Genomic DNA, 255,000 nt, shown 5'->3' with positions numbered 1-255,000 from the left:
ACAGGGGTGATGAGGTCAGAGGTGGTGCAGGATAGGGTGGCCATTTCTCCCTCCAAGATCACCACATCCTGGGGCTTCTCCTCGATCAGAACTGAATAGACAGGAAACTGGTTTTAGTAAGCTCTCCCAGATAAGTACATATTCATACACACATTGGCGGTCAGAGCGAGACCAAATCATGGACTTTAATGAAGTTCATTTAAAAAGACTACAAATACAAGTATTTATAACCGAACAAATCAAAATCTCTTCACCTACCTGGAAAATCATAATCAAGAAATGAAAGAGTGATGGCATTGACAGGAGAGGCATTTGCTGATGGGCAAGACAACTGCATACAAACGCCTATCTTACAAACTGACCAAGCACCTTTAAGGTGGGCTGGCTATCTCAGCAAAATATCAGCCCCCCCTCCCACCTCAGATAGCTTCCCCCCCTTGATGAAGCTGAATTGGCTCAATGCACGGAAAGAAGGGCCAGATGTACTTCATCCACACTCCCAATTAATCAGTAGATTAATCAACTAATGAGAAAAAATATGTTTTTTAATCGATCGACAGCCCTAATATACACATAAAAACTCTTCACCTTTGGGTTTGGGGACCACCAACAGGCGAGCGGAGGTCCTCTCCTCCCCTACCACGAAGGCCACAGTCCCAGTCTCCTCCGGGGTGGTCATGGTCAGGACCAGGCGGTGCTGGTAGCCCTGGCAGCTCATCTGGTTCATCTCGTTCTTCTGCAGGGGACTGGGACCCAGCCACCACACGCCCTCACTCACCTCCACGTGGGACAGCTCAACCACGAACACCGCATCCTGCCCCGCCGTCACAGTCATGTCCCGCAGCTCCGTCACGATCTTCACACGCTCTACAGAGAAGAGCGTGTGTCTATTACAATCATCTGTACATTTTGATACAAGGGATAAGTTAGCATTATGAAGCTACTCTTTACCCCATCATACAGTATGTTGAAACAGACATTTGCCAACATTACTTCAGAAATACAATTTAGATCACACGTGACCCTCTCACATATGATCTAAACTGTATTTCTGAAGGAATTTTGGCAAATGTCTGTTTCCAGATAAGTTGAGGGAGGGGGTATATACAGTACATACCTCTCACAACCAGTGTAGCAGAGGTTATCTTGCCCCTCGTGGCACAGCTGTAATCTCCTGCATCTTCCAGATTCAGCTTCTTGATCTCCAAGGTGTGAGTGGGGCCTTTCTTCTTAATGGTGAACCTGCCCCCCTGGGTGAGCTGTGTGGCATCCTTCCTCCATACGACAGGCACGTTGGCACTTGAGATCTCACAGGACAGACACACAGACTTCCCCTCCATCACCACCTGGCCCACCAGCTCCTTCTCAAAGAACACTGACGCAGCAGCTGTGAGGACCAGGAGAGAGGAGACAAGGTCAGTTGGGCCACTGCATTGCCCCAAACACCATGGACAGATTGGGCAGTATATTATATACAATGAGTTTGTCATGTCAAAACACAATTCTAGCTCAAAAGTGTCTTGAATTATGAAATCGTTATGTTATAATAATATTCACAGTAGGACCATAATTGGTTGGCAAATCTAATCATTTGATGAATCAGCCAATCATTTGATGACTAAATACACAAAAATATGGCCACAAAACTACAGTAGTGTACATACCCCTAACGTTCACTTCAGCCGTTGTCTTCTGATCTCCGAAAATACAGCTGTACTCCCCTACATCCTCTGGCTGGATGTTTCTGATGTGCATCTCTGCAATCTTCCCCTCCAGCTTCATCTGGAACCTTCCCCCAGGGCTTAGCTCCTCCTCCCCCTTCTGCCATTCCACTGGGACCCCCGTCTTGGAGAGCTCACAGCGCAGCATCACGTTGCCCCCCTCTGAGGCCTCCTGGTTCTTCAGACCCATCTTGAAGGTGATGGGTATGGCTGAGTATGTCAAAACAAAACTATTACGGTAGACATTGAAATCAGGCTGTATTTACTGTTGTAACATACACATACCCCCTTAAAGGGACTTTTCACTAAAACTATACTATTTTATAGTATATTCCACTATTTATCCTGGTTTATTAATTATTGTGCACATTCGAGCATAGCCAGCCAGAGAAGTAGACTGCCAGGAAATGTGCTAAAAATGTTTTTGGGATTAAAATGTTACTTAAAGAATGTGTCATCTCCTCTTACGAGTGATTTTGATGGAAGCTGTAGTTTTTGTGTCTGCATGGACACAACTGTAGACTCCACTGTCCTCAAGCGTGGCATTCCTGATAATCAGCTCCATGGTTGCTTCCCTCTTCTTTGTCTGGTACTTCACTGGGTTCTTCAGCAGCTGCTCTCCCTTCTTCCACTCCACTACCAGGCCAGGTTTGGAGAGCTCACAGCTCAGCGTCACACTGTTCTCCTCCTCAACTTCCTGGTTCTTCAGTTTCACCTTGAAAGTGATTGGAGGAGCTGCAGAGAGCAAATAAAAAATAAGATGTTGACCCATATAAACACCCATATCAATTTTTAAAGGGGCAATCTGTAATTAGTGCATACATTTTTGGACTTTCAAATTAATTATATATAGACACTGATTCTTGAAGAATATAACTTAGAAATGAGCTTAGTTCAACTGTCTTACTTCTTTAAATATTGGCAACATGATCAGTCAGGCTTACCCTTGACGGTGAGCTCAGCTGTTGATTGGCTGTCTTTAGTCTTGCAGGTGTATTTCCCAGCATCACCCTCCTCCACATTAAGGATGACCAGTTTAGTGATGCATCCCTCCTGCTTCATCTCATATTTGTCTCCAGACTTCAGAATGACCCTTCCTCTCCTCCAGTCCAGTGGGGCTTCAGGCTTAGAGAGCTCACAGCTGAAGACCCCATTCTCCCCCTCCTTGATCACTATACTCTGGACTTCTTTCTTGAACGTTATAGGGAGAGCTGGAAAAACATATTCAAGATGCATATTCAGGATCATACTGACAACTTTTTAAAATAGAACAGTGTCAACATCCACAAAGAATCTTGTTTAAAGTGGTCAAAACCATTGCGTTGAACTGAACATACCCCTGACTTTGATGTCAGCAGCTGTCTTTATGTTGCCTATGACACAGCTATACTCCCCAGCATCCTGGAGGACCACACCTCTGATGTGCATTTCAGCACCCCTCCCCTCCTGCTTCATCTGGTACTTCTCTCCCTCTCGGAGCAGCTCCTGCCCCTTCTTCCACTCCACTGGCACTCCTGCTTTAGACAGCTCACAACGTAACGTCACACTGCCATCCTCCAAAGCCTCCTGGTTCTTCAGCTTCTGTTTGAAAGTCACTGGGATGGCTGAGGGATACAAGGAGAACATACACAACATCAGTGGTGTCACTTAACTTTTTTTTTTAATGTCAAATCAAACCTATTCTATTTCTTTTCCTTTTACAATATTTCTAGTAGGAAAAAAAACATAACATATAAATGGACACATTTACATTTGTTATTTTCCTTTATTCATTGAAAGAGTCCCATTCCCCCACCATTCATAATAAACCTATCCAGACAGTGTTTCTCCTCCCTACCAGTGATGATGACAACAGCTGTGGTGTTCAGGTCTCCACAACCACAGCTGTAGACCCCACTGTCCTCAGGTAGGCTTTTCCTGATGACCAGCTCCACTTTGGAGTCGCTCTGCTTCATCTGGTACCTCTCTCCATTCTTTAACACGTCTGATCCCTTCTTCCACTCTATAGGGACTCCTGGTTTAGAGAGCTCGCAATGCAGCGTAGCACTGTTGCCCTCCTCAACCTGTACGTTCTTCAGCTCTAGTATGAATGTGACGGGACGAGCTGAAACACACCATTGAGGGGACATTCAAACTGACAGGAAACCTACATGTTTCCTTATGTTTAAGAAAGATATTGGCTGTTGAACACTTGTAGGAGTGTTATTGACCAATATCTATACTATTCCATAGCCCCATATAAAGGTCTGTATACTGTATACTGCAGGGGAGGCTAGTGGAGGTAGATATCCGAGGACCGGCTCACACGTGTTTGATACCATACCTCATTCCATTCCATGCATTACAATGAGCCCATCCTCCGATTTCTACCTCCACCAGCCTCCCCTGGTATACCGTACGGCTCTGCAGTATTCTAACCACATGCAATAGTCAATCTCCATAACCTCCAACATCTCCATAAGCTGACATGTTACGCATTATGCAGGTTTGTCAGTTTACAAACACACAACATCAATAAGCAAAATAACCCAAACATTCTCACGGTTCACTGTGACACAGGCTGTGGTCCTCTGCTCGCCACAGAAGCAGGTGTAGACTCCACTGTCCCCAGGATTGGCGCCAATAATCTTCAGTTCCACCAGCAAGTCTTTCGTCCTCATCTGGTACTTCTCATCAGACCACAGCTGCTCCTCTCCCTTCCTCCATTCCACTGAGTCGGCTGGTTTAGAGAGCTCACAGTGCAACATCACAATGTTGCCCTCCTCAATGACCTGCTCTCTCAGCTGTAGTTTGAACGTTGCCGGGAGACCTGGGGACAACCAACAACAGGAGTTTGATGGTTCTGTATATTCTGAATGTGTAGGAGGATAAAGACTGCCTGCCCAAGTCATGCTTTACTATCATGATCCATCACAGAGAGAAACCTACAGTCAACAGAACTCTTAAGTATTCTAATACTCATTCTTTCACCTCCAGAGCTGTGAAACAATGTTCATTCTGAGACTCATTGCTACAATACAAGCTACAGAGGATATGATAGGGTTGTTGTTGATGACACGACTGTATATAACACCACTAGATAACATGCACTTCCACTGTGACATTAAGCCATCAGTGGGTAACCAAACAGTGTAACAAGACATGAAAGACATAAATGTTTCGGTAAAGATGATTGGGTGTCAAGTGCTTTAAGGGATGAGCTGGGTACTGAAAGCATTCATGGGTACTCAGCAAAATATTGCTGTCATGTACTACTAAGTATGAGCTGACCTCTCTTGGTTGACAAACGCTGCTTGCGTGAGGCCCCTGGATACATCAGGAAAGTATACAGGGATGTATGATTTATCAGAAGTTGTAAAATACAGTCAATGTATAAATCACTAACATGACCGAGCCATGTTCTACAGCCACATTATAAACCATTTTTGAAAGGAGAGTACACTTTGTAACTTTGGTCCAGGCCTTACCCTTGACAGTGAGCTCAGCTGTTGATTGGCTGTCTTTAGTCTTGCAGGTGTATTTCCCAGCATCACCCTCCTCCACATTAAGGATGACCAGTTTAGTGATGCATCCCTCCTGCTTCATCTCATATTTGTCTCCAGACTTCAGAATGACTCTTCCTCTCCTCCAGTCCAGCGGGGCTCCAGGCTTGGAGAGCTCACAGCTGAAGACCCCATTTTCCCCCTCCTTGATTACTATACTCTGGAGCTCTCTCTTGAATGTTATGGGGAGAGCTGGGGAGACATGAACATAGGAGAGCATTTTGTATGAGTAAAGGCTGTATGAAACTTAAAATTAAAAGTACAGTTGGTATTGATGTATGAAGTAATACGTAACATGTAAGTATTCAATAGCGCTACTTACATTTCACTTTTAATTCAGCTGAGGTCTTCTGGTCCCCAGCGACACAACTGTACTTCCCTATGTCCTCTGGTAGCACATTTTGAATGGTCATCTTTGCTATTTTCCCCTCTTGCTTCATCTGGTAGTGTCCAAGGGACATGGCCTCAGACAGCAGCTCCTCCCCCCTCCACCACTCCACTGGGACCCCCTTCTTGGAGAGCTCACAGCGCAGCATCACGTTGCCCCCCTCTTGGGCCTCCTGGGTCTTCAGACCCATCGTGAAGGTGGCAGGTATGGCTGAGGAACCAATGAGATATGTCAGATCAGCAGCAAGAGGCTGTTTGATAGAGAACACATTGGATGTGGTAAAAGCACGTGCTGTGATTGACCAGGTCTCTCTTGAAAAATTTGATTGGTAAAATAAAGTTTGAATACAAAGCTCCTCCTACCGATGACTTTGACAGTGGCCTTGGTTTTCTGGTCGCGACATAGACAGCTGTAGACCCCACTGTCCTCAGGTAGGATGTCGTGAATGACCAGCTCCACTGTGGAGTCTCTCTGCTTCATCTGGTACCTCTCTCCATTCTCTAGCAGCTCTCCTGCCAGCCTCCACTCTACAGGCAGCCCAGGTTTAGAGATCTCACAGTGCAGCGTGACGTTGTTCCCCTCCTCAGTCTGGAGGTTACGCAGCTTCTGCTTGAATGTGATGGGAAGAGCTAAAAGACACAATAGGAAGTTGTCCATTTGTTGGTTCTAAATTCAGTGCTTGTTTACTTTGTACATTTCATATATGAGGTATTTTCAAATTCAATTCAATGCTAAAAGAAATGTACTTTCACATTTGTCAATTAGACACACATTTGTTAATTATCTTTTTCAGAGACCCCCAACACTTACCATTGACAGTAAGACAGGCAGTGGTCTCCACATTGCCACAAATGCAGGTGTAGATATCACTGTCCTCAGGTTTCACATCACTTATCCTCAATTCAAGCAGCGACTCCCTCTGGCGCAGGTGGAATTTCTCTCCATTCTTAATCAGCTCCTCTCCTCTCCTCCTCCACTCGACAGGGACTCCTGCTTTAGAGAGCTCACAGCGTAATGTTGCACTGTTGCCCTCCTCAATCGTTGTGTTCCTCAACTTCTGTTTGAATGTGATGGGGAGGGCTGAGAAAGCATAGGGAAACAGATACTATAGTTAGAATAGTAAGCACATACGTGTATACAATAGCTAAACTTGTTTTTGCCTGCATGTATTGTGAGAGAAAAGTACTTCCTCCTACCAGTGATGTTGACGGTGGCCGTGGTCTTCTGGTTTGCACACACACAGCTGTAGACCCCACTGTCCTCTGGCAGCGGTTTCCATAGGAGAAGCTCAAGGGTGGTCTCTCTCGTCTTTATCTGGAACTTCACTCCGTTCTTCAGTAGCTCCTCTCCCTTCTTCCACTCTACTGGCACTCCTGGTTTAGAAAGCTCACAGCGTAATGTTACATTGTTGCCCTCCTCGGCCTGCATGCTCTTCAGCTGTTGTATGAAGGTGATGGGAATCGCTACGGGAGTGGAAAGGAATTATCATCATGAATAACCAAAAGGCTTAATAACTGGGATTAAAATACTATTCAGATAGTCACTGTCAATGTAACATTCAAATGTGACAATGTCCTGTACTGTCACATTCCAATTTCTTTGAACTAGAAAAGAAAAGTGAGTAATGCCCAAGTCCTACTGTACCATGGACTGTGATGCAGGCTGTTGTCCGGTGGTCTCTGCAAAAACAGGTGTAGTCTCCTGAGTCCTCAGGCTTCAGGGCAGTGACGGTGAGAGAGATGAGGGACTTCTTCTGCTTCATCAGGTACTTGTCTCCAACCCTAAGACTCTCCTGGCCCCTCTTCCAGAGGAACACTACCCCAGGGAGGGAGTACTCACAGCCCAAGGTCACACTCTCCCCCTCCTTGGCCTCCACACTCTGGAGCTGCTTTGTGAACTCAGCTGGGATCGCTGGAGAAGGGGAGAAAAAGACAACCTGAAGATATTTTATAATGATTACAGTATTGTAGTCAGAACTCAAAACCTTATGGTATAACTTGTTTCAATACAGTATGTAACCAGGTTGTATGGGATGAACTGAGAGGAGCTGCCAGGTGGACCAGTGAATTCATAGTATCTTGTATCATAGTATCTGTCCTGTTTCCACCATTCCATACTGTTCAGCACTGTAGTACTTTATATACAGTACGCCACATGCTCAAACAATAAGGAAGATGACAAATGGAGTCTTGAGTAATTCAGTGAAACTATTTCATAATAGGCATAAGAAACAGGGTTTGTACAGTACCTTTCACAGTCACAATGGACTTGGTAGTGACAGATCCTGCGCTGCACTCGTACACCCCTGCATCGCTGCTGCTGACCTCCCGGATGGTGAGCCTGGCCTCGTTACCCGAGCGACTGGCATAGTACCTGGAGGAGTTCCACATCAGGCAGCCATCTTTGTACCACAGGATGTGACACGGCTTGGAGGTCATACACAACAGCACCAGACCACCTCCTTCAATGGCCTCACAGTCCTCCAATGCTTTGGTGATGGTGGGTCGTCTCTCTTAGAATATGAACGATGATGAGAATATTATTGTTGTCGTAACAATAGCAACGTGAGTAACAGTTGACACATTATATATTTAATGGCCCCTGTGAGAATCAAACCACAAACGTCACATTTAATCATTGTCACAGTTTCTGGATCTCTACACCTCTAACACATTCAATGAATACATCATTTGTATTAACAGCTGTAATACTGTAGTATGTTTTGATGTCTTGATACAAACACTATGTGAAAGGTTACCTCTAACGAGCAGCGAGGCATAAGATCTCTTGTCCCCCGCTTCGAAGGAGATGGTGCCAGTGTCTTTGCGGGCCAGCTGTTTGAAGGTGAGGGTGTGATAGCCCCCCAGGCCCACCAGGATCTCGTTCAGATCGTTGGTGTAGAGTAGTGTCTCGTCCAGGTACCACTTCACCCCACTGAACTCACTGGGACAAATACGGCACCTGAACAGGACCGTGTCCCCCTCTAGGCACTCCACGTCCTCCAGCTCATCCACAATCAACACCTTCTGGCCTGAGGGGTCACAGAAAGATCACATGACACAAAAACAATAATAGCTACACAACACTGTGGGATTGTGGGATCATTAGGATGATGTGTCTGTTCTCCATCAAACTCCATTTAACTATACAGTGCTATTGCTAATGGAAAGATAATGTCCATCACAACCTCATAAAGTAGTTTGAACAGGAAAGAGGGCATGAGGTATTCCACTAGCTTTGTCACGCCCCCCCCCCTCTCTCTCTCTCTCTCTCTCCATGCCAGACCTCACCATAAACAGTCAGTAGTGCCCGGCTCTGCATGGTGCCCACATCACACGTATAGACATCTGTGTCGCCCCTCTCCAGGCTGCTGATGGTGAGGGTGAGGATCACCCCCTTCTGCTTCACCACATACTTCCTCCCCGCCCGCAGCTCCGCCATGCCCTTTAGCCAGGTCACACGCTTAGCCACCCGCCGCGTCTCACACTCCAGGGTTATCTTTCCCTTCTCTTCCCCACCCATGTCCCTCAGCTCCCGTGCAAACGTGTGCTGCAGCTCTGCAAGTGTGGGAGGGGCAAATTCAATAAACAAGAATCTCAAAGTGGCACAAAAGTGAACTACACAGTACAGAACTACACAGCAAATAGCATCCTTCACAGTTTAGTACATAACAGCACTATAGCGTCCTACAGCATATCATTTTCTCCAGTTTCTTGCCTCTGATCTCCAGCCTGGCCCTGGTTGCGATGCCGTCGGCCTCACAGCAGTACTCCCCAGAATCTCTGATGGTGGTGTTCCTGATGATCAGTCTCACCAGGTGCTCCTCCACACTAATCTCATACTTGGGGCTCTTCCTGATCTGCCGGCCGTTTTTCAGCCAGCGGATGGTAGCCTCCGGCTTGGTGATCTCACAGCTCAGCTCTGCGTCCTCCCCCGGAATAGCCTTAGCACTCAGCATTTCCCTGAATACTCGCACAGCCTTCTCTAGGAATACACACGCATACATACATACATACATACATACACACGCACACACACACACACACACACACACACACACACACACACACACACACACACACACACACACACACACACACATTACAGTGGCAGAAAGTTCAGGGATGTCATGACAACCTTTATCTGATGCTGGCTTGGCTGCCATCTAGTCTGAGTCACTTGTCTGGGTCCTGTATGAGACAGTACAGTCAGTCAGTAATGGTAGTGGGAAGAATGCTGCGAATCAACATGACACCCAGGCTAGTCAACACCTCAGACACTCATCACAAACACTCATCACAGTGAAAGTCAGCAATTTACCTTTGACAAACAGCATGGTCCTGCAGCTGAGGTCTTTGATGGTGAAGACCACGTCACCAGCATCAGACACAGTCACATCTTGTATGGTCATCTTGTACTCGCGGCCCTTGCTTATGACCTGGATGCGACTGTTGCTGACCACGAGTTGACCATTTAGGGTCCAGGAGGGCTCGTCGATGACATCATGAGACAAGACACACTCGAAACAGCAGCTCTCCCCTTCCACAACTGAGACTGTTTTCAACCGCTGGGCGATGGTGATGTGAAGGTCTGTGTGGGATGTGTCAATGAGCCCAAATTAGACTTATTATAAACCAATCTGTTCTCATGTAGCCTTAACATACAACATATATGTTTCCAATGCAGAAAACAGAGTATACAATTCCAATGTTTCAAACTGAGAAAACAAAAGAGTCATAAGTTAACGTTACAGTTACATCCAAATACTGACATTTCACCTGCTCTGACTGACCATACCCACCATGTACAGTGACCTTGGCCTTGGTCTGGCTGGTGCCTAGGTCACAGGTGTACTGCCCTGCGTCCTCTTTGCTCAGGCTGTGGACAATGAGGGCCATGGACTTCCCAAAGTGCAGCAGCTCATACTTGTCACTCCCAGCCAGGACCGTGCCATCCTTCCTCCAGAAGGGGGTGACTGTCTCCTTGGAGGCCTCACACTGCAGACAGACCTTCCCCTGCTCCTCCCCCACTGCATCCTCCAGAGACCTGAGAAACACTGCTGGCCTCTCTGAAGGAGACAGGAGTGGCACCCAATACTAACATTTCAGATATAGCACCAACACAATACTAACATTTCTGAGACAGCCCAAACCCAAGGCCGGTCGAAATACCATCAACTTAAAGCTCTCAGCTGTACTGTAGATATCCCTTATACATCATATCTCATAAACAGCATCTCCTATATCTGTATAAACGATAAACTGTGAAAATTGGTTTACTAGGTTTACTGGTTAGATACTTGTACTAATAATAAAAGTTAGAAATATCTTTAAAAGTCTGAAATCTCCATCTCTTAAAATGGAAACTCCCAAACTGAGACAACAACACATGGCTAACTAACCTTTGACATTGAGGGAGGTGGACTCAATGAGCTGGCCAGTCTTGAAGGTGACCTTGCTCTCCTGTGGGCAGAGCTTCTTGATGGTGAGGCTGTGCATGGTGCCCATGTGCTGGATCCTGGCCAGGGGACTTGCGTTGAGACGGTTGTCATTCAGGAACCACTGTACATTGGCAACCACGTAGTTCAGCTCACAGGTGAACGTGGCGTTGCTCTCCTCCTCCACCTCCACCTGCTCTAGGTGCTTTACGATCTTTAGCATTCGCACTGCAGCCACAGAGGGGGAACACAGTGTATAAACACAGATTATTCACAATAAACACTACTGCACTATACCATCTTATCTACTTTTACCACACTGCATAAATGATTTTTTTTTACAATGAGTAATGATGATTTTTTTACTGAGTTTTAACAATAAAGCATCTGTGGACAACTGAAACAGTGTTCTATAATATCTCATCATTTTGAGGCTTTCTTCAAACCATTCAGCTTTACCTTCCACAGTGACCTTGGCTGTGCTCTTGGACCCCCCTGCCATGCAGCAGTAGGGTCCCCCATCCGCCACCGCCAGGCCCTGGATGGTTAGCTCCGCTCTGTTCTTCTCCGTCCTCATGTTATACTTGCCAGTACTCTTCAGGGCGGTGCGGCCCTTGAACCAACACACCACTCTGGGCGAAGGGGCAAACTCACAGCTCAGGGTGACAGAGCCGTTCTCTTTAGCCTCCATGTCTGAAATGGGCTCGACCACCTTTAGAGGGCGCTCTGCACAGGGACAGCAGTAGATAACATATACATTTCAGGGATTTGATTTAGAGAGACTGATATGGGCATACTGTAGAGAAGAACATAGACCAAGGTTTTGCCATTAAAATAAACAATAAGCAATAGAGTACGCTATATCCTTGAGCCTGGAGGACCACATAAAGCAGCTGTTCATTCCAACTCTCACTATATCATGATCAAGTGATCTTTTAATTGACCAATCGTGTCTAATAGTGGCATACCCTTGACGGTGAGCTGTGCGGTGGAGCGGCTCTTGCCGGCGGTGAACATCACAGGGCCGGACATGGAGCTGTCTGTGGAGGTGAAACAGAGGCTGTGCAGGGTGCCCTCCCTGTCCATTCTCACCACGGAGCTCTCCAGCAGAACCTCCCCGCTCAGGGTCCACTTGGGGGGTCTCCCCGAACGCAGGCTGGTCTCCACCTGGAAGAGGGCCTTGGCGGGCTCCGTCACCTCCACTGACCTCAGCCCCCGCACTATGCTGATAGCCTGCTCTGCACGCACAGGGAGGATACGTTAATGATAAGTAACAGGATGATAAAAGTGATGACGTCATCAACAGTTTGGCTGAGTAACATACAATACCGTAATCATAAATAATATAGTTTTTTTATCCATGTCGCTTTGGGTAAAAGCATCAGTTAAATGCCATATATTATTATTATTACAATAGTCCATATCACAATGAGCCAGATCAGCTCACCCTCCACTAGCAATCGGCAGGACGTCTTGTCGTCTCCAGCGTCGCAGGTGTACGTATCCTCGTCTGACGAGGCCACGTCGTCTATGGTCAGCTGCCTGTAGACATCCTGGCTGATGAGCTGGAACTTCCTGTTGGGCTGGATCTCCTTCCTGTTCTTGAACCACCTGACCTGGGCATTGGCCCTGGAGACCTGGCACTCTAGGAGGCCGCGGTGGCGGTACATGGCAATCTTCACCCTCAGAGGCTTCACTATCTGGATAGGCAGCTCTGTGGAGGTAGGTGGAACCATTACACCACCATTTGAATACTGGTCATAAATCAGTTGCTTAAGTTCACTAACCCTAGAATAGAAAACAGATAAAGCTGGGAAGTCATCTTGATATGTTGTACTAAGCTTTGATTGATTTGGCAGGTTGTTGTTCACCTTTGACTGTAAGAGTTGCCGTGGAAGAGACCCTCTCAGCCATGAATCTGATCTCCCCAGCATTCTCTGGTCTAACAGACTTGAAGCACAACGTGTGAGTTTTACCTGCATTAAGATCAAAGCACAGAACAGTTCAGTTCAGTAAGATTTTGTTCCATCATCATCATCATCACAACGCTTTAGCTTTTAGTATACAATGCTGCTTGAAAGTTTGTGAACCCTACAGGGATGGTCAATATTAAAATGAACTTATAAAATCTTTATCTAAACCGCAATTCGTAATAAAGACATTCCAAATAAAGGATACAAACAAAAAAAAAAGATATATTTTCATTGTTTATTTAACAAAAGTGGTTTATTTAACAAAAACTCAGATTTCATGTGTACCAAAATATGTGAACCTCACCTAACATGGAGTAAACGTCTCGTATAGCCACTAATCAGTCTCTGACATCTGTTTTGAGGGATTTTTGCCCACTCCCCCTTACAGAACTCAGCCAATTGAGTGAGGTTTGAGGGGTGTCTTCATGGTAAAAGATTTCATGGTAAAAACTAAAAAAGTCTATAATTGCACAAGGGGTTCACATACTTTCAAGCAGCACTGTATGATGCTTCCCTCACTGCCATACTCACCCTGGTATCTGATCTTCACACTGTCCCCTCTGATCCTGCTGCTATCTCTGTACCAGCGGCCATCCACATCCTCATGGCTGACCTCACACAGGAAGGTGACACTCTGACGCTCCATCACATCAACATCCTCCAGCTCCTTCACTATCTGGATGTCTCTGGCTGACAGGGAAGGACAGGTCGACACAGAGACAGTGCAGGCTGAGCCGTTACAGAGAGATCCATCCAAAGCAGTAGCCTACAGTGCACTACTGTGATTTTACTGTAAGATCTACTGTTAAATATATTCGTATATTTACAATCTATTTCTACACTGCAATGTACTGTATGTGTGATCAGTACAGCATTATGATATTAGACAAGGTGCCAAGACAACCGCAAACTGGCAACCAGACTACTGTAGACTACAGGCTATTGCATCAATGTTATTGCCTAAATGGAGAATACAATTCCCTGGTACCTGTGACATCGAGTCTGCCAGATGTTTCTATGCCGTTGGTCTGGAATGAGAACAGGCCAGTGTCTCCTATGGTGACCCGTGTCAGTGTGAGGGTGTGCTTCTTCCCATGGGTGCTGATGCGACAGGTGGGCTTGGACTTCAGCCTGACCCCGTCCCTGGTCCACAGACCCTCGATGTATGCCAGGTTGAGGGTCACCTCGAACGAACAGCCCTCACTCTCACACACCTCCACATCCTCCAAACCCTTCACCACCTGGATCCGGGTCTCTGAAACACACAAGGTGGACATACTAGATCAATCATTACATCATTGCTCACACACACGGATACGCAAACAAGCATATACGCACGTGTACATACATTCACCAAACACATATACATATGCACTTACGCATACCGACACAGGCACAAGTGCGCATACATACACACGCACACGCACACACACACACACACACACACACACACACACACACACGCATATATAATTAAATGTGCAGAGAACAGTTCTTACTTGCAGCAGCTACTATTCCCCCAGGAATATTGTCTCCCATGGTCAGGCAGGATGGATGGCCTTGCCCACCCAACCTCTCAGCTCCTGATGTTGGGGGTTTGTTGTTGGGATCTTTAGGTTGTTCCTAGGGCTAGAACTATACAATTTCATACATCTTTACAACCCTCATCCCTCATTGATATTTTTCAAAATGGCAGTATTGGGGAGGCACTACTAGTAGATGTGTAGTGTTGGCCAAGTTAAGCAAAGTGGTCAAAATCCCACAGCCACAATTTCATAATAATAATAATAATCACAGATCTAGCACTGCTGGACCCAGCAGTAGTCTAGGGCTTTACACTTCAGTGCCAACCCGAACCGTACTGTGCTGGCTCAGATATTCTATACACATTGTCCTTTCTAGCACTGTTACAGCAACTATGGTGGATATCATGTAACCACACATCACAGTAGAGTACAGCTCAGCTCGGCTCGGTTCAGCTCAGTCGTGTGAAAAAAAGTTAATCTTTCTGTCACCTCACTAGACTGAGCTCAGCAACACTAATATAGACTCAGCTGTGCTGCCACATCCAGCAGGATGAATGTTAAGTTAATGATGGGAGAAGGAAGCTTCAATAACCAAACAATGGGATAGACACAGTAAATAAGAGCTGTCACTCAAATGACCGATGATATGACCAAGGAGTTTACTCCTTGATATGACAGAACAGTACACTACAAAGGCATGTCAAATCAAGTTTAAGCTCCACCCACTAGAAGGGACATTGATAAGTAGTTTCATAGTTAAAGTGGGAGGGACAACCAAGAACACCACCTCATCAAATTACCTATACACGTGTCCCTAATACAGGTACATTCACAATCAAACACAATCTTATTTGAAAGACCCTCAAAGCAGTGTCAACAAACCAATATGCATTGTCTCAAAAGCCAAAATGGATTGACAAAATTAAATACACTGCTTTCCAAACAGCTGTGGTGAGAGTATCTGAATCACTCACTCTCTCTCAACCATCACTCTCTCTCACTGCCAAAACCTGTTTGAAGGTGATTCAAGTGTAAGAAGCAAAATGATTAACCATACAATAAAGTAAATGAATCAGGACCACATATTTTATATTTTCACTGGCCAAAGGAGCAATTGTTTGGAGTTGTAGTTGATTCAATTGAATCCTAAGAAGCCAAACTATTGTCGTATTGTCTTACTCTGTCTTATTAATTGCTGGATATCATAAGCATGCTGAAAGTGGAATACAGTGTCTCCTATGATACAGTTTGGCCACAAAGAAATGTTGTACTTGCAAAGACAACCAGAAATCTGACCCCCCAGCTTTGGTGTACCCACCTTAAGCCTGGTCAGTTGTATTCAGGAAAAATCTCTTTGCTCACATGCCCTGTCGGTATCCAAACAAAAATATCACTTTCACCGGGACAAGAAGTTGGCAAAAATGTCCGCCATCATGAAAGGTTCACCCGAGCCTTGTCTTGTTTCTCACAAATCCCTCAAGATTAACAACAAAAGTTTGGCGAGAGGAGAGCATGCCCAGGTTAGCAGGCGGCTATCTCTCCCCAGTCCCCAGAGCAGAAAGCCACAGTGTCACTTTCCCTTTTTTTCCCCTGCTTTGGTAAAGCCTAATGCTGAACAGCTGACATATCTCTCCTCACAGACTATCCTCCAAAATAGCCCAGTGTCATTTAGTGCGCCAAGATAGCCTTGGCTTACTGGTCTGAGGCAACTCCTTTGTCCATGGGCATCACCGCATGAATCCACATACGTTGAATATGATACACATGTTGTGATGATTTTCCAATTTAAAGAAAATATCCTGGGACGATAAGTAAAATATTAAGCCTCTCTCCTGCCCCTCTGTGTGAGGCTCAGGGTGAGGATGAAGAAGTAGTTGGGGCAGTAATACAGGTACCTTGACTTTCACAATTGTACTTTGACCCAACCCTGTCCCAAAACCCTCTCCTCCAAACGTCTTCACTACATGACTGATGTGGTAAAATCACACGCTGTGCTATGTTTGCGTTGCTGACTCATCTGTCACTCTCCCCAGAGCCACAGGTTCGAGAGATCAAGCCCAGGGATGTCCATTGGGAGTTTCGACAGCAGCCACAGTTGAAAGGTCAAGAGAGATTAAGGAATATTAAGCTACCATTTCACTAATCGCAGCACTTTCCCTCCCCTCAGTGGTTGGTCTGTATTCTTCCAGTGAGGTGTGGAGTGTTGTCATTGTGCACACTATCATTGGACTAGCCACTCAACAGGATTAACCTATTGTATTCCCAATGTGTCCTATTGTATTCCCCAGTAGCTACAGTAGGTAAAAGCTTCCTAGCGCTAGTCTTGATAGGCATGAATGGCTCAAAGAGTACAGGCTGAAAAATATAAAAGCGCTTTTTAAAATAGTATTGGTGACATCATGCAAACCAAATATTCCATCACCTTCAAGAGCTGAAGACTCCCACCCACATTCTATCATTCCTTTAGCTCCTCCCACTCCTAAGATGTCACTGCTGCCATAAACTGATAATGTTGGAAGTTGGACAATCCATGTTGTTTGTCAGTGGGGTTCCCTGGTCCAGCCAGCCTCTCTTCGGCATTGTGTTTTGCCTGTTTGATGGACAGTGCCATGTGGCCCAGAGCCCCACTAAGTCCAGTGAAACTCGATCAACAGGATAATCTCTAAGCCATCGTGCCACTGGAGGAAAACAGCCCAATTTGACTGGGAGTGAGAGGCAGCCCACACTGATAGAGCAACTTCACTTCTCAGATTTCTCTGATCTTGCAATTTTCTTACAAAACAATGGAACTACTTTCTGCAAGATTCTTGTCTCTCTTAATCTGATAGAGATAGATAAACATACTATGTCCTCACACAGAGCGTGTGTAAGGAATGTCTGCTTTACATAAGAGCCTGACAAATGGTCTAATTCTCTGTATACCCAACCAAATAATGTCACATACAGATATAGGTACAGTATATGTATGCCCAGCAGAAAGACATCAGGAAAAGCAAATGCTTTGCTGTCTCTAAAACAGATAACTCCAAAGATGCTGCGCCCAAGGAGAATCTTCACGTATGGAGGATATGATATTGATGGTGTAAAGTTATAAATAGACTGATGCTATGGAAACCAAGGCAATGCGAGGATGTGTTGAGGGATTTTAGAACATGACAAAACAGCTGAGCACTTCACCTAAGCCTCGGAGTCCTCGTTTGGATGCACTCTCCGTGAGTCTCACATTTCCTGTGGTCCAGACTCTCCTCACCTGACAGAAGTCTTAACAAGGGAATCTAGGACTGTCAAACAAATCATTCTACTCACAAACCTGTCACTATCTGGTTTTAGGATTGTTAGTTCTATATACTGTATGTTAGCTAAATAGGTAACTGAAAACATTGTTTGGAAACATTTAATAGCAGCTAGTATTGTAATCAAATAAACAAACATGCCTGGGAATAAACACTGTCTCAGATATCAATCCATGAACTAATGCATCACTGTGCCCTAGCTTGAGGCAGGACCTGCAGGCCCACAGCCCTACTGCAATAGGATTAGATGTCCTTGACTGGAGTGAGGGACACACAGTCTTGACACCTCTAATTACAGTGTGGCCTTGGGCTGACAACTGCACCGAGAGGGGGGGGTGCTTGTGACGACTACAGTAGGCCATTGAAGTTCCTTCGGTTGACATTCAGACTACTTGGCCCACTTCAGATGTGAGTCAAGCTCTCTGGAAGCGAGCGATTTGGTTAGAAACAAAAGAACAACAAAGACCAACTCCGCTGCCGTAATTCAGACCTACGTACAACACAGTACTGAAAGCATCCCACCCGTTTAGAACATGAAACCAAAAAGCTAAACTGAGATATTATAAGAATGAAGTTCAGCAAGAGAAAACCTATAATAACCTAGTATTCTTTACAGATTCAAGGATGATGTCCTGTCTGTAAGACCCAGAAAATATGGGACACGAGACAGGAGTTAGCACCTTCCCTTATAGACTGTGCAGAGGCCCTATACAGTATGAGATTGAGAGCTGTGGCATAGAATACATCTACTAATGGAGTTCAATTACATAGCTGGCATGCTTCGTCAGCACATCACCAGTGTTTTCCATCATAGCAACAGCAGGTTTAGCTTGTCACTATCTTAGCTTATCAAATGGCTATTAAGTGGGATGTCCCTGCTCTCTAGGGGCTGAATAGCCCTCTAATAGCTGACTGGCCATGGTGACATATTCTGAACAGGAAATGAAAAAACATCAACAGGAAATGGCACACATCATGTGAGTTTATTTTTTTTAATTTGTTTATGTAAAATAAATTTGGTGTTAACCCACAATAATGTGTTTTCATCAGAATTCACTTCAATAAAAGGTTTCTCTGAGTGGTTGGATTTATTTTCAATAGATTGTGGAATGATAATGATTTTACTTTTTCCCTTTCTTCTTGCCATCTTTGCCTCCCTTTGTTGGTGCCTCCTCTTCGCCCTCCTTTCCTGAGGCGGCCTTGGCTCGCTTCTTTCCCAGGGGAGTTTTAGCATACCAGTTCTGCAGAGACATCAACATTTTGTTAGTGTTCACTCAAACAACCCTGCCATGGCTGTGACAAAATGATCAAATATTCAACAGCAACAAGGTAAAGAGGTAAAGAGGTTTTTAAGGTAAAAAAAACTAAAAACAAAACAGATAAAAAGTAGACTGTATGATAAAAGATGGATATGATTTTTCACTGTGCCTTAAGGGCCTCCTCCTCGTCCTGAAACACAGGGTCGATCTTGGCTAGGGGGGCCACGAACTCGGCAGCGCTCAGGGGTCTTTTGTCCAGCTGCTGGATGCGACGCTCTGTCAGGATGCTGCGCACCACCCGCACCATGTGACCCTGCGTGTAGCCGTCAGATATCTTGGCCAATGAGCTGAGGTCCAGGGCACTGGTCACCTTCCCACCGTTTTTCCTGATCAGCTGTCTCCACATGACTGGACAGACAACATATATGTCACAAACCTGATCATTAGGACTTGGACCATTGTCAATATGTACAGGCCTATCGTGTGTTTGGAAAGATTCGGATTTCCTTTTTACATTGCTTGATCCATGAGATAGGATGATTTGTGCATACATACTGCACATACACACTACACGTTCTTACCGTATCTTGATGCGTAGTCGGGGCGTGGAATGAGGATGATTTTGCTGTAGACCTTACACAGTGATTTGAGGTCGGCATTGAATGGGTCCTGAGTTGTTCCCACAACTAGAACACGATCTTCCCCTTTGATCGATTTCAGAATCTTGGGCAAGTCTTTCTTCAGACGTTTGGGATCTAGCTGTGTATGTAAGAGCATGAGAACAGCTACCACACATTTGTGCTACAGGATCAAATGATCACATAGCTGTTAACAACCTGTTAACAACCTGTTAACAACCTGTTAACAACCAGTTGATGGTTACCTCTTTCTCCTCCTTTGGCACTTTCTTATAAAACATCTTCTCTGCATCTCCAATCCACACCACTGAGGGCTGCATCAGTCTGGCAACCTACGGTACACATACAATGAATGAATGAATGAATGAATGAGTGAATGAATTCATTTATGAAAAACCACTACATGATGATCAATGCCATTGAAAATGTTTAAAATGAACAATTATTATTTTTTGCTTAAATGTCGGTTCAAATCTCAAAAGGCAACTGTTGATGTTGTTGAGGCATTTCCCCTGTCGTTAATGCGTTACCTTGAACACCATGTGGAGCATCATGGCCAGGCCATTCTTTCCTGGGTACTTCCCTGCCAGAGTGAGAGGTGACAGGTCAAACAGGTTGGCGCCGGTCTCCTGGCAGATGGCATGGACCAGCATCTTCTTGCCCACGCCCCCAGGTCCAGCCAACAGGATGGCCTTGACCAGGGGAGCCTTCTCATGAACCACCTGAGAACCTGCAGACAACACTCACATATTACAACCTTCACTAACTCTCAAAACAAATGTTTTTTTTACAATAATAAACAACACCAGCTATTTCCAGTACATTGCTTGCCCAGCATAATTGTTGTTAAGTATTATGAATTGAATTGAATATACTGTAGTATATGTACCTAAAGGTAAGACAGCGTACAGAGCTAAGACCTGCCGCACGTCTGACAGGGAAGGCATGGGCTCAATGTCAGTTTGTCTTAAGGTGGTCCCAAGGTAGCTGTAGTCACCTGGGAGCACAGGAGAATGAAGCTATCAGACTGAGAAATGCTGGAGAAGGGTTAGGAAAGATACCAGGCAAATATAAACAGACAAAGAACAGGATATTTACTCATGTAGGAGACAGGGGAGGCTGGTGGAGGTAGAAATCAGAGAATGGGCTCATTGTAATGCATGGAATGGAATTAAGAATTGTATCAAATGTGTGTTTAATACCATTGTTTCATTCCACTCTGTGCATTACAATGAGCCCGTCCTCTTGATGTCCACCTCCACCAGCCTCCCAAGGTAGTACAGTATTACAGCACCCTTATAATGACTGTTTGCCTAGCTAGTATATGCCAGGTGAGGGCAGCATTTGCACATTAAAGCCCAGTCCCCTAACCACAGCACAAACACAACCTGTGTGTATTGGCTGTAGCCTACACTATGTGTGCACAAAATGATGACACACATTTGAAAGTAACATTGGTGAAAAGAGAGATAAGGAGGCTGATGATAAATGGAAAGATGGCACACTTGGGAGCACAAATAGTCAATCTTACCTAAATAATCCTGCAGCTTAACATTATCTGCCTGTTTCAACAAGCCCTGTTCCACCAGCTCCTGATACAGAGACTCAATACTCCTATTGGATGTGAATACAGGATTGGTACTTTTCAGTATTTGTTCTGTATTCTTCATATATTGTAAGAATAAATCGCTTCATGATGTTTTGCTGACATTTTTTTTTTTTTAAAGTTTCAGTTGTAGATCTACCTTTCAGCTGTTAGATCTTTGTCTTTCTTTTTCTTCTTTCCACTTTTCGAACCCTTCTTTTTCTAAGCAGCAAAACAAAAGTCATCAGAACATTTCTCAACTAACCTCATATAAATCACTAAAGCATTACTGAAATATCAGCATGAACAAATAGTCAGTTATGTTGAAGTTCCATTAGATGCTAGTCTCTGGTTTTGTTACCTTTGAGCCTCCCTTTGCTTTGCCCCCCTTGTCTTTGTCCACAGCCAATTTCCAGTTGGCTAGCTCCTGTCTCATCAGCTCATCCACCTGAGTCACAGAGCAGATCATGGCGTAGACAACACCGTAAATCAGTCTCATTGTGGCTACAGTACAGCACCTGTACCTGCCTCACATCAGTACTGTACCGAGAGCAGAGCAGTTGTCTCACCTGCAGTCTGATCTCCACCTCAATCTCTTTCCTCTTCTCCTCCTTGATCAGCTCAGCCTCATGTCTCTGGCTGAAGTTCTTGAGCTCGTTGCGATTCTGCCACACCTCTGTCAATGAGAAAGTACCTACTTTCAATGTTCATCTATTTTCGATACAATTTAAGAAAGCAGGACAATGAATGGACTTCATCAGCCAAAGATGTATCCATCACTGATGTTACTGTATGTATAATACATACAGTAAGGATGTAGTATTCTACATGTCTCACCCGCAAAGGTTTTGTGTCCAATTTCCAGTTCTGACAAGAAAGCAGATGGCAGCATCTTTAACCCTGGTTCCTCCTCCTAGGGTCCAATAAAGAAACAGACACTGGGTACTAGACATTGAGTTTAAATAACATAATAGGTAGGCTGATTGCAGACTGAATCAAATAGAGCAAACACATCTTGTTCCTAATAATTAATTACTAATAATTAATTTCTAAACAATGATAATATACTGTAGAACACAATGAGATGAACGTTTTTTGCGCAGTCTGCAAACCCACCTCATCACCCCCCTTTCCCTTGTCTTTCTTCCCTTTGTCCTTCTTTTCTTCCTTTCCTTTCGGCTTTTTGTTGGCTTCATCCTCTTCCTTTGCCGCAAGTTCCTCCATTAACTTAAACAATAACATATCAACATTTTATAAACCATTCTGAATGAGAGACTCTCGTAAACCCTTAAAATATGATCAATATCACTACTACAATATCATAGTATGTTTTACTCTCAACATACACCACAGGTTTAATTCATTGGAGACGGATACCTGTTGAGGTGTTTTCTCAGCAAAGATGAGCACCGACCCTCCATCCTCTTCCTCTGGGTAGTCAGGAAACGTTCCAGTTGCATCACTAATAATCAAACACATTACAAAGTCTTATAAGGTACAAATATCAGAATTTTGATGAACACAATTCATCAAACATAATGGGTTTGTATGGAAAAAATAACCCCCAGTCACAACAACTCCTTGTTATCTTACTGGCATTCGATGAACCACTGGCGAATCTGGTCCTTCATGGTCTCTCTCATGTCAGGCCCCTCCACGTCTCTGAGTTTTTCTGTGATGGCCACAATGGATTTCTGGTAGTCCTCCTCATGCTCCTCCTGCTTCTGCCGTCGGCGGGCTTCGTTGGCCTGGGCCACCCCTGTGGCAGGGCAGGGCTGGGTGTATCTCGGCTCCATGGCCTGAGGGATAGGGGAGAGCGGAGAAGGGAGAAGAGAGAGGGGAGACACAAATGGATACATGCAATAATTCTATTGGTACAGTACTATTCAGACTATTATGGGATGTGAAAGCAATGCTACAGCTCCATCTACTGGTGGTTTAGTCAAATGAATGTCATGAGGCCATGAAGGTACAACAATGTAGACAATCCATTTGACTCACCATGCCCAAAAATATCATCTCCTCCTCTCGCTCCCTCTTGGTTTTTTTCCTCTGAACGTAGCCCTTCCACACCTGGAGAAAAACAGAATGTGTTGATGCACTATGAATACTCATACATTAGAGCACAAGCAATAACAGCCGTGTTAGACCTTTAGAAGTTGAGCTTTAGGAGTGTGTGCTTCAAACATGTTCCACCAGGCCAGTGAATAGCATACAGTATATGGTATACCTTCATCATTCATCTCGCTATTGAGACCTATGATATGAGATGGTTTGAGGATATGTGAATTGGCCAGGCTTGTTGGCCCTACAGTACCTTCTGGATGCGAACCACAGCAGTGTCGATGGCAGCTGCCCCCAGGTCCCTGTCCTTGGCTCTCCTCTGCCTCTCCTCGTCCCTCTGGATCTCCCTCATGAACTTGGCCCTCAGGCGTCCCTGCCGAGCCCTTTCAGACGCCTGTATGATCTTGATGGCCTCCTCTAGATTCAGGGCCCGCACTCCCACAGGCTGGGGGTTAGCACAAAACGTGGTAAACATGTTTATTCTATCTGAATGGCTTATAATGATAGCAACAAGTGTATTGCAATTTAATAAGTCAACCGCATTTTGACATCTGGGTTAAGGTCGTATAGAGGTTTCATTTTTCAAAGAAACCTGTGAGGGGGAACTCTATATGACAAGCACTCACTTTGGGTCTCTCTACGACCTCCATCAGGTTGAGGATATTAGAGAGCATCTTCCCTCTGTCCTGGAGCACTTTGCTGCGTTCACTGATGAAATATCGAGGGATAGGGATCTCAATGTCCTCCTGTGATTGAACCAAAGACATGTACATCAAAATCAGAAACAGTGAACTAAATTCAATCATTATTTACTGTAGATTACAACACCACCATGAAGAGGAGATGTGCCCATTAATGAGTCAAACACTAACTAAATAACATTCATTGACATACAGTACATACATACTCAATAACCTCGTCCCCAGGCTCGAAGGAGAGCCGGCTGGTGGACGAGATTACATACTCAGTATAAAAGTTTCACTTGTACAACATATAGACTACTCACAGGTGTGAGCTTCAAGTCTTGGATGACATCGTCCATGTAGTGGTACTCAGAGAACTCTTTCTCCACCATCTCATTCTTCAGCTCCAGCACCCTCCCCATCACTCCGTCCAGCACCTCCCGGATAACGCGCCTCTTCTGGGGGTGCACCACCTGGTCGTAGGCCTCCTCCATCTGCCTGAAGGTCTGCACGTAGCGCACATAGAGAGTGGCCAGGCGCTGGAAGAACACCACCCTGTCCTTCTCCGGGCGAGAGGTCTGGGCAGGGAGCTCCTGAGCCAGAAGGCTGTTCAACTCCACTTGGGCATCGGCCCACAGCTTGTTGTATGTACTGGGAGAGAGAAATCAGTCATTGATGACATATTATTTTGAAATCAGCTAAAGTAGCCTTCTTAGGTTATAGCCAATGAGAATGTATGAGCTAGCTAGCAATCATTAAAGTCCATTACTGTAATACTAGGTAGAAGACAATTAAATATAAAAACTGATGATGTCCCCAGTCTTGCTCTCAAACCTCTGGTCACCTTATTTTTTATTCATTTTGAACATTATTTCAGTCCGTTTTATCCTGCACTATAGGATCACATTAGCAAACGTTACTTCTACATTTCAATAGACAAGTACACAGGCTCTGGAGTCTGATTGCTTGATTGCTTGCATGATTGCTTCGCGCTAACTAATCGCGCAAAAAAGAAGCTAACCTAGCCGGGTTGTACGTACTGTCTAGCTGTACTAACCTGTGAGACATGGTCGATCTACTGCAAAAAAAGGAACCGAAAGCTTTGTTATGTCAATGTTTGATAACTAGTCAAAAGGATGTAGCTATAAGCTTATCTTATCTTATCTGTTTCCACAGACATTATTAGATGGCTTGGTCAACACAACCAGGCCAAACACAACTTTATCCATTTGTGTCCACCTCTGTCTCTATAGTAACGGTGACTGTAATGTTTCCGGAAGCAGCCCACGTGGGATCACGGATCATCCCACTGATGCACCTGATCATTTGTAACAATTTAGTTGCAAATTCGAACAAATCGTGTTAAAAAGAAGATCCACATTGATGTAACAGTGTGTGTGTGTGTGTGTGTGTGTGTGTGTGTGTGTGTGTGTGTGTGTGTGTGTGTGTCTGTGTGTGTGTGTGTGTGTGTGTGTGTGTGTGTGTGTGTGTGTGTGTGTGTGTGTGTGTGTGTGTGTGTGTGTGTGTGTGTGTGTGTGAGAGAGAGAGAGAGAGAGAGAGAGAGATATATAGAGAGAGAATTAGGGTGTCTGAAAATAACTAGAGCTGTAGAGTATTTTGTGTATCTTTGTCATGCCCAAAACTAGCTAACTCTAAGCTAAGGCCACCAGATGCCGTGCTTTCTTCGGGATATCACTCAAGATTTTCAAGGCATAAGTCTGACTATTTGACAAAATGATGATATGGAACACTTATTTGAACACTAGGCCTGTAGGCTATGATAAAGATGTTTCCTAGCATATATAGTATGTAAGGCTAATGATGCATGTTCTATGAGTATGGATAAATGTGTCTGTCTCTATAATCATGGGTGTTACACATTTTGAGGGGAGGATATTTAGCTGAGCTCATCATCATCATCATAATTTTAAGATGTTTTGACACGAAGGCCGACTGGGAGAGTTGGTCACTGAATTGTAATGGGTGTTCAAGAGATGCTTTAAGACCTCTTATACTGTCAGTGGGCATTCTGTATGTACTCTGTGTGCCCACGTTGTAATAAATTACTGCCATTCACGGGTGGGGTTTTTTGTTATCACAGGAAATCTATTTCCTCAAAAGAAACATTGAACATGTTTTTGTTTTATTGATGGTTATTTTTATTATTATTGTTATTATTATTATTGTTAGTATTATTGTTAGTATTATTACTATTATTATTGTTATTATTATTATTAACTTATAATTAGTGTAACTTATAATAAATGTATATTATATAATTCATTATGTGGTAAACTATCACCAGGTCGCATGATAGGCTAGTATAATAACTCAGAAATGAATTCATAACTTTCAAACAAACTCTTACAAAAGCCTGAAACAGAACGGCACCGCATTCAATAACTGCAATGAATTGTGTAAGCTAAATTGTTATTTAAAGAAATGAATTCACTATATGTGTCTCTCTTTAGACTAAATCAAATAGTGTCAATTTGAGTAAAGTAAACCAATCAACAAATTTAGAACCTTGAAAAGTTGGCTATCTATCCCTATATAATTATTAGATTTTCAACTTACTCCTGTTGGAAACAGTCCGAGAGCCGTTCTTGAAAGCGCATTCTCTGCCGCGCTTAAGGCGGTCACAAGACTTGGACATCCATGAACAAAAACATCGACACGGCAATTAGCTGACACAGGTCAGCGATAAGCCTACAGGCTACGGAGAAACACCTCTCTCCAACAGGTCTCGCAACTTTGGAAACTATAAACTCCTAATTGCGCCTTTCGTTTAATGTACGTATTGATAATGGACATCTCACTTTTACTTTTGCCTATGCATGCTAGTTGACATTGCAATATTGTTTTTCCCAAGGCGGAATAAATCGTAGTCTAGTGTTCCCATTTATCCAACTTCTAGTGATGGTTTTGAGCGTAAAGCAACAGGGGCGCATGCCAAAGGGAGCGACCATCAGTGGAAGAAATTGAACCAAAGATGTCAACATTGCCTGCCACCCACTCGAAATCGATTGTATCATGTTCAAGAAGCTCGCTGATCGTATAAAACGGGACGCATGATTTCAAGAAAGACCGCAGTGAACGCAATCTGCTGGCTGTTCTTTTTATCAGCGGCAACACCGACAACGCCTAGGGAGATTTGTTGAAGACAACCGTGTCCACTTTCCAGGGCATACGCATCTTTCACTAACTGAGAGGTAAGTTTGACTTTGTTTTCTAATTTAGTTTAACTGTTTTTTTCATGACATTTATTTGGTCTGTAGCCTAAAGTGCTGTCATTATTTCTTAATCAGACCTGTATTCTGTCACACCTGCTTTGGTTATTACACCTTATTCTATAGTTGTATAATTTTAGACAGAGATCACCTTAAATGTGAATGTTTAGTAATACACCAAAAACCCTATCATGTAGACTTTGGGTATTACTGTTTAGGTTTTTCTGTTAATAATTTCAGCATCTTGAAAGTTATTAAATCTCTGTGATCAGAATCACCTTGCATGCTTCATCATATGCTCCCCAAAGTTTGCTCCACCAGTTCTACTATGTCTATGTATCTATCTATACTCTTCTGTCTGTTACAGTCATGCAATGCCACCCACACATTTCTCTCACTTACTGTAACACATATATTGGTTAGAAATCGTTAGTTTTGAGCACTGTATATATCTAACATGACTTGTGTTTGGTTGTGTTGTCAGATAGAGAAGCCATGCAGGCGGAGAGGAAATGGCACATACTGTTGAGTATCTTTCTACTGCTCATAACCTCGGGCCAGTGCATGGACAGCAAGGAAGTCAAGCAGAAAGAGAGAAGGACCCTTCTGGATCTAATCTTACAGGTTATCGGAGACAACCAACGGGACAAGACAGTCTCCAGGCGCTATAGCAATGGCCTCTACACTGCAGCCCAAGACATGAAGTACTCTTCCCGAGAAAAGCCTTTCTATATTCCTAGGCTGGATAACAGTAGACCCATGGGTAAGCTGATAAGATTTATTTTTAGGGAGATGATGAAACTGTAATCCCCATTTTACTGTCAATGACAGCTGTCGTCGGTCTGGTATCAATATGTATGCTACAGTAGCCTACATGGTTACTTTACTGTCCTTTTCCATGTACAGCTTGTCGTCATGTACAGCATGTCATGCTTAATAGTTTGAAGAGGTGATATTGCCTAGATTTAATTGAAGAACATTATTATTATGATCTAAGACTATCAATCTTTTGGGAGAATGCTCTCAAATGATGAGGGTGCAATTTAACAAATTATTAAAATAGGTTCCATATTGCTATGAATGTTTTAAAGGTTAATGACAGACATTCGTAGAACTGATGTAATTTACCATCTGTGGAGTGCGTAAAGTGTGTATCTGTATTCAAGTACTCTATTGGCACAGAAAGGGTCACCGCCATTCTTACACTTGGCAAGGGAGGCACACCACCTCATCATGCAAAAGATTATCAATGGATGGCACAGACAGGGCGTCACGAAATTGGCCAGGGAAGAGCATTAGCATTATCAACTTGTGAATGAGTCATTCAGTTGCCTACATGATTCATTGTACATTAATCATGAACGATGAACAGTCAATGGCAAGCATCACATGAAAGCATCACAGGTGAGTGGCGAGAACAGGACACTCACATGGCCATACTAGTCAGCTACAGTACGGCCAGGCAGACATCTTTACATTTCTCTTGCTTTGTTTCACCTGTGGAATCAAAAGGCTACAAAAAAATGTTTGCCCAAATGGAACATTAAAATCTATGCAATACTGTACCAATTGGGTTTGGAGCCTTGAGGTGGTTTAACCAGTGGTTTGAACAAGATGTTCTATCATTACATTAGTCAATTTAGGCAGTCAACATGTCCAATTCCGTGACTGGTTGGACATTGCTCATTCTATCTGAGGGAAATGTTATGCCTTTGAAACCTTTGAAGGATGGTGTCACTATGTGTTAAGACATTGCATACTGTAATATAATATGTGTTGACGGGAAGGTAGCTATTGACCTTTACCCTTAATACTTAGCGCAATTGTCTGAACAGTGCAATGTGTTCCACCCAAGGCCTGGTGAATTCAGACTGTCCTCATAACCATCAACAAGATGTTGTCTTAACATTCCAATCAAATGCTGGGTCAAAGGTTGCTGGCTTTATTGAGACCTGACCTCTCCGTGTTATCCAGGCAGAGTCTTGGATCCAGTAATGTAGGCAGAGAAACCACACAGCCCATTGGGCAGACGGAATGTACCTTTTGAGGATATCAAATGCTGCAGCTTAGCAAGTGGTGCGTGTACTATTCCTAAAGATCCACAGTCCCGTTAGATGGTTGGTATTTTGCACACAATTAAGGAGGAAAAGCAAAGTACCAGCACACTGTTTTGATTCTCCTCAACAATTGAATGCATGCATCATGTCAAGGTGTGCAGGTTTATCTCTCCAGTCGTGCCCACAGGCTATTACAGGTACCCTTACCCTGTGAGGCTTTTGGGATATTGTGTACATTACTATGACATACTGTATGTGTACGTCTTACCTGTCCCTGATAAACTGGAGTAGATCTCCCACAAATTGCAAATACTAGCTGGCACAGATGGCTCAAGACTACACTGAGATGGACTGAAGAATGTATATCAGGGAACATGAAGCCCAGCATTGCGCATTACTGTAGCGTTGAGTGATTTTCTGTATCCCATTTCTCCACCCTTTTCCTGAACTGTGCACTTCCCCACATGGCTTAAGACAGAGCATAGCATTAGTTTCATCCACCTCTCTAAGGCCATTCCACTCCTTTTAAATCCAGAGAGGTCAGGCAGCCAAAACAATATTATTGGACTATAATCCTGCCTAATGCACCTGCACCAAAAATGTTTCACACTTACGCAACTTAAATCTCGACTCGAGCCAGGTTTGGAGTCAGACCCTCATTCCCCTTACTTAATACCTGACAGGCATGTTTATCTTTTTAAAACTTGAGTGATGAGTTGTTATGCTGTTTTCATAATGTTGAGTGGTGGTATTTCTAGACATGAACATGTCCATATGAGCACATGAGCATATTACGCTCATTCTAGTGTTTTCTAATTGAACTGATTCACTTTTAGAGACCTTCATCAGAGAGTACTACTCATGCCTCTGTCTGGACACTAATATTAGCTTTGTAGCTCCATGGAATTATTCTTATGACATTGATAAGCATTATAACTGCTGAACAATAATCTCCTTACCCTGTTACTCTGAATGCACCTAACACCAGTATGCTTTGCATGTTTGGACAGTGCATGAGGGGCAGCAGAGCCCATTTCATGCAATTAGCCTCCATGTCTGTTCGAGTGTCCCTCGTTTGGTGAATGCATACTGCATGATGTTATTGCAAAATAAAAATATAGTTATATGGAGATGCCATACCACCATCTCTGCTTTGTTAGTAGCTATATACCCTGACTGAGTTCAGTAAGTAAGTATATACAGTACTGTTTGTAAATATGTTTTCAATCTATTAAAGCTGCTTTATTGGTGAGATCACAGGTTGGTAATGTCTGATTTTCTTTTGTAGAGATTGTCCCAAGAGATATACACCTGAAAGACAAGTTCATAAAGCATTTCACAGGTAAGAAAACTGCCATCAAACAGTATTATTAATTAGTTTCCCTACAGGCCTGCAAATTACTGTTTCACCTTTCATCTGTACATATTATCTGGATAGACATGTTAAAAACGTTTGCAAACATTAATGCAATATTTTCTTTGACGTAGAGGACTGTTAACGCTGTGATCGGAATCCACTTTACCCTAATTTCAGAGTCACACCTCGTATGTCTGCCCATTTTGTTTCAGCTTTCAAATGTTCAACCAGTTGCAGGGAAACCATTTAAACCCTTTAAGCTGCAAAGTACTATATAATTGGCCTTTAGATTAATTCTGTGTCAAATGTGGCTATTGTTCACAGTTGCACCCAATAGAAAAAATACAAAGAACAAACATAGTGTGAAAGATTGTAATTCAAAGTTATTTATACATGCAAATCATACAAGCAAACCAAAGCCCCAAAACTATGTTTGTGACAGTGCATTAGATAGCCTTACCGAAGTTCAGGATAAGGTGGCATGTGTGAAGTACAAGTCGGTAGTGGAGAGAAAAGAAGCACATGGTCAGGAAACAAGCGGAGTAAAGTTGAAGCCAGTGTGAGGTTAAGCTGATTATTTGTCTCAGGACCTATGATCAGACTTCAGTAATTGGTGTGAAAATCTGTTATCTGGAAGCTCGCTTAAGGGCCTGAAATACTTAGAAGAGATGATTAAATCTCAATCCTTTGGTGATGTCATGTCTTGTATTCGTATGGACCAGTAGAGCGCTGATTCTTGGTCTGAGCACTGCACTAGTGAAAAGGTGTCTATAAGACTTTAATCTAAAGCTTGTCCTTTTTCTTCCTCAACACTTGTAATCACTCATTGCTTGTATGTATCTATCGTTTAAATACATGAAATCTTTTTCCTGATAAGAACTTTTCTTTTAAGCAGGACCAGTCAAGTTCTCATCGGAATGCAGAACACACTTTCATAGACTTTATCACAACACAAGGGATTGTTCAAGACCAGCATGTATGTATTGCATTTTTATTATCATGATTCCCGATAGTGAGAGAATTTGTTTGGCCAACTTTAGATTATATATTGCTGCCTTTGGCCATTTAATTCATTACAAGTAGATCGTTTTAGTTTCCTGTGATCGTTTAGTTAGTCTTTCAGATGTATTTTGATAGTTTTTTTTGTCAATATTGCCCAGGAAATGCTAACATGCCTGATGTTCAATTACAGTATGCTGTATGATGTGATAAAAATGCTTTTTGGTTGCAATCGTAATGGCCAAACTCTCTCAACATTGTGACACTAGTAGTCTCTGGGATTCACTGTTTCACTGGAGTTACAAGTGGAATGCAGACACTCATTATGAATTATTACAATACATAAGGGCAGCATCACGGTGTCCAGCCAAACTCTCTTGGATGATAACCTCAAATTCATCGTTTTTAATCGACTTAGACAGTACAATTGCTTTAACAGCAGGAAGCGGACTCTTGTTTCCAACTTAATGCATCACAGTTCACATTTTATCACGTAAATCTACATATAGAAAATTGACTGATCAATCATGTTGTCATTGTAGTTTTTATTGAAAAGAGAGAGATATGGAGTGAATGACCTCACATGATGACGTGGATTTGGCTGAGCAGCAGCCCTCCTTCAGTTGTGTATACAGGGAATCAGAGCATGGAGTCATTCTGCCTCCTTTTTTCCTCTCCTCTTTTTGCGTTGTAAAGTAAAACCCCACAACAGCCTCTCAGGCTAAAACAGTGTTTTGTGAAACTTTGGTCTGATACAGTGTGTTGACTGTCCATGAACAATCTCTTTCCTGTTGAATAAAGAGAACCACACGTTATAGAGGGCCTACTCATTCACTACCCCTGCTCATTGGCCTCAAATACTTTACAATCTGGGATTAGTTTGAAATTATGATTATCCTATAGTTTAATTTGTATTGTGTGTTTTGGAGGTGTTTATTATTGCATATAACATGTCTGGTTTGGCTTCATCATCATCCTAATAAACAAAATTAGGAATCCCAATTGTTATCCTAGTTTGGGATTGAATTGTTCTTCAAAAGAAGGGACAGAATGAGGCTGTGTATGGGATGTGATGAAATTAAATGATTTGGAAAACATAAAAAAGAGCATTTGGTCAAAGAAGGGAGAAAAACAGAAATCTGTTACTAGAGACAAATAATGATGGACTGTTTTCTTTATCATTTTACAGACTACAAAAGATGTGCAAGATTGCTGACACGGTTAGCAATGAGTCCACTCTGCACACAATCATAGACATTGCATGTGAGTATGTTCTTTATAGGATTAAACTGTTGTTAAATCTGTATGTTTAGGCTATATACGGTTTCACAAACAGCTTGGTACTTTCTATTCTATACTGATAAGTATAGAACTATAAGGTAAGCTACTGTACATTAGCTTGATTATTGAAATTATTGATTTAATCAAATATATCTTATTCCATCCTGTTAAATAGTTTATATGTTGTATATCTACTGACAAGGAACATCCTGTAATATTTCCCTATGAAATGTTAAGGAGGTATTCTGTAACTTCTTTGTTTCCTGTGGCTACAGGATAACATACTCAAACAACTGATGCTCGAAAATAAACTTGGTCCCATTTAAGCCAATCAGTGCACAGTGCACTTAAATACCCTCCCCTTTCAGTCCTACTGGTTCAATATTTCTTACGAGAAATGAAACTACAGATTACACCTTAAATTGAATGTTGGTACCAGTGTTCATTGAGATACTCATCCGAACAGTCTGTTTGGTACTGTACCGATGAGTTACAGTATGTTGACGATCTTTTACACAACACCTTTATTATGTGTGTCAAATCCCAGGGGAGAATGATATGTCGTTATTTGGTCAGATTTATTCAAATGTGTGTCTATAACATCTGTTAGTGATCTGTAAGGATTGAAAAGAAGTTATGTTCACATAATCAGAGCCATGTGTTTCTAGTGCATCTGTCCTACATTCATACGTATGTCCTTAAAGATAATGTTATTTGGGAGTTTCTTTCCAGTAAAACTGTATTTCATCAAAGAGAAGCTGTAATGCAATATATGGTACCTTAACAAAATCAAAATATGTTCACGCATGATTATTTATAGACAGGCTCAGAGAAGACAAAAGCAAAAGTATTTATCTAATTGGAAGAATTTTTGATACGAAGTTAAGGGGAAGTTACATTCTCCAGTCTATTGCATTGTCTGTAAAAGTAAAACAAAACTTGAAGCATCAGCAAGTCTAGGCACAGAATTAGAAAGTGAGTCAGATGCAGATATGTATGTACTGTAAGTGTGACCAAGTATGTTAACAAATTGCAGGTGTGTCTGATGTTCGAAGCTCATCAGTTCTTAAGACAATGACACAGGAAGTTTCTGATGGTCTTACTAGAGCTAATTCTGGAGATAGTAATTCATGTGAAGATGAGAACTCTTTGTTACGTTTGTCTTTTGCGTCAATCTGACGAGGCTGACAGCAGGGTTCATGATTTTGGCAAGTTAGTGTTTAAGCTCACTTAGAACTTACTCCATGTTGAGAGCTTGGTCTCGGTGAATACCATCAGGCCTGGCAGATGAATCTCTGACATGAATGAGGATTTCTGAGAAATTGGCCATTACAAGCCCGTTTTAGTTGGTGTGCCATAGGAATTCATTCAATTGGAAAATTGAGGGACTGGCACATTAACAGTTATTCAGTCGCTCAGGTTATTGTTCTTTTGACTCAGACAATGTTCTCTCGTCTGAACCATTATGAGTGGTCTCTGTTCTGTTACTGGTGTCACAAAAGAAAGGAACTACTGTAATGAGATGCTCTCTCACCTTGATGTCAAGGGACACCAGGAAGGGCAACTTATTTTTAACCCACTTATTTTCTACCTCCTATTAGAAATCAGTGATGTCACTCATATACAGTAGGTCCAGGAATTCACAGGTTATGTCCTCATTAATGGTGGACTGGAGATACTTTGGCCTACTATTCCATCTCATTGATGAAATATGCAGTTTGAAATATACTGACAGAATGCCATTGTTAAAATGTGTGAACATGTATTGTATTGTGTGTTTCAGGTTCAAAATGAAGAAAGAGGGATCTATGTTTTGCCAAGGAAGTGCCTTCAATTTGCACACAATTCAATTAGTCACATTACAAACATAGTATTGTTGTTTATAGTATTTTTATTTGTGTTGTTGATATTGAAAATGCTGACTGACTTTCATGGTTTTATTAATTAAATAGATTTGCTTTTTATTTTCATGTACGTATCATGTATCATGTATTTTTAAGAAAACATTAATTTAATATTGAATACACCTATTTATTGAAATTGTATGTATATAATTATTCACAATCATTCCGAAATATATGATTATTTTCTTGAAGTTCATATCTGATGTAGAGGAATTTTCTCTCATCATGTGTGAATTAATCTCACTGAATATTATTTGCTTTGTCAATATTACATTCTGACATGGACCTGCCTTGGTCTTTGAAATACAGTATGTCTGTCACTGTTATTGTCTCCATTACATTTATTGTGGCACTTGAATGATTTCAGATAATGAAAACATATTGAATGATGATGATGGTAATAATGCACTGCAGTACTGAACAATAAAAGATATTGAAGCAGCAAATTTGCAATTATTATGAAATAGCTATCTTCCTGTCTAGAGGGAAATGCGTATATCAGAACTTTTCTACTGTTGGGACAGTCCTCTTTCTAGTGTTGTGACAGTACTTACAAATGATTCAGTAAGCACACCTTTTTCTTTTCACTTTTCCATGGTTCATGTTTTTTCAAAAAGAATACCCCAAATGAGGGATCAAGGGAAAAGCAAATGTTAGATTAAAGTAAAGTAGATGAATCAGTAGATATTCCTGAGAGAACACATTCACTGTGATGTACCAGTTCACATAATCCCTACAATAGCTACAGAAAGGCAGGTCGTAGGAGAAAAATCCATGCAAAATGGTCTCCTGAATGTGTTAGCATTACTGAATTCTATCTGGAGCAGACTTGATTTCAAAATCGCTGGCAAACTTTTGTGTTTGTCTCTGGAGAGCACAACCTCATAGCTCTCTGCAATCCTGAACTTTTGGACAACACAAAGTTAAGCAATTCAAACTGGACGAAAGCAAATGGACTCATTTTTTATCCTCATCTGCTTTCAGGCCTAAGGCAAAACAAAACACTGACACTGAAATGACATATACTGGATTATGTGTTGGGATTTGATTGAGATCCTTGATATATCCCCTAAAATATTTCTTCTTTACATTTGTTTTGGTGTCAATCATATCCTGTGGGAAATGTAGCCAACCCAAGGTTTCCTCTCCTTATTTAAATAGTAATTGTTGTCTTTTGGCTAGTATGCATTTGGCCTTTGCTTGAACATGCCTTTCAAATTGATACAGTACCTGCAAGCATCTGGTATCAATCCTCCAGCAAAATGTCAGACACTTTCAGTGAGATTCAGTGAACCAACTTTTGGTTCTTGACTTGAATTATGACAGCATTATGATCGCTCAGTGGTCCCTAAAGTCAGAGTTAACAAAGAAAGAGGAATCACTCTTCAGATTTGGTGTATTCTGGGATAATTACTTGATCAGTGGCTGACAGATCTGTCATACTAGAGGGAAATGTCCAACTGTACTCCACAGTCAATGGCAGTCGTATAGCAAGCTCCTTCAGTTGCCTGGACAGACAAAAATGAGTACTTTATCCCTTTCGGGAACTGTTTATTTTCTATAGATATCCAGGATGTGGCCTCTCAAAAGGCCCTAAATGTTTTAATTGTCTAGTAAGACTATTGTACACAACAGACAAATATACAAACAAAAAGGGTAGAGATTCAATTGAAAGAAAAAACAAGCCAAGCCAGTTTCTTGAACACAAATAAATCTTAAGATTAAGAGCAGGTATACTGCACGTACTAGCATAGTGAGTACATGCAGTGTCATGCCGGTTCATTTTGTAATTAATATGTAAACTATAGACATTAAGATACAATGTCCTCACAAAATAAACAATATAAAACAAGAGCATGCCTTATAAATTCCTCCTCCTATTATCTTGTATCATCTCGTAGATGGCAGATATGATGTCCCTTGGGGGCAGTGGAGGCTGGTGGAGGTAGAAATCGGACGACAGGCTCATTGTAATACATGGAATAGAATGAGGAATGGTATCGAACACACATGTTTGATACCATTCCTCATTCAATTCCATGCATTACAAGGAGCCCGTCCTCCGATTTCTACCTTCACCAGCCTCCCCTGCTTGGGGGATTGTTGAATGTCCATTGTTTTTATTTTGGAGAGTGATATAAACAGACACATTGAACCCCTCACACATGCGGGTAAGAATAACTGAATCTTAAACAAACAAATGCTTGGCCAAAAATGACAACACTACAGTTCTCACGCCAGAACGTCTCTATAGTCTGTTTAAAATAATGTGTAACATCAGCTGCCTAGATCAAATCTTAACCAAAACGAATCACTTACGCTCTCTTATGAGTGACCTCTCCATAATTCAGCAGATATTAGACATAAAGATATCCAACCTTTACATCAATGACAGACATGAAAATAACACAGTTGTAATTGCATGAAATAATGTTTTTTATTCATGCGATTTACAGTAGCTCATATTCCTCTACTGGGGTGTACCTCACATTTAAAAGCGGTCCTCCCAAGCTTCAAAAAGTACATACTGCATCTCCAACTTCGCTTTTTAAAGGAACACTTTTTCATTGCATTAAGAAAGGAATTTTGAATCTGCTACTTTTAGGACTACATTTCCTATTTCAACACATCTTATTGGTCTCCAGTGGCATGGTTAGTGCAATATTTACAACTTGATATGAAATGGATGTTTGTTTCATTGGTCCTAAGGGGTCATAAACCTCAGTCATATCACGGCACTTTCACAAATCACGCCCCCTATTGCGGAGGCCACCATCAATACACACTCTGGAAGAAAGGGACAAAAATCCAACTACGGAAATTGAGGCTCTACACATTTGATCTTATTGAGGGTCGAATTACACATTGACTCTTGGGGGTGCCCAATGATTATTTTGGGGGGGGGCATATTGATTTAGCATCACTGTATCATGATTACCCAGACCAATTAAGGAATGAGAAGAGCGATGCAATGTTTGTGCTAACTCTATAAAATGATTAGAGGTGCTATAAATATGGCCCACACCTCACAGGGGTTCGATGGGGATCCCTTTTCTCCACGGGTGGGCAGGGAGAGACACCAGATCCTAATCTGAGGAGGATATCACTTATCTGGAGACAAACAGCGCAGATTAAGGGAAGAGACAGAAGATGCACTGGGGACGGTATGTGGGAGGCCACTAACACAATTACACACAACCAACTGAATCCCCCTCTGTTACCTCAGAGATGCTGGGAGATAAATACAGACAAAGCCAGGTAATTTCCTCTCTGTCTGAGGAGCCAGCAGTTTGGTTCAGCTAAAAGACAGAGAGAAGTAACAACCAGTGTGTTTCTACAGTACCTCTTGGAGAGTTGTTCTGGGTCCAATGGCAAAAGATTTGCGTTGAATTGTTCTGACCCTCAGTTACAGTATCGTATCACTTCTAGATCAGGGAACCACAGTTAGGACCACAAACCAATCTGTTATTACAACACTGTTTGTACATTGCCATCATACAGGATTGAATATGGTTCCTCAGAACCCGACTAAGTGTTAAGACATGGGTAAAAAGGTGTACATGTACATCTGGCTTCATCATGATTTTGAAAGCCTCATCTCTGACATAATTTGTTTGGATGCCACCAGTTCAGCACCACCACACCCAAGTATAGTGAACCCAATGGATCTTCAACAGATTAATTATATGGATGAATATGGCTCTGGTCTACACACTCACTAACTCACCAACATATCACACTTGCTTTACACAGGGTTACCATTTTCTGCATCAACCCTACGGCAACACTGAGAACAGAGGGCACTAATTGACACGTCACCCTCTCATAAAATTATGCATAACCTAAAACATGGCTCCATATGATGTACTTCAGACTTACACCCAAAGGATTTTTTTGGCAAAAGTAAACACTTTAATCCAATTAAATAATCGGCAAGGCCCCATGTAAACAAACTACCTTTATTTATAGATAATGATATATTTATGTAGATTCCTGCGAAATTTTCTTCAAGGTGCCCACACACGTTTCTCACATATAGGGCTCCTGGGTTAAGTTGGTGTGGTTTTATGATTAATTCATAGCTCTCATATCTCTATTTGTGAATGCACAAATCCCTACATGACTAATAGTCACTTAGAGCAATATCAGCAGAACCTTCATCAAATGCCTTGACAGGTGAAAGAGATACAAACCATGAGTCATCACAGCAGCTGCACCAGAAAACAGAGGTAGAAAGAGTATATTGTAGAGTGCTAAGATATGATTGCTTTTGACTGATACAATGAAGAGATTCCTCTCTGCTCCACGCAATGCACTCCATTGCCAGGAGCAAGTGAGTGTGAGTGTATTGGCCGTGTATTGACCCTTGCGCTCAAACCGGCTACACTGATGAAACAATGGTCTGCTGGGTTCTGATGGATGAGAGCCCAGGGATGCAGCAACATCGTGGATCCTCCAACTCTGTTCCAGAGCGGATAGAGACGACGACAGAGCTCTCTGTCGTGCTGCCAGTTGCTGTGTCTTTGATCCCTGCCTGGTGCTTGAGGTGTTGGCATGGCTCTCCTTGCCACCCCCTCCATGTGTGTTGTAACGCCTCAGCATGAATGAAGTCAGGTAAGGTGTTTTTTAGCTTGAACAAACGCTCAACCCAAATAGAGGAGAAATGAACAAGTATGAAGAGAAAAGACTAATAAAAACACCTGTTTTCATGAAAATCCTCATTGACTGTCTGAAAATATGCGGCAGATTTGCAAACAACAGTCTCGAATAAATGTTTGAAATGTACAATATGCTAGACCAACAAGAAACTCATAATTGCAAGTCAAAACACATACAATATAGCCCATAGTGTGTGTATCAGTGTGTGTATCAGTGTGTGTGTGTGTGTGTGTGTGTGTGTGTGTGTGTGTGTGTGTGTGTGTGTGTGTGTGTGTGTGTGTGTGATATGGCTATTGCACCAGGTTGAGGGTAAATATGACCCAGCCAAAACAATGTAATGTAAGATTTAGCCCCAGCTACAGGTCCAAATTCATACAATATGTGACATTATTGTGAGTGGGTGGATACGTAGCTGCAATCACTCAAGCTTCAAATACATAGCAACAGATGGCCGCTGGAAAACTGATTGGGGTCTGTGATTTATCCCCATTCAATAGCATCAGAATAACATTGAGCCCCACCAATGCAAATCATGAAATGGAGAGAAATATTTGTTCATACATATTTCTGGGTTTCTTAGTGGTCACACTGTTTTATCATCCTTAATACAGTACTTGGCAGTTGAATTATAGATGTTATACAAATACAGACTTCAAAAAAGTTATCTTTGTACAAATAAGCCATTGTTGTGTTGGGTATTTGTTAGATAGTTGTGTAATTTCTTCCACAGCAACACAATAGTTTTCAGGTGAGATGAAATAAAGAGATTTGAAGGTTGACGTCCTTTGGAGAGGGTGCTTTATTCAAAGTTACAAAGAAATGATATTTCAGGCTAGCAGGTTATCTGTCTCTCTCTGAGTCTCATCTCCCAGAGAAAATATATCCACTTGCAATGGAATTTGGTCTTGGAGGCTACAGGTCCTAGGCCCCCCTTTCCCTAGGATCTGATGTTATGTCTCTGCATTGTGTACTGGACACGAATTATGTTTCACTAGGTGAAAGGTGAGAGGCCCATAGAATATTGTATAATTCCAACAGTATTCAAGAAAAACTAGTACACTTTTTGAAAGTTAAGACAGTTAATGTTATGTGCATTTGTGATGTTTGCAGATGCTCAATTCAAAAAGACTACAGGTGGAAACATCCACAGCTCAGTAGTGACAGCATGGGGACAATAAAGGTATTGCATGACTCCATCCATGTATCAGAAGACAAGAAACAAGATACAGGTGGGACAGAACTTGTTAGTTTACTGAAAGATGGTTTTGCACTTTTGACCACTCTTAGAAATCGTTTCCATTCAATATTGAATTTAATAAAGATATCTACATCTTACATGTGCATTTCACAAATGTCAATACATACAAAAATAAACTAATATACACGCTCACAGGCAACTCACATCAGATTGTATATATTTTTTTTAAATGTATTTTAGTAAAATAAGGACAAAATTCATATATATTATACATTATGGATATTGTCAGGCATCAGTAGTTATGAAAGGCAATAGTGACATGTTATGGGCCATTATAGGCCTGTAAATCCAATGAAAGGCAAGTTATGTAAAGGGCCCATGTGAAATCCAAGGCTCTCCTCTTTATGGGCATATATTACCAATAGCACATCTATGTACTGTAAGAAGAGATGGGGTAATGACTCATTCTATGATGTATGCATCAACACTGGGTCCTGCATCACAGAGTGTCATATACATCTTTTCACTCACCAACACAATTGGGGACAAAACCTTTATGGAAATACAATACCCAATGTTACAATAATTTCAACATGAAAATGACATGAGATGAATAAGCAGAAAAAGGGGCCTCCATGATCCCAAGTTTAAAACTGTAATTAGTGTCAACTGTCAATTAGTGTGGCTGTTTACAATTTGTAAGACAATACAAATAAATATATAATTGTAAAAAATACATCTTATTTTTCTGTTATATTACAAAGCAGTATTTCTTGAGATAACTTTGGGGGTGGTCTCTTCTGAGGTCATTGGGACATTCCAACCATTGGCCAATCAAAGTATAGGCTCTGTATCATTCCAATCGACAACTGCATTTTTCCATCTGTAAACACAACAACAAAAATGTAATTTGGAGAGATGTATGTTATCCTGGATGTTGTATGAATTATCACCAGCATTAACAGCAGAGGAGCACAACAAATGCAAGAACAAACTCACTTTGTCCTGATGCAGTGTTCAAGAGGAGGAATGAGATCAGCATCAACATTCTGGGAGCCAGTTGATATGGCTGAGGTGTCTGTAGCTAAAAAATACACAGGAGAATAAAAACGTTGAATAAAGAATATCATCATAATGATTAACCTTGTGAATGTACCGGGTACTTCAAGTCCATATCACAAGTGTCAGTGATGTGAGATGAAGATGAAGAATAACTTTATACAAAAAACAACAACAACTGTTTTATTACAGTAAAATACAAACACTTCCTACGTACAGACAGTGAGGCGGATCTCCTCCTGTTGATTGGCTAGGCCATCGTAGTAGTACAGGTCAAACTCCCTGACTGGGCACTGGTCAGTCAACATCTCTGTCTGCAGACCAAATAGTACACTGAAATGGCTCTCACTGCACACCACCCAGATCGGGAACTTTGGAGTCTTCAAGTTCACCCCAACCTTCAAAATAAATAAATAGTATACTGACATTAGATTGCATCGTATCATAAATATTTCCATATAGATCATATATCATACATCATATCTTACAAATCGAGTTAATGTCTTTAGTGAGGATTGTTGACATGGATGTCATTGAGTAAAACAAGAGTTTCACGGCTTCACAATAACTCTTCTCAATGTTCCTCTATGCTGCATCAAGTTACTAATGATTCCCCTGGTTCTAAAATAGAGCTGAGAGATTGTTTAAGTGGTGATGAGTCATATCACCCTGTCGTACCTTGCAGACATTATAATGTTCAAATAGGGAGAGCAGTCCGATGTCACAGCGGCCCTTGATCCCCTTGAGGACGGTAAGGTTTCCGTTGCCTGAGTCCAGCTCCATGTCATCATCAAAGACATTTGAAACAGCCTGTCCACACAGCAGCAGATTAACCAGCTCCTGTGGGAGATCATTACCAAGGCAAATGTCACCAGCATCCATACACAAGTTACACACTGACTGTACACACTACGTATTACCCTTACGCATGCATAAAATACAAGGCATAAAAGAAACATTGTCCATGAAAAATCTATACTCAGCTATTGGTGAATGTATGATCTATGGATTTGAGAGAGTAGAAAAAGACATACATAGAAAGTCTCAAGTTGCCATGAATGGGGAATTTCATGCTCTCTAACTACCTATTATAGTTCCACTGTTTGTCTTATAATTTCTTTTGTTTATTACTGGTACTGTACTATTTCCAAAGAGATGTTGATGACTATGTGTGCAGTATAATCGAGGGCATACATCTTGTGTCTTGTGTTGGGGCACACACACCTGCGTGCAGTAGCCATGGGCTCCAATGAGTGTCGTGGTAGGCACATCCATATCCTCTCTCACTCTGAGGAAAGAGACAATTGAATCACAACAAACACACCATATACACCTATTGTGTTGTCAGAGACAAGTACGCAAATTTGCTATGACAACCATTTCTATATTGTATAGAGGATACAGTATATCCACACACATACCTCTCGATTGATCTGGATAGGACAGCAGAGATGGTCAGCAATACACATCCTAAGGCACCGGATTCAAACTAGAAAGAAGGAAACAACCACTCAAGAGAATCAAGCAAAAAACCCTAAGGGGCAGGACAAGATCAAAAACATATTTATATCTAGAGCTAGAGTAGGCAAATTAACTTTAATCACTGAACCATCAATGGCTTGTTGATTATCTCACCTGTTGTATGTGCTGCTCCAGCAGCAACTGGAGGTCCTTTAGGTTATCAACACTAATGCACGTAATCTAAAATAAAAGACATTTGGAGAATTATCTGCTACGTAGTAGTCAAAATCAGATAAAATATCAACAACTTCATATTCTTGGAGTATTATTGCTATTCTACTGTACTTACAGTAATTACATTGTTAGACAATTAACATAATACATGATTAATTAAAAACACACCACACAGCATAATCAATGACAGAAGAGTAACATCCTTCACATTACTTTTTCAAGCACACCCTCCGTCCTATAGTGTCCTGTAGGGATGAAATTATTTCTTCCTGATGTTCTGTAAGAGAAGGGTCATTGGAAAATATGATGTTGACATTCACTAATAAAGTCGTTCTGAGTGTACTAGTTATATCCTAATAGACATTAAAGGGGTATTATCTCACATTGCTACGGTGGCTTTTCTCCCCTGCCCAGCTCTCCATAAGACCTCAGCAGTGGCCAGAGCCAAATACTTTGTTCTCGTAGTACTCAAAGGTCTTAATCTCCTGGTGACAAAATGCCATGTGAAATAATTGCAGTCAGGATGGAATTAACACTTTGCATTACTCAATAGTCACTGATCCAATCAAAGCACTCATTTATGTGGCTGGCAAATAATTGTCAATTGTCTGTAATGCTTGTGCACGTGGACTTTTTAACATAACGGGCAGGCAGCACTTTTCAGATCTGGATGAGGACTTACTGAAGGCTTACAGCATTACTGGTATCCTCAAATAGAAGTTTCTGTAGAACACAGGCTTGGATCGAAGCTAAAACTCCACAGGGCCCACCCTGGAAAGCAAATATAATGTAGTCATACTGCTTTAACAGCCCATTTGACACAATTACCAAGATTATATAATGATGCGTTACAAGAGGTTTGATAGAGATCAAAGCTGTATAAATGTGATGTGTCAACTCTCTGCACAAAAAAATGATGACATCACCATACGGGTTTCACTACCTTCTTTTGTACAATCCCATATCTCAGATCAGGTCCATCTGAGAACATGAGACCCTGACTCCTCCACTCTGCACTGAAACAACTTGTGCTGGAGCCAAGGATGAGCTCTTTAAGGGCCTGACAGAGAACACCCAGACAACACGTTAGCAGAATAAGGGACAACCAGGCACAATATCATAGTATCCAGTAAGCATCAAAAAGAGATGACAGCTAGTACACCTACTATGGCAGTGTGCTGATCCATGGGATGGTTGTCATAACTACGCTGAGGTACACTTGGCTGGAAGGACACTCTGGACAGTTCACGTAACTCCTCATCATCATCAATATCATCTATGAGTCCACAAAACACACACACAATCACATATAGTACAGTACTGCAACAAGAGCTTTTGCAACAAATGGTCCTCCAGGGGACTAAGGCCAGAAGCTGTTTTGAGAAGAATTAATGATTGAATTACCCAAAATCATCTCTGACATATGCAGATCATCAACACTTTGATTGGCCATTGATTTTATTCTGGAAAAAAATAAATAAACAAAAGAAATTATAAGACAAACAGTGGAACTATAATAGGCACTTAGAGAGCATGAAATTCCCCATTCATGGCAACTTACTTTCGAGACTTTCTATGTATGTCTTTTTCTACTCTCTCAAATCCATAGCCATCGCCATCCTTCTCCTTCCCCTGTGGGATAGATGACTGTTGGCTTTCTCTTGTCTCTTGTCTCCCTCTTGTCTCTTTCTCTGTCAACCCAGTACTTATCCTCTGTTGCTGAACAGTAACGAGAGGCCCATCTCTCGTACTTCTGTTGTCTTCATCACTTCCAAGGGGAGGATTAGGTACCCCTAACCTTCTCGCCTGACGTTTTCTATTTGATTCCTTAAAGAAAGCACATTATGAAATAAGGTTACAATGAGCTGCTTATTAGCCGTATCACAAATGTTTATCTCAGTGAAGTTACAAAATCTAGGCCTAAACAATACGTTAAATTCTCTCACAATAATGCAGGTTATGTTGAGTCAAACAGTCTACCTGAGGGGAACTAGCTATTGGACCAGCCATCATGCCCCGTCTAATGCGGCTTGTCCTGTTCTTACTCTCTGTGACAGTGGTCTTCTTGTCTGAAAACAAGTCCCTCTTAGTGAAGCTGTCATTGTCTAGGAGGGAAGACGTTGGCTGTTGGTCCTGTTGGCTTTCTGAGGAGAGGCTAGAGTCCCAAGTACTTCTCTGGGTATATATGGGGTACGTTGTGTCTGATGCTGCAGAAGATGATAATATACCATGGGGTGGACAGGAAACCTCTGTTGGTGACCTGTGACAGAGACAGAAAACAAAGGTGTCAGGACAAGACACTCCCCTTGCAAGAAATCTAACATGTACGTTACATGTTTATAACATGATGACGACTACCTTGACATGTCAGATTTGCTGAAAACATATCCTGGAATGCTCTCCTCTGTCCTGGGGTTGTCCAACAATGTCTGTGTCACTGATGAAGACTGGGTGACATCACTGATTAAGCTTTTCACCTCTGCTTTATGTCCATCATCAATTTGATGTCTTACAAGGAGCTCCAACATTGATTTTAAAGGATGATCTTGAGCCTACAGTCATATAATAGAATATCACAAAGCATTGGTTGACAAAAAGAAAACTGTTTAGCGAGCAACATTACAGATACATGCATACATACATACATACATACATACCAGAAAGAGAATATATTAGGTTAGGTTAGGTTTAGGCTGTCCTGTAGCTATTTAACTTGCTGTCATTAGCCTACCTTATTCTTCTTGTATAAATCATCCATGTGAAGAATTTGTCGCAGATGGGATCTGTTGTTGATACTGGCATCTGTACGGGGATACTCATCGTCCATGCAGGCAATCGTTCGCTTGAGTCCCTGTAACATTACGTTAGTGGGAGTTAGGAGGCATCTTGACCAGGCTAGCTAGCTAGCGAGCGAACCAAAGGCAATACGATTACTGTTGTGTTAGCTAGCTAACATTAGCTTGCTAGCACTTTATTTCGATGAAATGTGCAGCTACATTGGCCACTGTTGCACGAAGCTCCCCACCTACCTTTCGACTAAGATATTCCCGCACCAGCGATGAAGCAACTTCTTCAACTTTTACACCCATGTTTAATAGCATGAACTAGCTAGCACGTTCGGGAGAGTAGTCAATGAGTTTGCGTTGTGCACTGCGCAACTTTTAGTAGAATGTACAGCATCTGTCATTCAAACGAACCCATAATGAACTTGGTCTGAGATTATCTAGTGGCTCTAAACAATGTGTATAGCTGCGCACATCCTGCACAGTTTAAACTATTGTAACCTATCCGAGTGTTTCCATGGTTACGTGGCATCGCAGCCGCCAGACGTGCTCGTGCTCCTCCTCCTCTTCAGTGATGATGGCAGCAATCTAAGGCCGAAGAGACGAGGCCAAAAGTGTATGCTTTCATTATCACCAAGTTGATTTCTTTATTGACGAATACATCAAGTTATGTGTATTTGTGAGAAAAAGAAATCCAGGCCAACACATGAGATTTGCAAAGAATTGCACAGACAGGTATTTAGCTCATTTTATTAAAACGTTTTAACATATCGGCTAGCCTATTCATATCGGCTAGCCTAAAACCTTTTTCACTATTTGCAACCATAAACAACAGTGTTCAAGATCTCTTATCATACAAATATTTTTGGGATATGAAAAATCAAAGTGTACATTACAACCAAACCTTAGACAACTCAAATCTTAAAATGAAAAAACAAAAACCTGAGCCTAAATAGATGATTTTATTGGTAACTAGGTGTAGTTTATTTTTTTGCATGTTATTTCCCAGGAATTTCAAAAGGCTTTCAATAGAGTTGATTCTCAAAAGGACAATCTGACATGTGGAGGGAAATGTTCCCAGATGCAAAACTGCCAATGTTATGATGATAATCAATAGATCTGAACATACTGACGATAATCACTCATGGGAACGATATGTCTGCTTTGGCACATAGGATTTCTTCCTATACGGACAGGGAGTGCAGCTTCACTGATGAGCATTTCATGTTGTGTATCCCTTGAAGGAATGGCGAACACACTGCTATTACCTCCTCCGTGTGGCCCTACCATGAGAGATGATGTTTTACAAAAGGAGTGAGAGACAGGGAAAGTTCCAGAAAAAGGAGAGCATCAGTAGTCATCAGCTGGAAGAGAGAAACAGAAGAGCGGTTATCCACAGGTGAATCAGAAACTTGCCGATGAGGAAGATAGAGGAGCATGCGATCCACTGATAGAGAGGTCAGAGACCAGGTGGGAGGTATCATGCAGGCATGCAGTCACACTAACGTGATCTTACTTTCTATCGATAGGATACACGTGCTGGCTGCAGTGCCTCTGCTGTTCACGGCTTTGCACATGTACTCGCCCTCATCCTCTGGGAAGGTCTCTGGTAGGTAGAGGCAGTATGTCTCTCCTCTCTCTATGTACTGATAGTCCTCACAGTCCTGAAGCATCTCCCCCTCAAACCACCAGGTCACCTCTGGCTTGGGCTCCCCAGTGATCTTCACGGTGAACCGCACCGGCTCTGCGTCCACCACTGACTGGTTCTTCAGGGGCTTTTTAAACCATGGAGCCCCCGACCTGGCGTGATCCTCCTCATCCTCATAGGCTGCCGAGCCATTGATGATGCTTCCCTCTTCCTCCTCCTCATCCTCCTTTTTCTGCCAAAACATGACACATGAATATCACAAACCATAGCCTAGGAAACCCTCTTCCACATAACTGGCTGAACTGTCATGCATTTAGAATGTCACGCTTACGGACGTCCAATAATTTAACAGTAAAATATCCGAGGCCAAGATTGATTTACTTTTTGAAGAGCAGCGTCAATCTCTTGCTGCTCAAACTGCATCCTCTGCAGTTTCTGTTCTTCCACTCTCTTCTTCTCCTCCTCCTCTCTGGCTTTTGCCATTTGTTCAAACCGTGCTCGCATGTCCACCTTCTGTTTGAACGGAGCATCCTCAGCTCTCCCTGTGTCAAATTTAACGTCCTCATCCTCCTGAAAGAAAAAACCCTGTTGATTAGTCGTACTGTAATAATGCTCTGAGGTAACATTTAGAAGACAATACATATTCAGAGAAATCCGAGAGATCCATTCTGAGATATGTGAAATCCAATTCATAGACTGGGTGAGGACCAGCTGACAGAGACATGCTCTTGTTTTGATTAATTAATGTGTGTATTTTGTATTTAGTTTTGTTGTGTTTTTTAAAGTGTTGTTTTGTAATGTTGTAATGTAATCAGGGCACACCCACAAAAGAGACCTCAGTCTCAGTGTGTCTCCCTGAATAAATAGAGATTAAATCAATTCTGTATTAGATGGATACCCATACCTCCTGGAATCGCTCCGATTCCCTCTCTTTGATTTCCAGATCAATAGCCTTCCTCCGTGCTCTCTCTTCATCAATCTTCTTCTGGATCTCCTCGTCAGTCAGCTGCTTGATCTTCTCAAACTTGGACTTGAGGTTTTTGGCCTGGATGGAGCCAGTCCTCTTGAGCTTACTCAGCTCCTCATACTCTTTACTCACTGTATCTGAACTCTCGTTCACCTCATCCTTGGGAAAGAAACACAGTCAACTGATTAGTTACAAACAGAGGTATCATTTAAACATATAAAGTATTAAGAAAGGGCTCTTTGGCGTGAAGTGAACTGGCTCCTCTCAAGGTATCATATCTGCATGTGCAGTTGGGAGTCCCATGCCACTATCCCTGGGGCACCTCTAACGCAGTGCTTTTTAGAGAGAATTGTTGAGACTGATACATTGAAGACTGACCTCCCCCATCTCTTCTCTGAGCTGCTTAAACTCCTCCTTCTCCAGCTCCATTTTCTTTTTGCGTGCCTCCACCTTACGCTTCCTCTCAGCCTCCTCCTTCTGCTTCAGCAGTTCCTCAAAGTTGATTTCCAGCCTCCCAGGATGCAGTGCTTCCTGTGACTCGCTCTTGACCATCCCTTCCCCCTCCTCTTGTACCTGCCAGCACACACACACAGAGACAGAGCATTGTGTCACTGATAATTCAACCCTAAATATTAACCTATATTAACATCTAATCCAAAATCAACCACATCATACAGTATCAGCATACAAAAACAAAACAGTTTAACCCATCCACATTTCCAATCCACCTTAAATCACATATCAGACAGCACCCAACAACAAAGTAGATTTTTTATGAGCTGTTTCTCATCACTGTGAAATTAGAGTCACAGTAAGAAGGTGACACTATTACACAGCTGAGGAGCGGCCTTCGAGCAAAGCATCAGCGTTAGTGCACCTATTGTCAATCCATCCTTACATATTCATTTATATCCTTGTGTGACTCATGTACTTACAGTTAGTGTATACAGTATCAGCATTTCATGGGCAACACTATATTATGTCTTCTTCAAATACAATTGTCATTTGAAATTGAAAATATCTTACTTCTCCATCTCCATATGCAGTCATAGATTTTTCCTGATCCCGGACAGGGCTCTTTAAAGAAATGACTTGTAAAATAGGACAGCATTGCAGGTATACCATTTGAGCACAATAGAGTATGTTTACATCAACATATGTATGATTAATCCATGTCCAATTAGAGTCTGATAATAGAGATTAGAGATTAGAGTCCAATAAATAGAGATATCATTATTATACTAAATATTCATGAAAGGTTAATAATGGTGTTAGTTTGAAGTAGATTAAAGGGATAATTCACTTTTTTAGATCTTAAGGTCAGATGGTTCCTTACCCTGAAAGTAGTCCATGGGCCAGGAGAAAATAGACAAAGTAAAATATTTGTAGTCAAATCATCTCAAAGTGCCCCCATCACTCCCACTGGTTTTTTGTTAGTCGTGACTAAAGTTATCTGAAGTTAGTAGTGGCTATTTAAACAACTCTGAATAAGGTTTCTCCTGGCCCATGGACTACTTCCAGGGCAAGGAACCCTCTGACCACAAGGTGTAAAAGTGAACATTGGATATGTGCTCAGATGATAACGATGATCAAGCATCGCAGCAAAACATTACTCAGCATGAAAAATTCTCAAGGCATTTGTTCATGATATGTTTCTAAGAAACAAGCAAAAAAATAAACTCAAACCATGCATAAAAAAAAGTAGATGCCCCTTAAATGTCTACATGTTAGTGTAGAGCCTGCTACATCCACATGCAGATGCTTCCTGGGCTGTGTGTTACCCAGTCCTACCATGTTTTTGCGAGCCTCTGCGAAGAGTCTCTTCTCTTCCTCCAGTCTCTTCTTGGCCTCCTCCTCTGCTCTCTTCTGCTCATCCTCCCTCCTCTGGCGCCCCATCTCCTCAAAGCTGACGCACAGCTTCCCTGGCTTACTGCCCTCCAGGTTCAGCATGGCTAACAGCACCTCATCGTCATCATCCACCATCTGGGAAAGAGGACAACATCGAGAGAGTTCACATAAGCATCTCTTTGGACTTTCAACATCACACTTAATTGAATCAAATTGACTTAATTAATCCTCTTAGGTTCATTGAAATGTCACAGGCTTACATGAGATAAAAACAACACAAACATAGAACATGTAAATGCTACATTATGCATAAAAAGGTTTCTCTCTCTCTATAGCACACTGACCATGCTCTTCCTGGCCTCAGCGAAAGCTCTCCTTTCTTCCTCCATGCGTTTCTTGTATTCCTCCTCTGCTTTCTTGCGCTCATCCTCTATCCTCTGTCTCTCCACCTCCTCAAAGCTCAGCCTCAGTTTACCAGGTCGGTACTCCTCCTTCTCCTCCTGAGCTCCCTGGAAGTCCTCCTCATCCTCTCCCTGAAAGCACATTGAGTCCCAACATCATACACTATGCAAAAAGCTAATCAGGTTAGCAGTTGATGCTAAAAACACCACGTTTGCAAAAGGGGTCCTCAAGAACATCTCACACAATATCGACTTCATAGCTGCATCTACTTAATGGCAGTAATACACATTACTTCTGTGTGTTTATATAGTGTATAATGAACTCTTGGTCACCATTTCCAGTTTGGCCTCATTGAAAGCTTTCTTCTCCTCTAGCAGGCGACGTTTGGCCTCCTTGTCAACCTGCTTCCTCTGCTGGTCCTGCCTCTCCTTCTCCGCCTCCTCGAAACTCATCTTCAGCTTACCAGGAGTCACCTGCTCCTTCTCTGTGGGCTGGTCTTCGTCATCCTGTAGTCATAAAAAAAAAAGTTAGCAATATAAACATGAACCTCAATGTTTTCTAAGATTCCATTTTCTGCTAAAGCCCATCTGAGGGGCTTTTCTGCCGCTCACCTGTAAGGCGACAGAGCTCCGTTTGGACTCGCGGACAGAACGTTTGTTCTCATCGTAGCGCCTCTTCTTCTCATCCTCTGTCCTCTTCTTCAGCTCCTCTTCACGGTTCTTCTCCAGGTCCTCAAAGTTCATCCTGATCCTGCCTGGAGGTCGGGAGGCCTTCGCTGGCACCACCCGCACCAGGATTGTATCATCCCCCTCCTGGCAAACATTCAAATAAAAGGGTGGGGTAACACTTTACATTAAGTTGCCCCAGTACCTGTGTAGTAGTAACACTGTAATGACTCTAGTAACAACATTGTAACATGTGTACAGTAATAACACAAACCATTCAAGGGCCTGCCTTAGACAAATAGACAAAACAGACTCAAAACAAAGACACACACTCACACACATACACATACTGAAGATAAGAGCATATAGCTAGAGAAGAACATTCTTGGCCTCCATTTGCAGTGGGTCAGTCTGTGAGTGTCAGCTTAAGATAGGAGTGTCTAATTCGGTCAGAGAGAGGAGGGGGACAGAGGCTAATTTTGTCAGTCAGTGGTGTGGGAAACAGTTGCCAGTCACATGTTGTCTACACCTGGCAATATCTGTGGCTCAAGAAGCAACGGCACAACTCATACGTTGGCCTAGTTGTTTGTAAGTCACTCGGTCAGAACTTCCTTCGGCTTAACGGCACTTCACTGCGTAGATCTTAATGAACTAAAGTAGGATGGCCTCAATTTATGTCAACAAAGCAAGACAGTCCCACTATATGTAATGCACAGGGGCTGCAGTGAAAGTAGACAAGATGAAGGTCTATTTAGGTTTTCATTGTGTTTACTTTAGACTTTACCGTGATCAAGCACTAGGTCAATGCAATGGGCTCTGGGTTAAAGGAGTAGTACTACAATCACCAACACTTTGTCCACCCACAACCAAATGAAACCTATTTCAAAATAATTTTGAAAAGAAAAGATAATGCTTAAAATCTGATGCAGTCAAACCAATTTACCAGAGCTACCCTTGGAAGACATTTGTAATTATTGGGTACATAGATTCATACCAGGTATGAGTTTTTCCCTCCTTATTAAATGCAAATAATTGAATTAATGTACTTGAAATTAGCAACAAGAACAGAATAGAATTAGCAGTGGTAATTACCATGTAATTGTCATTGTCTGTAATTACCTTATCTGGAACAAGACACAAGACTGCTTAACATATTCCTTAAAGTTACATTGGAGAAATCACACTCATGCACATATATGTAATATGTTATGTACTATGTTATGTATATATATGTAATACGCATGTATTACAGTGTGCTTATGAGGATCAACCAAAACATAAGCATGTGATTTAATGTCTCATACCTTAATTTCTAGGTCAGCTAGCCACAATTATGTGTAGGAACAACAATTTCAGTTGGTAAAGAGGGTATGTGGTGATGTGGAAGACCTTGTTCAATGTATCATAGAAACCCCACACCTATAGCTGATAACATATCAGACATGTTGTTTACTCTCTGAGCTGCTATGAACTGCCAGTCTGCTCCACTCGACTCCATTGCAGGATTTCTAACCAACCTGCACCAACTGTTAGGCTTTGAAATGGCACTTAAAATAACTCATCCGGTTGGCAGCTGAGGATTACCTAGATGATCACAGAAACATGGCGGCCATTCCCCTCATGGAGGCAGCGGTGGAGCAATCTAGCCCTACTGTCCCACCTCCCATAGGCTATACCTTATGTACTGAGGTGGAATCTCCCACTGAGCTTACCTCTGCTGCTTTCTTGGCCAGCTCCTTTTGGATCTTGGCTTTCTCCATGATGTCCTGGGTGGCGCGTTTCTTCCTCTCCGCTCCCATCCTCTTCTTCTCCTCCTCCTGTCTCTGCTTCTCCATTACGGCAAACTTCCCTTTCACGCTACCTGTAGGGACCCAACATGTTTATCAGACCGTGGCACAACCATAAAGGGTGAGAAAATGGTCAGTCACCTCCCAGACCACCTCCCCTACTGCACGTTCCCCCTCCCTCCCATCACCGCCATTTCCTACCTGTAATCTTAGGGACGTAGGATTTCTCTACCTTGGCCGGCTTCACGTCCTCCTCATCGCTGGAGGCGAGTAGTTCTTTTATCTGCAGGAGGATTACAGGGAGTGTATATCAGGTTACGGTTGATCTGGGATCATCTGCTCTGCACAGATACAACCTCAGGAGCCATGCTGGTTCCCAGCAAGCCCAAGGGCCTAATCCCAAGTAACAGCAGGGACATGTGACCTGCAGGGAGGCCTGTGATTGGAGCATGCTATTGTGAGACGGGGAGAGATCAGCATGTAGGTGTCCGGTCTCTGAGAGTCACTGGATGGCAGGTAGAGGGAGGGTTTTGTCTCTGCGTTAATCACTGTTAATCCCTCGTATAAGTGCTCATAATAATGATTCGTGAGATACAGCTTGTGATAAATGCACTACACAAGTAAAATAAACTATGAATTAGCACTTAATTATCCACTTGACTGGGTAAACTTTCCCATACATTAATATAAGCAAGCATCAAGTATTTTAAAGGTATTTAACTGGTGTAGTTTTATAGTGAAGAGTGATGTAGTGTGGTGTGGTGTGAACACACCAGCGGTGATGTCGACGTTCATGCCTCATGCCATGCAGGCCACGGTTAGTGGGGGTTATCTGAGTGTTGTTGACCTGCTGCTTCCTGCGGTTGTACTCTCTCTCTTTGATATACTGTTCCTTCCTCTTCTGGTGCTCGTCCTCGCTCCTCCTCTTGTTCCGCTCCTCCCGGGCCTTCTGCATGGCCTCAAACTTGTTCTTCGCATCCCCTTTACCATCCTTTCCCAGATTAGGTACGTAGCTCCTGGCCACCGGCTTGCGTGAGCGGAGGAGTTTCTACGGCAAGACCACCAGACAATAGAATACCCATGAGATAGAGGAAGAAGAAGTGGAAAATTAGAATGTTGCAAAAAAAAAGAACAGCTCTACAAGCAGTCACTTCCAAATAATAATAATAATAATAATGTAACATCATTGATTATGCAAGCTGCTGTAAACTTGCCAATATGAGCCATATCAGGAGACTCAGGATAAACACTGTGATGACAGGAGATGACCTCACCTCTTGTTTCAGTGCCACTTCAGATATATTCTGTGGCACGTCATCTGTGTCGGGTGCCTTGTTGGGTGTCTTCTTCTCTGCCCCATCGTTCATGTCATGCACCACACCATTTACGTTGTGTTCTACATCATTCTTGTCATTTGGCATGCCACTCTTTTTGTGTGCCTCATCATTCTGGTCGTGTGTCTCATCGTCCTTGTCATATGTCTCATCGTTTTCGCTGTGTGCCTCAAGATACTCATTGTCCGCCTCTTCATCACTCTCTGTTTGTGCCTCTTCATCCTCACTGTGTGTCACATCTTCCTTGTTGTGTGCCACATCAGGCATGTCGTGTGCCACATCAGGCATGTCATGTGCCACATCAGGCATGTCGTGTGCCACATCAGCCATACTCTGTGCGACTTCAGTCATGTTTGTGCCACTCTGACAAGTTGACAGGGCCGTCTTCAAATGTTACCTGCACAGACATGAGTTTTGAGATACCATTACTGTGGTGGAATAACCACAAACATACCACACGATCATCAATTTTGTTTCTTAAAAATGTGGTGATAAATAATAAATAACATCCTACAGTATATGTGAACTTTTGTTATCAGATGGTGTGTTTGTCTACATTCCAAGGTCCACCCTTTTGTCTAAGAGCAGCTGAAATGGTGTAGAGGTGGGGGGCTGTGTCTGTGTCAGGTTCTTTATGGCCGCCACTTGGGGGAAGAAAGGGCTGCTCCTCCCCCCAGTATGCTAAGACACAGCACAATGTGCCGGCTAGGCCTCTAATTATAGCCCACTTGTGTGTCCAGGACATGTGATCATGCTATTTCTGATGAGTGATATGCGGTTGGACAGAGCTAGAGCTGGCACCCACATGTCGCCCAACGGACCCTTGACAAAATGACTAGACTGAGTACGAGACAATTGGATGAATAAGAGATGTTTGGACCATTTAGTCATCAGGCACTAAAAAGACTGCTGTTTATCACTGTGTTAGAAATACCCATGACTATGAACTTAGAAAGCTCTCTGATCCGTTCCCTTGGGTGACATACTGCTGTAAAAAAGGGTTTGATAAGAGATGGTGACATATTACTTTGTAAAAAAAAAAAAAATGAATACAAATTATTTTCTATAAAAAATAAATAAACATGTTATACAATCAGATGTCTTCATTTAGTCATTATTATTATATTAAGAGGTTAGAGATTAAATATTTTGGAAGGGCCTATTTTGCAGAACTCTTTGTGATCTTGTGCCAAACGGACCACCTGTTGCAATTGTTGCAATTGATTAATGGTTTACAGTGGATATGGGTTTATCTCTCATTACACACCTAATGAACAAGTTTATATTTTCAAGGATTGGCTGAAACCAGTTAAAGTGGTCAGGAATATCGCCACCTGTTCTTTCAGCTTAGATTCACTTTCATCTGCCACAGCTGGTTGTTGACTAATGGGCTTGCATGCACTGCTCTCATCAATTCTGTAATAACAGGACAGTAATGACAATACTGATATATCAATTGGACTCTTTTTTAGTTTGTCCCTCTCTGTCTGACTGACACACACTATTAGAGATATAGGCTAGTAAACAATACCATTATAGCATCATCGTTCTGCAATGAGGTGCTGAGTCTGTGTTGAGATACAAATAAGCTAAAAAAGTTAGCGTGCATTTTTCTAATATTGTTGATGTCGATACTAAAATTGCAGTTATAATTTCATGAATGATCATTGTTTGGTTATCATTAAAATAATAATCATACAACAATATATTGCATTAGTTATTAGTTATGAATACGTTCCTTGACTCCTAATTTGTGCAATGATTTACCGAGAATAATTTGAACTGCCATATCATATCATTAAGCTATCGATGTAAGCCTAGCAAGTGAAGTCCTATTTTTGGCAAACATTATGTACTCAGCTGCCACTAAATATCATGACAATGTGCTAGAGGAATTTTTAGGCTAAGAGGAAAATAACTGGATAGTGGATATTCCACTATATACATTTAAATTAGCCTAATTTTACTTTCTTAGATTTGTTAGATATTTGTTTGGCTGTTAAGATTTTTACAGTAAAAAATCACAAAGTGTACAAAGCCATTTCTAACAAATAACTTTAAAATCCTAAACAACTGACAAAAACAGATGTAAGATTATTTAATAAATGTAAATGTAGACCTACAGTACTACAGAAGTATTTTATTTCATCTATAGGCCTAAACAGCTGCATGACAAGTATCTAATTACCATTACAATTACTTTAAACATTTCCACTTGCGCCCAAAACATCAAACCTTTGTCCAACAAAATCAACTTCCATATTATCAATTATGAACTTTCTTCCACAGGTGAATAGCCAGAGTAGGCCTATACTCTCTTCTAACATCTCTCTTTTTCTTACATTAAAGTTTAGCACCTCAAATAAAGTTTACCTCTTTCAGTGTAATATCCTCCTCCTTACTTTCATAGGAATGTTCTGTGCAAATATAATGGATTCAATCAAAGGTGATGCCAAGTAGAGAAATCCCAAATTGCAAAGTCACGGAGATGCGTGCGCCTCGTTCCCTACGCGACAACTCAAAGTCGAATGGGTGAGGTTACGTATCTGTAGGCAGCTTCCATAAAAGTACCGTTACTTTAGCCGTCTACCGCATTCCGCGCACGCCAGCGCTAGGTTCAGCTGTTGCCACACCACACGCGTTGTTCTTCCTCTTCCCCGGCTCAGATGCAGCTGCACTAGTCTACAGTGTTTTTATTCCAATAACCAGTATTTTCTGCCACTATAGTAACACTTCGTGGGTCAATTATGATGTGCGGTAAATATTTGATGCCTGATTAATAGCCTACATTGGCTTGTTTATGCGCTTGCCAAGCACCTGCTAGTCCTTTCCCATGTATTTGACTGCCCAGTCTGTGCAATGTTCTTCTGTCGTTTACCTTTACACAAAATAGGAGAACGGAAAATAACTACTTTTTACTGCCAAAATATTATAATTATGGTGTTCCTTGCCAGGCGCTTGTAAAAGGACAGAAATGGATGAAGTCGGAAACATATTTCTTGAACATATTTCATGGTAGCTACTACTTAGAATGCCTGCCAAGTGTTATTCATAACGTTTATATAAATGCCTTTATAATCTGCACTGGACAAAGATTATCAAGACCACTTGTTGGCCAGGGACTTGTTGTGAGTGAAAGCAGGTTGTCTTTGTTTTGTACAGCAGCTTGGCAGTAACCAAGATCCCACTGTTACTGTGCTATGCAGTACAGCCAATCTACATAACAGCTTCTCAAGGACCACCACACAACAGCAGGTTTATCACACTCTCACCAGGTCATGCAATAACCTACATACATTGCATTTAATTCATTGTAATTTAGGGTCATGCGAATACCAGTCATACTGCAAACCTACAGCCACAACCACTGCTCATACTAAAGTGATTCCATCTTTAAACTACGCTAAGAAAGTAGTTCTCTCTATGTGGTGAGGATGTAAATAGACACACTTATTCAGACACATTTGTCAGCTCTTATCAGTCTCAGTAATGGCTCCATGCACAGCTGCTGACTCACTGACCACTTCCTCACAGAGGGATATCAAGAGGACTGGGGCAGTATGTTTGTGGATACAAACCATGTAGAGGTAACACAAAAACAAACACTGTTCTGTAAAGTGAAAATATGCTCAGGCCTATATATTGTTCAAAAAATGTATGTTGTAAAATCTCATCATGCATCATGTAATTTTGGGTAACATCTGAATTCCCTTTTGTTGCAATGAATATGGATGAAATAATCAACTACAGGTACAGTAACTGAAATGGAAAACTGATGACAGTGTCAACAAATTAAACTAAATAATATCAACATTCCTCTACAGTAGCTACTGAAATGGTGGGTGGGTGGACAAGCCTGGGGAAAGCCCCCAGCATGAGACAACCCTTTAGCTAATGCTATGAACTGAAACCTGAGAGCAAGTCCAGCATGCATCTCTCTCAGTGCCAAGGGTCATAGGGAATGAAAGAGGCTGAGATTTCACATGGGTGAATAGACAGACTGGATACTGGAAGACAGTTGCATTGGTAACAGAAAAAAGAGACACCGGAGGTTGTGAAGTATTGAGGACTGGCTTTGCATGGAACACAGTTCTTTTATTCTGGAAGTTATGCTGTCGAAGCTGGGGTCACCAAATAGGAAAGTGTGTTTCCACAGGAGGGATTACTGTCAAAATAGCAGGGGTGCCAGTGTCTGAGAGCTGTTCAGCCCACCTCAATTCACTGACTTCCTCCTATGGGGCAAAGGGGGTCAGTTCCTTGAATCCCAACGCCAAAGAGTGCTGTACTGTCCAGGGACCTGCAGGCCATCAGGGACAACCAGAGGACTGCCTTAAATAGCCCCCACAGCTGTGGGAACCAATCAGCGCTGTGGAGACAGCTCGTCCGCGTCAGGCTGGGCCTGAGCCTCAGCTGCTGTAGCACGGTCCTCACACCCCTCTGACTAGACTCAGAATGGAACACCCCTCGCACCCCTCTGTCCAGCCCTAGAGTAGACTAGCTCATGAGGCAATCACTATGCCGGGTCAGAGCTGACAGGGTGATGGTCACAGTTATTAATCAGTTAACTTCAATTAATATCTAAAGTTTTGTATATAACCACTGTGTATCAACATAATAATCAAAAGTAGGAGATCTACGACAATTATATTTGCTCTCAGAAGGTAAGCAAAATGCAGTGACATGTCTCAATGAGAACACAATAGTGGTGCAATTGAGCTATGTTGGAAATTACCTTGCTATAATTGGCTTGTCTGGCAAAACAGACAACACATGCACGTGAATAAGATGAGCTGAAAGCTGTGGAGTGGCCAAAGTGTCCAGTGAAGTGAGGTCATACTGAGGGGAAGCAGTGTCAGCCTGGACTAGACTCCTCTGGCCAGGCTGACATGTCGCGACCTCCAGTGACCTGTCATGGCCTTCTCTTCTCAACAGCTGTCCTTGCTTGAAAGGGTTAACTGTGGTGGTATACAGATAAGACCTTCCACGGGCCTTGAGAACACATTGTTAAAACTATTGAGCTTTTTTAGAATGGTTGGGTGTTGAGGCATAACTGAACTTGTCAACTTGTTTTCCTATACATGTATCTCTCTTGAACTACGTAACAATGACTGAAAAGACTACAACATCCGTGAAGAAGGTGCTGTCTCAGAGGCAGCTGTGGTTTGTATGTGCTCAGGTGTGCACTGCCACTGTGACAGGTGTTAGTCTCTGGCCAAGCCCGTTGCTAGGGTAGAGAGACCTTTGGAGAGATGACGACCATTAAAGGACTATACACCATTCTACACTAGAGTAACACATAATCAAAACATTTCTAGTTTGTGCTTTGCCTTTATTTAATTTTAACATACAGTATACCACTAGTATACAACACAGACACAAATACAGGTTTATAGGAACTCAAGGTGTTGTGTCATTGTTTCAAACCCTCTTTGCATTCCGGACCCTGACAAACCTTTGGGAGATTTTTCGGCAGGGCATAGGAGCAGGATCCGGTCCCAACGCAGGCGCAGGACTAAAAAGATCCCAGTTTCCTCTATATCTACTTACAGACACCTAATGTCAGTGCTATCAGCTAACAGGCACTGGCTATATTAAGGCCCCTGACAAGTGAGACCTGGCACTGTGCCCAAGAGCCCAGTAGAGCAGTTGACTTATCAATTACAAATAACTTTTCCATGATCCAAAGCTCTGTTCTGGGTCAGAGATTGGCACTGGTTTTCTCAAACGATGACCTAAAGCCATGCATCACTTAAGTATCTGAGATGTTTGTGAAATCTCACATATTGTATTTCATCTATGTGACAACAGTCAACTGTGAACAAAATGATGGATGACCATACTGTAGTAATGTAATCAAGTTCCCAATCTATCTCACAGGTATGTGATTTTCCTGTTTCCACTGCATGATCCCATTCCACATTTTATTTGTGTCTTTAGAATCTGAATCAAAGTAGTCCATGTTGGGCTAAATATTGTCTCTAAATATTTAGAGTTTCATCACCTGTACAACTCCTCTCCACACTTGAGAGAAACTGTCAGAGGTGGAAGTTCAGCTCACTACAATCTAAAGATGCACCAGATTTTACTATCAGCCGTCAATGCCCCCTAGTGGACATTGGTAGACAAGGTTCACCTTGAGGGAATGGGTTATGAGAAGGAAGAAAACATTAAGATAATGTGTAGATGGGTTTCAAAAGCTTTGATTTTGTTTTGTGTTTTATCCCATTGATAAACAACAAGTAATTTGGTCAAAAGATTCATACATACACTAAATGCATTTAAAGCACAATTATTTGTTTTTGTGTTTTATTCTAATTGAAGTTTAGAAATGATTTTAGTCTACTTGTATCCACAATCTTCAACAAAATCTCTGCAAAGCCAACCCTTTCTCACAGTCTTGGGGGCGGCACCATCTGAGGACAGACAAGTCATCCGTTATGTCAAGATAAACAGTATTTTAAAAGCAGTCAGCGATCAACATTGGCTGAAACTGCATACATGTTCTCATCGTTCTGTGAGAGTTTCTCTAATTCTTCAATATAAGTGCATATCATGAATGTGACTGAGATGACATAAGCCTGGTTATGAGGTCATAGACTGACTATGCTAATGAGATGGCTGACCTCTTTCTCCTGTGCTGGATCAGCAGTGGGCGGGTTGGTGCAGAACGAGGGGGGATCAGGTAGAAACTGGAAGTGGACTTCCGGGACAGTGATAGATGTAGGGGTGTGGCACACAGTGAGGAGCCTGGGGTGCGGGACCTCCCCTTGGGAGGTGATGATTGGGGGGTGTCCCTGCTCAGCCTGGCCTCACTGCAGAGTACCAGATGAACATGCATATTCATTCTGCACATCACTTCCCTTGTAAATAAAACTTCATTCATAAATCCATAACTTAGTGTCAACTTACTATTGTGCAACATTTAGGGGCTTGAAAATAATAAATATGTGTATAGATACCATGTACATGTAGAACTTACTTTTGACTTTGTGGGACCTTTCTCAACCCGTTGACCCGAAATGGTGTGTTTTCCTTGTCTTTTCTCTTTGCTGGATCATTGTGCACATTGGGGAGAGTGGTGGTCTGCATTGAAGAGCCCCCTTGATAGCCACTGCACCACACAACGTTGTTTTTGAATGAAGACAGGGATATGTTCCCCAAGGTGGCACTCTTATGTACTGGGACCGGGTGCCTCAGGATGACTGTATTGTTCCTAAGTCTCTGGCTCCTCCGTAGTGATTCCAATGAAGTGTGTGTTTGATGCAAAGGCAAGAGCTTTATGTCCATGTGAGTGAAGGGTGAGTATACTGTGCCACTTGCCTTATGTTTAGACAGATCCGTGTCCCCAGAATTCTGAGATGAAATTAGAATAGATAAAGCCTGGTCTCCAGATTCAATCTCAAACATGTCTTTTCATAAGAAAAAGCTACATTTGTAGCTTTGATATACAACTCACTTGATATGACCTCAAAACAGCATGGCAGGTGAAGCATAGCAGACCATCATCTTCAGCACTGTGGGAAAATCTGTTTCACTTACTAATATTTCGATTGGTGCTATGGTCAATATACTGCACCACAGGCTATAACAACCAAAGCAGGCTCACTTGTCATGATGAGACAGAGAAATATTAACAATGGAAAATGTAGATTTTATATCAATACAAAAATAATATAATACATCATTTTATTATAACCAACTGGAAATAAAATATAATGGTGCTTATGTGCTCTTACCTTGCAGGTGAGAACTTTTTACCTACTTCCTTCTGTTTATTTTCAGTTACAAATGAATATTGTTGCTCTAGGGAGTCTTCAGTTTCGCTGTTGTTTTCCCCTCTATAATCGTGAGGCTCTTCCTCGTAGCTTTTAAGCAACACCCATGTGTTCTGATTTTGACAGATCAGGCGACGCAACTTGTTGGTTCTGTATTGCTCAATGAACAGCTCAGGGTCGCTGTAATGTTGAGACTCGGATATGCCTATTACATCACATTTATTTTCAGCAGTTTCTCTTCTCAGATCCGTTATTGTTTTTCTTGAAAGTTTGCTTTTGGAGCAAAGCGCGTTCCAGTAATTGTATCCATCTTGTGACCAAGCACCGAAGGCATCATCACTACTCTCTGTCAGATCACAGTGATCGGCACTTTCATCGCCAAACTCCAGTAAATCTATGGTAGAATGTTTGCCCTCTTCTTCTTTTGCGCAACATTCGATATGTCGTTTCATGGCACTTTGGCGCATATTAAAAATAAATAATAATACAGATAATAAATTCGCGCGCATTAAGGCTTGTAGCCTATATGATTGTTCATAATATGGGTCCATATTGTTGCGTAGATAGCTTCAAAGCCGGTCACATGGTAACCACAGTACCCTAAGAAGAGCAGTATTGTCAATGCTATGACGCATGATTACTTTTTAGTAGCCTGATTTTGAGCACAGAGGACTTTTGGCCTCAGCTCTAAAGCTAGGCCATTTAGTGGTCAATTTGGAACACGAATTAATACAATTTATATTGAATGAGAAAGAGGTGATACGTTGTCTACAATAAATGTCAATAAAGTCGCCGGATTTGAAAGCTATACCTTGATCATGGCAGTTTGCTCAAATATTAATTTATAGTTTTAGGGTTAATATCCATTTATCCATGAAATTAGAAATAACTCATTGAATTGTTGAGTAATCTAACAGTAAAGAGGCGTATGCCTTGTACCCATTGATGGTAGTCAAGTCTTTTCCACTGTATTGAGAGGATCGCATAAATGGTCATTAAGGTTTTGCTATTCAATTAAGGGAATCTATACAAGATTCCCATTTGGACTACATCATTTTCACACTCCATATTCTGGGAGGAGTGTGGGTAGAGGGAGGAAGGAAGAAAGGAAGGAAGGCATGGAGGAAGAAATTAAAGGAGGAAAGTAAGAAGGAGAGGACCCACTTCCTAGTAGCCTACTAGACTAGACTATTTGAACGGAGCGCAAGAGACAAGACAGGCAAATTGGCGCGTGCGTAATGCGGATAGCTCCGATGTGGACGACTTCCTGGTCCTGAAAGGGGGAAAGCTGACATCTATCGCACATTTCGTGTATTTTATCGACGACGGCCTGATCTTGGAATGTGAAATAATCGCTTAGCTACTTCTTTAGCAAGTTTAAGATAAACATCAGTCTCCCACTTAGAGAAAAATATCAGGGGCTTCGTCCAAACCCGGACAACTAGCTAGCTATGGTCCATGACAGGAGGAGTGAGAAGCTTGCTAGCTAAGCCCATGGTAAGTCGCTAGCTGATCCAGCACAGCAAGCTAACTCTAGCTAGCTAGTTAGCGGCTAAGATAACTTATCGGTGCTAATGTTGCTATCGTCGATATGCGCTATCTGAAACTTATAGGATCCATAGCTAAATAGCCAACTAACTGACTGACCTAGTTTCATTTCACAAGGGGTATGAGCGCAAGCTATGTTTTGTTGTTGTTCACTGCCAGCTAGTTAGCAAAACACTCCTACTTTAAGCTAGCTAACTAACATGACAGCCAAGCTCCATGTTACTGCAGTCTGAAATATCTGTTGCTAACGCGTTAGCCAGTGAAATGCTATTATCGAGTTGGTAAACGTTTTAATAGTAGAAATAACGTAACGCTAGACAGCTTACTTTGTTGATTACTCAACTGTTAGTTTAACAGCTAGTTAACTTATGAGTTATTGTGTATAGGTAACTTGAATTAGCTTGATGGTTTGTTGTAATTGCTGTGTGCCTATCTAGCTAGCTGTTTGTCACGTCTCTTGTCTTGGATTTCAAGTCGTTGCTTGGTGCAGCGAAATTACTAGCTAAACAAACAACAGAGACATATCCAATGGCCTACCGTAGGCCTTATACAGCAGCTTATCCAGTAGCTAGGTTAGTGTCAATGTGAAATGTCGAATGTGTCGTGGCAGACTAACCTTTGTCTTGATGTTTTGGGTAACATGTGCTATTTGTTTTGGCCTGGCCGGTCCTTAGGGCCCACAAACATGTACGTGTCGCATAATTGCGTTCTTGCTTCAATCAGAGCGGTTGCTGAACAAATCTGCCTAAATACTCCTTCCAATCGTCTGACTTAAGCTTCTATTTAAAGCACTTGTTATTAGCTAGCGTTATATGCAGACATGTATTGCGCTCTCTGGTGTGTATGGGTATCATATGTGATAGTGACTGAAGATTGACGCAAGCTTTCCATGGCATTGTGTGTGTGTGTGTGTGTGTGTGTGTGTGTGTAGGGGAGAGAAGGAGGACAGGTGCAGCGTTCGCGGCTGTGGGCTCAGTGACTCTCTGTGGGCTCAGGATGGCGCAGGGGGGCCCTCAGCCAGACTATCACATCCTGCAGGACCTCAAGCAGCGCTTCCCCGAGATCCCAGAGGGACTAGTTTCCCAGTACCTTCTGCAGGTACAGTGACTAGATAGACATAGTCCATCATATTCTTTCACTGAAATACCTTGAGCTTTCACTAGACTCATCTACACATAGCCTACAGCTTTATGAATCTAGACTGTTTGAGTGCATATGCTAATCAATATTTTTTGGGAATTCTGGTAGCCTGATTTACTTGTCTCTCTCTTGGGTATAGAGCCATCTTTACACAGCTTATCCGCCATAAAAGCAGTTACATTCCACTATAATTATAAAAACATGAATTTACACAGACATTCTATTTCAGCAATTTAAGACGACATAACGTCTTTCCACACAAAAACAAACTGTGGGAAACAATGTATCTCTCGTGCACACACTGATGTAGGAAGCAGATGTTGCCAGTGGTTGATGTTGCACTTGTTCTTCAAAGGTAAACAAAAGTCAATATACAACTTTGACAACTTAGAAGAGTACAATAGAGGTGTAGGAGAGATGTCTAAAAGAAAAGGTGCCCGTTGTGATAAATATTTCCCCTGATCCACAGTTTCTGACTAGATCATCAGGATGAAAGCACATCCACTGCACAGCTGATAGAACGTGAACTTTAGCTTTGTTAATTTCCACTGACAAAATGCCGCTGCAGAGGCATCTCTGGTACTAGATGTTGAGGTGGTTCAGAGACACCTTTTTAGGATGGCTTTTGAATGCCTGGTCATCTTTACACAAAACGATATGACAGTACAGTGCCTCTGTGCCGTCATATCTTCTCAGTGTAAATATGGCTTAGAAAGATGACTCTAGTTCTAGTAGATACAAGTAGTACTTAGTAGCTGTTCTAGTAGTACTTAGACAGCCTCACTCTTAATTCCATCACCGAGCCTCTTTTCTCTGCTGCTCTCCTCCAGAACAACAATAACCTGGATATATGCTGCCACCTGCTGGCTCAGGAGAGTAACAGATACCTCTATGGGGAGTTCCACAGTCCAGAAGAGGCCCGTCTGAACCGGAACCACATGCTGCACATCAGTCTGGGCTACCCCCCCACGGAGGGAGGCAAGACCAATGGGGGAGGGCGCTCCCTGGTGCACAGCTCCAGTGACGGTCACATCGAACCCCCACGGGGCAGCTTCCCAGAGCCACTTTCGGCCCCCGCGGCCATGGCCCCCTCTCCAGGATACAACCCTTTCTTCATGAACGACCAGGGACGCTCAGCCAGCACTCCCACCCCCCCACCCACCATTCAGGGCATGTCCCCCACCTACTCCCCTCGCTACAACATGAACCCAATCACAGTCACTCTCTCCCAGAACCTGCCCAACGCCCCTCAGGCTCTGCAGATACCGGCAGGTCACTATGGCAACAGCGGGAATGCCCTCTATATCCGGCCCTCCCCCTCCCAGAGCCCACAGCCAAGCCCCTGGCCCTCGTCAGGGGCATCCGTGTATCAGCCGTCCCCCTACGCCACTCCCACCTACCCGTCCCCATATAGCTCGCCCCAGCACCAGGTCCAGCCTCAGCACCAAGTCCAGCACCAGGTCCAACCCCAACCCCATGTCCAACCCCAGCACCAGGTCCAACCCCAGCACCAGCAGTCCCACGTTTTCCTGCCCATCAGCCCCCCCACCCTGCCCTACCACCACCACCACCATCACCAGCAGCAGCCCCAGCAGCAGCCTGTCTCCTACCGACCCTACCACCCCAAGGGCTCCCTGAAGAACCAGATCGAGATCACCCTGGATGGCCCGAGGCCACGCAGTAACTCGCCTGTGCACGGCCCAGGGTCCCTCTACATGGCTACCAGTCCCTCCCCCAGCTCGCCCTCCCGTGGCATCAGCATGAGCGGGCCCCCGGGGCCAGCCTTCCACCCAGGGGTGTACCTGCAGCACCAGGGCCCCGCACGCCCCCGTCCTGCATCTTCACCCCAGCCGGCCAGCCAGGCCTACACCTTCAAGATCAAAGTGTCTCCCGGCCAGGCCCAAAGGCCCCTGGGCTCCTCTCCCGTGGCTGAGTCCCTGCTCAACATAGTGGACCAAGGGGAGCACCACGCCACCCCGGCGCCCATCCTGCCCATCTCTGCCCTACCTGGTAACATCGCTAGCCAGATCAACCGCATGCCCAGACGCTCCAGTTCTGGCTCTGATGACTATGCCTACACCCAGGGTAGGCACCCCTTATTACGGCGTCTGTGTGGTGTATGTTGTTTGCTAGTGTGTGCATTCTGTTTGTGTGCACGTATGTTTGTGCAGAATGCAAAGGTGTGTATGTGTGTGTTTGAACTCTGTGGTTGTATTCCCCAGCTCTCCTGCTGCACCAGAGGGCCAGGATGGAGCGTCTGATGAAGGAGCTGCTGATGGAGAGACAGAAGTTGGAGCAGCTGAAGACTGACGTCAATGAAATGGAGTATGACGCTCTCCAGAGACGCTTCAGAAGAGTCAACAGCACCAGCCTCATCCCCAGGGTAAAGCCCAGCTCCCTCAGGATAGAACACACACAGCACAGACAGATACGCGTGGACACACACCCACACACACAGAAATGCATACATACAGCTTTATACAGTCAAAACAAGTGAACAGTGAACCCATTGCAGAAGGAGGTTAACTGTAAACCTTGTTTGTCTATTTTTGTCTCATCCAAACTGCTGGTGTTTGTGTTCGTTCCAGCCAGAAGAGATGACCCGATTGCGCAGTCTGAACAGACAGCTTCAGATTGATATCGACTGCACCCTGAAGGAGACAGATCTGCTGCAATCTCAGAGTAGGTACACACACACACACACACACACACACACACACAGGTTTTTGAAGCATTATTTGAAAGCAGGATGCAAGATCTGTGTCTAGCATCACACATTTTGTTGACAAGCTGATATGACTTTATCAGTAAAGCTGATTGTCTTTTCAGGGAAGTTTGATCCGAAAGCCAAGAACAATTTCTATGACAACATTCAGCCCGGTCCAGTTGTGCCGCCCAAGCCGCCAAAGAAAGGTGAAACACTAATCTCTTTACAGTACCACTTAACAATGTATGGGATCTGCCTCTTGGTTTTGCATGCTATATTTTCATTCTCTCTCAAAAGCGCTCTCGTCAGTTCAAGACCAAAGCTGGAAAGAATTGAGTGACCGTGGCCAAAACTCAACGGTTGGCACGGCAACAGACATAGTTGTGAATTCTAGCTATTTCATCTCTTATCATTTTGAACAACAGCATTTGTATAGTAGCCTATTTAGTGGGAGGAGTATGTTTGGTGCTGTAATGCTCAGACGATGTGCGTCTCTTTGTCTCAGAGGTGGAGCGGAGCCCCAAGCCGGCTGTCGTCAGACCCCAGAGGGACGAGGACTTTGAGGGAGCCCAGTGGAACTGTGAAGAATGCACCTTCCTCAACCACCCTGCACTCAACCGCTGTGAACAGTGCGAGATCCCGCGCTACACCTGAACCCTGCCTCGCCCACACACCTGAACCCTGCCCCGCCCACACACCTGAACTTTGCCACGCCCACACACCTGAACCCTGCCCCGGCCCCTAGACCTGCCCAGATAGTCTTCACCCCCCTTCCCCTTTAAAATCCTCCACTCTTGTAAACTCCACTCCACTCTAATCCCCCAGTCTTGTGAACAAATCCTCACCCCGCCCCCCACATCCGTATATATGCCCCTCCCACCTGCTGAGGAAGAGCCACTTTACCAGGACCCCCCCCCCCCCCTGCACTTTGACCCTTGTTTCCATTGGAGGAAGGATGCTTTTACTGGAGGACAGTGGGAGACCGCGGGAGACCGTTACCGTGGCGATGGACGCAAAAGGGAGTGACGAGCAGCGGACCGGACAGTGGGTGTGGTCTACGAATGATCAAATGAGAGTTTTAGAATACAGAGGAGGATGAGCTGTGGTTTACCGAGTGAACATTCCGTGCAGAATAAGACTGCCTTGTTTACACGATTGACTGAGCCCATTCCCATAACCAATGGAAATACTTCTTACAGTGGGATGCCCCTCCCCATAACCAGGGCTGCACCCTCCCTCAGACAGTGGGACAATGCAATGGAATAGGGTCTGACTAATACTATGTAGACTTTACACTGTATCGGCTCTGTACAGGAGTCCCTTTCATTGAATGAAGAACACTAAAGAGACTTGCATATGAATATATTCCTGGTACTTTTATGCATATTATGCCACACACTGTATTCCGTGTTTAAAAAACAATGTTGATTTCCTGTGCAAATGCCTCAAGTTGCTGTACTTAATAAATGAGCTGATTCTATGTGACTGGCTGTTTGCACCTTTTGCATACTTTCTCTTCCCGTTTCATTTTGTGGTTATTATCCCCCATTTCCAAATGAACAGCGCACACTTGTTTTTCTTTTAATACCTGTTTATTGTGTTAGTAAACAAATCAATGAGCATCAGGCACACAGCACAGCCTCAGGCACACACACTCTTACTCACACACGCACACGCTTCGCCACTCTTTTCTTGTATCCACAAACACACTTTATCTGGAAAGCGCACATGCATTCCTACTGGATCTTCATTTACTTGACACGTATTGATTTGGATGTAAAGACTACCTCTAGCTTCCATTTGAATTTGTTATTAATCACAATATGCTCAAGGCTCCCTTGCTAGACCACTATTTTTGACATGTTCCTCATGGTATTGAGAGGCCTTTGTACAGAATATTCCCATGGTCTGGGCAGATATGAGGCATCACAAAGGGAGTGTGTGAGCACATGCATGATGATAGTATCACTCAAGGCCTTCTACACACTCTGGTCATTTGCCTTCTTCATTCACACACTATCTTTATGCTGAATTAGAAATGCATAACACAAGGGAGAGTCTCAAACTACAATACTGTACTTACATATCTTACAACTGCTGCTATCAAAAGGCATAGCGGGGTTAGGCCACAGGTTGGAATTAGTGGCCAAAGTTCTCAGATTATGCCTAACCACTATTGTGTGTGTGTGTTTGTTAATGTTTAAACAGTTGTATTTTCCTCAGAGCTTGGCTTGTGCAGCCTAAGCTATGATGATCACCCGTTGGCTAAGGTCTGGGGAGTGTTCCAATAGTCATGTGGTTTATTTCATCACCTCCTTTCCTTCATCCACACTAATCTAAATGAAGTGCCTTCAACAATCCACTATTCTTAGATTAGTGCAGATGAACAAAAGGCACATATAAAATATTTATGTGGGGGCAGGCAACATTTCCTGGATCGAGTGTCCTACAGTTTTCCTCCTAACTATCGGTCCATCTGAACCATCCCTCTGCTCTCTGGTTGGCATAGGTTTACATCAATGCCAACCATCCCCTCAATGATTGGTCAATCATTCCCCCCTCTGTCTGAGGCTGGCAATCCATTTGTGCTCTCTGTGTTTTGTTTGACAAAGACTTTTGCCCGCCAACACCTGGTGGACTTCCTATTAAAGGGGCCTACTGCTGTTACTAATTGGTCATAAAATTCCATTCCACTGTTTGATAGGCTCCTTAGCCTCACTGTACAGCCTATGGAGACTTCAGTCCAATCTGGCGGTGATAACCTTGGAGACAACAACCTTATACAGTTCCAAGTGGACATGTGAGACAATTGTCTGGGATGGTACTGTGATGGTCTGCAATAGATAATACCGGTTATTTGATTCTCTAGTCTGTGTGTAGGTACTGTATGTTTTGTGTGAGTGTTCAGGTGATCAGTTCTGTACAGACAGACTAAGTTCAGAGCATCAGTTGCTATCACAGAGAGTATAGAGAATATGAGACAGTGTCAAGGGCCCTCTTCTCATCTCGCAGCCTTAGTAGTAGTCTTCATAGTTCTTGGGGTTCAGGCAGTAGAGAATGGCCCCTCCGAAGGAGAAGATGGTGGCTCCCCAGGCCAGGCCGTAGCCCCAGTTAAACTCATGGTATATCCTGAGGCTGACGGTCTCAATGAATTTAATGGGATAAAGGACCAAACTGCAGACCTGAAGGACCACTGTTAGAGAAAGGAAGACAGGAGAGAGAGAGAAAGAGGAAAGAGAGAGAGAGAGAGAGAGAGAGAGAAATCATGAAAATTACAAATAATCAGAGAAAACTAGGAAATACCACATACAACCAAAGTGTGTGTGTGTGCGTACGTGTGTGCGTTTGTGGGTATCAGTGTACATGTGTTTGTGTGTATGTGTGAGTGCCATACCTGCAGCAAACAGCATCACAGCCACAGGCCTGTAACAGCGACACCGACTGAGACCAGCCAGCGCCACCAGGAAGGAGAGCAGGATGAGGGCTGCACCGCCCAGCAACAAGGCCAGCGTGGCAATCTGCCAGTCTGACAGAGACAGAGGGAGAGAGAGAGAGAGAGAGACAGAGGAAGGGAGAGAGAGAGAGAGAGTCAGAGAGCCATGCTCAGTCACAAAGCTAGTTCGTCAGAGCACAGTCTAGCACCTCCCCTACCCCACTGACAGGAGAGAAAAAGAGAGAGAGATTGGGGGAGATAGGGAAAGGTTGAGGGGAGTCAGAAATTCAAGCCCAGTAACATAACCATGCTAAGTCTCACAGACATGCCCAATCAAACAGACACAGTGAAAAATGACACAACCTCTGACAAAAAATCACCCAGATGAAAAACTGCAAACACACAGACTAGTTGTTGACCATTTGGTGATGGAGAGCTACAGCGATAATAATGAAACCAGTGCAACGGAAGGTAAAGTCATTATCTGGATGACTCAGATAATAGGTATCCCTGCCTCCTGCCTGATGCAAAGTCAGCAGCATTCTCAGCGTTTCATTCAGAAGTACTCCAAAACACTCAACGAGAGTACAGACTAGAAATAGCTCTCTATCCTCTCTGGAATGCTAACAGGGAGAGGAGAGGGGGTGGGGGGGGGAGGGAGGGGATGAGAGAGAAAGGATTTGGTACTATACCGACATGCCTCTGTAAGAAGAAAATGAATAATCATTTTAGTTAATGGCACTACATATAGGAAGTAATGGTAAATTACTATAGGTAGCGCTGGTATAGAATTGTCACAGGCTGGATAATAATAATAATAATAATAATAATTTATTACATTTTAAAGTGCTTTTAAAGTGCTTTTATACAAGAATAAACTCAAAGTGCATAAAATAAAAGATACATTTGAAAAATTGTGAGAAAACACCCAAAACAAAAGCAAAACAAATATACATAACCATATCATCAAAGCAGCAATCAAAGTCTAGGAGCAAGGGTAGGTATGGACTTGTTTGGCACGTAATCCTAAAAGACTGTATGAAGGCTAATTATGGACTGTTGAATGATGAACTGTACATATTTGTTGAGCAATTGTCTCATTCATCAACTAACTGTGTGCTGGTGAAAAGCTATGTAAACATACAGGGGATGTTATCATGAGGTATATGATTACACTGGAGGAAACAAGCTACAGTGGCAAAACGTAAAGACAGTTACAGACAAGGGGTTGATAGATGTGCATAATCATAAAAGATTATATGATGGACCAGCTCACAATTTTGGATGTTGACTGTGAAAAAGAAATCTAAGATATCTAGTACATGCCAAAGCTTTGATCATTTCAATGAAAGTTGAGAAAAACCTATTCAAACTTGTTCTCATAACTATCCTCGTCCAATACAATCACAGAAAGGCAGATAAAGTAATGGCAAAATCTTTCCCTTAGTTGAAAGGAAAACATCATCAAAACATTGAACAGCGAGAAAAATTGACAGCATGTAACCAAGCTGCTGAAAGTACAGTTCCCACTCATCGGGTAAACCTCATTCCGGAGGCTGAGCTGCTCGAACATAAACAAATATCAACTTCTTTGACCAAATATGGCTTAAAGATTTAGAGTTAAAAATGGTCCTGTCATCGCAGGAAGTTGGCGGAAACCCACAAAAAGCAGAGCTCCAGTTCTCTCTGTGCTTTCATAACACTGGGAACCCTTCCAGAACAATCCCTTGACCCTCTCCTCTACAACAATCCCATTGGCTGCCCCTCAGACTGTGGAAACTAGCCTCACTCTAATATGTCTGTATCAATTACTGTAGTGTCACTCCAATCCTTTTCTAGTCATTTTGGACCTTTTTTTTTATCATATCAGCCTGCAGGTGAAATTGCCACTGCAAGTCTTATCTGCCTGTATCTGAAACAGCAGGATACAGAGAGTCGTCTCATCTGAGAGATTTGTATTGGACCCATATTCTCTGTGGAAGAAACAGCCTGAGCCCAAGTGCTTGAAGGGCAGGAAGCGTCTACTATTAATCTGGGCTCTGTGTGATGACAGATGGAAATGGAGATATGTGAGATCCAATCTGAACATTAATTACCACTCCCTATGTGTCTTTGAGGGGCTGCCGTGTCGTTAATGGAAAGTCCTCCAGGGCCACTCTCCGTCTGAGACAATGAGGAAGAACTGTGTCAGAGGAGAGCCTGGAGTCTCTCCACATTCCCCATCACCTCCGACTGAACTAGAATCAGCACTAATGAAGAGTAGGCAGACTCACACACTCTCTCCACATTCGTCCCTCTCCTCTCACTGACCTGGCATCAGCAAGAAACGTTCTGACACAAATGTTCCACATTCCTGAGCCTGTCGAGCCTGAATCTTTTATAGCTGACCACTGCCCTGTGTTTGCATGTGTCTGCGTGCATGCATGGGTGCATGCGTGTGCATACATTATGCATACGTGTTTTATACATGTTTAATAACATGTAACCTATGTTCATATTCCTTCCACATATACAGTTATATTGCATAGATCCCCATGACATCGACACATGCTGTGCACATCTACTCCACCAGATTCCATATTAGGAGTTCCAACCTGGTAATCCCAAAACTAACATAATTTGTTTAATATTCAGGGCATGACACTGAGAAAACATGGATATTGAGAGGAGAAACTGATTACTGTGATTCTAATCAATATGTAGGCCAAGCATAAGCCAGTGGAAATAGGTAGTTTGCTGCTGCAGTTACTGTGGTATGCTGAGTGCTGCTGACATGGAGGCTCCATGTCTTTATATGGAATCAAGCTGCACTTTGTCTAGACTGACAGGAGAGGAGTGGGGCCAACATGACCCATAGTTACTCATCACTGAAACAGAAAAAAAAAAAAACCGTGTTGTCAGACAAACAAAAACACATTCACTGGATGCACAAAAACACAGAGGGACATCTAGCAACCACTCCATCCAAGAAACAACAACATTAAAAGACACCCAAAGAAATAAGGTGGCATAATCAAAATACAGCTTGTGTCCACAAAAGCTTCCATGCACTCTCTAAAAAGAAGTTTCCTTTTGAGTGAAAAACAGCATTACTAGAATCCACCACTTGTTACCCTGGTTACTAATCTCCTGGCATTTGGATCTCTGGGGACTTTGCTTCTCAAAGTTGCCCTCGCTCCTTGGCCAGTGAAGGAACCCCAACAAAGGCTCATTTTGTGAGCAACAAAAGCCGAATGAAACCCCAGCTGGACCGCTGCTAGCGAGGCAAAATTCCCACATCATTCAGTGGCGCGCAGGGCAAATGTTTAGGAAAGATCTGTCTGCAGTGTATTCTATAAAAAATATGAACTGGCCTGATAGAGTGATAAACTTTTCGTTTTTAATGAACAAATCATTTTTAACTCAAGCCAGAAACAAGCCAGAACATGCTATGCACTCATCGTAGCAGTAGATAAATAATGGAAAAATCTATAATAAAAAAATGATAAGAGCCAAGGATTCTACCTTTTAGCGCTTGAAATAATAATGAGAAGAGAAGAAAACATTGACAGTAAGAGCTTTTGATGCACCCGTGGCTATACAGTACTCTGAGCAAGGACCCTTTGTCATCACTGAATTCACATTCCACTGAATACTATACATGCTGAACGTATTGTGGGTTTATGGTGAAGGTATCCATGAAACATCCAAAAGACACTATTTTAAAACTTATAAAACACAGTAAAAGATTACATTAATCATGAACATTGCTGAGAGAGTGATAATTTGACTTTATGGCGCATGAAGCAGGTCTCACCGGTCTCCAGCGTGGTGTTGCACAGCCATGTGTCGGAGGTGACAGGCTTCCTGCACGACTCCCACAGAGACAGGTAGTACTGGTCGTTCGCGGTGACCCACGCCGGACTCAACACGGCCCCAACATCCAGGCACAGAGCGAGGAAGACACACACCAAGCCCACCAACTTCAGGGGCGTCAACGCCGACACGCGCACCTCCTCCGTTCCACTCACGGATGAAGCCATCTTTTGGTGGGTATAGCCTTCGGGGAGATAAACCCGAAAAAAGTCTATTCCTCGGGAAATGTGGATCTACTGTGGGCTCGCAAATCGAGATTTTTCGGGTTCTTCCCCCGCGGTCAGTGGTGGAGGGTGGGAAGCCAGTGCGCGTCAGGGACGCCGCTGTTGCCGTACCGCTACTGCTGATGCGACTGCACTGCACATTACTGAAATATCACGGTGTTATTGCACCTGCAGGGTCCTAGTGCCTAGGACTCCCACGAGCTTTCCATCTGCCTCTCCGAGGTAGCACATCACAGAACCCACTCGCCCCCCCCTCTCTGTCTCTCTCTCTCTCTCTCTATCTCTCTCTCACACACACACACAAACACACACACACACACACACACACACACACACACACACACACACACACACACACACACACACACACACACACACACACAAACACATACATGATTGAGGAAGCCGGGGATATCTAATTCAGTTTGTATAACAAATCAGTGTTATTGATTTTTGAAAAATGAAGAAAAAAAATACACATGCAGACAAAAGCTTAATATAATATATATTATATTATTATATATATATTATTATGTGAAACTTGTATTTTGAATGTGCTGAGTGTCAAATTACATTTAAATGTGTTTACATTGGATTGTAATTGAACACTTTTTTGTTATTGAACAATTTTGTTTGTGACTCAAAGGAGGTTTGTAATTGTCGAGTGCATCCCATATTTGACAGTGGACAAGCTCCAATCTTTAACTCTGCATCAGCTCTGCACCAATTCTACTGCCTAGGGGTATTGTTTAGGGAACAAAGAGCTCCAACCAAAGCAACAGAAGTGGAAAAAATGGACTATCTGTAGTGTGTGTGTATGTGTGCATGTACGTGTATGTGTGTGTGTGTGTGTGTGTGTGTGTGTGTGTGTGTGCGCGCGTGTGTGTGTGTCTGTGCTTGTGTGCTTGTGTGTGTTTACATTACATGCAGTGTTTGTGATTGACAGAGTGTGTGCATTATGAGTGTCTATGTGTTTGTGTGTGTGTGTGTGTGTCTGTGTGCTTGCATGCATCTTTGTGTTTCAGTACTATAGGACAACTATGCCTTGTGGCAAAGTCTTTTTACATCATCACCTGATTACAGATTCTTATCAGGAGACACCCAGGGGATCAAAAAGGCACAACACACACACACACACACACACACACACACACACACACACACACACACACACACACACACACACACAATCAAAAAATAAAAAGTGGTATATAGGAATCAGTGCAATCCATGTAACACAACACATGAAAACACAACACATCCAGTTTTACAAGCTGGATTCATACTGTTGTAAAAAATCACACACTCTCAGAGTAAAAATCCTATCCTTTGTTCTTCTCATGTGAATAAGAAAACATTTACATGACGTAGTGTAGCAATAGCATCGATACGGATTTAATGTAAAATTCCCACTGGGTGTTGTAACTGTTTATGATGCAGAAAACCTTTTGATCCCCCTTTAAACTGAAAAAAAAAGGGAGCTCGCAAACAGGCTTGTGCGCATGCGTTGCTACATTTTGGGCAGCAGAGGCGACAGGAGCTGAGCATTGGACACATTCGGGGACGAAAACAGGTAAATAAAGTTTCAGTATGGATAATGACATTGTACCAATACATGCCACAAGTAAGCTATTTGATTCTTGAAGTGCTTATTTTTTGTTCGCGCGAAAGACAGGAGTCGCTTGTTACAATGTACCATGTACCAACAACCAGCACCTTATCCATCGGTTACAAATCATCCGCTTGTCAGCTAACGGTTAGCTATAGTAGCTTCAATCTCAGATGTCGCTGATCGCTTTCTAGCAACCGTTGTGTTATTACTAGAATTAGTAAATTGATTAAGTCAATGGTGTTTAGTCGTTTTTCATTGTTCTGGCTCTTCCCGTGGTGTGTCGCTTGTCAATGGGGACTGGGCGTGCGGTTTGTTACATTTTTGCTGGTGTTCTATTTCGGTCATCGCGGTAACATTCCTGTGTAACCCAGGTCATCAGCGCCACGGATGTCTGAAATTCACAGTACACTGCGTGTGACGGCCATTTCTGTTAATCTCTGTCCGTTTGGGTTTATTAAGAATAATAGGATTAAAGTGAACTCAGATGCCCTATGTAAAGAGAGAACTGGTATGACTTAAGACTACATTTTTATAAATGTACGAGGGAGAGAATCACTTTGGTATTGTTGACTTATTGTCCTGTTTTTGTTGTTGGCATGCCTTTGAAGTTCAACATTGAAATCACCTGTGTTCTTGTGTTCTTGTGTTTCTGTCTACTGATTATAGCCACCCCAAACAGACCACCAGGAAACATGGGGAGTGGTAAGTGTTTTTTACAGTACGAAAGTCCTTTTACAGTGTGTACCTAGGCTATCCAGAATGTTCTATAATCCTAATCTATCTCCTTACTTGTTTACATTTCATAAAAGTATATGTTTATGTATGTGTGTGACAGGGACCTGTCCTGCTAGTTCTGAATTAATATCCATGTTTAGAAACACTCCTGACCTGTCGGGCATTTTTTTATACAACCTCTCAACATAGTTCAGCTGCGGTCCACTCCTCATTCTTATGTGTGTCTAATCAGAAATTCTTTGGCCATTTTTAAAGACCAATGTGGTTCATGTCCTGCCCCCTGTGCTGATCCCAGAACTGTTGGAACAGAGGGGCACTCTGTCCTCCTCTTCATTCCTAGATTCACTTATGCTGGGCAGAGATGGACGTCTAAATCAAAGAAGCTTTTGTGTGATACTGAAATGCAGTTAGTAGGCAGCTCTCTTGTACTGGCTTTATATCAATTTCCTCCTCTCTCTCTTTTTTCCTTTTTCTCTGCATCTCTCACTCCCTCCACCTCTCCGCCTCTTTCCTGTCTTTATTTATTTTTCTTTCACTTCCCTCCCCTTTTCACCCCCCCCCCACACACCCTCTCTCTCTCTCTCTCAGTGTTCCTGCCGTCAAATGTGGCTCACTCTGTGCTCCGGCGGCTGCGCAGGGCCAACTTCCTGCTGGAGGAGATGAAGCAGGGCAACATCCAGAGAGAGTGTAGAGAAGAAATCTGTACTTACGAGGAGGCCAGGGAGGCCTTTGAGAATGATGAGAAAACTGTGAGTCACACACACACACACACACACACATATATATATATATGCAAAGTAGGACAAATATATACACAGTTTCACAGATGCACACACACACACACACAGTGTGCCCTGTGTGTGTGCTGCTGTAATCCTGCCCCAAGTGTGCTAGCCTGTGGAATGTCCCTGTTTTGCAGGAAGTGATAATTATCAGCAGGAAGAGCAGCTGACTCCCTGAGAATGCCCTGTAGGGAGGGAGTCAAATTGTGAGGGTTGGGAAGCCTAGTCACGCAGATGGATGTGCATGCACATCATGTGGACAATTCTTGTTGTTTTTTTGCTTTGTGTGTGGCCATCTGGGGTGCAGTAATACAGATAGAAATCCTTAGCTGCAGATGCAGATACAATCCTTTTGTCCTTAGCTGTTTTTTTTTTTGGCGAGCTGATTGGTCTGACGCCATGTCTGTCTTCTCTCTGTTTGGCTGCAGAGACGTTTCTGGGAGGAGTACGTGCGGGAAAGCAGCCCTAGCGGGGGGCTGGAGGCGGTGGTGGGCGGAGTCCACTCCCTCTACCTGATCCTCCCGCTGCTGCTGGTGCTGCTGCTCATCGCCGCTGTGGCCATCACCGTGTGGAGGTGTCACTCTCGCAAGCGCTCGGAACGCAGCCCTGCCCTGGGCCGCTCCCACCGCGACCCCGGCCTGTCCGTGGTCTCCATGGACCAGTGGGGGAGGGACTACCACCATCCCAACCAAATAGAGCTCAGCGACCACAGTAGTCCGGCCAACCAGGGCTCTGAGCTCACGACAGGAAGAGGAAGTGGTGGAGACCCGCCACCATCCTATGAGGAGGCGGTGGGGCACACGGATGTACACATAGAGACAGAGCCCCCGCCACAGTATGATGACATAGTCAACACCAGTGCTACCAGCAGCATTATTGGCCAAGGGAAGTGACCACATCAACCCTGTGCTTAGTCTCCTGACCCCCTCCTCTCCTGCCTCCTCCAGCAAGATCCCCCCCCCCCCCCACCATCCACGCCTCTTTAACGGTCAGGTTACTATACTAATGGAGAGTTGCTAGATACAGCAGTGTCGTGAACCTTGCACTAACCACTCATCAAGGTTGAGTGACAGTGGAGATGAAACCAATGATACCGCATTACCAAAATGTATTTCAGACCTAGTTTTTTCTTTTTGCTTCCATAACTACCATAGATAATTTGTGTTACTGACAACCCTGGATGTTTGGGTTTTTCAAATGAATGGTGCATGAAAATTGTGGTGTAATGGTAAAGAAAAAAAACCTGGTTCCGATGGCCATACTTATAAGAGCAGAAGAGAGAGATTACAGATATAGAATTATTTTTGAGTGTTTGGGGAATGAATTGTAAAAACAACAAAACAAACAATCCTGTCTTGCCTAAGGGGACACAGTTTGACTGTATGTTTTAGTCAGGCAATTCTGGCTTCGCACACATGAACTTGGATCTACCCCAGCGTTGGATTTGTTGTTGACGGTCAATCCTCCCCAACCACATCCTGTGTGTCTGTCTCTGGGATTGTGAGATTAACAGAGATTCACTTGTGTGAGCAGAGGAGTGACCTGCAATGGAATGTGGGACATGAAGTCATGGAAGCAGAAGGATATGTAGTAGCAAGACGGAGCAAAGACCCATTTTCCCCAAGGGGATAAATGCAGTATTAAATGTCAGTCACTATGGACAGAGTGTATGTTGGCATGTGTATATCAATGTGTACATGTATATACTGTATGTGTGAGAGTGTGTTTGGTGAGTGTGTGCTTATAGAGTATAGCAGTGACTACATTGACACGAATGTAGCGATTTTTGTGGTGATGAAGGCACTTTCTGTTAAGGCTCAAAATGAGCTGTTTGTAATGAATACTAGTGCAGAGTCTGTTTTGGTGTATTCAGCAACACCGCTCTCAGCAATAACAACGTCACTCATTGACAAACAAACAGTCTACTTTAGGCTATATTCTACTTATGTAGTAGTAGGATTAACCACAGACACTCATTCTAAACACCAACGTTATCTGCCTAATATTCATTGTGTCATAGAGGATTATGATAATTGTGTTTATGAACATGTAAACTGTATACTACAGATTGTGAGCACTGATGTTTTTGTTTACCTTTGAACCTCAGCATTTGTCCCTATGCGCGGACCATGGGCTGGGATGTGCTGGTCGAGGTAGCCAATTTGGTTGGGTTTATCATCGTACTGTTCCCTTTGGAGTTGTGTTTTTACAATGCCTTATTAATCCAAACGAAATGTAAATTAAAATGTTAAACCTTTGAATATGTGCCGAGCTTGAATTAATTTGTAATAAAAATGTAAAAAATGTGTTTAGTTTGGTCCTCTTTTTAAGTTTGAAAATAGAAGATGAGCACCAGTGTTGGCCTCCTGTGTTGGACAAAACCACCCAGGAACTCTATTTTTAAAAGATGCTCAAACCAACACAACCAGGTCTGTAGTAACTCATTAACCATAAGTCCATAGAACTTAACTTCTACGTACAACTGTTTGCTCTGTATTTGCTCATCTTGTTCAATGTATTGCCTGAGGCATAACTCTCAAAGCATGGGCAGTGTTTTGTGGAAGAAGTATACCAGACAGTATGTTTATATTTATCAATATATTAAAAAAACAGATCTTTTAATGATATTTTACATCAATGGCATAGCACACACACCCTGAGTGGTTAAGGCCCACTTTCCCTTTGATTTCTCTGTAGGAGAGCATCTTTAGAGACCAGAGGGCTCTGTGAAACTGCTGAGAGAGACCAGCATATCCTAGCAGAGCAAGCCATTCTAACACAGACAAACAGTGTTAATGTATCTCACACAGGGCATGTTAATTAGCCTGTCAATAATATAAGAAATTTCATAATCACACAGAACGAGATAATGACACATCAATGATGAAGCAATGCCAATATATGCAGTGGTAACAAAGCTTATCTGAAACAGACAACAATACTGTTCATCAAGCAATGATACAGTGAAAGCAAGAGGGGTTTGCATGCTTTCCATACAATCAGTTTGTCCATTTAGCCAATTGCGGTAGTGAGTTTGCCATCTGTTGGCCAATAAAAAGAAGCAAAGCTGAGATTGCAGTTGATTTAGTCAATCAGGTCACAGTAGTAAAAGAGGGGACGGAGACCTGTTTCAGTCATCCAACACGTATGGGCAGGTTCCTCGTTTGGAGGCTGAGTCAGGATGTTGTCTCCATGGTAGCGTGTAAACATGGCAACTCCTGCATCACACCCACTCCTTGGGGTTTCGTAACACCTCCAGCATCTCTCCCTCCTTGGTACCTTTGGGTGGGTCATGCATGTACTCCCATCTAAGGAGAGAGAGAGAGGACAGTCAGCATGACACACACACACACACACACACACACACACACACACACACACACGATCCTCACCTGGCAGTGAGCGGGAGGGACATGAGGATGCTCTCAATCCTGGAGCCGGGGGTTGCCAGCCCAAACTTCACCCCCCTGTCGTACACCAGGTTAAACTCCACATACCTAAGATACAGACACACACACACACGTAGGGAATACAGTACATGTATCCACAACCACACAGAGATACACCAAGTACACTGCAATCTAATATCTACTGCTACATCATCAAGCAATTCAGAGTATAACTTCACTGTCACAGTGGGTACCGTTGGAATCTGGACTGACCTGCCTCGCCGCACCTGCTGCCAGTCCTTCTCCTCAGCGGTGAAGGACTCATTGAGGTGTTTCTGTACGATGGGCAGGTAGCAGGGCACCACTGTGCGGGCACAGCTCTTCACAAAGCCAAAGACCTCCTCCTGACTGGGAGAGTCCAGGTCGTCAAAGAAGATCCCGCCTATGCCTCTGGTCTCTCCCCGATGGCGGATGTAGAAGTACCTGTCACACCTGCAGCAGTCGCCACAGGACACAAACAGGAGTTAATTAGTGGACTTCAACAGGGGGCATATTTAAGATAAAACTATGATTCATGTTAATAACCCAATAAAATATCATGATAAGTGTCAATAAGATATACAGTACAAAGACATGTTTTTCAGAGGATAAGAACTTATACTGGGTGTGTTGGCCTGCTTCAAGGACAGGAACACACACATATTAAGATGACACAAACATACCCACCCACACACCCTCCTATTCACTGATACAAGATCATTCACTACCTCTGACTAACGGTTCTTCAGCAGCTGTAGACTATGAGAAGAAACTTCCTCTTATCACTGTGGAACAGTAGGGACCCACCCAGAGTACGTGACACACACACACGCACGCAGGTCAGAGATACAGAGACGGGCCGTACCACTTCTTGAAATCTGGGTAATACTGGGGGTCATGTTGGTCACATGCCTCCTTCAGAGTGTTGTGGAAATGGGCAGCATCGTCTTTATCGACATAGATTGGAGTCAGGTCTGTACCACCACCAAACCACCACTGCTTAGAGCCTGAGACAGACACACACACACACACACACACACAACAAAGGTCATCATTCATTATTACAATGATTCAATTGACTTGATGCTAGTATGACATCACTGCAAGACATACACACTCACCATCCTCTTCCTCGATCTCAAAGTATCTGTAGTTGAAGTGCACTGTGGGAATGTGGGGGTTCTTGGGGTGGATGACGGAGCTCACGCCCATGGCACAGAATGGCAGCTTCCCTGGGAGTGGACATAACATATAGCAAGACTTAACATGTGATATGACATAACATGATATGGTATAACATCTCAACCAGCTCACCATCTTTCCCTTTGAGGACTTTCCCTCTGCTGCGCATCTGCTTGGCGGCCTCCTCTGTGAGATTTCCAAACACCACAGAGACATTGACCCCCGCCTTCTCAAACACCTTCCCATCCTGTAGGACACAACTGATGCCTCCTCCACCTGAGACACACACACATACAGCAAGAGAATAATATTAGGTCTACACCGTTAAAGAGGGAACCACACATCAAAACACAATATCATACTTGTTCCAACAATTACATGAGTGTAGAATGTGGCACCACTGATCATTGGACAGTTCATAACCACCTGAAATTATGTTAGTGTCATTGTAAATGTGTCACTATTGATAGTTGCCAGTTGGGTCTAAGTAGATCTGGGTCTTCCATCAGGTTGAGGCGGTAGCTACAGTAACTGACTATCCAAAAGCACGTATTGGGTATGAGTGCGCCAATGGAACGCGCCAGAGCGCAAGAAAGACTTCAGTTACTACTTGCCCTCCTTTCGATCCCACCGGTCCAATTTGAACGTGCCCCCGTCCACCTCCTCAAGAGCTTTGCAGAAAGCCGCCTGCGTCTCCATGATCAGCATCTCCATCCTCGTGCACATCTCTCCTTTCCTCTGCTGCAGCACTTTGACGTCGGTCACTGGCAGGGACATGAACGACTTGCATTTCTCCGCTATGTCATTCTCCTCCTCTGCGACTTTGGGGATCATCGTTGCCATTTCAGCCCGCTGAAAGTGGTTGACACTGGCCACAAACCCCGCCACTGCCGCCGCTGCCCCAGCTACCAGCAGAGTGCTTCTCCTGTTTCGCCCGGTTGCGGTTTTGCCTGCAGTCCCATGGGACATGAACCGCATTCCGGTTGCTTTGGAGGACCATCTCGCTCCCGGAAGCGAACTCAACCTGCGGAGTGAATGGTTATGGAAGAAGGATAGGTGCAAGTCCACAACACTAGAAACTCCCTTCGAATAGGGAATAAAACATTGTCTCGCGGTAGTTTGTGCCGTTCTATTTATGGCATAAAGAACGATGGTAGCCATGAGTAAATTAGCGCGCTATGCTCTCTGAATAAAACGGAAATATACACGTATTAGACATCTAGCTAGAGCTGAACATCGTATAAGTTTACAGACGTGTAGTCGTCCCACTTCTGTAAGATCCTTGGGGTGTGTCTTTAGCTCGTCACGACCAAGGGAGCATGGGAAATTGTGTTTTTGAGTAATCGTTGTATACCGTGTTTAGATTGGCCGTGAATTTCAGCAAACAGCAAGACCCAGAAACCAGTGCCTTTCTCGAGGCGTGCTTTCAGTAACCCGAACGTGACGTGAGCCCCGTATGCAAGTGTAACGGTACAATAACCATATAACATTAAATTGATCAGCGTTTATGATTGATGTCTGTGTTATCTATTCTCACATCTTTTCCCATATATTTTTTCAGAGCATTAATAAAATCGTGAATACATCATTTTACAAACATTTATTAAAGGGGCAATCTGGGATTCAAACAACAAGTGGTCTCCCAGACATTTTTGGGGGTAAAAAGCTGAGGGATCGGGCTGGAGAAATACCACTCTCACATTCATAGACGGAGCTTTGGATGCAAGGGCTGGCCATCCATGAGACTCTTTTTTACAATGTTTTGAAGTTATACAGCGTTGTCTACAATTACATTGTATAAACAATGGAGTAAAACAAGATTATATTTTGGGTTTCGATGGGGTTAGACAGTTGAACTAAGCTCCAGAGGCATTTATACATTATATTCTTCAATTATCAATGGCTATATATAATTATTTTAGTCCAAACATGCATATACCAATCCCAGATTGCTCATTTGATGTAATACATGAAGACAATTGCATGCATATGTCATGCATATTTTCAGAGCGCATTTCAGAGTGCCTTTGCATCCCTCGACTGCACGACTGTCAGTTTGGCAGAATGATGTATGTGTGCTTTGAGATAACTGTGTGTGTGTGTGTGTGTGTGTGTGTGTGTGTGTGTGTGTGTGTGTGTGTGTGTGTGTGTGTGTGTGTGTGTGTGTGTGTGCGTTTGCGTCCGTCCGTGCGTGCGTGTATCACTGTTCTACGCATGTGCGTACTCTGACGGTAAAGCGTGTTGTACGTCTCTATGCCAACGTCTATTAAACCCTTTAGGAGCCGACAGAGAAGCAAGGAAGAAGATTATCTGCACAGGTGTTGTGGGAGGCTGTCTGTCTCGAAGATGTAGGCCAGTACAATGAAGAAAGCTTTTCCAAACAACCTTGCTAAATAAATGTATTTTCTATTCTTATATGAGCAAGAAGACGCAACCAGCTCTAGTAGTGGTGAGTTTATTTGGACATTTAAAGGGGGCTGTGCTATGCCTCTTATTTTGAATGTTAAAATATATGCTACTTACTATTGCAGACGTTTGTATTGTGATAATGTCCAATGTTTATAGAAAGGGCTCCATTAAATGTTAGCTGACAGTGCTATTTCTACTTGAGCCTAGAAACCAGTGTTGTCATTAAGATACAATTAGTGTTGACATATGTTGTTTTATCAGTGGGGTTTGACAACATGAATATATAACTCTAAAAAATACAAGATACGTTATCGAACCATCATCCGATTATATCCGAGGATCGAGATAGAATGCAAACAACAGCACCTGTAGCCTGCAGGTCGAAGGGTCTGCCCTGCGCGCTATGCGTCGTTTGGCCATGAGAGGGCACGAGTCACCATGAATGATACAGTATCTGACGACTATTGATGCTGCTCAGAATTTGAATATTTATTGTATTTTTATTTAACCTTTATTTTAACAGGGGGTCACATTGAGACCAGAGTCTCTTTTTCAAGGGAGTCCTGCAATACAAATTCTCCAAATACATACAAACAAGAAAATAAACAAAAACAACAAAAACAAACACAAGATACAATTTCATACAACACATGAACGCTCCTCTTTAACCAGGTTTCTTAAGAGCGACCTAAAATGCCTAAGCGGTACCAGAGTCCAGTTTTAGTATCGCTTGGAGTTCGTTCCACTTTTTCTGACCGTACTGGCTAAAAGCTGTTTTTCCAAGGTCGGTGGAAAGATGCGGGACCTCATGCGGAAACATGCGGGACCTGAAGAACTAACCATTCCTGTGACCGAGTGGAATAACAAGTGGTTCTGTAATTTAGGAGTGATGTGATGTACATTGCAAGTTTTTGTAAAAGGGCTTTATCAATAAACAGAAGGCAATGCTGTTTTCTCCTCGTAGAGAGGGATGGCCAACCTAATTTCGGATAGAGATGGCAATGATGTGTGTTAAATTTGGTATGGGCGTAGTGAATGAATTCAAGCATGCTACCGTTATGTTTTAAGAGAATATTATTGATGTGTTTGGTCTTATTGAGACCTGGTCTGCCCATGGCCCATGAGTTTTGTTATCACATTATGATAGATTATAATTGTCTAGTGGTATCAGTAACACACCAATACCAGAGTTGTCACTCATTTAGATGAACAAGGCTGATCTTGTTCTTCACAATTCGATCTGCACATTCTTCTCTTCTCTTGATATCACCTTATTCATCTTGTGCATATATTCTTGCACAGAGGGAGAAGATGAGTCAGGTGGTGTGCACTAGGACCCAGGAGGAGTATGAGGACGACTTTGAGAAGGACCTGGACTGGCTGATCAGCGAGGAGGGGCGGAGTGAGGACCAGGTTGGTTAGGAGGGTGGAGGTGGAGGCGTTGACAGTCTGTGGCCCTGTTCTGTCTGTCTGTGAATGTGTGACTGGCAATGTGTGGTGTTGTGTTACCTGTGCAGGAGGTTGGCCTCATTGTCTGTGTGTGAAATCAAACCCCACTGACACACATTCAGACACTTTCACTCACTGTGCCAGTAGAGTATAGCTTTATAGATATATTATTAATGAACATACATATACACACAGTCATCATGTCTCTTGTCTTGAAGTATTGATGTACCCAATTTGCATAACGTCTAATGTTACATTTTCTGTTGAGTCAAACGCCAGTCACTATCTCTCCGTCCTCACAGGACCCTGATGATGAGGACATAGAGGCACAAATAGACAAAGAGCTAGAGGAACAGGAGGATCGAGAGACGAAGGAGGATAAGAAAAGCCAGAAAGAGGAAAAGAGAACGAGTGAGTCTGAGGAGGCAGAGGAGGAGGAGAGATGGCCCTCGCCTATGGAACCTCTGGAGTTTGATTCTGACAGAGACAGTCCATATAAGGGATCTCCTGTAGCCCCACCCCCTCCAGGCCTGCAGGACCAACCAGACGAGGAGAAGAAGTACATCCTGGAGAAGATCCAACAAGCCAATCGGCAGTTGCAGGACCAGGAAGCTCCAGACATGTCGCGCCGCAGACGGCTGCACTTCAAAGAAACATTGGTGGACCTGGTGGTGCCCCCACTGGAGTATGAGGGTGATGGTGCCCCCCACAGCACGGGTATGGGAGGGAAGGCGAGCAGCATGAGCAACAGTGGCAGGGACACAGAGGCAGAGAAGGAGGTGTCTGGGAAGCTGTCTGAGCTGAAGATCTCCCCACGAGAGGGAGGAGGAGTGTGGTCGTTGAATGGGGGTCAGGGCAGGGCTGGGTCTGGTTCTGGGTCCGGGTCCGGGTCCGGGTCTGGGTCTGGGGTTGGGGTTGGGGTTGGGGTTGGGGTTGGAGTTGGGGTTGGGGTTGGGGAGAGTGGTCAGACTGGGCAGGGGAAGGAGGGCAGAGTCCTGGTGGAAAAGGATGGGAAGTTTGACCTGGTCAGCCTGAAGGAGGTAGAGAGCCTTGGCCTATTGCCTTCCTTAGCCAGTTGCCATAGCGACAACCTACGCTCCTCCCCTCGTCCAGTCGAACACAGTCTGAGCCCAAACAAGATCCCTGCCTCATTCCATCGGCCACTCTCCAACTCTCTGTCCCAGGGGATAGAGCATCTCCGCACACCCAAACCCCCATCCCAGCCCAGGAACAGGCCCAACTCGGCTAGTCACACCCAGAGAGGCAGCCTGAGGAGGGGTACCAAGCGCAGGGTGCAGTCAGCCAGCGGTACCCCAACCCAGGCCACCTTCACCCTCTCATCACAACAGAAGGACATGCTGCAGAAAATACAGGAGAGACGAGACAGGCTGGCCAGAGAGGTAGGGGCCTATCCTGATGCTTGTAGCTTTCTGTCCTCCCCAGAAACAACCACCAGCTCCCCTGCCCTAGACACGTGTGTAGATAGATCAGATTGTGTAAATATATCTCTCTCCCTCTCTCTCTCTGCATCAGGAAGAGCAGAGGCAGCATGAGGAAGAGGAGCAGAAGCGTCAGGAGAACGAGATGGCGTTCCGGGCGTGGCTGATGAGGAAGAGGGAGCAGCTTCAGGGCGAGAAGAGGATCCACAGAGCCCAGGAGTTGGAGAGGATGAATGGCAGGGTACAGCCACCAGAGGGCGACATTCATACACAGCACAGGACAGGCCCTAGTAGGCTTGGATCTATAGCATTTAGTACTAGCTGTTGCTGAGCAATAATACCTGGTATTATTGGGAAACAATATGGTAGCTATGCATCATTTATTCTGAGGATATTATTGGGTAATAGTAATGGTCAATGGTCATTTGAATTCAGGATATATACAGTACCAGAGTATAGAGTAGGGAAACAGGGGATATGGAAACAGTCCCTGTCTGAAGTAACCTTTCTACTGCCTCCTCAGAGGGAGCTCAATGACCCAGACGAGGCCTTTAAATCTTGGCTGCAGAAGAAGCACGAGCAGCAGCTGAGGGAGAGACAGCTGGAGGAGATGAAGAGGCTGGAGGAGGAGAGTGGCTTCTACCTGCACAACCGCCAGGAGTGTGAACGAGCCTTCAAACTGTGAGTCAAAACTGCTGTGAGAGGTTGTTTCACTGCTGTAGAGGGCCTAAGTATAGTACAACATCGGTGTTCAGAGTGAGAATGGCTGTCATTACAGAAATAGAATGAACATCAGTGAGAAATGTAGAAGTTATAGAAATGTGTGTGCAGCTGAGCGCATGTCTTTGTCTCAATAATCTTAAACAGCTTTCTATCCATGTTTTCTTTCCTTCATGAACACTGATAGAATAAATGAATAGATATACTCTAGGTTTCCAGTTCCAGCATATAGCTTTAGTTTCACACATCGAGTCCTTTCAAATCATTTGTCACAAGGAGGAAATCAATACATCAATGGTAGAGAGGCATGGAAGGCTATTTGGAACACGGTCCATGACCAAATCTCAAAAGTCGTTCCTTGATTCCTCTATCCTACCTTCCTTCTCAAACACATTGGAGGAGAAAGTCTTGGGTTCCTCCCCTCAGACCTTCTCCTCCAATGAGCTTTGAGAAGGTGAGGAGAAAGGACGTGAGGAATCGAGGAAAGACTTCAATGACCTCTCCCCCTCTGTCTACTCAGGTGGCTGAAGCGGAAGCGGGCGGAAAAGAGGGCGGAGCAGCAGGCGGCTCGAGAGCGCTCCCGCAGGCTGGTGTTGGAAGAGCGTCGGGCGCGGCGCAAGCAGGACCTGCTCTGCACCGTCAACGAGGCCAAGCCTTTCCGCTTCAACCAACATCTGGCCTACCACTTCTGAACCTACCAATAACATCAGACCTCGAGAGATAATGACCCAATGAGGAAGGGAGCCAGGAAGCACCAAAGAACTATAGACTTAATCGTTATCATGATTATCATCACCTCAAATACAGAGACCTTGTTTTTTATGAAAAATATGTACTGTACAAGCCTGCATGGATGCAGTACTGTAAGATGCGTCATGATTGTTCCCATCGACAGCTTGAATCACGTTGTCTTTATTTTTATTTAAGAATGATTCTACAATACAAAATAAGGACCATTTGAGGTACAGAGAATGGACATGTAAACACCTTTGCATAGTTATCTACTTTAGGGTGTTCTACACAATGTTCATAATCAAAGTAATGGTTTCATAGAATAACATATTAGTCTCTAGGGCTGGATGCACTTTATCCTAAATGGAACTCACATGAAACTGCACTGCTATGCAGTCTAAGTGTAGAGTGTCATACTGTTTCTATTACCATATGCCTTTTCAAAGTCTTTCTCATTTGGTACATACTGTAGGTACAGCAGATGGTAAAATCATATCTATAGACTAAGAGTATAGATGTTGTAGAAGAGGTCCATGTAATTGATAGATCATTTGTTCATTAATTAGTCAGAAAATATAGAATATTTGGATAGGCACTGTTAGTCCCCAACTGCGTGTATTTACCTGTATATACAAGACATGTTTTAAATACCTCTGCTACAAATATTAATTGATACAGAAAACCTACATAATGTGTTGAAAAATTGTAAACCATGTACACATTCTGAAATTAAAAAAGGACTGAAGCGCTGATTGCAATATTCTCTTTTTAATTTAGAATTACACATAACAACAAAGGAGAAGGGTTCATCAATGTGTCTGCTACAGCAATTCATACTTAAATATTAGTGAGACATAAGAAAGTGGCCATCCTCCCTATCAAAAGTGTAAGCTAAAACCGTACTCTATAACTTACATGGATAAGTTACGTAGTTAGCAGTTTGCATTAATGTAATATGACAGTACACAAGGCACTTTCTTTCCATTGGACTACCAGTGCGTGTGCCTGCCTGTCTGTGTTATCGGCAAAAAATGAGTTTTGAAAAGGAAAGGAACGACTTACACGCCACCTCAAAAATAAGTATTCCTTGAAACAGGAATAAATAAACATCTTTTATCAAAAAAGTTTCTAAAATAAAATGCCGACAATTGCAATAGCAGCTGTCTATTTTTAACACATATACACACACACACACACCATGTCCTTGTGTCAGTTAACTTGTAAACAGATATCTTGTTGTGTTTGCTTATAAGGAAGGGAGGGATGTGAGTTATGTGTCCTTATCACACGACAAACAAGATGAAAGTGCACATAAAGTAGTGACAGATAAGATCAATTACTGGAGTCAGTCACTGGAAATGAGTATAGATCTTGTCTGTAATGGCAGAAATGCCATGTCTCTCTTTCTATAAATGCATACAGTATATTCAATCCAATGATTATAAGCCAACCATTCTTTTTTCCAAAACATCGTAACATATTTCTCCCTAGATATATAGATCTATGTACTGTGTTAACATAGACCAAGATAAATAATTCCTTGTTGGATGAGTGTATGTCTTAAAGGCTTGACCATAACACGAACAAGCGCAGCCCGTTTTTCCCACCGTAGAGAGCAACAATGTTCACTGGCGTTCTTCTCTTTGGCTTGTTCACAGTGCAGTAACAGCGGTCTGTATGAGAGGTCTGCTTCATGACAACCCACTGAGTCAACACAATGTCATCACAAAGGCGTTGTCAACACTCAGGGTTGAGCAACGGATGTCACTAGGCCACAGCGGTTCTACAGCTATATTTACTGACACGTCACAGAGGTTGTGGCTGGAGCATCCGTACCAACCAGGGAAGGCTGGTGGAGGTAGAAATCGGGAGGATGGTCTCATTGTAATGCATAGAATGGAATGAGGATTTCTACCTCCACCAGCCTCCACTGATACCAACGTTGTCAATGAGTTGCCAATAGTCTCAGATCGTGTGATTGTTTACATCCTGAGGGTCGATTGATAGCGACATTCATAAAAAAACATCTGTACATCCGTTGTTCAACCTGAGTGTGTGCGTAGTTATAGCAAACTGGACCTATGAAAGTGAGGCACAGTGGTTGGGTTTCACCTCAACAAAGAGTGTCAATGGAAGGGGAACAAAACTATGACCGACTGTTAACTCAAGTACTGGTATGTACAGGAAAAATAAACAAATCACACAAAACATAAACAACAAAGACAACAACGACAACGACAACAACAACAACAACAACAACAATATGACCTTGCACTTCAAACAGTACAAAAATAAAATTGTTCTGATCCAAACTTCATTAAATAAATAGAATAGATAGATAAAAGGATTTGATTGGGGACTGACTAGTAGCTACAGCTCGTCTTTGGGGTTGATGTTGAGGCCCTGGTCCAAATGTGTCTTAGTGTCCATCGCCTGCATCACCTCATCTGCCTGGAGGCGCTCCTGGAGAACAGAGAGAACCAGACAGGAGAGGAAAAGATGAGTGGAGGAGGAGGGAATGAATAAAAGAGTGAGAGATGAGGGGTAAGTGATGTGATGAGCAAACAACTATAAAAGTGATATGAACAGTGATATGAACAGATAACTCCACTCCACTATCTACATAGCAACTTAACTGTACTCTACACTGCTGTCACCGTGGTGATGTTGTCATGGATGTAATGTCGGTGTTTACCAGTTCTCTGAAGAGAGGGTCCAGAGTGAACCACAGGGCCACGGCACACCGCTGCCCCCTGGTGACTGCCCGCACACCGTGGGGGTTCTCCCCCCCGGACGAGAAGCCCACCATACGACCACACTTAGGCTTCACTGACGCCTGGGGGAGACGAGACCAGGGTCAGTAATAACAGGTGTCAATCATGACAGGATCACGCAAATATCCCAAACATGACACGTTAAAGTAGGGAGATAGAAGACAGGCAAACAGCAAAAACAGAAACTTGCCAAGCAAGGTAATAAAGAATGAGAAGAGTATTTTTTACGGTAGTTATTTAACTGTGAAATAATCCTCAAACATAGTAGCAAAGACAACAACAACGCTACAAAACAGATGTGTCCCAAACCTAATTAGCTACTTACTACTTGCAAGAGAGATTCCATACAAAGAGATGACTCACTGTGACCGTTTTAGCGTCCATTTCCGTGAAAATGAACTCCCCGCCTTCAAAGTCTCCATTAAGGTACAGCAGAGCACTGAGGACATAATGAAAACCATTGACAATTTCCTCCAGCCACCATTATTCAACACTCTAGTCAGAGGTCTACACTCAGGGTCAAAGGTTAGAGTAGCTAGGTGTGTGATGAGTGGGCTCTGACCTGTAGTCTCTGTATGTGTAGGCAGGAGGCTCCTTCCAGCACTCGTTGGCCTCGGGGTCTAACAGACAGTTGTCAGCGTGGATGGGGTGGCTCAGGTCATTACGGTGGTCCTGTTGCCCTGTACGAAACACACACACAACTTGTTGTATTATACCACACACAACCACACTGAGACACACTTGGTCCACATCACAGTCAATTCTGTTCATAGGACTATGGCACTGGGAAGAGGGGTTGCTAATGGAATGATGATGATTATTTAAGCATTGATAACTACATTGAGCTTGACTGACAAATAACGCTGTTTCAGTACAGTTACCCCCATAATGTGATATCTCAGTTTTACAGTAGCTAGATGAGCATAGAGTAGTAGCATAGCTAAGTGAGGCTGTGTGTGTGTGTGTGTGTGTGTGTGTGTGTGTGTGTGTGTGTGTGTGTGTAGGGGTCACCTGTGATGGCGGTGCGGCACACCAGGTGTGTGTAGGAGAAGTGCAGCGTGGAGTTGAGAAGGAAATAAGACTCCATGATGCGCCTGGCCCTCTCACTGACATCATAGAACAGACGAGCGCTCTTTAACGGCACGCGGCCCTCATAGCCGTACTGAGGGGAAACACACAATCAATCAATCAATCAATCAATCAATATCGATAGAGAAACACTGTGAAATATCCAGCCAGCAGGTCGCCTTGCATGATACATTTTTTCAGGATAATATTGTACAGAAATGGACTTCACAAATCAAGTTGTAATCATCATTTGAGGTCTTGTTTGTCTGACCTAGTATTTCCTCTTTACGGGCGCTTGCCTACCTGCAGAGTCTTCAGCACTGTGGCTCCCTCAAACCTCTCGTTGGGGGTGTGAGGAGACATCTTCCCTCTGTATCCATCTCCTGCCATGGTGACAGTCTGTGGGCCAAGTAAAAGCACAATGAACACCCTGCATTCAAAACCATGCATTTAGTCTGTCAATCTCCTGGTTAGTTACACAATATACACAATATACTTGAATAAGTACATTTTCTAACAACACTTTGAATACAAATATCATCTAATTAAATGAAATATGTCAAATGCACATTCATATAGAACATGATGGTGAATATACGTTTGAGGATTCTTACATGAGCCAGGTTTTTCAGCTCTGTGCACTCCTCCACTGATATAACACCATCAAGGAGGACCCTCTGTGTTCCGTTCAAGGCCCGTGAGTTCCGGACCAGCTGCACACTGTCATACACCAGCGGGCCTCCTGCACACATCACAACACAACGTTAGGAAACATTGTTCTGTTATCTTCTCAATAGGACAATACGCTGAGTTCTTTCTGATGACCCAGACAACCCATTAGGTCAAATATCTTGGGTAGGGTGGTAGTGGGTCACAATTTTGGCAGGCAATGCGCAAAGTAATTAAAAACAGAATTTCTTCCAGCCTGATCAGACGCACAATGTTCACCAGACCCATAGTGTTCAGACGGAGAAGAACGGCCATGGCCTACAACAGTACCTTCTCTCAGCTCCTGTGTGGGAGCCAGAGTGACGTTCTTCTTCTCTGAGATGGGAACGTACTCCATCCAACCGTCTGTGCCAGAGGGGATCCTGGGAGTTGTAGGAGAACAGTGTGTGGAGTTACACCCATGTGCAGTACATAAAGGTGTAGAACACGGTGGAAACAAACATTCCAGCTGTCAGAGGCCTCAGAATGCCCCTCTCTGTATTTCAATAATTGGAGTACACAGGAACTACAGTGCAGCAGCTACAGAGAAATTATACTGGGTGTCATACTGGATGTCTCCAGCAGATGTCAATGCCACCGTATACACAAGACAAAGTTATACAGTCAAAAACAATCGGTGATAGTAATGTTTAACCATCAACCTTATTACAGAATAGATGGATACCATCACTTAAGTCTTGGTACAGTAGATAACTGTGAATTCTACTTGTTAACTGGCCGTACAAGTGATATCAGTATTTTGCAAACCCATCCAACTACCTAACATTTGGAGGACAACTGCAGGGATGTAACATTTTCCAGGGGGCTGTTACAGGGTGTGCTTACCTGTTAGAGTTCTCTCTCCCCCCTGTGCTGCTCCAATAGTTCTACGAGAAAAATGACAGTTCAGCATATTTCCACTGATCAAGTTACATTTCTATCATCAGATTGCAATAAAAGCTATTAACTAACCAGAGAATAAGTGCATCTCTTAATAGATCTACAACATACATTCTAGCCAACACCTACAGCACAGCACATGATAATGTAAAACATGGTTGAGAATCAGCATGGCCACTAGGTGGTGCTGTGTGCTGAGTGATGGTGCCGCTGGCCCAGACACCTGTTGCTGGGCCTGACAGCTCTGAGGCTCAATGTGTCCGTTTAAAGGTTATAGGTTGTGTTCTATTTTGGCTAAAAGGCTAAAACCAATGTTGTTACACTGTTCCAATCATAAAAAGGTTGTCTCTAAATAGTCTTGTACAAATTAATAAAATTATATCTGCTTCCTTGTCTTCCTCTTTTTCCTTTATGACCACACAATAATCGGATAAATGTTGATAAATAAAAGGACATTTAGTATTTACAGTGAAACCATCTGAAGTAAATACAGTAGATTTGTTAAGCTAATAAGCAACCCTTACAGTATTTGGCCAGAGTTGCTAATGGGTCATGTTGTACTCACCCCCTCGGTATACTCCACCCCTATGTTTTCACTGCCAATCACAAGTAGTTCATACACCTGCTTATGACGCCTCAGGTACCACTCCGCCTTCTGGTGACACACAAACAGATCGTGCAGCCCTGTCATTCTCTGTCTCTCTCTACAAACACACACTCACTGACTTCATTTCAGAACATAGTAGAATAGCTGCTTCCTATGCATGGAAGAGACCCAAAAAAGAGGGTCTGCTTTGGACCTATGGTGGAGTATGGTGGTTGGGGGGAGGGGGGGGGTGATTTATTATGACACCAGAGTAGCCAGTAGCGATTGCGGTGGCAGGGAAAAAAATCTCTTTCCACCCATAATGAAAACAACCTCAAAATTCTTTAAGTGAGTTTCTGAGAGATTTTTTGACATGAGTTTTCCCTCTCCCAGTTCATGAACGACAGGATTCTTTGGCAGCAGGAAAGAAGTCAGTCTCTGGCTCTGTGACGGGTGTACACACACACACACACACACACACACACACACACACACACACACAGACACACACACACACACACACACAAGCCGACCTACTGGGAGAACTCACGTGTCCCATTCACTAATGGCTTCCAGCCTTTCCAGGAAAGAGGGCTTTTGGGTGGGAGTGCAGAACAAGAGGACTTCATACTGAGGATTCATACTGAGGTAGGAGGCAGGTTTGAGGTTTACTGGTTTTTTGGTGCGACAAGTTCTTGGGGGCAAAAGGCTGGCTAATTTGTCCGTTCAAGTTAGCCCTACTGCCAAACTCACACAGTAGACATTGCCAAACCTCTGCTATGCTCTGAATTACTGGCACATTGTACATTCCCTAATAACTGAACCGTATCATGAACACCTCGGGTAGATATGTGCTGTGAAACAAGAAACATCGTAAAAAACTGGCACTATATTTACACAGCGATATTGGACTAATACAGCATGTTGGCTACTAAACCTGTGGAAATGAAAACCAAACATTCAGTCCGAACTCCTTGGCCATGAACCACCTACTGAACCATTTAGACAAAAACACTTCATCCAACATAAACACAACACAACAACAAGCCTCTCGTACCATGTGGGGTTTGGCACACATGTCATGTGACATCTTACCTGTCGGGGTTTGGCCTCATGACCCAGAGCCTCTCTGTAGTACTCCACGTTCTCCGTCATAAACTCCTCCCCCTCGTGGAACAGCAGGTAGGACATGGAACACTCCAGAGCCTCCTGCAACATGTTGACTGGAGAGAGAAGGGGGGGGAGGGGGAGAGAGAGAGGGAGGGGGGAGGGGCAAACAAACCGCCCAGGCAATGACAAATTAGAAAGAAGAAATAGTTCTAATAAGACAACCATTTTGACCCATGTCTGAACAAGAGGATCTGTCATGACACCTGATTTACACACACGTATGCATGCGCACACACACACACACCGTAGATCACTCCCTACACTGCTCTGCTCTATTACCCTATGTTTCCAGTGTAATTAACCGAGGTCACCGCTGATCCTCACATCTTAAACCCACCTAGGGCTGAATGAGATATGTGTCTGAACTCCGCTAAATCTATCAGGGTCTGACATTCCAGGGCCATGACCACAATGGAGCAAGCGCAGCACTGCAGGGGAGAGCCTGCCTGGGTGAGAGAGTGGAAACAGACACACACAGAGCTCATTCTCCCAGGGTCCCAGGCTCCTCTATGGGCTGGCTGTGGCAGTGGAAAGGCAGACTCTACTGTGTCTTCTGTCCCTGAGCTGAGTGCTTGTAGGGACTTGCTATTGATGAACACATGTACAGTACACACCAGTACATGTGCACACGTTCATATCACACACACACACACACACACACAATGTTCTTTACTAGCTTGTAAAGCGGCTCGGCTCTCATATCATTTCCTGGCTTGGCGGCTGCAGGAGCGTTTCTGCGGTCAGCGCGTCTGCTCCGATTCCCAGGTCTTAAACAGTGAGGGGCTTTGAGCCCATAAAAAACACAATGTCACCGACGGATCATTTAGGAAACAGCTTCCCGCAGAGCAATGAGGGGCTGTTGAGTGAGGGGAGACTTGACTTTTTAACATGCGCTTTTAAGCAGTGATGGATGACTGTGGCTCTATCGTTCTCTTTTAAAAGCTCAACTTAATCCTATATGATCGCAAAGGGTGACAAAGACTTCATTTTTAGTCAAGATGGAAAAGCGATACGTTCATCTAGGGAACTCAAACCTGCTGCCGCCACAGAGCCTTGAGTGTCTTAGCAGAGAGAGAACAGGTCCCATGCTCTCTAGGATAGTAACAGTGTAGCCTGCTGAAGTAACAGTGTAGCCTTACATGAGCACCATTTACACACAGGGGCATGTCCCGGTAATTAACCAGTACTTTACCATTACTGTAGTCTGTGTAAACTGACCTGGGATAGAGCAACCCGCAAAATATTTTACCTGTGGCAGACTAGTCATGGTCCCGGTAAAAAGCAAAGTAAAAAGGGGTCTTTGTAAATGTGGACAGAGGTGAAATGCTGATATGCTCTTTTGCATTTGCATTGAATTCCACTCTGTCCTGTACCCCATTTCCCCTCTCTCCCCTCCCCAACACTCCCCACCCACTTAACCTGTATTGCACTGATGTGTGTAAACAGGGTAACCCAGGTAAACCACGGTAAATCCAAGCCTGTGTAAACGAGGGTCCGAAAAAAACAAAAAACACCTGGAAATCTTTTCTGGCATTTTATCTCTGTGGGGATATGGCTATTCTGCAGCCTTACGTACACAACACCATCAGGCTCAAGGGCTTCTGTTGAACATCATTGACTGAGCTCTGTGTTTTTTCAGGGATCCAATAATCCACTTCAGTTTCATTGGACATGTGCTGCAGGGCATTTAGTCTAATCTGATGATCTCATAATGATCTGGCTGCTTCTCCCTCTCCTGTGTTGTCCTGCCAACCCCTCCCTCTCCCCTCTCTGTAATGCCTTCATTTCCCCCTCAGGGATCAATAAAGTACCTATCTATCTATCTATCTATCTATCTATCTATCTATCTATCTATCTATCTGATCCACACTCATTGCAGACTACACAAAGGCTGCCGGCCCATTGACACACCACAGAATGGGCAAATGATAGACTTGAAGCGGAACAGTGTGTGTGTGTTTGTTTCTTCTGGAGGTGTGGTGCACCCAGGGTTGTTTGCCTGTCCTCTCTGAACTGCAGCTCTTTGTGATTCAGTCATGGTTGTTGTTTCCCAGCACTTGTTGTCAGGGCGTTAACGTCCAATAACGTTATAGAACATTCAGAGAGAGATTGTGGTGGATGAATAGTTTGTGGATGAATAGTTTGTGGTGTCATAATGCACCTCATTGAACAGGTAACTGGTCAGGTACAGTAGGTGATGAGATGGGTAGAGTAGGGTGTGGTACTGTATGGTAAGACTTACTCTGGAAGTAGGCAAACTGTAGGTAGTCATAGTGCAGAGGCAGGTAGTTCTCCATAGGAGACAGACGACCAGGCCGGGTTGCCAGATCTCTCACACACTCGTGTTCGCAGTGCAGGACCTGGGTGTAGTGGTCTGAAACACACACACACACACACACACACACACACACACACACACACACACACACACACACACACACACGTTAACATTACGGTATCAATATACAGCATCTCTTCGTTGTTCCACTGATTTCATCAGTTTACATCCTTGTGTGTATGCGGGTTAGTCTCATTGAGATCAAATCTCTTTTACAAGAATCATTATCACACATTCCTCAGTGTTATGTCTCTCCCCCTCCTGGACTGATTTAAGAGATACCCGCTGGAATCAGTCTAGACACAAAACACTGGGTTTTTATCAAAGATCACGTCACCATGAGTGTCAATGACAGAATATTTCCATGATGATTCTCTGTATTTGTATTTCAGCTAGTAAGCCTGATTATGATATACAGTGCCTTCGGAAAGTATTCAGACCCCTTCACTTTTTCCACATTTTGTTGTGTTATACTCAATTTAAAATTGATTAAATTAAAAGAATTTGCCATTAATGCCCACACAATACCCAAATTCTTTTAAATTAATCAATTTTAAATTGAGTCTATAACACAACAAAATGTGGAAAAAGGTAAGGGGTCTGAATACTTTCTGAAGGCACTGGATGCACTGAGGTCGTGCCGTCCAAAAGCAACACAATGCACACATTCACAGGAGAAGAACATCTCGAGGTGTAAATATACTGGAGACCAATAAAATGAACACAATACTCTCTGTTGAACTTGGACTAGAGAACACAAAAGACATATCCCTCCATCGTTAAAAACTTTTATTTGACGCCCTGACACACACTGGAGGGAGAAATCAGCCTTAGGTGATCAATAAATCATCATCATTTCATTCTTTAGGAGATGCAGTAATGCTGATTTCATGGCATACTTCTGTATTGTTCCCTGATGTCTGGGCAGAGGTTCAGTGGAGAAAGAAAAGAGCCAGTTGGAAGGCGGTGGTGTGTGTGTGTGTGTGTGTGAGTGTGTGTTTGTGTGCATGTGTGAGAGTGAGAGAGAGAGAGAATGTGTGTGCGTGTGTGTGTGTCTGTGTGGCTACAGTGAGGTCAGACTTGAGCCATGACAGAACCACACTCTCCACACTGAGGAGAAATCCTGTCACCCACAACCACACAGGACAGTGGGTCCAACTGCCCGGTCTGAACACACACACACACACACACACACACACACACACACACACACACACACACACACACACACACACACACACACACACACACACACACACACACACACACACACACACACACACACACCATGTTCTTTACTAGCTTGTAAAGCGGCTCTTATATTAAATTATGTCTTGATTAGATGTCAAGGTAAAGGCTTTCCAAAGCCAATAAGCTCACATTCCATGTTTACGCAAGTGTGCTGTACATGTGTTTGGCACAAAGCATGCTTGTCTTCCATGGAGCTGGGACTACCATGATCAGCATAGCATTCTGAGGAGACAAACTGCCTTCTGTTGACATAAACAGCACTGACAAAGTGTGTGTGTGTGTGTGTGTGTATGTGTGTGTGTGTGTATATAATTGCATAATCGTATGATCGTTTTTCCAGTGCCAGTCTTAGTCTTAGTCTTAGGCTGACGCTCTCTTGTCAAGCATCCTTCCACACCAGTACATCCAATACTATCCGGTTGTGCTACTGTCCAACAGGCATGATGCCATTTTACTTCAGACTAACAAAATGCAACAGTAACACAGTACATAAACCATGCATGCTCGCGCTCTCTCGCTCGCTCTCTCTCTCTCTCTCTCTCTCTATCTCAGGGGAGCACTTCTTCTGAAGGTGCTGGCCGTGTGGAGCTGTAAGTGACCGATACAGGCCCCTTCCATTGACCTGTTCAGCCCTCCACCTGTGGTCAGATGGAGCTTTATGAGCCTGCTTTATTGGGAGAAATGTTGTAGAGGAGAGAGAGAGAGGGGAGAAAACAGGGAGAGAGAGGAGTGAGAGAGCTTTACAAGCAGGGCACACACACACACACACACACACACACACACACACACACACACACACACACACACACACACACACACACACACACACACACACACACAATCCACTAAAGAATGTTGCTTATCTGCCTCTTAGAGTGAAGTTTGTGCATGCTCATTCCTGTCCAAATATATTGTTTAGTCATTTCAAAATCAGTCTGTGAGTCTAATGTTACCTTAAAACACCCTCTCAGGTATTCAATGGTTCTGCTCTCAACCCAACCCTGTCAGAGTTCCTTTCAAGATGTTCATTGGTCTGTTGAACCACTTAGTGGTTCTGCAGTACACAGTATCATGGCTGCAGCAATGTTTTGAAATCACAATACCAGGATATCCCACAGGAAAGGCCAAGAAAGAAATATGTCTGAGGACTAAGGAGTCCTATTACGTGTAGCAAGCCATGTTGTCCTAATTTTCTTTGGGCAGCCAGTAGAGCAGAAGGGAGGTAATATCAACATGAACTGTGTCTTTAAATAGTGCAGATGGTAAAGCGATCTCTTAGAAAAAAAAAGGATATTTGAAAATGTTATTTACGGTAAGTAGATTTCCTAAAATGTGTTTTTGGCAGAACCACATGATATAATATGGCATTGGAGTATTTGGTGTTAAATAGAGTAGGCCTAGGCTAAAACTAGAATCTCTCAATATCCCATAAAACACAGTAGGCCTACAAGCAGAGGTGGGGACTAGGGAGTCGTTTTTGTCAACGCTATCCCAAGACTCCAAGTGTGCCAAGAAAAACTGGCAAAGACTTGTCCCAGTAAGCTGAAAAAATATTGACCAAATCAATCACGGCAGATGTCTCAACTTCACCACCTATTCAATTATCTGCTTTTTTCGGATGATGACTAATCTTCGACACAAAGGTATGACATCAAAAACAAGTCACCATAATTATATGTGCACTGTCAGCTCCTCTGAAAGAGGCGAGCTGCTGCTTACACAGCCATTTGTGATTTCTTGGCAACAGGCGGAGCCTCCAACCATTGTTGAGCACACCTCTCTCTCTCTCTCTCTCTCTCTCTCTCCGTTCCACCGTGCGTGTTTTCCCTTCATCTGGTGCCCTTTGACCCTGCGCCAAGATACCCCGTGTACGAAGGCAGGCAGAGGCATTTGATCACCTAGTAGGGGTGAAGACCGTTGGCTGACCTGGCTTAGCTAAAGTCACCTAAGGCTGACAGAGCATAACAAAAGATAGAAGACCATGCCGTGCATCGCTTGCAGTGCTGGAAGAACACTCACAATAAATTGATAAAACGGACCACATCCCAGAAAAACATCATCATTCCTATCGTTTTAGACACTGCTGATAATGGGTTCCTAATGTGGGAAACGTTTTAACTGCACAACATACAGCACTCATGAGATGAGATTTCTAAACCGTTGCCAGAGTCTAATGCATTTAAACATCTACACGAAAGTCCCACGTCCCACATTAAAGCAACAGTTGAAAACACAACCATTTCCTGTATTTCTCCAGGCCATGTTTCTCATATGAGGGAATAAGTATGGCTCCAAGCATGGGAGGGGTGAAACACTGTGAATCTTCATCACCACAACAATGTGAATCATCTCCATCTCATAGAGAGAGGAGCTCTGTGTTCCTTAGTCACTGGGGTAAAGTAGCGGTGAACACAGACAGAAGGTGCTGTTCTGTTCTGTGTCTGGCATCGTCCAAACCGAGTCAGCACCTCAGACCAAACAACCAGCTTACATCCATCTCCCACGTACTGTACGCACTACTATACATATTTACACTTGTGTCTATTCATAGAGGGTCAACAAACACAAGTGTTCATTCATAGAGGTGTCAAAATTAGCATCTGTGTGCCAAACGACCTAACTCACTTAGCAATGTCAGGACCACAGCAACAGCTTGGATTATTTAAGAGCTAACTGTACAGTATGTCCCCTCCGGATAACGAGTCAGAAGGCACAAATACCGTATTAAAAACCTAGTCATAAAAGACTGTTGTGTGGTAGTCATACCTGAGATGACCTCGTAGAGGCTGTAGTGGTAGAGAATGTGGTCGTGGTCCTCAAACCTGTGTGGCCCTTGGCAGAGGGCGCGACACTCTATGTCTGCTCTGTAGTACTCCCCCAGGGCCTCCTCAAACAGGACGATGGCCCCCTCATAGTCTCCTTTGTCATACAGCTTCACCCCCAATGTGAAGGCCCTCTGCGTGGAAAAAACACACACATACAGACATAGGGAGAGAGGACGACAGAGGGTTAAGGTCAGTTTACAATCACGAAGCTCAGGCATGAATGCTAACTAAGCAGGGTGTGTTGTTTTTTTTCCTTTTGTAATCCAAAGGGTTCTTAATTAGAATTTAAATAATATGTCCTAACTTTATTACCAACAAAATAAAATAGGAACACAACAAAGTCGTAGTGGATATAGTATCAGGGATATTGTAGTCTTCAACAGGTACAACAGACAGAGTTGGTCTCGAGAGCAACTAGAGACCGTAGCACATTACAGATGTTTTATACACAGACACAAACAGCGTGAGATATGTCACAGTTTCACTCCCTATCCTGTATATTTTTGGCTTTCAATGGTAAGTATTTTCCTTTCACCCAGGTCACCCTGTCCTCCTGGCTCTGGGAGGGGTGGGGAGTATACGGATGTAGGAATGTGGGAATCAGCCTTATTCCTGTTTCTCATGTGCTGTGCTTGTGGTGCAAAAAGTCTCATTGTACTGGGACCTGTGCCCACTTATGACCCCTTATATGATTATACCTCATTAAAACTATCACAACTAAGTTTGGAACGTCTCTCTGAGTTTGTTTGATTACATGTGTTTACACATGTTTTTTTGGTTGTTAGTTTTCAGTCTATAGTTTGTCTATGTATGGTAAAATTTACTTTTTAACCCACAGGTGCAACAATGCTTTTAGAATGCGTACTTCCTTGGGATAACCACTGATCTTAAAGAGGGGGGACCACCCTCTTCCCATCTGGATAGGTCAGTGGAAGAAAGGATGGGATGGAAGGATGGATCATCGATTTCGTGGATGATAGGCACTATGCGGTCGGTTCTGGCCTCACCTGATGGGGCCGGGCCTCCCTGTCCACAAAGTGGTCCTCCTGCACGCCTTCCAGAGCCTTGTACTGCTCCAGGTTCTGGCTCATCTCCACATGCTCCGGGTTGGCCTGGAAGTAAGTGTGGGCCGCTGCCGCAGCCTTGTCCAGCTGCTTCAACTACACAGGAGAGAGGAGAGAGAGAGAGAGAGAGAGAGAGAGAGAGAGAGAGAGAGAGAGAGAGAGAGAGAGAGAGCATTAGCACAGATATGAGCATGAAGATCAAAACATAAGGGTACAAGATGAACATCAGCCTGAGCCAACCAAGGCTGGCTGATGAATAGCTGGTTTTGGCCAAACACATCCTTTCCCAAGATTTAATTCAATAAGCAACAGTTGGGATAAAATGAGGCAAAACCCTCTTTCCCACCCACAGACACTGTTGTCCAGTTGTCCAGCTCTGTGCAGCCTGGCTGTGGCCCTGCGGATGACTGTGCTGTACAGTAGCGGGGCTAATGGACAGGACAGCCCATGGACAGGACAGCCCATTGATGACAATGTTCAGCTCACTACCCAGCGCCACACAGGACAGGATGACCCCCCATCATGTCTGGCTCTCATCGCCCGTTCACGTGGTAAGGGGTGGCACGGATCTGACAGTGAGATGAAACGAGTCAAGATGAGAGCACTCAGGATGTTACTGACCACGTCGACTGAAGCTGCCCCTCGGCTAAGCAGTCGTTACCACCAGACACTGACTGACGACAGCCTTCGGTGAACCTAGACTTCAATGACAGCGCAAGCTTTTTACACAATGCTAACTTGTGTTATATACTGTGACATTCAAAAGACAACTTCGACCATGATCTCAGACTCTCTATAGTGGCCCATGTGTACCACATGATTCGGTATACTGAGGGGCTTAAAATCAGCATTCAATAAGACTGACATTTGTGAAGTTATCTAGTTTTTTAATAATGATGTATTTGGTGAGGCAGGAGAGGAAAAAGCCACTTTTAGCAGGACAGGCTGTTCCCATCCACATCCTGTCAGCATGGAGACCTGCCATCCATCTTGTCATTGTCACCCCCCCACTGATGGATTTGCTTCCCTCATTGGAAGCATGTGGGAATCAAAAATGTTGGCGTACAGTATTAGCATGGAACCATTATCTCCAGTGTTGGATTCTACACAACAGAAATAGGTATCTCAAATAAACACTGGAGGATTGTAGCTAGCCAACCATCTTTCACTACTGACTGAGCTCTCCTGAATAAGACCAACAAAGAAGAGTTTCTGAGTGTGTGTGTATGTGTGTGTGTGTGTGTGTGTGTGTGTGTGTGTGTGTGTGTGTGTGCGTCTGTGTGTGAGTGAGTGTGTATGTGTGTGTGTTTATACGTGTGTGTGTGTGTGTTTATATGTGTGTGTGTGTTTATACGCGCGCGCGTGCGTGTGTGTGTGTGTGTGTGTGTGTGTGTGTGTGTGTGTGTGTGTGTGTGTGTGTGTGTGAACAGTACAGACCTCATGTCTAAATGAACTCACGATAAAGGGGTACGGCGAGCAGCTGTTGTTACTCCCTCTTGGCAGCCTGTGGACACAACCTCTGCTCTGAAGAGCCCTGGTGCTCCATGTTAACTTGTTAAGATAGCACTGAGCAACAATACTGAAAGAGGGTTCATTGACTGACATTGACTTGAGATTGACTTTTCCCATAAATATAATGTTAATTATATAATATGTAACACAAATAAACTCTATAGGCCAGTAGCTCTTGATCTTTGTTCCAACGCTTTCCTAAAAGCTATAACAAAAAATAATAATATCCACCAAAGAAGAATGTCTAGCCTATATTCCTAGCCATAGCCAAGAAGTGACCCCCATTTGGAGGGTATGAAACACTGCTGTAAACCCCACGGTTGATTAACCAGGCTTACATCTCTCTCTAACAGCTGCAGAATGAGAGGTGTACTCTATGTGCTGTGAAAACTGAGGACTTAATTCTCTTGCCTTCACAAGTACCGCTCCACTTAAGAGACACAGGTGGGCTACTGTACAAGTCGTTGTGAGAACCTCCAGATGTGTGAAATCCCCTGCCCCCACCCCGCCCTTCACCCACATCCCTCCCTTCACATCAAAGGACTGTAACCACAAAGGTGACTTTAAAATTCCCTCTTTTGAAAACACTCAGCCAACCTGCCCCTGTCGGAGTAGGAAACCCAGCTTTGGCTAGACCTCCAGACCTGTTCAAAAGGGAAAGTCACCGTGTTTTGTTCAGACAGCAGGTCTCAGGTTGCCATGAGATCAGATCGAATCACTGTCAAGTCCCAACACAGGGGCGATCTCTACTGTCTACATTCACAGGACAAATCTTACACCACCTCCTATGATAGCTCACATCAAGATGTGGCACGACATGGCATGGCCTGAGCAACAAGCCCATGAAGACCCAGAGTCTTTACTTACTTTCAGGATCAGTGGGGAATACCATCACACACACACACACACACACACACTCCTTCATAGTGTGCTAGAACCAGGTGCTGAGATGTCAAGAGTGGTTGACCACCAGACCTGATCTCTCTTCTCCAGGCTCTCTCCTGACTGGGGAGGCTTACTATAGCTGGGAGCTGGGGATTTGATCTGCTATCGCTCCTCTCTTTTTTCCCCTGTTTTTTGCGACGCAGCCAAGGTTTGCCCCTTTCATCTCCGGCGGAGAAGAGCAGGGGAAAGAAAAGCTGGATGGACATGCTTGGTTACCTCTGAAAGGCAAAAGAGCGAGCTGGCGTCAACTGCATTCCTGCACAGTCCAACCTCCAACCCCCCCCCCCCCCCCCCCCGCGCGCGCTGCTCAGGGAGAGACCCGGTGGAGGACCGGAGGACAGGGGAGGCATTTTTGTGTCCCGTCCAAATGCTGACCTCTCCACTTTTCCGTAATTCCGCCAGTCTTTTCTTCCCTGAAGCTGAAGCCAAGGACGTGGTTGTCTAGTGTCCAGGAGAGGAGCTGAGGGGATCCTGCCACCTGGGAATTTTCTGGGCCCACCTGCCCACTCCCCCATCCAGTCCCCCCAATGCCCACGCCTCAGAAAGGGCCTGGCTCGCCCTCGTAGGAGGGGGGGATAAAAGTCCAGCACGCCACCACCACACAGCTGTGTCCCAGCACTGCCAGACCTATTGTCCTGAGATGTGAGTGAGACGTGAGTGAGACGTGAGTGAGACATGAGTGAGATGTGAGTCCTCGAGACGAGACCAGAGGAGGCTCACTCCCTCTCAGGAAGTGCCATCCATCTTTGTTCTCATCACATTTGCAAATATATACTATATGTTGTGTACAGAAGTCTTCTACTCTGGGAAAACAGATCTAAATGGTTTAGATGTGGTTTACAGACTATGAAACATAGTTGCTAAATTGAAGGAAACATAGTCATGCACAAAGGTTCCCAATGAAAACTTGAATACAAAGATCCCAGGGTATTCCACTGGCAACAGAGCAGTGCAGAGTGAGTGACTCATTGTGGAGTGATAATAGAGTTATTGCCATATTCCAACAACAGCCCTGGACAAACAGGAAGGACGACATCAACGACTGAGGAACTGATGGTCACTGGGAATGCTGCCCGCACACATCCAGTGAGGTCACTCGTTTATGGAGAGAGAAAATCATGGAGCTTGGAGAGGGTTGGTGAGAGGCTGTCAGGAGTACAGTATCGCTATGTCATACTAAATGATGACTTAATCCTTCAGCTATTTAATTAAAAACATGTGCTTATAAATCAAACGCACAAAGTAGGTCAAAATACCTCCCTAAGGATGACTACTTTTTAAAGGGGGATTACACTATCAAACTGCACTACGGAAGAATATTATAAACTTCCCAAGGTCAAGGAAGGAGAATAAAGCTGGATGGCAGGAAGAAGCCATGTTTGTTTTTCAAGTGAAGAATCTGATTCTGTCTCTCCTCTCCTGCATGTAGTGGGGGCTGTCCCCAGCTGTGTGTGGGTTGCCTTCAGCTTCATTGTAAACAGAGGGGGAGATTTGACCCAGTGACCAGGCGGAGAGACACATCTGAGGAGGGACGGGGTTCACTACTCCCACGGAATTACTGTGATACAGATGTATCAAGCCCTCTCTTGGTAAGCTGCCCCGAAACTGACTAACTGCTTTTAAATCTACCTCCCTCACAGACCTGTCATCAATTCCAGTCAGAAAGATGTGATGGAAGGGTAGGTTGTTTAATTAACTCAAAGAAAAAACATCTAAACATTCCAACATCACCTGTTGATTCTTCAAAGCTACCAAGCCAACAATCCTACCATTAACAGCCAACCTTTGATTACACAAGGCCTTGTAGAGCGGTGACAGATTGATTTACCCTCACATGAATTTCAAAAGCACACCTGTAATAAGAAAAACAACTAGTGCTCAGTATGTGCCCTCACTCTGCCCTCCTTGCTGAAGAGTAACCTGTGTTAGACCAGGTTGGGTCACCCCGTCACTCTCTCTCAGAGGAGAAAAACCCTCTTGATGTGGGATTCATGATTAGCCCAAAGTAAATGTCCATTTGCATGTTTCTCTCCCTGGGTAACTCGTGCTCACTTCACAAAAATGTAAATAGTCCTGGAGCGAGGCCAATGACGCAGTGGAGGGTGTGATGAGGAGCATGTATCCCTCCTCCACAAACAGAGAGGACAGGAGAGGAAAGGAGAGGAGAGGAGCATCAAGTGTGAGCATCAGCACTCACCAGTCTGTAAACCACTGCTGTATGTAAACTGGAAAGAACTGGCACACCCTCCTTAAGCAAACTGGAAAGATCTGGCAACTACTGCCTTTAGCAAACTGTTAAAAAATAGCTTTGCCCTTTATACTTTACACAGGCGACAACTCGCTGAACTACTTTCCAGACTCACACAAAGGCCCTCAGAGACTAGAAGGCTCCAGGTTATAAGAGGCTGATTAGGGTCAGGATTTGGGTTGGAGCAGCCAACAACAGCCCTGGACAAACAGGAAGGACGACATCAACGACTGAGGAACTAATGGTCACTGGGAATGTTAAATCCTTCCCTGCTCAAGCCTGGGTGACTGGAGTGGAGTTGGTGGGTATTCTTGGGGTTTGAATGCACACATACAGTCACCGGCCACTTTATTAGTTCAAACCGAGCATCAGAATGGGGAAGAAACGCACTGTGTAGTCCCTACTCCTATTCCCCAATGCAGCCTGATTCAAGCCTCATTCAATCCTCCTAGTGTGGGTCTCCACCTGGGACATGTAGAATAACAACACCCTGACTACGCACTAATAGCCCTGCCATGTACCCCTCGGGGTGTCAAATGTATACCCACGGCTATTACATGTATAAACATTCCTCACTGCTGCTATTAAACAGCCAGTTAGTCGGCTAATCCTTGCCTGACAGGGACGTGACCTTCATGAGAAGGTCTTTTAAACTGTTACAGGGTTGCCTCACATCGTATAGAGTACAGTACAGTACCTCTGTCCCACCACTTAGCATTGTACACAGGGGAGGCTGGTGGAGATAGAAATCAGAGGACAGGCTACATGTCTGATACCGTTCCTCATTCCATTCCAAGCATTAATGACATTGTTCCCCCCTACTTGTAGGTACTGACCAGGTTGGATAACACATTCAGCTTTAACATACTATTAACTTTTATTTAGGTAGAGGCAATTGTCAACCTAAGAACAGACTTAGTGATGAGGCTGAAATATATTCTGTCACATCCCATGCCGTCAGACAACATGCACTACAGTCAGCCTTCAACGTTGCACTGCCCTGTAACTAGGGGGTCAATGTACCCATCAAGAGTGTGTTATAATGTTCCTCAGAGTATTTACTCCTCTATAAACAGTAGTAATTTACTGACCAGACCAACAGGAAGTTGCTAACCTAATATTTAGGTTTTGGAGGTTGAAACAAATTCAGGACTGTGGTTCCTCAAACAAACAGACACACAAACCACTGGCTATCTATGGTATGGGAGCAGATTGAGTAGATGTGTTGCTGTGTGTGTGTAGACCAAACACAGTTAAACATCTTGCCTGCTTAGACACAACATTGGGCGCGTTTTACGATAGCGTGAGCTGCAAGGTTTGAGTTTTTTGAGCGGTTATTTTTAAGATATCAGTAAAGCACTGTACTTGCCATCTTTTTTCGGAACTATAATCTGGGAGGTGTCTTGTTGCTTTTGTGCTGTAAACTAATACATTTTCCAAATTACAGTCATTCCATGTGTGTTACATATACACTTTTAACACTAACAATAAATGTGATGTAGTATTCATACACTCTTGTGTTCATAGTTTCCACAAGAAACTAAAGTGTCCAAAAGTGTTTCCTTTTCCTCTGGCGTAATGGATGCTGCCTGATGTTGAAAAAACAGACGGTACTTCCAGAAGCTACCACACAATTCATCATTGCTTGGCACCTTGTGAAAAGCTTCTGGTAAAAAAACACAAGAAAAACTAGGACTATTTCACAGTACTTACTGTAAATCATTAACAAATGGGAGTATGATTGGAGTTCCATTTGCCTGGAGGAGAAGCTGGAATACAGCCATTGGCTATTTCAACAAACCAATTGATTTGTGTAAACTAATGTGCTAGGCTGTTAGCTGTATTGCAGTGTTTTTGGCTTCGAGAGTGATTTGGCACCGGGAACTCAACTATAGGAAAGTATGTGTAAATGGCCAATGACTTGCTGTGTGAGAGTCAAACGTAGACACAAGGGATTATGTTGTAATTCTATAAAAGGAAACACCTCCTACCCAACTTCAGTTTAAAAGCACACAATGTGTCGATTCACTGTTGGAGGAACACTTTGGAATTCTTGGAAACCTGGAAAACAACTTTTGTGCATTCATTCGTGTCGCACATGCAGTGGAGTGTGTTTCCTCTGACGGATCCATCAGTAAATCTCTGTCCAATCAGGTGTATCGCTCACTTAAAGATGCATTACAGAACAATTGTTGCAAATTCTTTACCTCAAATTTTGGCTGAGGTGTTGACTGTATGGTTCATGATATACTGTAATGTTAGTTGATTCTCACACACACGCACACGCACACGCACACGCACACGCACACGCACACGCACACACACACACACACACACACACACACACACACACACACACACACACACACACACACACACACACACACACACACCTGGCTCAAGAAGTCTTATGACGTCCTAATTAGTTAAGAAAACATAACAGGTACCACAAATAAACCATTCCATCATAGGTTGTTAAAACAGGATTTTAAATTACCTCAGTTACACTAATAATTTAAAACAGCTTCATGGTACACCTACACAAGGGACACTGTACATCACTACTACTTGATCAACTTTGCTGACCGGCTAAAATAACCAGACAGTGTTTTTACTCCACCACTAAAGCACACAACACTTTAACACAAGCTCTCCTCACCATAACTCAAACTCATACAGACCAGGATACCAGCCAGCCAGCCACAGTATCCATTACATACAACACAGCTAGCACACATAACACGTTAAACACATGCCTCAGACAACTTCACGAGAAGGGCGGAGGGGAGCAAGGGGGGAACTTTCCTCTGTGATGTCATGAGTAAAAGTTGGGGGCTCCCTTGTCCCCCCACCGACCCGTCCCCCCACCGACCCGTCCTCCAACCGACCCGTCCTCCATCCCTCTCTCTCCTTCACGCCATCCCTCCTTTCCTCAGCATCCGTCCCTGTTGACAGCTCTGCACACTGGCCCCTTTCTACAGTCTGTCCTCGCCCCACCCTGGGCCCATGCCATGGTGATCCAATAAGGTAATGTCTGAGGAATGCCTTAAAAGCCCCGCCACATACACACACACACACACACACACACACACACACACACACACACACACACACACACACACACACACACACACACACACACACACACACACACACACACACAGCCTCTTTCATGAAGGCTAGGCCACGTGAAGACATGAGTCACACGCAAGGCAGCGGTGGCTAGATATGGATAAGTAGCTGAACACCCCCCCCCCCCCCCCCCCCCCCACACACACACACACACACACACCACCACCAGTCCTATCCCCTTCTAAAACCCTGCCAGACTGTATATACTCTACTGTATGTTGAAAAGAAAACAGCAGCAGAACAATCTCGCCAGTGTAGACAGGAGCAGTGAGGACTTCCGTAGGGTAGCAGGCCCAGGCTGTGTGGTCTTGTTGTAAATGGAGCCTGCTGGCTTTGATTAGAGCACACTCAGCCTCCGTCAGTGGTCCGCACTCAAACCAGGAATGGGGAACAGTTGGTCATCATAGAGAACATATTAACTAAGAAAACACAAATGATGTCTATTATTAAACTCTGCAGTATGGTGGGTTTGGCAACCTGACCTGTTCTGTTGTTACAATGGAGCATCTGTAACTGCTCCTGCTCTGTGGGTGACCAGGAAGGCAATGGTTGGATACACTATTCTCTCAGTGATGCCTTATGGGAGTTGGTGTCATATCAGTGCCAGTGAAAGACTTCAGTGCCCTCTCTCCCCAGCTTACCCCCTAGTTTTCCACCCTTTCCTGTCCAGTGTGACACACAAGGCTGTCTTTGTGTGGTACCCTAAAACAGAGTGTGTGAACGGTGAGTCGTTCAGACAGGGTGGAAAATACTCTTTAATGTCCTCCTCCTCCTCCTCCTCCTCCTCACACTTCTCTTATGTTCCCTCCCTGCCCGTGTACAGTAACACTCTCTCCTTTCTCCCAGGAGCTTCTAAAAACAGGCCTCCCCACGCAGTGCCACGCTTTCTTGAAAACCAAGCTCCCGTGATCTCAAATGCCGCCACTTTTCCCCCTAACATAAAGGAGCCTTTTCTGAGTAAAACGGGGAAAACATTTCCAATTAGTTATTCGTGTCTGAAATGTCAGAAATGCAGCCAGCGCAGCATTTTGTTCCTGTCACTCAGTGGGCCCTCTTGGCTGGGGATGTGTGTGTGGTAGCCTGGTATTCAGACCCCCACTCAATGGCATTCCTCAGATTGGCAGAAACTGTAGTTGGGGTAACCCCCCCATTGGCTGTATCTTCACTCTTACAATGCTGCTATTAGCCATTTAGTCTCCAAACAAGCAAGGTTACTGACCACATGAGACAAAACGACTTCAAGCAGGAACGTTTCATTCCCATTCCACAAAATCCCTCTGGAATAAGGGGGGATTGAGGACGAGGAGGACATTAACAAGGGACACATTTATTTATGGACGGACCCCTTTAGAGACTGGGGTTAGAGGTCATTCTCTCCTGTGAGCATGGGTACACTCAGCTTTTCCACTTGGCCTGTAAAATGAATGGCCGGAAAATAGAGGAGGTTACTTTGTCGTTAAAGTTAAATCGAAAGCAGGCAAGCACTTTCACTGTTCACACAAAGAGAGGCACAAAGGGCTATGGGATCTGTGTGTGTGTGTGTTATGTGTGTGTGTGTGTGTGTGTGTGTGTGTGTGTGTGTGTGTGTGTGTGTGTGTGTGTGTGTGTGCCCAGACAATGCCAGCATTCATCCAGCCACCCAGCCTTCACTCTGTCCCCCCCTACCCCACCCTGGAGAAATCAAAAATGTATTTGTTCATGTTGAAATCAATCTGCCCATATAGCTATGAGGAGCTTTTAAAGGCTATTGGGGAAGCAGGATTAGCCTGCAGTATCAGTCAGCTTCATTTAAAGAGCTTTACTAAAAGGAAACACATTCAGCCACATTCTTCAATTCTTGATGGATTTAAAGGTCATTGTAAATAATAGATCTTTCTCAGGGTCTTTGAGAAGCTGTCAAAAACTGTAACCTTTTCAATGTCTCAAAGTACACTATGTCCAGTATGCAAATCACCCATAATCTGTATTTGACACAACTCTGTTCTTGTTACTTCCTTGACTGCAGCTGCACTGAAGAGATATTTACCATTAACATGTCACCAAAGAATGTTGATGTGTGCATGGAACATTGTGTGTGTGTATGTGTGTGTGTGTGTGTGTGTGTGTGAGTGTGTGTGTGCTATTATCACATCAACATCCTCAAACAGACTCTTCAGAGAATTCTGCTGAGTGTCACAAGTACTTCCTCAAGGGGAAGAGGCCCTCAGAGGCACAGCTCCCAATCCCAGATGATTACTTTTCGCCTGTCAACTCCTTATCTGATCTTCTGATCGAGTGGAATCGGTAGCCTCGAGCTAGACACAATCAGATGAAAAGAACACCATCTGATCTCCAGTCTCTCTCCAGCTGAGAGCATGTAAGAAGTGTAAGAAGCAGAACAGTAGGGTTTAGGGTCATGTGACAGGTATGGCACCGATGTTGTGCTGATCTCCACAATGCGTCCTATGGATATTAACTTTGATATTAATGGGAAAACTAGCCATCAAATTGAAAGAAACTAAAAACTGGATGATATAGCAGAGCTAGAACGTTTTATTGATCAATGTAATGACATTATTGATGACACCATGAGTCAAAAAAACTAAACGTACAAGACAAGAACTATGAACTATGTACTCTAGTGAAACAGAAGAAGCACGGCCTACCAAACACATCAACAACAGAGAAATTATGGAAGGGGATTTCACAACCACATTTTCAAAATTCAACAGCAAACTATTGGCGAGTATGAACGAACAACTGAAAAAGCTTGATTTACTCCATGGGGTGATGGCTGATATAGAGTCACTGAAGGTCACAGTAGAATATAACAACAAACTCATTGAAGACATAAGAACAGAGAACAAAGCACTCCAGGGCCACCGTGACCACCCTCCAAACTACAAAGGAAAAACTCATAAACGAAAACAAGCAAATGAAAACTACAATACTGGATTTAACATGCAGAAGTATGCAACGTTACATTGTGATAATGGGAGTGGAAGAGGGAGACAAGGAGGATGACATTGGTGTTTACTTTGAAAACAAAGAACACCTTCATGAAAGAACAACTCAAGATGTCAATGGAGCAGGCAGAAAAATGGGATTTTCAATGGGCACATCGCTTTGGCAAAAAGGTACCCAACAAACCACGACCAATTGTTGCAATGCTTACCCATTACAAGATGAAAGTGGCGGTGCTTGAAAGAGGAAGGAACTGAAATAAACAAAGTACTCTATCAATGAACAATGAACCATATCCCTTGGAAATCATGGAGAGACGACATGCACTATATCCAATTTTCAAACAACAAACATCAATTGTAGGGCATAAAGGTCCGGCTGAAGCATGGCTAAATTTGTCAGTGACTGACAATGATGTGTCCTTAAATGACTATACCATAATTAGGACAGACAGAGAAGGGAGAGGAGGAGGTATGACTATTTTTGTCAAAAACTGTTTTACTGCATCTGTTCTGCTGTCCTCCACTGTACCAAATCAATATGAATGTTTAGTCTTAAGTGTGTGTTTTGAAAATTACTCTGTCTGTGATAGGAGTGTATCGCCCACCAATGTAAATGTAATGTAACGTAAAAGTATTTAGTTTGTCTGCCTCACATTAAAAATCACAAGTCACAAATGGCTGAAAAACATTAGTATAAATAGAGCAGTATACCAGTTTAATTTAACTTAAAAAAACACTGCCCGCTGCGCCATATAGGATACAATAATAATGGGAACAAATATTTGACGTTCCTATCCCATGGCATCTGGTTTATAAATCAATATATAAAACAACAACTGACTAAACAACTGACTAAATTGATTTTCAATTTAAAATACCAAAAGAATGCTCACCATATGGGGCATTGAAAAATCACCACTTTGCAGATTTTGGAGTGAGGAAACCAAAGCAATAGAACATCTGTTTTGGTATTGCCCCCTTGTGTCTGACTTTTGGTCTAAGGTTCAGGAATGGCTGGCAAAAAACAATATTCATTTAAAAATAACCTTACAAAAAGCATTATTGGGTGATTTAGTATCTGACAGACAATCATTAATCAACATAATCATACTCTTAGCAAAAAGATTACATTTTAGCTTAAAATCTGTGCAGGCTCTAAGAATTGAACGTTTTAGCAACTATGTGAGACATCACAGCACAATTGAAAAATATATGTCACAAGGAAACCAAGAGAGGGTGATATATCAAGAGAGGTGGGATGGACTGGGAGCAACTGGAATTAAAAAAGAACTATACCAATTAAAATGGAAAATATCTTAGCATATACAATACCAGAAATACCAAATATATCATAATGGACATAAATTACCATGTTAAAAAATAATAAAAAAAATAATAAAATGAATAAAAACAAACAAAGTACGTAGGTCCTCTGATGAGGGGGGTGGTGGATGGGCAAAAAAAAGGGACTAGAAAAGGGACTTTCAAAACTGATCTATCCCAATCCCCCCCCCCTCAAAAAAAACTAAAATAGACAGTGACAGAAATGAGAGGTTTCTTAGAGCCCTGAGAGAGGGAGAGGGAGAGAGAGAGAGAGAGGGGGCTGCATTGTGAGGTTTGGCTGGGCCTTTCAGACTGTGGCTCAGGCACACAGCAAGTCATCTCTCAATGACCACTGCCAGCCTGCCTGCTGGCCTGTGGCACCCAAGGCTCACTGATAAGACCCTCATCCCAGAGCACAGCCAGGGGTGGCTTAACAGAGCAGCCAGACAGGCAGGGTGGTGTGTGTGTGTGTGTGTGTGTGTGTGTGTGTGTGTGTGTGTGTGTGTGTGTGTGTGTGTGTGTGTGTGTGTGTTGCTAGGGGGGTTGTTATTTTTGGAAGAAGCGGTGCCTAAAGAAGTGCCTGACTTATGTTCTGACAGTAGCCTGGCAGGCAGATCTTTTGGCAGGGGATTCTACCGGTTCTTATAATACAACCTAGAGGTGGGCCAGACCTGGAACTGACTCTGGAACATCTCTGTATCAATCACTCTGTCTCTCTCTCTCTTCCTCTATTTCTCTCATCCCCCTCTCCCAGAAAAGACTCCCCCACTGAGGACAACAACAAGAGTGCAGACACAGTGGGAAACAGGGCAGCCTCCCCCAGGGCCCATGAAGAAGCAGCCTGGGAGACCAATGCATTCCAATGGGACCAAAGCGCAGGAGGGCTTACTAATCTGGTCAGATCTGCTTCAGGGGACATTAGGGAACAAGGCACAGAGAGGAGGTTTGTTTACCAAGAGCTCGGTAGGAGGGAGCAGATGGCAGTTCATCAAAACATGAAACGCATCCAACAGTGATCAATTGTAAAATATAAGAACTCTGGGCTAAAAAAAAGGGGGAAAGAGGCCTATAAGCTTCTCTTTAACACAGATCAGGGGAACTAAACCCCTTCACTCTTGTTTATAACAGAGATAACACAGAAGGCTATCGCGTTCATCACGTCTAATCCAGGATTTGACTCCTCCAACTTCTTGTGAAAGCAAGGACAGCTGAGAAGGTTTATATGGTGTCCTCAAAAGGCACAGGCACAGTTGGTCCACAGAGGAATCGAGCAGAGGAATCTAGCAGTCTTAACTCTTCTGTAGGAGTGTGTAGGGAAGGGGTGCAACTCATTGGATTCTCAAAGCAAGTTCATTTTGGACATATTCTCAGATACTCTCTACTTCCCTCAGGGGTGTTGCTGTGAAGCACATAGAAGACTGTGATGTATGGGGTCAACACACTGCTACATTTCATCTTTCTTTTCACACTCACTTGCTGTGTGTGTGTGTGTGTCTGTGTCTGTGTGTGTCTATGTGTGTCTGTGTGTGTGGCCACTCCTAGCTCCCATGTCCTAGCCTGAGGCGGGGGGAAGTGAAAAGGGGGGTATTTCAACCCACAGCCCTTTTTGTTTTTGCTTTTGTAATAACTTGTAATAGGGCTGTGCAAGAGGGTGGTGTGACAGGTTTAGTTCAGGGATTGTATATGGCTGTCTGGACTGCTGATGCTAATGTTTCCAATGCCTTCACAGGATTCCCCCAAACACATGTTCTTTAAAGCTGGCCATAAAGATGGGCCTGACCCACATGATAGCAGACCTCAATGGGTAATACCTCATCCACAGACACACCTCTGGTGTGAGTTATGGGGGGATTACCTCCGGGTACATTCCTGGACAACACGTCACACACATGTGCACACACACACAGGCACACACACATACTTGCACAGGCATGCGCCCCCGCACGCACATACACATGTATGCATGCTCCGTACACGCACACACACACCGTCTCTCTAGGGGGTTTCTCAATTTTGACTCTGCCATCCATTAGCAAGGACTGTTCCTGCTGCTGTTGTCACATTACACTAGACTAGAGTTCCTGACACACAGCATGCCAACAGGAATCCAAGCCAACTTTCCCCACTAAGACACACACACACACACACACACACACACACACACACACACACACACACACACACACACACACACACACACACACACACACACACACACACACACACAGCACAGAGGAGGGGGTTGACAGATTTAGACCTGTCGGTCTGAGGGTCTGGATAAGTCTGAGATCACATGAGAAAGAACTGACCCAGAGATCCCCCGACACCCCCCCGAGATCACATTAGACCTGCGGAAGAGGGTCAGGTGTGTGTGTGTGTGTGTGTGTGTGTGTGTGTGTGTGTGTGTGCGTGTGTGTGTAGAGAGAGAACAAGCAGATGTTCTGCACAATAAACCCCAAAGGATCCCTACTGCTCAGAGGAATACTCTGTACACCAAAGGTCATTACTTTTAGACTGTAGCACTTCGTGGGTCACAGGTTGTATCTTAAAAGGGGAAAGTATTACGATAGCAGGCAAATTTTTAGTATGTATGTGTGCGTGTGTGCTTCACAAGATCAGACACTCACACTTGCCCTCTCCCTTTGATGTGATTGGCTGTGAGCAGTTGGCCAGTCAGGGTCAGAGGTTGTGTGCCTGCCTAGCTGACAACCTCATCATGGTGAGACGTCCTGGGCTGCTCAGCGGTAGCCCGCATTCTTGACATTCCTCAGCATTGACGTAGTCAGGGAGGTCAGGGGGGATGCCCCGTAGGGGGTCTTGTACTTCCCTTCACCGGTCAGGACTCTGCGGCTAGTCTCAGGGGCAGGAGGCCCAAGGCCACCCAGAATGCACTAGGGCAGAACACAGACGACTCTAGAAAGTGGCCCAATATTTCAAAACTTTTAATCTAGATCAGAATGATTATTTTTTGCTGTCCAGGAGCAGATCTATCTGGCAGACTTTGGAGTAGTATAGGGGAAATCAGACAGCTCAATCTGATCCTGGACAGGAAAAAAGAATCCAGAACATTCTGATCCAGATTAAAAGTGTTGAAATACTGGGCCCAGGAGATCAGTATTCACAATAGTGGGACAAATACTGTTGTCTTCTGGTTTCTGCTGTGGTCTGCTAAGCATTAGGGCCAAAAACAGTATGAGGCTTTACTTCGGTAACATTGATTTTATAGCTAATTTAGACCATAACAAACAATCAATCATATCATCAGAGCACCAACTAACGAGCCAGCCAGCCAAACAACTGATTAATCCCCTTCATGCTCATTATGTCAAGTAAACAGCAGGCCTCTATGGCAGCAGTGCAGAGCATCACAACCATAATGGCAGACTGACGTCTCCTGGCAGTGGCACACTGTTATTTCAGCCCTTGTGGGTCTATCTCCATCCATATGCCTGAAACCAGCTGCTTTGAGCCCTGTGAGCCTGACAGACAGCTGCAGATCTGAAAGGGATGCTGTCATAGCCCTCCTGTCTCCTGATGAGAGGTTGGGCAGGGCGGGCGAGGCTGGGCAGGGCGGGCAAGGGCAATGGGCGAATCATGAGGCCTGTTATAGAACAGGGAGGCCTGATTTCTCTCTGATGTTCCAGGGAAAGTGATCACAGGTTTAGTTTAGGTGAGAGTGCCCTGTAATTACCCTGCGGTTGTGTACGACATGGATAGAACAGAAGCATAGGCCCACAGCTTGTAATTTCACTGACATCGAAGGCTTGTCATCGTTTCCCTAGTGTGTCACTCTGAGGATACAGAGCAATGGGCCACATACAGTCTAATTGATCTATTAGTAAAGGTATATAATCATTGGATACATATCTAGTCCATATCAAACATGTGCATACATAGCCTAATTTACAGTACATGAACTGCATTAGCTATTCTAATTCTTTCAAATCACCAATTCAAAAGCGTAAAATGCTATAATTCGACCCATGTGCCATTCCAAGGAAAACAAAAACAAAAACCGATGAATTTCATCCTTTATCACGGAAGCATGTTACCAATTTGCATCCCCCCCCCCTTCAGAAAACAAACCTTTGCTAAGCATTGGAGGTATGTATGGCTGGGGGCGGTGCGGATGTGAGCTAATGGAAGTCAATTGACTCTGGTGCAGAGGGGGCTGTGGTCTACATTTGTTTTTCATTACTCGGGACACACAGGTCTGTTTCTGTAAGATTAAGATCATTACATAGAGAAGTCAAGCTCCGAAGCCATGAACACCAGCGACCACAACAACAAACAGTCAAGCATGCTCAGGCCTGATCCCTTCGTGGTGTGACAAGCACAAACAGACATCATCACAAGGGAGAGAAGAGGACCTCTCCAGATGTGGGCTGATTAAAATCTTGCATCACTCAATCTGGTGATCAACACAGTATTTGTATTCTATTTCCTTTGTAACTATTGCACGTCATGTTCCAGTACACATACGCAAACACACACACACACATCACACACACACACACACACAAGCCCATGGCCACACACATCACACACAAGCCCATGGCCACACACCGAGAGCTCTAAACATTGCAGTTCACAACACAGCGATATAAAACATCTGAATGCAGTGACACCATGTGGGCTCATCAACAGCAGAGGGGTGTGTGTGTGTGTGTGTGTGTGTGTGTGTGTGTGTGTGTGTGTGTGTGTGTGTGTGTGCGTGCATGTGCTGACACTGATTGTATGCAGAGATTGATACCAGGACACAGAGCTCCAGCAATAAGGAGTAATCTGCTCCATCAGCCCAATGAGAGGCCTCCATTCCTGGGGAAGCTGAAACCCAGAGACCCCCCCCCCCCCCCCCCCTTGGCCTGGTCCAACCACAGGAGCTGAGCTCTGCTGTATCTCATCATGAATTTCCCCACAGAGATCTTATCCAGAACATCGATGAATCATCATTGTGACTGACTGACACCACAGTATTATGCTGTCATTATCTGACATAAGCAGTTCTACAGTATGTAGAGCATTAGGAGAGGGGCAGAGGGCATTATGAGCTAACTGTGACCTCCTCTTGACTTTGGGGATCAATGCCATTGAAGACAGTGAGTGATTGACACTTGGTAATGCCTCTAAACTGGACATCCTGAAACACTTAGTGAGTGAGATATTCATCTACACAGATCAGCCTCTCACAGGGGCAGCACTGAAACACACCACCTGGCAATGGTTTCCACTCCACTCGCTACGGGTGAGATGCAATAAGATGGGCATATCTACTGTACAGTCCAAATATTCTTGTTCAGGCGAAGAGCGCTTCTGAAATAAAAACATGTGTCAGAGATTACCTGTAGAGGTTCATTAGATCATAGGATAATTTAGAGCTCATTTAACGTGCGTGCACACACACACACACACACACACACACACACACACACACAGACACACACAGACACACACAGACACACACAGACACACACAGACACACACCTGGGACGCATAGGACCAAGGGCATAGTATGTGTGTGTGTGCATGTTTGTGTGTGTGTGTGTGTGTGTGTGTGTGTGTGTGCATGGGTGTGTGTAAGGGGGGGTCCTTAAGAGCCCTTGCTGAGTTTGAGAGGTTACAGACTCCCTAGCCTAATTGGGCAGAGAGAATAAATAACACGGGCACTGACCCTCACACAGGGCGCAGATGCTTTCTAAATATTTAGACATTCTTTCCTCAAATGTCTCTCCCTCCCCAGCAACCAATGACCCTCTTGGTGTTTTACTGCCAAATCTCACAGCACATCTGAGGATCTGTTCCTCCAAGAATCCCAGCCATCCAGACTCTGGGCACTCTGGCACTCTCATCTGCCCTGCTCTCTTCCTCCAAAGTATTTCCAGAGCTGTGAATTTGGCTGTGGACAATGGTCATCAGCACTCAAAATAGTTTAACAATGTCAGCTTTGAACCAGAGTCAGTGCAGAAATGGGCGTAAAGTATTTCTGGACATTTCTGGAAGGATGGCATTTGAACCAGAGGTGAAAGAGAGAGGGAGAAGGAGCAAGAGAGGGGGGGGGGATGGGGGTAGAGAGAGAGAGAGAGAGAGAGAGAGAGAGAGAGAGAGAGAGAGAGAGAGAGAGAGAGAGAGAGAGAGACAGGAAGAGCGATAGAAAGCGAGAGAGAGCATTCTCAGTTTCAGCTCCAGCTTTCGCCCCAAAATATACAGGGGTCTATAAGGAAGTGGTTTGGCATTGTAGGGCAAACAGGAGGTTGGAAATGACACATCTGTTCATTGTAAAACTACAGCTCTTATTCATGAGGAATTCTGGTCCTGGCTGGCTAGCAGCTCCTGTGGTATATTTTATATACCCCAAACATTCTAGACTGTTTCACATTCAAACATTTAATGAACCCCATTACAGAAATAATATCTGCACATAAAAGAAAAACAAAAGGCTGGTTGTCTGAATTGAGAGGGAGAAAACCGTATGACTTCAAGTTGCTAAATATTTATACTATCCTGTTCCAAAATGGAACAGGCAACAGTTTTGAAAATCTCCTTAAAACACTCCATTATTTAAACAGTGTCTGTCCACCAGGTCTACACACAGATGTTACGGCTCAAGAGGAGAAACCCTAGAGAAAACAACGTCTCCCGCTTTCACTCCCTAGCTTTATGGCGTTTATAAAATGCGTTCAATTAAGAGATTTTCCACCTGACCAAAACTATGAAATGCAAAATAGTTCTAATAAAAAAGCTGAGAAAACATATGAGCTTCTGAAATGGCAGAGAAGTGTTGCCAGAGTTATTTATGAGGTCATTTAAGAGTGTGGGGCTTGCGCCAACTCCAGGGGGGGCCCCACCAGTGAAAGGCCTGCTTTCACCAGCACAAGCTGACACGTTTTCAAATGTAGTGAAAGAGAAACTGATTTATCGCTAAAGAACTGTTTGCAAGAAATGTCGCTCCCCCTCCCTCCCCCTCCTCTCTGATCCTACAACCCCCTCTTATCAGGGTAACCTTTTAACTTTGTGGGAGGTCTTGGTGTTTAGGAGCATTGACAGATAGATAGGACCCGAAGGGATTCTACATAGCCAGCGTCACCATTGATGGCGTGATGGACGTCTCACACTTGGTGACACTACATCATCCATCTCATTAAGCAGTTGCACATGAAGGCGCTTCTCTTTCTGAAGATTGTCTTGACCTAGAAAATGTAAAGGAAACATTTGCGAGCGCTACAGTACTGTACACCCCAGCACCACCGTAGGCTGAATTGCACATAAGCAGTTGTGGTAACTATCAGACACACACTGATCCACACACCAAAACCACTTTAGTTGTGAGCGAAAGTGCTTTTCTATTTTCAATGTACATTAAAAGCATGAGACCTGTGACTGATTTATTACCCAGATAAGTGGGGAGTAATAGCTATCCCAGACAAACCATCATATGCACGCACGCACACACACACACACACACACACACACACACACACACACACACACACACACACACACACACACGTGTCATGTGAGCCTTACGCTGTTATATTTTACTGCTACTGTGATGTCATGTGTGTCTGCTGTGTGTCTATGATGAACACTGCAGTAACAGAACATGCATGTCTGGGTCTAGCTGGGCTGTACGTCTAACAACAGCTATATGGCTAACACACATGTCCACAAGCCCAGAAACAGACATCCTTGTGTTAACATCATCCTCCAGCCCATCCTGACTACAAGGTGTGACCCAGACGTGATGCATCTCGCCCACATGCTACTTCCCTTTCTGTCAGAGAGAGAGAGAGAGAGAGAGAGAGAGAGAGAGAGAGAGAGAGAGAGAGAAAGGGTGGAAGAGAGAGAGAAAGGGTGGGAGAGAGAGAGAGAGAGAGAGAGAAAGGGAGAGAGAGAGAGAGAGAGCATCCACAGTCCCAGACTGATATTACATTTGGAAAAGTCTCAGTTTGACGGCGAGTCTGAAGCACAGGAACACAGTTCACCCACAACCCAGGAGTTTAGACAGTGGCTGTGTGTGTCAGCCTCAGCAAACATGAGGTGACAGACTGAAACAAAAAGGTCTGCTCCCCTGGTTGCCAATTGTCAATGATCAATGTAATGATGACTGAAAGAACTATTTACTTATGGCTCCATACACTCAAAAGTGCTGGATTCATAAACTGTGTTTACTGATGCAATGCTGCACTAAAGCTGGTTAAGGGTGTAGGCCTATATGAATAGCACACATAGGACTCCCAGTGGGGAGGAGGGAAGGATGACGAACGGACATGTTCACCATAATCACAAGGGGCCCTGAGCACTGACCTCTCTCTCTCTCTCTCTCTCTCTCTCCCTAGTGTTAATGACTCCTGAGAGAGAGCTACGTGAGGTGAAGCAGAGCCGACCAAACTGTCGTCACCAGGGATAATTAGTAAGTCTGTGGGCCGCGGCTAAAGGCTAACTGACATTTACACTGCACTCAGACTTTTTCAATGGTGCGTGTTTGACCTCCGGTGTACCAAGAGGGTGAAAAACCCTGAAGGCAGGTTTTTCAATAAAGGTGATAAATGGCGGTGACATCAATCATTAACACGCTTAGATATGTACATCATCAGCGCTGTGTAATGGACATCTGGAAACCAATTTGGGGGCCACTGCTGAACAAGGTCAGTCAAGTCCTGCTCTGAACAGTGAGAGGTCATCGTCGAGGAAGGTTCAAGCGAAGTAGCGCCAAGATACACTCATAAGTTGAGGTTTACCTCAACAATTACGGCTTGTTACATACCAAGGGAGTATGTAAGGGAAAAGTCTGTGGCGTCTTAACACAACTGTTTCTCTTGATCCCATCCAAGACTCTTTTAGCTCATCGGTCTCCAAGCCCATCAAGTCCATGGTTCCCTTCGCTCACCAGTCAGCTGTTAAAGACACAGCCTTACAAACGTCATTAACATAAATCACCCTGCCGTTTAACGAGACGTGCTTAGGAAGGCACAGACACTCGTGGCAAATTACTCTTCCTCCTTTTCCACTGAGGACTGTTTCCCCTCGGCTCGGACCTGAAAGGCCAGTTCTAGAGCATGCGGTCGAGTCTGGCAGTAAGACCAAGCCAGAGTGAAATATTCCAGATGATTTATTATCTTACACTAACACAAGCAAGGGTTCTGTATGAAAAATGTAGCCTACTACTACTTTAATGACTAAAAGACATCTCTCAGTGAGTTCATACACACACACACACACACACACACACACACACACACACACACACACACACACACACACACACACACGCACACACACACACACACACATTAATGCTTTTTCCCTCCATTCTTCAATTTCAGACAGTGGATTGGAGATGGAAGAGGGCTTTACCCTTTGCAGGGTTCATAGCTGTAACTGGAAAATTGATTTACCTTTTACTGTGCTGTTTCTACACCCCTGTCATCACACAAAATGCTGCAAGGTCAAGTGGGTGAGTAATCTCTGGCCCCATCCCAGACCAATATCTGGCTCCCTTCCCTATGCCCTTGTTGGCTCATTGTTGAAAAGGATTTGTCTGACAAATATGGTGAATGCGATCTCAATCCTACCAGAAGGCTGAAGATGTGGAACTATTCTACTATACTCTACCATGTAAACTCCTCCTTTCAGTTAAATCTGAGGAAGTAAATATGTGCAGAGTCACAGTGATATGAGCTGTGCTCCCAAAGGGACGAAAGGAAATCCCCAGCAAACTCAGACTGGAGGGAAAAAATCACCAGGCCTCTCCAAACAGAGCAGTCTGGTCTGGGAGTCTCTCTCCCCACCCCCATGTTACCACCCACAACATAACAACCACCACCTGGCTTATAACTTAAAGAGCCAAGAGACAAGGCAGCCAGTAACAGAGCCCTATGGGACCCCCCCGCCCCCCTGGATTCCAGGAGAATGATTCTCCATGGTCCCAGACCAAAACAGACACAGTACAGTCAGAGTCTGACTCGGTCAACTTCATAGAGGAATACAGTGACGACACTAGTAGCAGTGTAAAAAAAGAATGTAACCCCCTAACTCCTGGAGTGGTGATTGACCTCACTTCCTCCTTGGTCATGGGAGTGAGTCAAACGAACCCGAACCCAGGGGTGGCTCCCCTCGTGTCTTCCTATTGCCCTTCACAAGGGGAATTGACCAGCCACGTGGCCTCCGGACACGACTGCTACTTCCATTATGTTCATTTGAAACGCTCCTGACCAGAAAATATCCTGGGATGAGACTGAGAGATATATTTGTATCTACAGCACTCCCTACCAAACAAGGCTGGGTGTCCTAGTTGTGTGTGTGTGTGGCACTGAGAAAAGTAACTGCTTCGCCTAGGGAACATGCAGAAAATTAAATAATTACAGTCATAAAACTCATGACTTCACAGTTCACATTCCCCGGCGTAACATTTTCATTTGGAAAAAAACCCATAGGGATATGGCATGTGACAGCCTGGGTAGCAAGGTTGTGTTGAAGGAGCAGTATGAGTTAGTAACTGATAACAGTGTAAGTGTAGGAACACAATCTCTTCCCAAAAAGAGGTAATTCCCAAAGAGCATATTTAATTACAGTCCAGGGTTGACAGGTAAACGCCCTACCTGTCTGTAGCTCAACTTTCACCAAGCACTCTACACAGGCAGCAGTGTCAGACTAAGCTATGGTTACACCCTTCCATAATACCAGGCCTCTGTGCTAGCTTGCTAGCTAGCATACTGAAGGATCTTTGTTTTGAAGGTGAGGTTTCCACAGTGATGTCACGACAGCTGTAAGTGGTGGGACAGACAAAAGAAAGCCCGGCTGAGGACATCCCTAAACCTTTCAAACATTTACCTTCCCTTTTAATCTCAAACAGGTGATGGTAAGTGATACTCACCTCTAAGCAGCTTACAGAGGAGGACAATGGAGAAATGGCCTCTTAGACTCATAGAGCTTTCTCACTGAGGTGTAACACTGGGTTTTGTTTTCATATAAAAGGGATGTTCTTAGTTGTGAACAGACCCAAAAACAATCACCCCCCACTCTCATCCAGAAAGCTTATCCAGAGAGTGGTATTGGTTTCTTAAGTCCTGTCCAAGCCCATTGAATGTGTGTAAGCCCCAAGGCACGGGGGAGAGGGTGAACTGAAGGTGAGGGCTATTACCAAGCTGAAGAGCATTCCCAATGAACAGGGAGGCTGTGATTGAAAACACACAGGTCACAAGTTCTTTCCTAACACCTCAATCTTTTTCATATGAGGGGGGATAGCCGATTCAGAGAGCAGATTCAGAACCAGTGCTTAGCACTCCTTTCTTTTCCATTCCACAGTTTTCCTTTGGCCCTGGAGCATTGAATTCCTCACAGAATCCCAGCAAACCTTTGCTACAGTATTACTGTGGTTTTGTGAAAATGGGGTGTTGTGTAATGAAGCAACGCAATTGAATCACAATATCTGGGCTACTCAGTCAGTGCCTGGCCTTCCCACTACCGAGCGTCTCCGCTATGCTTCAAACCACCAACATACACACACACACACACACACACACACACACACACACACACACACACACACACACACACACACACACACAGACAGCCTGAGCTGAGCTGAGCTGATGCCTGGCCCTGGTGCCTGACGGGGCAGAATACCACCACAGCGGCCACAACCAGGCAGTCTCCACTGCTGCTGCAGAGGCTGAGGCTACAGTATGACACAGCTCATGGAAAACATGAAGCAGGGGAGACTTTTACATGCCTGCACGTGGGAGCAGACCACAGCAGACTCTGCGAGTGAGAGGACAAGAAGAGGGTTATTGTTGGATGGGGTAGTGCTGCTGTGAGGCTAGGATGGCTAGGACCACACCAGAGAGAGAGAGAGAGAGAAAGAGAGAGAGAGAGAGAGAGAGAGAGAGAGAGAGAGTGAGAGAGCAAGAGAGAGGGAGGTGGTTAAACCAGACAGCACTGCCTTGACAATGAAAGTAATATGATTAATTAGACATGACAATATACAGCAAATGAAAAGCCTCAATAGATGATTTAATAGACTGGTAATAACCTCAGGTGAGTTTTCCCTCCTAAACCCAAAAACGTTAGTCTGTTAACTGTCCATTATGAATCCTGTGCCAGGGCCAAATAGTAATACCATGGTGATACAATGGCCATAATGTAACAGTACCTGTCCTTCCTCTGCCAGACTGAGTCAGTCCAGTAGAGGCCCCAGGGGTAGGAACTAGCAAACTCATTTCCCCAGAATGACATGACTCAGCTCGTCTCTCCAGTGTGCTTCAGGAGTTAGCCATCTGTTGGAAAGCCACAGACCAGCGCTAGCCTCACCAGCTCAGTCCAGTCAACATACCTCCCTGATGAAGAGAGGCCTGAAGTGCCCACGCAGAGCACCAGACCTCTCATTGGCCTGTCTGTTTGCATCAACGCTGCCTAGCAACCCCCCCCCCCCCCCCCCCCCCATAGGAAACTGTATCTTACAGTGGACTTCATTAATAAGCATATGTCAATCACCTAGAGGAGAGGGAGTTACAGCTACACATACAGTCATTCAGACAGTATAACTTCGAGATCATTCCATGCTTCTTCTTACCCAACAGTTAAGTTTGAAGGCACATCTCACAAATTCCTATTGCATGTATACTTAGCCCCAAACATTTGTGGTTGACTTAATTCAAAGTCACACAGCTGACTTCTTCTTGTAATCAATTTAATGAACGCTAACATTCATTGTGTAGGCCTCGAAATCCCAAAGTGTCTCCCACTCTCACAAGAATATGCAGTAATCATGTGAAATATATATAGCCTAAGCGCCTTTAATTAACGGAAACCACATAACTACCATGCATACCCTTATTTAGATCATTAAAAGAGAATTTGTTGGGCTTAACTTTATGAGAGTTTGGGGTTAACCAGTAAACCAGCATCAAAGACAACTTCTTAGCTTGTAGGATTTCAATGAAGTCAGCATTCTATGGAACCATAGCTCTCCCAAAAACCCTTAGCCCTCCAAGGAGACCAACAAAAGCTAAAAATAAATCCACTGCACCAGCTAGGTCCTCACATCCTGAGAAATGCTGCAGCTTCTCCCTTTAAGTTTCGGTCCAATTCTGAGAACAATCCAGCAATATCTGAGAAAGCTCTGGAGAGATGTTTCATCATTTCCATGTTGAGAGATAGCATTCAGAGTTATTAGAGGGAATAGCACAGATGATTGTTGTCTAGATGTTCTAAAGGAAATACTGGGGGGGGGGGGGGTTAATTTGATCTGATATGGTGATTGAGGTGAAGCACACTGTATGAAAACAAAAGACCCCATTGTTTTCCAGATGGGATCTCCCCTAGACTGTCCATGCTCTCTTGCCAAACCTATTGATCTCACTTATTATTAGTTACAGACCCAGAGTAATGAATACAATACAGTATATTCAACTGCTTCACATTCTGAAGTGGAAATGTATACTACCATGGCCAAACTCCATATCCTATCCAACTTCATATGAACTGTAGATACAATTGGCAACACATTCTAAAGGCAAAGGTGGCAGTTGGTCAGGCTCAGTGATGGGAACTTTATGTAGGCCTACAGTGATTGTTCAGGTGTGAAACATTATCTCAGTGCCATAAACACATAGTTAATTACATAGAGAGGGTACATGATTCACAGATAATTATAGAGCAATAAGAACAGGCCTGAAGCATCTGATTTATAATGTTTCTTCAATATTCAAATTGCCCTAGTAGGTCATTCGAGCCCCAACAAGTTACTTCAAAGAGGGTGAGCCACACTCATATGGATTGATCTGTGTATGTGCACTGACAGACCTATTCTGAAGAGGCCATGCTTTGAGTTCATTATCCTCCGAACCGCAGCTGAGAATTCGAAACAATCAATTTTGATAAATATGTGTTTTATAAACGTTTTTATTGTTTAGCGCATTTGTTTATCGCCCCCACACTCCCCGTGACAGGCACTCTCTAGCTACACCAGTGCAGCTAGATGCTGTGGTAAATTGCAGCCAGAGACTGAACAACAGAACAGCTTCAGGAACAAAACAATAAATTATGTGTAAACATACCACCCCATTACCGGTTAAACGAGGCAGACGTGGTCAGATCCAGTTATTTCATACCCTCAGCATCTGTAAGAGTGCCAAGCAGCCCCTAGTTTCACACACAGTTACACACAGTTACACACAGTTTTACACACACACACACACACACACACACACACACACACACACACACACACACACACACTCTCTCTAATGGGTTCTGGGGACTCTGGGGTCTTTGGGTGTTGGCCACATCACAGTGTTGTCACGATGTTTATGATTTTACACAGAGGAATTTCATTTTTTGTTTAGTTTCCCACTGTCTTTGTCTCACAGAGTTTTGTGGTGTGCCTTCTCCTTTATTGAGCACATGTGGACATTGGGCAATGCATTGTGTGGTGGGGGTCGCAGTAATTTCTTCTTTAAATCACCACTGGAGCCAAAGAGTCTACATTCTTCAAGATGAACATGAGGAAGGCTTTCCTACCAAGTGACATCACAGACCTCTGAGTGTTTCACGTAAGCTGAACTCCCAAACCAGAACACTAATGACACGTTAATAGCCTGGTAAATAAAGCTGAGAAGAGCCAATAAATTCAAGTGCAGGGGTGGGGGGGGGCTGTTGTAAAAACAGTTGTAAAAATAAAATGCTGCTCACACTTTATCGATAGCAATATACTTGAGCTAATAGTTGTCAAAGGACTTAAACAGGCTTCACTCATTTTAGATGGTTATAAAGTGTGAGTGAATGAGTTGACATCCCCCTCTCCCTTCTCCCCACTCCCTCCGAGGCAGCGATCAGTAGTACTAGAGAGTTAGTCAGCTAATGCAGTCTGCTTTCCTGGGCTGACATCCTCATAGAATTTGGCCTAGAGTTTGTTGTCGCTGTGTACACATCACAGCATCCATATGGCAATGTCTCCATCATGAAGAGCTATTTACGAACAGACCTGCTCATTCACTTCAGTTCAAATGCTCACAGCACAGGACACTTGCTTGTGTGTTGCTCTCACTGCTCTTAGCTGCTACAGTGCTGCCTGCTACACTGCTTTCAATGCTCTTAGCTGCTACACTGCTGCTACTAGTGTTGTCACAAAGCCAACATTTTGACATTGATACCAATACCAACTTAAGTATCACAATTTCGATTAATAAACGATACCACAGCAACCAAAGGCACATGATCACAGTTCACCAGGAGAGGAGGAGACACCCATTTGTTTTATACTCATTCGCTTGGCTAAATATTTGAGGACATGCTGAACTTAATGTCCATCCCTGATCAGACCTATTCGCTGACCTGTCGTGATTTCAACCCCTTTAAGTGGTCGGGATGCCTATTGGAAAGATGCTTGGCTAAATTTGATGTGTTGCCTCCCTTTGACTGCATGGCCTTGTAACATCTTTTACAAATAGGCTTTATGATTTTGGTCGGCTCTCCGTCATCATTGGATCTATAAGCAAAGTAATGTTAGATTTCACTTCTGGCATCCTTTCTATCAACATATAAGTTGGGTTACGGCCAGCATCGACACTTGCGGCTTCCACCCTTGTCTTTTCTTGCTCCGTCTTGTCAACGTCGTGTGTGCGATTGTTTAGCATTGTCTTTCCCAGCCACAAACAACCACTATGCACACAGAACGCATGCCAGAGTGCACTGCCCCCCGCCCCCCGTGAGCATAGACAAATTACACTAATAACATAATATTGCAAACACAGGATCCCTGCATCAATTGGATAGACTAGGCCTGTAGTAAGTAGCTAGTCCACCATGACCATAGTATCACCATTGGTTCCTCAATGAGACAAGAGAATAAAGATATACTGTACCACCCAATGTTCCATTCTGCATACTACCAGAGCCATGCAATGAGAGCATGGAAATGTAGTGCAGGCTACACTCAACTCAAGTTGAGGCTCAACTCAACTTCAGAGCGGGACTCTGACATAAAGGAAAGTCAACAGGTTGAACTGGGGGTTAAGCCCAGTGTGAGTGCCTTTCATACGGCTATGACAACCAGCCCCTCTACAAACAAACCGTAAGAGGCCCCATGTCAGGGGATCAGCAGCCTGACACTGATCTCTGTTGTCATACTCTCCAGAGAAGAGAAGAGGTGCAGGATGGTGGGACCCTCACAAAGGTACCTCTAGGAGGGACGTCTCGGTTCACAGTACAAGCCAGGGGGAGGTTAAGGTAAGAATGAACCTTTCCCCTCCAACTTTAGTCTCACATGACCAGCCCTACAGCAAGTGCTGATATTGAAGTCACAGCAGATAGGGAAGAGACCAATATGGCTTTAGTAGAAAGTAACAGAGAGGCTCATGGGAAGGTGTGAGAGTGCCACAATGCTTGAATGTCAAATTGAGCATGAGATACTATACAGCTGAGGATGGTCTCATTCTCTCACTTGCTATGCTCAACTCCAGCTATATTCACAAGATAAAAAGCTTATTTTGTCTGTCAGACTGAGCTCAAACTGACTGGATCTGTCATGGTCGACCCCAGCCAAATCAAAGACATCCATTTCCATAGTTTTGACATACTCCTCCTCCGCACACTATTCATCAATCTAGCTAATCTCTCTGTTGTGCAGTAGGAGCCAACCAGAGCAGGATATCTTTTAACAGACTCCCACTCTCTGGACAGATTTCATCCCCCTGTGGCTGAGGGAAGCCCCTGGATGGAGCGGAGGCTGGGTTCTACCAGGACAAGTGGCCAGGCTCCACTGATTCAAGGCCAAGGGGTTGAGGAGGCCAATACACACATACATTAATCCCCCCTTCCTGCTTAATCAGAACCTTTGGAGGACAAGAGTTGTGACTCTTCAAATCCCATTTATGCAGGCTTCCTTAACAGGAGGAAGAAAACATTTCCTCCATAAACATTTCTCTATAAACTTTGTCTGAAAAATCCCAGACATTTGATTGTTAAACTACGCTTGGATGATGGTGGAATAACAATCAACAGGGAAGCCAGGCCAAAGTGGCCAAAAGCAACAGAGAATATCAACTAATATTTTAACTAATCTGAGGCTCTGTTGGCGGGCATTGATGAGCACAGGTGGCATGTTAGTAAATTACCATTTACCATCCTCAGCACATGATTAGAGAAAGATGACATCACCTCCCTGGAAACAACGTGGCTATTTATTGTATCTTGGTGCACATTCCAACACAGTCCCACCCCCACCCCTCCACAACACTGTTTCTGTTCATGGCTAAATACTGGTTAGTTAACGCTGTCATTAACTGTTGTTAACGGAGCCAGAGTTCAATCTGAACCAGATGTGGAGATGCTGAGAGGTCACCATCCGGTTGGGGTCAGGTCAGCACAGGGTCATGAAAACTATTCCCCCCCTCAAATATCCCTCAATGGGTGTAATACAACCTGGGCCACCCCCACCCGCTATATTCAAGCACTGGGGGGGAGTGGAGAAGCAGACCCATATGACAGACCACTGTTCATCTGAGATAAATAGACATTTGGCAACGACATGACAAAGGATTACGTGAGGAGGAAAGACTGGTTTGAGAAAAGCTATTTTCTCCATGCCAGCTGTCAGACAGGGTTGAGAGATCTGGAGTGGATTCTGAGGACTGTAATGTTGTCTCTTCATACTGTGTGATAAAGAGCTCCATATCCAGATGTATAGGAGATGCACACACACACACACACACACACACACACACACACATATGCGCGGCCATATACACACATGTGTTTGTTATACTGTCACCCTGGGACCCTGGTTGACGACAGCACAGAAGGTGTAGGTAAACAATCAACACCTCTAATTGAATTTCACAGGAAAGAGGGTTAAAAGTGGGAGCTGAGAGAAGCTACCTCACATCTTTTTTTTCACGTTATGTTATGTTAAAATGGATTAAAAAAAAATAATCCTCATCAATCTACACACAATACCCCATAATGACAAAGCGAAAACAGGTTTTTAGAAATGTTTGCTAATTTATTAAAAATAAAAAACTGAAATATACATTTACATAAGTATTCAGACCCTTTGCTATGACACTCGAAATTGAGCTCAGGTGCATCCTGTTTCCATTGATCATCCTTGAGATGTTTCTACGACTTGATTGGAGTCCACCTGTAGTAAATTCAATTGATTGGACATGATTTGGAACGGCACACACCTGTCTATATAAGGTCCCACAGTTGACAGTGCATGTCAGAGCAAAAACCAGGCCATGAGGTCGAAGGAATTGTCCGTAGACTTCCAAGACAGGATTGTATCGAGGCACAGATCTGGGGAAGGGTACAAAAACATTTCTGCAATATTGAAGGTCCCCAAGAACACAGTAGCCTCCATCATTCTTAAATGGAAGAAGTTTAGAACCACCAAGACTCTTCCTAGAGCTGGCCGCCCAGCCAAACTGAGCAATAGGGGGAGAAGGGCCATCGTCGGGGAGGTGACCAAGAACCCAATAGTCACTCTGACAGAGCTCCAGAGTTCCTCTGTGGAGATGGGAGAACCTTCCAGAATGACAACCATCTCTGCAGCACTCCACCAATCAGGCCTTTATGGTAGAGTGACCAGACGGAAGCCACTCCTCAGTAAAAAGCACATGACAGTCTGCTTGGAGTTTACCAAAAGGCACCTAAAGGACTCTCAGACCATGAGAAACATGATTCTCTCGTCTGATGAAACCAAAATTGAACTTTTTGGCCTGAATGCCAAGCGTCACGTCTGGAGGAAACCAGGCACCGCTCATCACCTGGCCAATACCATCCCTACAGTGAAGCATGGTGGTGGCAGCATCATGCGGTGGAGATGTTTTCAGCGGCAGAGACTGGGAGACTAGTCAGGATCGAGGGAAAGATGAACGAAGCTCAGTACAGAGAGATCCTTGATGAAAATCTGCTCCAGAGCGCTCAGGACCTCAGACTGGGGCGAACGTTCACCTTCCAACAGGACAACGACCCTAAGCACACAGCCAAGACAACTTCGGGACAAGTCTCTGAATGTCCTTGAGTGGCCCAGCCAGAGCCCTGACTTCTGGAGAGACCTGAAAATAGCTGTGCACCGACGCTCCCCATCCAACCTGACAGAGCTTGAGAGGATCTGCAGAAAAGAATAGGAGAAACTCCCCAAATACAGGTGTGCTAAGCTTGTAGCGTCATACCCAAGAAGACTTGAGGCTGTAATCGCTGCCAAAGGTGCTTCAACAAAGTACTGAGTAAAGAGTCAGAATAATTATGTAAATGTGATATTTCAGTTTTTTATTTGTAATAAATGAGCAAACATTTCTAAAAACCTGTAGCATCTCTTTAAAAGAGTCTGTGAACAATTCCAAGATGGACACCATACTGGATTGGATTAGACCCAACGTAGCTGTCATCTGTCATCACTATGTTCTTCCTACTGAACCACAGTCACACGCATGCACAGGGCCCAGATCAGTTCCTCCAGTGTGGTAGCGTGTTGATTGAATCACAGTGGCTAATCAGAGACATGTGGCCTGTGTTGTGTATCTGCCCTGACATCTGAGGACCAGGCCGCCTGCTACTCGAGCAGCAGCCACATTCCACAGACCACATTTCTCTCTCCGTAGAGGATTCCAATGAAGTTTAACTCAATTTACTAGAACAGAGTTCAATTCATCGCTCGACTGGACAGCACACAGAGTACAAACTGGACTAATCTCTCCGACTGTGTAGACCACATGTAGATGTCTTATTGTATTTACAGTAATTTAAACATGAAATTAACATTTGCTGAAAACAAAATGGCAGCTAAATTTCAAACAACAGTGGCCCAAAAGTGGAACTATGACAAGAAGAGGACCATAAATAGAGTCTACTTCCACCCCCTGTGTAGTTCCCACCCTAAACACATCAGCTCTCCAGGAGAAGCAACATTCCTAGAAGCAACATGAGAGCTAGCCAAATTTATGGCACATGGGAAGGCAGAATTAGCTACAGCTATAAGCCTAGACATAGGATACTTCAACCAACCAGTAAAGGTGAGGAACATGTTACTCCATGTAGACCAAGACTCTGGCCTATATTTTAGGCAAGGGCTATAAGTCCATTCTACAGAATTATCTTATTCTACCCAAGGACAGAGAACCATTCAATACTGACACTACATTGGCCAGTGACAAAGACAAGACAAAGAGTTGAGAAGTCAACCATACTGAGAGGACAAAAACAGATAAAGTCAAAACTAAGCAGAGGGGAGGACCAACAGAGAGAGCTTGTTGACCCAGAGCTTCAACACATAGGCCTAGTCGTTAGTCAAGCCTAACAGATGCTTGCCAGGCAGATATGGCTGCCTTTTCCACTAGGGCAGGATCTTTCCCCGGCCTCCTCATGGGTCAACCTAGACATCACACAACATGCACGCACGCACGCACGCAGAACAGCAGCAACAACATCCCCTCACCTCACTGCCAACTTCTTAATTAAAGTCAGGGTGACACACTCTGTCCAACGGCTGTTTGGATCAGGCCACTGCCTCTCCATCCAAAACCTCCTTCCCAAGGCGGGGGATATTGTGATCCTCCATAAATTAGAATCTGGTCGGAATGTAGTGTGTGTCATTGTGTTAAATCCCCTCAGTTGATCTAAAGTGAGGAGCTGCCTGGAACCAACATCAAACAGAAGCCTGATTGCTCCCAGCTCCTGTGGGCAACCTCTGTCTTAATTTGAATTGATTTGCACTTGAAAAACATGTCAACGCCTGACTAACAATGTCCTGGCCAGATCAAGATCTCTCTTCTTCCACAATCTGCAGCCTCATCGTCTCCCCTCACAAACACGGCAGTGTCCTTAGAGGCAATCCTAAACCAGCCTCCTCCTTCTTCCCCCCCAACCCTGCTAATCGTTAATCAGGGAGAGAGCATTACTGGACAGCAGTACAGTGGAGTCCATTAGTGAGAGTGCCCCCACATTCCTGCTGTGCTTTTATCCGCTCAGAGCGAGTCATGCAGAAGGCCTTTGGCACAGCCAGTGCCACACTGTCTGGCCGATCTGTCTGTGGTCTCGTGGTGGGCAAAGTGCGTGCTTCAGAGTGAGCCAGGGGACGGTTGGCAGTGGCACCACTAGCAGCAACGAAGGTGCACGCTAAGGAGTTTGACTGACACAGTCTCAAAATGAACACATCTCTCATTCATTCATCTCTCGTTCATGTGAGAATTTGATTTTAAAAAAAGTCTCTTGTGACCCATGTACGGTACTGTATTTGCAAACATAAAGGGAAAACCTTTGAGCAAATCAGTCAAAAGGTCAGTATATCGTTCAGACCTGTCTCTTTTCCTCACTGTGTTGTTGGAACCTCTCCATGATTCTGTAGTATCCCTGCTAGTCCTGACATCCATCTCCTCTACCCTGGTCTTCAGTCCAACATCCATCTCCTCTACCCTGGTCTTCAGCCCAGCATCACAGCTAGCCCTGACTAATCCTCTAGTACTTCCTGAGACTCCCTACCTGGGCAACCAGCCTTCATCACTAAATAATAGGCTCAATCCATATTAAATGGCTCCAGCCATAAATCAAGGATGTTAATCTCTCTATCCTCAGGTAAACCTAAGAAAGCTGTATGAGAGGAGTTTTGAAGTATTCAATCCCCTCTTCTACTATCAGCCACAGACGACAATAACAGGATCTGCTGTGTCCAGCCAAACACACACTGTACCATGAATGCGATGAGTAATAGAATAGTGGGGGAGCAAGAGAGGGGAGAAAAAAATATATTTTTCCACTCAAAAGTCCTCTGTGATCCAACATTCCTGAGTTTCAATTTGGTGTGGGGATCGCAAACTGGAAACAGACATCACCCCCTGCTCTGTCGGTCTGTTACGGTTGCCTAATTGTATCAGTGTGGCGACACAGATGTGACGATTCATTACAGTCAATGCGTAGTGGAAAAGGAGACAGACACCACAATCGCACAACTCTCCTTCCTCCCCCTACTCCCCCAACAACCCCCCCCCCCCCCCCCCCCCCCCCCAAGTAGGAGACAGTCTAAGTAGGAGATGGTCGTAACAGAACAACAACAAGTAACCTGCTGAGATGATATCAAATCAACAATCATTCACAGTGGAAAAGGAACTTGAAGGGGACTGCTGAGGCTCCGACAGCAGCATGCTGTCACTTGAACAGCCACATTGGTAGACAGGGAAAATTTTCCAAAACAAAAGACTGTGAGACTATATATATATATATATATATATATATATATATACAAATTGCAATGCCTTTTAGTTGAACAACATATCACTGATTCAACATATCACTGATTCTGGTCCACGTCTTTCATCACAGTCTCCCACCCCCCCGCCCTCCCTACCAATTCAAAATACAACACTTTATTATTCCCTCAACCCCAGGGAGGACAACAAGTTGTATGCATTGTTGTGTTGTGAAGACGGCGGAGGCAAACCCTGTTGTCTGTGCTGAGGAGGGTTCCCTGCAGAGCGTCTAAAGTGTGGGAATACAATAACCCAATAACATGGTTCGCTGTGCAAAGTCCAAATGGCATACCACAGCAGTACAACTGCTATGCACAAGCACTTGAAACGGAAGCATCCAGGAGCCATGTGGGAACTTGATGCACAGCTTGTGTGACTAGTGAAGTTGTCCCATAAAATTATCATTTTATGTTGTCTCATAAAAGTCATCCTACACGCATCTTCAAGTAATCTGTAATGTGCTTTGTCATATCAAATAACGCAAAAACTGCAGATTGGTGCTGTATTCTTATAAGACAATAAAGTACAATAAAACAAATTGATGAAAAGAAGGGAGACATGGATAATTGCATGTACTCACCCTTACCTGTATTGTAGGCATCCACACGGCATTTACAGGCATTAATCAAATGATTGTGTCACGATGAACTATGTCATATTATCAATAGGTACAATTTCAATATAAAATAAAGTATGTGACCACTGAATGATGGTATTACAACTATCCACACTTTAATGCATTTGAAAAAGGTATATATCAATATCATTGCATTCAAAAGCACGTTTTTGTGTGCAAATTGATCGTTTAGACTAATTGATTAATCGATAAAATAATCAACAGATTAATCTAACAAAATAACAAAATAGTTGCAGCCCTAAATGTAATATGTCCTATCCCAAATGAAGAGGGATTTATCTCTGTGTTAGTGATAGACTCTTACTAAATTCAATGTTTGCTATGTTGAAATCCACCAATGAAATGTGTTTTCATTACCTGTCAGTTCATTATCAACAAATGAACATGGCAAATGAACCAAACACAAACAAACTTCAAAATAAGGAAAAATGTCAAAACCATGTTTTAGTCAATAAATCATTGGTTCTCAAAACATAAAAATAAATAACTAAAAGATATCTAAAGAAGCCTACTACACTATAGGGCCTGTATGTGGTTAGATTAACTGGTTCACACCAGTTCAGAAACTTCTCAGAGTGGCCGGCCAGTGGCCTGACCCAGACCAGAATGTGCAGGAGATTAGCATCTCACCCCTGGATCGATGAGAACAGGCAGGAGGGCCCTCAGAGCCCCGGGCAGCTGAAGGCCTTTGATCCTGATGTAGCTAGGGTCTGAAGAGGCAGCTCTGGCCAATGAAAAGGCAACACTAGGGGCTACTTAGGGCCGGCCCACCGCTGCTACAAGAGTCTCCCTTTAATGCCTGCACAAGGTGGCGTGTCTCTCGTTTTAGAAAAGCAAACAGGCCACAACAGGAAAACAAAATATTTGCCTGCACCAGCCTGACTGAGGAGAACAGTTGGTGTCTGTGGGCCCTAGTTGCCAGGCCAAAAGGGACCATTATGCCAGAGGCCGGGTCGAGAGGAGGGTGTGTGAGGCTGGAATGTTAAATAGTGGAGGAATGTTATTTATTTTCACAAACACCACTATGCGCACCCACCTTAACACACACTCAAGCACACACACACTCAAGCGCACGCACGCACACACACACACACACACACACACACACACACACACACACACACACACACACACACACACACACACACAGGGCCTGCTCTTTCTGATGTTCTCTTATTAGGCGAGCCAATAGGAATGCTTTTAGATCTGCCCCTCTCTACCTGTGGTGAGGTCAACACAGTTACTCTCAGCCTTGATATGCTGCCATGTACTCACTTCATAAAGACGTCAATACGCTGGGAGACATGAGGAGACGCAGAGGAGGCAGAAAATCTACAAAACAGCCACAACAGCATTAGTAACTGCTTTGTTTTGAGTGTACCGCCATACAGAAGGGGCAGAGAGAGTCATCACCAGGGGTTTCTGAAAACCTCTCCATTACAAATCACATTCATATGAGGATGGACAGGACCATATTCTGATATCTGGCCCAGTTAGAGTAATACTTAAAATCCAAAGTATGTGCAAATTCATGTGCAACATAAACTCTACATTTTCTCTATAAAGCAAGCTAAACTCATGCAATTGTGTAATGTCTCAAGGGGGATACATAAGTCTTGTAACTTTTTCACCTGTATCATAGCGATGTCACATACTTGCCTCTGCCCTTAGGGGACATACACTATTAACAGAGATTTTCTCACCGCAAGCAGTCTGTTAATCTCATGAATTGCTCCCACACCCATCTTCCCAGTGCTCTCTGGGGACAGGGTTGAAGTCAGCGAAACTGTACAGCAGGAGTCATGAAACACATTTACCCAAATGACAGTTAGTCAAATGGAAATAAAAGGCTGTGATGATGATGATGATGATGATGATCAGTCCTTGTCTTTTCCTGCATTCTCTCATGAAACAATGAACTGACAACAGAAAGCTGAATTTTCATGTAGATATACTTTACCTGATATCATGAGTGTAAAATAATAATTATTAACAATTGTTTTGCTACAATAATCCGTCTATCTATCAAACTTTCATATTTTGAGGGAGAGATATTTGCGCATGCTCTCTCCCTCAAGAAATGCGCTATCCCTTTGAAGCTCCTGCTAGCTAGCGAGCTAGATGCGGGGGAGGGGAGGAGGTAGGCCTGAATAAAGCAAAACTACTGTTATCTTAGACAGACAAGCAGAGCCGCTGGACTCCAACCTACAAGAGCCGCTGGACTCCACTGATGATCCCCTGGCATGGTGGTGCGATGTGTATTTGCGCAACAAGCACAGCCTCAGAGAGAGTTTTTAGTACAGCGGGGAACATTGTTACCCCTGTCCAGTCTTGCCTCAAGCCGGACAACGTAAATATGCTTGTGTTCCTGGCACGGAACTTAAAGTAAGAGGTCTAATAATAGACTGAACAAAGTTCTTATAGTTCGCCTATTTTGCTATTAAATTGCACAGTTTATTTTGCTATTTTAACCTGTTATTTTAAAAGGACAGAACAGTTTTGTACAATTTGCACTGACTACGGTAGGTGTAGCGTGTCTTTTGTGTTTGTAATTTTTCTATATATCAAGCGGCAGCTGCCTGTTATTTTATTTGCGTAGACTATTTATTAAAATGCTATATATACAGATATTTCTGTTCCAAGAGTCCATATAGCAAGCACGCATATAGCAAGCACGCGCATGTATTGTAGGCCTAGGCACGTTTTTTACAGTGTATTTCTAAGCTACAGCCCAAACCTTTTTGGTTTGCTGTGTCACAATGGGGTATCACCATAGTTTAGGTGGGGTGTGCTGACCTGAGTTAGTGTGGCAGCTGAAACTAAAAACACACTTCAGCATCTGCCAAGGCTTGGCATGGCATAACAGGCTACAGGCCCAGTTGTAAAAAACCAAGCATGAAATTCTCTGAGATTGAAAACAAGTGCACAGATGGGTGTACCTGCTTTGATTCAGTCGCAGAGGCCTTGTCTGGAAAACTTTATGAATGGAGGGAGTTCGGGTGGGGGGGGGGCTTATAATAAATCGTCCAATTCAATAGCTTGCGGTGTGTGTGTGTATGTGTGTGTGTGCTTGTCAGAGCATGTCGTGTTTACTCAGTGAGATGGGACCTTCTGCAAGCACACTTCATAGCGGAGATGGAAATTCCTCCCTCGCTCTCCAACCTGCGCACATCCCTGATGGTGTTGATGTTGAAGCATCCTTCTCATGCTAGCTTTTACATTCCATTGAAAAACATTTCTGTGTGGCATTGATATCATATTACGTAGCATAATTAAGGCATATGGATCTTGGATACGCTGAAGGGTGAACTTCTGTAAAAGTAGCCTTTTTTAACACATTTTCACTCAAGTGAAAGTGAATTATTTGCAACAAAATGAATTATACATGAATAATAATTTGTATATTTCTTCACCGCGCGCGCCCTTGAAAACAATTTAGATCAAATCTCTGAACAGCTGTATGGATGGCATCACGTTGCTCAGCAGCAGCAACAGCTGTTCGCGCGCCTGGGCCGGTTATTGCAATGCAGGGGGTAGTAGAAGTGCACTGAAATAAAAGTCCCCCATAGTTGATAACAATGATGTCGTGGTTATTGTTCTCAATAAGTAGTGTCATAACTGATCATTACCTTCTGATATGCCAGCTGTAGATAGTTGTAGGGGATACGTCGGTGGAAATCCTGGATGACATCCTCACTAACTTTGTGCATAGACTGTGTCCCCACTTTCTCTTCGATGCACTCGTTCAGGCAAGAGGATCTTTGGAGAACCACGTCAAAGAACTGGAGGTCCGAGGGAGACCCATCGAACGGATGCTGGTCCTGGCACCTCAGCCGACATCGGACTTTAGTCTGGCGGACCTCTGCGTAGCTACTGAGCGCTCCCTCCATATATCGCACCACATTTGTATAGTCACTGTTGTAAAAGGCTTCGACTCCATTGTCGTATAAAAGGTCATAGGGCTCCAACGAAGCAGATGAGGAAAACAACAAGACAGCTTGAACGACAATTGTCAAGATACAACCAACGGAAAAGTTCACATCCATCTTCAGCGATATTTTACGTTGGTGGGATACTACTCACGCGCACCCGCTTGCAGTTCCAAATCCCTTCAGTCTTGTAATAAAAATACCAGGGCGGCTTGCGGAGTCCAGAGAGAAGGATGACTGACAGTCATATAAGAAGCGAAAAAGGTTTGAGTTCCATTTAAACCCTCCTTTGAACACTGCGATGTGCAAGACGGCAGTGGGGGCGGAAATTGGACTTTAGTCAGGGACACATTTTCTGTAATGACCCCACTCTCACTCCGCTAACTCCTCCCCCTCTGCTGGGAGGAAATGAATGGCCATAGCATCTTGCTGGGGTCTTCTGTGGGAGCATCAAAGCAATTGTAAGGCTACACAACACACAGAGTTTACCTATCATCTGAACACTATAGGAGCATAGGCATTGTTGTCACTATTAACAATACAAGTGAAATCATTTTGTAGATGGGCATGTATTTGGTGTCCTTTCAGTTTAGGTTAAAATCATTTGTAATTCCTATAATGTAGTGGTAATATCCCTAACCAATACAATAGGCAACAATTTTGTTCCACTTGGTGTCACAGATATGTAATCACATGGAATGTACAGTGTTTCTACATTGCAGGAATAATTCAAATGCTTACATGTTAAATGTCATAAATTATCCTCCAATCACTCAGCTCAGGTCATATTCAGGTGTGGGATGAAGTGTTGCAGGCGAGATTAGGTTAGTAGGTTAATAGTTGGTTAGTTTGCAATTTAAATGTTTGTAAAAATGCTCATGTGTATTTCCACAAACTCAGGCTAAACCATTGTATGCAATCTCTGCAATGTGAGGATGCCTGCAGTGAATCTCCACTACCTAATATCACCTGGCTCTAATCCTACCACTATTCTCGTTTGTAGTCTCAGAGCACATACAGGGCTGGTTTAAAACTACCCTTCCAAGCACTCAGTCATTGGACACTGTCTCCCCCTTGAGGCTCCACATACTCATTCTAGTCGTTTCTGCCTTGCCTTGTCCCTTCTGCATTCCTATAGGTAAATTATATACCAATAATACTGCTGTATACGTATTTCTCCAATCAATTTATCAATAAAAGCCAGACATTGTTTTGAATAGAGAATACAACTGCATGGTTCCATTATCCATACATTTACAGAAACCATAGAGATTGTGACATAACCGATCCCACCCCTGCCATAGCCTTTAGGTCATAAAACCATTCTATGGTGACCTGTCAGGTATTATTCTCACATGCTAAATGTTCTATGACTGATTAGCAAGCCCATGGATACAACTATATCTGACGTGACCTTTTTCCATAGACTGTAAACAGCAGGAATGTACAAGTAGTGGTAAACCAGGTGGGTAAACCCTGAACACCATGGATTGAATAGGTGGGTAAACCCTAATGCAAATAACATTGACCTAGCAGGTGGGTAAACCATATTCACCAAAATAAAAAGGTGGGTAAACAGTTTACTTGGGTTTACCCTCCTCTACATCACTGGTAAACAACCTATTCCTTAACGTTCTTACCCTACTGTTGCTGATAAAAGGAATGATTGCTATTATTCCACCAGCAGAGGGCACTCAATGCTTTAAAATTGAAAAGGCAAGGAGCCTATCAGGTTTAAAAAGCCAACCATTGGATAAACTTTGCAGTTGAGATAAGTGATAAATCATTGTATCATAACCAGCCAGAATGGCTTGGATAGGTTACAAAAGTCTGCAAATTCTCTGAGCTTAGGGGCTGAAACAATATTTAGAAAATGGGCAAAGATTTATAATGCGCTTTCAGTGAGGTAATGTGCATTCTAGGTTTTGTTCATGCCGAGTAGGCTAAACTGATTGTATCTCACTTTAAAAATGACCCCCCAGATGAGGCTGATATATACACACTTCTCTTCAGGCTTGGCTTTGCAGCCTGATGTTGTTCATCTTAGTGAATGTGTAAATAACTCATCCTAATGCTTTAGAGTCAACTCATAAGTAATGTAAATGAATGTGTCCTATCAGATCTTTCACCCCCTCTGCAGTGTGTTTGGTTTTAAATGTATTAGTTGGGAGTTGGCAGCAACACCTTTTAAAATTAAGACTAAAATCTGAATCTGTTAATAACATTATTAACAAAGACCCCTAGAAGTTACATTAGCCCTCTTGACTTACAGTAAATGGAACTGAGTAGACTGTTCCCAGAGCCATAGACAGTTTTGAAACCCCACATACAAATTTATCTGTGCCTCCTTTATGACATCATTGTTGTTTCTCTTTCACTGATTCTGGGTTTACGGGAGTGGCCGGTGGGAGCGCATTCCCGTAAGGTGTTAGAGGTGGCCGTTGGGGGATGTTACAATGAGCCCCCTGCCAGAAGGCTGCCTGATTATGAGAAAACAATGATTGTGAGTAAATGGCCCTTTCCCAGCCTCCCTGCTGTTTGTTATGTTACTAGGCAAGACTGTAAAGCCCATCTCCCACTTCTTCGGAATTAAAAAAACTCAAGCGTCTGCCAGGATTGGCCCACCAAAACATGAAGCATGGCAGGCTGATATAGCCGGGTTTACTGTAATGCAACATTAGAAGCTCCAATCCAGCGTAACCAGCCTAGTGTGATCATAATAGTATGCTATGTAGCAGGTGCCAGTGAGACCTTGCCCTGGCCAGGCAGCAGAGATAAGCTATACTAGGAAGACCATTTCAAGGGGATATCCTCACTTACTGAAGGAAAGATCACATGTATGAAGTGTGGCAATAATATGGGAAATTACTCATCAGAATCAACCACAATCAACAATTTCAATGCCAAACTCAACATTGTAACAGTGCAGGATTTAGAGACCAATGATATGTGTATGTTCAGGTGCTTTCCACTGGCCTAATTCACTAGTGTAAAGATGCCATTATACTCTCTCATCTAGCTCATCAGACCTGTTCGGTCATTCGGTTGAGATGCTGGGTGACATTCTGTACATGTTCAACATTATGAATAACCCTTCCCATGAACTGTTGAATCTGAAAAGGTACTGTCAGTGGAAATCAATGCCAAAGGCAACAAACAAACATGTTTAGGAAATGTTGTATTATGCTGTCAGCACAAAATTACTGTTGTACTGTCCTTCATCTATCTTTCTTGTTTTGAGATTTTAAATGTGTTCAAATACTGTATATTGTGTATACAAGAATTTATTCTGTTCTACTCTATTCTTGGAAGTACTCGGTTGGACCGACAATATTTTTCAGGTGCAAAAAGTTTGGAATATTCCAATTAACCCATTTTCCTAAGGACATGCTCCTGGGCAAATATTGAGAATCTGTACCCCTATATTCAACCTCTTTGAAAGGCTGCAATTATGACTAAATTGGGTTAGCCCAGCCTACTTTTCCACATCAAATATTGTTGCACAATAAATAGACTGTTATTGCTCATCAATAGCTCATCCAAAGAAAGATTTCTCAAAACCATTCTTAATAGCAAAAATAGCACAACATGATGACTATGAAAAATGTACTTCCTCTTTAGCCAAATTTGGCCTGGCCACAAACAAAAAACACATACCCTCAAGTCCGTCAGATCTTGACTAATGCACTAACATAATTTTCTTTCTACAGAAATAGGAGAAAGAGGAATTCTGGTCTCGTATCTTGATTTATGGAGAGAGTCTACTGGGGAAGTTCATATCAGTTCCACTCCCTTCTCTTTTTCCTTTTGATCTCATAGAATTATACGGTAGACCTCACTGGAGCCTCAGTAGGGTGCTCACCTTGACCATTGACCCCGCCACAGCCCAGTCAGAGCTGAGTGGAAACATATCACAGCAACAAATAGTGTTAGCCCAGTCCATAACCAAACGCTGCACATTACACACACATGCATGCACACACAGACACACATACACCTAGACCTTTATCAGCAACAACACCCCCTCACCTCACCACCAACTGCACACGCACGCAAACCTCATCGGGTCTTCTCATCAGTAAACTTGGATAAGATCGTGTTTATTATAAATTAACAGTAAATGCCCCTTGAGAATGTTGTGATTCTGTATGCCATTGACCAAAGATGGATTGTAAATACCATAGGATAAAATAAGATTTTTTCCTGGCAGCATGAATACATGTATTAAATAACCTGCCGGTTTACAATAATTAGCGTATACTGTATGTTACAAATCTCACTATGAGGCATGTAGAACTACCTTTAAGAGAGCAACAACAGTCTTTGAACAAGTTACGGAAAAAAACTATTCACTCTGTAGAAAAACTGCTCTCATGGATATGCCGTCATGGCATAGGGAAAACGTATGTAGGTTTAGCCTGTTGCTTATGTCTTCCACCAAGCAAGAGACAGCTAGTACAGGTCTAAGCCATAGGTTTTGCCGAACCAACTACACTAAAGAATGATTTTAGCATTGTTCATGTAGTGTGTATGAGATCCTAGGTCTGGGGAGAAATAGTCTCGATGTAAATGTAGACCTCCCAGTTTGTGTCTTTTACAGTACTGCAGAAACCATTTCATCTGATTATTGTATTCCATTTGTGGATTAAAACATCTGAGAAAGACAGATAACAGAGGTATATAAACGTGTATTTATTTGTTCACCATTTATTTATTCACTCCACCATTGTTTAACCATGTTAATGTGAAAACGGCGATTTTCTACTTTCTGTAGCAACAAAATGAAAGAAAAGGTCCTATGGAAAAAGAAAACATAAGAGTAATATTTTCCTAAACTACAGCAAGTTTCCAGCCAGTCTGTAGTTTGTGGGTGTAGCTTTAGAAAATCACTGAAAAAAACCCCAACTTGATTTAATCAAAAATAGTTTTAAAATGAATGGAACACTATTCAATGGTTGTACAAAATTCTCTGCATTATTTAGTTTTTGTCTTTTTTTCTTTTACATAACACAAACCATTGGCCATTAACCTCAGTAATAATAAAACAGCTAAATATCATAAAACATGAAAACAGGTTAATAATACAGTTGCAGAGGGAATGTTCCAGCTGAGGTTTGACAGCATACAGGTTAATTAAAGCACCAGAACACATACAGTATCAAAATCACAAATGAACAAGTCTTGCAATGTAGTCTGTATGTCAACCATGTATGTAAATATACATGATCAAACAAATATTATTATATTCAGAAGATCAAAGACTTGTAATCTAACTGACTTTACACAGTACATTTGTAATTTTGGCGCTAACCCTATTCTCGATGTGGTCCAAAGAATTGCTGGCCACAGGATGAGATAGAGGAGTTAGCCAAACATCAGCCACAGTATTCAACAGTGAATTACAGTAAACATAACATAGGATCTTAGTCTTTAAAAGAGTGAAGCAGTGCAATAAAATTGTCAGGCAGAGTCCATAACAGGAGACACCTGCAGTGAAAACACATGTATGGCAGGAGAAAACCTTTTTTACCCATCTTAAAACATATTTTCACAGAGCACATACATAGGTCTCAAACCTCGCAATGATAACATATTGTATGTAAGTACATAGGCTGGTCATAAACAGTCCAATTCAGCATTTACAGCTCTGCTTAGATTCTGCAGTGATCCACCATACTGTAGGTACAGTACAGTAGAGTGTTGCAGATCAAGGTGTCTTTCTGATAGCTCCTCCGGTTCCTTAGACGTAGTCTGTGCCTGGGCTGGCCACTTGGCGGGTCTTGGAGTAAGTGACGGATGACCTCTCCCCTGTTCCAGGACACCTACTGCAGCACAGGAGAGCTCCGCCCACCAGGGAGAGGAAAGCCCCGCCCCAGCTCACAAACATTGCATTACCAAACTCATACCTGCAGGGGCAAAAAGAGCCAGGCACATCAGCATCAGTCAAGCAGCTTGACAGCAAAACACATATTGTAAAGTAGGTATGGAACTAAATGTGGAATTCAAATTCTTATTTTTTAAATATGTTTTTAGGGCATTTCTGCTTTATTGGGATAGAGACAGTAGAGATTGACAGGAAGAGAGAGGAGGGATGACATGCAAGATATGTCGGGGGTCAGAATCGAACCAGGAACCTTGCGATTATGTGGTATGTGCATTAGTGTGCTACGCCACTAAGCACTCTGGAATTCAAATTCTCAATACAAAATGAGTAGGCTATAGATAGCATTAATGCTCTGGAAGTGTATACAGTTGCTTTGTTTAGGTCACTAACACTGCAATCCCATCCTCAAAGCAACAGCCCAGCATAGCCTCTAAATATAGATAGATTAAAATTATCTAAACCATAGCATGATATACGGTTCTATACCTGTGGGACTGAGGGGTGGAGGTGCCATAGAAGGACTGGAAAATTCTGCTGGCATACCAGGAGGTTACTGATAAGGCCAAAAGACCTACAGTAAGGCAAAGAGAACATCATTAGAACTATTGTACATTTCATCAACATACAGTACAGTATTTCATTACCAACATACAGTACAGTATTTCATTACCAACTACAGTACCACCACTCCAGAGGCAGTAGCCTATAGGATTATGCAGAATTTCTGTAAGGGGATGTGTGCCGAGGTACAGAGATGTGTTCTGTTATTTGAGAAAACATAAGGCGTTTAATTATGATCTCATACTGCTCAGAGCTCTTTAATAAAATGAAACAATGGCTATTGCAGAGAAAGGGTTAGTGATTAAGCACTGACTCGGGATAAACAATATACAAAACAGTACAGAGCACAGACACAGAACAACACACAATGGCCTATGTACTGTACCTGCAAGTAGAAATAAGACTCCTCCAGTCATGGCTACTTTGCCCTTTACCCTCCTGTTCTCGTCCAGGCACTTGGTGCATTTCATCCCCACTGTGGTCACTAATGCCCCACAGGCTGAGGCTAGGATGCTGAGCAGCATCAACGCCCGCGTCACCTGCACTTCAGCTACACATGGAAAGAATGGGCACAGGTCAATCCGAGCTCTCAATGCTCACTCACAAGCAACCACAGACACTGCACATAGCCTACTATACAGAATCAAAAGTCCCGATTTAGTTAGCTAATAAACTGGATATTTGGACAGTTCAAAAAACATTTCAGTGTAATAGGAGGTTGATGTCATCAGTGTTGTTAGTAAGAATAGAGTATGATACATATATGTTGGTATTCCCATTACATTTAAGATGGTTAACATGTCCCATTATATCTGCAATAGCCTACTACTATTCAAGATGGGGATGACACATTGACACTGCCCACCTGTATGGCCTAGGTGACAGAGATGCCAGACTTACTTGATAGTTGAAAGAGAGAATGGAAGGGGTGGCAAGTCATTGATCCGCTGGCGTCGACTATGCATGCCATCCATAGCCCCTCGTAGGTTTGCCGCGTGGTGACCGAGGTGCCCTCGATGTTGGCGTACTTTTTCCACTCCACCATACAAGTGGCGGCAATTGAAGCAGCGAGACCGACCAGAGCAAGTGCATAACCAAGAAGTTGAACTGCCGCGCTTGCCATGGTATTCTGGTGAGTAGTACTGTAACACTGCTGATTAAAATACTAATACAAAAAAAATACAAAAAAACAATGGAAAAAATGTCATTAATGTTCTTAATATCCTCTTGATATCAAATGGCTGATAATATTTTTCCGATTTCAGTGGGATTTCTTGCTGCTGCCTTGACCGTTAGTTTTCCAGTGCTGTCTGAGTTTTACACCAAGGTCTTGCCTGTATTTAAAGCCTGACTGTGGTAGCTCATTGGTGCCTGCTAGTGGTTACAAAGTGCATATTCAGCAGATGTCGAGGAGGCGACATTGAGAAATTGCCCATTACTCGTGAGGTTATTGATCGGAATCAACTCCAACGCATTTTGTCAACACAAGACAAAAATAGTCTTGACTCACAATTTTGACATTGTGGAGAGATCGGTGAGATTTTCTAAACCCTTAAATGGCCTGCCTATAGTGCCATATAATTATTCACTTCTATGATCTGGTTTTTGGTTATTCTGAATTCATTTATTTATGATGTACATGCTAGAAATCATAGAACACACTTTCCAGAATTGCCACATTCCTAAAATGCTATTTACTGGAGATAAGACATTGCAACTAGTACGGTAAAAGCTGTTGACACCTTCTCCCCAGGTTGGCACCTTCTCCATAGACGTGTTTATATATACTGGTTGCAAAATATAGAGATGTTTCACTGACACAATATAAAACATAGCATTTCTGTTTACATTCCACTGTAGAGAAGCAACATTGTGGGGTAATAAGTAATCAAGTTATGTTTAGATGAGATACATGTTGGTCATCTCATTGAGGATTATCCTGATATAGATGGAATATCTTTAAATTGATATATCATAAAGATGTGTGTACATATATATAGAGAGAGAGTGCATTCGGAAAGTATTCAGACCCCTTCACCTTTTCCGCATTTTGTTATGTTACAGCCTTATATTAAAATGGCTTAAATTCATTTCTTTCCCTCATCAATCTACACACAATACCCCATAATGACAAAGGTTTTTAGAAATGTTTGCTAATTTATTAAAAATAAAAAACTGAAATAGCTGTTTTCTTCGCCATATCCAAATACAGTAATGGTTGCCTTGAAGTGCTTCCTGCTGGAATCAGCCTCAATCAGGATGTACAGTCAGTCCAAAACCTTGCAGGCAATATGCAGTTACATAATGCTTGACAGTGTTTGAAAATAATATCATCAAAAAGTGACCAATGCCATTATTTTGACGCATGGACGTTCCCTCATCAGGGAAATTAACTGCACCCAACGTTCATACACCCCTGACGATGGCCCTCTTTGGGCTCCTGCTACCAATTATGGGGCTATACACTGTATAGGGCCGATCTGAACCCATCTACTGTGCTGGCTTGGATATGTTTCTCTGATATTTGTTTACATTGTCCTTTCCAGCACTGTTACAGAAACTACAATGGATGCATAATCACGCCAGCACAGTATAGCTCAGCTCGGCTCAGCTCAGTTGGGCTCTGTAGTGTGATTAGGGTATACTGTACAGAGAAGAGGAGTGTGATTAGGGTATACTGTACAGAGAAGAGGAGTGTGATTAGGGTATACTGTACAGAGAAGAGGAGTGTGATTAGGGTATACTGTACAGAGAAGAGGAGTGTGTTTGATGAATTGCAGCCTGAGCTAACTCGATAGAAATATTTAGGTGAGGCAGAGGAGCGCCAGTGCACTTCACTTAGGGGCAGTGGGGGAGTACAGGTACAAAATACAGCATGCATTGCTAAGTCACTACTGTTGAGGAAGTGCATTCCTTGTGAGTAATAAGTGATTAATGACACTAGGTGAATGGCAACATATACAGTAAGTGTTGATGTATTCTGTGGTTGTTCTATCCTAACTCCTACGTGCTGATCAACACTCCCATTAACACTCATTATAAGACCAGGAGCAGGTGTTCTTCTTCTTAGAGGGTCAAAGGATCAAGGAGAGGACATTGATGTTACGGAAAGGGACATGTTGTGGTTATTGTTTTTCTGGTTAGTCGAATTTCTGTTTTCTGGAATTGGGTAATATAAGTTTGTCTAACTCTTAACCTGTAATTACTTAGAAGGAGAGCAGGCAAAGGTGTCAAATTACTCACTCAGTAACAACATTGTACTTTGTTCACAGAAATTAGGTAATTGCATAGTACTGTGTATATGGAGCAGTTTGTGCTAAACACCATCACTATGAAATTACAAATGTACAGTGTCACAGCATGCTAACCCAATGTTTTTACTGTAGTGATTACATAGTTACTACACTCGTACAGTATAGGTGCTACTGAATGTAAAATGTGACCCAAGTCAGATTGACACGACATACACTTTTCTCTTTACACGTTTCTCAGTTGCATAATTATGATGAAAGGAATAAAAGGGATGGGTCATAAAAAGTATAGGTGGTCTGACAATTCAAAGTTCAGAGTGTGTTCCAATTGTGATTCATCTCACTTCCACATGACATGACACGGAATGGTCACAATGACTTTGGGGCTGTATACGGCTTATTGACCAACAGAGCCGGAAACTCACACCCTGTGGTTACTGACACAAAGTCACAAGCTCTCTCTAATGAGAACAAAAGGCAAAAGTGGGAGGCAAAAGTACAAGTATAGAAAGTCTAACAGATGATCAGATTTACTTTGCAACTGACAGACAAACAGACAGACAGACAGACACACACACACACACACAGTCACATCTTAGACCTCACTACTTGGTGGTGGAGCAACAGGGCCCTCCTGGCCAGGGGAAAGCATGGGCTTGTGTGGGTGTCAAAACCTAATCACCACCATAAGGACATTCTCTGCATACTGTACAGCAGCTCCTCCACAGGCCATGAAAGGACTGGAGGTGTGACCCTAACCTCTAAAATGCTCCATACATACACATGCACGCGCACGCGCACACGCACGCACACACACACACACACACACACACACACACACACACACACACACACACACACACACACACACACACACACACACACACACACACACACACACACACACACACAACCTTCCGGGAAAAGTGGCATGTCTTACTGCACAGAGGTTGAGAACTATGGTTGGGGGATGGGGGTGCCAGAGGGTCAAGGTGTTGATAGAGTCCTTCCATATTCTGTTATTTCAGTGGTGAAGGGTGACAGGGAACAATCTGCAGCCCAAGAAGAGAGTGACTGGCTAAATAGCACATGAGGGGGTGCCAGAGGTTACGGGTGTCTTGTAATCTTGAGCAGGGTGACATCAGCCACAATCCTACTCATCTGTGCAGCCAAGCAGACAACAGTTGTTGGCACATTGACAGACATCCATTCTCCACTGCCAGGACCAAGTCCCACAGTCATTTTGATTTCTAACGAAACACACATGCTCTATTACCATGATTACTTCATTTCCTGTTTACTAGCACATTGACCTTTGCACACTTTCACTCTGACATAGGCCAAGAAAGACACCATTCAAGGTAATGGACACTGTGAAACAAAAGCAGGAAGGTGACGTGGAGGAGGTGCGTAACTGGGAATGAAGTTTAGTCCAGAGGACTAATTACGCCAAGACGTCCTTAATGGATACCTACTGGGACCTCCACAGTATCCCTGTGTGTGTGTGTGTGTGTGTGTGTGTGTGTGTGTGTGTGTGTGTGTGATAGTTCATTATGCGATAGTTAGGTCAGTCTCAGGTCAGTTATTAAACAAATTGAAAATACATTCCCAACAATGGAAATGCTTAATTTCCTTTCAGATCTTTTCAAAAGGGACAAAGAGACATCAATGTACGCACACCAAAGCACTCACAGTTTTACACAATGCTTGATTTCAAGTCACTGATGTTTTTCACACATTTTTTTTTAATGTTTCTAGCTGTTCTGGCTTTTCAATTACTGGATGACTGCATCCACAAAGAACACTTGCAGTTAACTAACAAGAACGACAAGAACAACAAAAACAGGCTTCAGATTCCTTAACATGTAATTTAACTGCTGTTATCACATGTTTGTGACTATATCTTACAAATGTTAAAAGTGTGATGAACATTGTGCACTGCAGCAATCACAATACTGTAATTCCATTGGGAAAAGTGTGAAAAGGTCGCCATCTTGTGGACTGTCTCATTAACACGTTTACAGTAGCAGCAAAGGAAGAGCAGGCACAGGTGTCAAGGAGACAATTATTACCTTGGAATGGAGCTAATGCTGATCTCAGCGATAACTAACTTAGCATTCTGCTCTTTCTTAAGAGCAGTGATTTAAAACTGACTGTAGATGTTACGACATGACTTTCACAGTTGAGTACAATGTACACTTGACATAAGGGCAACTTCATGTAGTGTTACCCATGATCAAACCAGTGCTGGCAGATCAATAATGAAGGAAAGAAAAGGTTAGAACATATAATTATATCATGTTGCTTGATATCTATCCATTCCAAAAACTAAAGTTCAGTTTGAATGTAGGTTACAGCACAATGATTGATGGTGAAGTGAGTGAGCTGTTTCAGAGAGCTCTGACTGCACCTGAATGAAGATTGCCTTGGCACATATACACGTGACTCCCAGCCCAGGCCTCAGGACGACTCTCAAACCAGTCTGATGTCATTCCTGCATCAGGCACAGCACACAGTGCCCTGGGCCAAACGGCCTGCCTTCTTACACCCAATGATGGGAATATTTACTTTTTATCACACTCTACCCGCATACCTGCATTTAGCAGTATGCTCAAGCTAGCGAGTCAGCTTAAATAAGAACTGGTCATATATAATGACTTAATCGTGGGCTTAAATAAGGGTTTAATGCTAAATTGCCACCAGAATGGATGAGCAAAAGTTATGACAAACCTTAAAGGATCACAGTTAAATTCAAGACATGTGAGTTCTCCTCATTGCTATGCAGAGACACAGTCCAAAGGTGTGGCCCCACAGCTAAAATAGCTTTTGTTTCAGTGGATTAAATCTATGTGAATCAATCATTGGAGCCTAGATTTAAACTGAACTTTAGTTCTTGGAATGGATGGTACCAAGAAACATGTTATAATTCTGTATCCACCTCCTTTCCTTAATTCTCACCATCAGATAAAAAAAAGAATACTGGTATTATTTATATTATTTGGCATATGGCACTATTTGACACTATTTTCCCCCCATCTCTGTTTTGTTTCTCTTTTAGTCACTGCAATAATTGTCAAATGTCATTACAATCGAATATATATATATGTGTATATATATATATATATGTGTGTGTGTGTGTGTGTGTGTATATATATATATATATATATATATATATATATATATATATATATATGCACCTGTGACAACGATCATTGCTTATAAAAGTAGACTTATGAGTTAGCCACAACCTTTTGTGCGGTCTAACTTCATACAGTAAACGCTCATCAAAGACTGGTTTAATTAAGTGCTTGCCTGACACATCCTCTGTGCAGACCACCTCTACCGGTTTTTCCTGAAGATGTGCCCAAGGCTTATCAGGTCTAGGGAAACAATGTAAATGGCATGAATTAAAGCAGTAAGGACTCGTCGCATTCGGAGCAGCAGTCACAGGACGACGGTGAAGATTCTCTGTTGGGCTTGCTATCAACCTGTCTCGTGGTATTTGTAAATATTTGGTAACTTGGTTGTTGTGGTCTCTCGAATGAATCCGCAAAAAGTTGCGCTGATTGGGGCGTGTATCTTTTCCATGTCTCAACACGGCATGTTCGAGGTTAAGGACGTCTGCATTTACCTCACATTCGCAGGTAAGTCATTGAAGTTGTTCTTTAGAAACATTTGATGAAGTGAAATGTTACTTCACAAGTCATCTAGATTATTACACTTGTGTAACTGCATAGTTTCAGGAGGAATCGGTGAGGTGCGCAGCAAGACAGGTGAGTTGTGTACGATATGTCAGTTCCAGTCAAGTCGTTGTAATATGTCGTGTGCCTCTATGAATAAAATCAGATTTTCCTAACAAAGTATATGTATTTCAATTAAGTTATGACATTAATTTGGATTGCAGACAATGTATTTGCACAGGCAATCTTACACCTGAGTAACCTGTTGCAAATGCCTGACATGTTGATTCTTCACTTTCCCAAAATGTCTTATAGATTTCATGAATTCCGTGTCATCATAGGATAAACATTAAATAAGCTATTGCTGAATTGCAATACAGAAGGTAAGACCACACTACATGATAAGACATGTACTCATGACACAGATCTCCACCCAGAACTGAAGCAATGCTAACATAATGCAGTAGCCCTGTATTCTCTACTCATGTTTCCAGTCTTACTAGCTCCCCATACAGCTAGAATCTTTGCCTGAGATGTGTGCAACAATTTCAGTCATTGTTTCTGGTAGTATGTGTAGCAAATACTTCAACAACTACAGCTCACTGTAGATCAATGATTTTACACACAGTTTTAGGGTTTGAGTATATGACTCTAAGTCCCATAAACCTACAGTAACATGAATTTGAATGTTTTTTTGCCAGACTAATTTCTATACTTGGAATAGCCAGGGGGCAGTGCTGAGTCGTTGATACAGAACCCTTGTATGATTGTATGACATGAGAAAGGGCTGTCTCGGTGGTGTTGCCACATGCAAGGGAACCATCACTATTTTAGGTATGTTGGTGAACCAGCTCAACTGATGCATCCTCTTAACACTGCTTCCTCATTCGACTCACAAGGAAGTATAAGGTGTGGGATCCTGTGTTTTCCACTTGACTGCAACCCAGTATGACTTAATAAAGAAGCAGTGAAATTACAGTATTACAATGAAAACATCACAACGTAGATTTTCTTTCTTTTTTCTCTCTCACACTATTGCACAATTAAAAATACATGCGCAAATGAGTCAACAAAAGTTATTTTTTACCGGTGGAATAAAGATTAGTTGAATAATCTGTGTACAATTTGAGGCCAACCTACAAACTGTGTAAACAGGTTTCTCTGGTAACAGGTGTAACTCGGATAGTGTTGGGTTGGTTTGTAATGCAAATATTGAACAGGGGTCCAACTGGTACAGTTTCAGAACAAACACATGAAGGACAGGAATTATAGAACTGGATATGTGGTGGATGCAGCCCTTCCTTGGTCCAAATGTGTGTGAGATGCAGGCGAACCAGGATATCATAACAAGCCTGTAATATGGTACAGGGAAGAGGCAGGAAGATGAAAAGTAACATGTTCTCAGTATTAGAGGGCATGTTTGACATACAATATGTAGTATTCCCGGTCTTCGATTAGCATTGGAAAGGGATTGAGAGACCTGTTTTCAATTATCTCTTGAAACATGACTTTCTGTCAAATGTTTGTATAATATATTCTAAAGAGAACTGTAACTGTTGACAATAAATGCACTAAAGCAAATTCCATTGAGTCAATTTTTATTTCATTATTTCCAGGTTGAGTCAATTGCAGCCACATAAAACTCTAAATATCTAGTTTCTGGTCAAGGCATCAATCTTCCTGTTGTATCATCGTTGGTATAAATTAGATTTATGCCACTATAGAAATGTGATACAGATCCTCTGACTGAATACAAGTGACAATGTTCTTTACAAGCGTAGTGTGCAGGAGTTTGTTTCACTATAAATAAACCATGAATCATAACCCATGCAAATGTTGATACAGTTTATTGATTTTGAGATGGTAAAAGCAAATCCTTTACTCAGTTCACTTAAAAAAAAAAAAGAAAAAGAAAAAAAAAAAGATCTCAATTACAGTAAATGCCAACACACACCTTATGATCACCGTAGATTGCATACAGGCCCTGGATTGCAAAAATAGTTGTCTTAACACTCAATTTCTGTTCGGATTGCACTCAAAGCCAAAAGGACAATCGATGCACAACAACCATCAATACATACTGAACTTACATCCTGATAGGTACTGTACACTGTATGTTTTCTACGTCAATAGTCAACATATTCCACACGATGGTGCTATTATCACATCAGTGTGACTACTCCTTCAGTGTTGGGCGGTAGTACTGCCCTTCACATCCTGTTATTAACTTAAAAAGAGTTGAGATTCCCCATTATCAACATGTCCCTGAAAAATCATACATATGGCACAAATCCCATCCGGCGAACAACAATCAGCACATTGTACAGATGTAGATATTACTCAGTCTCTCTGACACACACAAACTAAACACCTCATACAGTAGGCAGGAGCGACGAACTTGGACAAAGCATATCAACAACAGTATAAACACTGTAAAATACAGACTTGGATTAAGATCAATCAATGGATAACAAATATATTAAAAAAAGGAATGGGATATAATTTAATCAAACAAGGAAGTGTATTGTTATTTGGATATCATAATACATGATGAGAACATGTTGATGACCATTTTACAGTAGATGTGAAAGTCCCTCTAAACCTGAATACTTCCCTATAGTATGAAGTCTGCCAATTTGAAGTGTGTTCACTATTTCTACTGCCCACTATCAAGATCCTTAATCAATATGATAAGAAACTGACTAACTGGCCATAGGGCAGTTTATACCAGCACACACCCAATAAGTCCCTTTGAGTAGGATCGGACAGAGCTCACGGTCTAGCTAACTTCTCTGGTTCATTCTGTAAATGATTGAAACTTCCCTTCACAGACATATATTTCTATCCTGGGAATGGAATTTGTTTTTGCAGCACACAGGAAGTGATACACACATCTAAGTGAGGGAGAAATAGAGAGGGGGGAGGGTGGAAATGAGATAGAGATCATGTTTCTGTGTGTGTGCGTGTGTGGATTGAAGATGGAATCGACAGGAAAAGCGAGAAAAAACTGATGTAAAATGATAATATAATATAATTAAAAGCTCCCTTTCTGGGTCCATCATCCCTGTGACTTGGTGAGCAGTCGAGCCGAGGAGAGGAGAGTACAGTGGTGTCAGCGATAAGCCCATTCCAGGAGCACAAACACATATTCAGACATGATTTGCACTTCAACACTTCAAATAACAGACACTGAAAGTTTAGAAAAAACATGACCTGCAAACACAATTATAAATTCATGTTTGGCACAGACCTGCAATGTACATGCATCTAATTCTTACTGGTCCACTATATTTTTGTAAAGCTGAGAGCATGTACCTGTTTTGGTTTGTAAACGGTCAAGCTGATATAAAATACTGATGGAAAATAATTAAATATATTATGGGGCAATATTTTGATCATCCACAAACACTTCATTGTTGGCCTCTGTGGTGGCTAAGCGTTTGTTGGTGGTTTGGTGGCAATAGTTTAATAGAGAACAGAAATGCAGTACACAGGAGTACACTTTCAGTAAGCATGCACATAGAAACACTGAACCAGAGCCGTATGTCATTGTCCCATAACACTCCACTTGCACCAAGTCCTCAGTTGAAGTAGGGACAAATGCCAGCCTCTCACAAGCAAAAGACACAGATGGAGAGGCCATTTACAGCCAGCTACAAGTCCAGAAATCATCACCACCTTCTCCTCTGGACTAGAAAGCAGTAAACACAAAAGCCAATGACCCAGTATCTTGATATAGGTTTCCTTTTTTGTGTGTGAATAAAATGCTAAAAATGTGTCCCTCGAAAAAGAGTAGCATAGGCAGTGCAGCACATACAGTATACTGGCCCTGGTGTGTTGTTGAGCCTTGATGCACAGCACGACAGAGGACAGGACTGAAGCCTGGGAGTGCATAGAGCCGCATGGACGCCATCTTGGATCAAAGACGGGCAGCAGCAGCAGCCATGTTGGGTCAAACATACGCACATCCCCACAGAGAGAGAGAGAGAGAGAGATAATAGAGACGGAGATTGCACAGTTACATCCAGCAAAGGCCTGATCCACAGACAAACGCAACACCAGCATACGACGACGACGACAGCCAAAAGGGACACTTCCCTCTCTCTTGTCTCCACGTCAACAGCTAACAACCAGGAGTTCATGTCACAAGGCATCTCCTTTGGGTTGTCCTGATGTGGAGCCAATCAAAGAAAAAGGAAACAAAACTAAAAGGAAAGATGAGCGTGAGTTCAGCTATCCTGAACTCTTGGCCAACTCAGAGGGGGGAAAATCCCCCTCCCCCTCTCCCCGCCGTCAACTCAGTAAATTGTCTCAAGGCCCTTGGTCAATCGAGAGTGATGGAGATTTAAAAATACAGCAACAATGAGTAAAAAATGGAAATAAAATGAAGAACCTCATGTCTGGACAGCATGGAGAGCCTGGGTCACTGCCTGTAGTAGGCACCTGGAGGAGACAGGAGAGGGAAGGACATCAAACTCAGGCTTTTAGTAGAACCTTTATACAAATGGATCTGAAGCAGTAGAATCTGCCTGGAGATGTGATCTAATATGGGCATTTAGCCCATGCAGTGCCGCCTCTCCCTATATGCAGACTACACGCTGCACGTAGAACAGTAAATGTGTTGGTGACAGTTTTCTCGCTTAGGGCCCCATAACAGGTTGAGCTGGCACTGATGAATGTCAACCGTACGACATGCTGGACATACTGTACAAGATGACTGCAGGAAGAGAGCTGTTAAGATCAGCATTCTGGTTTATTCTACGGGCATTTAGTTTTTTCCCCGCATTAGATACTCCCTAACCGACATAATGTAAGGTTAGGCCTAACTAGAGCCTGGGCCTCAAGTAGATGGACTAACCTTTGTATGCAGCCTCAGGCCTGGATGGAGCGCGGGGAGCGTAGGGGGTCTCTGAGTAGCCGTAGCTGGAGTCCACATTCTCATAGTCATGTGTGTGAGGTTGAGGAGGCCTGAGAGACAGAGAGATGTCATTATAGATACATCAATGAAAACAACAATGTATTTTGATAATATTGTAATAAAGGTGTAATAATGTAGTTACAGTATAAGGGTGTTATAATGATTTAACAAGGAGAGAAAATACCTGGCTGGCTTTTGGTGGTTCCGAGGTCTCTGGGGTTCATATTCCTCTCGTGATCTGGGCCTCACAACCTCCTCTGAGCTTGGCTGCAACACACACACACAAAAAACATTTATCTGTGGTCTGGTCTTTCCATTATCAAACAGCACACACTCCTGAGAGCCAACGACAAGGTCAATCAACTGTATGGTTGTGTTACCATGGCACTCCCAAGGCAAAGCCACATTGTGTCAACACAACAATATCAAACTCCCTAGTGATAACTTTCACAATGATGTCCTAGTAGAAAGTCACCTTGTAGTCTCCTCCCTCTGGCCTCCTCCTCTCCATCCCCTGCTTCTCTTTCTCCTTGTCTCTGGACTTCTTATACTCCTTCTTCTCCTGCTCCATCAGCAGCCGGGCGATTTCCTGCCAACACATCCACAACCAGGTTACAGTACAGTACACGAACACACACACAAAGTTGTCTAAAATAGGATTTTGTCTGTACATGATCAAGGGATACACTAACTCGAGGGTAACACTGGCACTGACGTGATTTGTTGGCATAGTAACAGAGTTGAGTGACAGTGAGAGAGAGAATGAGATCAGAAAGCAAAAGCATGCGCAATAAAGTAGGAGAGAGAGAGAGAGGGAGAGGGAGAGAGAGAGAGAAAGAGGGAGAGAATGAGAAAGAAAATGGATGAGACGGATGTTTCCACAGGCTAGCCGCCAACTCACCTCATCCTGTGCCACTTGAGCCGCACGCTTGTCAACCTGACTTGCCTGGAACCCAAAAACAATCCAGAAAACAACTGAGTCACATGTGGGCAGAACGTTCTGTTCTCTTCTCCATGCAATAACATAGGAAGTGACTGGTGAGTCCTCTTCATCGACTTGTAAAAGATAAGGAAAGCTCTAGTCTAAACGGTGGTACGCATACTCAAAATATGCAAACAAAACAGGGACTTCACTGGTGAATGTGTAACCCAATTATTGAAGTTGGACCCCATCTAAAAAAGTTTATTTTCTAAATGTTTATTATTATTATTTTTTTTATATTTATGGCTACTGTTTTGTAATGTTTTCAACATATAGGAAACATTGGCACAGGTCGACTGGATGATGGCTGAGACTGTTCCTCTACTGTAATAAGAGTGTTACAACATTGCAGTAAGGGTGTTATGGATTGTAATAAGGGTGTTATAAAGGTTGTGATGGGCCACCTTCATTTCCTCCTCCTGCAGCTTCCTGGCCACCTCCATGTCCCTGAGCTCCTGATCTCTCTGATCCCGCAGGTCCAGGCGTGTGATGCCCTGGGTGGCCTCGGTCAGCACGTACTCCCCGCCACGCACAATACGCCCTGCAGGGGGCGCAACATACACACACACACAGTCAGCATAGACACACAGCCGTAGGTGTCATCCCAGTCTCGTCCTCTAGGGCTGCAGTGGTTTCTATCACTGGCGTTATAATCAATGTCTGTTTTATGCCTGACTGACAATGAATTAGCCAGGGATCTCTTGCTAATCAATGGCACTAATGGATCAGTTGCAGACAGTAGGGCAGGCAAAAAATAACCAGCCCACCAGCACTGCAGCCTTTGAGGAGTAGAACTGGGGTGCAACTATTGGACTATACAGGTAGTTCACTCCACAGATTCAGCCCACATCTCACACAGGACCAGCAGCAGCAGATTCAACTGGTTCAAAGAGTCTGTTTGCACGCTCAGTGTGTCTGAATCAAAGGCTCAAGATGTCATGAATTACAGCGGGAATCATCATCATCACCACCATCATCATCATATCTGGGAAGGAGTGGAGAGGAAGAGGAAGAAGATGAGTGTATGTTTAGATATTATTATGTTAGAAGGCCAGCCCACCACCTGAAGCACCCAGCATTTGCACCACATCCACATTCACACACACACGGGCCCAGCGCCAAGCCCAGTGGTGGGCCGTACCTGGCTCCCTGTCTCTAACAGGGTGAGTGTGGGCGCGTTCCCTGGCAGGGCCCTCTCCATAGGGCTCCCTGTGTTCCCTCCTCTCCCCTCTCCCTTCTCCTCCGCTCCGGGATTCCTCCTCAAACACCTCCCCACCAGTGCCAGAGTGGAGCCTCAGCCCAGCCCTGGCCCTCCTCTCCCCCTCATCATCATCATCATCCTCCCCATACCAGGGCCTGCTGTGGCTGGGGACACGGTCGTGGTCATCCCCCTCCTCATCCAGCCCTGGCTCTCTGCTCCTGGTCCTCGCTCTGTGGCTGTCTTTGTCCTGCTCTCTTTGTCCCTCCCTACCTTTTCTCTGTCCGTCTCTTTCCCTCTCCTTGTGCCTCCAGGGCTCTCGCTCTCTGTCCTGCCGCCTGTCCCTTTCCCTGTCTCTCTCCGTGTCTCTGTCTCTCTCCCTGTCTCCCCTGTCTCCCTCCCTGTCTCTCTCCCTGTCTCCCTCCCTGTCTCCCTCCCTGTCTCTCTCCCTGTCTCTCTCCCTGTCTCCCCTGTCTCTCTCCTTGTCTCCCCTGTCTCTCTCCCTGCCTCCGTCTGTATGTCTCTCCCGTTCCCTCTCCTTCTCCCTGTCTCCCTCCCTGTCTCCCCTGTCTCCCTCCCTGTCTCTCTCCCTGTCTCCCTCCCTGTCTCTCTCCCTGTCTCCCTCCCTGTCTCCCCTGTCTCTCTCCCTGCCTCCGTCTGTATGTCTCTCCCGTTCCCTCTCCTTCTCCCTGTCTCTCTCCAGGGCAGTGTTTGGCTGGGGCGGCCTTGGGGGTTTCTCCTTCCTCCTCACAGCCCTCTCCCTCTCCCCATCCCCCCTCTCCCCATCCCCCCTCTCCTCTCTGGCTCTCCTGGGCTCCTGGCTGCCTGGGGGGTAGGTGGACGGTTCCCCCCTCCGGCCGTGGCCTCTGTGGGGCTCAGTGGGCGGGTAGTCTGGGTACCTGTCCCCTGGGTACCTGTGCTTGCCCCTGGAAAGGTGCTGCTGCTCAGGGTAGGGGTCTGCATGCCTGCCCCTGCCGCCCTCCGCCACCAGATAGTGCTCTGGGTATCTGGAGCGACTGTGTGGTTCTACATGATAGTGTCTGGGGTCGTGTCTAGTCCGGTTGGGCTCAGGAGGGCGTTCAGGGCGTGGGCCTGGGGGGCGAGGGGACTCTGGTTTGTCCAGGTCCCGGGCAGCTCGGCAGGCTGGGAGGGTGGAGGGTGGGAGGGGGTGGTGGTGGTGGTGTGGAGAGATAGTTGTGGATGATACATACAGAGTATGAGCCAAGCTAGGTTAGTTAATGAGCAACAGGGTTAGTCACAACAACCCCCCCCCCCCCACACACACACACACACACACACAACATAACTCGGGGAGAGAGGGAGTCATAAACATCAAGACACTGACATTAATGAGGCAGTAATAAGTGGTACAAAATGTAAATGGTAATGATGATATTCCATTAACAGTTACAAATCAATACCATGTGTATCCCATCATTGAGCTGTGGTTAAGGTGACTAAACTTAACCGTCAAAAACCCTGGCATGGGGGGTAGAACGGTATTCAGGTTATTCACGGTATGCGAATTGTTGCAATCATCGTGACCCATCCTGCTGAGTACTGACATATTGCCGGCCAACATTTGAGTGAAAACAAACGGATGGTGAAAGCGTAGGGGAAGCACCCCGGTGAGGGAGGGAGCCGGTACACTGTGAGACTGAAGTCAGCGCAATGGAATGTCAGTCATTCAGCAGCCGTTAGACCAGCTAATCTGATCAACAGAAACAGCTCTGTTTACTTTGAACTTTTGAAAAAAAAAAAAAAAAAAAAAGGCAAAGTGAGAAACCAAACAATCTGCATATTGCACCTAGCTCTGCCTGACATCATTCTTCATTCAAACGGTCTGCATTCACCGCTGAACGAGGGTGAGGCTCAGTAATGATGGTTTAATTAACAGTAGGCTTATGTTGTTGATGAAGGCGAGTCACGCTCTAAATGTAGCGTCCCTGGGTAGCTTCTGTTTACCCTCTGTTTCCTTTCCCCCTCTTCACACCTCTCTCTCTCTCTCTTCCTCTTTCTCATTCACTAGTTATTTATTTATCTCCAGGGAGGAGATAGGAGACAGGCCGGGTTTTCATTTGTGTCTCTCTGATTTGGAGGATTAAGACAAACACGGCAGTGCCCCCTCATTTCCTGAGAGGGGCGGCCAATTACACAGCCTAGGGAAACGCAACACCAGTGATAAGATGTGTGTGTGTGTGTGTGTGTGTGTGTGTGTGTGTGTGTTAGGAGCAGTATGAGAGCAACAAGGCATTCAGTCTTAAAATGGTGGCTTCTATGAAAAGACTGTCACATGATAGAGATTGTGAGGGGGTGAGATTACATAGAAAAGGAAGCTTGGAGGGGTGCCACAATGTTAACAAGCAAACGCACAGATGACGTTGCTACTACCATGATGCATTGAGGTGTCATTCTTTTCTCTGAAAAGGACAGAAATAGAGGCTAAACTGGTCTTTGTCTGTGAAGGGTGGAATGGAATACCACAGCTCTGCCAGTCTGCCTGTACCGCGCACGCGCGCACACACACACACACACGCGCACACACACAAGAATGGTTGCATAACCAACAAGGTTCTGCAGCAAACCCAGTCAGGCAGACAGGAACACATGGAGTGAGAGGGTGGGGTAGTCATGTCTATATGGGGCTAGCTCTGGGCTAGAGGCACGTCTACAGGAAGAGGCCTATTGCTGGGACAGAAGGCTGTGGGAACACTGCTGGCCGCACTGGCCATCCCTACAGCTCTACTCATATCAACGCACACAACCAGTGTGACCACAACCAAAGCCTCAACTGTGACCAACCTGTAGCACCCTCACTGTGAAGCCTAGAGAAGTTTAACCTCTTAAAACAAAATCGGAAAAAAACAAAATCGGAAAAAAAAGCCAAATGATGTCAAATAGGTGCATCTGTAACTGAAGACGGAAGGATTGAGGTACAAAAGCTAGAAAGGGGTACATTGAAGTATCCAGCTTTTAGATCAGTCTTTAGACACATTTCTGATGGTTTAAAATAGAATATAAGCATTACGAAGTCAAAGCTGCACAAAACACTTGCCTCAGCTCTGAACAGAACCACACTGTGTGTGTGTGCGTGTGTGCTAGTGAAGGAGCAAGATGACAAACGACTCTCCCTCAAGGCCGCAGTCCTAAATCCTTGTCTTAAATCAGTACCACTCTCGTAACCGCATCATGCGACATCAAACACACACGATAAAGGGTCATTCCTTCTGCCACAGACAGGTGGCGCTCTACCCACCTCCTTTGTCCTCATAGTACTCCTCCTCAAAGTTGGCCTCCAGCTGCTTCTGTCTCTTCCTCTCCTCCTTCATCTCCTTCTCCTGCAGTTTACGAGCGATGGCCTGAAAACAAACAATAAAAAAAAACTCCTAACTGCTGACGCCTCCATTTGTTATTTTTTATCACCGATTTGATCACAGATTTGGGAATGATGAGAGTCAGCTGGTCTTTGTGCTGTGCCAGCGTGTGACAAACATAGGGCGTAAATAAGGACCGATTGGACTAGAGCTACTTTACATTACTAACATCAGAATGCCATTAAAGGGATGTTCCACTATAATTACATCGTAACGTTGTTTAGCACCAGCATTCAAAGAAGGACACCACCCTAGACAGTTTTGCCATGCTCTGATCGTATATTTAGGTTAATATACATTTCTGTCGGAATCTATGTATATTATTATTTAATTTTTTTTAAAGTCCATAACTACACTCAAACTCTGAAATACTTGTAAAATGTCTCGTTTTAGTTTACTGTTCTGTTTTAAACATACTCAATACATCAGACTTATTTCCTGACCAAATGAGCAAGTAGATGTCTCGCATTAATCGGCCAGTTGGATGACCCACCCGTCAGTGACCCATTGATACTGGGTGGTGACTGGAGAGTGGGCGAGGCCTCGCCCATGTTAATAGGGTGGGTGGGTAGCTGTGTGTGTGTGTGTGTGTGTGTGTGTGTGTGTGTGTGTGTAATCTTTCCTCACCGCATCCTTCTCCTCCTGCTGTCTCTGCTGCTCCGCCTGTCGGACCAGTTCCTCCTGAATCTCCTGAGCGATCTCATTATCGCTGCGCTCACTAGGTGTGTGTGTGTGTGTGTGTGTGTAAGAGGGGGGTGAAGGAGACAGAGGACAAAGCAACGGTATTAATAGCAGATACACAATGGTTAACACCTACGAACTCTGACCCACAAAGCTCCTATTAGCACCACTCAACTGTGGCTCATGATAATGCTGTTGACACCTGTAGTCCTGTCTTATTGGTCTTACACACACACACACACACACACACACGATAAACAAAAGAGGAGCGCCAACACTGATTGGGCGCTAACTGAGAACGATACCATCTCTCTCTCTCTGCCCCAGACGTCCATATCTGAGCCCGTAACACATTTCACAGCTCATGATGCTATCTGCAGCCATGTCCTTGGAGACTGTGAGCCAACATTCACTAACCACAACATCAGCTGAGGATGACGTTCACTCCTGTCGGAGGTCTCAATGTCCCAACTGGAGAATGCGGAGGTCAGTCCACAGGGAGAGAGGGAGATAATACACAGAATCTAACCATGTGATAACCTGGCAGCTAGCCAGATATAGGCCTGTATATAGCAGCCATTCTGTGTAATAATGTAGTAATAGCGGGTGTACTGCTGATTGTGATAGCTAGGCTAATCCATTGTGACTATGACAGCTCATCTGATATAAAACAGAAGTGATGGCTAAGGACGGGGCAGGACTAGCAGGTCACTGATGAATTAGATGGGCCATCTCTCTCTGTCGATCTGCCGCTGTGGTCTCCACTGACCTGACCCTGACCTGTGTGTGTGTGTGTGTGTGTGTGTGTGTGTGTGTGTGTATTCAGAAGCGCTGCATCAATCAGACTCAACACCACAGCCTGTCTTCCTGTACCACACTACATGACAATGAATCTTTCAATATGAGAAAAAAAAAACAAGCAATTATCAACATGAACTAACTGAAATGCATAGGCTGCATCAAGCTCCAAACAATCCAAGGTCAAGGTGAATCTACTGGAGGGAACCAGGACACAAATAAACTAACGACTTCTGTTGACAGTGGCCTCCTCTTCTCACCGTGTCCAAACCAGTTGTGTTGTGGCGCTTTCCCCTCACACACACCCATCAGCTAGCTGTTTGGCTACAGGAGCAAAGAGGGGAGGGTGGAAGAAGGGTTTGGCAAGGGCAGAGCGGATGGCAGCAGGAGCTCCCAGCATGCCGAGCAGCATTAGCCTGGCTGCATCGATGGTGGAGCATCTGGCCTCTCTCTTGGGGTGCTGCCCTGCTGCTAGTGCGCGTGTTAGGAGGACTGACTTTGGAACACAGCTTTCAATGCGACGTGAGTCAGCACATTTCTTTTAAAAACTAGGAGAGCACAGTAGAGCGTTTTTCTTCCATATCTAGACCCTCAAACGCTGCAGAGTTTCTATTGAAGTGAAAAGAGAACTGTGAACTGTGGCTGTTGTGTTACCATGCCAGGTGTGATTGACAGTATGTGACTCACATCGATCTCTGTTGTCTGACTGTAGGTAGTGTGTGTGTGTGTGTGTGTCACTCATGTCCCAATGTCTTGAAGGTTCCACAGCAGTAGCATACTGCATGTGTGTACATCACATGTAGCTACATGTGTGTGTTATGGGGTAATCACACTTACATATCCTTGTGCTGCCTCTTCTTCTGGGCCTTGGCCCTCAGATCCTCCTCCTCCTGCAGACGCTTGGCCACCTGCAGGTCCTGCTGCACCAGACGGCTCTTGTGGACGTTGGATGCCAAGTGGCTCTCGACTGGAGACACAAACAAACACATCACTTAGGCTGAGTAAACACTACACAAGCACCACACAACCCCGGCACCTCTCCTCAGGTCAGACCAGACCACACCGCAACACTGAGGAATGAGACATGGAATGGTCAACAACACTCAGGCTGATTTGTTTTGGTGCATATAAACCACAGGTCTAGGAAGTACTCAAGCTGAGAGGGTGTTTATTTACAGCACAGTAACATAGTTTTCCTAGAGTAAAAACATTCCTGGTCGGGTCCACTCAGCTTTGTGGATGAGAGGAAGAAAACAAACACGTTGAAGCTTCGGGCCCTGACAGTTCTAGGACCTGACTAACTCACTGAAGTGTGACGAGAGCCCCTGGACGAGGCGGTGTCATTCCAAGGCTGTGTGGAGGCACGTGGCGAGACGGAGCAGGCGGTAAATCTACCGTGCTGACGCACTCCGAGCCGGAACCTGTGGAGCATCACTCACTTTTCATTCAGCTCCACCAGGGCTGGCTATTGACCGCATTGTAGGGTTCACGAGAAAGAGACCAAATTACGCCGGAATTTACTAGAGCAGGTCTAGAGAGACGTCAATAAAGCTCCCACTCTGAGATTGCGATGACAAAGAGGGGAAGCAGTAAGTCACTGGGATATGAAAAAAGCCAGTAAACTGACATATTGATTTTAGGACAACACAGATCAATTGTGAGGGCTTTTACAGGGCCTTACAAATTTTGATGGCGAAAAGGACGTCAGAAAAGTAGATATATCATACAGTACATTCATTGCTCGAATTTTCCACGCTAAAATTGATTACTGTTGATGCCATGCCAACCTTGTCTGTCTAAGAATGCAGGATATTATATGGTTGTTGATTTTCCTACTAAAACAGCCTTGGAGAGGTCTGATATGCCTCTAATCTAAATGAAGAGAGCAGTCTGTCTAAATAATCACTACAGGCTGCCCTTCTTCTGTTCCACACTACTCAATCTAGTTCAGGGTCGTGTTCAGTCGGTGACACAATAGAAAACATTTTGAAAAATGTTTTCCTGTTTCATGCTTTACCCAAGTTCTCTGAGGCTGGCCTCTCAGAAGAAGAGGGTCTTGGACAATGCCACAGTATAACAAAGATAGGGACCCAGGACAATGACCCAGGAAATCTGAAGATGTGGACTCAACAGTGCTCGAGTGACCACAACTGAGTGCAACATTTGCACCCTGAGTGAGGGTTTTGAATCAAAACAAAGACTTTCTTTTGAGATCCACTCAAATATGCAAAAATGTTTTGATTCAGCAGAGCTGGTTGTGGAGCAGCCATCTGTTGATGTGAGTGAGGATGACACATTGCTGTGCATTTAGGGGACAGCCAAGCTGGGTGTGTGTGTCCTTCCCCATAACCTGCAGGGCAAAGGTCACACACAGACTGCCAGCTAAAACCAGTTCTGTTGCTGTGGCAGCATGGGGACCGGCCAGTGTCATGGACCACTATGGCAGCACTGATTGACAAGGGTAACAAACAGATAGACAGATAGAGAGACAGACAGGCAGACAAACACAAGGACAGACACAAGGACAGAGAGGACAGATCCAAACAGAATCCAAACAGGCAAAACACAATCGTCACTCTTCCTTCCAACCTTTATATTCTTTCCATGATTTAGACTCGGTAACAACTCTAAGGTGAAAAGCCATTTTGCCATCTTACACTTCGATAAATATGCCTAATATATTGTCTTTGAGGTGAAGAATTAGGTCATAATAGAGTGGTGGAAAAAACAATGGACTCTAACTTGAAGCTTAATCAGAGGTCTGAGTCAGTCTTAGATCTCTCTGCACTGTCTCAGCTCCAGAATGTTCCGTGTGAATGAGCCTGGGTAAGGGATATCAGGATTGATGCTATAACCCCTGGTCATCTGGGGATACTCTTTATTTGTGTGTGTGAAGGAAGATGTTTTTAAGTCTAGGCATCTTGTCATCTATTCTGGGTAGTGAGTGTCCTTTTGACCTCAGACAATAAAGACACACTGGAAGGCAGCCAACGGCAGATACTATAGTGAGATCACTATGTGGTGTACAATATATAGTAAATTCGAAACCAAAAGGAAAACATAGATCATGGTATATGTATGGACCTGATCAAAGGTAAGCCTACACAGACAACGTTCAGTACAGAAGACACCACCCTCACACACAACACAGTAGACACACACAGTACAGAAGACACTAGACAGACACAACACAGTAGACACACACAGTACAGAAGACACCAGACAGACACAACATCACAATCCCTTGTAAGCTGATTGTGCTGCCTAACTACCAATCAGACTAGTCTAGTCTGACAGTCACCCAGACAAGACTGTGCTGCACTACAGTAGATGGGCATTAACGTGATCCAGACCTGATCCAGACAAAGCGAACGCCCAACCCACTACAGACCGCCACAGCCGCACTGTACCATTGTTGTGGCTGCAGCCTAGCAGGCGTCCTGCAGCGCCAGCTAGTACAATGCAAACCCAGGCGCTGGGCTGGGATTTTACAGGCGCAAGCTAACTGCTTCCACTGACCCTGCGGTGTATGCTGTCAAGAGTTGCCGCATTGTCAGATAAAAACTGGGGCATTGGCGTATTCATTACTAACTTTTCTACCCCCCATGCATGGAAAAAATGTTTCGTAGTTGTATTATTCCTGCAAGGTACTGTAGACAAAATGTGAGCTTAGAATACAGCAGAGTAGCAATAGTCTGGGCAATTATAGACAATGTCATGTAATGGCTTTGACGTAAATCAGACATTAACAGAGGGGTTGACGGTGCATGAAGGGGACTGACTAGGCTTGGCCTACAGTACATCCCTATTCAACTGTAGGGGAGCCTATATGAAGGGGACTGACTAGGCTTGGCCTACAGTACATCCCTATTCAACTGTAGGGGAGCCTATATGAAGCCAGGAGAAGTGGCCTAAATTCCAAATAAAACCTGGTTGCATCAACCCACCCTTGGTATGGAAAAGAGAAAAGTGCTTTGTCTGTTGCAGAAAGCACTGCTTTGAGAATAGCACAGACAACCTCCAACGACTAAGGCCAAGAGATTGAAGCTGAACTCAGACCAGCCTGAGGTGTGTTTGTTCTCAGTTAGTGGAGCATGGTGTTAGCAATGCTAAGGCTTTGGGTTGGATTCCTGCTAGGACCATATATACAAAAACTTTATGCAGTCACTGTACTGTAAATCACATTGGAGGGATTCATATATTTGGTGGCATACTTACTCTCCTGCTCCTGGAGGTTATGGGCCAGGCAGTGGTCCTCCAGCACCGCAAAGTCTCGACACACTGTGGACAGACAGACAGACAGACAGACACAAAGTGAGGGGATTGTTCTGAAAGTTCGAGGCAGTCATTCAACTATACAATTAATGTTTGTCGTGAAAACAGGCTGTTCATGTGGGATACAATGCCCAGGCCTTTTGAAGAGCTGCAGGGAGTTGCTGTTGCTGTACGGACTCAGCTTGATACCTATTGTTTCATGTCCAGTGACATCCCGCCTTCCTACACACACTGTTCTTCTAAGCAGTGATAAGAACAATGTCACCACAATCAAGGACAGGAAATACACTTGAACTGAGCGTGGCAGACTCAACAAATGAGGCTGGTGCACTTTTACCACAAAAACAAGAGAAGTCCTCGTTTGTAAAAGGACGACTGGACTAACATCCACATTGACACCAAAAAGCTTTGTCAGCCAGATGTTTCTTCGGAGAGCTAAAAAAAAACCTGAAAACGGAAACTAAAAAAAAAAAAACGGAACCCAAATCTCCAGCTCTGTCTGACAGATAAGGCTATATTTATCTGTGCCTGTAAATAAAGAGAAAAGCTTGAACTGAAGCTGCGGATCTGGCATACATTGGGCCCCTTCAGACACCACAAGAAGCAGCCCTGAGGACATGCAAACCTTTTAATGAGCTTATGAGGAGGAGGGAGGTAGCAGCTTCCAGATGCACTGGCATAATGCTGACAGAATAGTTCAGATTGGGGTGAATCTGCCATGCTTGTGAATTTGTGTTGTGAAAAAGTGTTGAGGAAATAAGACCTAAGGGAAATCAAATGAAGAGAACAAAAAGAAACATGGGAGCAAAACATAAAAGATAGGCTTGGCCTACATTGGAACACAAGGAAAGAATCAAAGTTTGACAGATTGCGCTCTTCAGCAGGCATACTGTACAGTATTTAGGTTATTTCTTTGGCTTGTGTATCATGCTCAAGAGAACCATAGGGTTATAGGGGTTATAGCTGTAATAGTGGTGCTGATGTGAGAAATCATATAGTGTGATAACCATCATACTGAGATCAGCCAGATTAGCTGAGAGGCATTAGTGTATGGCTATTAGACTCCAGGCAGGAAGAACTAGTTTCTAGTTTCTGCACCATTCATCTCAGGTGATTGACATACTGTATTCAAGCAAGTAAGTAAGCATGAGTAAGGGTGAACAGCTTGTCTTTCTGCATCCAACTTCATTAGTCCACTAACGCAAACAGACTCATACAGCCTTCTGCCTCAAAGGCTAAGAACATTCTCAAAGTTACAGTATGAACACTGCTAGCGTTAGCCAAGCTAATAGCTGATGGATATTCATTATGACATCTGTTTGTTTCATACACTGGTCAGAACTGTACTCAATCCCCTTCTGTTTTACTGGGTTGAATCGGGAAATTGCTACCGTACTGTAAATTGTGTTGGAAGAAAAATAGGATGGACATCAATTCCCAAAGCGGTAAATAACTGTAAACTGTGATTATAAATATGTAATTACCCATGTCCCAATCTACTGTTGGCAGTGTGTCTGGCCAATGTCCAATTCAATAACCATATAAATGTTCACAACATACAGTAAGCCGGCTTAGTATAGGGCTTACACTCCAATCAATACCAATTGACTGAAACCTTGGTCTGTCGTATCAGTTACTCAGCTGGCTTTTAACGCTGGTTCCTCCTTCTATGCTCCTCTCATTAAACATTAAGCATCTTAGCCACAGTCCATAACCTCACACATCACACCCACAATCATCTGCTCTCAGAGATTACCTCATCCATCTAAATAATTCATAACACAAAACAGACCACAACTATGGAGCATACTGTAGCTTAAGTGTGTGTGTGTGTGTGTCTGTGTCTGTGTGTGTGTAATCTAAAGACACACCAGTAGTGGCAATATGATTGATTGCCTGCACCACAGTGACTCAAACTCTACTGACACATGGAACTGTTGCACTGGGGAGGGATGACCACAGGGTTTAGGCCTAATAGTTGAGGAATGACAGATTAGGGGGGTCAGATAGATAGCTGGGCTAGGGGGGTGGGAGAATGCCCCCCTCCCCCGCTGGGTTTGATTAACACTGAACATGTTTCCACCATATGCCTAATCTCTTTATCTAACAACTCAAGGAGATTCAGTCTAGTAAAGATAGACTTGTGTACATTGGTACTGTGTGTGTGTATATATATATATGTCTGCATGAAGATCCTTGGATGGACCATCAGTAACATTGTCCAGAGATGAAGAGTGAAGCAAAAAGAACAAGAAAAGAAAAAAAAACACAGAAAAGTGCTATACTGCATTACACTGAAGAATATCCCACCAAACCAAAGTAGCCTAGGTCTGGATATGATAACTATTTGGATGCAACAGTGCTTATTTTCCCTCTGTTGCAAATAAACCCTTGCGTCATATATAAGATGAGAGAAATTAACGAATGAGGGAGATTCCAACAACCCTGAATCACTGGGATGCATCTCTGGAGAGAGCCCGCTAGGCTAAGCAGTGGAAAAGCGTGTTCTCCAGCCATGGTCTCTTCCAGATGGACCAGCATCCCAAACATTCCATGGACTTGGGAGCAGCTGTTTCCCACTGGCAGGAAAAGTCCTTCTTTCCATCCGCAAAAAGACAGAGAATGTTTTTCTCCACAACCCATTCCGAATGGATCGAAAGCAGGCAACATCAGTGGGAAAAGTTAGGCTACTTGCATGCAATACATCCTATAAAAAGGATTGTTTCAAGCTTGATTGTACTGTCTGTCTGTAAACTGAACTGATAACTGAGCAGCTGCTCTGCTGTTGTCTCAGGGGAAAAAAGCTCAACAATCTCTACCCCTCTTAAAATACTGAATTCCATTGAGAAAACTATGAATGTGAGCTGACTTCAGTGTTGATGAGGTCACAGGGGGGGCTGCCAATATTACTAATATTACTATTACTATTACTGCCAATACTGTGTAGGCCCAACTCAGGTAGTCTTCATCATCATATCCTCAGCTTGCCAGACAACATTATCTTCACATCTTTATTCCACTAGAATTTGGGAATTGGTGTGTAGGGAATAAAATATGGAGACAATCTCAGCGCAGCTCCTTCTCTGCTTCTCAGTTTGCAATGCCCTTGTGTGGGCAAGAAAATTATTTTCAACAATATGAACTTCATGATAATGTAGGCAACATGCTGCAAGTTCATTTTGGTCCACCAATCTGAACGGTGTCCACAATATGTACCATCAATGGTCTTATCAACATAGCAACTCTACAGTTCATCTAGCTTCCTACATCAAAGACACAAGACTGTTTCAACATTTTCATTGAAAAGGTGGAAACAAGTTCGTAAAAACACATTCAATGGCCAGCAATTGACCAGACGGTGAGATCATGGCAAAACATCGGGCTCAAACAGACGAGGTGCAAAACACCAACAAAAACACCATAGCTAGCTATCTTACTAGCAAGAGAGAAAACAAACTAAGGTTGACAGCGAGGTAAAATATGACAGTATGCAGTGAATAGATACGTTGTTGTGATTCCATAATAACAAGCAACGGCCTCTGAAATGACATGTGATTACATTTCATATGTGTCAAGGACTGATGCACGCACACAACCTGCATGACCACCTGTCACTGTGTCACAAGCAGATATATAAACATACGAGGCTAGTGTGCAGGTGTACCAATGTTAGTACCTTGCTAGCAACGTAAAGCAAACATAAGGCTAGCTACCTTCTTTTACTCCAGGCATTTTTTTCTCATCGATGCTAAATTCAGCCATGTTGTCAGTGATGTGTCAAAGGCGTTCACGTTGAATTACACTTCCGCGACTTCCCGAAGGTTAACGGAGTCTGACTGATTGCTTTTTGTCATAAACCCGATTGATGATCCAGGTACGACGGGTGTCCGTTTGATTGGTTTCGGTAGACACCTCGAAATGTCGCTGCTACAAGCAAGCTAGCCGATCGCAAGTCAGATTTCTGTAAGCATCACTCCCACTAAACCCTCCCTCTTCCTCTGCAGCTGTGGATTTGATTAGCTTTTCGGCTAGCTAGCTGAGAATCTGGACAAAAAGCTTTGGGGCCATCTACGGATAGCAGGGCGGACCATGTCACTACTTTGCTTTGGAGGGAAAGAAGAGATTATCTTTCTAGATACAAAAAACGAGTTTAAAAACGAGTTTAAAATCGCATTTTCCATTGTCTTGATTTCCATAGGTTTAAAATGTGAATGTATAAGTTCTCAGTACTATATGGCTGTAATACTTTTAATATCCTTTGTTTTTATCGAATGTTTTAATCTCCTTTTATTGCATTCGTGTATGAAATGTGCTATATAGATCACACACACACACACACACACACACACACACACACACACACACACACACACACACACACACACACACACACACACACACACACACACACACACACACAGAGAGAGAGAGAGAGATGTATATCACTCTTGACACACACACACACACACTCTCTCTCTCTCTCTCTCTCTCTCTCTCTCTCTCTCTCTCTCACGCACACACACACGTGCACACACACGCACAAGCACATATAGAGAAAGAGAGAGAGATCTGTCTCTCACTCTTGACACAGGCACACACACATTGTATGTCCTAATGTGTCACTAAAACATTGGGTCATGATGTATAGGTCCAGCCTGATCGAAATCGTTGGAGAACATTTTGACAAGTGCATGGGCCACACTTATAACATGTAGTTTAGATGTCACAGTTGCTCCCCCTGGTGAAAGAAGAAGCAAATTACACAAATATAACCTTTATGTGTTAGACTCAATGGTTACGCAAAGACACTTGTGACAGTCAGATAAATGAGGATAGGTGTTTTAGTTTATTGGCAGCCCATTAATTGTACACCATCATTGTTTACCATTATCAGAAAACCTTAATGCACTAGACAGCTAATTGTCTTTGACTGTTGTATTTCAGAAGGCCAACACTATTTGGGAAACATTAAACAGCCCTGACCTTTTCACACATTGATGTATCAGATAGTTATTGCTCCTAGAGTGCAGCCACATAATTACTATGCATTCCAATAAGTCAATACATGGAGATTCAAGGCTCCTGAAGTTAACAGAAAAAAACAGCTTGAAATCATATTGCCTGGTTCTCTCTCTTTGACTCTTTGTAGCATAAAATGTCAAATGACTGTTTCAGTCCATTTCAGTTAGATTCACCACAATAGGAGAAAGAAATCTAACTACATTCATTGACTAAATAACATATTCAACTGTAAAAACGAATATATCACATCAGTTTTTTTCTTTAAGAATCTTTAAGAATATCAGAGCATTGTCTGTCAGGCCAAAAATTTTACACTTTACTGACTTGAAACCGCACTCCATAGTTTCCATCAAGTTTTTAAGAACAGTGTCCACTGCACTGTCATCATGAGAGTCATGCCTTGAAACTCATTCAAGGTATTGATGATCATCTCTTTTCCACAAGATGGCTAAAACTGTGAGGTACAACAAGATACATCTCCTTGATTGAAAAGGTTCTTTCATTCTGACTCACTCCACCAGCTTCTCCAAGTCCTCTAGTTCTGAAGCCCGTATCATAAGGAAATGGATTTGTGATGGGTTTTTGGATAAGAGACACTAGGCGTCAATAGGTACCGCAGCAGAAGACAGACAGACAGAGATGAAACGGCAGCCAAGAACCATACAAGCCAAACACAATGGGTGCCAGACATTTAATTTCATTAATACTGCATAAAACTACAGGGCCAGTTACACTGACAGAGGTGTGATATGTGATATCCTGACACACAGACACACACTAGGCAGGTTGCATGGTTCACCTCTAGTGATGGATGTTCAATCAGCTCAGAATCAGAGCTGAAGCCAAGATTGAAGAGCTCATCTCCGGCTGTGGTGCACTTAGGGACGGAATCAATTCTCTTCTCCCTCGTTCCCCAGTCCAACATCCTCCCTCCACCTTATTTTAAGAAGCTAATTCATGTAAAGGAAAAGGACTGAAAGAGCCAAGAACATCTGACTGTCCTCTTGCATAAATAACATGTGATTGACGACCTCCCCACTCTGTTGGATGTGTCTCTGTCACATTGATATATGGACTGTTGGCTGTAGAGTCTCAGATTATCATCATTCTGTCAACCCGGTACATGGTGCCCCTTGAGAAGGTGGTCCATTGACGAAATCGGCAGTGACTATCTATTGATTTAGTGCGTTGCCCCTCCTTCCCCCTCTGACTGAATAAAAGTATCACTGGGATAGAGCTTAGGGTGTGGATCGCCTGGCCGGGTTGAGGTACGGTGAATATAGTAAGCACTTGTTTGGAACTGTTATTCTGGAGTCATGAACAGGGTTGTCTCTGTGAACTACTGCCTGGGGCTCTTGGGCTTGCTGCTGCTGCAGGGGCTGCTCAGTGTGGAGGGGAGAAGCTTCCTGAACCCTGGTGAGTGTACATGCCTGATGACTGTACTCTCTTACTGTGTGTGTGTGTTAGCTAGCTCATTGGAACATATAATCTACCTGATGTTGTAGGCTGTCTGAGGATGCAACTGTAGTGGTTCATTCACACCAGTGGCTTGCATGCATTGTTTGTTGATCAGGTTAGGTTGTTGTTCAAATTCACTCCTGGTAGACTACTGAAGGAAAATGCTCAGAATGTTACAGGTGGTTTTAATGTTTCTTTCTCTTGATAAGCTATTCATCTTTTATAAAAAATACAATTTCACTGTTATAGCTAAGTGAATACAGAGGTGATTGTCAGGAATGTCAGGCTGGGAACAATACTGCATGAATATGTGGAAACAGGGTGAACATCAGTCTTATGTGGCAAACTAGTTTAGTGTTTGTCTAAAATGTTTAAAATGTGTTCCTCTGTGAATACCATATATACTGTATTCTGAATACTGCCATTACAGATTATTGCATACTATCTACTGTAGGTTTTTCTGAGGATGGTTATACTAATTACACATGTATTGTCATTCTCCACATATTCAGGAAACCATGTTTTTCGCCCAAAAGAAGACACAGATGCCCAGACCAAGATTCTAGCATTGTTATTAAATAAAAGCTTAGCACCTGTTGAAAGGAATGATGCTCTCGGTAAGGCATTTTCATCACAAAAACATAATTTATTAGATGTGTGTTAATGATGATGATGTACAATATTACACATCATTTCACTCATTGACTGACCAAGTGTTTATCTGGTTTGCGTTTTGTTCTGAATCTAATTAATTTTCTTCTCAGTAGGTCTAGAACTGGCCAACAAATTAGCTGAGCTAGAAGAGGTAAGGTTATTCTACGTTTTTGGTTATGCTCAGAGTGAAATGTTTAAGGTGCAGTAGTTTAATCACTGATGTGCCGTCATATATTATCTTTTACCCTCTGATAAGATCAGATGCTTTAACACTGGGTTTTAGTGTGGTATAGATCATTTATAATAGATTACTTGACTGACGTACTTTATACTGTATATTATACACATATGAGAGAGAGGGGAGGTGTGCATAATAGTGGAGAGACCAGCACACTCTACACAATGGTAGAGGTCCTCTGGTGGTCTATAATAATAATAATAACAACAACAACAACAACAACAACAACAGCAACAATCACTGTGTTCTCTCTTACAGCTGGAGGCCCTGAGGGAGGATCTGGAGCTGGAGAGGGAGCTCTCCTCAAATGCACTTGCAGAGGCGAAAACCATACCCAGGAAAAGGCGTGAGCGTAAGTTTCCTTACTTGTTTCTTGTTGTTAATTATGAGGTAATTAACTGTAATATACGCCAAGGAATGTTATCTGAACTGAAAGACAAGTAGCACTAAGATAATGTTTATGTCCATTGCCTACTACAAATAAGATGATCTTAGTGCTGCAAAGCCTTCAGGAACCTCAATGATGAGCTATGGTTTTAAAAACGCAATATATTAGAGTAGGAGATGATCTTGAGCTGAAAAATAGGACATGATAACCATAATCAATACATTTAATAACTAATATACAGAGGTAACAAAACAGTATTCTGAGGTTTTTATCATTTTTCAACAAAAAACAAAATGTATTTTTTTTTGTCTATGTCCACAGCCTGCTTCTGGAAGTACTGTGTGTGAGAGTCTGAAGGAGAGAACCACTGCTGGATTCAGCTGCAAAGCACTATATGGCCTTAAGACTCGCCAAAAACAACTACATAACTAGCAACACAAATGATCTGGTCTCATTGCAGATGTTTAAGTCTTATGGTAACATAACCTATGAATGTACCCATCACTTACTGTTCATGTAAACTCTGTGTGAAGGTCAAAATATCTGAAGTGATGCCCAGATGTTTATAATACTGCAGGTCTGAGGACTGTTAGGCTAAGGTGACATTTAATTTGTGTTATTGTGTTGATTGTTGTCATCACTTCAAAATGATGTCATTATTCCCTACTTGACTGTAATTACTTGATTGCAAGGTCTGTACTGTGAATCTTTGAGCTCCCCACTTACGAGCATCAGACGTTACTACAAAATTCAAAAATTCAAAAAACAATTGAAATGGATGCGAGTAAATAACATTTCACTAAGATGGAAGATACATTAGTCTCATTTGTCTTTCCTGTAATGTACAAGGCCTTATTCCATGCCATATTTCCCATACAGAGGGACTGTCTTCCTCTCCACACGTTCACTTTGTCTCCCTCTAGTGGTGAATACAGTCAGTAGCAGGATTTGTATTGCTTCCATTCCAACTATCAGCACTGCTCTGATTAATGTTAAGTTTCCTTCATTTAATAAATAACATATTTACATGCTGAACTGTGTCCTGACTACTGAATGGGTTGCCTAGTGACCCCACTATGTTGGTGCTATGTGAGCCAACTTTTATATTAGCCAACAGCAGTAGGAGTTGGCTTATAGCACAACAAGTCTAGGGTGACCAAGCAATTCAATCGGTATGGCTAATTGATTTCACAGTTCACATGAGGAGGTATACTTACCAGAATAAAAACAATCCATACACAATATTACTAGACTAGAGGTCTTAATACCTTCAAAGTTATTGAATGGCCATGTCAATTCACAGTAGCAACAATGACATACTGTTATAATTTAATTCCATTGGTTTTAGTCGTTTAGTTGTAAAGCCATCTGATTATGGTACTCAACTACTCTGTTTTAGCTGACAACAATTGCTCTGCTGATGACTGTTTTGCTAGTGTGGTCTTTTCCTCTCCTCTCCCATTGTCAATTGGGTGCTGGTCCGTATATGGTAGCTGAGTCACAGGCTGGAACAGAACAATGGGCAGCTGCTCTGATAGGGCTCTATCTGAATCATACAGAGAGATAAAGAGGCGTGAAAACCAGTCAGCTTGACCCATGAGCTGCACTCACTGTAAAAAAACAAAAACAGGATGCATCACCAGAGAGAAACTGGTGACATGTACTTTTGAAGCAGTGACTCACCTCACCTGCAGTAGCAGAATTATAGAGGTGATGACAACACGATATGGTGTGCTATTAATCAGACACAGACACACACACACACACACACACACACACACACACACACACACACACACACACACACACACACACACATACAGACACACACACACACACACACACACACACACACACACACACACACATACAGACACACACACACACACACACACACACACACATACAGACACACACACACACACACACACACACACACACACACACACACACACACACACACACACACACACACACACACACACACGCGCGCATGAAACCCACTGCAATGTTATAGGGATCGCCATGTGTACAGCCCAGTCCAGTCTTACATTACAACTGACAAGCTGTAATACTGGGTCTTATCATCAAGCAACAGGCTTGCATATGGTCTGAGCATGCTCCCAAGATAAATCATACGGAAATAAAGATGATGCATCCCCTTTGCATCCCAAACACCACTAACTTAAGGAACAACAGCATCACAACAACAAGTAGCTTGCTGGAGTCCGTCTAATTTGAAAGGTGGGTCGAATTTATTGCTAGATTTTACTGTTTACTGTTGATTTTAATTGCTTTGTTTTGCTTATTAGAGCTGTCAGGGCAGTATTTGATAATATCAGAATCAGAATTCTTTTATTTGGCCGAGTATATTTGCACATACAGGAAATTGACTTGGTGAGGTTGGTGCATGGACATGGACAAATAGCAAATATTGACAAGAAACTTACAAAATAGCAAAGCATTAACAATTTAATAAGAATAAGTAATTTTAGAAGTAAACCTACAAAATGTATTGTTTTATTGTTCTATTTTGTATATTTGTAAATTTGTTAATATTTTGCTATTTTGTAAATTTCTTGTCAATATTTGCTATTGTTTTTTATGTCCCATGCACCAACCTCACCAAGTCAATTTCCTGTATGTGCAAATATACTTGGCCATATAAAAGAATTCTGATTCTGATTCTGATTCTGATTCTGTACTGTGCTATATAGAAAGGAATTTAAAATGTGAAATCCTATTATCAGGAATGGAGTAGACTGGATTTTTTATCAAATAATAAAATATATAGTGATAAAGATGATCAGTGGGTTTTGAACTGATCAATGTGATATAAAATAACAAATATATCTATATTTCCATTAAACAGACACCATGTTGGAACTCCTCCTTTTGGTTGGGCTACAGCTCACCCTCTGCATGACCTGTCCTAGTAGCTGTATTTGCAACAAACAGGGGGCCGCCAAATGTATGGGCAGCATCACAGACGTGCCCAAAGAGCTGCCCCTCCACACCTATCTTCTACTGCTCGACAAAACCAACATTAAAGCCCTGAACAACCAGAGCCTCGCCAAGTTAACCCTCATGCTACGTTTCAGCCTCAGCCACAGCTCCCTGGACACCCTCCACCCTGATGTCTTCCTAGTGGCTCCCCAGCTCCTCTCCCTCAAGCTGTCCTCCAACCTCCTCTCCAGCCTCCCACCACGGGTGTTCAGCCCGCTGGTCAGCCTGATTCAGCTGCACCTGGATGGGAACCGTCTGGAGTCCATTCCCCCTGTGCTGTTCCAGAGCCTGACCAACCTGACTGAGCTAGAAATCAGCCACAACGCCATCTCCCACCTGGACCCGGATGTCTTTGCCAGCCTGAGCAGCCTGAGCTTCCTCAGCCTGGGGGAGAACGCCCTGCGAGAGCTGCCGGCCACGGTGTTCCACATGCTAACCCGGCTGCAGTTCCTCATGCTTTACAAGAACCAGCTAGAGGTGCTACATCCCGGAGCCTTCGACAAGCTGTCCAACCTCCAGGAGCTCAAAATCCACTCTAACCAGATCACCAACATCCCCCCCGAGGTCTTCTGGGCCCTGGGCAACCTCACAACCCTCACCCTGTCCTCCAACCAGCTCCAGGGTGTCCCAGAGAAGACCTTCTACAACATGCCCAAACTCTCGAAGCTCACCCTCTACAACAACCCTCTGCTGGCACTGCCTGACCAGCTGATGGGGCACATGCCCTTGTTGACCAACCTCTACCTTTATGGCACCAACCTCACCACCGTGCCAGGGAACCTGTTTGCCAACATGAGCGGGCTGCAGAATCTGTCTTTCCACCTCAATGACAAGCTGAGGGATCTGCCCCGGGATATCTTCTGCTGCCTGCCCAGGCTTGGCAAGCTCTCGCTGAAGGCCAACAACCTCCACGACCTGCACCCTGATCTGTTCTCCCAGCTGGCCAACATGTACACCCTCTTCCTCAATGACAACAAGCTCCGCTCCCTCCCTGAGAACATCTTCACAGGCCTCCCCAGGTTGACGAACATTGAACTGAAGAACAACCAGCTGAAGACTCTTCCAGGGGAGGTTTTCTCCACCATGGGGGGGTTAAGGGCTGTTACTCTGAGTGGTAACCCATGGGACTGTACATGTAGTATCAGAGGCATTGCGGGTTGGATAAGACGTAATGAAGGTGTGGTCATCAATAGGATGGATGTGATATGCCATAGTCCACAACGTCTACTGAATCGCTCACTAAGGTCACTGCTCGACCAAGAGATGAAGTGTGATGTTACCACGCCCTCAAGCAGCCGCACTACCAACTCTCCAGCGGGATTTGATGTGTTCTTAATGACTAAGCCATCATTTCTCAGAGAGACAAATGCTGGATTCACCACAAGGGCATTAACATACATTCCAACCACCAGACCCACCACCACCACCACCACCACCACCACCACCACCACCACTCCATCCACCATGTCGACATCCACCATCGTACAAACCACCACACAGACTACTGAGAAGAACGACCACACATCCCAGCCATTAACCACTTCAGATCCTCCTGATCGACCGACTGCTGTTTCCAACAACCTGTCCCCTACCTTCTATGAAAAGGTAGTGTTTGTGCAGGGGCTTGAGTTTGTGCACAACAACCGCCTGAATGGCTGGGTTTACCTGTGGACCCTGCCTGGCAATGAGGACTACGCTCGGTTCTTCATGACCCTCCACTTCTTGCTCCTGGCCACAGGCGTGGTCCTGATCCTGGCCGCCATGTTTGGGATGTACCGCCTCAACCAGGCTATGGAAGATCTAGGGGCACTGTCTGCTGGAGCAAACAGGAAACGCAACATGATATCAGGCAGGATGCAGAGGGGCCATGATATGCTCTAGCCTCAATATTAGTTTCACCCCTCTTCAAATGTCAAGATATGTCATTTCTTTTGTATTGCATTTTCATTTCACCCTTTTCATGGACAGTATCTCTGTAGTGAGCCAGTTTGTAGGGAATAGTGGACTGAGCACTTATAAATATGAAGTTGTGATGTACAGTAAAAAACGTTCCACATTGTGTTCAGATGTACAGTAGAAGACGGTGACAAACCGTTTACTTAGCATTGCCTTGTCTCTACAGGAACTACAGGAACAAAGAATGATTATCCTGAGAAGAGTGTACAGCTATGGCATTTCTTCAAACAGCTGGAGCATTATAGACTAGTACTCCATGATCAATAACTGATAGAAGTGTTTAGCAATGAAAGCATAGGTCTGGCAACAATATCTGGTCCTGAATCATTTTGATGGTTGAAACAGAAATGCAGCTAAGATAAAAGCAAAAATTTACTGTAAGTTGTCTAGCCTAAATTAAATTAAATAAAATCTCCTCTCATCTGCTCCTGGGTCTTAGGAATGTGCAATTCGGTGCTAGAAAATAATCACACTGTAAACCAAAACATGTGCTTAACATAAATACGATCTTTCACAGATGTGCAGGCATTTACTCTGAGAACCAGGTCTTTGGTTCTATTGAGAGAATCTATGACCATATGGTCAGTGGTGATTACAGCTTTGCCATATGGTAACAGTAAGAATGCTAAATCCAATAAAAAATAAGTGAGGTTGTCTGTTAAGGGAAGAGAAATACACATCTGGGCAGAGGGGATGAAGGTATATGTTGAAAGAGGCCAAACTGTGTCTGCAGCTGTGAAATTTGAAGTGTATTAATAAAAATGTTATCCCTGCCACTCCCATTGGTAATTATTGGTGTACACGATGAGACACATTTAAATGTTCGACTCTTAAAACAGACTTCCATCAAAACTTGGTATTACTTGATTTTATCAGACTTTTGTCGAAACAATAATTTCATCTAGCCTAAAGATGGAGCTGGGGTGATGAAGAGGTGATGGGGTGAGCAAATGAATAGCAGCCAAATAACCAACAATACTTCAAGAACACAACTAATGATTCAATCACACAAATCAAGCCTTGTAAAAAAGCAAAAACTGTCATTGCAAAAAATGGGTAGGCATGATGATTAACTTTCTTTTTGAATGTCCTTTGCACCATGTTTTTCAGATTTGTTGTTTTGGAAAAGGGCTGATGCTTTTCCCCCAAATGAATCACTGTTAGATCGTGGAATGACAGCATTACGATTCTACTTCCATAAGTCCAAGTATGCACTGACTGTACCATTTCTAAATTATATGTTTTAGGAAATGTTCGGCTTTGTTTCACAAACATCCATGACAAATCCAACCACAATGATTGTGACATAGTTAGAATTCAGTGAGTGGTTTTAAATTGAACTAAAATAGGACATGGTAAATTATAACACAGTTAAAAAACTATAATTTAAAACTAAGAAACAATGGCTCCGTAATCGAAAATGGAAACTTAAACATTTCTACAGTAGGAGATCTTGGCTTTCATTAATCAATGATATAGTTAGCGGATACCATTTAGAGTCCAAATTATATTCTAATACTGACAAATATTTTCATAATCATTGAAACATCTGCAACAATTCAGCATTTCTATTCCCACTCATCACAGTGTAGCCTAAATCCTTCCCCTTGAATTCAGCATCTCTTGAATCGAGTACACTGGGAGGTGATTCAGATTAAAACTAAAACACAAAATACTTTGAATTACAGTTAAAAGTAGGTTCTAAGTCTTGAAAATGTCTTCTTTCAGATCTACAAAGGCTCAACTCAAACCCTTTTGGACGATGAACAGCATAACTTCCATGACAAGTGATTGAATTTAAAACAAACACCAAACAAAAGAGAATGAATTGCTGAAAGGCACCCAAGTTCATCACTATGGCGACCGTTGATTAAGCCTTTCCAGTACACTGAGTTCACATAACAGTAGGCATCTCTCCTCACAAACACACACACACGCACGCACGCACGCACGCACGCACACACACAAACACACATGATACCAAAGTTGGATTAATTTGAATACTTCCAGGAAATGGAATGTCATTGTAAACTGGCCAGTTTGCGAATAAATCATCTGTGCACAAGAAACCCTCTCTAGGGTAGCCCTGGCATTTATTCAGTAAATCTGATCAAAACCTATTCACTAAGGAAGGATCAATCTGCACAAATATTTGTACATGCACATCTTGAGCAAAACTTGCTCAACTTCTTGCTCAACTCCAGCTCTTGTTCCTCTTACAATATGGCCCAACCAAAAAGGCATGACCTTTGCATCACACCAACTGTCCCTTTGTGATAATCAGTTACATCTGTATGGTAGTGACTGACTATGGTAGTGACATCTGACTATGGTAGTGACATAAAGTGTATGTCCCTGGCTGCTGGGATCCCCTAGGTTGAGATATACGTTAATTCCGCCCTTGGTATCTGATTTCTGGCAAGGTGGGGGCCTATCAGTGCCCCTGCATTGTAAAACAGATGGATTTAGTTTTACAGCAACATAGGAATGTTAATAAGAACAATTCACAAACATACAACCTTCAAGTTCACTATGTCTAAAAAACAACACGCGATTTCCACTTTTAGTAACACTGAGCTTAATGCTTTAATTGCAGAAAATTCACTTAAACAGGGAGAGGAAAACTGGTAAAGCTCACAGTACTTTTATACACATCTCTCTGCCTCTCCATGATAAGTTGCTGTTGTTGTTATCTGGTCGATGTGATCCCTACTGACTGCATGAGAGACCCTCCACCCTCCAACACACATGCACACATGTTGGACACACACACACACACACACACACACACACACACACACACACACACACACACACACACACACTGAAGTGGAACACGATAAGCGCAGTGGCTAGTGAGGGCCAACCCAGTCGAAATCCTACTTTCAGCATGTCACTGCCAAACATACTTGCTCATATGAAGTCATGCTAAAAAACAACAGAGTCCCATTCGCATATACTTCCTCCCCTCCCCCCTACACGTGAAGACACACACACACACACACACACACACACACACACACACACACACACACACACACACACACACACACACACACACGCACACACGCACACACACACACACGCACACACACACACACACACACACAGACACACACACACACACACACACACACACACACACACACACACACACACACACACACACACACACACTCATACAGAGTTCCAAGCACGCACTCTCACAAAAACAAATCCAGCCCAGCACAAATGGGTGGGGCTATCCCCACAGTCCCCCCACCACACTTCCCAAAAATGTGTGTGTGTGGAAGAGAGATAGACAGAGACCGCTGTGCAGTGCCAGGGAGCTTCAGTAGTGGACTGGTAGATTTCATGGTCTCAGGGATAAAAGATTGATGAGGATGATGATGAGAGTGATGACGAAGACCAGGACAATGTGAGGATGTGTGGGTCTAGAAGAGAGTGGAATTTCTGATTAACGCATTAGTGAAGGTCTGACGAGAGGACAGGGGAAGTACAACAAGAGAGGATAAAAGATAACCCAAGTTCAGCACCAACTCATTTGTCTGTTGTTCACTCAACTGCTGTACAAGGTCTGTACAAGGTAAGCTCAGCATACAGCTTGTTACTGTCGTCGAAAATGATCATCAAAAGTTGTATTGGATGTTAAGTGTTTGTTAATTGTGAAAACAGAACCAGAGTTTATATATATAATTGTTTTCACAGTAAATGACTTATTTTTAAGGCTGTGACTTTGTTTGACAGTTACCATCTGCCTTAGAGGACATTACCTTTTTTTGTAGCTGTTAGTTTTTCTCCATCTATTGATGAGGATATACTCTGTTCATCTACTCTATAACCAAATGGAGTGAAGAGTAAATCATTTGTGGTTTTACTATGTGCAAATGATATGGGAATCAGAACAGAAATAGGGTTTGGGCAGGGTTGAAACTCCCCGCTTTCAGTACTGAAACTGTCTTGGTTCAGGAGCCCTAACCCTAATCCAAAAATGTAACATTTTCTTCTTTCAGAGAAAATGTTTGCTGTACTGTATCTTTGAGATAGTTTGTTGTTCATCTGTGAAACTCTGGTACAGATACCCACCAATTTGCTGGTTCTTTTTATTCATGAGAGACAAAGTGCTGATGCTTCAGTACTGGAAATGGGGGAAAAAATCTGAGCAATTAATGGTGAACTGGAAATGTTTTCGCTGTTACACTGTAGAAAATTCCAGTCCTGTCCAGACTGTGGTTTGGTGCGACTGGGACACATTATATCAGAGGGGAAACATGATTTAAATGTCAGCCTTCTTCAAATAAGGACCTTATGAATTTCATATGGCTGAGGACTCAAACGAGGCACGCACAGTAGGCCTACCTAGGTCTCAGATGATGCTGTGACACTGTGGCTAACTGTGCTACAGTATGCAGTGATTCTGTGTCATGATGTTGAGTGGCCAGAGAGTGTTTGTGTTACGTTCAACAATCTCTGAATGCTTGTGGTGTTGTTTAGTCATATTTGTTCTACAGTATGTCTTCCTGGTAAACACTTACAGATGATAATACTTACATCTGCTTAAGACTTTGAGAGATTGTCAGTGCTAGAGTCAGTTCTATTCAGTACTAGATTCTGTCATTGTTCTGTACTGACTTATTTTGACTCATCTTAGACCCAACCATACTGACTGTGGTTCGGATGTACCCAGAGGTGGCAGCCCATTGCACATTCACACAAGGTTGTTACAGTACGATTGTGAGGAACATGCAACTTGTCACAAAAGGTATTAGAACTCAATACCAATGGTATCATAACATGCCAACATTTCAATAATAACTACTGTATGTTATTTATTCTTCTTTGAAGGGAACCCAAAGCAACTACTACACTAAACAAAAAACATTGAAATTAACAAACATCTGGGAAACACCAGGAACGGTTATACAGTATGATCCCTTCTTCCTTGAAAAATAATACATAAAACCCAATTCCTCTGTGGCGGTGTTCAGTGGAAGGACAAACACACTCCCTTAGAAACAGACTTTCAATGGAAAGACTTTGTCTGCACCTTAATATGTCCCAGCCACAGAGAAAATAACCTTCTTACTGCCAACTGACTCTACTAACTGACCAGGGTTTGTATTGAGAGTGCACCAAACGAACCATAATGTTGGCAGAGCTTTGTAAAGGCTGCCTTTTGCCATTACAAATACGCCACAGCCCCGGCCCCGGCCCCAGACATCTGTAGTCAGTCTGTCTGGTATGGCTGTAGCCATCCACCTAGATCCCTTGTAGCGGTGCACTACCCAACACTTAGCCTTAGCTTTATCCTTACTAATCGAAGATAGAGTAAACACCTGTGTTGAATCTAGCCATTTTAATTGATATTTCTCTCACTTTGTGGTTTTGTATGCCAGACATGCGTGTTGTTGTTAGAAACTGGTGTGCTGTTGGTGGTCTAGCATGGATATTTAATACTATATAAACATGTGAAGGGTGAGCTATAAGAGAGTCCCTCCAGCTGCCTTTGATCCCTCTGGGAAAGGAAAAACCACAGACAAAATCAACTTTCCCTCACTTACTGGGAACAATACTGTAGAACAATGTGGATCAGATATAATGGAAACAACAACAGAGATCGAATGGAAACAACAATAACATTGCATTACTGTATATCTCAACCCTTTCTTCAAACTTTATGAGAGAACGGTGGTATCTTCAGTTACCAAAGCCTTGGTATGTGGTAGAAGCTGAACAGACTACTATCAATAGACAGGCCGAGATTCCAATTCAAAATAGTAGATGCTATATATAAAGCTTTTTTACTGCCTATATGGTGGATCCGCTTAGTGCATGCAATAGACATGACTTACAACCCACATATCAATTTCACATGACAGTATTTCAAGAACTGACTGCACTGCCTATCTACACTAGAGTATAGGTATTTGTCAAATACATTTTGCATTTGTCTAATACTAATTCACTTCTCTGGATACATCTGAATTAGATCATTTTTGTTCACTGTCTCACATTTTCATATTTTTAACCCAACCATTCAGGTATATGCTTGAGATGAAGAAAAGATGATGAACATTATTTTCTTCTTTTCTAGGGGATCAATGGACCTGCCATTCACCCTCCACACATTTCTCCTCCTCTGTGCCACCAGTGCTGTTCTTGGAGTGTGCCCAGATGCATGTATGTGCAGGGACAACAAGATCCTGTGCAATGGCAGGACCATCTCAGAGTTCCCCTCCTCTGTGCCTGCCTCTACCACCACTTTGTACATCTCCGACACCAACATAATTGCCCTCAAACCTGAGGATTTTGCCAACTTTGCCGAGGCCCTAGGCATCTTCGTGGTCAAAGATACTACAATCAGGGAGGTTCTACCTGGCACGTTTGACCTCACCCGTAACCTGGGAGCCCTGGGGTTCACGGGTACTGAGCTACCCGACCTACCTGAAGCCCTGTTCCAGAACCTTCTGAAGCTGGAGTCTCTGACTCTGAGCAGCAACAAGCTCCTGGTGCTTCGTGCCGCCTGGCTCTCCTCCCTCCCCTCTCTCAAGACCCTGGATCTCAGCAAGAACCTTATCACCTCTGTTCCAGTGGAAGCCTTCCACTCCGTCACAGAGCTGGAGATCCTCACCCTGGCCAGGAACTCCATTAGCCACCTCTCCAAGGACTCTTTCCGAGGCCTGGGCCAGCTCAAATCCTTACGTCTGAACCGTAACCGTATCAGCGATATCCCGGCTGGAGCACTGGATGGCCTGGTGAATCTGGAGGAGCTCTCTCTGCAGGACAACCAGATCACTCACCTCCCTGCCGACCTGTTCTCCCATCTACCGAACCTCCAGAAGCTCTACCTCTCCAGCAACCGGTTGACGTCCCTCCCACAGAGGATCTTCTTCAACCTCCCAAACCTGGCCCAAATGTCCCTATATGAGAACGAGCTGCAGAGTCTATCGCCGGGGCTGTTTGGCCCCATGGCCCTCCAGGAGCTGTGGCTGTATGACAATAAAATAAGCCACTTGGAGGACGGAACCTTCAGCAACCTGACCCAGCTTCGCCTACTGGTACTCAGCCGCAACCAGATCAGCTCTGTGTCCAGAGGGGCCTTCCAAGGGCTGACCCAAGTGGCGGAGGTGTCCCTGCACACCAACCTCCTCACCAGTCTGGAGGAGGGCACCTTCCAGGGTCTGCCCATGCTGGTTAACATCTCCCTGGAGCACAACCATATCAGCTCACTCCCCATGGGCTTCCTCCAGGGCCTGAGCCAGCTGGGTCAACTAGACCTCCATAACAACTCGCTCTCCTACCTGCCTGTGGAGATCCTGGTCTCACTCACAGTGGCCAGAGAGGTGCTTCTGGCCCAGAACCCCTTTCAGTGTGACCAGGATATTGTGCCACTGCGGGACTGGCTGAGGCAGCACCCTACCAAAACCAACCAAAGCCTTGTGGTGTGTGCTACGCCCTCAGCCCTGAGCGGTGAGATCGTAGCCGACCTAAGTGATGAGCAGCTGACACCGGCGCCACTCAACCCAACCAACACCCCTGACGCCACCCCCACAGAGAAAAGGAGAAAGCCCCACACCCCGCCGCCCAAGAGGAGCACCGCCTCCCCTGTTGCTGAGGCCACAACCACCCCGGAACATGGGGAGGACCCCAGTAGCGGGCGGGGCGATGGTGAAGTTGTATCCAGGAACACACAGATCATCATCATCGCAGTAGTCTGCACCACCATCATTGCCAGCCTCATCGTCTGCTGCGTCTGCTGGAGGAGGAACAAGAGAGGCAGCCGCAACCTCGGCCGAAGGTCCAAAAACTCTGTCCTCTAGACAGGCCAAGAGACCCAAAGACCACACAAGAAATGAACATGCCAGGGCAAACAATTGTCGGTAACACTTAAGATCAAGTTACCCCTATACCTGTGTAGTTATACTGTAATTACTACAGTAACAACATTGTATCAATATGTTATTGCATAGTAATTCAGTATTAACACAAAGCAATTACGAATTACAAAGCAATTACGAATGTACTGTGTAATTACAGAATTACTGCACAGGTACAGGGGCAACTTATGTAAAGTGTTACCCAATCCTCTGATGCAATGGTTACCAATCACTCTGATACTTAGACCCATCTAAAGTTTTAGAGCCTAAATAACCAATGTTTTTAGCAATAACCCATCTTGGGGGGGGATCAACTGCAACCAACTATTGGGATTCAACAACCCACTATTGAAACACTACCACTGTATATAGCTCTGTCTCTAATCACCGTTAACCCCATCTTTCTGGAGACTCTTCTGCAAGTTTGCTGTGGTCTGGGGGTTGAACGATGTTGTGCACAAAGAACCTCATATCTCATAAACTGTAATAAAAATAAACGCCTGGAAATTGTGTGAATGATGCTATGCATAAAATATTGTTTTCTTTGTTTACTGAAAGTAAGACACTTATTTTCTAAACATCTGTTCACCAACTATATAATCACAAACCTGTTGCTCTTTCTTTTTTTTCATGATTTACTAACTACAGTGTTTTACCAATGAGTTGTTTTGATATCAAGATCCTATTTGGCAACAGTTTCATCTCATTTCAAATGGTTATGTTCCACAAAATCAAATGACTGATTGTAACATTGAATAAAACGCTGCTTAGTGTTGATATTCTGGAATGATCTAGATGGTTCATTGTGTGGGACTGATGTGTGATATCATGTTTTGTCCTTTAACATGAGCTATTGTGAATGTTTGCAACTGATGTGGGGATATCTCCTCCAGCCGTTAATGTCATCATTGCTGACGTTAATCCAGTAGATCAAAATCACCTGTTCCTCAAGTGAACTTGAAAGCCTGGCTCATTCTGGGCTGAGAGAGAGGTCGGCTGTCTTAACTTGATATACAGTCATGCTTTATCGGTGCATTCTAATAGCATGTAATATATTGCACACTGTGTACGAAAACAAGATTCCAGCAAGTCAGTTTATGCCAAAGGTTCATAGTCGGGTCAGAGGGGTTCAGATGAAGACCAGAGGGATCTGTGTGTGTGTGTGTGTGTGTGTGTGTGTGTGTGCGTGCGTGTGTGTGTGTGTGTGTGTGTGTGTGTGTGTGTGTGTGTGTGTGTGTGTGTGTGTCTGTGTGGAGGGGGGTTTATCCTTGAACATTTCATGTGTCTCATGCACACTGATGGTGTACATTTAGCTTTGGAATGTAAACCACCCATCTACCTTATCTCAACTGTCCACTGCACTAGCCACAAATCATCCCACTTTTTCACAGTTAATAAAAACTCATGGTATATACCATAGTATACCATCTAGTGGACATGTTTTATCTTACTTATCTTAACAGAATTTCATACAACCATATATAAAAACCTAAAACCTAAAATGATAGGTAATGGAGTATCAATAAAACCCTTTCAGCCGACCTATTGACTCCTATCCAAAGCTGTCCAGTGATTCAAGGCCATCGTAACAGGGCCTTCAGGATCATGATATTATGGTATGTTTGTTTTGTTCTCAGGAACTCATAGCTCCCAGTTGGTGAAGTCATGTTGTTTGCAATCCATAATGAACGTTAAAAAACTGCAAACATACATTATACATACATGTGTGATTGTTAACAATCAAATATGTAAAAATGTTACAGAAAGATGACTACTGTTGAAATTTTTACCATTTACTGTCGAAATCAGTGTTGGATGAGGAGGTGAAAAGTTACAGTGGATACAGTACAACACAACTCATAAACTCGTAATAAATAACCACTAGAACGACCCTCCAACAACTTGGAGGGTCGTTCTCGTGATTATTTGCCACTCAGGAACTTGAAACTCTCAGAGTTTCCTACTGAAATTAGGCTGAATTTACAGGAACAGGAAACAGGAATTTAAGATGTAAACAACCAATCAACACAATTAAACCTGACTGCATGAGAGCTGGAGGAAATTCTTGCCATTGAAATAGTCTTTAGATATACTTTGGGTATAGGGGTGTTGACATTTCTAACCATTTACAGTATGTGTTGTGACAGGTGTGTGACTGGGGCAGTATCTGGATAATGCAAGGCATTCGGACAGAATCCATTGTTTGGACTTTCATTTGGACAAGTGACTTAGTTTCTCTCTATTCTCCCTCACACACAATGTTCCAGAACTCACTGAGTCAGTCATCACTGATCAGAAATGCAGATTTCAACACATCTCAACTGAGAAAAACTACAGTACGAATCAAACCTCCATTGAAACGAGTGGCTTACATATTGTGTATGTGAAGATGAAAAGAGCAGAGAATAGGGACACATTAAGTCATGCCCCCAAATATCTCAGAAATTTAGCTCCAGCATTTCAGTCAATCCCTCTTCTAATGAACTCTCACTCTCTTGCTCTCTCCCCCCCTCTCTCCCCCCCCCCCTCTCTCTCTCTCTTGCTCTAATGAGCTCACAGCTCTGTTTCCTCTTATCTCTGACAGCAGTGGGTTCTCTCACCACACCCCACACTCCCTGCCAGCCCTAACATGCCTGCTGGCAGAGGTAGATAGAGTAGATCAGCAATGATAAATTAGAGGACTGCATGTTTGCCTGTTTCTCTCTATTACTGCCCTGACCCTGACCGTCCGTCCTCTCTGAGTTCTGAGCCACTATCAGGTATGGTTGTTTTCCTTTGCGTTTGATAACTATTGAATTAATAAGTATAAGTGTTAGTTAGCATTGCATGCAATATTTCTTATCTATGAAATATATCAAATTGATTTAAATTATATCATATAGAAACCTTCATATACTGTATTTTCTACAGCATATATTCACAGATCTACTAACAGGCAGTATGATGTGTCAATAACATCCTAGATGTAACAGCAATATTCCTAGTGTTTTTTTACAGCTTTTTTCTTTCTCATTCAAAGTAAAAACATGTTTGGAGGATACTTCTTTCTCTGTCTTCTGCCTTTGCTGTATTCATCTCAGACCTGCGAGAAGGAATCTGACTGCCCTAAAGAGAACCAGGATGTCTATGGCAAGAGTCTGACAGAGATCCCTGTGACTCTAAAAGCAGGTGCTACTGAAGTCTTCTTTGTTGACAGTCAAATCACCATCATCCCCAAAGGGGCCTTTGCCACCAACCCCAAGCTGGAAAAGGTAGAGTTCCTTAACACCCCCACTGTCTCTATAGAGCCAGGTGCCTTTGAGGGTTTGGTAGACATCAAATTCATAGAGATATCCAGCACCCAGCTGACATCTATGTCTAAAGGAATCTTCCAAGATCTGAACAACCTTGAAAAGCTCTTCCTTAAAATCAACAAGATCCGTAGTTTGGAGAAAGGATTGTTCGACGGACTTAAGAAACTGAAGGAACTCCAGTTACACAACAATGAGATCAATTCCATTGAGGAGGGGACTTTTGATGACCTTGAAAACCTTCAATATCTCCATCTGGCCAAGAACCAGCTCACCTCTGTATCTTCTACCCTGTTCTCAAAGCTGCACAACCTACAGACACTTAGGCTCTATGAAAACCAGCTGACCTCCATTCCAGATGGGATATTGGAAAATCTACCCCAGCTGAAGGAGATTAATTTACATAGTAACAAAATCACAGAAATATCGCCCAAATTATTCCCACATAAAGACAAATTAAGCAAGATATATTTAGACGATAATATTTTGACTGAATTGCCTCCAGAGCTTTTTGTGGGCTTCCCTCAGCTAAAAACATTGACACTGTTTAAGAATCAAATCACAAGTTTACCGCCTGTCCTCTTTGGAGAAATGCCTAAACTGACTGACTTAAGTCTTAGTCAAAACAACCTTACCACCCTTCCTAAAGGAATATTCAGCCCACTCAAGAAGCTCAAAAAGTTAGATCTGTCTATGAACCTTTTCACCACAGTGTCTGAAGAGTTTTTTGAGGGCCCTGATAAGCTAACAGAACTGAATCTCCAAAACAACCACATTGAATCATTAACACCACACGTCTTTGAAAAGCTGACATCGTTGACAACTCTCAAACTCGCTCATAACAAGCTAAGAAATCTTCCTGAGGACATATTTGACCCCTTATCAAGACTCACCAAAGTATACCTGAGTCCCAATCCATGGCATTGTGACTGTACAATGGTTCCTCTGTACCAGTGGATGAAGGCCAACTCTGGCAAGGTCAAGTCTCCGACGTCAGATCTGATCTGTGAGTATCCAGAAGATTTGAAGGGACAAGAAATCATGTCGCTCATAGAAGATCAACTAATATGTCTCCCAACCACCATTACTTTACCTATCACCACCGTCACCACCACAACCATTCCTGTGACAACAACGACACCCACCACAACCACAACATTGCCAACCACCCTGCCAACTACCACAACACCAACTACCATTCTGACAACTACTACAACACCAACTACTACTCTGCCAACTACCATTATGACAACTACTACAACACCAACTACGACTCTGCCAACTACCACAACACCAACTACGACTCTGCCAACTACCATTATGACAACTACTACAACACCAACTACGACTCTGCCAACTACGACTCTGCCAACTACCACAACACCAACTACGACTCTGCCAACTACCATTATGACAACTACTACAACACCAACTACAACTCTGCCAACTACCACAACACCAACTACGACTCTGCCAACTACCACAACACCAACTACAACTCTGCCAACTACCACAACACCAACTACGACTCTGCCAACTACCACAACACCAACTACTACTCTGACAACTACCATTCTGCCAACTACTACAATGCCAACTTCTACTCTGCCAACTACCACAACATCAACTCCCACAACAACAACTACCACAACACCATCTACCACAACACCAACTACTACTCTGACAACTACCACTCTGACAACTTCCCTTCTGCAAACTACCACTCTGCCAACTACCACAACACAAGCTACTACAACACCAACTACTACTCTGACAACTACTACTGTGGAAACCACCACCCCAACTACAACCACCATCACAACCACCACTGCACTTAAAACCACAACTCCGATACCCACCACCAAAGGGACAACCACAGTACTGACCACAGCACTGACCACAACCACATTACCCTCAACCACCACCGCCACCACCACCACCACCACCCAAGCCCCAACCACCACCACCATCACAATGACCACCACCACCACCACCGCCCTTCCTACCACTCTACCAACAACCACCATCGCAACCACCACCCGCAGAAAGACAACGGTGTCGCCGGCCACGCAGAGGATCTTCACCTGCTCCCATATCACATCCTCTCATCGCCCTGCCTCCCCTTCCTATATTCACCAGGGAAGAAGCAAGGCCTTACAGTGCAAAGCCCGGATGATGTCCTACACAGCCATGCTGGTGGTGGAGATATGCTGTACGCTGGTGCTGGCCAAGTTCACCCTTTCTCTTTACCACCTGCTCCAGCACAGGGAGAGGCTGTACACCCGGGTCAACCTCACCCGCTTCTCCTTCAGGAAGGAGATCACACTTAGGCCCATCCGAGAGATAGAGACTGTGGGTCTGTGAACAGAGACAATGGAGTCAGAAAAGAATAAAGGCACATTTTGAGCAGAAACTTAATTATTTTACTATTCCATGTATAAGTATGTATAAGTATATCTTTTTACTTTTTGTTACTACTGTTCTACTGAGTGTAAACCCCCAGATCTAATTTCAAATTCCAAATTAACTATTTTTTCTAAATCCTGCATGGAGTTGAAGACATAGGAATACTTTATTCTAAACTAATAATAAATGCTGTTACAAGTCACAATCATGCTCAAACAGTGAGGACTGTCTGATTGTCTGATAAGTCTAAAGAAGAGCATCACATGGTGCATTGGATCAATCTTTCTTGTATGAACACAATGAACAAACCTTACACATAATAAATACATGTATTGGCTCCTTGCCATTCTGAAAGTAGTCAGTGGGGCACAGCAGGTGGCACCCATCTGGCACAGCTGTAACATGTTAAATAAACTTTTATCATCCGCTATAAACTCTGTCCACAAAACATGAGAAACATCTGCTGGGAGGGTGTACATGACCAACACATCCACAGATACAGATAGATTCCAGAAGGTGGTGCTAGAGATTCACAAGAAAGGGGTTCGGGAGAAAATGAAAAGTGTATCTGTGGTTACATAATCTGAAAAAAGATTTCTTGAAGAAACTCTTTATACTTCAGTCAGATTGTGCCTCAGAAAAAAAGTTGGTTATAAGTGCACATTGTATGAAAAGACTTATACTTGTCTCATACAAGTCTATATATAGTATACACTAGTCAACCTGTCTAAGCAAATCAGTTCACTGAGCAGATTTAATGACAAAGCTAAAATACTGAACAGCCAGTACAGAGCAAACACAAAGATATGAAGTGGAGACCCAGAGAAAGGGGTCTGTGCTGGGGTTGACCCAGGTCAGTGCCCGGGCAGGGCCCTGGAGGGTGGGTGCCTGTTAGCCAACCGCTAAATGCCTCAATTAGGCCCTTTATGAGTAGGTAGCTGTAGCAGTGGCACAGGTGCAGAACAGGAAGCTAGGCTCATTAACCAAGGAAGACAGGAGCGAGCAATGAGGCCGCTGTTGTCACATGTTATTGGAAGACTGAATGATGCCATTGTCCTTGCTCACAGAGAGGGAGGGAGGGAGGGAGAAAGTGGAGGGGTGGAGGGGAGAGTCCTGACCTCTTCGCAGGGGTAGAGCTGCTACTCTCTTGAACTCTTCAGAGCTCTTCAAAGTGGCTGCTGTGTCAGCTTTGTGGCCGGTGACAGGGCCCAGGTCAAGTGACCAAAGGGAGGAATGGAAGGAGGGAGATTCCTCTATACTTACACTCAGCTAGAGGCTGGCTTTTCCAACTCATTATGGGATAGATTTTGACTTCAGATGAACACAGACAATGCAATTATTTAAATCTTAAAGGGAAGTTACATTTCTTAAAAAAAAAAAAAAAAATCCTGGTTTGGCCCTGACCTTGGGTGTTGTTGATTAGCCCACCGTTTTTAGTTCCCGACATGTTTTGCTTCCTTAGACACTGAGTAGTCATATTTTTGGCCTAATCGGGCCCCATTAATTCTGGAAATATGTTCAAAAGATCTTACAGCCACTCCAATCCAACTAATCTTATGACAGAATCCCTCTCTGAAGACTTTGTCATCATTATCATTTTGTTGCGCTGTTATACACTTTGTCATGGTAACAAAACGCCGAAGTGGACAACGTAGCAAAGTGCCTTTCAAAAATGTAAGTCTTTAGATGGGTATTTTGCCATAATATGAATTGGTTTAGAGTGTCTGCAAGGTGTTTAGGGCATATTTCCAGAAGGATTAGGGCCCTATGAAGCACAAAATATGACTACTAAGCAGAATATGCAACTAAAAACTGTCTGGGCTAATCACAACCACAGTCAGGGCCAAACCAGGAACAATTTTAAAAAGATGGAACATCCCTTTAACATGTGTTCAGAACAAATAATAAGACATCAGGCCACCAACAAGGGTGTAAAATCTATGCAATGTTTAGCTTGGCACTCTCTTAATCCATGTAAGGCTTCCTTCCTGACATGATGACATAGAATAGCCATTAGATGGCGGGGTTGCATCATACTAACAGGCTGGTGTACATCTCACATAGGCCTACAGTACCAACATATTTCATATTCATACATATCATATTTCATTTCATATGAAGAGTTGTGACATGTATCATTCAAAGGTAGTATATAGCCTGTACAGGTCACACATTATTATTATGGGGGAAAAGGAGCCCCTTCAGAGAAGGCCTGACTACGCAGGTTAAATAAGTGAATTTCCCAATTAACATGAAGGGTATGTCTGGTCTGTTGTATGTATGATGTTTTCATTTATGTTTTTGTACTTAATATAATATAGGGTGATTCTATGTGAATTATCGGACTGATGGGTAAAAAAGAGGGTTTGCCTAGATGAGGGTTGAATGTGATTTCCACCACTGGGGAAGGTTTGGGTGGCCTGGGCCTGCGAGGACGATTTGATCAAAATGACTAAATAAAGTATGTGTTGCGGAGAACCGAGGCTATTGCTTCATTTTTAAGGCTGGTGAAGGTTCCTTTTTGTTTGGATTATAAATTTGCGGGGATTAATTTGTTGAGTTGCGTCACGGACGGATCCGTTTTCTATTGGGACTGAGTCGATTAGGGCGGGATTTGGATTTGAGTAGGGAAAAAGCCAGTGCAGGTTGGAAGTTTAGGGTGGGGCTTGGTGATTGTATATGGACTCTGTTGTGTTTGTTTGCCGAATTACATATATTACTTACTGCACTTCTCTATGTCTATTAGTTTTTTCTATCTTTTTTTTAGTTTTTCTATTGCTGATTATATAATGTAAATGCTATACAAGGAACAGGGTAATTACAGTAGATCCTAATTCTATGTGACACAATCAATAATATTCATTATTGACCGTTACTGAATACTGAATGCATTGTGTGACGGTAATGGGTTGAGTTTATGTTTAATTTAGGCTGATAGATATTCATAAATACTTACAGTGGCCTAATCAGTTTGGATTAAATACAACTGGTCAAATCATCCCTCACTTCTGCCCACAAGATGGCGATGCCCTCCTGTCAGAACCAAAAGAGAAGGTTTCCCTAAATCTTTGTCTGGTGCTCAAATCATCCCACCTAGGGCAACCACTATTACATAGGCCTAAAGTAACAGCACCACTACATACAGTGGACACTACAGTAGGTGAAACATGCCATCTTTTCAGCAAACATCATCCTCACCTTCCACATAAAATTCCTACACTCTTTCCACATGCTTTGGAATTTGGAAATGATGAGCATGGAGCAAAAGTTAATGTACCGTCATTCTGTGAGCAAATTACTTCCTTGTTCTAATGGGCCACAAGATGATATTTCACAGATCAAGAATGTCATGGGTGTGTCCGGTATCGTTACCACGCTTCCATCTGTAAGGGTTTAGAATGAGGGGATGGCTTTAGTTGTTGATTTGTGCAATGATCCTCCTCAATGAAGAAAACCACACAGACGTCAGTGTGATCTCCATAGAGACACATCCTAGTTTAACAGTCCATCCACTTCCCCCCTCGCACGTCAACACTCAAACCCATCACATGCCTGGGATATTTGGTTGGGAAACTTAATGCAGATGATGACTTAGGCTAGCCAGTGATGGGCAAGGTGAATTTGCACATGTCATGGACTGGTGGAATCAGGTTGCACATAATAACACTGAGTACAGCAGATTCCCTCATGCACATGCCTATGCATTTGTGCAAGCATGCAAGCAATTCCGCACGCACGCATGCACACACGCACGCACACATACACACACACCAACCATTCAAGGTTGCTCTTTAGGCAACACTCTATTGCTCTTTTTTTTATTGAAGGTGCAGAGAAAGTCAAAACACAAGTTAAGTTCTTGGTATGAATAATCTCCCTAACCAAAACAAATACGAGTGTTCTCAAAGGAGCTGGCGTCTTTTTCTCTCCCTCCCTCTCTTTAGGGTTGAGAAGTTTACAAAGGCAAACAAATAGTCCACAGTAAGCAACTTTTCCACCCCAGCGGCCCTGGAGACGGCATGCAGCATGGGGGGTGGGGGTGGGGGGGGGAGGGGGGAGTCACTCAGAGGGAAGGAGGTGAGGGAGGGGGACACACAGATGGTAACACCTTGAATACGTCAGACTAAACCCACAGTGTGGGCTGGGTCAGAGGTCACTGGAGTCGACAAGCTCTGTAAACCTGAATGGGAGCCCAATTGAGGCAGTGAGGTAATTGGACTACTTGCTCAAGAGAACAGACAATACTTGTCACTAGACTCCACATCCACAAGTAAACCCTGCCCAGTGGTAAAAACAAAACACTCAACCACCAGAGTTATTCTTGGCATGAGTTTCAGTGAGCTGCCTGGATTAATATAAAAATGAGTGAAACTGGTTCGTAAAACTGAACTAAAAAAAATGAGAGTCATTTTAATCTACATTATAGTTTCCCTTTAAGATAAATAATCGGGATAACTGTAGATCTACAGGTGGTAGGACTAGCATTCATAGCAGGCAGCTCGTAGCACTTGTTAGCCATGTGTTTTGATTCTGTGTCCTGTGTGAACAATACAACAATACATGTTTATAGAAGAAACCCAGCTATTTAAGTTTCTGATATAAAGTCAAATCTATAAGACCATACTTTTGTCAGAATAAAAACTATCGGTATCTATGAGAAATCTCCATGACAATACATTGGCATCGTAGTCATGGCGATGGCCTTGTTTGGCAGTGTATGTGTATTTAATTTTCCCATCTCGACATTTAAAAGGATCAAAAGTTAGAAGGTCTTCAGCTGCACAGAGAAGCTGCAGTTTTATGATGCAAATCACAAACACAAAAAGGGGGTTTGAGATGCAAACCTCAGACTCCCTAATTGAATTACCTTCTCTGAGCTGAAGCCTGGAGGCGTGGAGCCCCATGCAGAATGAAGCCTACAGAATGGAGCCAGATCTGCATCAGGGCCAGCCTAACCAACAGACACCACAGCAGCACACTGAACAGAAAGGTACTATATATGATATTCTCACTGATACAGAGTCAGTCAAACAATATCAACATAATGCAATATGATGATAAGAATATCTTAGTCAACCTTATGGCGAAAAAGACAGTTTCAATCAGCCATGTATATTTGACTGGACCTGCTGAGCAAAAGACAGATGTTTTGATAAACCTCCAGTTGTACAGTATGGCATATCTTCCTACTTCCCAGACTCTGAGAGAGAGAGGGAGAAAGAGCAAGCATACATGTCGCTAGGCCAGGACTGCTAATTAACAAATTACTATCACTAATTGCCATCTCCTGAGGAGAGGTTAAGGAGTGGGATCAGGGCCTCCCTGGGTGCCGCTGGCTGGCTCTCTGCCACCGTGTCATCCATCCTGGCCTCTAATCGAGTTATCATATCAACAAATCTCTCATCAGGGGCCCCGCGCCTGACACTCCCAGAAAGACGCCCAGAGGGGGACGACAAATTTGGAGCAGCAGGACGTTGGAGAGTTGGAGTTGGCCTGCCAGGCGGGATGAAAGGTACCTGCAGCCCCCGGTCAAGCTCCCCTCTCCGCCCCGCTGGGAGAACACTCACGCTGGGCATCAAGGCCTCGACTCTGCCCTGCTGCGCTGGAGGATGGGCTAGCATTGCAGAAAGGGAATAGAAGGGGGACATTATTTAGCGCAACACACAATGGGGCAAGGGAACACAATGTGGTGCCCATGCAGAGTTTAGAGGGGAGCGCTAGGCACCCCCTGTGGCTGTGAGAGGCAAGCAGGGGTCAGAGTTTTAGGGGCCGCGTGGCCCCCGCCTGAGAGGAGGTTAATGTACTGTTAATCTGGGGTCAGGGACGCGCCTTGGACCCTCATACATCACTGCTGACAGCACCGCAACACTGATGACCGTACCAAATTCTCTGTCATAAACTTCTCCTCACTGATGCTGCTCAAAGGGAGACAATCGATTTATAGCAAAGGCAAACACATGATAACAGCTGAATAGTCAATGATAATTTCTGGAATAGGCAGAGGTGGTAGTAGTGGTGTGTGAGTGTGTGTATGGTGGTGGTGGTGGTGGTGGGTGGTGGTGGGGGGGGGGTTGAGGGTTGAGGGAATCATCTGAAAAAGGGGATATTGGATCAGTTGGACCCTCGCAAGTCTTAGCTAGCACTACAATGAAGTAAATTCCAGATTCTCTAAGTAACCCTATCTTTAGAACAATCTGTTGTCTAACACTGAATAAAAAGCCTGTAAGTCACATGTGTAGGCTACGTAAATGGTGAAATGTTCTATGGGCGCTGACTTCATATTTCAAATCTCTGTACGGTCAAAGAAATACGTGTGTTTGTGTTTCCCTTGCTGGCTGTGCATGGAGGCATGAGACTGAACATTCCCTGGAGGCACAGGGTGTCAAGATAAGGAGATGGAAGAGGGTTCTGGCTTAGTGCATATGTTTGACATGGTCTTTCACCATCCCATCCTCTAGCCCTCCCCAAACGCATGCACGCACACACACACACACACACACACACACACACACACACACACACACACACACACACACACACACACACACACACCCATATCAACAATGCTGATAGTCAAGATGCCATCAGAGTTTAGTTTTCAACATGTGATAAGGTTTGTTTTTATCATCCAAGGTGCTAAAACATGCAGCACTGGGCTTATAGACGTCAAGCTTCTGACCTCACCACTCGTTACTGCCTCTCACAGGCACATTAATTGAATTACCTATTCATCTAAAAGTAGAGACGGCACGGAATTAGCCTCTCCGCTCTGCTACCTCTTAATGTTAAGAGCCTCCTTTATGCAACGTGGACTGGTTTCTATTGTGACTCCCTCTCTCCCTCCCCATGAGAGTGGAGTGGTGGAGTGCTGTGTGGGGCAGGGGCAGGGCAGGGCTGAGGGCAGGTATGGAGGAGCTCAGAGGGGGAGCTGACCTCTGCCCTCACTCTGGAGAGGGACTCCCAGCCTTACACAATACTAGCAGGACGCAGCCCTCCACGACTGCCTGCTGATCCCCACAATGAGGCCCTTTGGCTGGGGTTGCTGAGGGCAGAAAGACCCCCTGGAGATCCAGCCGCCATCCGGAAGGTCTTTCAGCGAGCTCCCCTCTCTAAGGACAGGGCCAAGCTTCCAGTCAGAGGGGGGGAGTTGCCCTCCCGGGGCATAGAAAGAGAGGGAAACTCAATAACGAAGAAGATACAAGGGGAACAATGGTCTTTAGAGTGCATCTTAACCCGCAACAAACAGTGTCAACATCTGTGGGGATACAGAGACTGTGTCCGCGCCGAGAAAATCTGGGCAGCCCCACTGAAAAGGCTACAGTGTTTTTTTTTTGTTGTGTATGAGTGGGATTTTGTCCAGTCTTTGCCCCCGTCTCTTTTCAGCGGCAGTTGAACCGCACCATGATGCTCATGGCCGACTTTGTCTCACTGGAGAGCCGGGGCAAAAGATGAAGTGAGGCTTCAAGAGCGGAGCTTTCTTCCCATGGCCCTGTTCTTTAGAGGGGTGAAAAAGATTATTGTCGAACACATCAAGTGAAACGCATCAAAGTCCGCAGGGAGTGTGGCAGGCTTGAGAGAGTGAGAGGTTGAGATTCTGCTGGGGGGTTGAGCAGGGACACATGGTGTGTGCTGCGTGTGTGTGTGCGTGTGTGTGTGTGTGTGTGTGTGTGTGTGTGTGTGTGTGTGTGTGAGCATGCCTGTGTGTGTGTTTGTGTGTGTGGAGGGGAGGGATGGCCACACGCAAGCCCAGACGTGTAGGAGTGGAGTATGTTCTCAGGGGGTGTCTGGGGAGAGACTTTCTTTCTTTCCGTCTCTGTCTGTGCCTTTCTGTGCAGCGTGTGGTCTCCCCTCAGCCTTGCTAACAGACTGTAGCTACATAAAGGACCTCTTCATCTCTCCCCACCTCAACGTGAAAGGGATCATTGACTATGCCACCAAGCCTAACTCCTACTCACCCCAATTTATCAGTTACCGCCAATTGGGCCTAACTGAGAGCTTGTGGGGATCCAGGTGCTTATCATTAATTCTGCTTTGTTGTGGTGGTGGGGAGGATCGGGGAGGAAGCGCATGTCATGTCCCTACATGTCTATGGGGGTTTCACCAGGCGATGCCCCCACACGCTGACACAGGCCTGTGGTGAGGTTCACTCTTACACTAAACAACAATGTGTATCTCAGGATGTTCTTGAGAGGGTAGCATACTTTCTTGGGGATGAGTATCAGATGTTGTATGAGACAGCATGGGTTGTTGTTCATTGGACTTGGACAAATAAAGTAGGTCTATTGTCCCTAGGGCTGAGAGGAGCAGAGCAGACAGACAGACAGAGACAGAGACAGACACAGAGACAGAGACAGAGACAGAGACAGAGACAAAGACAGACAGATAGACACTGACAGAGTCGCGGCTGGATGGGGTGGTTTGTTCCCGTTACACCCGGATAAGGAGAGGAACACTCAGAAAATGAAAGGCTTGTAAAAGAAAACACCCTCTTTGAGAAGTATTAGACCTCAGCCCCCTCCCGGAGGTTGAATGCCCGCGTGGCTTTAGCGTGCCAGTGAACCAGGCCGTAATGTTCATTACCCGACTCAGAGAGAGAGGACAAGGGGGAAACACCTTTGTTCACCCAGGAGAGCCCAGGCAGAATTAGACATGAATGACCTGCAGCTAATGTGGGGTGTGTGAGAGAGAGAGAGAGAGAGAGAGAGAGAGAGAGAGAGAGAGAGAGAAGAGAGAGAAAGAGAGAGAGAGAGAGAGAGAGAGAGAGAGAGAGAGAGAGAGCAGAGGGGGGACAGGGGGTGCCCTCCAAATGATAATCTCTTGTATTCTTCCCCCCATGGTGCTACTCATTTCCACCCCTTCATTGGCTCCCTAAGCTACTTATCGCCAAATTACAATTATTGCAGGAGAATCTCCCCCCCCCTCCCCACCACCTCAGTCCCCCTCTGTACCCCCCAGCGTTGCAGGCCCACTTGAGGAAGGTTGCTGATGAAGTGCCTCTAATACGCATATAATCAATGTTTCATTGTGCATCAACTGCTTTTTCATTTAAAGGAGTTACTCACTGGGGTTTTTTATTGCATTCTTGTTCAGATATGTAAAAAAAGGAAACTAATCCTTTTCTCTACACGACACAACACCCCCCCCCCCCCCCCTCCTCCTCCCCCCATTCAATTACACCCAAAGAATTCTGGGTGTGGATGAACATGCACCGCAGTGCGCTCGCTTTAACACCACACAATAAAAGCATGGTCAATTCCCATGCTAATGTAATGCCTTGGTTTGTGGATAAAAAAATAAAATAAAAGGCCACTTGCAAAACACAAATTTGGCGGTCGTGACGGCTGTAAACAGAGGATTGTAAAATGCTGTCTAGCATTGGGGAGAAACTATAAATGCACCAGTTGTTTCAGAGGCATTTTATATTGCCACAACAAACAGTAACAGAATGCCCGAGCCCAACAACAAACCAAACATCTCCCTCCATTGCTTTCTTTTCCCCTCTGGACTTGCAGTGTAGCTTGTGTTTTCACACGGGCTGCAAATAGACTGCTTAAACCTCCTCTCGGAACCGCAAACCCCCTCTGAGGGTTGGTCTTAATGAAGCAGGCTCGCTCTGTGTGTGTGTGTGTGTGTGTGTGTGTGAGGATGCACTGACTGACTGTAGGCCACACCTGGCCCAGCTGTTGACACTAAAGCACCGGCACTGTCAGGGTCTAATAAAGTAGCTTGCTGGCAGCCACGTTTCCTCCTCTCCTTAAATCTCAAACGAAGCCTCTAAAATCACTTTATAGCATCCCCCATTAATTGGCCTCTTACCTCAGACGGGTTTAAAGCAGAGGTACAGACACACACACACATAGGAATGTTCGCATAGCCCCCCCCACACACACGCACACACGCACACGCACACCCCCTCAGGTGAGGTGAAACACAGATAAAAACACATCTTTTTTCTCACACTCGACACACAGCAAGTGCAGGGGTGTGTGAGGGTTTGAGGAAGTGCAGAGCATGCTTATCTGGCTCAGGATCAGCTTCAGCCAGATTTGCTCATTGTCAGCATTGTGCGGGTGAGAGGGCCTTTGTGCTTGCTCCCACTGGTTCCCACTGTACAGCAGCCTGAGCTGGAGGAGTGCCTGCCTGAGAACCTGCCTGAACAGCCGCTCTGTGTGTGTGTGTGTGTGTGTGTGTGTGTGTGTGTGTGTGTGTGTGTGTGTGTGTGTGTGTGTGTGTGTGTGTGTGTTGTGTGTGTGTGTGTTTGTGTGTGTATGTGTGTGTGCTCCATCCACAAGCACATGTCAACATGAAGAAGATGGACTGCGTCTGAGCAAGGGGCCCACTGAGCAAGTGAGTGTGTATGAGTTAGTGTGTGTGTTGGGATGGGTAGTGTGTGTGTATGTCTGAGAATATGTGCTCTAGTGTATTATGTTTGTGTATTTGTGTGTATGTTTGTGTTGTCCAGAGAGACCCAGCAGGCGGTGGGGTTTCTATGGTGCGCTGGTTGGGAGCAGAGTTAACAGGTCATTAACACCAATTAATTATGGGCTGTTTCTCCCTCCCTTGTGGAGCTATGCACTAAGAGCGTCAGAGCAGCCCCTTTGGACATCATGTAAATCACCAGGTCCTTACAGACCAATTCAGAGGGGGTGTGGGAGGCCAAAACCCAGCCAACAACCCTCTCGTTGAGAAATACTACAGTGTGTGTGTGTGTGTGTGTGTGTGTGTGTGTGTGTGTGTGTGTATGTGTGTGTTTGTGTGTCAGAGGGTGTGTGGAAACTTAGGTCCAGCCAACCAGCCTGACCCCACATGAAATTCTACCTGTGTGTGTGGAGTGTGTGTTGAGTGACAGCCCAACTGCACAGCTGCCTCAGAGGAGTGTGTGGTTGTGGAGGGAAGGGAAGGCACTGAGGAGCGATAACGAGATAGTGAGGTTTGCATTGGCTGGGGTCTTCTTTCCCACCCCTGGTTTGTTGCCCTTTTCACCACCTCCACGGTGCTGACACAAGCCAAAGCCAAGCCTGGGGAGAGGGAGAAGGAGAGGGAGAGGGGGAGAGAAAAAGGGACTAAAAGGGCATGGAGGGAGGAATGTGCTTGAAGAGTCACACACTACATGTAAGGCTAAGGTCCCTTCCCTTTCTGGCCTTACTTAGACATGTCAAGCCCCCCAAAAAAGAAAAACTCAATTGTACAAAAATGATGTTGGACGTGTTCATAGGCCTTGCCATGACCTAAACATCTCTGACAGGCTGTCAGTAAATGAGGGGTCAAAGGTCAGACAGCCTTGTCCCCTGGGAGAACAGGGCCTTGTGGGACGGACACATCTGAAGTTTCTTACCCACTATGCAAGGGTGGCTTTGTAGTGCTGTCATCAAGGACCACATTTGAGGGCATCTCTCAGTCAACAACAATGGCCTATCCTGGCTTTCGTCTATCCATGCTTCAAAAGCTGGTCATTGAAGAGAGAGAGAGAGAGAGAGAGAGAGAGAGAGAGAGAGAGAGAGAGAGAGAGAGAGAGAAAGGGAAGAAATCCTCTTATTATCAAGCAAATAAATAGAGGCATATGGACCAGCCACACACAATCCCTCCAGAGGCAGTTTTTATTGGGCTTTGGGCACCATTTCAGTGCGTAACGTATTTCTACTTCAGCACAGAGGCTGATGAAGTGAAGGATCATTATATCCCAGCCTTTCTTTTGAAGGTTTCATTTCTCTGACCCCCAAAACTGTGTGAAAAGAAAAGCTATAAAACCTATTTTCCATTCTGTCTCTCTAAAGTGCTGCCCACTGGTGCAGTGACAGAAGAAAGAAAGAAAGCAGAAAAAAAACACGATTGGCTGATGCTGCTCACATCAATCACGCATCAATGCAAATAAGGCGATTTGGTCCCTCAATACTGTCAGATCTCTGAAACAACACAAAACGACGACAAAGTTCGGTCTGTTTAAGGTCTGATGAACGTGTTCTCCTCTGTATATCTCTTTTCCCCCCTTAATTACAATAAGTTGGTGCCATAATAGGATTGTCAACCACCAAGGAGTGACAGCTTAAAAGAAATGCTTTCCAGTTGAAATGTGCCTTTGAGGGCCGATTTTCCAGGGCTTTTTTGCTTCACTTTAAAGCTCCATCCAATTCAGCAGTCCTTTCAGTGTAACTGGGATACAAATCCATGCCATTGCCGCTATCAGAGGCCCAGAATGAGCATAAAAAAGCTGCGTTACATCTTGCTCTTTTTTTGAAGGGCTCTCTATGGCTTCTCCAGAGCGGGGCCCTCAATTGCAAAAGCGCATCCCACTTTAGTCTGCCAAGTGTCTCTGTTACTGGGATTCGTCATAGAAGAGTCAGAGAATCGCAGACGAGACAATGCTAGCGGCCACCATTTCATTTCATCCCAGCCCCAGCCTCTCTATCTTATCTCAAAAACACCATTGTCATACCACCCCCTGCCAAAGAGACTACCTCGGGCCAGCCCTAAAAGACCACCCCCCTCCCCCCGCCCCCCCACCCCCCACGCACCAAAAAAAACAAAAAAATCACTGACTGTTCGCTGGGGTGATTTCTGAGTTAGCCTACATGTTTGCAGGGTTCTGTTTCTCCCTCCAGCTCTCTCTCTATTCCAGCAGAAGGTTCAACAGATCCAGGAGTAGTTCTGTTTTAATCATGGTGTCTTTGCTGCAGTGGCAACGGATGCTAGCGATAACCATCCCCAGCCAAGGGCTACTACTGTGCCTTGGCTCCCTTTTGTGGGCGATTTCAAGGTACACTCATGCCATCCCGCACCATCCGCCCTCCTAGAGGCTCCACAAAAGGTACACATTTGCAACCTTCCCCTGCGATTTCCTTCTCCTTTTGTTAAAAAGGGGAAAATCACATTCAATGGCGCCTTAAGAAACTCAGCGGATCATTTTCAACGGTTCCAGAATACTGTACTGTAGATTGGGGAGGGAGAGAGGGAAGAAAGGGAGAGAGAGAGAGAGAGAGAGAGAGAGAGAGAGAAAGAAAGAGATGCCCTCTGGCCTCCATCATCGTCTGCTCAAAGACCACCACACAATTAGCCTTAGCGTGAGTGGAAATGCTAAAGGAACTCGGAACTCTTTAAAGTGTGATTGTTAGCTAGATAGTAACCAGCGAGACATCATAAACCATCAGTCTTTACATCATTTGTACAGTAGACACACACTGGTCATACTGTAAGTCTGAGAACATGATCTCAGGATCTAAACCCAGAACAAAAACAATGCAATCAAATAGCACATGTTTCATATTACGACTGCCCATGTTTGTGCATTCAGACTACACACAAGGGGAAGGGGGGAGAAGGGTCCCGGCACCTCATTCACCTCTCCGCACCCCTCCGCACCACTCCACACCCCTCCTCCCCCCTCCACCCCACCACCAGCCTCCGTTCCTGATAAGCAGGGAGGGCCGGTGGCTGGCTGCTCCCCCTGACAGCTCAGACCTGAGATTGAGAAGGGAAACTCGTAAAAGATAATCACATTTTACGAGGCACTCTTAAGAGGTCTGCTGAGGGAAGGCTATTTGCAAGCTGTTTTGCTTTAGACTAATGGGGAGCAGGACTGGAGACCTGAGGCCCACACTCCACCCCTCCAGCCTCCACCCCTCCACCCCTGCAGCCTCCACCCCTCCAGCCCTCCACCTCTCCACCCCTCCACCACTCCCCACCTAGTCTGGTCACACAGATGAGACCAGGACCATGCTGTCCTTCATATGGTCCTCTGTGGTTCAGTTGGTAGAGCATAGCGCTAACAACACTTAGGTTGTGGGTCGATTCCTGCTGGGACCATATATAATGAAAAAAGTATGCACTCACTGCAATGTAAGTCGCTTTGGGTAAAGCGACAGCTAAATGGCATATATTATATATAACAGTCTGAAGGTTTGTTTCTCATAGGCTGTGTCGCAATGATCATCACCAGCCTCCTATGCTTGTGCCCTTGTCACCTATCTGAGTTGTGGTTTGAAACTCAGAGACTACTCAAGACATTTCACTCTTTCAGGGAATAGAGAGGGATGGTATTCTAGGGTATTGGGAAAGAGCAGAGTGATACACTCTCTACTGACACACATTGGGCCTTTCAACATCTTTCCAAATCCACGTTCTATACTCTCCTTCACTGAAAAGTAGGCACAGCGGTCACTTCAATATGATTATGATGTACAGTATGAGAACTTTGAACACTGAAAGACCTGCTTTTTCATCTATGTTCAACACTGTCAGTTTCCTCAGCCCAAGTGAACTTTGGGGTGCCACAGGGCTCCATTTTAGGTCCAATTTTATTCTCATTATACATGCATCCACTAGGCTAGATTATCCGTAAACACAATATTTCCTTTCACTGTTATGTGGAAGACACCCAGTTATATCTTCCCATGAAACCCCATGATTCGTCCAGTTTAACTTATCTTAATGATTGCTTGGAAGATATTAGATGTTGGATGTCCCGGAATGTTTTACAATTGAATGACAGTAAATCTGAGGTAGTCATATTTGGCCCTCTTAGCTCCACAGTAGCAACACAGGACAGCCTTGGCTGTCTGTCTGCCAACGTGAAAACTTCAGCTCGAAACCTAGGGGTGATTTTTGATGCTGACCACAATTTCGAGAAACTAATCCAAAACAGTTGTACAGTCATGTTTTTATCAGTTGAGAAACATTTCCAAAATACAGCCTTTCTTGTCATTTGCCAATCTAGAAAAAGTCATCCATGCATTCATCTTGTTTAGATTATAGCAACTCCCTCTATTCTTCCCTCAGTAAAAAGTGCCTCGCACGGTTACAGAGAGTCTAAAATGCAACAGCTAGGCTGAGAGAAACCACATCACCCCAATTTTAGCCTCCCTACACTGGATACTTGTTCATTTTAGAATTGATTTTAAGATTTTACTGATAACGTTTAAGGCTTGGCTAGGTCTGGCACCGGACTATATTTCTGACCTTGACCTTAATCCCCCATGAGCCTTAGCGCAGCCTAAGATCCTCAGGCAGGGCCCTTCTGGCCGTTCCGGAGTCTAGACTGAAGACAAAAGGTGACCGTGACTTTGCTATTAGGGCCCCTAGACTATGGAACGACCTGCCTGATGATATTAAGCTAGCAAGATCAGTATTTTCTTTTAAATCTCTTCTTCAAAACTCATATTTATAGACCAGCAGTTAATTGATGTTGCCCTTATTCTTTTTAATGTGTTGTGTTTTACTGTTTCTACTTATTTTTTTGCTTTTATTTGCATATCTGTTTCATCTATTTGTAATGTACTTTGTAACACTATATTAAAAAGGTGCTATATAAATAAAGTTTATTATTATTATTGAACTGTAATTTAGTCAATATAGTGATGTGGGTATTTTAAAAGGACAATCTGGGATTCAAATTACAATTACATGGAGTAAAACAATCTTATATTTTGGGTTCTGATGGGGTAAGACAGTTGAACTAAGCTCATCATATAGCCATTGATTCTAGAAGAATACAGTAAACGTCTCATGGGTTTATGTCAACTGTCTTACGCCATCAGAACCCAAAATATAATCTTGTTTTTTGTTAAACAATGTAATTGAAAACAAACACTGTATAGCCTCAACACATGCTTAAAATAATATGTTTGATCTCATGGACGGTAAGTCTTTGCATCCATTGCTTCATCTATTCATTTTAAAGTGGTTACATTTCTCCAGCCCCATCCCTCAGCTGTTCACCAAAAAAGTTTTTGTTTGAATCCCAGATTGCCACTTTAATTCAAAGAGGTTGGTAATATATTGGAGTAGATGTTCCTGAATTAGATGCCAAAATGGGCTGAAGGGAAGACAGCTTATCTTGTTGGACAAACTTCAAAGACTGAAATAACAATCCATTCAAGTAGACCAGCGAACAAACTATGGATCTTAAATGGATAAAGCCTCCCTTTGACCAAACTGCTATTGGCACCACATACCTTGTGTCTTTCTGGGTGACGACATTTGCATTTAAAATGCATTCTATGCACGCCCAATCAAGAAAAATAAAGAGACAGAAAGGTTGAAAGAAACAGGAGGGAGAAAATGAAAGGAGAGACACTGAAAGAAGAGACAAGCTGACTGGGGCAGAGAGAAAGACAGGGGAGAGAGGAGAGGAAAGGAGCAGAAAACAAAGAATACAGCCAAAAGAGAAAGAAAAAAAGAGCGCAAGAGCAAGCGAGCGAGTGAGTAAGTGAGTGAGTGAGTTGGTGGTGCTGAAGAGGAGCCAGGCCCTGCAGTCCTAACCTCAGCCACATCTCCATGTGCAGCCTCCCTCTCCCCCTCTCTCTCTCTCTCTCCCTCTCCTTCTTCCTCTCCCTCTCCCCAGCCCTGCCTCCGGCTCTGCAATAAATACATTTTCAATTACAGAGTCCAGGAGAGGAGGAGGAGGAGGAGGAGGAGAAGGAAAATGTGCCCAAGGGGCCTTAGTAAGACCCCAGGATGACACCTCCAGCACAAGCCTCAGACAGCCCACACAGGGGCCCCCTCAGCAGTGCCCCTGACGCACGCAGCAGGCAGGCAGGCCTGCCATTGGCTGGCTCTCTCTCTAGCTAGTCATCCGTTTAACAGGCCCACACCGTCCAGGAACGGGTCCAGCCAGGGCTTTGATGGAACACCTGCAGAGAAACACTATCTTTACTGGCCGAGTTGCAACCCGACCCTGGGAAAGAAGGGAGAGGAGAGAGGGGAGAGAGGGGTGCCAGACCCGGTGTTGGGCAGGGGGTACGCGTGTGTGGGAGTTGGGGGGGTTGTGGAAGGGGGCAGTCAGCCAGACATGCCACCCCCAGCGCCTTTGAAGATTATTATAGGTGGCTGTTAGTCAACACCACCGCAGCGCACCGCGACGGGCTAATTTAACGGTTAGGTCACCTTCCCTGGTTGTATCGATGATATCAGGTTGTATTAAACGACCGGATGGAGGAAGGGAGGGAGGGAGGGAGGGGGGGAGGGAGGGAGGGGGGGAGGGAGAGATCCAACACCCCAGCCTGTATGGTCCAGCTCTGAGAGCATAGCCTGTCTCTGGGATGTCTCTAACCCTTCCCTTCTCTCTGACTACATTCTGCAGACCTGAGCTAAATTGACTACACACTCCCATTTCAGACCCCATGACAGCTGCTTGATCAAAGTGACCGCAGTGAAATAAATGCATTGCATAAGCTTATTTCTCAATACTTGTATCCACGTTTCTCATGCCTAATCTGGCTATGCGTATTGAAGCCCAAACAATTTATACTTGATAAATAAGTTGAAATCTCTTTTTTATACACTTTTATGATTATCATGATACAGAAAATCATCAAACCTCTATTGTGTTAAGTGAGACAGATATGCATTATGAGGAGGGGAGAAATTTGCCTACAAATGAAAATTCTGCTGTAGGCTTTTGCCAGATAAGCAAAATAAGAACAACAACTAACGGCCTTGCTTATGGTTGTTGACTCAGCAGAGATGTGACAGATACCTGTAACTGCTATGGCGGTTGATCCCTGGAGGGGGGAAAAAACTGAACATCTATAATAAGTATACGTTAAATATTCCAGTTTAGCAGCCTTCACAAGGTTTTGGAGAAGCTAGCTCCAAAACAGTATCTGTCCACACATAGAACAAATGACAGAGAAAAGACCAGGCCATAACGTCAGCATAGAAACATAAACAAAAAGTAACAAAGAATGATTGTACAAATTTGTAAGAAATGTTTTTATTTCACCTAATAAACGACCAACATACAATCCCACATTCCTCCACATTCTAAAGGGAATGTGAAATATTTCCCGACATGACACAATACACCAGTCACAGGGCATTATGACCACCAATCAGAGTTGCCACTGAGGGGTCAATGATGAATTTGTCAGAGAGCGGTCTGGTTTGGTGAACACAAAGAGACCGCAGCTCAGCTTCATAGACTTTCACTAGGGACCGCCTGGGGTCGCAGTCTCCCCTCTGAACACCGTGACCGCTGCGGTAATTGCCTAAATTGGTGGAAAAAGCTTTGGCATTCCAGAAGTGGCGGACGGCTGGGTTTGTGTGGGTAGAGCAGTGCAGTGGCGCGGCGGTGCTATATGCTGATCCCAGGGTGAACGTAAAGGGATTTCACCGCACAGGAATGTCACCCCCAGATTTGCCCCCTCCTACCCTGTTTGGGAGAGAAAGAGAGAGACGTGGTGGAGGTGGAGGTCAGGAGAGGTATGTGGTCAAGCATCCATGGTCAGAAAAGGTCAATACAGTCCATTTATCATCAATAGTTTAGGTTGAGTGGTTATGATCAGAGATGCTCATTATTGTTCTAAGGTAAGTATATTCACTTGGTGGTTGTAGGGTCAGTAGCTGTGGTCAGTCATGTAGCTGGTTGGTAATGTAATAGGGTTATGTTCAGTTTCTTCGGTCAGGGGGAACTGTCACCTTGTCCATGAACCCCCAAAATCTTCTGCAGTGTCTCCTGGCTTCAGTGGTGGCTGGTGGAGGTAGAAATCGGAGGATGGGCTCATTGTAATGCATGGAATGGAATAAAAAATGGTATCAAACACATCAAACAAGTGTTTGAAACCATGGGATGGAATGACATACAGTACAGTGACTGCATACATTTTCTTATATACGGCCCAGGGAATTGAACCCACAACCTTAGCATTGCTAGCGCCATGCTCTAAGAAGTTGGCCACACAGGACCAGCACCAGTAGTAGCAACCGAGCAGCAGCCAAGCTCTCCACCCAGCTCTCTCCCCAGGGACGGCTAGCTAGCGTCATCAGAGCTAACGAGGACCACGCTGCTCCTGTTTCCACCACGCCTGCCAGCAATCCCCACATCAGCCCCCCATTTCACGGCTGCCTGCCCGAGGTGTAGGACAGAGCGTGGGCCCCACAATTGTGCAGAGGCCACAACAGAGGAGTGTGTGTGTGTGTGTGTGTGTGCGTGTGTGTGTGTGTGCGTGTGTGTGTGTGTGTGTGTGTGTGTGTGTGTGTAAGGAGTGCATGTGCTGGGGGGGTTACAGACTACAGACTTATTGGACTGTGGTTATGGATGAGGGTAAGGGGTGGGGATAAGACTCATAGTGGAATTTTCCTGTCATGTTCATCTATCCAATCAGCAGAGGCCCAGGGGATGTGGGAAACGAGGGCTGACTGAGGGAGCTAATACGATTTGGGCCGTGTGGAGGAGAGAGCATGCAGGGCTATTTTGACAGACGCTGGCCTCCTGCTCAGACTGAGGTCTGCAATTACACAGGACATAAACACGGTCTGCACCGGGACGGCAGGCTGCGCTGTAAGTACAGGCCTCCACTCTGAAGGCCGGTGGGAACGGAAAAAACGCTGGGCCGCTTTGGTGAGGCCACAAGGCCAAGAGACTGTTCATTGCGTTAGCCTAAAAAAGCCTGAAGTGTGCTTAACACAGAAGAGCTTAACACATCTCATGGTGCTCTGTGCTGACGGTGAGAACGTACATACACAAACAGAGAAATACACACACGCACACGCATACACACACACACGCACGCACGCACGCACGCACGCACGCACGCACGCACGCACGCACGCACGCACGCACGCACGCACGCACGCACGCACGCACACACACAGAAACTGTCCGATCCACCACAGGAACTAACTGTACACTAGGCCACACTATAGGCCCACATAATGGGTTAAAGCTAGCTCCAGCTGCCTGATGTGGGTAAGTGGGTAACCCCCTCCCATCCACTTCTCTCTGGGGGGGGGTTGTATTGGACAAAGCACCAGGGTCCATGTTCTGCTTCCTGGCCCAGAAAAAAAGCCAAAAAGAACCACCACAGGGCTTAAAACAATTACCACTTTAAGAGCTTTAAATCAACTGCTTCACGGAAACAATGTCACGACTGCCACTGTTATTTACTGTAATGAATTGGGGTCCATTATGAGAACACAACTCTTTAGGGACTCCTCATTGAAGCGCCTGAATGCACCGCGGCTGAATGGATGTCAGGGAACATAAAGGTTTTTGAGCAACAGTGAGAGTGTATCCGTGTAGATAAAAGAGTGGCGCTGAGATCATATTTACTCTCCATTCAGCCTTCATTATAAACCCTCATCCACCACATCCTATTGGGATAAATAAGAGACAGGGGAAAAGAGAGGGGAGGGAGGGGGGCGGTGGTGGTAGTTTACCGTATTCTCCCCTTTAGTCAATTCAGAGTGGGACCTGACACAAGCATGGGAAAGCAAATAGCCAGGATTAGGCTTCTTCAAAGGCCCGGCTTGGTGAAAGAGGGAGCAAGCGGGGCGGACAAAGGTGGAAGGCAGCAGCACACACAAGACCCCTGGTCTGTTATGATAGTAAAGTGAGATACACACACACACACACACACACACACACACACACACACACACACACACACACACACACACACACACACACACCACAGAGAAAGAGAGAGAAAGGGGAGAGAGGGGCTATGAAATAGAAGCCTGCTGGGACTGGATTTGTTTGAGAGTTTTTGTGGTTGTCTTTGAGCTGGATAAAGCATCTGAGAGGAAGGAGGAGAGGAGAGGTGTGTGGACTGTTGCGTGTTGAGACATCTCCACAGGATCACATTCAGCCATATACTGTACTGTACCCAAAGAGCCTGATGTTCAGGTTCAGCCAAGTCAAACGTGGTGGACACAGTGCCAGTCTCCACCTCAAGTGTTAGCGTCCATGTTCTGACACTCTTGGAAGGCAGTCAAGGTTCAATATGTAAAACATTTATTTTTCCATCTAAAACCAACATGTTTTGGACAATCTGTAATGGTACATATGTTTTGTTTTTTTTACTTTTAAATGAATGAATGATATATAGCCATTGATTGTGATCTCATGGATGGTGGGTCCTGGCATCCACAGCTCTCCATAGTTCTTAAAGCATGAAAACAAATCTTTTGCAGCTCCAGTTTGTACTTCAAGTCATGCACCTAGGTGGGACAGTGGTACACTTTTTCCTTTGTCCACATGTGTGTTTACAAAATGGTTCCTCCAAAGCCAGTATACCAAAGAATAAGAGGGAGAATTTTCCACCAGTCATGTTTTTCTTTTTCTTTAAGAGGCTGCACAATATATCTTTACAACATCTCCATACAAATCTTATATTTTCACAGGTATATTTTCATACACAGTACGTATGTCCAACTAAAACAATGCGAGCAATCCAACCAGCTCATTTCTCTGAGACGTTGCTGAGGAGGTAAATGAAAGGATTCAGTGACACTAAGTCATGTTACACACATGTGCTACAGAACTGAGCTGGATAATACATGGTCTTTAGTGCTGACATGACGTGCTCCCACAGACAACCCTGTTCAACTCCAGGAATTTTCACAGCTGTGAGTGAAGGAGATCTGGTGTGTGTGTGTGTGTGTGTGTGTGTGTGTGTGTGTGTGTGTGTGTGTGTGTGTGTGTGTGTGTAGGGAGGGGGGACAGACTCAGAGTTATTTCCTCCTCTCCACGCCTCACTCCAAGTTCCCTCCATCACTCACTCCATCTTTTCATATCATACTGCTCGCTGTCTCTCTCCCTCTCTCTTTATTTTCTCTAGAATCCCAGTAGCCTGACAAACACACGCACGCACGCACGCACGCACGCACGCACGCACGCACGCACGCACGCACGCACGCACGCATGCACGCACGCACGCACACAGGCAAACACTGAGTCTCCCTCAGGCGGTCTGGCTGTAAAGTGATACCACGTCTCGGAGCATTTCGCACATGCCTTCCCGGACAGTTCCCACACTCCCGGCCGTCTCAGCCTGTCTGACCTTTGCCAAGCCCGCCACCCCCCCCTCCTCCCCCCTCTCCTTCTCCTCCTCTCCTCTCCACTCCTCCCTTCTCCCAGGGCCTGCGGTTTGGACAGCTGCGGCCAAGCTGGCTGCTCCGCTCGTGGAAAACATCCGCCACACATGGAGGACCCCGGCACGGATCCTCTTGGCCCCTCTGCTGCGCGGCTGTGGGGGCCTGTTTCCCAGCCCTGCGGACACATGTCTGACCCCTCCACCCCCCCAACCCCCCCCCAGACTCCCAGGGTTCGCAGGCCTAATCCCCTGCAGCATGGCTCCAATTTAGGGCCTCCCCACTGGCAGAGTGTGGTACATAAACAGGCCTGGGTTCCATGCTGCTGCTGCCTCTCCCCACCTCGGCCCCCATTGGCCCTCAGCCAGCACATATGAGACTGATTCACTTCTGGACCTGGACTCTGGCCACCGCTTAGACGCTTTTTTTCTCTCTTAGCTTTTTGGGTAGCAGGGCTCAAACGTACACACACACACATGCATGCACACACAAGGGAGCATACACAATACACATGCACGCAGGCACGCACACAAACACACACACACACACACACACACACACACACACACACACACACGCACAAATTCTTGCCTCCAGTTTCCTCACCTTCCCCTCTTCACACAGGATGAAAAATGAGGTGTGATGAATAGAGGGAACACCGTAAGATAGAGGATTACCTCTGGATGGAATTTTAAAGGAGTAGCTTTACTGTAAAGAAAACACAATCTTGATCGTGTTGCTGACACCTTGCATCATATTTCCCCCTTACTGTTTCAGATTGGATTACAGGAGTGTCTACAGTCTTGGCAGAGCAGAGATGGCCTGACCTGAGAGAGCTTCCTGTGGCTTTGTGGCTGACTTCTGTAGTCATATCTCTGGAGCTCCTCTAACTGATCTCATTCCCCAGCCACACTCCCAGTCGTGTCTCTCTGTCTGATACCATCTCTACTCTCACACATCAATGCTGGTGTCATACAAGTCTATTGATCCGGTAGCTTTGTTAAGAACCAGAGATCATGTGTGACAGGTTGACACTGATGGTCACTCTGCGATGCATTGCCCATGCATCTTATCAACAAAATATACCTTATGTGTAAATAAGATACAAAATCACAGCAAGAGAGCATCACTCCTCTCTGATCCCTTGTTAGCGAATGTGAGTCAACCCTTAGCGAATCGACTACTGTACCCTGATTCATTTCAGCAGCACTGTAGTTGGGGATGATCTGCCCCAGGGAGGTGGTGTACCGTGGGGGGCTGCACACTCATGGCCAGTCCACATCCACCTCATCCCCCCTTCTCTCTCTATCTCCCACCTACATGCTCCCCCCCCCTCTCCTCCCCACCACCCTCCCCCCGCATCCCCCACAAGGTGCTCTCTCGCTCCAAGGCTGTGGTGCGGGCGGGCGCTTGTAAAAATAAAATAAGGAGAAAAAAACTCTTGCCCAAAAAAAAAAAAAAAAAGAGAAAAAAAAGCCTGGAAAAACCGACACCAAAAGGAAAAAAAAAAAAAAAGCAGTAGGAAAAAAAGTGTTAAGTTGAAAAGCAAGCGAGCAGCGTTTTGCTCAGAGCTTTTGGTTTGGGCAGGGAGAGCTCCCCTGGTGCCATGCTCTTTCATCGTTTGGCAGACTGGTGCTGCTGTTCTTCTACCTCCTGGCTGTACGCAACTTAAACACCACTCAGTCTCCACTGAGAGAGCAGCCCACTTTCATGCAAAGCAACCTCTGGAGTCATCCATAGCCAGACCTGGGCTTTCTGTGTTTTATTTCTTCCGCTTCATTTTCAGATCTGGTAGCTAGCTATCTACATCAGAATAATATTTGTGATGATTATATAATCTCCAGCGACCCCTCCCAGTGATGGAGATGTTGAAAGCGAGGAGTGTGAGGCAGAAAGAGAATGACCTTTGATGTCTCCTGCTGTTTTCATTGGAAGAACAGAATCTCTGTGGTATCATCACTGAAATGTGCCCTTTCTAAAAACAAAAGCCCTTCATCATTCTTTAAAAAAGTGCTACTTGCCTTTGGAGGTGATTTTAAAGTGCACCTGCGACCCTCTTTACTACATATTTTAGAATTCCCAAAAATATTTTTTTTTAGGCTGTAACCTCCTCCCACTTCAGTTATGAAACAAAATCACTTTTGGTAGATACATATGCACACATCAGATCATCCCCTGATCAGAGCAAGAACAAAAATTAACAGATTCTTGATAAGTGCCTTTGATTTAGTGAATATTAAAGGGGCAATGTGGGATTGGTAAATTTTTTGACTTTCAATTAATGATATATAGCAATTGATTCTTAAAGAATCTAACTTATAATTGCCTCGTAAGCTTAGTTCAACTGTATTAGCCCATCAGAACCTACCATCAGAACCCAAAATATTAGCTTGTTTTACTCCATTGTTTGTAATTGTAAACAAACACTGTATAGCTTCAAAACATGGTTAAAACTATAATTTTGATCTCATGGATGTTCAGTCCTTGCATCCATAGCTCTGTCCATGAATTTAAGAGTGGCTACATTTCTCCAGCCCCATCCCTCAACTGTTTACCCAAAAAGTGGCGTGGTGACCACTCTGTGGTGACTGTTTTTTGAATCCCAGATTGCCACTTGAATGAGACAGATTTGTTTACGTATTACATTCTTAGTAAGAATAAGTAAAGAATTAAATAATTAACATTTCCATGGCTACAGCAGGTCAACAATGCTAAGTCTCTCAGAGGCCTCTAAGTGTACTCCAGCAGTGAGAATGGACATAGGTCCCCACAGAGACAGATAAAGCACCACTGTTCCACACATTCTTCCACCTTGGATATCCCACCATGAACAGGACACTTCAACATGTCAGCCGGGCCCAGGGAAAAGACTAATGTCTCCTGTAATTAGGAGCAGGGGGCTCTCTCTCCTAAGTGAGATGTTCATCTCACTGTGGTGGCACAGCAGGACTTCATTGGCACCCCGCTAAGGGTTCTGGGAGCAGAGCATCTGGTGAACCCCCTTACTCCCACACATACATACATACACACACGCACACACACACACACACACACACACACACACACACACACACACACACACACACACACACACACACACACACACACAGACACAGCCTGGTGTAACACGGGTGCAACAGGGCTCCTGGGGTTCTGCCCAGCCCGCCGCCAGCGGCCCCTGCTGGGTTCACCCCGTGGGAAGCCCCAGAACTCAATGCTACTGCACAGTGGGGAGGCTAGGCGAGACACGGCCTGAGGACGCGGAGACTTGAAGGCGTGTGGCAACAATGGCGGACAGGACGTGTCCTTCAGTGAGGCCAGACTGAGTGATGTGTGCATTGTATGTCATTGTATGTCATTGGGCTGTTGGTCAGACACAGTACATGAATGATATGTTCCTGTATTTCTTATATAAAACTTCTACGTGATGAACTCTGATGAGTAAGTGGCGTGTAGGTTTGCGTCAGGACTTCAGATCTGCACGTAATATTATCATAGTATTCAACATTTCCTATAGATGTCTATGCATGATCTGCGCAAGTCCAAGATCCATTCACTCTCCCGTCTCAGAGTAGACTTTGGCCCTCAGACAAGGGTGCTTACAAGTGTCTACTAGCTCATATCAGCCACTGCGGGGCTTAACTCCCCTGTCACACCATCAGAGGTCTGCTTTTGATTGATGATCCATTTCATCACCATCCAACATACCTGCCACGGCTGAGGAGGGACAAAACCCGAGGGCCGGGGCAGAACTAACTTAATTCTTGTCATCCGCCCCTTTGCAAGGTATGGGAAAAATAGCGTGGACTGAAGTTTTGGGGATGAGAGAAGCTTCTTGAATGGAGCAAAAAGGAGAAAGGGGCTGAAAGGAAAAGGAACTGGCTCAATGGGAAGGGGGCCGGAGTGGATGAATGCGCCATTCCGTGGTCCTCGGTGTTGATATTTCTCTCAATGGTCTCTTCTAAAGTGAGCATTTTAAGCCACCCCGACACACTAAATTTGCCCATTGTGAGTGGAGAGGCCCCTGCCTGTCGAGATGCAAGGTGAGGAGGCACTGGGGGCAGATGGAACCTGCTTGTCACCTCAATGGTCCCCTTTCTCCCTCTTACTGCCCTCCCCGCCCATCGCTGCCATTCAACCCAGGCCCCAGTGGGAACGTCCCGGGACCCCGCGCTTTGGGATGGCCCCATATAATGAGCCCCTCTGGCTTGAATGTGGCGCCATTGTTCCACCCGGGGCCATTAAACCACCTCCTGGGCAAACAAGAGCGTCCCTCTTCCTTTATGGGGGCCGAGCAGGCAACAAAGAGAGGAGTCATCGGGACACAGAGGGGCCGGCCTTTGTTTGGTGTCCTTTCTGCGGCTCCTCAATGGACGGGGCTGGGAAGGGGAGGCTCCTGTTTGGTCTTTAGCGATCCCGTATCGCCACAATCCCTTGTTTGGCCAAAGCGGAGATGTGAACTTAATTGACTGAGTGGCCCCAGTACGCCATGCCACAAATAACTCGAGGAGAGACAGAGTAAGTATTGTGTCCAAAAGTGTTTGCCACTCTCCTTCCAGTGGTGAAAACTTGCTTGGAGGATGAAGGCCCCACTGGCCTGTAGATAATGAAGCCCAGGAGGGTTTGAGGACATCTGATTAACCCAGGAACCTCTGGTGGACCAGACCTCCCTGACATACCAAGCTCTAAAGAAGAGAGGGTGACGATGATCACTGACACTGGATAACTTTGACACATCAGGCACAGCAGGGGAATCTCTTGAGTTTTGATCATCTTGATACAGTACTACAGTACTTGCCATAAACAAGTTAGCAGCTAACTGATATTGTTTATGTCCGACTTCTACACTGAACTCAACTGAGCCCATACCAGCCCAGCCCTCCACATATCAGGGATAATGAAGACATTCAGGGCCTCACGCATATGACAGAGGTCAATGTCCCAATGTCACCTTTGAAGCCAACTTTTAGAAAGAATTCAACAAAACTCCTAAAAGTAAGTCAGGAGACGTCATTGGTCAACTTTTAGTCAGTGAAAAGTGAAGGAGACCATATAAATATAGAATAAAGATGATAAGGAATCTATTATTCTGCAACACTCTCAAAGCAACATTCCAAGGCGTACAAATACCAATGAATCATTCTTTGGCTATCCTGAGGCTAAATGCTAGGCTAAAGTTGGGGCTGTGCCATCCTTCATGTGTACTATCTGGACCCTGACCTCAACCGTAACCCTCCTCTGACCCTCCTCTCTCCTGTGTGCTGCCCTGCAGCAGTGATTAGCGGAAGGCAGGTGGAGAACGCTGGTCTCCTGAGGAGAGGTTAAGGAGTGGGATCAGGGCCTCCCTGGGTGCCGCTGGCTGGCTCTCTGCCACCGTGTCATCCATCCTGGTCTCTAATCGAGTTATCATATCAACAAATCTCTCATCAGGGGCCCCGCGCCTGACACTCCCAGAAAGACGCCCAGAGGGGGACGACAAATTTGGAGCAGCAGGACGTTGGAGAGTTGGAGTTGGCCTGCCAGGCGGGATGAAAGGTACCTGCAGCCCCCGGTCAAGCTCCCCTCTCCGCCCCGCTGGGAGAACACTCACGCTGGGCACCACGCTGGGGCAGTTATTCGATTAGCCCTCATGCTAAGTGGGCAGCTCCATTCTGTAGCTCCCAGAGCACAGCCAGCCTCCCACTGGGGAGAATGCTCCAGTTACTATGGGCAGAGAGAGAGAGGGGATGGGGATGGGGGGGGGGGGGGGGGAAGACAGAAAAGAGCGGGAATCAGAGATGAGTCAGCAACCCTCCAATATGAATACCAAGCCTGTGTGTGCAAGGTATGGTAATAGGCGTGCTCCAGCCACAATGGACCGTTATGGCGGCCCTTTCATCTCTGACAGCACAAACTTCCGGGCGAGTTTAATGTGGCCATTCATAGGTGCTGCCAATTGCACTCTATGCTAATTTGCCCACTGTCTGTGAAGTCTGCGTGATGGAGGCTGGAGCTCCTCTAGTGTGCCTTAAAAAATTACACTTAGGGATGCTCGTGTTATTTGTATTATTTATATATATTCATATATATTCTATGTGTTTGTATATGACTCTCTCTCTCACACAGACACACACATACACACATACACACACACACACACACACACACACACACACACTCTCTCACGCACACACACATGCACGCATGCATGTGCACACAGACACACACACACACATACACACGCACACACGCACACACACGCACACACACACAAACTTTGGGCCAGGGAGGGGGGCAGAATGAGAGAATATGAAGGGGGGTGTGCCCCCAGAGTTGACCTGACACTCCACTGCTACCTGCTGCTAGGGCACAAAGAGATCCCATGGCAGGCTTCGTCAGGAAGAAAGGAGCGCCCAGATAATGAGTCAGCTCCATCTTCTGAGAGAAGAAGACACTCCTCTATCCCCCATGACCACTCTGTCAGCCATGAATACGATTTACGCCACGGGAGCCTTTCTCTGATGGACAACCCCCCCCCCCCCCCCACCATCTCTTCTCCTCTCTCCTCTCACACTCACCACATTCTCCTGGACCCAAAGCCTGCTTCTTCTCTTTCTCTCTTTCACAGGCTAAAGCAAGGAGATGCTCCCGAAGCATTGCAAATTGATTATGGCTCTGAACATTTATTACATTACAGCAGGGGGTCTGGACAGGAGGTGGGGAGGTGGAGTGTCCTGGGGAGAAGAATGCAGCCCATCCTCTCAGCCATCATCATCATCATAGCCCTCACTGAGTGATCATCATCACAAGAGATATCTAACTGCACAGGCATTCAGGGGAAGGTCTGTTTGCAATGTAGGGCTCTCACAAAACAGATCGCATGTTTTGTCAAAAACGACATGACAATTTGACAATGGAGCTCTTAACTGACTTGGGAAATTGATCAAAATCAGCAGGGATAATTTCCCTCTTTATGAAAATGTTATATTGTAATTTTATTTTGATGACAAAATTGATGACATTTTAATTATTATTATTTTTTTTACGTTTGTCAATGTCATTATGTGAATCCAAGGGCAAACATCCATCAAGGGAACAATAATGATTTTAAATGTTATTTTTACTCTTATTCTTTCTTACTTTCTTCTCTGCCCACCAATCATCAATCATGTAATGGATCATTGTCATGATTGCCTCAAGTGTTAGCCAGTGGCTAGTTGTTTCAGCCGTAGCCCAGTGGTAACCCTATATATTGTCATATTATTGTTTCCATGTCAGTCTCTATGAGGAAACCTATCATGTAAGCCTAGAGAGCTATCAGATGCCCTCATGTCCCAGGGCTGTCAGCTGGAGTAAGTTGACATAAGTGAAACATTAGTGAACAACAGCAGCAGAAATTAGTCAATGACACGTCATTTATTGCCCCTTCAGCCTGCCAAACACGAGTCAGCCTCTCCCTCTTAATACATTCACATGCACACATATACCACACACGCCACACTGAAATACATACGCATTTACTCACGCACGCAAATATGCACACACATACACACACCCTGTGTCTGTCTGTCTGTCTGTCTGTCTGTCTGTCTGTCTGTCTGTCTGTCTGTCTGTCTGTCTGTCTGTCTGTCACCACCCCTGCCATCTTGTTGCCGGTAAAGGCCCACCAGAGAGTGAAATACATTTCTCTGCCTCCATTATCCCCTATTGTAATCCAGGCCGCAGCACCTTCCAGCAGCACAAAGGGAGTGTGAGCGGTGGGAGTCCCCAGCACCCGTCCTCAGCGCCCGTCCCCAGCGCCCGTCCCCAGCGCCCCACACAAAGCCTCCTGCCACTGGGTTATGATTAGAATGTCAGTTTGGCCCGAGGAGAGTGGCGGGAACGCTGTGGGACGCGAGGCACAGACCCACGCCAAGCCTCAGCCTCCCCCACGCCTCACATAATAGAGCGTTGCTGAAAAGAGGCCACAATGAAAACCTAAAAAAACCCTATTCACCCAGAGCCTGAGAAGCACAGGTTCCCTCCGTTGTCTGCCCTTCTTCTCCTTCTGTTCCGTCTTCACCTTGGGAGCCCAAAAGATGCTGAGGTCTGCGAGTGTTTCACATAGCTTTGTAAGGGAGAGCACAGGGGGACAGGCGGGTGTGTGTGTGTGTGTGTGTGTGTGGGGGGGGGGGTCCAGGGGGAACAGCTCCGTCAAAGATGGCACGGCCCAGACACAGGCCAAGATGCTAGCCTCGGTCAGCTAATAGCCTGCATCAGCAGAAAAACAAAAGGCACTGGACAATTATTAGTTTTAAAGGCCGGCCGGAGTGAAAGGGGAAGTCCAAATGAAGTCATTATACATTGACGGAGGAGCAGAGGGTCAGGCGAGGTTCAGCTGCTGACAAATACCCTGGGCTGGAATAATTAACCAGGAAGAGCTATTAATCTTGACCAATGCCAAAGCCTGAAACAGAGGAAGTTAACCAATCATTAATGGTCACATCCACTCCCCTGGCCCAACATACAGCTGTGTGAACAGCCTGGAACTCAGGGGAACTCCAGTCTGGCCATGATGGAGAAAAGAGAGTCTCTGTTATGTCCTTTTAACAAAACCAAAGACCTACTGTGCTGTATGTTACTTGGTGGTCTACTGACCATGAAAAGTCAATGAAACGTAACAGATTTTTTCAACATAAGTTCAAAAATAGTTTCACTTCTTCCCACAAGCTGTAGTCAAGCTGCTGTTGTTCTAAAGCAGACTTTGTTATTTGTGGTCACAACCCAAGTTGATGAAACCAAGGTGATGACTTTATAAAGATAAACATACTCAGGAAACATTGTTTGGGTTCCACCAAATGTGACAGTTAATGGGTTGAAAAATAAGCTTGGGCCAAGGTGTTTGGGAGTTGCCCTGGATAGTGAAGTCAAAAAGCAAATAAAACGTGATAAGAATCTGAGGACAATCAGCATGAGGGAGTCTAAAACAACCGTTGAAATAGAAACAAATGTGATTTGTTCCTCCCTCTAAAACTCTTTTGGCCATTTTAACTGGCTTGTTAATTCCCTCTTGATAACCCGTCCTTTATATCTGAATGATCCTACCAAAATAAGGATACTAAGGACAACCCAAGAGTTAGTGAGTTAGAAATGTGCTGGAAGTTACAAGAGGACATGGCTGTCTCTCAGACTTCCCAATACACATACCGCTGGTGGGAACACTGTCCCACGGTGTGTGTGACCAGACAGCGTGTGTGACGGGTCAGTGTGTTAGTGTGTGTGTGTGTGACAGTGGCATGGCGTCGGGAGGGCTGTTTTGAATGTGAAAGGGCACCCACCTCTGCTATGCAGCCCCAACAGCCGTCTACTCAAAGTGGCACTGGCAGCCGTGCTGCATGGAACCAATGCAGGGGAAAGAGAGCGAAGAGAGGGGGTGGGATGGGGGGCGAGGGGGGGTGGGGGGGTGGAGGTCCTGGGAGTGGGGCAGGGGCCATGGGGGGCTGGGTACAGTATGTGGCAAACCCCTGGCACTCACGCCAGCTTAGTTTTCCACGCCGCTCACTCTCCTGACGCTCTGCCCCCCTTACCCCTGCCCTCCTCCCTGTGCTGCTTTGTATGCCCGCATAATCCCGCCGTAAAGAAGGCTACGCAGGTGGTCCCATCCCACATCCCACCAGCCTCACTCCCCTCTCCTCTCCTCCCCTCTACCCGCTGCTGTGTCTCTCTACCCTGGCTGCCTCTCTCTCTCTCTCTCAGTCCCAGTTCCCGGCTTGGAGACACAAAGAGACACCTCGCTGGCAGAGATAAACCCATTTAAGACACGCAGAGGGGGAACGTGACACTCCCCCCTTCTCTCTCTCTCTCTCTCTGGGACTATGCTGGACTTCAAGCACCATTAGCAACTAGGTGGTGTGTGTGTGTGCGTGTGTGTGTGTGTGTGTGTGTGTGTGTGTGTTCAAAGGGTTCCACCCAGGGAACCACAGCTCACCAGTGAACCTGGTCCCAGGAGACTCTAAGAGCAGGGGCGAGGGGTGTGGGGCTAGGAGTGTGGGGCTAGGGGTGTGGGGCTAGGGGTGTGGAGCTAGGAGTGTGGGGCTAGGGGTGTGGGGCTAGGGGTGTGGAGCTAGGAGTGTGGGGCTAGGGGTGTGGGGCTAGGGGTGTGGGGCTAGGGGTGTGGAGCTAGGGGTGTGGGGCTAGGGGTGTGGGGCTAGGAGTGTGGAGCTAGGGGTGTTGGGCTAGGGGTGTGGAGCTAGGGGTGTTGGGCTAGGGGTGTGGAGCTAGGGGTGTGGAGCTAGGGGTGTGGAGCTAGGGGTGTGGAGTTATGGGTGTGGGGCTAGGGGTGTGGGGCTAGGGGTGTGGAGTTATGGGTGTGGGGCGAAGGGCTTGGGGGAGTTTGGGAACTAAAGGAGAGATAGGAGGACCAATGTCACCACAGCATACCTTCTCAGGCCTGTACTGTGTCTACAACCCTGTACCTCACACAGCACCAGGATGAGAGAACAGTCAAGTCCTTGCCCTTATACCTATGAAGTCCGCAGTAATTACTTGTATTAGCATGTTGTTACATAGTTACAAGAACAGTGAAAAATGGACTTAATAACAATTCCATGACAACTCGATTACAAAACAATGCTACTAATATATAATGTCAATACAATGCTGTCACTCGAGTCATTACAGTTAGTACCCAAGTATAGGTGTAACTTAAAGGGACACTTCACAATTTGTTTTAATTATATTCAGCACCATACCAGTGACTACATACTTACAAAATGATAAAAGAACAAATTTAAAGTGAATTAAACTAAATTACATTTTTTCTCTATAACTACAACAAGTTTCCAACCAAGTGAAGTATGTTTGTGGCTGTTTATATCTTTTTGAAAACAGAATTTAGAAAATCATCATTTTCACATTTATAGATAGTGGTATGGTGCTGCAGATAATGAATATAAACATTGTGAATTGCACCTTTAATGTAAAGTGGGACAACATGTTTAGGTACACAACCAGTAGACGCTCACATCAGGGTTAGGGCAATGATCTCACTGCCCTGACATCATTGTTATTCCCCCTCCCCCTGCCTCCTCTACCAAATCAGAGATGGAAAATTGTCTGGTATTCCCCACAGCCTGCCCAATCAGGACATCAAAGCCATGATGCAAGGCAGGGACAAAATGGAAGCCATTATGGCTAATGACTGTATGATGCCCCCTACAAACAGGACCTGTCTGTTGCCTGAGCTGCTCTGTTAGTGTCAGGGCATCCGCCTCTGATGGGTCCCACGCTAAGAGAGAGAGAGAGAGAGAGAGAGCGAGGGGGGGAGAGAGAAAAAGAGCGATGAAGGGAGGGGAGCCCGCCGCCTGCATTCAATCTTTTTTTTAATGTTTCCTGAGAGAGGGGGAGGAGGTGAGGAGAAGAGAGAGAGAGAGAGGGTGTGTGTGTGTGTGTGAGGAGGGGTGGGGGGGGGGGGGGTACCCCAGGCTACATGTGATGAAAGGAACTCATTCTCTCCAGCAGGATCCACAGGCATTCTTCAGGCTCACTTGAGCAGAACCACCCCCCCCCCCCACCACCACCTACCCCCCAGTACACTCCCATCACAATAAAATTCAGAAATGCCCCCACCCAGTCCCGACTTTATCACGCACCTGAAGGCCTGCTGCACGGTTACCCGAGACACCCCCCCTGCCTGTCTGTCATCATGCACCTATGGTTACAGGGTCTACCGCACACACATAAACATACAGAGAAATACACACTGTTGCAAACACACACACACACACACACACACACACGGAAAGTCAAACACATACACACATGGAAAGTCAAACACACGCCTCCCGCCAAGAGGATCCTGAAACAGCCATAGTTCTGCAGGTCTTCTGCAGTGTGTGTGTGTGTGTGTGTGTGTGTGTGTGTGTGTGTGTGTGTGTGTGTGTGTGTGTGTGTGTGTGTGTGTGTGTGTGTGTGTGTGTGTGTGTGTGTGCATGTGTGTGTATGGGGGGGGGGGGGGGGAGTCTGTGGAGGAGTGTGTCGCTCCTCTTCGCTACCCTAGAGCAAGACCTCCTCAGTCTTCAGTCTTAACCCTCTCCTGCCTGGTCACTTTCACACTAGGGACACAAAAACCCCAATTAAATTCATACATACACGTCCTTCTTTCCCCCAACTGTATCCCGCTCCATTTTCATGTAGGTCAGTAATTGCTATTGAATGTAATGTACTGTACATGCAGTGTTGTGTATGCTGTATGTAATGTGCTTGCTGCACTTAGATCCTCTATCATCTGGTTGTAATGCTGCTGTGCTGCCCAGAGGAGACCAGTTGGCTAGTGGAGCCTTTTAGATAGGCCTCAGCCCAGCCGTGGGAGGAAAATAACCCAGGTCACGTCTGTGGAGCCTTTAGACGGATTTCAGCCCAGCCGTGGGAGGAGCAGAACCCAGGTCCCGGCTATGGAGCCTTTAGACAGGTCTCAGCCCAGCTGTGGGAGGAGCAGAACCGAGGTCACGGCTGTGGGCTTCAACAAGGTCTCCATCTACCACGCAACAAATCTGTTCTTCCCTAACGGGTGCCGACGGATGATTTCCTGTGGCCCAAACTGTCCTTCTATTACCCCGATCAAGGCCAGTATATAAAGGCTGGGAGCCAGAGGTCTGGAATCTTTTCACACATCCAGGAGGCCTAAAGAGAAAACAAACCTTGGGCCCTATCTGTGAAATCTATACCTCTGAGTGATTTCACCTCTCTGTGCTGCGCTGTGCTGTCTGACTGCGATGACCACCTGTTCTGTTTCCCCTGCAGCCTATTGGGGGGGCAAGTCCCTTTGTCATAAGCTTGACATTCTTTACGTCTATTACAGGGGGGGGGGGAACTTAAGCTTTTACCAATTTCTCCCTCGGTGTGGTATAGGGGATCCTATACACTCCTTTCAGCACTGCTAATGTGTCTTTCTTCCCTCTGTCCTCCTGCCTGAAGAGAAACACACAAGGAAATGCTATCTCGTTAGGGTTTCTATACGTCCTATGGTTTCAGGCGCACTAGCGTATATCTCAAGAATCGCGGTCGCCGAAGAGACATTCAAGCAGGAACTACATAGGGGAGGCCGCTGTGAGTTCTGACAAAGGCTTGAATTTACAGGGTTCTCTTTTGTGTGAGCCATCGAAATAACACTGTGGAGTGGAAACATTTATTGAGGAGGTTCTGAGTTTTAACTGGACAGCTTGAGAGGGGGTCCTCATAACATGTAGATCACTACGGACATCTATAAAGAGGAAGGAGAGAAGCGTATTCTTTACTGAGCAGCACGGCTACGTTTTTACTGCTGAGAGGCATTGAGGTGGAGGAGGTGGTGATGACGCCTCTTTTATCTGCACTTGGGTTGTTGTAAGCATTGCAAACAATGTTCCGGCGTGTATACTGCAGGAATGTCCATACAGTAGACATTGGGCCCTCTGGCAAGTTATGAGTCTGTGTGTGTGTGTGTGTGTGTGTGTGTGTGTGTGTGTGTGTGTGTGTGTGTGTGTGTGTGTGTGTGTGTGTGTGTGTGTATGTGTGTGTGTGTGTGTGTGTGTGCGTGTGCGTATGGTTGAGGGGGTGGAGGGGGTGTCTGTATGTCTGTCTTTTTGTCTCTGTCTCTGTGTGCGTCCGTTTCCCTAAATTAAATGTGGGAAAACTACCCTGAGAGCACAGTCTTTTGTCCCCTTTGTTTATTTGCGACACACTATTTCATTCCCTGACAAGCAACAGGCGACAGCAGACGAGACAAATCCAGTCCATTTTATTGCTGAGAATTCCATACATGAATCAGTTCTGATTAGTTTCATGCATGCATAGCCGTTCAGCCAATGAAACCACATAATTACAAAGAGACTAGCGAAACACATGAATCTGCATACCATAGACCACCAGTCACTTCTCTCTCCATCTGAATCCAACCGCCATGGCTTTCATTGGCCACTGTCACATCTAACTGTCACTCCTGTCACACCGTCCGGGTAAATAGACTCTGACTATTATTAATACAGCCCTGCTGAAAACTCATGCATCCCAGGGCTCCACATAAAATATGTTAATCAAATCGGGTCCGCGGGCCTCAAAGAAGCTTTAACACAAATTGAATATCACTGATGGCTTCTGAGGAGGGGCCAGACTCAAAGGGGAGGCCCTAACCCTGTTAGTCACACGGGCCACAGCTCAGTGACGCTGCATATTTCCAGTCACTGTCGATTACTCTGACACCGTCTGTGGAGGTTTGCAGCTTTCAGAAGAGAAAGTGGATCAATCGGCGTCGGGTTCTGTGCAACACATGTGGGAAAAAGGGTGTACGTGGGTTTCTCTTCCGCTCATTACAAGTTGTTTCGGTTCCCGGCTGCATGTCAAGTACAAACTCAGTTGGCTGATTCAATCTGTCACCACAGGATGCTACATGCTAATCGTGCTAATGCTTTTAGGCGTGTTTTAGTAGCGCAAAGGAAAATAGACATGCCTGACATTTCATCACATTGCCACACACGATCACGGGCTAATGAATCCTCTGGTGTTACACTTGTCAAAATTAAGCTAAAAAATAACAACGTTGACTATACTTGGTGAAAACTCAAGAAAATAAGGGTCCCAGGTCCCTGTGAAAGTTTGTTTGTTTTGGAACCCTTTCGGAAGATGGAACCCAACAGGGTTCTACAGTACAATGTAGTATGTAGGCGGATATTTGAGGGTTAATTTAGTGGACAATGGGGAGGAGTGCTATGGGTCTTGGATAACAGTGATGTGTCCAGGTCCACCACTGTAGATTCCACAGGGGACTCATTAATAAGGCATATATTGAAGAGGAGGAACGTACACCTGAACTCCTTTCCTCCACATTAATGAACCTACAGTAACCAGGGGTTGATTGGAGGAGTGTGTGAGACTGTAGGTCTCACCAGTGACACATATAGGTGAGGGTCTTTAAATTCTGAACAATACACCATTTTCTGTGAAGATAAGATAAGATAAGATCAACTTTATTGTCCCAGAAAGGAAATTTTAATTGGACTTTTTAAAGTGCTGCTGCTCACACATCCATATAAACAAAGAAGCAAAGAAAAGAAAAGTTGGGTCTCAATGACAACAATAGAGGGGTAAAAGGCCACCAGGGGGCATCGTCCAATCTAGAGGTGAAAAAAGTCTGATGGAATGTGGAATGTGGATCAGGTGAGTCAAAAGCAGTGTCTTACCAAATGTTGCTACTAGTTTTACTGTAGTAAAACCACTCACAATGCTCTCTGGACTGCATAATGAACTGTACACAAATATTTTTTAATTATTTCAACTCATCTCTAGTACCAATGTAATCGGCAGCACTTCTAGAATGAAGATCAGGTGAGTTTGAGTCTAAAGCGGTGTTTTACCAAATATTGTTAGCATTTTACCCTTACCCTGAACCCTGGGTAACTACGTGCCACAGTGCCATAGCCCGCTAAACTATAAAGCTTGGGCGTTAGCTTGGAGAGGTAACAGAAGTCCTCAGGTCTCAGGCAGAGCTATTAGTCACGGGGCATGGTACCAAACCACCTCTGTCACCTCATCAATATTATTAATGAAAAAATGTTTATCCAGCCGCTCTTCCTGTTCTTAGTCTCTAGTGATAGGATGTAGGATGGTGTGTGTGTTCAGTGATGTAGGATGATGTGTGTGTTCAGTGATGTTGGATGATGTGTGTGTTCAGTGATGTTGGATGATGTGTGTGTTCAGTGATGTAGGATGGTGTGTGTTGCTCCTAAAGGGAAAAGACTCATATGGTTTGGGCTGCAGTGTGTCCTGAAAGTCATTCTCAACATCTCTCTATGCCAAGCCTGTAAGTATTAGTATGAGTAAAGTGAAGAATAGTCACACAAATGTCACAAATTAGTTCCTAATTATTTATGTTAGGCATACTGTTAATGCTATAAGTGGAGTATTTCCTGTTTGATGATTTTCTATGATAAATAGTTTTCACCTGTTGCTGACACTCATTAACCAGAGATCGTATCTTCCCTGGTACATTATTTTTGGCCATGTGCGTCAATGCTTCTGTCCTCTCTGAGCTGCTAACATCATGGGGGCTAAACTGTTAAAACCAGCAAACCACATCAGACCGCACGCAAATCCAGTCCATGTGAAACCTGTTACTTATCTTTTTGAGTTCTGAGTTCTGCAACCCACTCTAGGAAGTTACTAAAAGCTCCTTGAAAAATCCCATTCAACTGAATTCCCAAAGAAACTAGGGTTTACAAGCATAGACACAAATGACAAGCCTCCCCCCCCCCCCCCCCCCCCCCCCCCTTTTACATTGGTCACATTCATGATGCAAACGGGGGCTAAGATAACAGCGTCCGGTGGGAGTGTGTGAGAATGCACTCACAAAGTTACACGGCTGGGTGAGGTGGGAAGGACTCTTTGTGAGATTTGGAACACACACACAGACACAGACAGAGACACAGTCTCTCTCATACACCCACACATACCCAAACAACCTTGCACACACACACACGCACACACACACACACACACACACACACACACACACACACACACACACACACACACACACACACACACCGCATGCATCGTGGCTTTAGTGGCTCGTCACACTAGGGCCCTATCTCGGTGGCCAGCTCTGCTCCAGCTCCTGCCACCGGCTGCAAGGGGAAAGAGGATTAGAGAGTGGTCCACAGGAGCTGTGCGGGGCTTAGGCTGGTTTGCGTGGACGGCGTGAGAGGGAGGTGGGATAATGCCATTTCATGTCTCTCTGTTTCAGAGCATAGGCTCCCAGCCCTGGCATGATGCAATATGTCTCTATCGTGACAGAGAGAAGTTCAGAGAAACCGAAAACCCAAAATATGTATGAAGCCCATGCTTTGAGAGAAAAATCGCCTAAGGCTGATTTTTTGGGGGCGACTGAATGTATCCCCCTAAAGTACTTAAATGTGAGCCTTTCCATGGAGGTGCGTTGTTTACTGACACATATGTATGTAGTTAGTAGAAAGGTCCTCCTCTAACCGGTAGAAGTCTCATTTGGTAACAAGCTTTCTTTGAGTCACATGCGACCACCTGGATGCCTACTCCATGCCAGTCAGACACACACGGACGCACACACGCACGCACGCATGCACACACAAACATACACACACACACACACACACACACACACACACGCACACACACACACACACACACACACACACACACACACACACACACACACACACACACACACACACCGTATCCCTCTTCATCCCGTGTGTGTGTGTGTGTGTGTGGTAACACTGTTTCCATTACATCATCATCACCATCATCATCTTATAACAGGAGTTGCAGGGATGTTGTTTTACTGATCCCAAACACAGCACTAACTCCATCCCATCTGTAATAGCACAGCAGTGGACATCCGCAGTGTTTTGATGTGTTTAATGGTAAAAGAAACCGGTTCTCTTTCCCCATCTTAAAGGGCTGCTGCCGTCACAATGGGCCAATTAAAAGCAGGAAAATAAAAAAACAGCCACGCGAGGGCAGTTCATAGATCATTCCGGAGCTTGGCGGTGTCGTGTGAATTTCGGCCCTCCTCGAAGCTTCACAAGTCTCTCATTCTGACATGTGGGCGGATAGCCACGCTCTCGCACCTGCTGAGGATTTTATATCTCACAGAGAAGCTTATATCCGCTGTGGTTCGGCACAAAGCCTTGAAACATGGAACCAGACACAACAGAGGTCCGGCACTCTGGGACCAGAGGGGAATACTGGGGAACTATAGAATAATAACATCCTGTCATCTGAGCAGATGCATGGAAACACAACCGGATTCACACACTGAGCCGTACAGTACACTGCATAATTAGCAATGACCGCGTGTCCGACATTACACCCTATTCAGAAGTAGTGCACTGGACAGGGAGTTGGGTAGCATTTGAGACGCAATACAGTGCTTGAATACTCAAAAGTAGATTTGTTTTTGTTTGCCTCAATTCACCTTCACATCACAACGTCTTCATTATTAGATGTCGTTGGGTAGTGGGAACTTGTACTCAGTCTATTTGTTTGTTGTTATGCCCTAAAACGCATCCCTCCCCCTCAATCACCATTAGAATCGCCAAGTGCACCAGGACAGGTCCCACAAAGGCACCATGTGACAGGGTCATCACAGTCACGGTGAAAGGCCCTCTGACATGCCAACATTCTGACTGACGGGTAGTATGGTTGCCATGCCCCTCTTCTCACCCTGGACTCCTCAATAATGTGTTTACTCCCGAGGGCGAGGGCTAGGAGAGATGACAAACTGCCACTTCTAAAGCCTCTGGGTAGAAAAGGAACAAGCAACAAGCGTCACAAGACCACCTTTGCCTGAATCTTTTTTTTTTTTGGGTGGCTCGGTTGGTGAGAACCTTGACGTCCAGCGCTGCTGATTTACATAGCCGTCTCGGACTTCAAACGGGGCGGCTGACGTTTGAATAGGGCGACGGTGCAACCCTCTGGTGTGTCATTGTTGTCCCACGGGTGTGCTGGAGCGGTAGTGGGAGGCGGGCAGTGGCACAGACACACAGCGCTGGTGTTGTGTAGAGAGCTGGTTCCTGTTTACTTGTAACCACGACAGGTTTCCATGGGAGCCTGGTGGAGAGAGAGGTGATGCCATTGAGAGTTAGCTGGATGTAAGCCAGTCAGCAGAAATGAGATGATACGAGTTTGATATGAGTAAATAGCATTGTGGTGGGTTATTTGGCTGAAATAAAAGACCTTTACTCTTTCACCCCTCGTTTATGTGTCATTCATCATTTTGATACATGACTCTCGTGAAGAAATAAAACTGTTTTGGCCAGAGGTTTTAATATGTCATACCACAAGAGGTAAAAGTATCAGTTAAATTCAGTGGGAGCAGAGGGAGAAGCCCTTCAGCTCTGACAGCGAGCACCTGTCTATGTGTATTTGGTCAAGGTTGTGTGTGTGTGTGTGTGTTTGTGTGTGTGTGTGTGTGTTTGGCCTGGGTTCTGGGTGTGCTAAGTTTGCGTATATGTTACTGAGTGTGTGTGCAATCGGATCCAGTTCACAGAGATCCAGCACTTCCTGTCCCCCCCTGTCCCCCCCTGTCCCCCCCCATGCTATCCCTCAATCCATCCCTCCCTCCCCTGCCTACCCTACCCTATCGTGGCCTGCTCCGTGCCTGCTGCCCGGCCTGTCAGGCTGTTTCCAGGCCCAGGCCCAGGCAGTGAGAGGCAGTCAGTCAGGCAGCAGGGAGGAGGGTGGAGGGTGGAGGGTTGACGCGTGTGTCAGAGAGGCGCTCTCCCACATTCCCCTGGCGGCTGGCAGCAGGCCGGGGCTGCGGAGGGGGGTTCGCCTCTTTCTCACGACCTCTCAGGTTCCTGCGCTCATCTGGGAGCTATTCATTTCCTGCCAGAAAACAGCCTTCCCCTGCAACTGCAGGAGGGGCAGCGAGGGAGAGAGAGGAGTGGTGGAGGGGAAGGAGGGGGAATTGGCTTCAAAATGAGTCCAGGGCTTGGTACAGCAAGCCCTGGGCTTAAATCATAAAGCTCTCGCTTGTCTGGGCTGCAATCAAAGACAGCCCTAGTGACGGGCCAGAGAGAGAGAGGGGGGTGAGGAGAGGAGAGGGAGAGAGAGAAAAAGAAAGGGAGGGGGGAAAAAGAGAGAGAGAGAGAGGGGGAGAGAGAGGAGAGAGAGAGAGAGAGAGAGAGAGAGAGAGAGAGAGAGAGGGGGGGGGAGAGAGAAGGAAAGGGGGAGAGAGAGAAGGAGCGGTAAAGAGAGAGAGAGAGAGAGAGAGAGGGAGAGGGAGATCACACCATATGGTAGCACTTAGGAGCCAAGGAGGAAGCAGAGAGGCTTTTTTTCCCCCTCTCTCCCCTCCTCTTTGCATGCGCGCGGAGTGTGGGAAAAGTTAATGGACACGCATGGCAGCTAACCCCCTGGTCGTGTTGTGACATGTGTGCGGTCACTCCGGCAGCACGGCCACAACGCTCAGTAATCGGAGAGGCTCGTAAAGCTGTTCTCTTGGGGTGGGGGGGGGGGTTGCTGATGATGATAATGATTTGGGGGGAGGAAGGGGGGAGCGAGAGGGCGATGGGGGGGGGGGGGGAGCAGCTGGATGTCGTCCGGGTTGCACCACGTGCCTCCCAGACGTCCTGCATCCAGCTGTGGCCCTGGGCACGTTGTCGGAACGCTGTGTGGGAATGTTGTGGGAATGTTGTATGTGTGTGTGTGTGTGTGTGTGTGTGTGTGTGTGTGTGCGGGGGGGGGACCCTGGCTCACAGGGGCTGACTGTTATGGCAAGCGGTAGGCCTACCCCTGAACCCAACCCCCACCCCACCCCCACCCCTCCCAAACCCCCACCCCCCGTTTAGGGTTAGGGTTAGCCTCACCCCTTCAGACCCTCTGGTCGTGGCTGTCCTCAGCGGCTCCCTCCACACATGGCTTCAATCTGGGAGCCCCGGCCCCTGTAAAAAGGTGTGATGGAAATTTAAAATGATGGCACTTATCCACACTTTGTGCCTCTTAGCAGATTGGTAATTACAAACACCTGCAATGCCCCCCTTCAAAGAATGGCCACACTCGAATAGCTAGAGGGCCCGGCACACACCTGAGCAGAACGCTACCACATGGCCATGCCAGTGGTTAGCATGTCCTCCCCCTGTCACCATGAACCATGATCAAGGCTTCTCTCTGATCTGGGAGGCAAACGAGCTTTCTGCACCCTCTGCCAATAGATTTGTGTGCCGCTGACCAAGGTAGAACAAATATTAACATGTCCACCACCACATTGCATCTCTCTCTCTTTGAGGTGCTAGAGAAACAAAAAAACGGCTTGAAGTTCTCCACCATCAACCTTTGTGGGATATGTAAGAAAGCATGATGTACAGTAGGACCCACTTATCATGTGTGAACAGTCAACAGTTAAACTGACTTCATATCACAGATGAACACATGAACTGTTGGTTGAAACTCCTCGTTTAGAAGTTCACCATTTGATGAACATACATGAGCCACATCATGGAGAAATTAACTTCTCTCTGTCTCACCAAGTACACCACTTTCTTCCAAAGCTGATAGAATAGAAGATATGTCTCTCAAATGGTGTTATCCACATCAATTTCTAGCAAACATAGGCCTAACAGCAAGCTGATGATTGCAGTCCACTCCATGCAGAATATTGATCAGAGCTCTCCCAATCACATTGCAGTACGCTGCTGCATTGCTAGATGGCGCACGTGATCTCTAAAATCCTTAAACAAGCCCTCTCCACTCACTGCCGTGACTGAAATCTGATGTTTTAACTTAATAGGCGCATTTTGTTTGAACTGTTGCCTACATTTAAATACATTTGGCACATTGTCAAAGAACAGTTTCTTCACCCTATGGCAAGGGATAATGTCATAACGTTATGATCCTCACTAATAATAAGTAATATGAAGGCCTATAGACCTAAGGCTGCTGGTAAGTTATTGTTATCATTAGGCTAATAGGAAGCAGCAGTAGCAGCATAGCGCTACTGTGAGCTAAATAATGTTAAGAAAATAGAAATCTGTTCTATATGACTTTGAAAACTTGGGTTAGTTAGACTATTTGCATAAGTGTCACAAACTCTTTATCAAATAAGTTATCTTCAGAATAGTGTTATCAATGTTATCCGATTGGTATTTCGTTTACGCAACTTTACGGTCATATTTCCTCTTTATCCCAGGCATAGCGCTCAGTGAAGTTTCTCCCTCTTCTGCCCTGTTTAATCTCGTCTCTCCTCGCGCACCGCTGGACTGAGAACACCTAGACTCAAGAGACACACACCTGGCCCACCCAGGTCCAAATCCAGCACGTTTCTCTAGGTAGATTCAGCCGAGAGCAACATGCCTCCTAAGGCTGCATATGACTGCGTTTTCGTTTTAATTAATTGTGTTAGGCCTACAATAGCAATTAACAGTTACTACGCTACTTGTTGATTCATGCTTTTTGTTATGGGCTATGAGTTACATGTTTAGCAACATGACAAACAGTTAAAAATGGCACAACAAATCCACTTTTTGGAGTTCGCATGGGGTTGCCCGCGGAAATCATATGGCCAATTGAGGCTCCAAATTACTAATTTTCCAAATGATAAATGTGACGATGACCACGTATCGAAGTCTTAGACTTGTAAGCAAATATATAGGCCTAAAGAGATCACCAATTTGTTTTGATTAATAAGACGTTATAGGATCAAAACACTCAAATAAATAGGCGTTAGACTTCAAGTAGACAAGCACAACCAGTTGTTTTGAATATCTTTACAAATTTATTTGTCTTCCAAAACGAAGAATTAAGACGTAAGAGCATTCAACATATCTTTGGCATCACACAGTAAAAAAGACACCTCAAATATAAAAATGCAGTGAACAGACTTCAACAATACAAATCTCATTTCAATATGAACTTTACTCCCTTATAGGCTATACAAATATAGTGCATACTCTTTTCATTTAACGCATTGCAAATACAAAAAAAAGATCCAAACAGAATGTTGTAACATTGAACAAAGACGAACTAAGTGTCAATATAAAGTCTTTCGCATAGGTCCATTTTCTCTACCAGGGCCGCCACACTGAGTCCGTGTTGCCTGACGGTGCGCCTGGTGACACAGCTGCTGGAACAGGCGTGCTGACTTGGTTAGCATACACGGGGATAACGGGACCGTTGGGCGCAAAAGCTGCGTTCGGAATCAGGAAGGCAAATTGTCCATCTGTTGCGGGTACAATCTGGAAGCCGCCGTACACTTTCGTTGCATCTGATGGCAAACTGGCTGGGGAGCCCCCTTTACAAGGCAAGGGCATGACGTTCCCCTGCGGAGATGAGTTGGGGATCTGTACCATGGACTGGCCGAAGGACGAGTGGGGAGGGCCGGTGGGGATCTGGTGCTGAGTTGGGTAGTTCATGGCGTTGATCTGTGTCATGCAGCTGGCCAAGTGACCGAGAAGCCGCGTCCTGACCTCGGTGTTAACCCCTTCACAGGTGGACAGGAACCGGGTGACTTCATTCATGCACTCGCTGAATCCAGCTCTGTATTTCCCAAGAACGGTGGGATCAGTGTTCAGAGCAGCTATTGGAGAAAGTGACAAACAATAAGTCAAACAAATCTATCACCATTGGAAATACATTTTCACCCGCAAACATCAGCAGCGCTATAACTAAAACATTTAGGCAATTCCTCACTAGTGTTTGCCTACATTGTCTATATAAGGCTACAATTAGATATATTTCACAGAGACACTTTGGAAAGCGGATGTGGGCCAAGTATGTAAGACTACCGCCTAACATGATCTAAACCGCAGACGGAAGTCTGGAAGAAATCATCCCGAGTATTCAAACAGATTCAGTGATTTACCAGTCATTTGAGCTCTCTGGAGGTTCCGGAGATGTTTCACCGTCATCTCCAGGATGTCCGCCTTTTCAAGTTTCGAGTGTCTGGAGCTCTGTTAAAGGAGAGACAATGTCGTTAGTATTGAGTACTGTTTTCTTCTGTGAATTGCATTAGGGCTATTATGTTTTTAAACCAATAACGAATAATAAGCTATATTATAGCAAGTTATATTAGGAGCTGATTTATTTAAAATGAGTACAGCCTAATAAATAACAACTTACGTCTTTTTTGAGCGCATCCAGGATGAGTGTTTTCAACTGTCCCAAGCTTTCGTTGATTCGGGCTCTTCTCCTTTTCTCCATGATAGGTTTAGATGACTGAAGAAAATAATGAATATAAATGATTAGTATGGTAGTTCTTGTTTTGCGTACATGTGATTCGTGTTTAGCAACCAGCATGTGCGTAATCTTGAATGACAGAATATATGCATAAGTCAAATAGCCAGGTACCAACCTTTCTGTGCTCGGAAGCCGTCTTGGGTTTATCGGGTGTAGTGTTCATGCTGGCTGGGGTAGCAGCAACCGGAGAAGAGGAGGTTTTTTCCATCATATCGGAAGGCATCTTGTGTCGGAAATATCCCACAAGCGCAACGGCAACTCGATATTACGGTCCACTGTTAGTAGCAAATGACTGGAAATAGTCGGCTCGTCTTCACAGTACCCTATGAGTTAAAATTCCAAATTCCGGAGATAAAAAATCCTTTCTGGGTGGTAGTGCACCTAAGCGAGAGACAAGTGTCCCCAAATGAGCGGCAGGCTGAATGGTGTAACTGAAATGGAGATAACCTACTGCCAGCGAAAGCTGCGTCTGTCTGATGGCACTTCGTGTTGGTCTTATTTATATCTGGGACTGCACGCGAACGGCTCGTGTGAAACTTCCCAAACTTTCTTTCCCACAGTAACTTTCTACCAATCAGGGTGAGGGACACGCGGCCCGAGGGGAGGATGGCTCGTGGTCGGCGCCCTTCCATTGGTTGTTTGGCGTTTGAGCGGGCGGCCAATGGCGCACGGCCGGGTTTAGGGCACAACCGGGACTGCCTTCAATCATTCCGTTTACATATTAACACTTGAGCCCCTGACTACCACCCAGCAGAGAGAGTGCAAACTGACTTGACTCGGCATGTTGATCTACACAACTTTAGGGCAATACGCACCGGGAAAAACACATGATGCAAGATAGATACTGGCGGCACTAAAGAAGCCTATGTCGTCGATTTATACTTACTGCAAAAATGGATTAAACTGCTATATGATATACACACCCATGTTACGTTCCAACTATAACACATATACGTTAATGTGGCCTACCCCTAATGGTCCAATACACTTGTGTTAATAATATGCTAATTACTGTGTAGTTAACTAGTACCAACATGTTATGAATTTTAAAAGCCTATAATGACAGGTAAATTAAAGAGGGAAACTATTATCCTATTAGGCCCACGTTCACCATAATATTGTCCCATTGCAGTAAGACGAACCAGAACTGTCCCATCAAGTTAAAATGTATAACATCAAAAACATCTCTACTCTAATCTGTCAAGATTGGTGCTGTATTGCTTTAATCCGCACTGCTGCTGTACACATTTGGCATTTTGACATCTGTCGGCATGCGAGCGCTATTGTGAATGTGGAGCACGTGCCAGGATGTTTTATGAGCGCGGTGGTTGAGGTTTGGCTGCTGGGCTAGTGGTGGCGGTGGTGGTTTACATTAGAGGGAAGGTAAATAGCAGCTGCTGTTTTAAAAGCCTGGGAAAACCACGCCTACTGAGAGCTCGATCGGGCTTATCGGAATGCGAGCCAGAGCAGAGATATTTCTGAGTGAGAGCACACGATTAGAGCGCTGCCTTGTTGCATTTGGTCGGGCAGCAGTTACGCATTGAGTTTCAGGTCATAATTTAATTTCCTTATCCTTATCAGACAGACAGACGCAAGCGCAAGCTGTAAATTTAATGGTTATAATTGCTACACACAATTAACACATACTGTATGCCTAAAGCTCCCACGTTCTTAAAAAACGTAAATAATGACGAGTTTGAACTATAAAACAACAAGTTATTCAGAAAAGTAAATATAGCTAGAGCCAACACACAATCTAATATATCATGAAAGTCTATCAGTAAGTCTGTGTGCTTAACTTTGGAAATAAAAAATACAAAGAGTTTAGAAGTCCATTACGTTTTCAGAAAGCCTGTCTGAGAATATTTTCTACCTTTTCATAACAATTATTGCCCCTGTCCAATCAAATAAGCAGTCGTTAACGACAGGGCAGGGGGGGCTGGTGTGTGCTCTCTCTGTCACCCCGTAGTGCGCGCGCCTTAGTGGGCGCCTCCGGTTGTCTGATATGCGCAGCCACGGGCGTGATCTCCAGCTGCTGCAGAGCCCGCGACACGTGGCGCGCAAGCGACGGGGGAAGGCGCTGCTCTTGTCGGCTTGCCGCCTGCAACTCCGGGACGTTGCTCGCGGCAGCCCGCAAGATCATGAATTTGATAGGCTCGGCAGTGAGCGCTGCACAGAACACTACAGCTGCAAAAAACAAAACATAACGGCATTTAGATATCGTACGTAAAATGTTTATGCTTCTTAATTTAACGCATACCCGTTGTCCAGTATTCAGGAGGCCGACTGGGCTACTGTGCTTTAATTGCGAGTCATATAGCACAAACATACAAATGTGTAACATATAAAACATTAAAATAACATATTATTATTATTATTATTATACCTTAATTACACCGTAATTCCACATACAAACTCCTAGTAGGCCCACTAATGTGTACACCAGTAACTTTACTGTATTCTCCAGTTGTGTTGAGTGCACACCTGACTCATTTATTCTCTATTTACAATGGCTGTTTTGAGTTCCAAAACAAATGTATTGATGTTGAACACAATAAAGTGTAGGTTTTGAAACCTTCTCCGCCTGAATAACTTTCTCACGCTCATGTTGCAAGAGGTCTCGGCGCTGAATTGAGTCACAGAGCCCTGGGTCTCGCGGTCCCTCCCTTTTCCCGTGAGTTCAGCCACTTATCGGCTGCACCTGGCTGCTGCCAGTCCCACGAGTGTTACCTGCTGCTATGTGTCAACTCCGCTATCACAAAAAAAGCTGTGGGAAACAGTTTGAGTCACAACCGAAACAGATTTCTATTGTAAAGGCTTTTGTTCAAAGACACTGGGTCATTGATGTAATCTATTTGGCCAATGATGAAATACATTTTGTTTTTGAACATTGAATAAAAGGACAATAACTTCTCATTTGCTATATCAAATTATTGGACAGTTTTTCTTTTTGGTAATTAGACATAGATGGACCCCAAAAGAGACCACAACAGGCCTCCCTCCTCCCATCCTTTCCATCTTTACCTGTAACCCCCCACACCCCCCCCCTTCCTACCATCACTCCATCTTTCCATGGCTCCCTCCTCTCCCCTCGAGTCTCACCCCACCCTCCCTCCCTTTACCCCCATCTCCCCCCTCCCTAGTCTCTCTCTTCCCTCTCCTTCTCTTCCTCATCCTCCGCTATAGTCTTTCCATGGCCATATCTTTATGGAGGCCTCTCGACCATGGACCTCTACACAGCAATAATGCAATCAAGAGGAGGCGATTGTGGGGCTAAAGTGCGTGTGAAAGTGGGAGATATTGCGCTCACAAACAATCTGGCCCGCTAATCACAGACAGCTCATGCTTAATGCGTAAGCCATTGGTGAACAGCAGAGGCGGCTGCCAAGGCTCTGGTGATGGCAGAGGCACAGGGAGTGAGACGGGTGAGGAGGTGGCCGTGCCCACGCCAGGGCTGGCTGGAGAAGGAGAGGTAGACAGACAGGCTGTATCAAGGCCAGACGAGTTGCCAGGAAGTGGTCACTGGTCAATGCCGTGGGCGATGGTGTGTGTTTGCACAGTCCAGTTCACCCGAGTTGTGTTGCAGCCATGTATCGTGAAGTGTTTGAGAAGTTGTGGAAAGCACACGCATTAAATCCTGTTGTAGGTTTAAGTACCAACAGGTTTAAGTGTGTGTGTGTGTGTGTGTGTGTGTGTGTGTGTGTGTGTGTGTGTGTGTGCGTGCGTGCTTTGTCTTCGTATGCTTGTGTGTTTATTTCTATATCAGTGTGTGTGTGTGTGTGTATAATCTTTTTATGTTATGAGTGTGTGTTCTTAGTAGGGGTGGGAGTGATCAAAGCAGGGACTTGGAGAACGGAGAGAGAGAGAACTGAGATCCTCCAAGCAGAGAGAACAGAGGGAGAGAGGAGAGGAGAGGAGAGGAGAGGAGAGGAGAGGAGAGGAGAGGAGAGGAGAGGAGAGGGGTTTGGAGGCTCTCCAGATACAGACGCACACATCGCCCACCTTCCCTCTCACTCTGCCGCTCAGGAACACGCGCACACACACACATACACACACACACACGCACACGCATGCACGCACGCACGCACACGCGCACACACACACACACACACACACATACACACTACATAGCACCAGCAGAGCAAAGAGCTCAGGGCCTGGAGGGGCATGGGAGCATGAAAAACGGTAACAAGTGATTCATAGACACACACATGCACACACACACACACACACACACACACACACACACACACACACACACACACACACACAGATCAACGCAGGTCACCCCTCAGCCTCGCAGACATGAACTGTAGATGGGGTGTGTTTTGGCTGGCTAAGAGAGGAGCGTTTCAAGGCCCATGCGTAGGGCTGTGTGGACTGGAACTCTCCAGGCTGCTGCTGCTGCTGCTCTCTACTTCTGAGGCTGGGGAGATCACTGTGCCTTGAGGCGGTCTCTCCCTCCCTCCCTCCCTCCCTCCCTTTCTCTGATGCCTCTCGGTGGAGGGTTGGTATTTGCATGTGTGGGGGAGGCAGTAGCGACGGAGGTCAGAGGTCAGGGTGAGTATAACACAGCCGTGAGAGGGAGCCGTTGGTTGGTTGGTTGTTTGGGGAGACGGAGCTCTGGAGAGGCGGGCCAATGGGTCTGTGGGTTGGGTTCGCTTGCCTGCCTGCCTCCCTGCCTGCCTAGAGCTACCTGGGGCATTAAGAGCCAAATGCAAATGCAGAGTAAGAGTAATCAAGATGACTGGATGGATCCTGACTCAAGCCATTGTACCATCAAACTGTGAGATGGGAGGACGGATTAGATACCAACAGTCCGTTGGTTTCAAGATGTCAGCCTAACTTCAGTCCAATCTAAGTAATTCATACCAGTCTCATCTAATTCAATATTTTTTTTGTGAGAACTGTCTCATGGTGAGACAATGAACCGTAAGACAGGTTTTTCTTCACAAACGTTACATCTCCTTCTCGTCACACCACGAGGCTCACCCCTCCCTTTCATAACCATTAAAACACCTCAGATCCCAGAGAAGCCGTGTGGGGGAGGGAGGGAGGGAGGGAGGGGGGTATCGTCGAGGTGTTGGTTGTTTACACTGAGAATGCTGGCACATTGAATTACAGGTGCATAAACCACTCCATTTCCTCCTCAAGAGGCCCTCTTTGTTGACAGTTAAGAAGAGGCGAAGCCTTTGAAGACAAACACCGCTCTTTTAACTGACAGCATAATGCCTGAAATCATTATCTCTAATAGGGCTGAGTTTAGTGTAAACAAATACACACAGTATCGCGTATCGATGAGGATCTCCCTCCTCATTCAACCCTCTGATACCTCATATAAATGCTATTATACCCCAGCTAAAACATGTCAAATCTTCTACTGACTTAGATTTGCATAAAGGCTGCGTCTGAATGAGGGAGAGAGGGAGGCAAGGGGAAGGCTGCCATAGTGGGGTGCTAGGCGGGGTACAGAGACCACAGGAGGAGCAGGTGAGAAAAAAAGCTTTATTTTAACTTTGTGAAGGCATCCCTTTTGAGAGGAGTCACAGGACTAGCCAATGAAGAACTGGCATTCCCAATACACAGGAGCAGGTCTGAGGATAGCTGTTGTGTATTAACGGACATATCTAGACACTGACAGGGATGAATGGGAGGGTGAATGGGGTGAGGGTAGGGTGTGTGTGTGTGCTTGTGTGTGGGTGTGTGTGTGTGTGTGTGTGTGTGTGTGTGTGTGTGTGTGTGTGTGTGTGTGTGTATGTGCGTGTCTGCCTGTGAGAGGTACTGTACTAACCTGACCCCAGGCATCCCTGTCTGCGTGTCTGTTTGTGAGTGGTACTGTAGGCAGAGCAGAGTAGAAAGCCCGGGAGGCCCAGGAGCCTGTTGCTGCTGTAACCTCCTACCTGGGCCAAGGCCAGCCTTATCAGGCAGGAGCCTCAGGATTACACCCCCAGAGCATTAGCCTCCCTCCTGGAGGAAAAGTGTAGCCTTCTCCCCCTCCGCCATGGCCCCCTTCCACCCTCCCCCTTCTCTCTACTCCACCTTTCCCGTGGGAGTTTGCAAAGCCAGGATAACCTTGAGACCTCAGCTGGTCCGCTGCCAGAAACATTAAAGAAACAACGCGCCCCCCCCCCCCCCCCCACACACACACACACACACACCTCCCGAGTCTGCCCAACCCACCTCCTCCTCCTGATCACCAGCACATTATTCTATTTTTTCCTTGTTTTTCCCCCCTCTCTGTTTCCCTCCCTTTTAGTCCTTTTCTTTTTTCTCTACCCCCCTGCGATTGTGACTAAGATTATACTTTTTTCTCTCTCCCTCCCTCCTTCCCTCCCTCCCTCCCTCCCACCCTGCCTCCACTCCTCTCATCTTCGACAGGAGAGGAGAGAGAGAGAGAAGAGAGAGAGAGAGAGAGAGGGGGGGGGGGGGGGGGGGGAGAAGGAAGCTCTGTTCACATGATCTCCTGCGCCGCCACTATTATCAGTAGATTGTCGAGCTGCCAATTTCAATTTAGCCGCCCTATTATCAGGCCAGAAATAAACGGCTCATTTGAAAAGTGGAAATCAAACTGTCCCCACAGGAGGGATGACTGACGTTGATTGCAAACTAACTATTTGGTGGCAGGCTGCACTTTGTGCTGCTTTTGTCTCTGCCTTTCCCTTTTCTCTCTCCCGGCTTCACGGCTGTCATATTCCTTTAGTGCTGGAAAGGTCAAGTGCTGCTTGCTTTCCTGTGAGATCTAAGGCTCTGTAGAGAGGGAGATTCAGCGCTTCTGCATAATAGCAACAATGGAATGTGTTTATCGTAATAGTTTTGGTTTCTGCTTTCAAGTCCTCTCTACTTTAAGTTTACTGTCTGTATCCATTAGAAAGGACATAATCAGTTCCAAAAATATTTCAAGATATGTACAGTATGTACATACGGGTAGAAGAGAGAAATGATACGTGATGACAATATTCAGAGAGAGACAGAAAGAGAGGGAGACAAAACCTGCAATGTAACAATGCAAAGGAGGAAAAATGTACACATTCCCATACAATAATTAGTGTGGGCAATTTGAGTCTTGATTTCAAGAATGGAATATGATATTACACCAGGCCAGTGGATAGCCAACAGCCATTTGCTATGTTTTTTTTTTTTTTTTTTTTTTAATTCACGCTTTCATGTCTCCCTCGAATTACATGCAAGAGCTAGTTTGCTAACAAGGTTTTCATGTTTACATTCAGACTGTCTCTTTTTACCCAGCAACCCAATGGTGGTTCCCATGACATCACCAACTGGCCTTGAAGAGCCGGACTGGTTCCCTTTTGAGGCTTGACCCCCCCCCCCGTCCCCGTCCCCCCGTCCCCAATCACACACACTCACACACACACACTCACACACACACACACACACACACACACACACACACACACACTCACTCACACATGCATTACCTCATTTCCAACACATTCCGCACAAGGTTTCACCTTGCCGCCCCACGACAGAAGTCTCTCCCCCTCGGCCATGTTAACACCCTATCTGGCCCCTCTCCCACCCCACCCAGCCAAACCCTATTGTTCCCCAATGAACATGGCAGTCTTGTCAGACAACACAACAGCATCAGCTTTCAGTAAGGAGACAAGCTAACCACACCATCAGACCCATCAACACCTCAGGCCTGGTCTGTAGCTACAGGCTTTAAGCTGGTTTCAGCCAACGGTTTCACTTCTCCACCCACTTAGCCTAAAACAACACATAGCATTATGGACACACCATTGACTCTCAACAACCTTTATTATTTACTGCATAACTTGAGAGCAACCAATACTGAAATTGTAAGATATTTATTAGTGCACCTGTAAGCTTTAGCTATCCTGCGCAAAAAAGTCAAAATATCAAATGGACATGATGTCTACTTCACACACTGTCACATGTTTATTTAGAAGTGGATAATGTTTATTCTACTATTGTTGCTTACTTCAGAAGTGGACATCATGTCATATTACTCTATTTGCTGAGCAAGAATACAGTACTTCGATATATATATGAATCTAATACATGTAGCTGTATTTTTGCAGAATAAAACAGGAAGTATTATCTTCCGGGTGGAACATCCTCTTAAAAAATGGTCTAAACTTTTTAAGATTTTGAGACTTTAATGATAAAGTTAGCTTAAACTGATAAAGTATAAAACATGCAAAGCTGGGAGGCTAACAAAACAAACACACAGTTGAAACAAGGAGAGGCGCTGCTTGCTCAACTCCTGAAGGCTTCAGATAAAGCAAACGCTGTTCAAGAACAACAATGACCACAAGCCGTATGTAAAACAGCATTTTATCATTTCCCATGAAATATCTGGAATTTGTTGGGAATGTGACACAAGCAAAAAGAGCAGTAACACTATATGCCCAAGCGTTGTTTAAAATTCGAAGAATATTTCCGTGGACACAGGCACTACCTGTCCTTGCTCTCTTTAAGCAAGTAAGCTGATATTGACTCCCATTGTTAACAAAGCTACTCTGCCTCCAGCACATCTCCCATGACTGTGAGGAGGTGTCTGTTCCTGTTCTTCCTCAGTTTCTTTTACAGTGTAGAGGTGACTTCATTCTTTGGCCTTGTGTGGCATTCACCAATCAGAGCTAAAGGGGCTAGCTTTCTACCATGTCTTGAACAGAAAAAGAGGACACGCCTGACCAGCAAACCGATGTTGAATTTCAATATTTGGCTACGATTAGGGTTAAGGTTAGGGTCAGTTTTAGGTTTTGACCTAGTCAGGCTGTTGGTCCTGCTGCTCAGGAAGGTCCCTTTAGTCTGACCCGACTGGAACACAGAGTAACGTTTAGTGTCTAGTGGTCAGCCAGCCAGCTAGCCACACAGCGAGGTCAAAAGTTCAGACAGGGGGTGGCACAGTGAGACTGGTGCTTGTGTCCTGGAGCAAGGTGACTTAACAGGATTAAACACAAGACCTAAGAGATCCATTTGGGATAACAACTGCCAAATGAGACACTTCAGAGGCCATCCAGATAAGAGGAGCTGTTATCTCCATATCACATTGTCACAAACAGATCAGGGCAGGTTGAAAGGAGTAGCCTGTGGCAGAGTGGGCCAGTGAGTGGAGTCACCGGCCCCTATCTCCTTCTGAATGGTCTCTTCCCCTTAGTCACACGTCATGTAGGCTAGGCTAGGCTAGGCTACCCCTCCCACCACCAGACCAACGTGCAGGGTGGGGTGGGCGGGCATCCCAGGCACTGCCAGTCATGCTTGGCAGGAAGTGAAGAGCCAGTCAGACAGGATTTAGAGATTCAGTGGCCTATTAAACTCAAGCAACCACCGAGAGAGATTTGCAGGAGATTATTGGGAGGTGAAGTACAACAGGGTCGATTTTCCCACACATCGGCCAATTACTCCCCAGAGAGAACGGCTAATCCACGTCCGCCCCATCCAGGCATTCGCCCACCCAACCCCGGCCCCACCCCAAGCTTTTGAGTTCCAGCCCTTAGCCTCTTGCCCCAGCCCCAGCCAATGCCCCCCCAAGCCCCTGTCCCAGCCCCAACCCCAGCCCCAGTCTTCATCCTCATCCCCACACCCATTTCAGGAAAGAAGTATCTCCCTTTTTCTGCCCCACTCCCTCGTCCCTCCCTCCCTCACCACCCCACCTTTTTTCTTCAACTAAGTAAGTTTAATTGTCCTGGGAAAGTCATGGTTGGCCCGCGGGGCACAATGCACCAGTTTATAATTAATGTTACAGAGGGGGGATTACGGGAAGTGGTGGGCAGCCTGATGTGAGAGACTGTGACAGAGAGAGTGTGTGATCTTCCTGCCTGATCCCGACTGAGAGGGAGAATGTGTGTGTGCGTGTG

The 255,000-nt window shown here is 44.5% G+C and overlaps 17 protein-coding genes across 21 annotated transcripts in view; 7 read left to right on the top strand and 10 right to left on the bottom strand.

Annotated features, from left to right (window-relative positions):
* The window catches only part of obscna (obscurin, cytoskeletal calmodulin and titin-interacting RhoGEF a), a gene marked incomplete at its 5' end in the record, with an annotated part of 37,774 nt that extends 23,174 nt beyond the window's left edge, over positions 1-14,600 (bottom strand). Inside the window, 29 exons of the mRNA XM_083672322.1 lie at positions 1-91; positions 589-867; positions 1,118-1,387; positions 1,665-1,931; positions 2,190-2,456; positions 2,666-2,932; positions 3,059-3,325; positions 3,559-3,825; positions 4,264-4,530; positions 5,189-5,455; positions 5,586-5,861; positions 6,014-6,280; positions 6,462-6,731; positions 6,848-7,114; positions 7,296-7,562; positions 7,900-8,163; positions 8,410-8,682; positions 8,942-9,208; positions 9,369-9,635; positions 9,972-10,241; positions 10,453-10,719; positions 11,053-11,316; positions 11,548-11,814; positions 12,057-12,326; positions 12,536-12,802; positions 12,960-13,064; positions 13,593-13,751; positions 14,050-14,316; positions 14,561-14,600. The exon at positions 1-91 is cut by the window's left edge and continues 167 nt beyond it. Of these exons, the coding sequence (XP_083528448.1) occupies positions 1-91; positions 589-867; positions 1,118-1,387; positions 1,665-1,931; positions 2,190-2,456; positions 2,666-2,932; positions 3,059-3,325; positions 3,559-3,825; positions 4,264-4,530; positions 5,189-5,455; positions 5,586-5,861; positions 6,014-6,280; positions 6,462-6,731; positions 6,848-7,114; positions 7,296-7,562; positions 7,900-8,163; positions 8,410-8,682; positions 8,942-9,208; positions 9,369-9,635; positions 9,972-10,241; positions 10,453-10,719; positions 11,053-11,316; positions 11,548-11,814; positions 12,057-12,326; positions 12,536-12,802; positions 12,960-13,064; positions 13,593-13,751; positions 14,050-14,316; positions 14,561-14,600 (7,103 nt within the window). The remainder of the gene's footprint in view (positions 92-588; positions 868-1,117; positions 1,388-1,664; positions 1,932-2,189; positions 2,457-2,665; positions 2,933-3,058; positions 3,326-3,558; positions 3,826-4,263; positions 4,531-5,188; positions 5,456-5,585; positions 5,862-6,013; positions 6,281-6,461; positions 6,732-6,847; positions 7,115-7,295; positions 7,563-7,899; positions 8,164-8,409; positions 8,683-8,941; positions 9,209-9,368; positions 9,636-9,971; positions 10,242-10,452; positions 10,720-11,052; positions 11,317-11,547; positions 11,815-12,056; positions 12,327-12,535; positions 12,803-12,959; positions 13,065-13,592; positions 13,752-14,049; positions 14,317-14,560) is intronic.
* Positions 14,601-19,001: 4,401 nt separating this feature from the next.
* Positions 19,002-25,177, bottom strand: LOC310806271 (dynein regulatory complex protein 11; the record flags this gene model as incomplete). The annotated part of the gene is made up of 19 exons (XM_083672321.1): positions 19,002-19,121; positions 19,309-19,547; positions 19,721-19,898; positions 20,023-20,109; positions 20,308-20,507; positions 20,667-20,774; positions 21,309-21,391; positions 21,523-21,584; positions 21,724-21,810; positions 21,932-22,038; positions 22,200-22,275; positions 22,479-22,589; positions 22,740-22,824; positions 22,956-23,161; positions 23,364-23,435; positions 23,680-23,871; positions 24,053-24,172; positions 24,433-24,760; positions 25,167-25,177. 19 exons carry the CDS (start codon positions 25,175-25,177, stop codon positions 19,002-19,004), a joined length of 2,472 nt encoding a protein of 823 aa, XP_083528447.1.
* A 2,657-nt stretch (positions 25,178-27,834) lies between these two features.
* Positions 27,835-33,006, top strand: alkal1 (ALK and LTK ligand 1; the record flags this gene model as incomplete). Its single annotated transcript, XM_083672190.1, has 4 exons — positions 27,835-28,102; positions 30,685-30,738; positions 31,649-31,729; positions 32,942-33,006. 4 exons carry the CDS (start codon positions 27,835-27,837, stop codon positions 33,004-33,006), a joined length of 468 nt encoding a protein of 155 aa, XP_083528316.1.
* Positions 33,007-40,831: 7,825 nt separating this feature from the next.
* mindy4 (MINDY lysine 48 deubiquitinase 4) lies at positions 40,832-46,704 on the bottom strand. The gene is made up of 18 exons (XM_083672550.1): positions 46,578-46,704; positions 46,280-46,399; positions 45,907-46,100; positions 45,529-45,808; positions 45,110-45,375; positions 44,953-45,011; positions 44,715-44,824; positions 44,492-44,608; positions 44,231-44,319; positions 43,932-44,033; positions 43,762-43,825; positions 43,489-43,554; positions 43,275-43,342; positions 43,078-43,141; positions 42,532-42,693; positions 42,071-42,251; positions 41,794-41,878; positions 40,832-41,677 (listed from the first exon to the last, which is right to left on the bottom strand). Exons 1-18 carry the CDS (start codon positions 46,647-46,649, stop codon positions 41,629-41,631), a joined length of 2,148 nt encoding a protein of 715 aa, XP_083528676.1. The 5' UTR covers positions 46,650-46,704; the 3' UTR covers positions 40,832-41,628.
* A 578-nt stretch (positions 46,705-47,282) lies between these two features.
* Positions 47,283-57,427, bottom strand: nexn (nexilin (F actin binding protein); the record flags this gene model as incomplete). Of its 3 annotated transcripts, XM_083671081.1 has the most annotated exons (15): positions 57,356-57,427; positions 54,923-55,379; positions 54,496-54,696; positions 53,850-53,931; positions 53,574-53,722; positions 51,808-52,008; positions 51,529-51,702; positions 51,139-51,327; positions 50,738-50,929; positions 49,973-50,023; positions 49,325-49,519; positions 48,884-49,105; positions 48,361-48,549; positions 47,848-48,211; positions 47,283-47,695 (listed from the first exon to the last, which is right to left on the bottom strand). In XM_083671081.1, the coding sequence occupies exons 2-15, from the start codon at positions 55,331-55,333 to the stop codon at positions 47,682-47,684; spliced, it is 2,634 nt and encodes an 877-aa protein (XP_083527207.1). In that variant the 5' UTR covers positions 55,334-55,379; positions 57,356-57,427. The 3 variants fall into 3 exon arrangements, with proteins under 3 accessions (XP_083527207.1, XP_083527206.1, XP_083527208.1); XM_083671080.1 differs by lacking the exon at positions 47,283-47,695 and having other exon boundaries at positions 47,828-48,211; XM_083671082.1 differs by lacking the exons at positions 47,283-47,695; positions 49,973-50,023 and having other exon boundaries at positions 47,828-48,211.
* A 6,597-nt stretch (positions 57,428-64,024) lies between these two features.
* Positions 64,025-69,637, top strand: tab3 (TGF-beta activated kinase 1 (MAP3K7) binding protein 3). Its single transcript, XM_083671674.1, has 7 exons — positions 64,025-64,254; positions 65,237-65,403; positions 66,276-67,530; positions 67,668-67,828; positions 68,034-68,127; positions 68,275-68,358; positions 68,658-69,637. The coding sequence occupies exons 2-7, from the start codon at positions 65,302-65,304 to the stop codon at positions 68,804-68,806; spliced, it is 1,845 nt and encodes a 614-aa protein (XP_083527800.1). The 5' UTR covers positions 64,025-64,254; positions 65,237-65,301; the 3' UTR covers positions 68,807-69,637.
* A 108-nt stretch (positions 69,638-69,745) lies between these two features.
* Positions 69,746-75,763, bottom strand: tmem47 (transmembrane protein 47). The gene is made up of 3 exons (XM_083671744.1): positions 75,382-75,763; positions 71,547-71,678; positions 69,746-71,345 (listed from the first exon to the last, which is right to left on the bottom strand). The coding sequence occupies exons 1-3, from the start codon at positions 75,605-75,607 to the stop codon at positions 71,167-71,169; spliced, it is 537 nt and encodes a 178-aa protein (XP_083527870.1). The 5' UTR covers positions 75,608-75,763; the 3' UTR covers positions 69,746-71,166.
* Positions 75,764-77,194: 1,431 nt separating this feature from the next.
* Positions 77,195-81,084, top strand: prrg1 (proline rich Gla (G-carboxyglutamic acid) 1). The gene is made up of 4 exons (XM_083671248.1): positions 77,195-77,237; positions 77,943-77,978; positions 78,600-78,760; positions 79,222-81,084. The coding sequence occupies exons 2-4, from the start codon at positions 77,969-77,971 to the stop codon at positions 79,684-79,686; spliced, it is 636 nt and encodes a 211-aa protein (XP_083527374.1). The 5' UTR covers positions 77,195-77,237; positions 77,943-77,968; the 3' UTR covers positions 79,687-81,084.
* A 298-nt stretch (positions 81,085-81,382) lies between these two features.
* Positions 81,383-84,729, bottom strand: cpox (coproporphyrinogen oxidase). 2 transcript variants are annotated; one of them, XR_014554284.1, is made up of 8 exons: positions 84,018-84,729; positions 83,536-83,679; positions 83,343-83,453; positions 83,087-83,228; positions 82,456-82,674; positions 82,186-82,290; positions 81,572-82,101; positions 81,440-81,515 (listed from the first exon to the last, which is right to left on the bottom strand). XR_014554284.1 is itself a non-coding variant. In XM_083672475.1 (7 exons), exons 1-7 carry the CDS (start codon positions 84,562-84,564, stop codon positions 82,017-82,019), a joined length of 1,353 nt encoding a protein of 450 aa, XP_083528601.1. In that variant the 5' UTR covers positions 84,565-84,729; the 3' UTR covers positions 81,383-82,016. The 2 variants fall into 2 exon arrangements, 1 of the variants encoding a protein (XP_083528601.1); XM_083672475.1 differs by having other exon boundaries at positions 81,383-82,101.
* A 1,043-nt stretch (positions 84,730-85,772) lies between these two features.
* ccdc181 (coiled-coil domain containing 181) lies at positions 85,773-91,893 on the top strand. Its single transcript, XM_083672320.1, has 7 exons — positions 85,773-85,852; positions 87,115-87,225; positions 87,564-88,110; positions 88,201-88,661; positions 88,795-88,941; positions 89,224-89,381; positions 89,941-91,893. The coding sequence occupies exons 1-7, from the start codon at positions 85,820-85,822 to the stop codon at positions 90,110-90,112; spliced, it is 1,629 nt and encodes a 542-aa protein (XP_083528446.1). The 5' UTR covers positions 85,773-85,819; the 3' UTR covers positions 90,113-91,893.
* Positions 90,905-144,090, bottom strand: p3h2 (prolyl 3-hydroxylase 2). Its single transcript, XM_083672077.1, has 15 exons — positions 143,452-144,090; positions 104,780-104,932; positions 103,714-103,903; positions 99,601-99,732; positions 97,284-97,411; positions 96,168-96,257; positions 95,549-95,589; positions 94,994-95,085; positions 94,609-94,736; positions 94,298-94,393; positions 93,938-94,088; positions 93,489-93,606; positions 93,290-93,365; positions 92,848-92,988; positions 90,905-92,615 (listed from the first exon to the last, which is right to left on the bottom strand). Exons 1-15 carry the CDS (start codon positions 143,866-143,868, stop codon positions 92,523-92,525), a joined length of 2,046 nt encoding a protein of 681 aa, XP_083528203.1. The 5' UTR covers positions 143,869-144,090; the 3' UTR covers positions 90,905-92,522.
* A 5,401-nt stretch (positions 144,091-149,491) lies between these two features.
* On the bottom strand, positions 149,492-151,241 carry LOC310806269 (claudin-1; the record flags this gene model as incomplete). Its single annotated transcript, XM_083672319.1, has 4 exons — positions 149,492-149,657; positions 150,122-150,206; positions 150,582-150,746; positions 151,097-151,241. The coding sequence occupies 4 exons, from the start codon at positions 151,239-151,241 to the stop codon at positions 149,492-149,494; spliced, it is 561 nt and encodes a 186-aa protein (XP_083528445.1).
* A 7,718-nt stretch (positions 151,242-158,959) lies between these two features.
* ccdc50a (coiled-coil domain containing 50a) lies at positions 158,960-177,342 on the bottom strand (the record flags this gene model as incomplete). 2 transcript variants are annotated; one of them, XM_083671716.1, is made up of 11 exons in its annotated part: positions 177,067-177,342; positions 173,297-173,359; positions 169,916-170,045; positions 168,227-168,317; positions 167,482-167,584; positions 163,432-163,568; positions 162,947-162,991; positions 162,521-162,634; positions 162,230-162,312; positions 161,986-162,095; positions 158,960-161,570 (listed from the first exon to the last, which is right to left on the bottom strand). In XM_083671716.1, exons 1-11 carry the CDS (start codon positions 177,113-177,115, stop codon positions 161,551-161,553), a joined length of 945 nt encoding a protein of 314 aa, XP_083527842.1. In that variant the 5' UTR covers positions 177,116-177,342. The 2 variants fall into 2 exon arrangements, with proteins under 2 accessions (XP_083527842.1, XP_083527843.1); XM_083671717.1 differs by lacking the exon at positions 158,960-161,570 and having other exon boundaries at positions 161,981-162,095.
* A 2,349-nt stretch (positions 177,343-179,691) lies between these two features.
* Positions 179,692-181,460, top strand: uts2d (urotensin 2 domain containing; the record flags this gene model as incomplete). Its single annotated transcript, XM_083672318.1, has 5 exons — positions 179,692-179,791; positions 180,346-180,450; positions 180,601-180,638; positions 180,984-181,077; positions 181,435-181,460. The coding sequence occupies 5 exons, from the start codon at positions 179,692-179,694 to the stop codon at positions 181,458-181,460; spliced, it is 363 nt and encodes a 120-aa protein (XP_083528444.1).
* Positions 181,461-183,306: 1,846 nt separating this feature from the next.
* On the top strand, positions 183,307-186,845 carry LOC310805441 (uncharacterized protein). Its single transcript, XM_083671138.1, has 2 exons — positions 183,307-183,357; positions 183,986-186,845. Exon 2 carries the CDS (start codon positions 183,991-183,993, stop codon positions 185,998-186,000), a length of 2,010 nt encoding a protein of 669 aa, XP_083527264.1. The 5' UTR covers positions 183,307-183,357; positions 183,986-183,990; the 3' UTR covers positions 186,001-186,845.
* A 2,560-nt stretch (positions 186,846-189,405) lies between these two features.
* Positions 189,406-194,723, top strand: lrrc15 (leucine rich repeat containing 15). Its single transcript, XM_083671433.1, has 2 exons — positions 189,406-189,661; positions 192,170-194,723. The coding sequence occupies exon 2, from the start codon at positions 192,177-192,179 to the stop codon at positions 193,893-193,895; it is 1,719 nt and encodes a 572-aa protein (XP_083527559.1). The 5' UTR covers positions 189,406-189,661; positions 192,170-192,176; the 3' UTR covers positions 193,896-194,723.
* Positions 194,724-243,683: 48,960 nt separating this feature from the next.
* Positions 243,684-245,639, bottom strand: her6 (hairy-related 6). Its single transcript, XM_083671185.1, has 4 exons — positions 245,274-245,639; positions 245,042-245,137; positions 244,785-244,872; positions 243,684-244,499 (listed from the first exon to the last, which is right to left on the bottom strand). The coding sequence occupies exons 1-4, from the start codon at positions 245,379-245,381 to the stop codon at positions 243,988-243,990; spliced, it is 804 nt and encodes a 267-aa protein (XP_083527311.1). The 5' UTR covers positions 245,382-245,639; the 3' UTR covers positions 243,684-243,987.
* Between the last annotated feature and the right edge of the window lie 9,361 nt (positions 245,640-255,000).

This window comes from Argentina silus (assembly GCF_951799395.1).
Source record: "Argentina silus genome assembly, chromosome: 6".
Taxonomy (NCBI): domain Eukaryota; kingdom Metazoa; phylum Chordata; class Actinopteri; order Argentiniformes; family Argentinidae; genus Argentina; species Argentina silus.
The sequence above is the reverse complement of the archived record's forward strand: the minus strand, read 5'-3'. Positions and strand labels throughout refer to the sequence as shown.

Bases quoted from the DNA above. Each gene is read 5' to 3' on its own strand.
- mindy4 (XM_083672550.1), bottom strand. From the start codon at position 46,649: ATGCTATTAAACATGGGTGTAAAAGTTGAAGAAGTTGCTTCATCGCTG. The intron at 44,320-44,491 runs GTAGTGAAACCC...TTTGCTTTCCAG, and splicing joins ATGGGATTGTACAAAAGAAG to GGTGGGCCCTGTGGAGTTTT. The intron at 43,826-43,931 runs GTGAGATAATAC...CTTCTCTTACAG, and splicing joins AGAAAAGCCACCGTAGCAAT to AACATCAGGAAGAAATAATT.
- tab3 (XM_083671674.1), top strand. From the start codon at position 65,302: ATGGCGCAGGGGGGCCCTCAGCCAGACTATCACATCCTGCAGGACCTC. The intron at 65,404-66,275 runs GTACAGTGACTA...GCTCTCCTCCAG, and splicing joins TTTCCCAGTACCTTCTGCAG to AACAACAATAACCTGGATAT. The intron at 67,531-67,667 runs GTAGGCACCCCT...TGTATTCCCCAG, and splicing joins TGACTATGCCTACACCCAGG to CTCTCCTGCTGCACCAGAGG.
- tmem47 (XM_083671744.1), bottom strand. From the start codon at position 75,607: ATGGCTTCATCCGTGAGTGGAACGGAGGAGGTGCGCGTGTCGGCGTTG. The intron at 71,679-75,381 runs GTGAGACCTGCT...TGTCTCTGTCAG, and splicing joins CAACACCACGCTGGAGACCG to ACTGGCAGATTGCCACGCTG. The intron at 71,346-71,546 runs GTATGGCACTCA...TTTCTCTAACAG, and splicing joins TGTGATGCTGTTTGCTGCAG to TGGTCCTTCAGGTCTGCAGT.
- prrg1 (XM_083671248.1), top strand. The intron at 78,761-79,221 runs GTGAGTCACACA...GTTTGGCTGCAG, and splicing joins TTGAGAATGATGAGAAAACT to AGACGTTTCTGGGAGGAGTA.
- cpox (XM_083672475.1), bottom strand. From the start codon at position 84,564: ATGGCTACCATCGTTCTTTATGCCATAAATAGAACGGCACAAACTACC. The intron at 83,229-83,342 runs GTGAGTGTGTAT...TGTCTGTCTCAG, and splicing joins TGAGATCGAGGAAGAGGATG to GCTCTAAGCAGTGGTGGTTT. The intron at 82,291-82,455 runs GTCAGTCCAGAT...TCTGTATCTTAG, and splicing joins CAGCAGGTGCGGCGAGGCAG to GTATGTGGAGTTTAACCTGG.
- ccdc181 (XM_083672320.1), top strand. From the start codon at position 85,820: ATGAGCAAGAAGACGCAACCAGCTCTAGTAGTG. The intron at 88,111-88,200 runs GTCAGGGCAGGG...TTGGGGTTGGAG, and splicing joins AGTGTGGTCGTTGAATGGGG to TTGGGGTTGGGGTTGGGGAG. The intron at 88,662-88,794 runs GTAGGGGCCTAT...TCTCTGCATCAG, and splicing joins GAGACAGGCTGGCCAGAGAG to GAAGAGCAGAGGCAGCATGA.
- p3h2 (XM_083672077.1), bottom strand. From the start codon at position 143,868: ATGGATGTGAACTTTTCCGTTGGTTGTATCTTGACAATTGTCGTTCAA. The intron at 94,737-94,993 runs GTACTGTTGTAG...TGATGTGTGCAG, and splicing joins CACACAGGAGCTGAGAGAAG to GAGGCCCGCTGGTGTATGAC. The intron at 92,989-93,289 runs GTGAGTCATCTC...CGTCTCCCCCAG, and splicing joins TGGACGCTAAAACGGTCACA to GCGTCAGTGAAGCCTAAGTG.
- LOC310805441 (XM_083671138.1), top strand. From the start codon at position 183,991: ATGTTGGAACTCCTCCTTTTGGTTGGGCTACAGCTCACCCTCTGCATG.
- lrrc15 (XM_083671433.1), top strand. From the start codon at position 192,177: ATGGACCTGCCATTCACCCTCCACACATTTCTCCTCCTCTGTGCCACC.
- her6 (XM_083671185.1), bottom strand. From the start codon at position 245,381: ATGCCTTCCGATATGATGGAAAAAACCTCCTCTTCTCCGGTTGCTGCT. The intron at 245,138-245,273 runs GTTGGTACCTGG...TATTTTCTTCAG, and splicing joins CGGCTTCCGAGCACAGAAAG to TCATCTAAACCTATCATGGA. The intron at 244,500-244,784 runs GTAAATCACTGA...TTTCTCCAATAG, and splicing joins CCAGAGAGCTCAAATGACTG to CTGCTCTGAACACTGATCCC.